The sequence below is a fragment of the Mesoplodon bidens genome (genome assembly GCF_964165515.1).
Source record: "Mesoplodon bidens genome assembly, chromosome: 10".
NCBI lineage: Eukaryota > Metazoa > Chordata > Mammalia > Artiodactyla > Ziphiidae > Mesoplodon > Mesoplodon bidens.
In genome coordinates this window covers 49229928-49518285 of record NC_138172.1, presented here as the reverse complement: position 1 = coordinate 49518285, position 288358 = coordinate 49229928, and the positions used below count along the sequence as shown (strand labels likewise).

The following is a 288358-nucleotide window of genomic DNA, read 5'->3' as shown; positions in this document are numbered from 1 at the left end:
ATGGAATGACCTGAAGTACCATGATTTTACTGCACAAGTAAGCTTTTTTAAATCATGCTTCTGGTTTCTCCTTAACACTTGTATTCTTCAGTTCCTTGGAGCTTCCTTCCCAGAACTGGATGTATTTGGCCTCTCCTTCACAAGAATTCAGCTGTTACTAGCTTTCCACTTAAACAATCTTTTTTTTTTTTTTTCTTTTTGGCTGTGCCGCGAGGCTTACAGGATCTTAATTCCCTGACCCGGGATTGAACCCTCACCCTCGGTGGGGAAAGCACAGAGTCCTAACCACTGAACTGCCAGGGAATTCCCACACAATCTTTCTTTCAAGGAGTATAATCTGTTTCACAAATGCACAAGAATAGTGACATTATCTGCTTTTTTATAAGTCTAGGTATACTAATAATTTAATTATATTATATTAATATGGTTAATTAGTATATTATGCTAATAAGAACTCATAATAATTGTGCACTCTAAAATATGATAGCTATAGTCCTTAAAAGATTGTTTTATCTTTAATTTACCTATATTACCACTTCATCGCAAAAAGAGCATAAATAGTAAGTGCTTAATAATATAGCTGTTGACCCAGAAGGCAACTATTGGTGTTTGATAATACAGTGAGAAGAACATGGATTTTTTAAAATACAACTTAGGTTAGAACCCTGATTTAGTTCCTTCCTAGCTTGTGGCCTTGGACAAATTACTAGACCTTTCTTAGCCTCAAAGATAATAATACCCACCTGGAAGAATTATTGAGAAAATTAAAGGAGATATTTATATGAGTGTATAGTGTAGTGGCTGGCACAAAGAAGGCTCAACAATATTTACTGTTGCCCACGAAGAGTGGTATTATCCTATTAAGAGGCTGTTGCCCAATTGTAACCTGTTGACTAGAAGGATTCTATTCTATTCTATGATAAATATTTTTGGAATATCTTTGTTCAGTATGTGAACAGTTAATAGTTAATAAACTGGCCTAGTATACACTGATCTCCTCTGATTCTCCACTTGAGTGGACACAGCTATAAACAGAACATGCCAAGGATTGGCCCACGCCGCTGTTGACTGACTGCAGCCTTCTTCAAGAGCTATGGGCAAAATTCTTTATGCTTATATGGTCCCTATGACTGAAACACAAAGCATTTTTCTGGAGATTAAATCAGGGCTTTCATATGACCCTGGTTAATAAATGTCAAGTCTCCAGTGTGAAACCTCAGAATATCCTTTTGAGGAAGGTGGTTGACAACCTTATCTTCCATACAAATAAACTGAGGCATGGAGGGGATACATGGAGGGCTTTTTACAGATTCTTCACTCTTGTTTACTTTCAGTTCATACGTGAAGACCAGTCAGTGCTTCACGGGAGCGCTCGGAGTGTCAACAGGGCTCCCCAGAGAGCATGGTTGGGGTCTCTTGGAGAAAGCCCACCATTCTCCTAACATCATTAGGAGTCTTATGGGACAGCATGGGGAGGGGTGGGTGTTATTGAGGCAGAGGGTGCTCTGATTGGGTAGACAGTCTGAGTTACTGACGTCACACAAGCAAGTAAGCCAGAACTCCAGAGGCTGAGGCACCTGTCACTTGTGCAAAACACACGAGTTCCCCCTTTGAGCTGAGTTCCTATGGCTACAGTCAGCCTCTTCTCAGAAGAAAAGGTGCTCAAGAGGGGCTAAGACGGAAGGCCTTTGTGCATCAGGAGGGGGAGAGTGCTCTGATATGCTGCAAGATGATGGAGGTCCAACTTGCCAGCTGGGGACAGTGTCGGCAACTATGACATCAAGAAGCAGAAAGATTTCCACCTCGCAGAGTAACACCCTCCACCTCAAACGTACACCTCCGGTGGATCCTTGGGGACCGATACCCTTCTTCCTGGTTTTCTCAGACCAGAAACCCTCTGCCTGTTTCTCCTCATAATTCAGCCACACCGATAGTTAACATTTATTATCATACTACACGCCCAGTCTTTAACACGCTGCGGGGGCTTTGTAGGCTTTGCACTATGACCACATAGCTGAGCTGGAGCTACATCTCCCAGAATTCCCTTCCCTGAGTGGTTCCAGGTCAGTGTAGTCACAAGAGAAATTCTGCATGAGACTTGAAATGTGGAAGTGAAGCAGCCACCATATTTTTTACGCTTCGAAGGTCAGGATGAGGCACCAGGCACTATGACAGCTGGCTCATGTGGTCATTGTCAGTTCCTCCAACTCTTGCTCTGTTTCCTCCTGCAGCTTCTCCACAGGCATCTGTGACGTCTTGGTGAAGGGCACCAGCTTCTCCTGCATGTCGGCCATATCACTGAGTTTGCAGGTGGGGAGAGACAGACATGGGTCCCAGTTCATTCTCATGGGCTCCAGTTTGTCTTTGTTCTCAATCACACCCACTTTTCCTAGCTTACTGCTGACCTGCTTAACCTAAAGCTACTTTATAAACTAATACAACGCTACATGTCAATTGAATCTCTATAAAACTTGGGGAAAAAAATAAAGCTACTTTAAGCTTAACATCAGATGAAGAGACAACAGACTGGCATAGATTCCTCCACCAGTTTCTACAATTGCAAAGTCCAATCCTTATAATAATTTTGTTTTCAATGTAACTTACAGCAGTTCTGCTTCTCTGATCGAACCCTGAGTGATACACATATATTGTCTCATTTAATCCTCACTAAAATCCTAGGAGGTAGGCACTATTATTATTCCTATTTCACAGGTGAAGACCTTGAGAAACAAAGAGAACAGGAAGAGGCTCAGGTGTAGTTAGTCTGGCCTTATCCTGATCTACAGAGGGGCTACTTTTTTTTTTTAACATCTTTATTGGAGTATAATTGCTTTACAATGGTGTGTTAGTTTCTGCTTTATAACAAAGTGAATCAGTTATACATATACATATGTTCCCATATCTCTTCCCTCTTGCGTCTCCCTCCCTCCCACCCTCCCTAACCACCCCTCGAGGTGGTCACAAAGCACCGAGCTGATCTCCCTGTGCTATGCGGCTGCTTCCCACCAGCTATCTATTTTACGTTTGGTGGTGTATATATGTCCATGCCACTCTCTCACTTTGTCATGTTAGTCACTTCCATAGCTCTTCAGGCCAGGTATCTTCCCTCAGCCCAGGACAATTTTCCAGCTATGAAACGTTAGCAGCCAACATTCAGGGAAGCTGGGAAGATGGTACACCCGCTCAATATAGGGGATCTAGGAGGGGCACCATGGTCCCTTTGCAGGGTTCTATCTTGTTTGGCCTCATTTTTGTCCACCAAAACTCTGTAAGCGGCAGTGCTGGCAAACCTTATTCCAGCATCTTCAGACTTCTGTAAGGCCCTCTGGGAACAGTCAGCTCTTCTTCGTGAAACTGGTCTCCAAAATGCCATTTCTGAAATGCATTCCAAAATAGAAAGAACCTCAGTAATGCAGTAGTATAACTTATTGCTATCAGATCAGTCTTCAGTGTACTAGAGGATCACACTAGGACTTGTCACTGAGCACTGGGCATTAGGAAAAGGGAATCCAAGGGGAAAAGGGACTGGAGGACAGACCCTGGCAATTCCAAAATGAGTCTATTATCAGAAAAATCACGTCTTCTGGATTCAGACATATCCAGTCATATTCCAAATCCTGGAGAGTGTCTGATGCTCTCTGACTGACAGTCTCCCCATTGGTTAAGATGCAATAATAATATGTGCCTTGCATATCTGTTGGAGGGGAAAATGTTTCAAAAGGCCCCTAATGCAGTGCTCATTGTGCACATAGCTCAGTAAATGGTATTTTATTGCAAAGACATATATCTATGCTCCCCACTGTCACTCACTGAACTTCTTCATCCCCCAATTCCAAACAGATGGATTGGATTTACCCCCTGCAGAACCCAAACAAAAACCACAAACAGGGAATTCCCTGGTGGTCCAGTGGTTAGGACTCAGTGCTTTCAGTGTCAGGGACCTGGGTTCGATCCCTGGTGGGGGAACTAAGATCCCACAAGCCTTGTGGCGTGGCCAAAAACAAACAAACAGAACTCAAATACTAACCAAAAAAGCCATGGTCTAGAGCACAGCTAAGAAAAGTAGAGTTGCATTTTTATTGAGCAATTTTCTCTGTCTGAAACATATTACAAGACACCAAGCACTGGGGAAAGGGGCAGGAAGACAACCCATATCCTTTGAGCTGTTTTGTAGATACTGAAACCCTCACCAGGTGGAAGAAGTTAACTATTCAATACATGATGATCACCAGACTGTAGCCATGACTTAAGCTGCCACAGTTCTGAGAACTGGCCTCAAATAAATGGGAACAAACTAAGCCTCGAACTGAAGACTAACTGTAATTAAAACAATCAAGATGATGCTGATCAGACCACCGCATGATCAATTTCAAGATGACTGTCAGAGCCGACTGCGCTGTTTATGCATGTAGCCCTCTCCCTTCACCTATAAAAGCTCTTGCCCTATGCCTCCCCAGTGCTGGGTTGCTAGCCTCCAACATAAAACAAACTTTCCTTTCCATCAATCTCGTCTCTTTATTGGCTTTTGAGCAGTAAGCAACTGGACCCACTTTCGCTAACAGATTTTTGGCTCCCAACGCGAGACTGAGCTCTCGCGATATCTGGCTCACAGTGGGGTGGGGGCGGTTCCTTCCCCACCAGCAGAGTCGCCGCCATGACGTCTCACCAGGATGGCTGCAAGGAGCCCACTACTCCTGCATCACTGGCCCCGGGAGGGGATTTGGGGGGACATTCCTAGCAGCTGCCCAAACCATTCGTTTTGGGAACCCTCCCTGTTTCTCCCCTGTTCGGCACTGGCTGCTAACAAACGCTTTTCCTTGGTGCCACGGAAAGATGCCTCAGGACGAGCTGACGAGCTCCAAGACCGAGTAAGTCCACCGGTGCGCACATGGCAAACTTTTCTTTTGAGCATGAGGTTCTATCTGGGCATTTTGCCCGTTGGTTCTGACGTGTGTCTGATGTTGAGGACCATTTGTGTTGGGAAGTGTTTGTTTGGGGCTCCATATCCGTCCTCCTCTCAGTGCATTTGTGACAGTTCTGTCTTCTGGTGTGTGAGTGTGTATTCCATTTGTGTGATTGGTATTCTTGTTGCCTTTTGTAAAATGGTAAATTCAGGTTCAATTCATTAAGAAAAATTTTGGCTGTGAACCTATGGCTAAGAAAGGGTTTTTTTAAACATTCTGCGGTCAACAGTATTCTTCAGACTCCAGAGAAAACTGGTTATGATGTGTATCACTGTTGGCTTTAAGTTTTCTGCTTGAAGCACATGTACAATGTTTGTGTGACAACTGGGTATGATTGATAAAACGTATAGCCTATAAAATATTTCCCTATCAGCATACGTCTGCACTTATTTGTTATGTCTGATTAGTTTTCCCCCAACGCGAATGACTAAGCAAATATATAATCAAAAAGTAGGCCTGGGGCTTCCCTGGTGGCGCAGTGGTTGGGAGTCCGCCTGCCGGTGCAGGGGACACGGGTTCGTGCCCCGGTCTGGGAGGATCCCACATGCCGCGGAGCGGCTGGGCCCGTGAGCCATGGCCGCTGAGCCTGTGCGTCCGGAGCCTGTGCTCCGCAAGGGGAGAGGCCACAACAGTGAGAGGCCCGCCTACCGCAAAAAAAAAAAAAAAAAAAAGTAGGCCTAGGGCTTCCCTGGTGGCGCAGTGGTTGGGAGTCCGCCTGCCGATGCAGGGGACACGGGTTCGTGTCCCGGTCCTGGAGTATCCCACATGCCGCGGAGCGGCTGGGCCCCTGAGCCATGGCCGCTGGGCGTGCGCGTCCGAAGCCTGTGCTCTGCAACGGGAGAGGCCACAACAGTGAGAGGCCCGCGTACCACAGAAAAAAAAAAAAAAAGTAAGGGTAGCCCCAAGGGACATGAATGGACCCAGAGCAGGCAGGGATCAGCTCAGCTTTGTAGCATGAGTACTGAAGAGTTTTGAGTAAACCAAGATGGTGCTAAGTTGTTGTCCTTTCCATTGCCTTCTGATAAGGATCACGAACTGCCAGTGGCCAACCCGTTACTCCTTGTCATCTAGTGTGAAGTAATCCTGGAGAATCTCTCCATCCCCCATCCAAACAATCCACATGAGCAACCACCATCTGATGACTAGGGTCCCTCATAAGTCTTGTTCAACCCCATCCCCAGCATGGACAGGGAGGGATGGATACTGGGGACTATGAAGGCATGAATAGAAAATATGAAACACACTTCTCCCACATCTTCTGTCTTGCCTATTGTTGGCCCTTTTGAATTTTACATTTACCCAACAAGACTCCAGGAAGCATCAGATGCTGTTTAAGGCTGCACAAGTCCACCACCCAGCAGGAAGTTGGCCAAGGAGCCAATTCTGTTCTGCCTCCAGAGTTGTTTGGGAGAAAAGCAGTGGATGTAATCATTTACATTTGGATTTTTCTTTTATTTGTTTAGAATTTGGTGTCCCTTCCATTTCTCCTCCCTCTCTTTTCATCCCAGCTCCAATTAGAAAATTCCATTGTACAAAATTCCACTCCACAGGAACCTATAGCAAATTTAGGAAGCCATTGGTTTTTAAAGAACCCTCATTTCAGGAGGGTAGGACAGAGCGTGCCATGTAATCAAAGGCAATTAGAGACATTCACGCCATTGTGAATATACATCCTTTGCATACACAATTATGAAGAATTGTTCAGAGAGCTTACACACTGTGGTGCTGGATGGTTTCCAGAAGCACTTAAGGCATAAGAAGCACTTATTTGGGGCTTGCAAACATGAGTTTTGTTTGTGTTCTTATGCATGTTTGGCAAATACAATGCAGGCTCTGCTTTCAGAACATTTGGCCCTAAATAAAAAGAAATGTGTCAGCAAATCCACCAAAAAGTACACTAAACCCAAAACTTCTGTTGGATCCGGAAAGAGGCTGAGGTAGACTTTGTTTTCCAGCTAAAGGCAACATCTGGATGCAATCACCAAGAGTTCTGGCTGCTTTGGCCACATCTAGCAGAGATGCAGAAAGCCTTACCAAAAGTCCAGTGCATTCTATGTGAAGCTGCCCAACACTTTTAGCATACCTGGGGTCAGTTAGGAAGGCAAGATGTCCATGTGAGCAGGATGAGCTCACCCCGTGCCTTTCAATGATCTCAAACATTTGCCATCTACCCCAGGACATGCAAAGTACCACCTACACGCGTATTGGATTTCTTGGATGCGGTGGGAGAAGGGGAGGAGAAGAACATGTTTCTGCCATCTTTATATAGTAAATAAGTAATAAGGAAAGACTACAGTCCATCTACTAGGGTGAAGTACAACTCCACTTACTCTGACTAAGCAAGTTATATAATATCGGCCTCACTCTCCTTGTTGGTAAAACAAAAATAATAATAGTACCTGCCTCATGAAGCTGTTGAAGACTGATAAGATGACAGATGTAAAATGGCTACACCAAGTAACTTCTCAAAGAATGTAGGCTAAAAGAATTAAATTATTTCATCATATTCTCTCTGTGTCTTCTCCAACTTCTATGCAGAAAAGTCTCCTCCATTAATAAATTTAAAACTTGATCTACGGTTCACCCTCACAACTGACCACATCTCCACTTCTTTCTTTATTTATTTGATGTGGACCATTTTTAAAGTCTTTATTGAATTTGTTACAATATTGCTTTTGTTTTATGTTTTGATTTTTTTGGCCACGAGGCACGTGGGATCTTATCTCCCCAACCAGGTATTGAACCCACACCCTGCTGCATTGGAAGGTGAAGTCTTAACCACTGGACTCCTGGGAAAGTCCCACCATCTCCACTTCTTTAAATGTCCAGTTCCTTGAAAGAGGAGTCTGCACGTGTGGTCCTGCTCTAACTCCCATTCACTCTCACCACCTGCTCCCTCCCACACAATAAGTGATGAAGATCATTCATCAACAGCCCTTGCCACCTGACTTGGAGTGTTTCCCAGGCTCCCCCACTGACATGCTAGACACAGGACTGGAGTGGATCACTAGAATGTGAACAAACATGATATTTGCCACTTATGAGCAGAAACTTTGAATGTGCTCACTACCTTTACTTTGACCTCTTGCATTCTTGTCTTCTTCCATGAGAACAGCATGGAAAAGAAAGGCTACTGCTTTAGCCTGAGTCCTGGAATGAGAAGATGCCTTGAGCCCAGGAAAGCCCTCCAGAATCGCAGCCAATTCGCAGGCTTCATTTCATTTCAGAAGGCAATAAATGTTTTATTCTGTTGAGAATCAGGTTCTTTGTTACTACAGCAAAAGCTGACGAATGCCTAGTATCTGCTCTCCTGCCGACCTAAGCATCCCTACTATAATGATCAGTAAGGGATAATCTGCCCCTTCTTCATCAAACTCCCCCACTTCCTCCACCCACCACTCTGTATACATGAGTCTCCTGGGTTTGTCATGTTTGTAACTGCTGGCTCCCCTGGCCACTAATTATTGTCTCCTAGGTGGGTATCTGATCCAGTCTGCAGTGGGAGAAAAGCATGAAACGACCATACACACAGAAGCAGAATGAGAGGGAACCTCCAAGGGGACTTGAGCCAATGGTTAAAGTTGTTGTTTCTATTGCTAAATGTCCACATCCAGGAAAGACTGCCTGGCTTAAAGGGGTGAGGTCAAGAGGACTCCACACACAGACAGGAAGGAGAAAGGTCCTCTGTTCAGACAAGAGGGATTTACCATGAGCCTTGTGGAGGCAGGTGGACAGCAGGGTCAAGAGTCAGACAGAAGAGGTTAGTGTTGAAGTGGTTTCAAGCCAAGACTTTCCATTCAGACATGGTATTGATCAAAAAGTTGAGGGGCCATCCAGATTCCTCCGTACGGTGAAGCTAAATCTAAAGGAAGAATTCAAGGGCCTGAGTAAAGCAGATGGGGAGGAGGATCAGCGTGGGGGGACAATGGTCGGGCAGACCTGGGACTTCAGAGGGGAGATCAGAACACCAGGTTTCTGACAAGTCACCCCAAGAGTGTGAATAAGAGACTTTCCCACCCCCAACAGCAGCTTCTTAGAGCCAGCCTGTGGCTCAGCCTTCAATTTTTTTCCAGCATAGCAAGTCTGATCACAATCGGATGTGCTGTGACCTCCCAGACACCACTCTGGGAGGTCACAGGAAGAGATTCCACAACAAACAGGAGTGTTCTGGGCTTTAAGGGTAAAACAGCCCTTCACCCCACACCCCAACTGTGTTTTATTTTTTTTGTTTTTTTGTTTGTTTTTGTTTTTGTTTAAAACATTTTTTTAAATCTTTTTCTTTTTTTAAATTTATTTATTTTTTGGCTGCGTTGGGTCTTTGTTGCTGCGCACGGGCTTCCTCTAGTTGTGGCGAGCGGGGGCTACTCTTCGTTGCGGTGCATGGGCTTCTCATCACGGTGGCTTCTCTTGTTGCAGAGAGTGGGCTCTAGGCACACGGGCTTCACTAGTAGTGGCGCACAGGCTCAGTAGTTGTGGCACATGGGCTTAGTTGCTCCATGGCATGTGGGATCTTCCCAGACCAGGGCTTGAACCCATATCCCCTGCATTGGCAGGCGGATTCTTAACCACTGCGCCACCAGGGAAGTCCCCCAATTGTGTTTTAATTGTGGCAAGAAAGATCAGTCTGCACCAATGAAGAAAAGGTCTCCACAAACACACCATCTTTCTCCTTTTACAAAGAGAGAGAGGTTAAAGCAGGCAGAGCACCCACCAATGCACACCCTTCCCAGGGTATCACATCCAGAAACCTGTGGGGTTTGGGGGTTGAGGACTGGGGTGTTCTCTTGTTGGCTCAGTCCCTGCAGACTTATATGAGGCTGTGGGGCACTCATGATGGTTACAACCCCCAGATCACCCCCTTAGGCTCCTAGAGACCTGGGCTTACTGGAACTTGCACAGGGCAGGCTATGTTTGTCATGTAGGGATGACCTGATGCGAGGGTGGGGAACCCTGACCAGCATCTGAGGAGCCAGCAAATAAAGACAACGGTGAGTACAGCTGGTTAGGTTACAAATTATACAGTATGGCAATAAAATAATAATAGCCAACACTGCTTGGGTGCTAAGTGCTAGGCAGTGATCTAAACGTGCACACAGAAGATTTATTTTATCCTCATGGAGAACCAAGATGGCAGAGGAGTAGGACATGGAACTCAACTCCTCCCACAAATACATCAAAAATACATCTACAGGGAATTCCCTGGTAGTCCAGTGGTTGGGACTCAGCGCTTTCACTGCCAGGGCCCAGGTTCAATTTCTGGTCGGGGACTAAGATCCTGCAAACCATGCAGTGAGACCAAAAAAAAAAAAAATCTCGGGCTTCCCTGGTGGCGCAGTGGTTGAGAGTCTGCCTGCTGATGCAGGGGACACGGGTTCGTGCCCCGGTCTGGGAAGATCCCATATGCCGCGGAGCAGCTGGGCCCATGAGCCATGGCCACTGAGCTTGTGCGTCCGGAGCCTGTGCTCCGCAACGGGAGAGGCCACAACAGTGAGAGGCCCGCGTACTACAAGAAAAAAAAAAAAAAATCTACAAGTGAAACAATTTTCACAAAACACCTACTGAACACCAGCAAAAGACCTTAGACACCTGAAAGGACAATCAAGATCTTCAATGTAACCCGGTAGGATGAAAGAAAAAAAAAAAAGAAGCAGGTTGGGACCTGCACCCCTGGGAGGGAGCTGAAAAGAGGAAAGGTCCCTGCACCCTGGGAAGCCCCCTCACTGGTGGGGAGATAAGCCAGGACAGAAAGGGAGCTTCAGAGGAGAATAAAGCAACTGGTCTGTGGCATGCAGAGCAGAGAGAGACCTGCACAGACAGCTGTGTCACCACCCTGTGTGCCCCAGCCTGAGACTCCTGTCCACTGGTGGGAGCGGGCGCTTGGATGCTGGTGCCTTGGGGGCCCTGGGGGCCCTGGGAGCAGATGCCAGTGGGTTGCCCACGTGCAGAGGTAGGGCTGAAAACACAGCTGAGCCTGGGGCCTTGCAACTTAGGAAGAAGGGCCGAAATCTCTCCCTGCAGCTGCGCAAGCTGCAGATTTATACCTCTGCTGCCTTTGGCTTTCCAAGTGGACAACGAGTGCTCCCACAGCTGGGATGGGTATGGCCTTAGCAGCTGTGGGCTTTTGTGAGCACGTGCACATGGGGGCCGGGCCGGGCCAAGGTCTGAGCTGCCTCCATAGCCCCCACAGTGGGTCCAGGGGCAGGAGGACCATGGTCCTGGGACCTGACTTTAGTGGATCTGTGCTGGTGGCCTTGTGAAAACAATGCGTGAGGGACACCAGGGCCGATTGCCGGCCTCCCCACGGTTGAGGCAGGGCTGAGGGCAGTGCCAACAACAGTGTACTTTGTGAGCCCGCACAACGGGTGACAGGTGACACCACAGAGCACACTCACCAGTGAACAGCTCTAGCAGAGGAATACTCAGTGGCTCCTCTCCTAGTGGGAGCACGCCAGTCCTACCTACCTCACGCCACAGCTCAGAAATGGATCTGGGGGCTTCTACTCCAACAACTAGGGAGCAGACCTAGCCCCCGACAGGGCTGTGACAACCACAGAGCAAGGAGGAGGCCCCGCTCAACATCCAGGGCAGGCTTTGGTCACCACAACACCAGTCACACTGCCTAGCAAGCGGATAACAGCCAGCACACACTGAGGAAAGAGGCGGCAGGCATCCATAGTAAAAACAGGCCTCACACCAAAAATCTTAAACCCATGCAGGCTACGCAGGAACACTCCCACATATAAATATTCCTCCAAGACCACAGTAGATAATTGTTTCTCCTCAACTCATAGAGCAAGAGAAATATAAGTAAAAATAAAGAAGCAGAGGAACCACTTCCAATTAAAAGATCAAGAGAATTCCCCTGAAAGAACAAGCAATGAAACAGACCTCTTCAGTCTAATTGACTCCAAGTTCAAAAAGGAGATAATGAGAACACTGAAGAAATTAAGGACTATTGATAGAAATGCAGATTACTATAAAAAGGAACTAGAAACTATAAAAAGGAACCAAGAAAAATTAGAAAGCTCATTTGCAAAGACAAGAGCTGAGCTAAACGCAATGAATAGCAGAGTAAATAATGCAGAAGAACGAATAAGTGATCTGGAAGATAGAATAATGGAAATTACCCAATCAGAACAGCAGACAGAAAGCCAAATGAAAAAAAAAAAGTGAAAGCAACATAAGAGACCTATGGGATAATATAAAGCGTGCCAACCTACACATAATAGGGATTCCAGAAGGGAAAGAAAGAGAAAAGGGGATTGAAAATGTATTTGAAGAAATTATGGCTGAAAATTTCCCAAACCTAAAGAAGGAAACAGATATCCAGAGACAGGAAGCACAGAGGGTCCAAACAAGATGAACCCAAACAGACCTACACCAAGATATATTATAATAAAAATGGAAAAGTTAGAATTATTTAGGCAGCAAGAGAAAAACAAAGAGTTAATTACAAGGGAACCCCCATAATGCTATTAGCTGATTTCTCTACAAAAATGTTGCAGGCCAGAAGGGAGTGGCAAGATATTTTCAAAGTCCTGAAAGGGAAAAATCTGCAACCTAGGATACTCTACCCAGCAAGATTATCATTTAGAATAGGAGGAGAGATAAAGAATTTCTCAGACAAGCAAAAACTAAAAGAATACAGAAACACTAAACCTACCCTAAAAGAAATATTGAAAGGTCTTCTCTAAATAGAAAAGAAGTAAGAATCCATAGGAAAGAGAAAATCACAAATGGAAAGTAAATCACTTAAATAAGCCAGTACAGATTTTAAAAAATAAAATAAAATTTCTGTGAAAGAACGATAATCACAATGACAGGAAAAGGATGAACACGAAACATGATGTAAAAGAGGACATCAGAATCATAAAATGTGGGGGAGGAGGATAAGAAGATGTAGACTTTTTTCCCCTAGAATGTGTTTGAGCCTATATGACTACCAGTCTAAGAGAAGTAAATGTAGAAAGGGGTTAATATACTTGAAAAACAGGGTAAGCACAAATCAAAAACATACAATAGATTCACAAAAAACAAAAAGAAGAGAACATAAATAATACAAAAGAAAATCATCAAACCACAAAAGGAAAAACAAACAAAAAAAAGGGACAGAAGAAATACAAAATCAGTGGGAAAACAAGGTTTTAAATGGCAGTAAATACATATAATCAATAATTACCTTAAAAATCAGTGGACTAAATGCTCCAATCCAAAGACACAGAGTGGCAGATTGGATTAAAAAAAAACAAGAGCCTACAATATGTGGCCTACAAGAGACCTGCTTTAGGGCAAAGGGCACACATAGACTGAAAGTGAGGGGATGGAAAAAGATTTCATGAAACGGAAATGAAAAGAAAGCAGGGGTTGCAATACTCAGACAAAATAGACTTTAAAACAATGGCTATAAAGAAAGATAAAAAAGGATACTATATTTTATCCTCATAACATCCCCAAGAGGTAGATGTTATTAAAAGTCCCATTTTACAGATGAGAAAACTGACGCATGAAGCAGTTAAATTAACTTCTCTAAGATTAAGGGAGATTTGTTAAGGGAGATTTAAATTAAGGGAGACTTGTTAAGGGAGTATGTAAAGATTTAGACACAGGAATGTTCTTACAGCACTATTTTTAATAAGGGAAATGTTTGCATAGTAACACTGTAGACAGATTTAAATGTCGATCATTAAGGAATGGATTGGGACTTCCCTGGTTATCCAGTGGTTGAGACTCCATGCTCCCAGTGCAGGAGGCCCGGGTTTGATCCCTGGTCAGAAAACTAGATCCCGCATGCCGCAGCTAAGAACCCACACGCTGTAACTAAAAATGCCATAATGAAGATCTCACACGTGGCAATGAAGATCCCATGTGCCACAACTAAGACTCAGTGCAGCTACCTAGCTAGCTAAATAAATAAATAGATAAATAAATAAGGAATGGATTAAATAAATTGCAATATACCTATACTACATTAAAAATGATCCTCTAAGTATGTGGTTTGGAAATGAAAATCTGTTTATTGTGTATTATTCATTGAAAAATCAGGGCACAAAATAAATTAAGGCACAATCCCATATTTTAGTAACTATAAATATATATGCTTTTTTTTTTTTTTTTTTTTGCGGTACGCGGGCCTCTCAGTGTTGTGGCCTCTCCCGTTGCAGAGCACAGGCTCCGGACGCGCAGGCTCAGCGGCCATGGCTCACGGGCCTAGCTGCTCTGCGGCATGTGGGATCTTCCCGGACCGGGGCACGAACCCGTGTCCCCTGCATCAGCAGGCGGACTCTCAACCACTGCGCCACCAGGGAAGCCCCTATATATGCATTTTTTTTAAGTTTTGAAAGAATATGCATCCAGGTCTTACCAATGATCTGCAGATTGTAAGGTTGTGGATGCTTTTGGTCACTCCTTCATTTATGTAAATCTTCTAATAACAATACATTGCTTTTTTCATAAGAGAAGAGTTATATTAATTTTTTAAATAGTAAAGAAGAATGGAGGATTATCTGAACATCAAGGTCAGGTCTATGGAGGACACTTAATTCCATGTACATCGACTGCAAGGCCCCTGGCGCTAGTGGAATTAGTGTAATCCAGCATTTCCCAAAAGTGTGTTGCTTAAAAAAAAAAAAAAGAGCTTCATGGTAAAATGAATTAGAAAACTCTGTCTGCTTCTCTCAAAGATTCACAATGGGGCTTCCCTGGTGGCGCAGTGGTTGAGAGTCCGCCTGCCGATGCAGGGGACACAGGTTTGTGCCCTGGTCCGGGAAGATCCCACATGCCACGGAGTGGCTGGGCCCGTGAGCCATGGCCGCTGAGCCCGCGCATCTGGAGCCTGTGCTCCACAACGGGAGAGGCCACAACAGTGAGAGGCCCACGTACCGCAAAAAAAAAAAAAAAAAAAAGATTCACAATGCATAAATTCTGTTAACAAAGAAAAGAAAGAAAGGAAAACCTATTTTACTTCGTGTAACCCAGCATTTTCCAGTCTTACTTCATCACAGAGCTCTTTTACACATGATTCTTATTTTTGGTTCAGGAAATCCAAAAGAGAGGGGAGCTATGTATACATATAGCTGATTCACTTTGCTGCACAGCAGAAACTAACACAACATTGTAAAGCAACTATACTCCAATGAAAATTAATTAAAAAAAAAAAAGAAATGCTCTCACATCTTGGAGGTGGTGCTATTATTTCTCCCTCTGCCCAGTGCTAAATACTCTCCCATCTTTACAGATGTTGTACCCAAGAAAATCCCCCGGAAAACCTCCTACCTGAAGTGAAATCACCACTTCAGAGTCTGTTCCAGACAATGACATTTGAAAGGATTAAATAAAAAGAAGAAAAGACAGGTATAGGTATAGGCAAGTTAGAAAAAATAAGAATCATGCTCATTTATTATTTTCATGTGCTTTAAAAGTCAAAATTTTTAGCGAGATAACTAACTTTTAAAATGCTATGAGAATAAACAACATAGACTGATGACAAAAATAGATCAGGACTATTTTCTCAGTTTTCCCATAACTGAGGCTTTAGGTGATCTTACTGTGATTCATTGTATTTCCTATATTTATCTTATTTGTGGCTTTCCAGCATCTTTTGAACACCCTTCCTATACTTTGTTGATTTTCCACATTGTAAGACCCACTAATGCAAGATGGAAACCAGGGAACTTGCTTTCCTGGCCTTCCTTGCAGTTAGGACACAGGAAGAAAAACAGACAGCCCCGCAGATTTCCATGAAGAAGACAAGACATGGAAGGATGCAGCACAGAGTACATTTTATTGGAAAGGGAGAGGGAGCTTGGGAGAGAAATATCAATCTTTCAGAATCTGTAACATCAGAGGATTTCACAGCAGTGTCTCAGGTCACTGTCCTTTTTGTTTTTTTAAGGCTAATTTCAATTTAAAAAAAAAATTTTATTGAAGTATAGTTGATTTACAATGTTGGGTTAATTTCTGCTGTACAGCAAAGTGACTAAGTTATACATATATACATTCTTTTCCATTCTGGTTTATCACAGGATATTGAATATAGTTCCCTGTGCTATGTCATAGGACCTTCTTGTTTATCCTATATATAGTAGTTTGCATCTGCTAATCCCAAACTCCCGATTCTTAGGGAGTCTTCCTCACCCTCATCACCCTTGGCAACCACAAGTGTGTTCTCTTTGTCTTTGAGTCACTTTCTGTTTCATAGAGATGTTCATTTGCATCATATTTTAGATTTCACATATAGGTGATATCATACGGTATTTGTCTTTCTCTTTCTGACTTACTTCACTTAGTATGATAATCTCTAGTTGCATCCATGTTGCTGCGAATGTCATCATTTTGTTCCTTTTTATGGCTGAGTAGTATTCCATTGTATATATGTTCCACATCTTCTTCATCCATTCATCTGTCGATGGACATTTAGGTTGCTTCCATGTCTTGGCTATTGTGAATAGTGCTGCTATGAACATAGGGGTGCATGTATCTTTTCGAATTATAGTTTTGTATGGGTATATGCCCAGGAGTGGGATTGCTGGATCATATGACAACTCTATTTTCAGTTTTTTAAGGAACCTCCATAGTATTTTCCATAGTGGCTGCACTAATTTACATTCCCACCAACAGGCAGGTCACTGTCCTTGATGAGAAGTGTGGGGTGAGTGTCCAGTCATCATGGGACTGTATGTGAGGAGTCCTAGAGAATATAAGTTTGGTTTTCTTCCTGACTTCAGAGCCTCCACGCCTGATTCCCTGAGTATTCAATAACTTCTTTTTCTATTTAAGCTAGCTAGAATGGGTGAGCAATGCATGGTTCCAGAACCAGATGTTCAGACACACTTTAAGTCTCTAAAACCGTTGTGCTACCCATCCTCACAGGAGGAATGAAGGATGCTAGAGAGTAGGCAGGTTATTTTTTTCTGATATTCCAAATGTTAACTAGATGGTTGTTTACTTTATTCCATCCACTTCATGTTCAACTTTATATTTGGCTGACCGAAGTTTATTTTGACTAGCAAGTCTAGATTGTCTAAGTGGCTAATTTCATGCTACACCAAAACCAATGAATGGCCTTAAGCACTTTCCTTTCTTGGATTCTGTAACATATCATGTCCTAGTTTTCCTCCTACATAATCGGTTCCTTCTTTGCTTCTTTGTGACTCTTCCTCCTCTATCCAAAATCTAAATGTTGGCATTCCTCAGGACTGGGTCTTTTCTTCTCTCCTTTTAGCCTCATTTGATAAACTCGAGAGTCCTATAGTTTTAAATAAGACCCATACATAGGTGACAACTACCTTTACCTCCACTGAGTTTTAAACCTAATATACCACCAGAGGATGATCTAGGAGATATCTCAGACTTCACCTGTCCAAAATGGAATATCCAAATGGCATGTCGTCTGCCTGGTTGCTCACACCAAACACCTGGGAGCCACCTTTTATTCACCTCCCCTGCCTGCTACTTCGTACATGATTCAGCAAACATTGAAGAAAGAAACTGCTATAAGATGCAAAAGAAATTTTTATAACAAATCTAATTTATGCTCTCACTAAAGTACAAGAACATATCAACTCTATTTTTTAAATGTACAGTAAACAAGAAAAACAACAGGCTAAATGTGGACTCAAGATAACAACTCACTGGAAAAAATGAAGAAGTCATTGAGAAATCATGGCAAGGAATTAAAAACACAGGAATCAGAATTGAATTCTGTTTTGATGCTCATAAAAAAAAACAGAATCAAAGCTACAGATGTGTAACATAAAGAAAAGTATTCAACAGTAATAATAGTCCAGATTTATAACCCCAAATTAGAGTATCAAAGATCAGGAAATGGTATGGTGAGGGGGGAAATATAATCAAAGCTTAATCCCAAGAATGACATAAGGACCTTTAGTCATTGAATTTAAAAATTGGAGAAAGAGATTAATGTTTCAGAAAAGTTGAACAATAAGAGCAAAACAAAGCTTGACATACACTTAGCAAGTGACTAAGAAAATAAAAAGGAAAGGAAATAGACAAGCAAGCAGAAAAGTTGTCAAAGGCTAAATATTTCTATTAGAAAACAAATGACCTGAGGTAAATTCCCCTATCAAAAGGGGAGAATTCTCAGATTTGGTCAAAATGTAAACCCAAATGCATCCTGCATAGACAGACTCCTAACTTAAAATGGTACAGGGATTTTAAAAGTGAAACTATGGACCAGAAAAAAATATTTAATGAAGAAACAAAACCCATGGCGGTAATATAAATATCAAATTAAACAGAATTAAAGGCATGAAAAGACTCCTTTTATAGAGTACAGTCTGTAATGAAATTTTTTAAAATTGCGAAACGTTATTTGTTAATAGCCTCAAGATTTACAAAACAAAAACTTGTTTTGTAAATTGCCATACCACCAGTTTGGTGGTTTGGCAATCGGGGTGCTGTACCAGCCACCCACATAACTCTCACCTTCCTCAGGATCCTTCTTTGTACATCTGATTGCATCCTGCAACCCCAAGAAAACAATCCTGGAAGAACAGAGGGGCACCAATAATCTGTTAGTCCCCAAAAAGGAAATCCCTGCATGCTCTAACAGCAGTAGATAATGGGCACTAGAGATTGTCACGAACTCCATTTATTTAAGAAAGAAAAAGACAGTGGAGGGAATTCCGTTGTGGTCCAGTGGTTAGGACTCTGCACTTCCACTGCCAAAACCATGGGTTCAGTCCCTGGTTGGGGAACTAAGATCCCACAAGCCGCGCTGCGTGGCCAAAAAAAAAAAAAAAAGGACAGTGGAGATTAAAAAAAAAAAAAAAATTCCATTTCCCCTGCCAAGAGACCGAGAATGAACTGGACTAGGAATTATTCACCTCCACCTCCAAAGGGAATTCAGGCAGAAACTGCATGGATTTAGAGCAGGACCCAGGGCATCAAGTCCCACCCCTGACTAGTGGTAAAGACCAAATCAGAGACCCCTCCGCCTTATTCCAACAGCAAAAGGAAAAGGGACAGTTTTTAAAAACTGGCATAAGTGAATGCTTACCAAAAACAAAAACAAAATCCCATGATGTCCCCTGAAAAGGAAAAAGAAAGAAAAGCGTGTGTCTCTGTGTGTGTTTGTTTATTTATCCTGAAAAAAATTAGGTCCCAACCTCATTCTGCTGACACTGAAGCTTATCATCTTGGTATTCTTAATATTCTGTGGATGGAACTAAATTAAAAAGACAGCCCTGGGAACTGAAACTCAGCTGTCTTTACTCTGATGAGCAAAAGGCAGTGGGTCAGATGATTTAAACACCACGATACGATCCCTCCAATTTTCCCCTGGAGCGGGTGTCTCTTGGGAGCAGGACACAGGATAGGAAATGAGAGATGAAAGAGACAATAAATGAATTAATAAAAGAGAGACTGTGCAGGGAATCAAGATAATCACATGCTATAAACTGAGGAGTAGGTTTGTTCAGTCCAAGTCTCTATACCGAGGAGGAAAAAAATGCTTCATGGAAAGCCAGGATAACATCTCTTGTCATCCTTACGACACTCGGAGATACACAGACATTATCCTTATTTTACAAGGGAGCAAGACAGGTAATCTTAAGCCAGGCACCCAGTAGAGCTCACGTTCACTCTGTGGACAAGAGGGATTGAAACCCACCCGTGTTTAACTCCACAGCCATATCTCAACCACGACACACTTTCTATCTCTGACGTTTATGCTGGGATGTGTTCTGTCGATATTTCCTTGCTTTAGTTGTGCTAGGCCATGGTTATGCTATAGTAAAGGGCCTTCTCACAGGCTGAATACATTCCTGTATCTTAGTTAAATTCCCTTCATTCTAGAAGCAGACTGCGTATATGTGTCTTTGGGAGCTAGAAGGTGCCTGCCTGGTTGAGACGTTTTTGGTGGAGTCTGTGTAAACCTGCAGAAAAAAATATAACTAAGACTCACATCTCTCAAAAAAAAAATCTAGATAATTTAAGGGACTGTGTTAAAACTTTTACATTCTGGGCTTCCCTGGTGGCGCAGTGGTTGAGAGGCCGCCTGCCGATGCAGGGAACACGGGTTTGTGCCCCAGTCCAGGAAGATCCCACATGCGGCGGAGCGGCTGGGCCCGTGAGCCATGGCCGCTGAGCCTGCGCGTCCGGAGCCTGTGCTCCGCAACGGGAGAGGCCACAATAGTGAGAGGCCCGCGTACCGCAAAACAAAACAAAACAAAACAAAACAAAAGGAAAAAAAAAACTTTTACATTCTACTTCATCTTGGTGTATAGAAAGAGCTGCAAAAACCCTACATACAAAGGCTTTGTCAAAAATCTTTACTATGTCTTCTTTCAACTCACCGTGATTCTTCCAAGACATTTGAAAAGTCTTTGGGAGAGCCACAATGAGCAAACCCCACCTCTCTCATAAATCACGCTATTGTTTAGTGATGCACCATGAAGACGGGCCCCATTTATCTCTCCAAAGCAAGCCTGGCAAGAATATGTTCAGAAAATATTGGTCATGTTATCTTTCCAAAAGATTAAGAGAAGGATTTGCTTACCTATAATGATTTATGGAACTGACAAGCAGGTGCACAAGTGTGGCCAGGAAATGCAAAAGAATAGACAGAACGGCTTAGAACAAAATTATGGTGTCAGGGCAGGAAGCTGATAGCTCCATTCTCTAATGGGACAAAAGAACTGGGATTCATAAATCACATTTGTCAAGAATAAATAAGAAGAGAACCAGACGAGGCCAGTGCCCCCTTGCTGTTTCTATCTTCACCATAATTTGTTGGCCTGCCCCGCCCTACCTCTGTCAGAGATAAGAGCTTCTATTGCTTTCTTGCTATCTCCAGATTAGGTCTAAACACCAATAAATAAGACACACTGGCTTCTGTTAGTGTGTCCTGCTCCTATCTGACTTGCCTGGTGACTGTTAAATGATTTTCCGTGGCTTGATGCTTTAAGCAGTAAACGAGAGTATCTGAGCAAGACCCCATGTCAACCCCATCCAGTGAACAAGCCTGAATTCCAGCTCCAACTCAGCCAGTACCTACCTGGGTGACTTTGGACAAGTTTTCTGTTTTCACTTCATTCATTTGCAACATAATTAAAAAATACATTACCCATTGGACTTCCCTGGTGGCGCAGTGGTTAAAAATCCACCTGCCAATGCAGGGGACATGGGTTCGAGCCCTGGTCCAGGAAGATCCCACATGCCACAGAGCAAATAAGCCCGTGTGCCACAACTACTGAACCCGCATGCCACAACTACTGAAGCCCACGCGCCTAGAGCCCATGCTCCGCAACAAGAGAAGCCACCGCAGTAAGAAGCCCACGCACCACAACGAAGAGTAGCCCCCACTCGCCGTAACTAGAGCAAGCCCGTGCGCATCAATGAAGACCCAACGCAGCCAAAAAAAAAAAAGGATCACCCATCGGTTTGAAAAGCTGAGATAATAATCCAGTCGAACCAAAAGAAACCATATGATGTCGTCCCAGTGCCCCAGATCCCACGATTATTTCATTGCCAAGCACGTAGGGAGCTTGGGGGGCAGAAGGCAAATGTTTATAAAATTGACTGAAAGATGTCTCATATCTCTAAATGAAGAAATGCAGTAGAAGTCTACAGGATTTGTCAGTCTTCTTAATTCTCAAGTCATATCTTTGAACTTGTAAAAAAGAATAGCTAACCATCTGCTGATTTAATTGACATTTTAGCACCAACTGAACCGTTCTGGAATAAAAATACTTCTCAACTTCCTAGTTTTTGCAGAACATTCCCTCCTTATGTTTTATTGTGGCCCTAACTATAATTCAAAGACAAACAAACTTCAATACAATCCCCCTCCTACCCCCAGCAGTTCCTTGTGCTATTTCAAGCTCTAACTGCACCATGGGTAGCAGTTAGCATAAGCACCTCACCAGAAAACCTTTATTTTCATTCCCTAGAGATGACAGCTAACCTCCAGGTGTTCTGTTCAATGGATAATGGGCATGCTGGGATTCGTATGCACTTGTTTTTATCCATTTTGAAGCCTGAGCTTGGAACAACTACATTCTTAGACTGTTTGCAAGATTAAAATATGGAAGGTATAACTAGACCAGGTTCTTATCCCCGGCTTCCTCTCCCCAGCTCTCCTCCATTCATCGCCCACACCTCAACAAGGAGGCAGTACTGGGTGCCCCACTCCTCACGCTCAAACTTCACTTGGGTCCCTGCCCCCAGCTCCACCCCTGCTCTGACCTGTCCTGGCTCCTGAATCACTGGCTTCCTCTCTCGTGTCCAGATCTGTGCTCACCTCCTAGGCATTTGCCATCTGAAATTAGATTGACAGCACTATTCACAGGAAATAAGGTATATCTAAGTGATTTCTGTGTTTTGTCTTAATAAGACTCACAGTCTCATAGTAGAAAAACCAATCCCCCAGAAGTATGTTGACAGAAATGGAAGAAGAGAGTTTAACGCAGTTTCCGCAAGCTCAGGATACTCATCTCCAATATTTCATGTGGCCCTACCGGGCATGACAACTTTGTGGCTCACACCACATGCAACTCATCATGAAGTTCACCACCAGACTGGTCTACATTCCATTCAAAGACAAAGCCACTGGTCAGCACTTAGACGCAGCAGCAATGCCAAACTGCTGTCAAAACTCTAAACGTGTGCTAACCATTTCCATACTCAGCGTCCTCATGGGCCAGGCACAAAAGTTGTCTGACTGGCACAGTCCTCAGACCATGTGTTGAGCAGCATTGGCCTGCAGGACTGGAAACCCTGCCTGTTGGTACTCCATTCTGCAAAAACTCAAAGTAAACCTTTTTTAAACATCAGAGTTTCACTCCAAGGCCTGTGGAACGTTGATATGTTGGGGGCAATTCGTTTAACCGCCTAATGCCTCCAAAACCATGCAGATGGCAAAAACACTGACAGATGTCTGTGTCTTCAGTTTTAAAATTATGCCATTTCCATACAACATTAACTTTACATTCATTTATAAGGAGTATGTTTTTGTTTGAAATTCTTGTAAATAATAATTGTCATTTTACATTCATAATGACAGCAGAAAGCAGCTTCAGTCAGACGAATCCAATTAACATGAACACACTGTGCTTTCACCAACAAAGAAAAGAGAGAGAAACCACAAGGACAAACTCCTGTGGCTCAGAGGAGGAACATGCCCCAGAGGAGGAACAGAGTGAATTCTAAAGACTTGTCTCAATTCACGCCCAAACTCCTGAAGCCAGATCCACGGCTGGAAAGCTCCAGCATTGTTGTGAGGACCCAGCTGATCCGTGGGTGTGTGGACTCAGTCCACACATGCAACACTAAGGCATCAGAGAAGCAAGAAGTGGAGGCCTTAACTTGGCCTGGGAATTGTTTGCAACCACTGACTCCTGTGAAAAAGGCTTTCATGGAAATACTTCACTCTTGCACCTCACTGAATGGTGCCCCACGTGTCTCTGTCTAGTTCGACTCCCACGTTAGGTCTCTGCACATCTCTCTCCCCCCACATCTGTCTATGTGTCTATGCCCAAGGCTCTCAACCCCAGCGCCCCAGAAAATAGTTGCTGCACAAATAGACCCCCAACTGTTGGTCGTGCTTAAGATCTACTCTTCCTTCAGCAGGGGTACATTCCAAGCCAGTGTCAGCTGACGCTCTGCACTGCAGAGCAAGGCAGAGGGGAGCGCAACTTGCTGGGAATAAGGTGAGGGCTCAGCAAGAAGTCAAACAGGACCCCAAGGAAGAATGTGACAATTCTGCCCCCCAGGTACATTGAGGAGTGCGGTCGGAGCAGTAACTGTTCTGCTCAAACAGAAGCATCATTCTGAGGGGCAGACCAGATGCCACTGAGGTGATGGACACTTTTTTTTTTTTTTTTTTTTTTGCAGTATGTGGGCCTCTCAGTGTTGTGGCCTCTCCCGTTGCGGAGCACAGGCTCCGGACGCGCAGGCTCAACAGCCATGGCTCACAGGCCCAGCCGCTCCGCGGCATGTGGAATCTTCCCGGACTGAGGCACGAACCCGTGTCCCCTGCATTGGCAGGCGGACTCTCAGCCACTGCGCCAGCAGGGAAGCCCAGGTGATGGACACTTTTGAAGGCAGCATGAGACATTGTTATACAGTCATGGGATCATGCTGGAGAGGCTGCTGGCTTGCTAACGGCAGGTCAATTCCTATGATCCCTCACACAGTGCTGCTCCAGGTTCAAAGGGGTGCTTCACACACAAAAAGCTGAGACCCCTGCTCACTACATTTCTCCTCCCACCTCCCAGAACAGTGTTTCTGAGGGTGGGAACCAGAGGTGATGGGAGGTCATGGAGAGGCTTTAAAATGCAAATTCTCAACTCTCACCCCAATCCAAAAGGTCAGAGTCTCCAAGAGTGACTCCCCCTCAAAAATGGATGGTCTGGCTGGAATATGGAGGAAATCTCAGGCCCGAGTGAGGCAGGCCACCCCTGCTGGCCTGGATCCTGAAGCCTAGCCTTGTAGAGCTGCTCCGCTGAGCCCCACCCCCAGCAACACAGGGAATGCATTACAATAAAACACAGAGCTGTTATAAGGGATCAGGACCACAGCTCATCCTCCCAGCAGCTCTGTAATGGTGGTTTATTATCACCTGCCTTGTCAGTTGGAAGACACAGAGAGTCTGAAAGGTTAAGTGACTTGTCCAAGGTCATGCAGCTAGACCAAGGGCAGTGCAGATACAAACCCACGTCTATCCAATCGCAGTCCCTGAGCTAGTCCCCCTACACCACTCTAGCCTTCCCCTAATTGTCACCCATGGCATGATCTGCACATTGCTGGCTGTTCTGGCTCATTTTAACACTTAGTTACTTTGTTGTTTTGCCATAATATAGAAATTACTGAGTGCATTCGTAACTGCTCCCACCAGCTTCCCCTCCCATGCCCCCGAGGAGCTCAGGCCAAGTTATAGACAGGGGAGCCTCACCCACATTAGAGGGAAAGCATGCAAATTAGCATCACTCAGAAGAAAAAAAAGAAAAAGAAATTATTTATACCTTTTGCACAAGAAATTGTCAATCATTACTTGGCAAATGAATGAACTCTGTGTAGACTTTTAAACCCAAAACAAAATCACATATTTCAAACTGCCATGCAAGAAATCACACACAAAAAATTATTTAAACTCTGAAATTTGACCCTTTTTATTGTTACAAATCAGGGAGTTGGCAAACTGTGGAATGTGAGTCAAATCTAGCCCACAGCCTGTTTTTGTACAGCCGGCAAGCTAGGAATCATTTTTATATTTTTAAAGAGTCGTTCAGAAAGAAAGAATATGTGAGAGACCAGAGACTGTATATGGCCTGCAAAGCCTAAAATATGTACTATCTAGCTCTTCATAGGAAAAAATTGCTGAGCCCCACTCTACATGATATAAATCATTATGCTAAGACCATGCATTCTCAACACAAGTGATATCACAATAAATTTGATTTTTAGGGGGGTGAAAAAACATTTACTCATTTATGTGTAAACAAAGATACACAAATAGTACATAAACAGAGACACAGTGTATCTGTGGTTCAAAATTTCATGGAGTAGAAGCAGTTAGGAAGAGATGCCTAAACAGGTTCCTTAAGGGACAATGATGAAGAGGAGTCTGGGAAACATTGGGCTAAATAATAGCTAAGAGTATAGAGGGCGTGGCTTCGTGTGTGAGATGCACAGTGTTCTCAGCCTTCATCCTCATGGCCCAGTGGAGAGGCTTTCCTCCAAGATCAGACACAACTATTAGCACATGTACCTATTCAGAACTCCAACATCACTGCCCCAACCCTGCCAGGGAAGCCCATGTGTCTCACACATGGGCCATTTCTATTATTAAAAATAAAGTCAAGGGGACTTCCCTGGTGGCGCAGTAGTTAAGAATCGACCTGCCAATGCAGGGGACACGGGTTCGAGCCCTGCTCCGGGAAGATCCCACATGCCATGGAGCAACTAAGCCCATGTGCCACAACTACTGAGCCTGCAAGCCACAACTACTGAGCCCTCATGCCTCAGCTACTGAAGCCCACGTGCCTAGAGCCTGTGCTCCGCAACAAGAGAAGCCACTGCACTGAGAAGCCCCTGCGTGCACCGCAACGAAGAGCAGCCCCCACTTGCTGCAACTAGAGAAAGCCCACGTGCAGCAATGAAGACCCAACACAGCCAAAAATAAATAGATTTTTAAAAAATAAAGTCAAGAAATTCATTTTTTGAACTGAGAAGCTCACATGCATCATCCCCCCCTCTGCCGCCACCACTTATAGGGTTAGAAGCATCTCACACCAAAGGCAAGCATCCTCAGGTCCTGTTATAACAAGTCCAAGGAGATCTGATGCCAAGCCAGAGAAGTAACTAGCAGCCAGGGAAGTAAAGCCTCTGAGTCCCTGTGTAGGAGACATTCACAAAAGGTGTTTTTGTTTTCTTTCACCTCACTCCAATCCACGCCCCTCCCAGAAAGCCGCTCTTGCTGTGGCCTTGGGAGAGCTCTATGCTGACAAATCTGGTGGATTTTTTCTTCTCGTATTAATCACTCTGTATCTTGTAATCCTTTGAAATAGCCTTGCATTCTCATTTAACTCCTCTCTTCTTTCAGCAACTCCAAATTTGTTGATTTTCCTCTTACCTCTCTGGACGAGTCTTTCATATTTTCTTCCTTTTTATTTATTTATTTTATTTTATTGTTTATTTTTTTACTTTTTCGCCACATAGCATGTGGGATCTTAGTTCCACAATCAGGGATCGAACCCGTGTCCCCTGCATTGGAAGCATGGAGTCTAACCACTGGACTGCCAGGGAAGTCCCAAGTCTTTCATATTTTCTTTCACAGATTCCTCCTCTTCCATTTGAATTTTGAGTGTCAAAACTCCCCAGGGCAGTCCTAGATCCTTCCTCTTCTTTCTTGTGTTTTCTCCCTCAGTTACATAATCCAGCCCTAGTTTTAACTGTCATCTATATGCTGAAGAGCCTCAAATTGGCATCTCTTCACCTCTCCCCTGAATTCTGGGTTCATGTCCAATCTCCTTCTTAACATACCCACTTTTATGGGTGTGTGGAAGTTAGCTGCATTACATTTCTATAGTGTCAAGCTATAAACTTGAACATATGGTTTGGCGGGTTTTTTTGCTATAGTATATTTCTAACTGATCTAGTCAGTAAGTGGTAAAACAGGAAATGAATCTGTTTGTCTGGTTGCAAGACTCATGTTGGCCCTTGTATGTCCTGATTTTCCTGGACAATTCTGAGTAGAACTGCTCAATATTATAATATGGCATATAATATGCTCAATATTATAATTCTTCCATCAAGCAGTCACTCCTTGACATCTCCACTTTGATATCTAAAAGACTCCTCAAATTTCAGGAAACTCTTTATTTTCCCCTCTCCTTCCAACCAGTGCTGTTCTAACCCAGGTGTATTAGTTAGAGTTCAATCAGGAAAACAGAGTCTCTCTAGTTCTTTCCAACAAAGAGGATTTAATACCAGGGGTTGACAACACAAGTGATGGAGACAGGAGATGGTGGAGCAGCCATAGATTAGCCACAGCAGGAAATCACCATCATCTGATGAAGGGCTGGAAGGAAGGAGAGGTGGAGGTGTCATCAGAATCCGGAAGCCAGTGCTGTCCAGGGAGAGATGGGACCATGAAGACTGAGAGAAGCTGGAGCCACAGAAGAGACAAAACCTCGGCTAGAGATACCTGATGCAGACAGAGAGGGAATACACCTGGCTTCTCCCTTCCTCTTGCTAATCAGTCTTCTGCCATTGCCTCCATTGGCCAAACCAAAATCCATCTGACAATGAAGCCTGGGCAATAAGGAGTCTTACGGCATAGAGCATAGCGTGGGTATGATGGGGAAAGGATGTGAGGACAAACAGGAAGTGACCAATCTCTCCCTTCTCGGTTAATGGCACAATTCCCACTGAGTTACTAAAGTCAAATTATAGAAGCAAACTACCCGATAAAGAGTTCAAGGTAATGATCATAAAGATGCTCAATGTACTTGGAAGAAGAATGGATGAACACAGTGAGAATTTGAAGAATTGGGTTAGAAAATAGAGCTGAAGGCACTTCCCTGGTGGTCCAGTGGTTAAAAATTCGCCTTCCAATGCAGGTGACGTGGGTTTGATCCCTGATCAGGGAACTAAGATCCCACATGCTGCAGGACAACTAAACCCATGTGCCACAACTACTGAGCCCACGTGCCCTAGAGCCCACGTGCCCTAGAGCCCACGCACTACAACTAAAGAGAAGTCCGCATGCCTCAGCAAAGATCCCACATGCCACAACTAAGACCCAACACAGCCAAATTAATTAATTAATTAATTTAAAAACGAAGCAAATAGAGCTGAAGAATACAATAGCTGAAATAAAAAACACACTAAAACAAATCAACAAGAGATCAACATATGTTATCAAATTAAAACACCTATTGTGATCAAGATGTCAGTCCTCCCCAAATTATATATAAACTTAATACAATCAAATTAAAATTGCAACAAAATATTTTGGAAAAATTAACCAAATAATTCCCAGTTAGTCTGGAGAATATTCAAGAACTTTTAAAAAAGTAGAATAATGAGGGATGTTAAAATATCTATAAAACTACAAGAGTAGATAGACATAAATCACAACTCACATTTAAATACAGTTTGACAGTTTTCCAAATGCATTTACATTTATTATCTCATTTGATCCATGTAATATACTTTATAACCAAACAGGGATTATATAAAGGAAGAAACTGAAGCTCAAAAAGATTAACTTGTGCAAAGTTACTCAGCTCAAACTCACTCCTGGTGTAGTGCTCTAGTCCATCTCATCTTTAGAGATGGCTATAATCATTAATCAGCTATACTTTTGGAATCAGGTCACAATTTTATATATAACAGAGCAGGTAAAATGGAGGTTGAAATGTGAGAAATGTCCTTGTTTATTAAAAGATTGCTTTTCTTTGAATATAGAAATAGCCAGATGTTGACGTAATGACAGTACAAGCAACAGTCTCACATAGAGTTCTTCCTTGGGTTTCTAAAATCGAATATTAATCAACTACTTAGTACAAGCTTTAAGAGTTGGTTTTTTCCCTATAATGCTGTATCTTTCCTACTTGTCTTAGAATCCCTGATTTTTGGTACATCTGTTGCTACTATGATTTTTGTTTGTTTGTTTATAGTGTCAGCATATGTTTAGAAGGCATTTGAGCCAGCTCAAGGCTTGTACATTTTACCAGTCATGTTCTGCTTGGTGTACTTGCAGACTTGCCTGACTTTCATCTTCCCTGCAGTGATGGCAGCTACTTAAAGCTGACTCGGCGGCTGTCCAATACCTAACACAGTACTACATCCATATATAAACATATAAGAATGAATATATTTATATTCATGAATCTGTCAAGTCTTTAAAATTATGATGATTGATGATGATGATGATGCTGATGAAGCCTCTATCCACAGCATCAGAGTATAGCAAATTATTTTACCAGCTTCCTATAGAAAGCAAACATGGGAAACTCTACAATATGGACTTTCCTGGACAGTTCAGGAAGTATGCTTCCTATTCTCCAAGCTTAAGCCATCCCTGAAGAGCTGAGATGAGATGTCTGTATAGCCAGTAGACATCTCTTGCAGAGGCTAGAGGGCGAGCTCTGCTTCAGGACCATCAAATGTTTCCACTCAGTAGGTCCTATAAAGGTTCCAGTGTTCATCCTGGAATTAGTTGTTAGATTTCCAATGACTGGAAAATGAGAATTAAGAAGAGAATTATTCATTTAGACATTCTCAGTGAGCATTAAGAAACCTAGTTACATACAAATATATTTCTCATGCTTGTCTCAAAAATATCCCATTTTTAACTAAATGAATCCTTTAAAAGATGTCTAGGTGAGGAATATAGTCCTTTTATATAGTATTATACATAATTCTTGAATATGTATTTTATACCCCCTAAAAGTTACTCGTATGGTCAGTTTTATTATGTAAAATGGACAGATGCAGTTATGTGACTTCAGAGGAGTTTCATAAAGTCATAAATTCCTCAGCCTATGCCCACCTATCTCATGCAACCCATTTTAGTTGTCTAACTATGTTTCATTTTTATTTTATTTTATTTTTTTTAAGGAACATTTATTTATTTTCTGGCTGTGTTGGGTCTTCGCTCTGGTGTGCGGGCTTTCTCTAGTTGCAGTGAGTGGGAGCTACTCTTCGTTGCGGTGCGTGGGATTCTCATTGTGGTGGCTTCTCTTGTTGCAGATCACGGGCTCTAGGCATGCGGGCTTCAGTAGTTGTGGCACATGGGCTCAGTAGTTGTGGCTCGCGGGCTCTAGAGCACAGGCTCAGTAGTTGTGGCGCACAGGCTTTGTTGCTCCACGGCATGTGGGATCTTCCCGGGCCAGGGATCGAACCCTTGTCCCCTGCATTGGCAGGCGGGTTCTTAACCACTGCACCACCAGGGAAGTCCCTATGTTTCATTTCTAAAAATAATGACAATGAGTGAAGGGAACCAGGCCTCCTGTACAAAAACAAATCCATATTTCTCTTTTTATAAAAAAAAAATGAGGAATTGTCTATCTCCTTGGGAGACCAAGACATTGTAGTGAATTATGAAGCTCTAAAAAAAAATCCTGGACCTCCTTTCAACCTCAAGCTGATCATCTGTGTGTGACTCATTCACAGTAAATCTATGCCTGAACATTTTTAGCCTTAACCAAATGTTGTCTCATTATCCCCAAGCTGAAACTACACTGAAAGCTCAGCCAACCTCTCGCTTTCCTTTGACAATTCACACTGCCAGGAATATAGTCAATTCTGAGTAATCCTTTTTTTACTCCTTGGCTAGTGATTACGCTCAGACCCCTCTGCCTTTGAGATTGTGTTCTTTTTAAAATATCTGTTCTCCTGTGCTCTTCTCCCCTTCTGCTGGCCCTCACTGGCCCTTGCACCCAGCAGCAGTCTGTGGTCTCAGTCCTAGTGTCATCCTTCATGCCTCCTCCTAAAACCAGACAGGTCCAGGGGCTGCCAATGGAGGTGGGAGACCATCTTTTCCAGTCTTCATTGTAAAGCAGGAAACCCCTGATTTTAGGCAGAGCTGAATGGAATCCCGTCTCCCCTCAAAAGCCAGCCTACTCATCTGTCCCCCTCCCTCCCCCACAAGGGTCTCTAAGTGCCTGTGTTTTTTTTATCTTATGTAAGTGTCAGAAACCAAGAGAGAAATTCTGCTCTGGCCCCAAGTGCCTGACAGACTGAGCCCTGCTTTCCCACCTCCTCTAAGACAGCCCAGTATCTAGACTGGGTCCTACTCCTCCTCATTCCAGCTGTAATTACAGCCAGAACAGTGAACTGATCCTCACATTTTATCTGTGGTACACCTGCCTCATTGCCCGGAATCAGACCCTCTTCCTATGTGCATGCCTGGCTATAAGGAGAGTGACCGTGTTCCTGCTGAGACAAAGCTGCATAGGCTGATCCTCTCCAGGACCAAGGTCATCTTCATGTCCAGGTTGTTGCCGTGCTTCTCCTGAGGGCTCCCCACCCCCTGCCCTCTTCATCTGCTCTTGGGTTCTCCCCTTTGCCCCTGATACGCTCCATAGCCAGCGTTACTACCTCACTAAGAGTTACAGCTGGCCCAGGGGCCATCAGAGCAGATATTTCTGAGATAGAGTGTCAGGGACTGTTTCTAATAAAGGCGACATTATACTCAGCTTCAGGCTTGAAACTGGGGTAACTGACCCTTGGCTTCTCAGAGCCCAGGATAAGCATGGCACAGCTTCTTGGGGCATCAATTTTACTTAATAGCAATAGTGTCCAATTTCCTAACTATTAATATAAAGTATGGGTTATTGTAGAGTAAAAAACAGAATGCATGTTAACTTTTAAAGATGAAACCCAAGACTTCTAGGGCAATTTGAAATTCAGGTGGAAATATCAGCATGATTCCCAACCCCTCACACCACCCCATCGCCCCCCAGGTGTGGCTGTTCCCTCTTGTCACTGGTTACCGAGAACATTGGAGAGACAGGGCTGTGTGATCGTTTCCCATTGTCTAAAGTGTTTCTGACAGGAGTAAATTTTTTAAATTTATTTTTTATTGAAGTGTAGTTGAAAAGCTGTTTTTCTTTCTTTTTTTTTTTTTTTGGCCTCACCACGCAGCTTGTGGGATCTTAGTTCCCTGACCAGGGATCGAACCCAGGTCCTCAGCAGTGAAAGTACAGGGTCCTAAGCACTGGACCACCAGGGAATTCCCAGGAGTAAATTTTATGTTTTATAAATATGGCCCTTTCCCCTCTGGCCCTGCCACTGACCATTTTCCTGAGGCATTTCTAGATGTTCTTGAGAAGAGTTTAAAGGACTGAAGTGGCTTTACAGGGCTTTCTTCTCGACTGACATTTGAAGTGGAATTATTTTTTGTGAAGGTTACAAACTAATGTCTCAATAATTACGGATAATTAAAATTTTCTTTTTTTTCTGCTGTTATAAACAGCTGCAATGAACATTCTTATCGACATATTTCTGCACATATCATAAATTATTTTTCTGAAGATAGTCAGGGAGGTGGCTCTTTCTAAAAATATAAGTCGGCCTAATATTTCTATTTTTATAAACCCCAGGACTAGGTCATGAATATGAGACAATTCTCTTGTTCGAAAAGGAGGTGTATCTGTGAATACCGAGGTCATACTAAGGTTTGTAAAGTGTTATCTTCAGGTCACCTGGCCACATCTGACCACAGCCTAAATCACTCAAGCGTCCCAAATATATGAGAAAAAAAATGTGAAGACGAGACAGACGTAGTGGAAATCTAGAACTGCGTTCCAGTGCCGAGCCACTCCCCCTGTGGATTCTGGCTACTCACAGAAAGCATTTTTAGCACATATATCTTAGCTCTAATACTAAAGTCAAGCAGAATTGTATAGATAAAATGTGACTGCAGAGAGCAATGCACTTGAGAGCCTTAAGAGTAGCTGAAATTTAACAGGCAAAATTGTACCTTCCTTCTTCAAAATGTGGGGTTTTTTTAACATCTTTATTGGAGTATAACTGATTTACAATGTTGTGTTCAAAATGTGGGTTTTAAAGAATATGGAATAGCAAGGAAAAAAATGTGTATATAACCCCTGCAACAATGACGTGCAGCCAGTACTTAGGTTCTCTTGAAGTTCACCTACAAGCTGACACTCATGGTTTGATCAGCTCTGGGCATCACGCCACCCACCATTAAAGCTAAGAGAGCATGTATTTACACCCCAGCACTCTTCCCCTGCCCTGGGAGAACCCTGCTGAATATTTAATACTAGTGGGAGCAAGGCACTCAAACTGACGTTGAGCATCATTGTGCTGGTGCTTCACACCTGGGACCATTTCATCCTCGTGACCTGCGTAAACGTTACTAGTGCTATCATCACCTTCCAGATGAAGACACCAAAGGTCAGGGAGGGCCTGGATTTGCTGAATGTATATTAAATTTGACCTGCAGTCCCAAACCCAACACAGATACACGATTGAGGAGGTTGACATATGGGGCCTTTCTAAGGTGGTCATAAAGGAATAAATAGCTGTGAGCACAGTTAATGACCCGTTGAAATATTGATCAGTGCAGCCAGAGTTCAGAGAGAGGTTGCATTGCACTATGGAAAATGATGAGAAACCCAAAGTCCACAGAAATCTCACAGATGCTCTGTCTGCAGCCTTATTTAGGGCCAAATTATGGCTCTCGATTTATCTGATGAACTCAAGTAATTGTTCAAGGTCAATACCAGCAGCACACTCAATGTCACAGCTCTGTTGTCCCTTGAATTGCAACAGAAGAGAATTGCACCACATCCATAGCATCTTTGGAAAATAAAAAAATTATGATCAGCAAAACTGAGAAGAATGTTACCCCCTCTGCTCCCCAAATCCCTCAGAAAATGCTAAGGATCAGAGGAACACAGCACTGCACAGAACAGTAAAATAACTCAAAAGCATGATTTTTATATTCAGGTTGATTAAAGACGTCACCTTTCTTCAACAAGCTTCAAGAGCTTCCCAGATGGATCCTTTTTTTCTCATGACTCATAAATTACACAGTTTGCTGAATCCATAATTCACAGAAACATATCGTGGTGTCGGCCTTGTAAATGCCAATGCCAAGCCACCAGCCCCTTTCATTATATGCCATGATTATGGATTAAATGATTTCATAAGCATATTGGTTGTTTCATATTTGGCATGAGGCTATCTTAGAGCTCCTACAATCTGTCATCACTGTTAATGAGATATTGACCTCCTTGTAACCCAAACAAAGAAAAGTTCCCCTTTGAATGTCAGCCAAGAAGAAAATCCACTAGAACTTCTGCAAACTCTGCAAACCCCTCTCAAACACCATATCTGGGATGGCCTCAGGGGCAGGGCCAGCAGCGTGACCAGATGACAAGGGCCACATCTGTACAATGTGAAGCATAGGCATTAATGATGTCTGGGGTCCTTTCTCTCCCATGGCAACAAGGACTGCCAGAAACAGGGGAAGCCCTAGAGCAGGTTTCTCAGACATTCACTGAACACTCCCTAATAGCAGAAAATGCTGAAGTCAACACCCAGTGGGTCTGGAGGCACAACTGCTGGCTCCTACCACAATTTCAAACCTTCCTGGAAGTCTTGTGTGATAGCTTTAAACTTTTATTGTATATCTTGCATCCTATTTCACAGTAGGTTCAGGCTTCGTTTTATTTATTTATTTTTTTGAATTTTATTTGATTTATTTTTTTATACAGCAGGTTCTTATTAGTTATCCATTTTATACATATTAGTGTATACATGTCAATCCATTTTTTAAGTGAAACTGATATTTCAGGAAGTGGAGCCATGTCTCTCCTGGGCATTGAGTAGGCTGTGACCTTCACCCACACAAAAGCCCCAAGGATCCACATGCCCCACTTAATCCTCAGTCTTAGGGAGCTGTCTTTTTTTTTTTAATTAATTAATTAATTAATTTTTAATTTTTGGCTGCCTTGGGTCTTCGTTGCTGCGTGTGGGCTTTCTCTAGTTGCAGCGAGCAGGGGCTACTCTTCGTTACAGTGGGCGGGCTTCTCATTGCGGTGGCTTCTCTTTTTGTGGAGCATGGGCTCTAGGTGTGCGGGCTTCAGTAGTTGTGGCACGTGGGCTCAGTAGTTGTGGCGCACGGGAGCAGTAGTTGTTGCTCCACAGCATGTGGGATCTTTCCAGACCAGGGCTCAAACCCGTGTCCCCTGCATTGGCAGGCAGATTCTTAACCACTGCGCCACCAGGGAAGTCTCAGTCTTAGGGATTTTTCTAAGTGAGCTAGTCTCAGTTGAATATGGGGAAATTGATAAGATGGAACATAGTTTGCAGTTACAGAATATTCTAAGTGTTTCCTTTCTTAGGTGAATCAAGCCCATTCCCTTCTATTCGTGCCAGATTTCATAAGAAATGTTGCCTTTGTGTTACTGTTAGTAGATCATGAGGCAAAGATATAGATAATTGGAATATACATATACAAGTTGAGTGGGACATCATGAAACAAGCCCAGAAAGCAGATCAGATGCACTGACCCTCACATGTAGAACAATGCTTGGACTTCCGACTTCAGGGTCTTTAAGGGTCTTTGTACTAAAGGGTCTTTAAGATATACTCCTGTTCTATCTATCTACGGTACAGTCTTCAACCTTCTTATTCACATATACCCTAAGAGAAATTTGGAAAACAATGTACATAATCACACACTTTTCTTCATAAATTTAAAGAATTGCAAAGGATATAGTATTCAGCATGTAATAAGTATTGATATTTTTGAAATCAGACCATTATATCACTCATTTAAATAGTTCTAGACCTAGACGCAGGACGGGAATAAAGACGCAGACCTACTAGAGAATGGACTTGAGGACACGGGGAGGGGGAAGGGTAAGCTGGGACGAAGTGAGAGAGTGGCATGGACATATATACACTATCAAATGTAAAACAGATAGCTAGTGGGAAGCAGCTGCACAGCACAGGGAGATCAGCTCGGTGCTTTGTGACCACCTTAGAGGGGTGGGATAGGGAGGGTGGGAGGGAGGGAGATGCAAGAGGGAGGGGATATGGGGATATATGTATACGTACAGCTGATTCACTTCGTTATAAAGCAGAAACTAACACACCATTGTAAAGCAATTATATTCCAATAAAGATGTTAAAATTTTTTTTTATTTTTTATTTTTTTTTTGCGGTACGCGGGCCTCTCACTGCTGTGGCCTCTCCCGTTGCGGAGCATAGGCTCTGGACGTGCAGGCTCAGCAGCCATGGCTCACGGGCCTAGCCGCTCCGCGGCATGTGGGATCTTCCCAGACCGGGACACGAACCCGTGTATTGGCAGGCAGACTCTCAACCACTGCACCACCAGGAAAGCCCTAAAAAAATTTTTTTAATAAAAAAAATTAAATAAATAATAAATAGTTCTAGAGGAAATTATGTATCACGTGATTTGATAGCAACGATCATCTCATTTTTTAAAAAAATACATGAACAAGCTCTTCTTGTATTTTGATGCCTTCTTTTTTATATAAATTTTTTAATCGAAGTATAGTTGATTTACAGTGTTGTGTTAGTTTCAGGTGTACAGCAAAGTGATTCAATTATACATACACATATATATCTATTCTTTTTCAGATTCTTTTCTCTTATAGGTTATTATAAAATGTTGAGTATAGTTTGCTGTGCTATACAGTTGGTCTGTTGGTTATCTAATTTATATATAGTATTGTGTATAGGTTAATCCCATACTCCTAATTTATCCCTCCCCCTTTGCCCTTTGGTAACCATAGGTTTGTTTTCTATGTCTGTGGATTGATTTCTGTTTTGTAAATATGTTCATTTGTATCATTTTTTTAGATTCCACATCTGAGAAATATCATATATTTGTCTTTCTCTGTCTGGCTTACTTCATTTAGTATGATAATCTCTAGGTCCATCCATGTTGCTGCAAATAGCATTATTTCATTCTTTTTTATGGCTGAGTAATATTTCATTGTATATATATATATATAGATATAGATATAGATATAGATATAGATATAGATATACACACACATATATATATACCACTTCTGCTTTATCCATTCCTCTGTGGATGGACATTTAGGTTGCTTCCATGTCTTGGCTACTGTAAATAGTGCTGCTATGAACATTGAGGTTCATGTATCTTTTTGAATTAGAGCTTTCTCTGGATATATGCCCAGGAGTAGGATTGCAGGATCATATGGCAACTCTATTTTTAATTTTTTGAGGAACTTCCATACTCTTCTCCATAGTGGCTGCACCAATTTACATTCCACCAACAATGTAGGAGGGTTCCCTTTTCTCCACACCCTCTCCAGCATTTGTTATTTGTAGACTTTTTAACGATGGGCATTCTGACTGGTGTGAGGTAGTACCTCATTGTAGTTTTGATTTGCATTTCTCTAATAACTAGCGACGTTGAGCATCTTTTCATGTGCCTGTTGGCCATCTGTATGTCTTCTTTGGAGAAATGACTATTTAGGTCTTCTGCCCATTTTTCGATTGGGTTGTTTGTTTTTTGTTATTGAGTTGCATGAGCTGTTTGTATATTTTAGAAATTAAGGCACAAGGGGACATGAATCAGAAATACTTAGAAAAGTTTAGCTCTATTCATTCAACGTGTCATGGTATGTTTTTGCTCTTTATATGAACCAAATTCAAACATGAAACATTGTGGTATACAGACACAGATCTCTGCTGGTAGTTTATAACTGGGTAGTTCTAGTAGAAGAAAGTTAAGACCAATGAAGATTAGAATGAAGATTTTGGAAGATTCTTCAATTTCACTGATAAATATCCTCTCCTCCACCTCTTAGGCACAGCTGTGGTTGCCTACATTGCGAGCCAGCAAACTCCATATTGTTCTGTCATTTCTGGATCTGGGAAGCTGGCACAGGGCTCCTTCTTTTTTTTTAAAATTTATTTTATTGAAGTATGGTTGATTTACAGTGTTGTGTTCATTTCTGGTGTACAGCAAAGTGATTCCGTTATACATATATATACATTCTTTTTCATATACTTGTCCATTACGGTTTATCACAGGATATTGAATACAGTTTCCTATACTATACAGTAGAACCATGTTGTTTATCCATTCTATATGTAGTAGTTTGCATCTACTAACCCCATTACAAGTAAGTACAGTAGTAAATGTAAGACAGAGAAATTTAATTGGATTAGACATTTAACACAGATTTTAATAATGTGACACTGCTAACCTTATCTTCAAGGGAACAGAGACGCTTACTACATCTTAACAGACACTCATTTAAACTGCCTTTTGAGAACTGCTTACTGGCAGAGTTTTGGCATGACGTCTGATTTCGTAAAGTAGCAAAAAAAAAAACATACCTCTTAAACTATCCCATTTGTCCTAGACACGTCCTTAAGAGAATAGTCATTCTTTGCATTAGAATTGTGGCAAGATGACATACACATATGTTAACTTGTGTTTGCTTTAGCTACTGTTGGACAACTGACACATCCAGAATGGGGGGGATCAGGAAGCTGGAATACCACAAAGGAAGTGGCTACAAATGCATCACTGACTAAACTGTGCTGGAAAGTGTGAGGTCATCCCTCCCCCTCCCCCTCACTCCAGACAAGAAAGAGTCCCATGTCCATTGGCTTCAGCTACTAATTTTAGCTTTTAGAATCGATCAATAATGTGCCTTTGCTCTCATCATTCAAGATCAGTAAGAAACTTACTGATGACATCATTCAAATTATGACTGCTTTTAAGGAAATGTGTCCTGCTTAAATGAGTCACGTTAATGCAAACACCATGTAGAAGGGGTCAACATACAATAATAACTCTTACGACCCAAGTTCATTTGAATGTTAGCCCATTTGAGTTTTAGCCTCTCTCTTTTCACCTCCCAGTCCCCTGAAGGAGGTGATAATTAAAAGTAAAATGGTATCAAACTGCATGGATAATCAAAAAACTAAATCATCACTTTCCAGTAAAAATATTTTTTTAATATATTTTGTATCTATTTCCAATAAATACAAAGATTTGGATATAAGAAATATGGTCGTCTGCTACAATCTTGGGTTCTGACACAGTGAGAGGTGAGATGGGCAGCCCTATATTTCCTTGTAAATAAAAGGAAGCATTGGACTGGTGGTCTCTCTCCTGAGGAACCATGCAGATATAAAGTAAATGTGTCTGTCTTATAACAAGTATGGGGAGGAGAGGGACATAACCGCAGATCAGGAGAGAGAGAAGAAAATGGGAAGGACTGTCACGGTGGTGAGCCCTGCTCTAGCTGCCTCCAGTACCGTGCACTCAATACATGAGACTCCAAGGGGACATTTGCTGTCAGTGCTCCACCCAGATGCCCTGGTTGGTTACGCAGGCCCTGCTCCAGCCTCTGCACCCTCACTCCTAGTGGTTTACACGTGCAGATCTCTTCAGAGAGCTTCTCTTAGGCTACTGGAGCTGCACTGCCACACATAAGTAGACAACCAGAGGTTCCCAGGAGTTTACATCCCCCATGTGGCCCATGGCCATCACTGACAGGTGTAGGCATGTAAGAGCCTAGTTCCCTGCCCTGGAGGCTGGATAAGCTCTGCCATGGGGTTAACACTCCAGAGCCCCCCTCACAATTAAGCTTAGGCAACGACTTCCCTGAACTCACACCTTTGCTTGGCTTCCCACACTCCCTCTCCAGCTTCTCCTCGGAGAGGTTCCCTCATAAATCACTTGCACATGAATCTTTGTCTTGAAGTGTCTGTTTCTGGACATCCAAGACTCCATTCTAAACTTTTTTGGAGAAAGAAATCTAAAGCTAAATGTTGTAAACCTCAGTGGCATTTCTGATGAAAAGCTGAACTGATTGAATTTTGTGTGCAAAATTTGGGGCCCGAGAACACAGACATAGCCAATAAGCCAGTGTAAATTGTTGAGGGTACATTTACACTATGTTTTTTTAAAACCACAGTAAAAAAATTATTATTTCAGTGGAAATAGGCATCCAGTGGTGAAGAGGCAGAGCTTCAAGAATTTTAGATTCATGAATTATTTTTCTGTAGATACTTTACATGAGTTTTTCTTTATAGTTGCCATTGACTTTTTTTTAATTGATGTATAGTTGATTTACAGTGTTGTGTTAATTTCTGCTGTACAGCAAAGTGACTCAGTTATACACATATATACATTCTCTTTTTATATTCTTTTCCATTATGGTTTATCCCAGGACATTGAATATAGTTCCCTGGGCTATACAGTAGGACCTTGTTGTTTATCCCTTCTATATATAATTGCATCTGCTAATCCCAAACTCCCCGTCTATCCCCCCTACATCTCCTCCCCCTTAGCAACCACAGGTCTGTTCTCTATGTGTGTGAGTCTGTTTCTGTTTTGGAAATAGGTTTGTGTCGTATTTTAGATTCCACATAGAAGTGATATTGTATGGTATTTGTCTTTCTCTTTCTGAGTATGATAATCTCTAGTTGCATCCATGTTGCTGCAAATGGCATTATTTCGTTCTTTTTTATGGCTAACTAGAATTCCACTGTATATATGTACCACATCTTCTTTAGCCATTCATCTGTCAATGGACATTTAGGTGATTTCCGTGTCTTAGCTATTGTAAATAGTGTTGCTGTGAACACAGGGGTGCGTGTATCTTTTTGAATTAGAGTTTTGTCTGGCTATATGCCCAGGAGTGGGATTGCTGGATCATATGGCAATTCTATTTTCAGTTTTCTGAGGAACCTCCATACTGTTTTAGTGGCCTTTCACTCCTGAACAACACTGGTTTGAACTGCATGGGTCCACTTGTACGCGGATTCTTTTCAATGAAACCGTACTACAGTACTACACTATCCATGGCCGATTGAGGTGGCAGGTGCAGGAACTGCAGATACGGAGGGCTGACTGGAAAATTACCCTTGGATTTCTGACTGCATGTGTGTTGCAGTCTACCTCCCACTTTGCTCTCTACCCAGTAGTTGCAAAATCAGACATCATTGAGCGCATGTAGGATTTTATTTCATGTGCAACTAATGCCAGTGTTTCCCTTTCACCAGCAGCACCTTCGTTAGCCCTGATATCCTCACACATTCTTATCACCTTTATCCTGCTTATAACCCGAGTGTGCTGGGTACTCCCCACCTTCCGCTCCCCTGCTCATATCCATACTCCCCCACCCTGCCCAGGACCCCAGAAGGCTGACCTTGGTGGAATGCATCATCTGGGCTCCTTTGCCTTCTAGCTGCTGGTTGGATTTGGCAAGTGGAGGTACCATCGTGCAAGGGGAGGGGAGAGAAGTTAGGTGTCCCGGGTTCCCTCCCTGCTAGACGGCACGTTGACAGGGTCTGCATTATTCCACCTAAGGTCACAGCTCCTTTCAGACAGTCCCTCTCTGACACCTGTAGCTGCTACCAAGTCCCCACCTCTTGCCCATCGAGGGAGGCGATGGCTTCTCACTGCTTCTGGTCCTGCGGTGCCTTCCCATTCCTTCTTGGCGCTCTTCACCCTATCCACGCCTTTGCAAACACCTCACTAAACTCTCCTAAGCTGCCTTTGCATGTGCCACCGGTTTCCTGCACGACCCTGATCAATTCACTACCGATAAGCTCAACCAAGCACAGAGTCATTCAAGCAACGTTTTGAGTCGTGAGCGACAAATTTTTCCTATGTGCGTGGAGCAAGCACCACGTCAGAATCAATATCTGTCTCCTCACTGTAAGTCAAGCTTCCTAATTAAACTACGTCATTTCCAACCCGCATTATGAAAGTCTGTGCTAAACAGAAATGTCTGTGTTGTGAAATCCTACCACAGAGGGCTGAATCTTCATCAAGGAAGAAGTATCCCCACGTCAGAGGAGAACTGGGGGGCAGGGGTCGGAGGCCTTGCTGGAGGGAGCCAGCCTTCAGCACCTGGTGTCAGGGTGGATCAGAACCAATCGCGAAGGGTCAGTTCGGGTTGTTCTGAACGGCCGTCCCAAGAAGACAGTTCAGGACAGGTGATGCCACAAGCAGTGGAGCCACAGAGGATCCTCATGGTGATTAATGAAAGTCTTGGCCTCTGACTCCCTTAAACTCACAGAGAAAAGGAAATTTCCCACTAGATCTCTTCCCCACCTGGGGCCAGAGAAGCCTGATGTTCATCCCCTCCGGATGCAGGAAGGGAAAAGAGTTATCTCAAGGAAATACAATTACCTGGATTTCCAGGGCGGCCTCACGCTTCTCTCCAACTGCCAAGGCTCAGCTAACCCACACCAGGGGCAAAGGGGGAGGGGGCCAACCTATGTGCGGCCCCAGCGATGTGCTGGGCACCCTGCACCCTCTGCCTCACGTACAGTGACTCTCCATCTAACCCTGCAGGATGGCTGTAGAAGAGGAGCCCTCTGGCCTTCCTGATGACACAGAACTCAAGAGGCAAAGCCACTCTAACATTCCAGGGTCGTGGAATAGTATCTTGCCTTTCCTAATCCGTTTATCCAAACAGAACAAGGGGGTTTGGGGGAGAGAGTGGGAGGCATAAACAGGTGAAGCAAAGGAGATGTTTAGGCTGGTGAAATCTTTCTGTATGAAACCGTGATGGTAAATGTCTTTATGCATTTGTCACACCCCATAGAACTGTATAGCACAAAGAGGGAACCTTATTGTAAACTACAGTTGTAGAGTAAAGGCATTCCAGGGGAGGGAGCAACAGGGAAAAAGTCCTCCTGAGATGAGACCCACAGGATGGAACGACACTATGAGAAGACGGATTTTCAGCTCATAACGTACATTTCACTACCCATCACCTAATCAGCCCTGAGTGAACCAACAGAGGGAGCTCAGTGAGGCTGAGACTCAGGCATTGAATCAGAAGATGGATGGATCTGAGGCACCCAGGGTGGTGCGAGGACTTGAAATGAGCCAGTGACTTGCCCTGTCTCAGCCTCATCCTAACTGCAGTGTGAGAACCGAGGGGACAGGGAGCCCTGATGGCTGCCTGAGGTGGAAGCCCTGGCCTGCCCCCACCCCCTAGCGTTTGGAAGACTGACTGACTTTTCTTTGCTTTTCCATTCCCAGCTCCTGGCCAAAAACAATATAATATATTTACTGAGCACACCTACTGCATGCTGGGCACCATGCAGGCTGGATGATGGAGCTTCAGAGGTGCAGTAGATCTGTGCAACCCTCCAAGATCTCCAAACCCAGATCAGCAGCCAAGAAAGGTGAGTGATAATATAAGTTCGGAGAGGCAGTGTGCCAGGGGTGGAGCTGCTTGGAAGAGGCAGACCCTGAATTCCACTGTGAAACTGGGTAGGGCTTAGAGGCAAACAAAAACTAGAGAGGGTTCCCCAGGCAAAACAGTGGACATATTTTTTTGTTTGTTTGTTTGTTTTAAATTTTATTTATTTATTTATTTTTGGCTGCGTTGGGTCTTCGTTGCTGCGTGCAGGCTTTCTCCAGTTGTGGCGAGCAGGGGCTACTCTTCATTGCAGTGCGCGGGCTTCTCATTGCAGTGGCTTCTCATTGTGGAGCACGGACTCTGGGCACGCGGGCTTCAGTAGTTGTGGCACACGGGCTTAGTTGGTCCGCGGCATGTGGGATCTTCCCAGAGCAGGGCTTGAACCCTGCATTGGCAGCTGGAATCTTAACCACTCTGCCACCAGGGAAGTCCCTGTGGACATGTTTAAGATGTGTTATCTGGAGGCAGTAGGGGAGGGCTGTAAGAAGTTAGAGAGGATGGTGAAGGAAAGCGTCCCTTTAGACTTGAGTGCCAGGCTAAAGGTAACACAGAGCATCCATGTTTTCTGAGCATTTCAGAGAAGTGTTTCATACATTGTGGTAGATTACATCAGGGCGCCAACTTTTTACCCCTCACTATATCCATTTCCCTTCCCAAGTGACTTTGCAGGTCAACCATGTAAGCATGAATGAGAGTACTTCCCCTGTCCCTTGACTTCAAGATCATCTATAAAACTTGCTTTGGCCAACAGGATCTTAGCAGATGTGACACAAAGTTGGCGTTTGCAGTGGGACCTTCCCTCTTGTACTTCTGCCACTGCCATAATAAAGAGACACCCTGGGTGAGTCGGTGGATGAGACACACTGCCCAAGAGATGCTCAGCCTTGCAGGGAGAAGTGGAGCTTCCCCAAACACTGCAGTCAAAGCAGAAGGGCTCAGCCACACCCCACTTCGATCAGTCAACCCCCAGCTAACTTGGGATGCGTGAACTAGTCCAGCTGAGATCGAGAGGCGTATAGCTGACCTGCACATGCAGGAACTAAATAACTGCTTTTTGTTGTATGCCATGGAGATTTTTTTGTGTGCTTGCTTGTTACACAGTAACAGCTGACTGATACACTCAGCACATTTCTCTTCCCCCCAAAAAATTCAGGGAATTTCATCAAGGAGACTGGTCAATTCGTGGACAGTCGTGGACACCGATGAAACTAAAGTTGGGGAATATTTCTCTCTTCTCATGGAAGGAAAGGCAGGACAGTGCTGGGAACAACTGTGGAAAAGGCAGAGCTCTGGGTAAGATAATATGCACACATTCCTCCTATGTATTTGACCTGGCCTAACTCTCCCTAACCTTCTAGAAGAAACAATACATTTTCCTGGAAGTTAGCAGCATTCTAGAGGTTCTAAGAGGCTTTCAGCTAATCCTGGCAAGCAAACTCCTCTAGAAAAGTACACACTGAATGAAGTCCCAAAAATTTAGACTCTCTTATACATACACAGATACTCACACACACACACACACACACACACACATACACACCTTCCAAACCTAAAGACTTCTCAGGCTTTGCAATATGCAGGGATTAAAAACACATTTTCATTATATAAAGAGAATTTCTTTTATAACAAATTGACCTTCTTCAACATATGAAAACTCAAATTTATGAAACTATAACCAACAGTGTGTCTTGGGCACATTTAACACAATTTAACTCTTTGATTTTAAAATGTTGGCTGACCTTAACTATTTTAGTAGGGTAAAATGGTGTAGGCCTCACAACTGTCAGCAACTCTGTTATTAGAAAAAAAAGTACGATTTGAACATTTCAGTCTGAGACCTTATCTCCTCTTCATGACAGCTGGTTCAGGGCAAGCTTGGGCAAAGCAGCTAGAAGCATTTATTGCTTCTCTAAGTCAGGAATTTGGTCTGTTAGCTGTTGAGAAAGAGAGTTAGTTGTCCCCAGGACTGACATTCAAACCCTAACAAACTTTCTTTTTCTCACAGACTGAGATTTGGGCAGAAATGAACCCAGACTGCTTGGCACCCTCAAGTGTGCCCACAGGCCCCCAGCTGGCTCCAGGCCCCACTCACCATCCATCAGAGATTCAATTCCTGCAGATGCCACTCAGCTCGCATCCTGGTTCATCCTGGGAGAGATGTTCCCATAGGCAGAAGCCGCCCATCAGAGGAATCAGGACGTCTCAAAGCAGCAATCTGACAAGGTTCTTCTAATCTTTAGGACATTTGTATCCAGTCTTTTATGGCATCTATAGCAACATGCACCTGTCAAAGTGTCAAAGCACCTTTTCACAATTTGCAAAGTGTGTGCATAAGCCCCTCCCACAGCCTCGCCCCATCCTTCAACCCTGTCCTCTGACCGCCCAACAGCCTCAGCTCATCCCTCTCCTCAGCCCCTGTCTAAGCTCCAGCCCATCCCTGGGCCTGGTCCATCCACACTCCCTCCACCCTGACCTCTGGGATGGGACGAAGCTGAGTCAAGGAAACTAGATGAGGATCAGGGGCAGGGCTGCACACTTTAGAGCTTATCCGTGAAGCGCTTCATTGCCATGAGCAAGAACATCTTGTTACAGTGACATAATTTTTATCTTGTCTGACAGAAATATCCCATTTTGAGAGACTAAACCTAGCAGGGCAGAAAATGAGAAAGATACCAAACCCAGATTGTGGAGGAAAGCATTTATCGGAAGTCAGTACAACTCTAATCCCTCGGGTACGGGGTCAGGAAGCAGGCGCCAGGCCCAGGCATTGCTGCATCTTGTGAAACTCAGGTCACTCCCTGATCAGAGCCAAGCTGGCTCCCCGGCCGGACCGCAGTGCCCTGGAGACAAGAACCGATTTCCCAGTAATCCTGCTTCACCGGGAGAGTCTCAAACGTGAGGTTGCTGGCAGCGCCACCTCGTGGCTCCTTGGTGATGTGCCAGCCTGTGGAGCCTGAAGACACAAGCAAAATCTCACCCAGAAAGGTTCAAAAGAGTCAAAGCTTCGCTCGGCCTTTAATTCTTTCTCCCATCTGCTCACTCTTGTTTAGCTGTTAAGACTTTTCTCTTCCTGGTAATGAGCATGATGAGGAAAAACTCCACCAAACCTCAGTTCAATTTGAAGTAGAGCAATTTACTCCTTTCCTTGCCGGCGTGCATAAGACATCAAACCAGCTAGAACCAGTGCCGGAATGGGCCAGCTCATCATGGAAGGCAGCACTGTATGTGATCGCCCCCATCTTTCCTCCCTCCGATGACTTTGCAAGGCCAGGAAATGAGGACGGGGAATGAGAGCCTTACCTGGATGCCCCTGGGACTACAACATTGCCTCACCCTTCGAATGTGAACTCTCAGGGCTGTCCTCAGCCCAGAACAAAGATCTATAACTGCCAGATTATTCCAGAGGCCACTTCTTGCCTTTTCCAATCCTCTTTCCAGTACATCAGAGCAAACCTCTCCGTATAATTAATGCTCATCTCAGTGTTTAAACACCATAGGGAGGCCTTCCCTAGTGGCGCAGTGGTTAAGAATCCACCTGCCAATGCAGGGGACACAGGTTCGAGCCCTGGTCCGGGAAGATCCCACATGCCGCGGAGCAAGTAAGCGCATGCGCCACAACTACTGAGCCTGGGCTCTAGACACGGCGAGCCACAGCTACTGAGCCTGCATGCCACAACTACTGAAGCCTGCACACCTAGAGCCCCTGCTTCGCAACAAGAGAAGCCACCGCAATGAGAAGCCCACGCACTGTAACGAAGAGTAGCCCCCACTCGCCGCAACTAGAGAAAGCCCGTGCGCAGCAACGAAGACCCACCACAGCCAAAAATAAATTAATTAAATAAATTCATTAAAAAAAAAGAAAAAACGTAGGGAGACAATATTCCAGCTCTCCCCAAAAATCTTACTGCAAGCATGAGAATAAGGGTGGGTAACTAAGCAACAATGCCTAGGACAGCTGCCCCAGATACGATAGATGGTGTTGTGAGGATGTGGTCTTCTGCTCAAACTAGTCCAGGAAGTGACTATTTCCAGGTAAAAACACTAATGAAGTCCCCGCTATGATCATCCTGATCATGCCAGAGAAATCACAGCATACAAGAGGGACACAGAATGTTCTGGAAAGTGAGTGACAGAGAACTCTGAAATATCATAAGCCAAGCAGGCCATTAGGGTATTGTAAACATTGGGCAGAATACTTTTTTTTTTTTTTTTGGAGATATTAACCCACGTTTTACTCGGTGTTGTTTGTATTCGTCTTGGATTTCATGCAAGTAGCCTTTGTAATTCTTTGCCTCAGGGTATTTTTTTTGCAGAGCGGGATGCAGAAGCGACTTGAGGTCTGAAGCTTGGCCTTCTCCTGTTCCTTGCGATGGCTCCCTGTTGAGGAAATAGTAGGTGTCCCAGAGGTGGAGTCGAGAGAGGAGCGGCTGTGCTGGCAAGGACAGAGTGCAGGACAGAGTTGGGAAGATCGGTGAGTCCATGAGTCTTGGGGACAGCTCTCCAGGGGGTCACAAGACCTCAAGGGGACACTATGGTTGGGGGGCTAGACAAATGACCCAAAGCCCCCGGCCTCACCAAAGATTTTGGTGCTCCAAGCTGAACTTTAATAGGCCTGATGGGCTGGGACAATGGGTGGTCTCAGCATCAACCAATGTACAATAGACCCATGGCTCATGACTGGAGAGGCCTCCCCTTTGCTTTATCTCTATAAATGACCCCAGGACCTTTGCACGACCCCAGGGTAGAAAGATGCCCACAGTAACACCCAAGGTAAAATTTCCTGTCAACCCAGCAGAGTGGGACTCCAGCATCAGATAGTAAAGAAAGGTGATCCTCCCTGCCCACCCTCAATGACAGATTCAGATTTACACCACCCTAAACATATTGGCAGAAACAGACTTTGCAGAAACCTCCCACTAGAATAAGCGGGACCCAGGAGGAAACATAAAATGGAGACTGAAGACAAAGACTCAGAAATAAGGAACTAAAATTCAAGCATTTAAAGCCCGGAGCTACACAGAGTCCCCACAGTGGACCTAGACAGGCCTGGTGTTTGCTACGTTAGTGAAAGGTGACTCCCAGATCCTTAGTGAGGGCCCTGGGAGTACAGGTCAGAGCCTGTGATTCACACACAGCTACAGCTCTTGCGTGTGGTCACCTTGTCTTTTGAGATCTCAATAAAATTGGCTTACACATCTTCTCCCACAAGCTGCGGGAGGTCCGGGAGAATTCCCAGGGAGGTACAGTCAGGGGTCCTGCCTCTGAAGAAGCCCTGCCTCTCTCCCTCAGATACAAATTGTGCTACTCCACCCCCCTTTAGACTTCATTTGTGTTCTCAGAAAGCAATTACTCGATTGTCAAAACTCATCACACTAAACACTTAAGATCAGTGCGTTTTATTGTATGTTAAATAGCCCTTGACATTAAAAAAAAAAAGCAATACTTGCTATGAGTGTCCCTAAAATCTGGAAGCATAGATAAATATATATGTCATCAAAGACATCTGCAAATTATAAAATGTAATATCCTATTGGCTATACTTCCACACTTTAGGACACCCCAGATTTGGGTTAGGTTAATGAAGACTGAATATATATAATATTCTCTTTCTAGAGTGTGGTCTCAGTTGTTCTCAACACTAGAAATTACCTGAGCAGGACAGACCCAGGTGAGAAGCCCCGACACAGTGCTGGCCCAGCAGCGTGTATAGAGTTGGAGTGGCAATGGGGGAAAATATCCATTACGGATTTTTTTTTTTCTCTGTTCCACTCCCTTTATTTTTGTTATCAATTTTTTTTGTGTGTGTGAACATAACGTTTATTTATTTATTTATTTACATCTTTATTGGAGTATAATTGTTTTACAATGGTATGTTAGTTTCTGCTTTATAACAAAGTGAATCAGTTATACACATACATATGTTCCCATATCTCTTCCCTCTTGCGTCTCCCTCCCTCCCACCCTCCCTATCCCACCCCTCTAGGTGGTCACAAAGCACCGAGCTGATCATTACGGATTTTTTTAAACACTGCATTGGGAGAGAAAAGACCTGAGCTCTCTCCCTACCCATTGTGCTCCCTTGAGCAATTTTCTTTCTCCTCCCTGGGCATTAAACGTTCAGCTGAACAAGGTGGTGGCTTAAATTTTACGATTGGTTCTGTATTTTATCTATCCTGAAGAACTCAGGGTGATTTTCCTTATATAAGTGAGGCATCCTGTAAGTGGCCATTCTTTACGAACATGCTGCTATTCCAAGTTTCCGAACAGAAAACCAAGGCTTAGAGTGGTTGAGGCCACAAACAAGTTGAAGATAAAATATCTTACGATCTCCACACGATTGAAGGTAATGCATGTTGCTAAGGGTAAAATTGCCACAGATGCCCTTTTAGAGGCCCCTTAGACTGATGGAAGAGCAGAGCAGAAAGGACTCACACCCCTGCAGATGCAGGGCTCTGGAGGAGACCAGCTTGGAGAAGCCGCCTGCCTGTGTCTAAGGAGGGTAGGAACTTTCCCAGCAAGCCCACACTGCTAGAAAAAAAAATAGAACGTAGCCCAAGGACCAAACAGCAGCCCAGTCACCAGCCTGTGCTACATTGGGCTAAATTTGGCTGACTCAGCCCAGATAAGGTCGTGCAGAGGGGGTGTTTTTAAAAGATTTTAAAACAACCAACTCACTGCAATGCAACACCAGCAAATTGTATCCGAAACAGACGGATGCACGCAGTACTGAGGCCCCCCGTGTGATTCTAAATGTCATGAGCGCCACCTGCTGCCCAGACTGTGAAAAGTCTGGTTTGTCTCTTTCTTTCTCTTGAGCAACATCAACAGAAAGCTTTAATGCGGTGGGTCCCAAACTGGATGAGTAGGCTGAGGATCTGACATTCTCGACAGGATTTCTGAACTCTTTGCACGTGTTATTGTTTCTGTGATAGCCTTAAAAAGTTAATACATACATATGCCAGATCATCAGCCTGATAAAGGAAGGGAAAATCATGAAACCAAATTCCAGGCCTTTGTTTTACATTTGTTAGGATATTGCTTGGTTGTGTCCAGGACTACTGTTTTAATTGTTGCCTGTTAGTGAAACAGAACAGAGGTGGACTGACTTCTTAAGGAAGCACTTATACTAAGAAGTAAAAGCCAAAGGACTCAGCTGCGAGCTCCATAGCGATTGTAGAGAGGGCTGTGGGAATTCCAGCATGGCAAGGCACTGACACACCTGACCCAGAAGAATCTGAGACAGAACAGCAAGGAGCATAGGTGCAGTACAAAGACAATTGAGTGGAAACATCGTCCCTCCCACTGAGTTGATGAAGGTTATTGATGTAGCTTTATTTGAAGTTAACTTGTCATTTTGTTTTGCTTTTATGGTTGTGTATGAATTATAAGAATAAGAAATGTATGCCTAGTATTGTTTGAAATATTTAAGTTTCGTTATATAAAATGATTTACTTCTTCTAACTGGTCTTCCTGTTTCTATCCCTCCCCCCAGTACACACATATATACAATATTATTTGTTGAAGGACTTATGTAAAGCATACAGAGGGTATGCTAGAAATTTCTTTCTCTAAAACGGATCCACATATGACTCAGTATTAGTCGGGTTTTGGCTGCAATAGTACTGTGCTGTGTACCAAACAACCCCCAATTTCCAATGGCTTACAATAATCATTTGTTTTTCTCATCCACTGGTCTGCAGGTCAGTTGGAGCCACTCTGCTGTGGACTGCAGGCCAGATTCCGGTCTGCTCCTGGTGTCTCTCATCTTTGAGCCAGCTCATGCTCTTTTTGTGGTAGATGGCAGAAGCACAAGAAGCCAAGCTAAACAGGTAAGCACATTTAAAGCCTCTGCTCACATCATATTTGCTCACATCCTGTTGGCCAAAGCAAGTCACATGGCCAATGTCAACAGGGCAGGGATATATATACCTCCCATGGAGGGTGAGGGAAGCCAGGACAAGGGAGGGAAAGTAGAGTTGTGGACAAATCATACAACCTATCACAGACCCACATTTTAGAAATACTGCCTTTAAGGAAAGGGATTATTTATATTCCCATTTCCCTTTAAAAAAGTATAGAATCGGGTTTCCCTGGTGGTGCAGTGGTTTAGAGTCCGCCTGCCGATGCAGGGGACAGGGGTTCATGCCCCGGTCCGGGAGGATCCCACGTGCCACGGAGCGGCTGGGCCCGTGAGCCATGGCCACTGGGCCTGCGCGTCCGGAGCCTGTGCTCCGCACCGGGAGAGGCCACAACAGTGAGAGGCCCGCGTACTGCAAAAAAAAAAAAAAAAAAAAAAGTATAGAATCTCCCATCCACGGGGTAATTAAGTCTATGCATTTAATTCTCTTCTCCCATTTCTGAAGTCTCCATCAAAGTAACTAAATGAACTTAGGGTCAAAAATTCTAAATTGCAACAGGAAATCAGAAGGGGAGCAAACACATGCCTAAAACTTAAAAACTGGAAAATTACAGACAAAGGGGACCCTAGAAGTAGTGTCAGCCTTTTCACTGTCTGCTAAACAGGCTTCTAAGAAGGGTCCAACTGGAAGTTAAGTAACGTGATCCCAGGAACCTGGCTTTCACCCAGCTTTTCACCAGTCTTTCAACTCTGAGCCAGCGTGGCTAGAGATGGGAAAGGGGTACAGTCCTAGCAGAAGCAAGTCCTAGAAGAATGGCCCCTTACCCTGCTGCCAGGGTGTGATGGAATGTGGTCCTTGGCAGGGTGACCTCACTCTCTCACAGCTCACCCGTACACTGAACCTGTGGGGAGCCAAGCTCAGGTGCTCGGGCCCTGCTGAGAATGGCTCCTGCATGGGCAGCTGGGCTGGTTGATGAGGGGACCCTGAGCCTGGCAGCTCTGGTCAGCTGAAGTGCATGGAGGGGAAACGCCCAACACAAAGCAGGCACTCCCATGGCAAAGGGCCTCCCTCCGTGGAGAGGGGAACCTGCCCCAGCGTCCAGTCTCCTCTATGAGGATGAGCAATCAGAATAACCGTGGGATGTACAAAACAGCTCCACGGTGTAAAAGAAGCAGCCTATAGTCATTAAAACATGTTGGGGCTTCCCTGGTGGCACAGTGGTTGAGAGTCCACCTGCCGATGCAGGGGACACGGGTTCGTGCCCTGGTCCGAGAAGATCCCACATGCCGCGGAGCAGCTGGGCCCGTGAGCCATGGCCGCTGAGCCTGCGCGTCCGGAGCCTGTGCTCCGCAACGGGAGAGGCCGCAACAGTGAGAGGCCCACGTACCACAAAAAAAAAAAAAAAAAAAAAAAAAAAAACATGGTGACTCTAGCACATGGGTTAACAGGTTAATGAAACACAATACAGATGGTCCCTGGCTTACAATGCTTCAGCATGATTTTTCGACTTTATGGTGGGGCATAGAGATATGCATTCAGTAGAAACTTATTTTTTTACTTCACATTTTGAATTGTGACCTTTTTCCAGGCTAGTGATGTGTGTGATGTGTGATAGATCCTCTCTCGTGATGCTGAGCAGAGGTAGCTCCCAGTCACCCACCTGATCATGAAGGTAGATACACTTATAGCCATTCTGTACCCAGACAAGCATCCCACGTTTCACTTTCAGTACAGGACACTTGCCATAAATTCCATGAGATATTTGATGCCTTATCATAAAATGGGCTTTGTGTTAGGTGAGTTTGCCCAACTGTAGGCTAATATAAGTGTTCTGAGCACAAGTAAGCTAGGCTTGGTTAAGCTATGATGTTCAGTAGGGTAGGGGTATTAAATGCATTTTCGACTCAAGATATTTTCAACTTATAATGGGTTTATTGGGACACAATCCCATCATAAATTGAAGAAGATCTGTGTACTCTAGTTACAGACTTAAAGCATAAGGAAATTTAGTATGTAACTAATGAGATACTCTTTAAAAGGAAAAAAATGGGTAAGTCAAAAAAGCGTGTCAGGACAGCTGGCTAGCCACCTGGGGGGGGAATAAATCTGAATTTTCTACCTAAATCCTTGCATGAAAATTAATTCTGGATCGATGAAATATTTACTGTTTAAGTGTTTAATAAAGGTACACATAGGAAAAATTTTTAATATTTAACCGTGGTGTGGGAAAGGTCTCTCTAAGCAATACATCAGCCTCAGAACCCAAAACAGAGAAGACCAGGGAGGTAGACCATCAGAAGAGGATCATTTTTCCTTGAAAGGGGAGCTTACCTGAGCCATGGACAGAAAGCAGGAAGCGGCATTTAGGGGTGGCAGCAGAGAGACCCAGTATTTCCTGCCCAGCCCATACATACCCTCCTCTTCTTAGGAAATCCCACTGTCCTCCCAAAGGGGCAGCCCTGTACCCTGTGACCTTCCACCACCGTCAGACACAGTGGCGGGGGCTGGATGTGAACCCCTGACCCACTCTGGGCCGATCCAAGGCCTTTCCCAGGAGTTTGGAAATGGACCCCTGAGAGACTGGCCCTGCTGGCTCTGAGGAGACAAGCTATAGGGTAACGGGGACCCGGGAGCCAGAGTGGGCACCTTGACACCCACAGATGCCAGGCAGGGAGCCCCAGGAAGCTGGGGTGAAGCTAGCTGTACGCGGGAGGCTGGGGGGTGACACCCGGTTCAAGGCTGCTGGGCCTCAGAGAGACAGCGAAGCTGGAGACTCCGTGCCATGACCCCGGGTCTTCTCAGGAAAACCTCTTCTGTGAACGCCCCCCATGACCTGGCAACACACCCCCTCTACCTGCTCACCTTGCTTGCAACTTTGTGACATTGGTCACAGATGCAGCTTCTACAGATACTTGGATACTTGAGTTAAGAAAAGTACCTTGGGCTTTCCTGGTGGTGCAGTAGTTAAGAATACACCTGCCAATGCAGGGGACACGGGTTCGAGCCCTGGTCCAGGAAGATCCCACATGCCACGGAGCAACTAAGCCTGTGCGCCACAACTACTGAGCCTGCGCTCTAGAGCCCGCGAGTCACAACTACTGAAGCCTGTGCACCTAGAGCCCATGCTCCACAACAAGAGAAGCCACCGCAATGAGAAGCCCACGCACCGCAATGAGGAGTAGCCCCCGCTCGCCGCAACTAGAGAAAGTCCGCGTGCAGCAACGAAGACCCAACACAGCCAAAATACAAAAGAAATAAATTAATTTAAAAAAATAGAATCGAACTTCGCTGATGACATTTTGGGGAACGGAGACTCTTCAGGAAAAAGCAGTTTTGTTTTTGTTTTTTAATGAGTGCAAAAGTGCAGAGCAGCCCAGGGCCACAACCAGAAAGTCAACAGATGAACCTCAGAGAAAAGAGGAAAAGGAAACTAAGAGGCATCCAGCAGATCAGAGACCACGGACATCTCTGCTGGAATGTTTCTAGCCAGCGAGCCTTTGTTGATTGGTGAAGAATCTGAGCTGAAAAGCAATTTTAATTGCTGCTGATGACTGAGGTGGGTGAGGGAACAGGTATCTCCCTTTCTGTACATCTGTCTATGAATCACCAACTGCCATCTCATCCTCTCCTCAGTATTAGAGGCACCAGGCATGAGAGCTGGAAGGAGCCTTTGAGACAGAGGCCAGCCCTCTGCTTCTGTGTGGCCAGGTAGTCTCCTGAGATACTAATTTATGATTCATCCTCCCTGCAGGTCCCCTCCCTCTTTCCCTTAATTCAAACTGGTTTCAGGGTACACAGCAAGACAAAAAGAAATGCAAGCCGTAGGATCTTCTTCTGCTTTTGTTTCCAAAATCCGTGGCCAGGATTAGGGTGAGGCAGTCTCTTCAGCCGCAAAATTTAAGGAGCCACCACAAAACTTAATAATCAAGATAATATTTTAATGCAATAGTTTTAAAAAATCAAAATAAATACCCCCTAAAATCACAATTTGTAAGGTTGTACTCTTAAATTTAATGGCTGAGGAGACTACCTCATTCCCCTCACCTTAATCCCAGCCCTGCCTGAGGGAGAATTTGGAGGACCTACGGAGGTTATAGGGAGGGAGAAAGGAGTTTTCAGAGAAGGAAGGAGGAAGGAAGGGCTCCTTCAAGCCATACAAAGAGATTCTTTCTGGCTTGTAGAAACAGAATTCTATAGGCCCTGGGAGCCCCAGGCTTCCAAGTAGAGACATGGTAAAAGGTCAGGACTCCAAAGAAGAATAATCAGTTGACCATGGAGATAAGAATATGGACAGCTGTACAAAGGACTCCAAGGCCCTAGAGTGGCAAGGGGGCAGCAGAGAAGTGGGCTGGGATGGTGGATGTGTCAGCAGTGACCCCACGGGACCTGGTCACTGAAGGACACTCCCCGGGACTTGACTTCACAAGACCCTAGAACGGTGGTCCAGTGTGGAGCAGGTGGCTGAGGTCACTGCCCACCAACCAGTAGGATGGGGGTACACACTCAAAACATAATTCAACGGACAGAAAATAAAAGTATGCAATAATTGTTGCACAACTGTGGTTTCAGACAAACGTTATTAATACCTGCCAGATCCAGACTGGGAATCCAAAGTCCAAAGGTTAATTAAGCAACTTGCATCAAGATTGGATTTTTTTTTTTAAAAGACCAGATGAATCTACATTTGTTGGAGAAACATCAATTTCAACATTTCAATTTAAAATGACATCCTTAGTTTTAGGAAGGATGTTTATTAAAATCATATTTTCTGTTTTCAGTTACCTCTGTGATGCTCCTGCATAAATCTTCTCTCTCTGTCAAATGCCTGACAGCCTTTGGTGACAGCTGATGAGAAATCAGAGCAATCTGAGAACCGTCTGTCTTCCCCTCCCCCCACCTCCCACCAAAAGTTCTTTTGGGAAGTTGGAACTCAGAGTTTATACAGCATGCTTCCTTCTATCAGATCAGGAGAGAGCCCAAGATCTCGCAACTGAAATTTACCTTCAGATCATGATGAAGTTATTGGCTTTCTGTTGACATAAATTACATGGGTACCACAATACACGAAGCATCATTTTCTCTGTGCTGCACGGTTTTTATAATAGCAGCTGGATTTCTCAATGTAATTTTTCTTAAGGTCAAATTTTCTCCTCCAAGTATATTCAGTGATACGAAACTTGTCAGAACAAATCTAGATATATTTTTATGTTCTTGTGTTATTCAATTCCCAGATTCTATCAGGAAGATAGACAAGGAGAAAAACAATATACCATTAACAACAAAATAAATATCTGATGCTGCTCTGTACAGTATCTGTGTAAAACAGAAAGAATACAGCCCAAGGGAAAGAGAGAAATTTCCACTATTTATTCCAAGTACCACTGCTTTCTGGAAACCAATACAGAGTTTACACTGCAATTTACTTCCAAATTCTAGGACACCATTACTGCAGGATACACCCTAGGTTTAATAAGAGCTTTCAAGAGGGAAAGGAACCTATGTTAAGTACTCATTTTTATTTATTTATTTATTTATTTATTTATGGCTGTGTTGACTCTTCGTTTCTGTGCGAGGGCTTTCTCTAGTTGCGGCAAGTGGGGGCCACTCCTCATCGCGGTGCGCAGGCCTCTGACTATCGCGGCCTTTCTTGTTGCGGAGCACAGGCTCCAGACACGCAGGCTCAGTAATCGTGGCTCACGGGGCTAGTTGCTCCGCGGCATGTGGGATCTTCCCAGACCAGGGCTCGAACCCGTGTCCCCTGCATTGGCAGGCAGACTCTCAACCACTGAGCCACCAGGGAAGCCCCTTAAGTACTCATTAATTGTAAAATGTATTACAAGAAGCAAGAAGAACTACAGTCCTGCAGCCTGTGGAACAAAAACCACTTCACAGAAAGATAGACAAGATGAAAAGGCAGAGGGCTATGTACCAGATGAAGGAACAAGATAAAACCCAGAAAAACAGCCAAACAAAGTGGAGATAGATAACCTTCCAGAAAAAGAATTCAGAATAATGATAGTGAAGATGATCCAGGACCTCGGAAAAAGAATGGAGGCAAAAATCGAGAAGATGCAAGAAATGTTTAACAAAGACCTAGAAGAATTAAAGAACAAACAGAGATGAACAATACAATAACAACTGAAAAATACACCAGAAGGAATCAATAGCAGAATAACTGAGGCAGAAGAACGGATAAGTGACTTGGAAGACAGAATGGCAGAATTCACTGCTGTGGAACAGAATAAAGAAAAAAGAATGAAAAGAAACGAAGACAGCCTAAGAGACCTCCAGGACAACATTAAACGCAACAACATTCTCATTATAGGGGTCCCAGAAGGAGAAGAGAGAGAGAAAGGACCCGAGAAAATATTTGAAGAGATTATAGTCGAAAACTTCCCCAACATGGGTAAGGAAATAGCCACCCAAGTCCAGGAAGTGCAGAGAGTCCCGTACAGGATAAACCCAAGGAGGAACACGCTGAGATACATAGTAATCAAATTGGCAAAAATTAAAGACAAAGAAAAATTATTGAAAGCAGCAAGGGAAAAACGACAGATAACATACAAGGGAACTCCCATATGATTAACAGCTGATTTCTCAGCAGAAACTCTACAAGCCAGAAGGGAATGGCATGATGTACTTAAAGTGATGAAAGGGAAGAACCTACAACCAAGATTACTCTACCCGGCAAGGATCTCATTCAGACTTGCCGGAGAAATCAAAAGCTTTACAGACAAGCAAAAGCTAAGAGAATTCAGCACCACCAAACCAGCTCTACAACAAATGCTAAAGGAATTTCTCTAAGTGGGAAACACAAGAGGAGAAAAAGACCTACAAATACAAACCCAAAACAATTAAGAAAATGGTCATAGGAACATACATATCAATAATTACCTTAAATGTGAATGGATTAAGTGCTCCAATCAACAGACACAGGCTTGCTGAATGGATACAAAAACAAGACCCATATATATGCTGTCTACAAGAGACCCACTTCAGACCTAGGGACACATACAGACTGGAAGTGAGGGGATGGAAAAAGATATTCCATGCAAATGGAAATCAAAAGAAAGCTGGAGTAGCAATACTCATATCAGTTAAAATAGACTTTAAAATAAAGAATGTTACAAGAGACAAGGAAGGACACTACATAATGATCAAGGGATCAATCCAAGAAGAAGATATAACAATTATAAATATATATGCACCCAACATAGGAGTACCTCAGTACATAAGGCAACTGCTAACAGCTGTAAAAGAGGAAATCGACAGTAACACAATAATAGTGGGGGACTTTAACACCTCACTTACACCAATGGACAGATCATCCAAACAGAAAATTAATAAGGAAACACAAGCTTTAAATGACACAATAGACCAGATAGATTTAATTGATATTTATAGGACATTCTATCCAAAAACAGCAGATTACACTTTCTTCTCAAGTGCGCACAGAACATTCTCCAGGATAGATCACATCCTGGGTCACAAATCGAGCCTCAATAAATTTAAGAAATTTTTTTTTAAAAAGCATTACAAGTGGAGAAATGCTAAAATGTGAAAAAGTAGCCATCTTAGAATGAAGAAAAACAGCTAAGGAGATTCTATCTCATTGCAACTCAACCATTAGTACTTGCCCTAGAGGGTTGGCTGTGGTGATCCCACATGGGAACCAAAGGCAAGGTCATAAAACTTGGTATCAAGATACAGAAAAGGGGAGGGATGTGCTTTTCCAGGTTCCCTAGGCAAAGTGACATGGAGGGAGGAGCCATGCCTTTGGTAATTATGGGGTCAGATCCCAGCTCTGGCATTCACTACTGGTGTAATATGGGTCCTTGGTCTCCTGGTCAGGGGAAATCAGGGACTTCTTCATTCATGCAACAAATATTTATTATGAGCTTAAAATGTTCCAGGCACTGTTCTAGACACTGATGATACCTAAAGGAACAAGACAGAGAAGGTCCCTGCCCTCCTGGAGCTTAGATTCTAGCAGTGGAAGCGGAGGGGGCAGGGCACACAGAGAAGTAGACAAATGAAGTAAGATCACTCCACACAGTGAGACATGCACAGAAAGAGATTAAACGGGGATGGGACAGCATCTCAGAGAGGCAGCTTCTCTGAGGAGGGATGCTGGAGGGAAGTCATTCCAGAGAAAGGAAACAGCCAGTAAAGGCCCCAGAGACGCTTGGCATCACTAATTATTAGAGACATGCAAATCAAAACCACACCTCTCAGAATGGCTGTCATGAAAAAGACCACAAGTTAAAAATGTTGGTGAAAATGTGGAGAAAAGGGAACCCTCTTACACTGCTGGTGGGAATGTTAACTTGGTACAGCCACTATGGAAAACAGTATGGAGGTTCCTCAAAAGACTAAAAATAGAACTACCATAGGATCCGGCAATCCCACTCCTAGGCATACGTTCGGAAAAGACAAAAACTCTAATTTGAGAAGATACATGCACCCCAATGATCATAGCAGCACTATTCACAGTAGCCAAGACACAGAGGCAACCTAGTGTCCATTGACAGATGAATAGGTAACGATGTGATACACGTAGACAATGGAATATTTGTCATAAAAAGGAAGAATATTGCCATTTTCAGCAACATGGATGGACCTAGAGAGAGAGTATCATACTAAGTGAAGTAAATCAGACAGAGAAAGACAAATATATGAAATCATTTATATGTGGAATCTAAAAAATAATACAGGGCCTCCCTGGTGGCGCAGTGGTTGAGAGTCCGCCTGCCGATGCAGGGGACGCGGGTTCGTGCCCCGGTCTGGGAGGATCCCACATGCCGCGGAGCGGCTGGGCCCGTGAGCCATGGCCGCTGGGCCTGCGCGTCCGGAGCCTGTGCTCCGCAACGGGAGAGGCCACAGCAGTGAGAGGCCCACGTACCGCAAAAAGAAAAAAAAAAAAATAATAATAATAATAATAATAATAATACAAATGAACTTATTTACAAAACAGAAACAGACTCACAGACAGAAAACAAAGTTATGGTTACCAAAAGGGAAAGGGGTGGGGGGATAAATTAGAAGTTGGGGATTAACAGATACGTATCACTATATATATAAAATAAGCAATAAGGTCGTACTGTATAGCACAGGGAACTATATTCAATATCTTGTAATAATCTATAGTGGAAAAGAATCTGATATATATATATCTGAATCACTTTGCTGTATGCCTGAAACTAACACTATATTTAAATCAACCATAGTTCAATTAAAAAAAATAGTCTGTCTTCTTGTGGCTTCTAGGAAAACAGACTCTGGTTTATCTCCTAACTCTCCATTCATTCTTCTGCTGGTTTCTTGTCCTCTCCCTGACCCGCTGATATTAATGGGCCCAGATCCTTCTGCCCTTTCTCCTTGCAATCTACTCCTAATACAGCAGCCAGAGTTAGTCTTAAAGTATGAGTCAGATCATGTTACGCCTTTGCTTGGGACCCTCTCATGGCTTACTGTTTCACTCAGAGTAAGAGTTCTTACAGTCACCCTTGAGGCCCTTTGTGACCTGCCTCCCCTAATCTCTCTGACCCCAGCTGACTCTGCTGCAGCCACTGTCCTCTTTGCTGTTCCTCCCACACATTCAGAATGCTTCTGCCTCAGGGCCTTTGCACTGGCTCTTCTGTCTGCCTGGAATCCTCTTTGTCCAGATATCTCGGGGGTCAGTCTCTGAACTTCAAGTCTTTGCTCAAATGTCACCTTTCAGAGAGACCTTCCCTGACAACTCTTTTTTTTTTTTTTTTTTTTTTTACTTTTTTTCCCACTTTTTTTCCCCAAAAGTTTTATTGGGGGAAAACTACAAAACATTTACAGTACAATGTTTACAGTCACAATTTATACTGAACTGATTCCCCAAATATATTATAACTCAAGTTCACTTAACCTTGTTACATTTAAATACTTACTTCTCTCAAAGTAGTCCAGAATACATACGTACATAGTGCTCCAACTGTACCCACATACAAACAAACTAAAGCTACTGCTCATTCATCTGCTGTCCAGGAAAGCATTCCTGCCTTTCCACACGGAAAAAAAAAATAGTACAAGTTTTAGAATTTTCTGTAATTAAACAAGGCATATTCATGTACTACATACCATTTTAGTACCATTCATGTACTACATAGCTCTTCACTTTATTTCTATATAAAAAACGTGGTAAAACTCTTTTCCTTTTGTGCAGTTGAACCCATCCTACATTCAAATTCTCACAAGCACTAATAGACAAAATATTTATTTGGTTGAGAAAGATTTAAGGCAAGTTCTGGCCCTTCCAAAGACGCTGCAAGATTACCCTCTGCCCCCCATTATTGCTACATGTCTTTATATGCAGAGTATGTCACAGTAGAACTGGTGGAATAAGCAAACAAAAAAACATTTTTTGCTAATTTATAAAGATGGAATGAGAAAAGCATGCCACATGTAAGCCTGATTGCAAAGTATGGCTGACCACTCCATTTTAAATTGCAGCACTTCCTCTCATCCTGTTACCTTTTTTTGTTCTTTCTTTTTAGTAGCCCTTACCACCTCTTAATAATACTATATCATCTACTTATTTGTTACATTTATGCTTTACTGCTTTACTGTCTCTTTCTCCCACCAGAACATAAATTCCACAGAGATGGGGTTCTTTCTGCTTTGTTCACTGATATAATCACTGATAGAATCTTTGGATGATTCTAGGTACATTCTGGGGTTTTCCCTAAGGGCTCCCCTCTACCTGAAGGGGACTGTTCCCCAGACCCTGGGTGCAGAAGGTCCCTCAGAGTCTACATACCCTGGAGATGATAAGGCTATCTAGGATATAACCTTGGATTTGAAGCAGACAAGGTAGATGTGGGGCTGAGTGGCCACTTCCCAGCTCTGTGATCTGGAGCAAGTCACTTCACCTCACTAAGATTCAGTTTCTTCATCTGTACAATGAGGTTAATACTTATCCCTCCTGCCATGCGGGAGTGTGGTGGGAAGTGTGGCTTTATACCTTAAATGCTTATGCATCAGTGACCCAGGGAAATGGCCCACACGTTATCAGGTGATGACCAAAGGTCTATGTCCATGTGTGCCAATTGACCTTTGGGGGAAAGTATCAGTTCTGGGGGAGGACACATTGTGTTTAAAACGCAGAGATCCTGGGCTTCCCTGTGAAGAATCTGCCTGCCAATGCAGGGGACACGGGTTTGAGCCCTGGTCCGGGAAGATCCCACATGCTGCAGAGCAACTAAGCCTGTGTGCCACAATGCTGAGCCTGTGCTCTAGAGCCCGCGAGCCACAACTACTGAAGCCTATGCGCCTTGAGCCCATGCTCCGCAACAAGAGAAGCCACTGCAACGAAGAGTAGCCCTCGCTCACCACAACTAGAGAAAGCCCACGTGCAGCAACAAAGACCCAACACATCCAAAAATAAATAAATTAAAAAAAAAAGACAACTCAGAGATCCTGAGAGCATCTGGATGAGGTGGAGGAGGAGTGAGATTAGGGTGTTCCAGACAGAGCAGGCCATATTCACAAGGGTGGAGGAAGGCCATGCCTGCCACAGTCATGGGACACTAACATGGGAAAGCCAGGCTTTGAGAGAGTGAATCCCTTCCCAGAAGTCCTCATAGACCTTCTGGTGACTCCAGGACTTCTAACTCCCAGACCAGCACTTTCTCCATCACTCCATCTTCTTGAAGAGTGATATATGCAATTATTTTAGTAATACAGTTTACCTTTTCAGGTCCAGTTCCTTGGGCTCACAGGATACATCACAGATCGTTGTGCTCCTGTTCAGCAGCATGGGCTGTGTCCATATCTAGTTTCCAAGAATCTTACCAGAACAGGAAGTAATCCCAGGTTATTGTCCTAACTTTGCCACTCACCTGGGTCCCTGTCCATCCCATAGATCTGTGTCTCAGACCACATTTCCCTTTTAACATAGTGGTACAAGTTTATGCCCATTGGATCTTTTATTTTATGATATCGTATTGGCTTTGTCTCAGGTTTATTAGTCTGTAATTTCAGGCTGGGCCCCAGGGGTATTTCTGAAATATAATTGTGTGTTTTGTATGTGGGTGGGTGTGCAGGCATGGTCTGTGGCTTTGAATCTGAAGTTTAATTGGTAATAATTGATAATTAACAATTTGGATTAATAGAATAACATTTTAGTGATAAAAATAATAACACTAGTCATCCTTTATTAAGTGCTTGGTTTTTGCCAGCCACTAAATTAAATTGAGGTAGGGAGTATTTAGGGGTGAAAAAATTGATCACACAATGTCAGTGATGGAGCCAGGATTCAAATGCAGGCAGACTGACTCAGGAGTCCATTCTATTCTTTACAAGCAATCACTGCATTCTCATATTGTCCCCTCCTCCATTGCTCTTACATCTCTTCAATAATGGTTCCCAGAACTTCCCTGGTGGCACAGTGGTTAAGACTCCACGCTCCCAATGCAGGGGGCCCAGGTTTGATCCCTGGTGCAGGAACTAGGTCCCACATGCATGCAGCAACTAAGAGTTCACATGCCACAACTAAGGAGCTGGCGAGTGGCAACTAAAGAGCTGGCGAGCCACAACTAAGGAGCCCTCGAGCCACACCTAAGGAACCCTTGAGCCGCAACTAAGGAGCCCACCTGCCACAACTAAGGAGCCCACCTGCTGCAACTAAGAAGCTGGTGAGCTGCAACTAAGTAGCCCATGAGCCACAACTAAGGAACCCTCCTTCCACGGCTAAGACCCGACGCAACCAAATATATACATAAATATTTTTTAAAAAGATAAAAATAATGGTCCCAACTCTTTGCTGCCCCAACTCACCTGGTGGATGAGGCTTCCTACAGAGCTCACTTCCTTGGTGAATCTCCAATTCCTAATGCATCCTGCCCAGTTCTCTGCTGCTCACTGATTACGCCTCAGGAGTGACTGCAACAACATGATGGGGACCTCTGCTCTGGGAGAAAGGCCATACTCTTCAGACAAGCAAGAAAGGATTCTCCCACTCTAGCCCCTTCCCCATATCTCCCCACACCCCGATTTCTCACACTTCCTCCCTTGAAGTTTCCCCTTGAGTGAGGCCGAGAAGAGTTCATGAGAGGCTCTGTTGAGAGTGTGCTCCTCACCTGGAAGAAGCTATTCTTGCTGGCTCACATCCCACATCCTCCAGGAACCCTCTTGTACAAGGCAGGGTTCTCAGGCTGCCAGCAACAGAAACTGACCCTTAAACGACCTTATTGGAATCATATGGGGAAGCTCAGAGAATTTACAGAATCTGACATGATAGGCCCCAGAAAGAAGAGGAATTAGGGTACCTAAGGAGTCCAGGTAGCAGGAGTTAGTGGGCAGTTCTTTAAGGATCCTCCATCAGGGTAGGTTTTCTACCCTTATCTTCCTGTGCTCAAGGTCCAAATTCCTTGAAGAAAGAGTATGAATGGCCTGGTTTGGGTCATTTGGTCACACATACCCCTTGGCCATGGCACTTTAAACTCCAAGATTCTATGCAATGCATTGGGGCAGTTTCCCAAGGATAATCAAGGTGCTCCAACCAGAAGGAGAAGGAAGGGATGCTGAGCAGATGATAGACCCTAGACCACAGCCTCCCCTCCTTTCTCTCTAACTTAGATCCACATTTCTGTCTTCCCTCACGATGGCCACTCACCCATCAGTCTTGCTTAGGGTTGTTATTTAAACTGTGTGCAATGAAATCATGGTCATAGCCATCACTGGGCCTTACGTTGTGGCTTTCTCTCTTCTGAGAGGGAAATTTCTTCTCTTAATCTTCCTGTTTCTTCCTCAGAGAGCAGAATGTTTGCTTCTAGGGTACCAAACCTAATCTTCCTTAATGGTTTTGGGGGGGTCACAGATTCAAGTGTACACAGAAAGAAGCCAAGCAGGAAATGTCAATTGTGGCAGACAATAGGGAGTGTTGGGGACAGTGATAAACTGGAGAGCCGAGCCCTGTGTGGCCCAAATCAGACTTTTAAAAAGTACCATGTGAGCCAAACACACCTCATCTGTGAGAGCTCTAAGACCAGTGGACCATCAGTTTATGGCCTCTACCAATCTTTAGGAACAAGCCAGAAAGACGTGTCAAATTTTCACCCTTCACCCTGCAGCATGGCTCCCCTGAGACCACATGACGGTCTGCTTAAGTGGAGGAAGGGGAGAGGAGGAGATGCCCACTGGAAAACAGAATGTAGGTTAATATCTTCAAATATTATCCACCAAAAAAATTATCCAGCTTTATCCCCATTTGGCTCAGGTAGAAACTTGTCTTGGGCTAGACTACATAAAATTGCTATAGAGGCACAATTACTGGCTCAAACAAAAGCTGCCTTTGACCATTGAGAGAGGAGAGTCTGGGTCAGAAGGATCAATTTTCTGATGAATCAGTGAACAATTCTGACTGGAACTAATCAGGTTGGGGTTGTGTCGCCCTTTCTTTATAACCCCTGGTTGAGTGATTTGAAATCTAACCACCCTCCTGCGATTTCCCCACCTCCTCTTTTTGCTTTCCTAACATGTATGCAAACACACTGCATATGTATGCACACAGAGAGAGAATAAGAGGATGTAGAAAAGTACATTTTAGGGATAAGAAGGCTCAGAGAAATGCTAGAGGCTTCCTGCACAGGACTGGAAACAGAGAGAGATGCAAGAGAATGACGACCAGTGGAAAGAATTTAGCTCTCTGCCTCCAGGGAATCATGAAGGTCTAGGGGAAACATAGCCCTGGGTAACAAATTAACTCCTCAGCAAGGCAAATTCCTGGAGGATTAAAAGATGGGGAGCATTCCTAGCAAAACTTACAGTTACTGAAGCCAAGGGAATAGGAAGGGTAATCAATTAATTTTTCCCTCAGGATTCCAACTGATGTTCTTCCACAGAGGACTGAGTCCTATCTCCAAAGCCATGTTAGGTCAGGCCTGGATTACCCATCATACTAGTTAAGGTTATATTGGTTTCAGGGAAGAGAAATGGACTTTGGCTGACTTGAACAGAAAGTGGGATTATCGGAAAGCTCCCAGGGTCTTTTAGAAACCAAAGGGAAGCTGAACAACCACAGCTCAGTGAGGGGAAGACAGTGAGCTCCAGGAGTGCATGGCTGTGTTGACATTGATGGGGCCGTCTCAGTGTGCCTAGGCTCTCAGCTCTTTGGGGAAAGAGGATCTTATGGGCCCTATGACTTACCTCGGTTTCCCTAGAAGCGGAGGGATGCTGGTGCAAGTGATTTATGGGGGGAGCGCTCTCAGGAGAAACCTGATAGGCAGTGAGGGAAGCAGGATGGAGCAGGAGACAGAGCTGCACGTCTAGCCTCAGGCTGATCCCACCCTGGAATCTGGAGAGTGTATAGCACTGCAGTTACCCCGTCTCGGAGCATGGAGCCTGCTTTTGTACCCCCAGACCCATCAGTTATTGACTGTGGGCTGCCTCTGGTGGGGGAGGGCATGGTTTCTCAATCAAGCATTTCTGGGCGAGACGATTCAAGAGAAAGGGCAGCTGTGAGCTGCTAGCAGGCAGCATTCACAGCAGCTGGGGGATGGTGCACTGCCCAGGCAAGGGGGTCAGGGCAGAGCCTCGAGTGCATCCACGGCGCCTGGTATGGGTAAGGTGCCCACCCACAAGCAGTCAGCCGTTGAGAGAGAGAGAGAGAGAGAGAGGTGGAACCTTGAGGCCTAGACGTGGTCAGGGGCTGTTTGAATTTGTGACCCCGGGTCTTAACCCCTTAGGAAAATGTATATCAGGTGTCTAGGTAGGTACCTAGGTGTGTACCCAGAAGTGGAATCTGTAGGTTATTGGGTATGAATGTGTTTTGCCAAAGAGCTTCCCAGAATGATTGTACATTTGATACTGCTTTTAACAACATGTGAAATTTCTATGTGCCCCACATCCTTACCAGAACTTGGTATTGTCTGTCTCTTTCTGCTTTTTTTAATTTTTCTTTTAAATTTTTTGGCTGCACCATGTGGCTTGCGGGATCTTAGTTCCCCGACCAGGGATTGAACAGGGGCCCTCAACAGTGAGAGCGTGGAGTCTAACCACTGCACTGCCAGGGAAGTCCCTGTCTTTCATTTTAGCTCTTCTGGTGGACATGTAGTATTCTCTCATAGTGGTTTTAATTTGCATCTCTCTGATGACTAAGGAAGTCAAGCACCATTTCATATGACTTTTTCTTATTGACTTATGGGAACTCTTTATATATTCTGTATATGTGTCCTTTGTCAGATACATACCTAACAGATGGTATATGTGTGTATATATATATATATATAAAAATATATAAACAGATAAGATAGGTATAGATATAAATATAGATTTATAGATATACACACATATACACACACATACAAACACATACACATATATAGAGTTGGAGGAGATACATGTGATTTATATACAAAAATATATTTGTTATATATTATTATAATTTTATATTTAATATACACATCAACATATTTATATTAAATATATTTATTTAAATAAATATTAAATAAAATACTTAATACGAATATATTTTTGTATTTATATAATTATATATTACGTAAGTTTGATGTATTATATATATAAATCACATATATCTTCTCCCACTCTGTGGCTTGCTTGCATTTTATTTTCATAAAGATATTTTTTAATGAATATGAACACTTAAATTTAATCTAGTTCAATTTATCAATTTTTTTCCTTTGTATTTAGCATTTTCTGTGTCTTACTTAGGAAATCTTTATCCATATCATGGTCGAATAGATATTCTCCTATTTTTTTCCTAAAAGCTTTATTATTTTATCTTTTAAATTTAGAAACATAATTCATCTGGAATTTATTTTTTATGTTATGAGTTAGAAATTGAGGTGTTTTTTCCCCCTATGGATAGCCAATAATTCATCACCATTTACGGAAAAGGCCATCCTTTCCCAAATGGACTACTGTTGGGCCATCTGCCAAAAGCCGATGAAAAGGGCTTCCCTGGTGGCGCAGTGGTTGAGAGTCCGCCTGCCGATGCAGGGGACACGGGTTCGTGCCCCGGTCAGGGAGGATCCCACGTGCCGCGGAGCGGCTGGGCCCGTGGGCCGTGGCCGCTGAGCCTGCGCGTCTGGAGCCTGTGCTCCGCAACGGGAGAGGCCACAACAGTGAGAGGCCCGCGTACTGCAAAAAAAAAAAAAAAAAAAAAAGCCGATGATAAAATATGTATGAATCTATTTCTGGTCTCTCTGTTCTTTTCATTGGTTTATATGTTTATACTTGAGCCAATATCACACCATGTTAATAACTATAGCTCTATACTAAGTCCTAGGGTGACTGACGTGTCTTGGTTTTCCCAGTACATTTTGGTCCCCACCCAACATTTTTATTGAGATATAACTGACATATAACATTGCATTAGTTTAAGATGTACCACATAGTGATTTTTTTTTTTTTTTTTTTTTTGGCGGTACGCAGGCCTCTCACTGTTGTGGCCTCTCCCGTTGCAGAGCACAGGCTCTGGACGCGCAGGCTCAGCGGCCATGGCTCACAGGCCCAGCCGCTCCGCGGCATGTGGGATCCTCCCAGACCGGGGCACGAACCCGTGTCCCCTGCATCAGCAGGCGGACTCTCAACCACTGCGCCACCAGGGAAGCCCCACATAGTGATTTGATATATTTAACTTTCTAGGTTTTAAAACTGAGAGTATTGCATCTCAGAAAACTCCTCAGTCCCTGGCAAAGTAGGACAGTTGGCCATCCTAGTAGATGTGATATCTGGTGACCTAGATCCTCCAGCTTTGTTTTTCTTCTTCAAAATTGCCTCAACTATTCTTCACCTTTTGCATTTCTTAATAAATTTTAGAGTCAGCTTATCAATTTCCACCAAAATAAAAAGGCTTCTGGGATTTTCGTTGGGATTGCGTTAACCTATAGACAATTTGAGGAAATTGGCTCACATCTTTTGTTATATTTAGTCCTACATATTTAATGTTTTTTGATGCTATTGTAAATAGTACCATTTTAAAAATTTCATTTTATTTTTGTTGTTATTGTGTTGCTGATACAGAAATAAGATGAAATTTATATTGACCCTCATCCAGTGACATTGCGGAATTCACTATTAATTGTAATATTTAATAAATTTTTTGAATAGTATATGTATATAATCACACCTGTAAAAAAAATGGTAACTTTTTTCTTTACAACCTTTATGCCTATTATTTCACTTTCTTATCTAACTGTGCTGGCTGAAGAGTTTAGTGCAATGTTGAATAGAAGTGGTGATAGTGGTTACACAATTATATTTTAATTTGATCCTCTAAAAGTTATTGTTCTTTAACTTAAAAAAATTTGTCCTGAGGGTGAGAATTTTATGTACTGTGGCCGAGGAATAGTTTCATGGCAGGTGGGTCTAATTATGCCCCTCCTTTTATACTAAAATGAAATGGAAATACCCCTAACTGACCCCCAATGAGATGACTTATTCACATTTACCCATTTGGTGCTGAAGTTGGGATTAAAGCCTGTGTTTCCTGAGAAGCTCCCTGTGAGCACATCTGCTGGTTTTTGTTTGCCTCACATCCCTTCTTTCTTTTTATTTATTTATTTATTTATTTATTTATTTATTTATATTAGTTTCTGCTTTATAACAAAGTGAATCAGTCATACATATACATCTGTTCCCACATTCCTTCCCTCCTGCGTCTCCCTCCCTCCCACCCTCCCCATCCCACCCCTCCAGGCAGTCACAAAGCACCCAGCTGATCTCCCTGTGCTATGTGGCTGCTTCCCACTAGCTATCTACCTTACGTTTGGTACTGTATATATGTCTATGCCTCTCTTTCGCTTTGTCACAGCTTACCCTTCCCCCTCCCCATATCCTCAAGTCCATTCTCAAGTAGGTCTGTGTCTTTATTCCTGTTTTACCCCTAGGTTCTCCATGACATTTTTTTTTCTTAAATTCCATATATATGTGTTAGCATGCGGTATTTGTCCTTCTCTTTCTGACTTACTTCACTCTGTATGACAGACTGTAGGTCTGTCCACCTCATTACAAATAAATGAAGAAAGAAGAAAGAAGGGATGTTACTCAGCCATAAAAAGAAACATCCCTTCTTTCTTACCTCCTCTTTCTTCTTTCTTCATGCCAACCATGGAATTCCAGTGAGTTCCCACGCACATCGCTCCATTCCCTGGGCTCCAGGGCCATAAACTGGGCCCATCAATTTATTTCTCCCAAAAATTCAAATAGAAGCCTCCTGAAGTCTTGTGGAAATGCCCTGAGATCAGATCCAGGGTGTCTTGCTGCTGGTGACCTGGAGCTTACCAGTCTGCTGTCCTTCCAAAGGTCATGATCTCTAGCTCTTCCCTCAATTCTGGAACTGCTCAAGAATCCTCTTTCCAATGAACTTCCTCTTTCCCTTACTAAAGTCGGTTTCTATTGTATGTTAGAGAATAAATATCCTACTTCCAATTCTCTTTACTTTGCTACCAACATTGAGCAAATTGAGAACATATTTTAAGGATTTAATTGCATTCCATTTATTTATATTTTACTTATTATATAACTTTTTCTTAATTGACTCAAAACCAGTCATTGTATATTAAAACCATAACTGTGGATTTCTTCTGTTGCATATACATAATTTGAGTCCATATATCCCAGGTTTATTTATCCTGAGATAAAAAAATAACAAAATTTTTAAATTTCTGTCCCTTTGAACCCTCTATTCTGGCAATAGGCAAACTTTTCTGTAAAGAGCCAGATAGTAAATATTTTAGGCTTTGTGGACCATGTATGTGGTCCCTCTCACAGCTCCTCAACTGCCATTGTAGCCCCAGACAGTACATAAATGAATGGGTGTAGCTGTGTTCCAATAAATAAATGGACACTGAAATTTGAATTTCATGTAATTTTCATGTGTCATAAAATATTCTCGTTTTGAATTTTTTTTTTTAATTTCAAAATGTCAAAACAGTTCTTAGTTTGCAGGCCGTACAAAAATAGGTGGTGGCCAGATTTATGCCATGGGCCATAGTTTGCCAACCCTGTTCTTGTTCCCCAGTTGATTATATATTATTGAATAGAAGAAATACTGATTTATGTAATTGGGATTATAAAATAATAAGCATGATTTATGGAATATGTAGCAACTTATTTGTCTCCTAAATTGATGGGCATGTATTCAAGGATATAACTATAAAATATTAACTGGGCAAGATTTTCTTATTTCCAGGAATTCCTACATAACATAGGAGAATGCAGAAAGATCATACTATACACTAAATTTCTCTGTAGTTGTTTCTTGACTATCTAGTTTTATAATGTACTAATTAAATATTTATTACTAGCATAGAATCAAAGAAATAAGGGGCTTTAAGATATAAATCAGCTAGGGGCGTCCCTGGTGGCACGGTGGTTGAGAGTCCGCCTGCCGATGCAGGGGACATGGGTTCATGCCCCGGTTCGGGAGGATCCCACATGCCGCGGAGCGGCTGGGCCCGTGAGCCATGGCCACTGAGCTGCGCGTCCGGAGCCTGTGCTCCACAACGGAAGAGGCCACAACAGAGAGAGGCCTGCGTACTGCAAAAAAAAAAAAAAAAAAAAGATATAAATCAGCTAGTCATTTTAGGTCAGAATGATATTTGACCTTTATATCAAATTACATATTTGAATAGCATTTTATAGTTCACAAAAATTATAGTTCCATATATTATCTCTTAAGATCCTCACAACAGCCCTGGAAGTAGAAAGGCAAGGTATTATTATCCTAATTTAAAGAACGGCGACCTGCCCAAGATTATGCAAGAGACAAGGAAGTGGGAGGAGCACTCTGGTCACGCCACCAAATCATGGTCAGAGTCATTTCCATGTAATACAATGATAGAATCATGCAATTCGGGAACTGGGTAATGAGTAAATCCTGCCTCACCAGCTGACAAACGTACAGTGTCTCACCATAGGGATGTCTCTGGTTTGTCAATGCAAGCCCCACACGTCTAGATCAGTTGGGAAACCCAGACCCCCCCTTCTCTCCTTCTCGCTCCACTCCTTCCCCTGTGTCTAGGAATCACAGCCATCACAACCAAGGCTGATTGCTCTGGAAGTTGTTACCCTAGTGCTGTAGCAGCTGGGAGCCTGGCGTCACTGCTGACTCTGGAACATTCCATAGCTATGCCCTTGGAAAGCAATGATCTTGTCAACATCCACTGCTGCCCACAGGATTTGAGCACACTGTCCTTATACCTCTTATGTATGCCCCAGTCTAAGATAATTACACCACAACTCAGACCCCAGCCCCAGGTGTCAAGGAGGGCTTCAGCTACCACTCCTTTGATCACCTGTGGATACACAGGCCGTCCAAAAGAAATGATTTGGATTGAGCTTCTTGTCCTCACTGTGGCCGTTACTGGTGCATTTCCCCTCAGGGGTTCCACAAAAAGGAAGATGCTCCTTTCCTCAGGATTACACATTTAGACAAGTGCATCCATACTAACTGGCTCAGGGATCCCAATATTACAGTTGTTTGGATTCATTCACGCAGTCTCTTCCCCAGATAACAAGTCAGGTGCAGAAGTAAGCTGCCCTAAAGCCTTCATATATGTATGTATGTATGTACTGATTTAAATTTTGACTTCCTATTATGGCAAATTTAAAACACACACATAAAATAGAGAATATAGTATTATATCCCATCTCCAGCATATACCCATCACTCAGCTTTAACACCTATCAACCCTTGCCTAATCTTGTTTCATCTGTCCTGCCATTTCCCCCCTTCCCTCTAGAGTATCTTTTTTTTTTTTTCGAAGAAGATGTTGGGGGTAGGAGTTTATTCATTAATTTATTTATTTTGCTATGTTGGGTCTTCGTTTCTGTGCGAGGGCTTTCTCTAGTTGTGGCAAGCAGGGGCCACTCTTCATCGCGGTGCGCGGGCCTCTCACTATCGCGGCCTCTCTTGTTGCGAGTACAGGCTCCAGACGCGCAGGCTCAGTAGTCGTGGCTCATGGGCCCAGTCACTACGTGGCATGTGGGATCCTCCCAGACCGGGGCTCGTACCCGTGTCTCCTGCATCAGCAGGCAGACTCTCAACCACTGCACCACCAGGGAAGCCCCCTCTAGAGTATCTTAATGGCAGTCCTGGAGATAATAGAATTTCACCCTAAATTATTCATTATATGTCTATAATAGACAAAAGACTGTTTTCAAAAACATAACCACTGTATGCTGTGACACAATATCATTATGACACTGACAAAATTTTTAACCTTTAAATTAATAATAATTCCTTAATATCATCTAATATCCGGTCTTTGGTCAAATTTCCCCATTGTCTCAAAAACGTCTGTTTATAATTGATTGGTCAAATCAGGATCCACATACTGTATTTGGTTGTTAGGTGTCTTAAATCTCTTTTAATTTATTAAGGTAATTTCTTTGTTGAAGAAATCCTCTCATTTGTCCGGTAGAACTTTACACATTCTGGGGTTAACTGATTGCATCTTCTTGGTGTTGTTTGACACTTTCCTATATTGTTCATTCTCCCTTCTCTCCATAAATTGATAGTTACATTTACAGGCTTGATTGGATTCAAACTCAAAATATTTTGGGGAGTGGCAAAAATACCTCATAGGTGATGCAGTATATTTTCGATTGCACCACCTTAGGACATGTAGATGTATGGTTATTCAACTCTCAGTGATGTTACAATTGATCAGTGGGTCCAGGTGTCATAAGCCCAATCCATCCATATAACTCTATCCATCAATCTTTCACTTAATGGTTTTAGCAGCTATCGATGATTGTCATTTAAATCTGATATATTTTTTTGAGTCTCCGAAATGATGATTTTTTAAATCATTCCTTTTACATTTATTGGTTGGAAATATTTCATACAAAAGGACTTTTCCTTAACAACTCTTCGGCTATCCTAAAATACAATTTGTACAAGAAAGGCAGAATAAATGTTTTATTTACCGATTACCATTAATGTATAATTTAGCAACTTACTGTAACAACTTATAGGTAACTTGTAAGTTCTTTCTTTTCTTAATATCACTATAAACTTGTGGATGTTAACATCACTGATGTGATAAATGATTTAGAAAAGTTCTGTAGGCAGTGGTGAACCACCAAAGGCAGTTCCCAACTTTCAAATGTAAAGCACACCTGCAAATGTATCTAACAATCAAACAATAAACTTCCTTGGTTTAGGAGGAATCCTTTCCTACAGAGCTAAAAAGTAAGATTGAAATCTCTAAACATAGCTAAACTTTTAGCTATGACATTGAACAATGAATATTTCCAAGATTCTGCTTGGTCTCTGATTTTCTTCTTTCCTTCACTCTGTCTACTGGCCTTCATTTCATGAATGTCTCATCGTCTGGTTGAGGCTAGACGTCACTGCCTCTGTCACACTTAAGGATTTCATCTTTACATCATTCACACTACACTTATAAGATCTACATTTCCTATAACTAGTATTTGTACTTTCATTTTTATAAAATAAGAGCAAGTAAATACTCGAATAATTTTTTCTTCTTTTTTAAATTGAAGTATAGTTGATTTACTATGTTGTATTAGTTTCAGCACAGTGATTCAGTTATATATGTATATTCTTTTTCAGATTCTTTTCCCTTATAGGTTAATACAAAATTTTTTTTTTTTTTTTTTTTTGCGGTACGCGGGCCTCTCATTATCGTGGCCTCTCCCGTTGTGGGGCACAGGCTCTGGACGCACAGGCTCAGCAGCCATGGCTCACAGGCCCAGCTGCTCCACGGCATGTGGGATCTTCCCAGACTGGGACACGAACCCGTATCCCCTACATCAGCAGGCAGACTCTCAACCACTGCGCCACCAAGGAAGCCCTAGGTTAATACAAAATATTGAGTATAGTTCCCTGTGCTGTACACTAGGTCCTTGTTGGTTATCTGTTTTATACATAGTAATGTGTATATGTTAATCCCAGCCTCCTAATTATCCCTCCTTTCCCTTTGGTAACCACAAGTTTGTTATCTATGTGTGTGAACACTCAAATAATTGAACGCTGCTCTAATAATTGAAAACTAGCGTGTGGACAGCATTGGGGATGAGGCTCAGACTGAAGCATGGACCAGCAGTGAGTGGCACCATGGGAGAGTTCAACATGCTTGTCAGCTGATGTGCCAAGGCCAGAATTTGTTCTGTAAAAGGAGGGTTGGGTATTTTGGTGGGGAGTGCATGAAACTGCTATTGAATGTGACACACTGGGTTTGCTGTCAGCTTACTCGTTATATCTCCACTAGACAGTTAGTTAGTTAGTTAGTTAGTTCTAGGAGGGCAGGAGCCGCACTTGTATTGTTCATTTACTCCCAAGCATCCAGGACATGCTTTTTTGTTTTAAATGAAAGAATAAATGATGTATGCCAAGCAAGAGAAAAATCTACAATGGTTTTGAGCAGTGAGAATCATAATTAGATCTATTTTTCAGTTGTATCTGTTGCATCTTTTTGACTCTGGGGTATTGGTATTATAAACTATCTTTTCTTTAAAAATTAATTTATCTGGGACTTCCCTGGCGGTCCAGTAGTTAAGACTTTACCTTCCAATGCAGGGGTTGGGGGTTTGATCCCTGGTCAGGGAGCTAAGATCCCACGTGCCTCTGGGCCAAAAAAACAAAAAAAACATAAAACAGAAGCAATATTGTAACAAACTCAATAAAGACTTTAAAAATGGTCCAATCAAGAAAAAATCTTTAAAAATTAATTTATCTGAGACAGATGTAGTACATTTCATCTAGGAATATTTTGAAAAGTAAACAATCAAGTCAAATTACTGATAATTCCATTTCTTAAGGTTAACATTTGGGTATCTCATCCTGTAATTCTCTATGTATAATATTAAGACTACTGGAATCATCCAGAACATATTGTTCAGTAACCTACTTTTAACATTTAAATACATGGTTAACACTATCCCATGTTACCTTTTCCTGCAATAGAAAATTTAAAAGTAACCAGACCTGGGCTTCCCTGGTGGCACAGTGGTTAAGAATCGCCTGCCAATGCAGGGGATTGGCAGGGACATGGGTTCGAGCCCTGGTCTTGGAAGATCCTACATGCTGCGGAGCAACTAAGCCCGTGCGCCACAACTACTGAGCCTGCACTCTAGAGCCCGCAAGCCACAACTACTGAGCCCATGTGCTACAACTACTGAAGCCCGTGCGCCTAGAGCCCGTGCTCCGCAACAAGAGAAGTCACTGCAATGAGAAGCCCGCGCACCGCAACGAAGAGTAGTCCCCGCTCACCACAACCAGAGAAAGCCCACGCACAGAACAAAGACCCAGCTCAGTCAAAAATAAATAGTGCTTCCCTGGTGGCGCAGTGGTTGAGAGTCCGCCTGCCGATGCGGGGGACGCGGGTTCGTGCCCCGGTCTGGGAGGATCCCACGTGCCGCGGAGCGGCTGGGCCCGTGAGCCATGGCCGCTAAGCCTGCGCATCCAGAGCCTGTGCTCCGCAACGGGAGAGGCCACAACAGTGAGAGGCCCGCATACCGCAAAAAATAATAATAAATAAATTAATAAATAAATAAAATTTAAATTAACCAGACCCAAATCCAATTTCTAAACGTGAAATTCTGATGAACAGGACCACAGAGCAGTGATTCTGATCAGAATTGTGCTTGTTAATAAAAGCAGGCTATTCCGTGGCACACACAGCTCCAGGATGTGAGATTAACTTCAACAACCATTCATTTAGATTTGGTTTGATTTTCGGTCAGTCTTATGACCAACTTGAAGCAGGTCCTAGGACAGAGAATGTTATGTTTGGCGTCCAGAGAAGCAGCAAAGTAGAGGAGCCACCCCAAATTCCAGGCGAATAGATAGAGTCAACATTCTCTTTATAGCAAAGTTATCCATTAACTGCAGCAAAATTTAAACTAAAATGTTAAAAATGCCACATAAATTAGGTCAAACATCTTGTGGTGAAAGTAACCTGTTAGTATAGAAAGGAATGGAAACGGTGAACCTGAAAAGAAGCTGAAAAGACATATCTGTAGATACATTTTGCTTTCAAGATTCTACACTATGTAAATGTCCTTCTAAAAGATGAATTTAGGTTGATTCATTGTCACTTGCTTCTACAGTGGTTTTCCAGGCACCTTAGCTAGCAGCCACCCTGCCTGCAGGCTGTTGAGGGCAAATAAATATGTTTCAGGGAGACTGACAATAGGAAATAATTGTAGGACAAGAAACTACCTGCAATACCTAGGTGGGAGTATCCTGGAAAGTGTTGTGCTGAAATATTGACCCTTCCAGCTGGTTAACTTTGAGGTCCACGCATTTACTTTTGGTGAGGTTCACTCAGCAATAACAAGTGAATATATGACAGCCTAATGATTCATGGAGAAATAAATTATTGCATACAGAATTGGAAAAGATTCAACATGAGTGCATGGCATCACTAACTTCTTTTAAAAGCTTAAGGGAGGAACAATGTTTAGGCCTTTTGAGTTACCAGGTGTAGAATGCATTGTTTTTTGACATCACTATCCAGTTCCTTATTCTGGTGACAGTGACCCATTTTTTTTTCCCAGGGAACCACTCATCTTCTATAGTCCATGCTCTTTGGGTGAACCAGAGGTGAAGCATATGACTCATATTTGGCCAATCACAGCACAGAATTTTCCTAGCTCAGTAATTTGTTAAGGGATGGGCAGTTAACCAGGTTGGTTCAATTAGTGAATCCAGGACTACTGGGAAGGATCTCTTTCTTGCCGGACTTGGACTGGGGTGGAGGTACACTTGAAGTTGTTGGGAACTGTCTTGCTATCACGTGAAGTTTGAGTATAAAGCTAATATGGAGGAGAGCTGAGCCTTTTTTTTTTCCCCCCAAGAAGGCTCTCTCTTACTCATCCAAAGTGATATGGGCATGAGGGGCAAAAGATTGAAAACTCTAAGTCTACTCTTATTTTCGTAAGTGTAAACTTACGAAGCTACAAGTGTCCAAATTAAATATTTGTAAGAAAATTGATGCTTTATGATAACAAACTCTACATTCCAATAATTTATTATATGAGCATTGTAAAATGTCTTTGTGATATGGCATTGTGGAGTGTGTAAAAGAAAATAGATCTTTTCTCAAGAAATGTATAATCTGTTTAGATAAGACCAACATTAAAACACAAAACCCTAGGGGCTTCCCTGGTGGCGCAGTGGTTGAGAGTCCGCCTGCCGATGCAGGGGACACGGGTTCGTGCCCCTATCCCGGAAGATCCCACATGCCGCGGAGCGGCTGGGCCCGCGAGCCATGGCCGCGGAGCCTGTGTGTCCGGAGCCTGTGCTCCGCAACGGGAGAGGCCACAGCAGTGAGAGGCCCGCGTACAGCAAAAAAAAAAAAAAAAAAAAAAAAAAAACAACACAAAACCCTTTAGAATGCAAGTGAATAGCAGATAGTGGTGCATATAAATATTCTGAATGGTAATATAAAGTAACCGGTAACTACAAACAAAACTAGCCTAGAACAAAAAGCACGACGGGCTTTAGGCTAAACTGAGTATTTCCATTTAATTCTCAAGGCACTGATCTTTATATCTTAGTTTTTAGGTGGATTCATACATTTGTATTTCCTACCTGGATGTTTCCTGTGAATTACTGATTTGTATATTCAATTGCCTATTTGATGTCTCCGCTTAGATGGCATCTAAGACAGGCATCACAAACTCACCTTGTCCAAAAAGTCTTTTCCTCCAAACCTGTTTGAATAGACTGCGTTTCAGATTTCAGTAGATTACAACCCCATCCTTCCAGTGGCTCAAGTCTAAACCTTAAGTGTTATCTTTTTTGTCACATCTGGCAGCCATGCTATAAGCAAAGCTTACTGGCTCTATCTTCAAAATATATTTGGAATCTAACCACTTCTTACTCTCTTCACTACTATCTGAATTATTGCAATACTGGTCTTCCTGATCTCATCCTTCACCCCCTAAAGTCTATTTACAATCCAGCAGCGGAAAGTCTTCTCATTTTATTAGGAAAAATTTAAAAGATACAGCAAAGTTGAGAGACTTTACAGTGATCCCTCTGTATACCAGTAACAGAGCCGTCCTTTTCAAGATGACAGATTGTGTAGCTCCTCTACTGAAAACTCCTCAACAGCTTACGTCTTTCAAAGAGGAAAAGCCAATTTCTTACCGTGGTCTACAAGACCCAGCATGCTCTGGTCCCTACTACCATCCCTCTTCAGCCACACTGGCCTCCTCTTTGCTCCTCAAACACAGTAAGTACATTCTTGCTTTAGGGCCTTTGCGCTTGCTTTCCCTTAGCTTGGGATGCTCTCCCCACCACAGATGTGCACAGCTTGCCTCTTTCTTTGCATCACCTCATTAGGTCTTCTCTGACTCTTCCAAATATTATGTTGAACAGTATAACACTAATGTCATCCTACCAGGCTGTACCACATAAACTTACTATCATCCTGAGATTAAAAAGAAAAAAGATGTAAAAAGATCAGTACTTTCATATAGTTCAAACTAATAAAATAGCAACAGCACCCTACCCTCTTATTCTTACCTGGGTTCCAATATTCTTGATAGCACTTCTCACCATCTTATGTACTATTATGTATTTTCTGTAAGATCCTCAAAGACAGGGAGTCTGTGCATTTTGTCCACCACTGTGTACTCAGTGTGTAGACCGGTACTTGACCTATAGTGCACACCCAGGTCATATTTATTTAAAGAATGGATTCTTTACACTGAAGCTAGAGTGATCATTTAAAACCACAAAGTCTGATCATGTCATTCCTACTAAAACCTCTTCAATTCATTTGCATTGCTTTTAAAACAAAGATAAGAATCCTTAGGAAGCCTGTAAGGCCCTGCATGGTGGGTCTTTGGTTCTCTAGACTCATCTCACATTATCTCCCTCATTTCTTCATAGTCCCTGAGACTCTGCTTGTCCCACCATGAGGTCTTTATGTTCTTCCTTTCTTTTCCCCAACTTCTGCACTGAGTTCACTCTGAAGCAGTTTTAAATCTTGGCTCAGACCATCTCTTGCTAGGAGAAGTCATTTCTGATACTTCAAATTAGGTTGAGTTCCACTTTGATGCCTTTGATTTCTGTGGTCAAAAGCTGGAAGAAGGACCTTTGTGTTTTCTTTGAAGAAATAATTCAGCAAAGAGACCAAGATTGTGAAAAAGATAAAAACATTTATTAGAAACAAAGTACGTGTGGAAGGAACAAAGTGTGTGTGAAAAAAAAAATGTGTGGAACACACAGTGAGCTCAGAGTGAGTTGCCCCCAATAGGGGCAGCTTAGATTGCTTATTAGGGGCAGTTTTCCAGATTGTCTCTGGCCAGTCATCTCCATATCTTGTCCTGGTGTGGGCACGCATCTCTCAGCCAAGATGGACTCCAGCTGGCATCTTCTCCCTCCTTTTGTCCTTCCCCTAGCCTGAGGGCCTCTTCTGCACATGTGCTGGGCCAGGAAATCCACAAGAATGCACCCAATCAGGGCCCAATGCTCCTGCTGGTTTCCCATCTCAAAGCATCAGCAGACCAGTTACAGCTGCTCAGCCTGCGGCCTGTCTCTCCTACCTCACCCTCATGCACCACATACCTACCCTTAGTAATACCTATTAGGATTATAAAGTTAATTTTGTGTGATCATTTGTCTCCCTTACCAGACAGTAAGTTTCCTGAGAGAAGGAAACACAGCTTTCTTTTTAACTTCTCCTTGAATCCCTAGAATCTAGGAAGTATCTTGGCACATAGTAAGAGCATAATACTCACTTAAAAAAATAGATCCTGGGCTTCCCTTGTGGCGCAGTGGTTGAGAGTCCGCCTGCCGATGCAGGGGACACGGGTTCGTGCCCCGGTCCAGGAAGATCCCACATGCCGCGGAGCGGCTGGGCCTGTGAGCCATGGCCGCTGGGCCTGCGCGTCCGGAGCCTGTGCTCCACAACGGGAGAGGCCACAACAGTGAGAGGCCCGCGTACCGGGAAAAAAAAAAAAAAGATCCTGTTGTGTTCCTATGTTACTAGCGCCTAACTGGGGGCCTGGTATACAGTAGATGAGTAAGTTTGCTAAATGAGCTGTAATATGAAGAATGTTTGATTACTCATTTACAATGTATATACAATGCAGAAGAGCCATCACTTGATTATCTGTGATTAGGCATTTATACATAAGTGATACCTACACGAATTTCCAAATTCTCCCTTCTCATCAAACTTTCCTCATCACTAAGTCTGAAGAAAGTAACTTACACTTCTTCTCTTTCCTTTGTTTGCTCTCTGGTGGAGTAAAGGATGAGCTGCTCTGGCTAGGAGAATCCATATGGAGCTAGAATTAGCCGTAAGTGAGATCTGGCTTCCAAACCAACAGACCACAGCATTCTCATTCGGATAGTTAGATGTTTACAAACTTTTTTCTTTTCCCAATCAAATGAGGACCTTTGCATTCTTTTACTTTAATAGCAATCTCTTTGAAAACATTTCAGTGGTCAGAGGATGTATTAAAACACACACATACGCAGGTTGTATAAATTTATAGGTTTATTAGGGCAGGAAGACATGGAACAATATAAGCAGAAAAAACAAAAATCTTACAAATAAATCACTTTTAAGTGTGTTGACCCACAGAATTTTTTAGTAAACTTGTAATTCCAGATGAGTATTGTGGCAAGCTTATTGATACTGTCATCTGCTAATTAAGGAAAGGGAGAAGAGCCAGATAAAACAGAAATGAATTGTTGCAAAGTGGTAATTTTCTGATATGATGAAACACAAAAAGAAACTAAAAATCTAAAGATAGCAAGATGTCAATTTCTTAGTTTTAATAATGTATTATAGGTTATGTAAGATGCTGCCAATGGGGGAAACTGGGTAAAGAGTACACAGGACTTGTCTGTACTATTTTTGTAACTTCTTGTGAGTCTATAGTTATTCCCCTCCCCCACCCCCAAAAATAGGAAAGCAAGAAAAAATAGGAAATCTAGATAAGAAATAATGTTTGGAAAGAGAACTTAAAGCAAATATACATAGTCAGCAGTCACAGACTGTTGCTTTGCTAGGTTTTCATAGGTTTGTAAGGAGTTAACCAAAATTTTAAAAATTCTTCCAAAGTGTGCTACATATACACTTTACTAATAAAAATACTGGGCTCTGAAAAGTAGCATCCTATTTTTTTTTTTTTTTTTTTTTTTTTTTTGTGGTACGTGGGCCTATCACTGTTGTGGCCTCTCCCGTTGCGGAGCACAGGCTCAGCAGCCATGGCTCACGGGCCTAGCTGCTCCGCGGCATGTGGGATCTTCCCGGACTGGGGCACGAACCCGTGTCCCCTGCGTCGGCAGGCGGACTCTCAACCACTGCACCACCAGGGAAGCCCGCATCCTATTTTTAATGTTTGAACTAATGTTTTCCAGAGATGTGTGTAGAGTGAAACATAGTATTGTGTTTGCAAAAGTCAATTTTGTGAAAGCCACAAAAATGAGTGTTTGCTCTTGAGAAAGGAAAATTTGTATTTCTTGACATCATCAAAGAAAAATGTGAAGGATCTGATATGAAATGAACAAAAATGTACAAATCCTACTACCTCATTGCTCAAAACCGTATAAACACTTTCAAATTTTTCCTTCATCTATTAATATGTCCCTAGAGCAGACAGCCCACACAGACCTGGGGGCATTCACATGTCAGAATTATTCCATAAAGATTTGGGAACACATATTTTTGGCAGAAAGAATGTGCAGGGAAAGACTGTTGGGAAACAGTTCAGAGTGATGCATTTAGTCAGGATCCCCTTGTAATGACAAAACGTTAGTGTCATACTTTATAACATTCTTGGGAGCCTTCAAAAGACACATGCCATCATGAACTTTTTTTTTTTTTTTCGGTACACGGGCCTCTCACTGTTGTGGCCTCTCCCATTGTGGAGCACAGGCTCCAGACGCGCAGGCTCAGCGGCCATGGCTCACGGGCCTAGCCGCTCCGCGGCATGTGGGATCTTCCCGGACCGGGGCACGAACCCGTGTCCCCTGCATCGGCAGGCGGACTCTCAACCACTATGCCAACAGGAAAGCCCATGAACTTTTTTTTAATATTTATTTATTTGGATGCGCCAGGTCTTAGTTGCGGCATGCAGGATCTTTAGTTGCTGCATGTGGGATCTAGTTCCCTGACCAGGGATCGAACCCAGGCCCCCTGCATTGGGAGTGCAGAGTCTTAGCCACTGGACCACCAGTGAAGTCCCCATTGTGGCCTTTAAAACAAGTGGAATAGTTTTTTTGGCAACAGATGGCAAATATCCTATAGTGGGAGAAGTAAAAATACAGAGAAGTTCCAAAATTGCCTCATACCACTCTACCTTAAAGTATACTCTCATAATAAAATTATAAGAGCAATATAGAAATTTGCTTGGCCGTACACTTCATTTATATTTCCTTTTTAAATATTAAAGTACAGCAATATAGCATAAAGTAAAAAGGGAATTAGGGCCAGAAAGACTAGAGTTTCAAATTCTGACTCTCAGCTACTAGTTTTGTTACCTTAGGCAAGTCATAATTGCTCTGAATCTCAATGTCTTTGTTACTAAAATGGGTATAATAATCCCCATATCTCAAGGTTGGTCCTAGTACTGAAAGGGATAATATACTTAATAGCTTAGTACAATGCTGTGCAAATAGTAGGTAGTCAGTAAGCGTGAGCTTCCAGTTTTCCCAGAAGATATGGCAAAACCTTTCTTTCTCTGTTAGTTTGCTATGAGCCAAAACAAGTGGCTAAGGAGTAAAATTTTAAAAAGCAAGAGCATCTAATCCTAATATTACCCAATCTTTCCATTAATTATGCAGTTAAATAAACTTAAACTAATATTTAATAAACATTATTGGATTTATTGGTATTATTCAGGTACCTGAATAGGTTCTCTCTTGAAAGTCTGCTTTTTATTTTATCTTTAACTGATTTAGCAAAAATATGTCATTAATCCTTTTATTCAGATCATAACATAGTATGATCTTCTTGGAATATTAAGCCCCTCTTGATCCCAGGTGAAAACCATAGTTTCAGTGTTTGCTCACAGGTCTGAGAAAAATAGTGACATGGAAAGAGAAAGTGCGAGGTTAGAGATTTTGTCTTTCAAGGCTGATGGTATGACGATTCTCCTGTGGTGAAGCCACCTGTTGATGTCTCACTGCCTAGAGACCAAAGTTCCCTAATTCATGTCTCCCTCGCAGTGCCATACTCCAGCCCTCATGAACTCGAAAGGGAGAGCAAGCCTTCTGAAATCGCAGGGGTGGGCAGCAAAGAAACAGCCCTTGGAAGGCATTAGAGCCAGGTTCTTAACATGGAATTGTGGGCTTATTCAGGGGGTTCTGGAACCTACAGTCCCTGGATGTAAAGTGGTGTCGAAGTGTATTTCGTGCCTTCTTCCCAGGAGGCTGCTCAACTACGACTTCCCTCTAGAGGTCTTCTCCAACCATCCCATCCTGCCAGAGGTCTCGCCCACAAAATCTCTCATCACCTTTGTGTATTTCCTGCGGAGCCGCATCGCAATCTGTCATTGCCTTGTTTGCTTAAATCCGTCTACTCTACTAGAAGATGAGCTTCCCAAAGCGCAGGACCCTGGTCTTTCTCCAGGGCCTTGAACCTGGTGGATCTCGAGAGATACTTCCGGAATGAAGGACAGGTCCGTGTCCATCAGATATTTAACGGACTCTGTATTCTTCCCCCCTCGCCCCCAGCATTCTTCTACGGAAATCATTTCAAAATCATTCATTTTGGAAATAAGGCTTTCAGCATTTCGACCACACCCACCCACCTTCGTTCCTACCGTTAGAACTGCCACCCGGGCCCACTCATCCAAGCCCACTAGGCCGGACAGTTTGGAGGTGACCAGGGCAGGGGCTGCCTCGAACGGGCACGCGCATCAATTTACATTCCCGGACCCGGTCCTGGGGGCGGAGGGGTTGGGTGGGCCCCCCGCGGGCCCGGAGGAGCCACCTCGGTAGGCCGCCCGGGACTCCACCTTACCCGTGGTCCCAAACCTCTTCCCCACAGGCGGTGCGCAGCCTGCCGCTGAGGGACAAGCCCATCCCGCAGCGCGCGCCACCGCGACCACAACTGCTTCCGGGTGAGCGGGTCGTAGATACTGGCCCCGCCCCGCCTCCGCCTCCGCCGCCCGCCGCTCGGGCTGCGGCTCCTGCTGGGGGCCGGTTCCTGCTGTCTCAGCCGCGGCGCCGAGGGACATCGGCGTGACTGACCGACCGGCTGCCGGCGCCGGGAGCCGCCGCATCCATCCCGGCCCGCTTGGCCGGGGACCCAGGACCGAGTCCCCCCCCCGCGCCCCTCGCCCTTCGCCCCTCGCCCCGGCGGGCTCCCGGCCGGCGAGCTGCGCCCGGCCCTTCCCGGGCGGCGTCGCAGCCATAGCCTGCGCCCGGAGACAGGTAAGGGCCGCTCCTCCCGCCGGCCTGGAGGGGAGCGGAGAGCGGGGCCGCCTTCTCGGCCTCTGCAGCCCGGCGCGGTCCGCGCCGCCGCGGACTCCTGCTGGGGGCCGGGCCCCCAGGCGGCCCCCGGGGTCGAGGTTGCCCCCTGCCTGCGGCGTTCTCGGGCTTCGCGCCGGGTCTCGAACGCGCAGCCTCGGTCCGCGAGCGGGGACGGCGTTACTCCCATTGTGGGAGAAATGAATTCGGGCCGCTGTCTCTCCGCTTCGAGTGCTCGGGGCTCCTTCTCCTGCTCCCCGGACGCGGCACTCCCTCGGTTCTGTACCCGTCCGGCCACCCCGGGGAAGGGTGTCAGGCCGGTGGAGGGCGTAGCGCTTTTGTGGGATTTTTTTTTCTTCCTCCTTGACCCGAACTGAAGCGCGGGCGTAACAGGCGCTTGTTAGGAGTGTCAGGGTTAATGCTTGACTAATGCGAGGTGTTATTCACACCCAGATTGTTAAGCTATTTAGCTCCAGCCAGGCCTGCTTCTCGTGCCCGTGGATATCCCGCAGGAAGCCGGAGGACCTAAGGAAACCCGTGTCTTTTTCTTTCTTCGAGGGGACGGAAAAGTGCAAGTGTTTGCTCTACTTTTTCCACCGTGGGAGATACAAATATAAGGCTGCGGAGACCTGGCCAGGGGAATATTGCATCCTAAACTGTAACTCTTTGTAGCGTATTTTCTTTGAGTTTCCATTTAATGACTCAGCATTTCTGCCCTAAAAAGAAAAGCTGCAGCGTAGGTTCATTGATTAAAAGAAAATATGTAAGGATAACAGTGCCCGTTACTTTTTTATGGCATCACAATGGGAAGAGAATGTGGATACAGTAATGGAACCACAGAGATGGAGAGCAGGGTGTGGATGGATCAGTTCTTAATCAGTGTTTAAAATAACATTGTTTCAAGGTAAAATGTTTTATTTGCGGGATGCTTCTGTATGAAGAGGTGCAATTGTTGGAAAAGGCAAAGTGTTGCAGGTAAGGGTTAGTTGGCAGGGACTTGACGTTTGCTGTGGTTTGAAGGTCTTGCAGAATTAACCCTGTTTAACAAACATCATGCTCTGTTTAACACATGTAGAGATGATGACCCGGTATTATACTCATGTAGAATAAGAATTTCGGAAGGTGTGATTCATTTAGGAAGTTAGGTCACTCGCTTTGTGAATCATTGATATGGATCTTAAACTTGGAATAGAGGAAAGCTAGAGGTTTGTTACTGCCTGTTTCATTAGATGCCTTTGCTCATAGGAGGTGTTGTATTGATGCTTTGTTAGGTTTGTTGCTGCATATTTATTGTCATGAAGTATGGTAAGGAAATAAAAAGTGAACTTTTGCAGAAGCTTTGGATTTAGGATAGTTTGTTAGCTCCTAAGTGGATTGTTGTGATTTTACCCACTTTCTTTTTTTTTTTGCCAAATGTGGGAAGATAAATAAAGGAAGGTAAGTGTCTAGAAACAAAATAAGTATCGGTGAAAAGGAGAGCTGCATCTTTAAGGCAGGAAAAACTTCACTGAAAGAATCTGCGGTACACAGAAGAGTCTTGAGTGAAAGGCCTTACCTAATTGGGGGAATCTGCCCTTAAAAAAATGTGCAATGAGACTATACTGAGCTCATATTTAAGTTCTGATAGAGAAGAAAGTGTGTATTGAAGTGGTGATTCATTATTGGAATGAATTCATTTTAAACTAGAAATAACTTTTTATTTGCAGAAGTGTAATTTGATCATTTGGCTTTTAAAGTGTTGCTAAGCAAAATGACTGAATCACAGCGTTCTTGATACTCTTAGCCTTCTTTTCTTTTTCTTCTTTTTGGAAGTCAGCTTATTTTACCTTGATTTTGATTTATAAGGAACTTCAGTTAGTTATCAGTTGTAACGTAATGGTAAGTTTACCCTGTTGGTCTTGCTTACTAAATTCCTTTAATTCTTTGACTAAATTTCCGCATCTTATTTCCTTGGATATCCATTCTTATATTCAGAGTGTTCCCTAATGTTGCTTTTGATTTGTGTCCAGCTAATAGTGACTTAAGAGTTTCAGTTTCCAGTGAACAGCTATTCCCTTTTGGAAAATCCCTTGTGGAAACCGCCTGAACTGCCAGTCCTGATTCGTAGATATGCAAGAGAAGCCTTCTTAGGTCAGGATTTAAGCGTCTCCACAAAGAAGGAAAAAAGTGATATGGGGAATATATTTGGCAAAGTAGAGTCTTTTTCTCTCAAAACAAAACCAAAAACTGATCTTTACTAGAAATGAGAGAGAGGGAGCAGTTTCTGGCAAAGCTGTTTGTGAATTGTTTACCCTGCTCCTAGTTTGAAGAGGAACAGAATTGATGATAATATATATATATATAAAAAAACTCCCTATAGCGTGTTGGGAATGTCGATGAGGATCATTTTAGAGGAAATACAGTTCTTCTGTCCTCAGCATAGAAGCACTTTCCATTGCACCTACAAAGTAGAGACCATTTCATAGCCTTTTCCTTTTAGGTGGTTGCTTTCTCTCTGGAGAATCTGAACGGAGAGATGGTCCTTTAACAGGAAAAATGTACCACCTTATCCAGTTTGCAAATAAAGACTTTATGACCAGCGTTCAAAACTCAACTTTTAAAACTTCAGAAGGAAGGAATTGAGCAAAATTTACCCTGTGAGTAAAATAACTTTGGCTTTTTCTCCATTCTTTCCTTTAAGGTAATAGATAGGATACCGTTAGAAATGATTTTCTGTGTGTTGCATATTGTGCTTTCACTTTAAAAACTTTTTGGCCTACAATAAATTAAGCCACACTTAAAAGGAATCAAACACTGGGCTAAAAACTGGGTTTATTGTATGCTAATACTTTTTCACTTATCCTATTATATCTTTCTTTATTTTGGTTGGGGAATGGAGAGAGAATTCCATTTCTTGTAGAAGCTCTAAGATTTGCTCCATATGTATGCTTCTGTTTTGGTCTAGTGGTGGGGAGAGCAGTAGATAAGAGTACAGGTGGTTAAGAAGAGGGAAGGGACTTCCTTGGTGGTGCAGTGCTTAAGAATCTGCCTGCCAATGCAGGGAACATGGGTTCAATCCCTGATCTGGGAAGATCCCACATGCCGCAGAGCAACTAAGCCCATGCGCAAACCCAATGCAGCCATAAATTAATTAATTAATTAATTTTTAAAAAAAAGAAGAAGAGGGAAGAAATGGCATCCGTAGAAGGGGAGTGCTCACTTCATGGGTTCAGTAGATGTCTGTGGGACTTTTTAAAATTGCTAAACATTTAAAAAGAAAATGTTATATGGTGAAAAGGAAGTTTTCTTTCCACAATAAACTTCTAACCTTCTTCCCCCACCCCCTACGCCGACTACATAATCCAAGCAACCACTCTTAATGGTTTCCTGTGTATCTCTCTCCAAATTTTCTCTTGCATATATAATCACCTATGTTTAGGAGAAATGTCCTATACCTTTCATTCTTACCCTTGATATGTCTTAGAGATCATTGTATATTAGCACATATGTCCATCTAATTTTTAAAAAGAGTGGATGTCCTGCCTAGTGTAGATGAACCATAGCTTGTTCATTTTCCATAATTTATTTTAACATTCCCTATTGACAGACATTTAGGTTGTTTTTAGCTTTCCACTAACACTGCTGTAAGGAGCAACTCGTATGTAAGTCTTTGCTCTAGTGCATAAGTGTGTATATGGAATTTATTTCTGAAAGTGTGAGTGTAAGTTTGGGAATTAAATTGTGAAATTTAAAAAATTTATTTCAAGCTTATATCGGGATTTATTTTATAATAGAAGTTACCTTTTTTCTTAACCTTGTAGGAGAAAAGAGTGCTTAATTGCTTTGTATTCTTTATCCTCACAATTTAAAAATACACTGTAAATATATTTTATAAGGTAATTTTCAACATTTTAGAGTGACAGCTGGGTAATGGTAAAGGTAAGGTAAAAGTAAAGGTAAAAGTACTGTACCTTGGGCCTCCCTGGTGGCGCAGTGGTTGAGAGTCCGCCTGCCGATGCAGGGGATACGGGTTCGTGCCCCGGTCTGGGAGGATCCCATATGCCGCAGAGCGGCTGGGCCCGTGAGCCATGGCCGCTGGGCCTGCGCGTCCGGAGCCTGTGCTCCGCAACGGGAGAGGCCACAAGAGTGAGAGGCCCGCATACCGCAAAAAGAAAAGAAAAAAAAAAAAAAAAAAAAAAAAAAGTACTGTGGGCCTCCCTGGTGGCGCAGTGGTTGAGAGTCCGCCTGCCGATGCAGGGGATACGGGTTCGTGCCCCGGTCTGGGAGGATCCCATATGCCACGGAGCGGCTGGGCCCGTGAGCCATGGCCGGTGGGCCTGCGCATCCGGAGCCTGTGCTCCGCAACGGGAGAGGCCACAACAGTGAGAGGCCCGCACACCGCAAAAAAGAAAAAAAAAAAAAAAAAAAAAAAAAAAAAAAAAAAAAAAGTACTGTACCTTGAAGACTGTGCTATTTACAGACGAACTACTTCATTTATATTTGGTAATACTAGTTAAATGAGTGCCTTTTGTAGTAGCTTGATTGTTTTAGGATTTGAGGACCAATATCGATTAAAAACATTGTATATAGTTTTACTTCTTGCCCTGCAGAAGTCTGCTGCCATATTATTAGTCACATGGGAAATAAATGGCCTACCTTCTCTCTTTATCTTCCATAGCCTAGTCTATTCCTAATAAAATAAACCTCTGTGGGGTTTGAGATCCAAAAATCCTTTTGCAAACCAAAGTGCTATTGATGGATTAATTTATCAAGGCAAAAGGTAGGTACAGATTTAGTCTTTATTCTTCAAAGTGTTTGTGAGCAGAATAAGGGAGGTTTACGTTTTTAATTTCAATGTTATACAGCTCACTCATGACCGGGAGGAGGTTCAGGAATCTTTGCCCTTTTAAAATGAGAGAGACTAGTGGGAAAAAAAAGTGCTGAGGGACTAACATATGAGGATGAAGTTGGAACTTGTGAGTGGCAGTTTCCCTGGCTGGTGCCCAGGGTCTATTCTGAGGCCTTGTCAAAGCTCGTCTGACAGAACCCACCACATAACCACAATCTATCCTGGCCCCACTGCAAGTCAGGAAGGCCTGCGGTTTAGGAAAAGTGGCAACAACAGAAGAGGGAGCTTATAAAGGACATTTGCCTTCAGAAGATTAAGGCTAAGTTTTGAGGTGAAAATGTGCTTAGCATGTGTATCCTAGGATCCAGGTTTTTTTTGGTCTTCCCTTTTTAGGGAATGAGCATGATTAAGGAAAACTAACGAGGCCAGCATTTTAGAAAACTGTGCACAAAGAGGAGCACAGGATTGTACCAGTATTGATGTCATGTCTGGTTCTGAGAATGTTGGGTGGGGATCAGTCAAATGTTTCACAACAGGGGAAAGACATTACTGTTACCCACGCAGGGAGGTCATGCCCTGAGTTGAAATAGTAGTCCATTCAGAGACCTTCACACTTGTCCCTGGGATCATAAGGACACTGGGAATGATAGGCTGTTTTACAGGATTATTTTGAGTTTATACAGAGGAATCAGCTTCTTCCCAAATTCTCATTCTCTTCTTCCCATAGAACTGTACAGTAGCATGTGTAATATCAGGAAGTTATCTCTTTAAACTCTTGCTTATTACCAGATGCTGTGTCCCAGCATAGCTGCCTTTCTGTACCAGGTGCTTTCTCATGAAAACCTTGGTCTTTCTGTACTTAGTGAATAAAGTACTTGGGTTTGAAGTTCTTTAACTGATCTCACTTCTTAGGCTAGAAAGCTGTTAAAGAGCTTAGTGTGCCAGTCTTTTGATCAAGGTTCCCGTCACCATATTTATCCGCAGCCTTGGATTAGAGTGGAGGTTGTTTGAAGAATTTGGCATACAGGCTTAATTTATAGATGCAAAGCCTGCAGATAGTTTCCTTTCTTTTGCCTTAGGTTAGGTTGGCACTCCAGGAAATTGAGTTTTTCTTGCCCTCAGAAATTTGGATTGTTAGCAGTTGATGATGATGATGTATTTAGTATTCAGTGTGAGGAGAAAAAATAATCGGAATATTTTTCTCTCTTCTCTATTCCTATTATCGGGCTTATTCCTATTATCTTATTATATCCCTTCCCTGTTTCGGCCTTCCCCTCCTCCTCCTAAAAGAGTGGGATTAGAACAGAGCAGAGGGGAGAGAGTAGAAAAGAGGTTGGGAAAACCTTGGAGTGCAACGGCTTATCAGGGTGTTTTTATTTTCTCAGAAGTAGATTATTACTTTAAAATCATAGTCATCTTTTTCCAGTGCTTTCAGTTTGAACCCTCTATATCTTAGTTTTCTTTCATTATGAACACCAACATTTTAACTACTTTTGATACAAAATGTCTTTATTGCTTTAGGAAACAAATTTAACTTTTAAGTTACTTGTTCTGATGACTTTGTTATTCTTTCTACCTCTCCCACTTTCCTCAATAGAAACATTTTACCAGCTAGGAGCAGTTTTTTGGCTGTCTGATTTCTGCCTTAAGTAGAGTATGCTGTGTGCAGAGGATTAGGATGTTAAAATGTTTATTTCTCTGTTAAATGGTTTGATCATTTATGATAACAAACAATATAATTATTCTATTTATTGTAATATTTATTGTATAATTACAATATAATTAGTAAGCATACATGTTGTTTCTATTAAAAAAGAAAAAGAGAAGTATTCCAGTTAAGTGATGCATAGATTATAGGACTAAAAATAGGGGAAAAAAATTCATTGTAGGTTTAGATTAGATGTTTTTCCCCCTATCATGGTTATCACTATGTTTAAGTAGATAGTCAAGGAAATGAGAGGGTCGCTGTCCTCCTGTCTTACTACAGTCATCTTTTGCTCTCTATCCAAAGTGGTTTTTTAGTTGTGGTAAAATACACGTAACATAAAATTTACCATTTTCAGCATTTTAAAGTATACAATTCAGTGGCATTAAGTACATTCACATTGTTGTGCAGCCATCACCACCATGCATCCCCAGAACTTTTTCATCCTCCCAAATGAAAACTCTGTGCCCATTAAACAATAATCCTCATTCCCCCCAGCCTCTGGTAACCACTATTCTACCTTCTGTCCCTATGAATTTGACTACTGTAGGTACCTTATATAAGTGGACTCATGTGGTATTTGTCTTTTAAAAGCTAGTTTATTTCCCTTAGCATAATGTCCTCAAGCTTCATCCATGTTGTAGCATGTATGAAAATTTCACTCCTTTTTGAGGCTGAATAATATTTCATCATATAGATATAGATATACAGCATATTTTGTTTATCCATTCACCTGTTAATGGACATTTGGGTTGCTTCCACCTTTTGGCTATTGTGAATAATGCTGCTACGAACACAAGTGTATATCTGTTTGAGTCCCTCCTTTCATTTCTTTTGGGTATATATCCATAAGTGGAATTGCTGGATCATATAGTAATTCTATGTTTAATTTTTTGAAGAATTGCCATACCATTTTCCACAGCAGCTGCGCCATTTTACAGTGTACAGGGTTGTAATATCTCTGCATCCTTGACACACTTAATTATTCTCTTTCTTTCTTTCTATCTTTTTTTCTTTTTAAAACTAAGCCATTCTAATGGGTGTGAGGTGTTATCTCATTGCGTTTGTTTGTTTGTTGTTGTTGTTGTTTTTTGCGGTACGCGGACCTCTCACTGTTATGGCCTCTCCCATTGCGGAGTACAGGCTCCAGATGCACAGGCTCAGTGGCCATGGCTCATGGGCCTAGCCGCTCCGCGGCATGTGGGATCTTCCCGGACCAGGGCATGAACCCGTGTCCCCTGCATCGGCAGGCGGACTCTCAACCACTGCGCCACCAGGGAAGCCCTCTCATTGTGTTTTGACTTGCATTTCCCTAATGATTAGTGATGTTGAGCATCTTTTCACATGCTTTTTGGCCATTTGTATATCTTCTTTGGAGAAATATCTATTCAAGTCCTTTGCCCATCTTTGAATGGGTTTTTTGTTGTTGTTGTTGTTGTTGAGTTTTAGGGGTTCTTTATATATTCTGGTTATTAATCTCTTATCAGATATATGATTTGCAAATATTTTCTCCCATTCCATGGGTTGATTTTTTTTTACTCTGTTGATAGTGTACTTTGATGCACAAAAGTTTTAATTTTGAAATCCACTTCATCTAACTTTTCTTTTGTTGACTGTGCTTTTGGTGTCCTATCTAAGAAATTATTGCTATATCTGATGTCAGGAAGCTTTTTGTGTATGGACAGTTTAAACTCTTACATTTATTTCTTTGATCTACTAAGGGTTAATTTTTGTATATGGCATACACTAAGGGTCCAACTTTATTCTTCTGCATATGGATATCCAGTTTTACCAGCACCATTTGTTGAAAAGACTGTCCATTCCCCATTGACTGATCTTGACACCCTTGTTGAAAATCATTTGACCACATGTGCCGGGTTTATTTTAGTGCTATCTATTATATTCTGTTGGTCTATGTGTCTCTCTTTATGCCAATACCACACTGTTTTGGTTACTGTAGCTTTCTAGTAAGTTTTGAAATCAGGAAGTGTGATACCTTCAACTTTGTTCTTCTTTTTCAAGATTGTTTTGGCTATTCGGGGTCCCTTTAGATTCCATAGGAGTTTTAATGTTGGGATGGGTTTTTCTGTTTTTGCAAAAACTGTCATTGGGATTTGATAGAGATTGCATTGAATCTGTAGATTTCTTTGGGTATTTGACATTTTAACAATTTTAAGTTTTCCAATCCATGAACCTGAGGTGGCTTTCCATTTATTTATGTGTCCTTTAATTTCTTTCAGCAATGTTTTGTAGTTTTCAGTGAACAGATCTTTTGCCTTCTTGGTTAGGTTTATTCCTAGTATTTTGTTCTTTTTTCTTATTGTAAATGGTATTGTTTTCTTAATTTCCTTTTTGGTTTGTTCATTGTTAGTGTATAGAAATGCAACTGATTTTTTTTATGTTGATTTTGTATCCCTACAACTTTGCTGAATTCATTCATCCACAGTTTTAAAAGCAGTTGTATTTGTTTTCTATGTTGTATAACAAAGTATACAAATTTAGCAACTTAAAACAACACACATTTATTATCCTACAGTTTCTCTGGGGCAGGAGCCTGAGCGAGGTTGAACTGGGTCCTCTGCTTAGGGTCTCATGAGGCTGCAATCAGATGTTGGCTGGGCTGAATTCTCACCTGAAGACTCAACTGGGGGAAAATTTGCTTCTAAGCTCACTTAGATTTTTGGCAGAATTAATTTTCTTGTGGTTTTATGACTGAGGCTTCTTGCTTACTAGAAGTTACTTCGTCATCTAGAGGCTATCTTCAAGCTCTTAAAGGCTTCTCTCAGCTTAAAAAAATTTTTTTTTTCTGGGGAGGGGACTGCGTTGGGTCTTCATTGCTGCACGTGGGCTTTCTCTAGTTGCGGCGAGTGGGGGCTACTCTTTGTTGTGGTGCGCGGGCTTCTCATCGCGGTGGCTTCTCTTGTTGCGAAGCATGGGCTCTAGGTGCACGGGCGTCAGTAGTTGCAGCACATGGGCTCAATAGTTGTGGCATGCAGGCCCTAGAGCACACAGGCTTCTGTAGTTGTGGTGTGCAGGCTCAGTAGTGGCGTGCGGGCTCTAGAACGCAGGCTTAGTAGTTGTGGCGCACAGGCTTAGTTGCTCCATGGCATGTGGGATCTTCCCAGACCAGGGATCGAACCCGTGTCCCCTGCATTGGTAGGCAGATTCTTAACCACTGTGCCACCAGGAAAGTCCCAGCTGCTCTCAGCTTATAGGGGCAACCTGAAGTTCTTGACCCTCTGGTGTTTCCCAGTCTCACCATTTCATCAGACCATCAGGGAGAGCCCAGAGCAAGTCTGCAGACTAGACAGCCTTATGTAATGTGACATAATCATGGGAATGACATCACATAACCTTTGTCATATTCTGTTGGTAGAAGCAAGTCATAAGTTCTGCCCACATTCTTGGGGAGGTGTTTACACAAAGATGTGAACAGCAAGAGTTGGGGGTCATGGTGGGGTGGCCACCTTAGTGTCTGTCTGCCATAGCTGGTTACAAAATAGCACATATTTTATAAACCCATTTTGTGTAAAAAACATATATATGCACTTAAAATATCTTCAAATGGTGGAAAACTGTTGTTTTTTATCATTATTTTGTGGTATTTCTTCATTGTTTCCTCCTACTTCCTCTCCCTGCAACATTCCAGTTTTGGTATTTTAAATCTGTGTTTTCATTATAACTAAATATGTATTATTTACTACTTAAGCCAAGAATTATATCGTAATTGTTTCCTTTCTTGTTTAACTTTCTTTTTTTCCCTGGGGGTTAAGGCTTTTTTTTTTTTTTAGCTTAGTTTTCTATTCACCTTATTTTTCCCAAATGCTCCAACAGATTTTTCAAGTGTCTACTCTTTCTAATTTATTTTGAGCAAAATAATTAGTGGTTTATTTGTGAAATATCTGTAGAGAAATAGAAAGCAAAAATACAGCTTCAGGAAGAATAATAAAATGAGCAGCTGCAGTCTTACTACCTAGGCCAAGAAATTGAACATTACAGTATCCTAGAAGTTTCCTGTAAATATCCTTAAATGGCACCTTTTCCCCCTCCAGGTAATCATAATCCCATTTTACACGTTAATCACTCTTTTGGGACCATTCCCTGCCTAGCCCTGCAGTCCCATCCCTCCCTCCAAATATGTATTCCTAATCAATACATGGTTTAATTTTGAGAAACTGAAGAGTTTGACCACCTTTTTGTGTCTCTTAGTCAAGTTAGGCTAACCTACTGTAACAAACAAACCCCCAAGTTTCAGTGGTTTAACACGTTAAAGCTTATTTCTCACTCACATCTCTGCTGTGAGTTGGGAAGCACTGGCAAAGGAGTAGTTGGTTCCACAGAGTCACCCAGGGACTCAAGCCCCTTTCATCTAGTGACTCTGCCATTCCCTGGGGCTCAAAGACTTTCACAGTTTCACTGAGCTGTCTGCGTCTGGCTGGCAGATTCTAGGGCAGAGAGGGAGTGTGGTAGATTCCATGGGAAGTTTGATGGGCCTGGACTAATACATACGTCACTTTTGTCCACATTCTATTGGCCAGAATTCAGTCAAATGGCTGTACTTAATGCAAGGAAGGTTGCAAAATGTAGCATAGCTGTGGGCAGAAAAGGGAAATGACCTTGGTGAACAATAGGCCAGTTTCTACCATAGTATGTATCCCTAAGCAGTATCTTTTTTTGGACAGTTTTGAAAACCTGAATGGCAAATATAAACCTAGCTATGGACAGAAAGGTCCATATTGCCACTATTAAATGAAGGCTCACAGGAGAAGATAAGCTGAACAGAGTCTTCCTTGAGTCCTTTCTGTTAAGTCCTTGGGAAAGTTTGCTTATGAGTCCTGGGAAACCATAAGACTCATCACAATCAGGGCACCTGGCAGAGCTGAAGTTTTTACAAGGTACTAAATATCTAGAAGAAATACGGTTGGGGACGTACACTGCTCTTTCTAAGCAGTTCCTGCTCTAGCCGATAGGAATAGGTAAAAGCAAAATGTGTCCGTGGTGTGAAATAAGGCCTCAGCCAATCTAGGCACCTGGGGGTAGGACAGCGGGAACTTCATCAACATGGGGTCAAGACAAAGTAAATTCAGATAAAAACCTGGGCCAGATCAGCTCATATTAAAAAGAAGTCTTAAAGGCTGTGGGAATTTGGGTGATGACAGCCCTCTACTATGTCTCTTGAATCTCATTGCTTCCATCTGTAGCTTTCTTCCTGGGATGTCTCACCCTCTCTGGGTATCAATTCCCTTTGCCTTTTCTGTGTTGGATTTATTCCCTGTATGCTAAATTTCCTCCCTTTTGATTTTCTCTTTTATTAGAGATGTATCTTCTAGTAACTTATTAACAAAGGGTGTAAAGTAAAAGAGGTAAATTTTTGAGAACTTGTGTGTCTGAAGTGTTTTTAATAATCAAGTATGAGAATAGAACAGTGTGGCTGGGAATAGGTTGTCTGTAATTTTCTTTCAGGAATTTGAAGGCATCACTCTATTGTCTTCTTGTTGCCAGAATTACTTTTGTTTCCAGAAGTCTGAAAATGCTAATTGTTAATCCTTTATATGTGACCTGGTTTTTCCACCCCTGGAAGCTTGTAAAATCATCCTTGTCCCCATGTTTGAAATTAACTATAATAATTCACTATGAAATACCTGTGGACTCAGGACTTGTGTTACACATTCTGTAGGCCCTTTGAATCTGGTGACTCATGTCCTGAATTTCTGAGAAGTTATTTTATTAATGATTTCTTTCTCTTTGTTTCTGTGTATGTGTGTGTGTGTGTGTGTGTGTGTTTCTGTGTGTGTGTGTGTGTGTGTTGGGGGGATGGGGGTGGTGGGTGAACAGGTATGGAAGGGTCAGTTTCTCTTTATTTTTATAAAAAAGGGGCCACCAACTGTTGGTACTGAGTCTTTTTTGAGCAGAAGTGATGTGTCTCGAGTGGGCCTCATTGCCTGTGTCTTTAGATTGGAGTAGCTACTGTCCCAGCTGTGCTGTCAGCCCTGCTCTCTAATCATTCCCTCAGGCACATTGTACTTACATCGCATTGTATCTTGTTGACTTCTTCCTTTTATGAGCCTAATCAGTATCTTGCCTACAATTTCAGGGCATTATTTTGTCTTTCTATGTAAGACAGGTTTAAGCTACACAAACCTGACCAACACAGCTCAAGAGAAGGAAAATGCTGGCATCTTCCTTTCTGCTATAAAAGTACCTCATGTCACCACTATTTTTTTTCCCTAGTGGGTGAACTACATGGTGGAAGGAATCATACAGGTCTTAGGGAAACCCAAAAATTTTCGAGAATTTTGCTCTGATAATAAAAACTTGTAGACTTGAACATTGCTGTTTTCCCCAAGACTTTAGAGGACCTTAATGGTTGCTTCTTTGTTCTAACTTTGACCTGTTGATTTGAGTCAGAGTTTTAATTTTATTACATTTTTAAGGTTAATATGATGGTGTTCATTCTTTTTAAAATTAGCAATGTGTTTTTCATTTACTTTATGTCCATAAGTGTATTGGTTGATGTGAAATCTGTTAGAAAATTATGGTTTTACCAGAGATGACCAACGTAACTTTTTTTTTTTTTTTTTTTTTTTTTGGCTGTACGCGAGCCTCTCACCGCTGTGGCCTCTCCCGTTGCGGAGCACAGGCTCCGGACGCGCAGGCCCAGCAGCCACGGCCCACAGGCCCAGCCGCTCCGCGGCATGCAGGACCCTCCCGGACCGGGGCACGAACCCGCGTCCCCTGCATCGGCAGGCGGACTCTCAACCACTGCACCACCAGGGAAGCCCCAACATAAATTTTTATAGTCATACTTTGTAGTTGGTCTGACAGGCTAAATGAGTCTTTCCCCCTTAAAAGCTTATTAATATAGTGTCAAAGTTGGTTATCCTTACAAGTTTTCATACTATGAAATAGCCACAGAATTGTAGCTTTTAGCTTAAATCAGTTTTTTGGTAAGGTGATTATCAACAGTATATAAAGCTTAAGAAAAAAGAAAATTCTTTTTTTTTTCCGTTTTACATGATTGCCTTTGCCATTTACTATTCATATGTACAAAATTTTACATATTTTCAGTCATACTTTACATGCCATTTTGTCATCTTTTTGTACCTTATAGGCATGATATCAAACTTGTCCCTGTCTTTGCTTGCTTCCCATGAGTTTTCTAATGCCACAGTTTATTGCATCATGTTGACTGGCCTTGACTTAAAGCTGTTGTCAGTTTGGGTCATTTTCAGCTTAGTGTTTTGTTTTACCGTAGATTAAAAAGAAATTAAAATGATTGTCTTCATTCATATAATTTTTTTCTTTTGTTGTATTATGTTCTAAATTTTATTTTTGTTACTATTAGAATAGAGTTATGAGTATCGTCAGTAGAATTCATTCCCAATCAGAAGGAGAACCTAAGTTCTTCTTCCCCCTTTGGGATTTAATTCTGGTCCCTTCTATTTTATTATTAGTGGCAGAGGTTAGTTACATGCTTCTATCATTTTGATTTTCATTTCTTTTCATGGAAGAAGTATTTCAGTAATAATTCCACATACCTCAGACAGAAAACACACCCTTGTACAGTTCAGTAAGAGATGTTGCTACGTATCTAGTTAATTGGAAATAGTGAAAAGTGCCTTCCCACAAAGTATGTAGGTCTGGTGTTGGATTAGATTTGTGTTTGAAAATGTCAGTTTCCCACCCACCTACCCACCCACCTGTGGCTCAACTAAAATTAACTTTAGCCAGGGGATTTACTTCTGAGTTTTGCTTTGCCACCTCTTTTGCTATTTTGATTTCAGATCTTTTGTGGGTTTTTTTTTTTTTTGGTGTCAGTTATACCTTATATTTCTGAAGCATTTTACAGTTTATAGAAATGTTTATATCTATTTGATCTTTAAAACGACCCTTGTGATGTGAGAAGAAATTTAATATGAGAAGTTCAAGACTTCTTCATTGAAAATCACAAAACATTGTAGAAACAAATTAAAGAAGATCTAAATAAATGGCAAGATACCCCATGTTCTGGTTTGGAATCTTAATGTTGTTAAGATGGCAGTACTCCCCAAGTTGATCTATGATTCAATATAATCCCTATCAAAATCCCTGCTGCCCCACCCACTTTTTTTTTCCCTGCACCAGTTTTTGGTGCAGAAATAGTCATGCCCATCTTAAAATCTGTATGGAAAGATAAGGGACCCAGAATAGGCAATACAGTCTTAAAGAAGAAGAACAAAGTTGGAGGGCTCATTCTTCCTAATTTTAAAACTTACTGTAAAGCTACAGTAATCCTGACAGTGTAATGCTGGCATAAAGGTATACATATCAATCAATGGAATGGAATTGAGGGTCTAGAAATAAACCCTTACTTTTATGGTCAGTTGATTTTTAACAAGGGTGCCAAGACAATTCAATGAGAGAGAAAATTGTCTTTTTAACAAATGGTACTTGGAAAAGTAGATATCCACATGCAAAAGAATGAAGTTGGATCCCTGCATCACACCATATAAAAAGCTAACTCAGAATGGATCATATGAAACCTAAAACTGTAAAACTCCTAGAAGAAAACATAGGAGTAAATCTTTGTCACCTTGGCGTAGGCAGTGCTTTCTTAGCTATGCACCACCAAGGCCTTACAACAAAAGAAAAAAAAATTAGGTGAATTGACTTCCTCAAAGTAAAAACTTTTGTGCTTCAGAGAACACTATTAAGAAAGGACATGCAGAAATAGTATAAGTACATTCTCTCTGACCTCTTCACCATTTTAATTTTCCCATTGTAGTCTTTTGCCTACTTATAAGGTAGTGATTAGTATGTACATAGTACCTTGCAAATTCTCAGTAGATATTTGTTGAAAAGGGAAAAAGTAAAGGTATATGATTTATTTTATTAAAATTTCCTAATTTTACAATCTCCATTTAATTACATTAAAAAATCATATCCTTATTGCATGCTTTCATATTTCTCCCTCATTTTTGGTTTTATCTTTGTTTTTGTCACCTGAGCTTCTGTTAACCCTGGTACTTCTGCTGTTTTCTTGTTTTCTGCTTTATTTCACACTTTTAAGTGTGACCTATCTTCAACAATATGTAATTTGCTCTCTCCCTTCCTTTCATTCTCTGAACATACAACCGTGTATTTCTGAGATACTTTAAAAGGCGTAGGGAAAGGAGGCCATTTCAGTGGTACTAGAATATGGTTTACTTCGTAGGGCAAACTGAGAATGCAATTGTTGGTAAGAGTACATCTTCCTAATTTAGGTTCTGCACAGTTGATGAGGTAGTATTATAAATCATGTTGAACATGCAGCCCATTAGAGTTCATTTATTGAATAACATTGTTGGCAAGGAAGGAAGTGCATCACTGGCATGTCATCTTATGAGAAGAAGAAATGGAAAGATTATCAGTTGTGTTGTGTATATAAGAATACTATGTATTCAAAATATGAAACTTTAAAAAACATTTTTGGTAATTCTTAGGACTTCTGAATGTGGAAGTAGGAGATGTGATTATATGAGTTCGCTTCGACCCTTTACAGGCATTATATTTTATAAAAGATGAGTTTAAATTAACCATTACAGGTTCTGATACTTTCCTGAGATTTAGTTTGTGCTTAGCATCTACCTTTCCTTGTTCTGCCAGGCCATCCAGTGTTGACTCATGTGTTTTTTGCCTCATATATCTATATTTTTTATTTTTTACTTTGCCTCAAGTTCTAGACGCTTTTTTTGGGGTCGGTTTTGTAGGTTCTGGTAATGATTTATTCATTTTGTGTAATGGTCTCATCTAGATATTTGCAGAATTGATGTTTTTAACTATAATCCCTACCTCCCTTTTCCTCCCTCCCTTCCTTCCTTTCTTTTTCCTTTCTCTCCACCCAACCCTTTGCCCTTCCCCCTTCTCCATTATCTTCTTTCAGTCCAGGAATTCCTGTTCTCTCCTTTTCCTAATCTTTCTAAGGTATACATAACTATTCGTATTCTTCTGTCCTCTGGTTACCTCTGCCTTCCATTTTGTTTCAAATCAAGATTTTTTTAATTGCAATTCCCAGTTCCCAGGCCTATTGTTCATTTAGTCATCTACCTTTCTCACCGGTTACTTTTTTTAATATAAATTTATTTATTTATTTGTTTTTATTTTTGGCTGTGTTGGGCCCTCGTTGCTGTGCGTGGGCTTTCTCCAGTTGTGGTGAGCAGGGGCTACTCTTCATTGCGGTGCGCAGACGTCTCGTTGCAGTGGCTTCTCTTGTTGTGGAGCATGGGCTTCAGTAGTTGAGGCATGCAGGCTCAGTTGTTGTGGCTCGCGGGCTCTCTAGAGTGCAGGATCAGTAGTTGTGGCACACGGGCTCAGTTGCTCTGTGGCATGTGGGATCTTCCCGGACCTGGGCTTGATTCCGTGTCCCCTGCATTGGCAGGCAGATTCATAACCACTGCACCACCAGGGAAGCTCTCACTAGTTACTTTTTTCCTAATACTTTATTATAAAAAATTTCAAACATACAAAGAAGTTAAGGGAACTCCCTTGTCGTCCAGTGGGTTAGGAATCTGCACTTTTACTGCAGGGGCCCAGGTTCGATCCTGGTCTGGGAACTAAGATCTTGCAAGCCTCACAGCATGGCCAAAAAAAAAAAAAGGTTCACAGAGGTCTGTGAACACTCATGTACCTACCACCTAGATTCTACTATTAATATTTTATTATACTTTGTCACCTATATACTCCTTTATCCATTCTTTTATCTATCCATTATTCTATCTTTTTTGTTTCTGGATGTATTTCAAAATAAGTAGCAGTTATAAGTACACTTCAACCCTACATATTTCAACATGTGCATCATTGACTAGAGTTCAGTATTTGTTTAGAGGACTTTTTCTTTTGAGGTGGAATTTATATAGAATGATAATGCACAGATCTTAAGTGTACCATTTAATGACCTCTGTCTTTCCTTCTAAGTCAATTGTGTTCTAATAAGAGGACTAACACTAACTAAGAGCATTATAAGGCCATACTACCAAAACTTGTGTATTCATTTGGATTTTCCAAAAAAGACTTTGAATACCACAAAGTACCTTAAAACTTTCTTCTTATTTTTGTTTTTATTATGTAAATGTGCTACAGTATAATGATTATCGTTAAAAGTGTTTTTATTTTTTCCATATTGTTCCATGCTTCACCAAACATTCTTAGTATGGCCAATGATATCACATGATGCATGCTGGAATAAATAACTTGAGGATACTTTTTTTTTTTTTTTTTTTTTTTTTTTGTGGTACGCGGGCCTCTCACTGTTGTGGCCTCTCCCATTGCGGAGCACAGGCTCCGGACGTGCAGGCTCAGCGGCCATGGCTCACGGGCCTAGCCGCTCCGCGGCACGTGGGATCCTCCCGGCACGGGGCACGAACCCGTGTCCCCTGCATTGGCAGGCAGACTCTCAACCACTGCGCCACCAGGGAAGCCCGAGGATACTTTTATTTAGTTAAAAATATGAAATTTTAAAGAAAGGCTAGGATGGCCCTTTTGTCAGCTTCATAAGCTAAATATGTAAAAGAGCTAGTTAATTCAAGACACTGTGAACATTCCTGGAGTACTTTGTGGTCTTTTAAGTGCTTGCATTTATCTTAACTCATTTGAGCCTCACATTAGCCGTGTTAGGTAGTTGGGACAGTTGTTATTTCTGCTCTATGGATGAAGAAAGCAAGGCATAGGCGGTGGGAAGGACAAAGCAGCAGTTGGTCGTACAACCAATTGAACTCGGATCCTCTCACTTTAAATCTTGTCCAGCGGCAACAACTACAATCACACTAATTCTTTAGTTCAGGTGCTATTCTGGATCCTTGGATTTGCTTATAAATAACTAACAAATGTCTTATTGTACAGACTAGGGTCAACTGTAATGCCAATGCTGACACGAAGACTTATGCCAATATTTTGAATTCTCTATGATGAAATATTTAGATATAAGGCAACCGCAACCATCAGGATCCAGACAGAATTATCTAAGTGTGCTATATTTAGAGTATGGCACACTGATATTCTGTTCTCACAAGAGTGAACAATATCATGATTGAAATGCCACTTAATGTGGCAAAATGCCTATTTTTCAGAAATGTATTACATGAGAAGCTTATTGGAGAAGAGAAAGCCTAATTGATATACCTATTTTGGAAGGTTTATATTCCACAACATCCTTTCTTTCCTTTAGGTAGACAAATACTTAATGACAAAACCATCTGGAGAAAATCAGCTTGACTTTGGGTAAAGGACTTAACAAAAACCAGTCAGTTTTGTTCTTGTCAGTGGATGTAAAGGTTTAGCTCTTGGTTTAGTTGATAGCACTAAGGAAAAGCTGGAAGAAATTAACATGGCTCCCCATGAAAAGTGTTCTTGAGAAAACCTCCTTGGAATAGAAACTTACTGAAAGTCCTTTAGAATCAGAAACCAAAACTAATTTATTCGAGGTCACCTTTGAGTCTGTACCTTTAATTTTGTTATTTTGTTGAAAAGTAGTTTTCTATCGACTGTGCCAGAAATCTTATTTCTTTTAAGGTTTCCCCCATCATTGGTGTAGAATGTTCTGGAGTTGTTAGAAGATAGTTGCGTAGGAGCTGAAAACTAGATTTTTCTGATATTAGTAAGTGTGTCTGCTTACAGAATACAAATAATATAATTTTTTTCAAAAGTACTAGATTGTTTTTTGAAATAGGTAATGGTCGATCTGCCTCACGTGCAAATGAAAAAGGTGACAGGACCTGGCCAGTCATGCACGTAAACACCTGGGTACCCTTGTACATAGGACATGGAGGATAAGGAAGACAGATGGGAAGTTCCCATTTCCTGCTCATTAGCCTGTGCCTCTGTCCCTTTCACTGTCATCTTTCTCTCAGGGTGGGTTAGCCTGGAGCTTGTTGAAACAGTTTTGTTTTTAGGCGTTTTTAAGAAAAGATAATTCTTTATATAAATCTGCGTGCTAGGAATATCCTGGCAGCTCTAATGTCTAAGACAGTGTTAGTTGAGAAAGATGGAAATTGGATTACAGGGAAAGAGGAGAAAGAAATCCTACATTCAAAAGAGCACCACCAGCAGTGGCTTCAGATTGCATGTCTCAGCTGTGTAGTATATTGAGCCTAATTTGGGTGTGATCCACTTTGGGGCCAGTTTATTCTTTGATATGAATGTTTTTATTTTTAAATGCATCTCTTTTTCCCTTTTTCTTTAAAATGCTGTTGAAATTTTAAAGAATCAAGAAGAAAATAATGCGTCCATAATCTCGTCCTCATAACAAAACTACTGTTAAGCTTTTGCTACACTTCCAGCCAAATCTTTCTTCTGTAATTATTTTTGTGTGTCTGGAATTAGAAAATGGCTGTTTTTGTGAAATGCCTGCTTCTGTGAAATGTCTTTTAGTGAGTCCTTGGAAAGTTGGCTGAAGGACAAATACTAGATGATACCACAGTGCATCAGCTAAATTGTCACTCCAGTCTGAAAAGGAACTTTGTGTTGCATGCTGCTTTTTTCTCAGTGGGTGACTAATATTTGTAGAGCATTACTATTAAATAAGTGAATGATTTTTAAAATGATGCTGAAGATGAGGATGATGGGAGACTTCTGAAAAAACTCCTCTGTGCTTTCCAGAAATTGTCTTGATTTGTGGCTAGAAGTTATCCACTGCTGCTTTCACATATACATTCTTTTTTTTCTTCCATTTCCATTTAAATGAATCCTTTTCTTGTATCAGATATATTTTCTATGGCAGAATAATAAACTGTCTTCAGTCTTCATTCTGATTGACAAATATACAAGTCAGCTATGTGGGAATAAAAATGGTGTCAGTTAAGATGGGAATGGCCTGAATTTTCATTGGAGAGAACTTTTTTGGAAGAATGGATTGATGAAGTGGTTCTGTTTTATTTTGCTTGAATCAAGTACATTCCAATACATTAAAGTCACTTGTACTTTTCATATAGGTCATACTATTAGGATAAACTTACTTGAGATTTTCTTTGTGGCTCACTGTGTAATGAAATTTCACCAGTCTATTTTGATAAAGCTAGGGAAAAAAATTAAGTTAATGGATATTTCACTAAATGAGCAGTACTTCTCAAGAATGTGTATAGGAGAGAAGGAGGTCATATAAATTGGGATGCATTCTCAGGAGTATTTTCTTTTTTTTTTTTTTTTTGCGGTACGTGGGCCTCTCCCGTTGCAGAGCACAGGCTCCGGACGCGCAGGCTCAGCAGCCATGGCTCACAGGCCTAGCTGCTCCGCGGCATGTGGGATCTTCCCAGACCGGGGCACGAACCCGTGTCCCTTGCATCGGCAGGCAGATTCTCAACCACTGCGCCACCAGGGAAGCCCCTCTCAGGAGTATTTTTAATTTCATATACCATGTGTTAGAAAGCTTAGGTGGTCTTTATCATCCTTGTTATTTAATCCTGGCAGATGAATTTTTCTTCTCTCTTTTGTAAAAATACATCTATCTTATAATAATAACAATAAAAATAGACCCATAGATATACTCTTAGTTGTTGGCCTGTGTCATCGCTGTTTTGTTCATCAGAGTATCTTTGGCACCTCCCATAGTACCTACCTGGCAATAGCAGGCACTCAGAATTTGTTGCATAGAGGGTGTTGGTTATTGCTAATTGCAGAATAATAAACCTTCATTTGTTTTTTGTTTTTTGTGGTTTTTTTGATGTGGTAATGGTTTAAGTGGAATTGTTTCTTGAATTACACTAAAAGCCAACTTACCCTTGTAGCTTTAAGGCTCTGTATTAAGATTTCTTGAATATGTGCTCTCAAAGTTTTAGGTTGAATGACTTTTCTGAAATGTTTTTGACTTTCGAATGGAAATAGATTTTAGAAATAGCTGTGGTAACTTTAACCTGTTAAGTAGAATTACTGCTCTTTGCAGTTTTCTGAGGCTAATATGGTAATACATTCTGTGTTTAGCATGGTAAAAAGAGTTAGGTTTAGTAATTAGTATAAATTTAAATATTCTAAAATTTATTGAAATAAATTGATAGTGGAGGACAAAGTGTTTGGTGACTAATTATTTAATTTATACATAAATATATAAATATAAATATTATTTCTCTTTGTTAAAAGTGTAAATGAGCATTAAAAATGCATAAAGAGAAGCATCCTAAATTATTGTTTCTTTTTATTTCAAGGCTGAAAACAGTGAAGTCACTTTTCACAGTTAAAAGACTATTAAGAAGACAAGATGGGGACTCCTGGTTCTGGAAGGAAAAGGACACCTGTGAAAGACCGATTTTCTGCAGAAGATGAAGCTTTGAGTAGCATTGCCAGAGAGGTATGTCTGGAAGACCCCTCTCAACACTGAGTTGTACAGATGAGAATGTTATAAAAATTCCGGGTGGGGGTTGGAGGTATATACAGACATTCATTCATTAAGCACTGTTTACTATAAATAAGATGTTAAATATGCCCTCTAAAATACTGTATTAGAGTAAAACACAGTTACTGTCTCTTTACTTGGATATTTATTCAACTCCTTTTAAATTAATTTTTCATTTTATTTTTGTGGATTAGTTGACTTCCAGGTATTTGTCCTGGTGTTTTGAAATTTATAATTAATCTTCATTATTGAAACTTAAGGTAATTAGAATGTTGAAGATATGATAACTATATTACAAAAATGATCATTGGGCTCTACAGTTAATATATTCCAGGAAGCACCGTATAAATGTTAACAGAAATAATCCTTATTTGGTGTCTGCTCAGATTCAGTGTCTTAGCTGTTTTTTGGATAATTGCAGTGGAATTTTTATGTCTAACTTTTAGCTAGTAATAGAGCTTCTGGAGCATTTTTGTTTTGGTTTGTTGACAACTGAGAAAAAAGGAAAGGGGTGTCACCTATCGAATCTCTGGCAGCATTTCCTGTTGCATATTGAAAATTTAAGATAACTCCCAGCTGTGATTTCTTAGTGAGGAGCCAACTTTGTTTCAGCCTCTTATCTGCAGCTGCAGACCTGACCATATACTAACTGGTACAAGAATTGTTTAGAGCATTTTAAAATTGTATTCTTTGGGTGAGAATTATTCCCTCATCACTTCCTCTTTGTTATTCTTAGTAAATAACTCATTTAGGACTAGTGCTGTTTCCTTTTGACATATTACACAGCCTTTTTTTGGATCCAGCTCACTGTTACCTTTTTCCTTTTATAAGCTACTCAGCTTTTGAATTAGAAGTCAAATTTTGTAGGAGGATATTTGAAGCAGAGGAAAGTTATCTAAAAACTGATGACAAAACTGTGATAATACTTTAACAAAATTACTTTTAAAAAATCAGTGAGATATTTTTAGATAAAAAGGTAAAAGATATTTTAAAATGAAGTAGTGGATGACACTTTACAATGGTCTTAAATATTTACCCGAATGAAGTATTTTGGAAGCCACGTAGTTTTAGTTGAAAATTGAAACTACTCAAAATGTTTGCTTCCAAAATTGGAGGGATTTACATACCCAGATTTCTATAAGGGGAGAAAATGCCAGTATGTTTTAGGCTCTTTTTGTAGTGTCACTGGGTACTTGAACTCTTTTTTTGTATGTGATGCTTCATTTACAAAATTGGGTAGCATTCTAGCATCCAACACTTGAATGCTTACTATGTGACAAATACTATTCTAAGCATTTTAAATGAATTAGTTTATTTACTCTCCACAAAATTCTGAAATGGGTTCTATTATATTCTCCATTTTACAGATGAAGAAATCATTGCATAGAAAAGATAAGTAACTTCCCTAAGGTCACATAGCTAAGAAATAGCTGAGCTTGGATTCAAACACATAGTCTCACTGTGCTGGGCTGTTTTCAGTCTTCTCCATCTCCTCCATTAATATTTTGTTTTTCTGTAGCTTTTCATGATTTTAAAAGCACTTTCACATCTTGATTCTCAAAATAACCTTATGGGTTAGGTAGGATAGGCATTGTTATTAGCCTTATTTACAGATGAGGAAACAGATGAAGCTGAGAGATTAGTGTCTGGAAGGTATCAGAACTAGGACTCAAATTCAGCTTTTAAAGCCATTGTTTATTTTTCTGTATCATACTACTTCCAGAAGAGCTGGACTTTTGGAGAGTTATAAGCATGGCTTTGAATTCTGGCTGTACTAGTTGCTGGTTGAGTAATCTTGTTAAGTAACTACTCTGGACTTCAGTTTCCTCATCTGTAAAATGGGAATACTATGGGCCTCCTGTATTATAGGGCTGCTGTGACAATTAAAGTAAATAGTGCATGTAAACTTTACCATAGTGTTAGGCTTCCAGTAGGCTATTTTGTTGCTTATTAATAAGTTGAAATAGAAAGTAAGAATAGAAGTAAAATATTCTTCTTTTATAAAAAATATATTTATTAAGATAGGTGTTCTAAAACGTGGTTGATCATCTGAATCTCCCAGGTTGCTTTTTCAATGTACAGATTCCCAGGTGTTACCCCATACTTGCTAAATCTGAATCTATGAGGTTGAGCTTATAAATCTGTATTTAAATACACACACACAGACACACACACACACACACACACACTCTCTCTCTCTCTCTCTCTCTCTCTCTCTCTCTCTCTCTCTCCTTCCTAGGGGATTTTGATGGCCAATCATGGGAACCATGAACCAAAGTACTCAGAAGATCCCATCCTGGATGGTCAGGTTTTTTTTTACTTACAGGTTATTTTTCTCCCTGTACATTATTATTTTACTATGAAATAACTAAGTTTAATCCATTTATTATAATATTTAAAGTTAAAATAATTATTTTTATTATTAGAAAAGGTTTTAAGAGGCCAGTATTTCTAGTTTTTATTTCTGTCTTCAGAACTCTGAATATGAATATTCCAACTTTAATAACCTGGTCAGAAGGCTTAGCTTAACCTGAAACATGAAAGGGCTAGTTTTTACTTTTAAGATTCAAGACTTTATTTGATAGATAGCTAGTGGGAAGCAGCCACACAGCACAGGGAGATCAGCTCGTGCTTTGTGACCACCTAGAGGGGTGGGATAGGGAGGGTGGGAGGGAGATGCAAGAAGGAGGGGACATGGGGATATATGTATACGTATAGCTGATTCACTTTGTTATAAAGCAGAAACTAACACACCATTGTAAAGCAATTATACTCCAATAAAGATGTTTAAAAAAAAAGACTTTATTTGCAGGATGAGTGCCTAATTTGTGGTGCAGTAAAACTTTAGAGGAAATAGGTTTAGCAATCTTAATAATTCTTTCATATATTCCTTGTGATTTTTTTCTCTTTCAAGTTTTCATAGCCATTTCTTAATTGTGCATTCATTCATTAGATGGTTGGCATTCACAGATAGTCCCTAATCGTTATTTTCTCTGATAGGATCATCCCTTTCTCACACACACACACACACACACACACACATAATTACCTTAAGTTAGGAATAAAAACTAACAGAACCCCCATAACAATTAAAAAGGACAAATAGCTTAATCTTTCTTTTTTTTAAGTTAAATCTAACAGTTTAATTAAATTAATTAATTAATTAATTTAATTAACAGAAGTCTTTTCCTCACTTCAAATTGTTTTTTGAGGTAGACAGGGTATACCATAAATAAAGAAAAATAGCCTCTTTTTCCTCCTGCTTACTGTCTGCTGAAGTATCCATGCTTCTCAGTTGGCCCCAAATCAGGCAACTAGAGGGAATGAAGAGCAAAAGAAACAAAAGGCATGAATATGTTCTGCAAACTGGATAATTTGCATGCTAAAATGTGGAACCGAGTGCACTTTAAAATTTGTTGTAAAATACTCATAAAATTTACCACTTTAGCCATTTTTAAGTCTACAGTTCTGTGGACTTAAGTACAGTCACATTGTTGTGCAACCATCATCACCATCCATCTCCAGAATTCTTCTTATCTTGTAAAACCTGTTTGCATTTTTAAAAGATGTTGAAATGTTTGAAGATTGCTCCATGAAGGCAGGAATGTGGATGGATCGAGAAGTCCCGCCGTGTCTGTGATAGGCATAGGCATGTTGCTGCTTTGCTGGGTGAGCATGTGTGTCACAGCTCTCTGAAGACCTCATAAGAGCAGGTGTTGGAGGAGGTCAGCAGCAGGTTCTCTAGGGTATCAGAAGGCCAATCTGGATGCTTACCTTTCTCGCTTGTTTGACTTTGATTGTCCCACAGGTTTGGGGGAAATGCAGTTGGAGAGTTGACTTTCAGTGAAAATTACCCGAAAGCACAGAGTGTATCAAATGGAGACCCTTAGGCAGCTAGCCTCGCAAAAGGAGAAAGATAGGGATGGATGAAAGCCAGTTATGCCGCCTTACCACGGCCAGTTTGGTGAGTGTTATGAAGAGTGTTCCTATGAGAAGTAGAAGCCTCTTGGAGGGTTTGCAAGCAGTCTTACTATGGCCTCACTGAAGCCTGGAGTATTCCTCCTTTCCTTATTGTAGAGCTGAAATTATGAAGAAAACATGTTTTCTGCACATCTCATCAAATGGAAGTCATCAGAATGTTGCTTATTTTTGAACCTGATGATCTGAAAGCCCTTCCAGTTCTAAAATTCTGTGATCTTTTTGGAGATTTAGGACCCAAAGAAAATTCATACTCATAATGCACAACTCTCTTGAATCTAAAGAATCAATGACAGGCATAGAAACCAATCATCTTTTATAGGAGTTAGAGTCTAGTAAGTGGAATGTTTGGAGACTTTTACGTTGAGCAGAATTTACGTGTATACATATTTGGTGGGCAAACCTACTTGTAATAATAAGGAAGAAAAGAAACTATGGCTGTTTAACATTTGTAGCTGCTAGAACTTGGATTTCATTTTTTAAATAACTTTACTGAGATATAATTCACATAACATATAGTTCACTCATTTGAAGCATACCATTCAATGGTTTTTACATGATTCACTTTTAATTTGTGGTTAAAATATATATAAGAAAATTTGCCATTTTTAAGTCTACAACTCATTGGCATTAATTACATTAACAATGTTTTATAACCAGCACCACTGTCTATTTCAAAAATCTTTCATCACCCCAGACAGAAATTCTGTAACCATTAAGTAGTAACTCCATTGCCCCCTCTTTTAGCCCCTGGTAACCTCTATTCTACTTTATGTCCCTATGAATTTGTCTAATTCTAGATACTTCATATAACTGGAATTATACAATATTTGTCCTTTTTGTGTCTGGCTTTTTTCACTTAGCATAATGTCTTCAAGATTCATCCGTGTTGTAGCATGTGTCAGAACTTCATTCCTCTTTTTTTTTCCTTGTAAATAACTTAATTCCTTCTTTTATAGCTGAATGATGTACCACTGTGTGTATATATTATATTTTGTTTATCCATTTATCTATTGATGGACCCTTGGTTGGATTTTATTATTTTGCTGCTTAAAGAGGTAGATTCCGGGCATCTGGAATGATGAGTAGTGAGAACCAGAAGTTTGTGGTTTTGATTATAGATTAGCAGCCTGAGAAGGATACAAAGGGAAGAACTGTGCTTAGTTTAAAAGATACTGTCCAGTGTTATTGTTTTATGGAATAATAATCATAATAACTTGATAGAGCTAATGATTTTCTCATAGTTATTTAGCTATTTTATTTGAGTAATTTATTCATTTTTAGGCCATGTCGAACTAAGGATAAAAAACTTTTGGCAAGGATAGCGGTTTTTTAAAATGCAAAGAATTACCATAATCAATAATAATTATGGGTAATACCATCTTTCATTTAAGAATAGAGTAGTTTTGGGGGCTTCCCCGGTGGTCCAGTGGTAAGGAATCCGCCTTCCAATGCAGGGGTCGTGGGTTCGATCCCTGGTGGAGGAACTAAGATCCCACATGCCGTGGTGCAACTAAGCCCACACGCCTCAACTAGAGAGCCTGCATGCCACAAACTACAGAGCCCACGCGCCCTGGAGCCTGTGTGCCACAGCTAGAGAGAGGAAACCTGAACGCCACAACTAGAGAGAAGCCCGCGCACCACAGGGAAAAGATCCCGCATAACTCTATGAAGGTACCGCGTGCCGCAACTAAGACCAACGCAGCCAAAAAAATAAAGAAAAAAATTAAACACTTAAAGAAAATGATTTTAAAAAAAGAATAAGAGGGCTTCCCTGGTGGCACAGTGGTTGAGAGTCCACCTGCTGATGCAGGGGACACGGGTTCGTGCCCCGGTCCGGGAGAATCCCACATGCCGCGGAGCGGCTAGGCCCGTGGGCCATGGCCGCTGAGCCTGCGCGTCCGGAGCCTGTGCTCCGCAACGGGAAAGGCCACAATAGTGAGAGGCCCGCGTATCGCAAAAAAAAAAAAAAAAAAAGAGTAAGAATAAAGTGGGTTTCTTTTTTAACCGTGAATTTTGAATGTCATTCACTTAGTAAGTGTTTCTTGAGCATTTGCTCTCTGTAGGTGCTGTGTTAGGTAAGGAGGACAGGGAGTGGACAGGTCTAACACGGTCATTTCCCTTTTTGGAGCTTAGGTCCTAGAGGGGAAAATTGACCCTAAAAAGTCATTACATAATGGACCTGTTCTTTGATTTGCAGCTTCTTTTTTTTCTTCAAATTTAGTCTCTACATTTAATATTGTAGTTTCTGTCTTGAAAGCTGTGATTGTCAGTGTATATCACAACCAGTGGCATTCTTAGAATTGAGCAAATATAATAATATATTTATTTACAACTGTACTAAGTGCTTTGAGTGAACAGTAAATGATTTCATTAAAGAGTGTGTGACGGGGGACTTGACATTTTGGGGGCTTTGGGAAGACTTCCCTGAGGAAGTGCCCTTCAATTGAGTTTTGAAGGAGGAATGCAGTGATTTAGGGGAAGCAGTTGTCAGATGCGGGGAGGAGCTTTACAGTCAGAGGGAAGAATGTGTGACAAGCTTTGAGGCTGAAAGAGTGTGGAGAATCCAAGGAGTAACAACAGCAACAGCTAACATTTGCTGAGCTCTTATTATGTACCAGGCACTATTCTAAGTTCTTTAAACAGATTTAATCCTCTTGTTAACACTGTGGGGTGGTCTACTATTCTCATTTTATCCGTGATGAATCCAAGGCATGGAGAAGTGAGGTAACTTGCACAAGGCCACATAGCTAGAAAAGGGTTGGGCTGAAATGTGCACTTCGGCTCCTACACTCTTAATATTGTGCCTCCCGTGATATCACTGTTAACTCTGACACGTACAGCAAGGAGGAGAGTAGCCAGAGAGGTAGGCAGGAGCCAGGTCACATAGGCCGGTGGTTCTCAACTGAGAGTGATTTTGTTCAGCTGGGGGCAGTTGGCAATGTATGAAGATATTTTTGCCTGTCACAACAGGGGGAGGGGTGTGCTAGTGGCGTGTGTCGGGAGAGGCCAGGGATGTTGCTAAAAATGCTACAGTGCACAGGACAGTCCCCACAGCAAATGTCAGTAGGGCTGAGGGTGAGAACCCAGATACAAGATTTTGGTCTGTGTCCTAAGAGCAAAGGAGGAAACATTGAAGGGTTTTGTGTACGGGTATGACGTGATCAGATTTGTGCCTTCAGAGGATGACTTTCCTGTGGGTTGGAGATGATATCACAAGGAGACGTTAGTGGATGTGGAGAGATGAGTCATGAGACTTGCAGAGGCATTGGTGGCCTGGCCTAGAGTGATGACAGTAGGGATGGGGAGAGGCGGTTGGAGTGCAGAGGTGGGAGGAGGTGCTCAGTGAGTGGCAGTGCTTGGGTAGCAGAGAGGGGAGGTTTGGGGTTGTGCATCCTGGGGGTGGTAGGCAACGTTAGTGCGGGGAGGAGGTTTGGAGAGGGAAGACCATGAATTTATGTTAGGACGTGTAGTATTTAACGTGTCTGTGAGGCATCTAAGTGGAGATTTTGAAGAAGCAGTTTGGGGATTTGGATCAAGAGGTCAAAGGAGAAGTCTGGGCTATACATACATATTTGAGACTTGTGCGCATGTAGAAAGTAATTGAAATCATGAGTTGTGGATGAGATTGTCTAGGGAGAAAGTGTAGAGTTGAGGATAATCACTCCTCAGGCTGAGCCCTAAAGAACTCTGATTTCAAGGTCATGTCTTAAGTCTTTCTTAATTTTGGCACTTTTTTGATCACCCTTTTGTGTTTGGTTCCGGTTGTTCTTTGCAAATTGGATTTGTCTGAAAAATTAACTCCCCAGGAGGCAGAATTACTCTTATTTAATTAAAATGCCTTTCAAATGCCTTTAATGCACTCAATGGTGGTACACAAAAATTTATAAAAGATTATGAAATGTGAGTTAATTTTTCAGGGTTATGAAAAATGAATGTTTTTCTTTCCATTTCTATCCAGTTAAAAGTTTTCTTTAAAAATTATCCCCCTGGGCTTCCCTGGTGGCGCAGTGGTTGAGAGTCCGCCTGCCGATGCAGGGGACGCGGGTTCGTGCCCCGCTCCGGGAGGATCCCACATGCCGTGGAGCGGCTGGGCCCGTGAGCCATGGCCGCTGAGCCTGCACGTCCGGAGCCTGTGCTCCGCAACGGGAGAGGCCACAGCAGTGAGAGGCCCGCGTGTCGCAAAAAAAAAAAAAATTCTCCCCCTCTGTATTTACTGTTTTTAGTAGACAAATTCTTTGAAAGAGCAGATCTAAGTTGTCGTTTTTAGTCATTTAGCAATCTTTCCAGTGGCATTAGTACATGAATGCAGCCAATTCCTGTCAAGTGCAGACCTCTCTGTTTTTTCCCCATTTACCTATTGGAACTAAGGCAAAGGAGGGTAGGCAATGTGGTTGGACACTCCCTCCCGCACCCCCCCCCCAAATCCAGGGCTCTGTGATGGCCAGCGTTACTCTCGGTATCTCACTGTTCCTTGATTTATCCCTCTAACCAGAATTAAGGGAGGATTATTGAGCCCTATGACTTAGTTTTGTGTCAGCGTGACTAAAAAATATTTGGTATAAAGTTCATTGTCACAATCTTCACCATTCCCGTGACTTACAGGTATTTGGATAAAAAATTCAGATAGCACAGTACCCTTACCCTAAATGTAAGGACGCTACTAGCAGCCCCACCGCCACACCCAGCACACACAGAGAGTATCTCTACCACAACTGTGGGTCACATTTCCCCCTCGGTTAGATGCATCATTGCTGAGCCAGAGTTTCAGTCTTCCTGTGCTATTTACTAGGTTGTATTCAAACCTCAGTAATAAAGTCTGTAATCTTAAATTCCTTCTCTCATTCCAAAAGAATATTTTGCTGTCAGAAGTTTTCTAAATAAAAGGAAGATATAGTTGTTTGACATCAGAAGAAAATGAGTTAAAATCCCTAGATTTTATCTAATACATATTGGTGTTTATGCTCAGAAAAATTTATATAGTTGGTTTTCAACTACCAAAAGCTTTAAAAAAAATGGTTAAACACAATTATATTGTAAGATCTAATTAAAAGGACTTCCCTGTGGTGCAGTGGTTAAGAATCCACCTGCCAGTGCAGGGGACACGCGTTCGAGCTCTGGTCCGGGAAGATCCCACATGCTGCAGAGCAACTAAGCCCATGCGCCACAACTACTGAGCCTGTGCTCTAGAGCCCACAAGCCACAACTACTGAGCCCATGTGCTACAACTACTGAAGCCCGTGCACCTAGAGCCTGTGCTCCGCAACAAGAGAAGCCACCGCAGTGAGAAGCCCGTGTACCACAACAAAGAGTAGCCCCTGCTCGCCACAACTAGAGAAAGCCCACATGTAGCAACAATGATCCAACACAGCCAGAAAAGAAATAAATTAAAAAATAAAGGGCTTCCCTGGTGGCGCAGTGGTTGAGAGTCCGCCTGCCGATGCAGGGGACACGGGTTCGTGCCCCGGTCCGGGAAGATCCCACATGCCACGGAGCAGCTAGGCCCGTGAGCCGTGGCTGCTGAGCCTGCGCGTCCGGATCCTGTGCTCCGCAACGGGAGAGGCCACAACAGTGAGAGGCCCGCGTACCACAAAAAAATAATAATAATAATTAATTAATTAATTAATTAAAAAGAAATGCACCTCTTTCAAAAAAAAGAATAATCGTAAAAAAGTATATCTAATTAAGAAAAATGGTACCTAAGATTTTCTACTGAAGGGAAGTTGCTAGGAAATTGAGTAATGATTTTTATTTGTTAATTTGGAAACCATAGCAACACAATAAATATTATGTCTCTTAATTTGTCTTCCAGTGTTCTTTTGGCATGAGTGTCACGGAAGAATAAACAAAATTAAACACAGTAAAGTCTTGAGTCTTTAGCTACCTGAATTAGTCATTTGCCTTGAATGTTTCACTTTCTAGAATTTTGTATTTCAAATTTCTTGATATTAAAGTGTAGTCTGTAAAGGTCCAAATTATACCTTATTTTTCTTTCTTATGCCAGTTGCATGGATTTTATATTATGGATGTACACGCAGGCTGCAGTTCCATGTTTGGCTCAGTTCAGTGCATTTCTGTCAAATGAAATTTTAATTTGCCTCCCTTTAAAACTGTCACATGATCACAGCAGGACAAAAGTTTAAAAGCTAGAGGTTTCCCTTCTTTTAAAGGCATTTGAGTGTGTGTTATGTTCTATTCTTTTTGAAAAATGTTAAATGCAGAAATGTTTTGATAATAATGTCAGTACCCATGAGTCTGCATTAAATGATGCTAACATTTTGGGACAGTTATTGCAGACCATTTCTTATAAACATCAGAAGGAAGGGAGAAGACATTATAAACCAAGTTTAGGGCCCTTTATTTTACCCCCAGGCCTATTTCCCCTTCCCCCACCCTAACAGGGAACCACTATAATAAAATCATGAGGTATCCTTCCTGTTCCTGTTCTAAAGGTTCTAATACATATCACTATAAACAGTATTGTTTTGTGGGTTTGTGTGTGTCACTTTCTAAGTGTTCTCAGGCACAGGGGTGTGAAACAACTAGAACATGTGGGAAGCTGCCAGAATAATAGCTCAGTTTGGCTGGAGAGAGGGTGGGGGGAATGGGAGATGATGCTGGAGAGACCAGAGGGGCCGATCAGGAAGGGATTTGTGTGCTAAGGAGTTCACGTGTGATTTCGGCAGCTGTGGGGGAGCCCTTGAAGGGTGAAACCTTCTTCAGATTTAGCCACCATGTAAAGAGTGACTGGTAAGGAGAAAACTAGTTAGGAAGCTTTGTTGTCATCTTGGTGACAGTTGATGAGAGCCTGAATTAAGGCAGTCATAGTGGGAATGGAGAGGGAAGTTTGGACTGAAAAAATAGTAGAGAGAGAGAATCTTGATGGGAACTATAGCTGAGATTTAGTGACTGGGTATGGACGGGGGATATAAACGAGGGAGGAAGGAGCCTTACGGGGATCCTTCATTTCAGTTCTGGGTAATGGGACAGCTGATGGGGACATAAAGAGGAAGAGGAACTTTAAGGGAAAGATTATACATTCCATTTGTGATATAGCAAATCTGAGGTTCCGGTGGGACAGCCCCAGTGTTTAATAGCCAGTTGGATCAGGACTGTAAGAGAAAAGTCTGGGTTGGACACAAAGCTTTTGCAGACTCTCAGTATCACCCAGGGAGGGAACATAGAGTGAAGAGAGTGAGATGAAACCTGGAAGCTTTGGCTATATTAGAGTTTAAGGAGCTAGCAGAGAAAAATGAGCCCATGAAGGATTCTGAGGAAGAGAGGTCAGACAGTCAAGAGGAAATCCAGGAGAGACTAGTATTGCAGAAAGCCAAGAGAGGAGAGTTTTCAGAAGAAGTTACATGGCAGTGATATGGGAAGCCAGAAAGGACAAGTGAGATAAGAAGAGAAAAATTCTATTGGGTTTGGTAGTCAGAGGTCGTAAGTGACTTTGGCATGAGCAATTTCACTGAAATGATTTGGGCAGAAGCCAGAAAGCAGTCATTTGAAGGGAGTGGGGAGTGAGGAGGGAGGTGCTAGAAAAGTTGGCTGTAAAGAGAAGACGAGGCAGAAGTGAACCAGGATGGGACTGTTTGTTTGTTTGTTTGTTTGTTTATTTAAAGATAAGAGAGACTTTGAACCTACTTATGATGAGAAGAACAAACCAGTAGAGGAAGAGAGTGCAGACAAAGGAGAGAGATCAGATAGTTGAGGCAAGGTGTCCCTAGGGAGGGTGGAGTTCACATCATAGCACAGAGGGTGTGTGTCTCTTTATATATAGACACATCCATGTATGTTTTATATGTATATTATTATATAACTTTACATTTGTGTTTTATGTGTATATACATATATTTTATATTTATATTGCTATGTAACTTTATAATGAACTCTCTTGCCTTTGACTCTTAGGATGATGGATTCAAACTGTTTTTTTAAGTGGATATAACTTTGTTTCCCCCCAGAATATTCAGCACCCCCAGAATAGTTCCAAATGAAATTTGACATGTGGGTGTTATTCCAAGGAAACAAAGGGCACTGTCCAGTGGATAGGATAGATCCTGCTTTACTTGTAGACCCACAGGACAGATAGTTAAAATAGGATTGGCCTTAGCTGAGTTTCTGATTTGGAAACTGATTTGGGCTGATTTGGTTTATTTTAGCCTGTTCTGTGTTTATTTGACCTAAGCAGTAACAGAATCCAAATTTAAAATTCTGAAAGTGTAAGGATGCTTTGGGGTATTGGGCATCATAAAGTATATTATGGCTAGTCAACCACTTGTTCCTTGGTGCAGATTAATTTAACAGTGTGTAATGTGGAAATAACACGGATAGGAGGAGAGTTGGGATGGAGAAAGTGAAGTTAGAATTAGGAAATAAAGTATCCTAGGTGAAAGTGTAAGGGCCTGCTTGGAAGAGGGGGAGTCTGTAGGAATGGATATTAAAGGTTTCATTTAAGGGATATTGTAAAGAAGGTTTAGTTAGGAAGCAGGAGTCCCTGAGACTGAGTTTTCAACAAGGGTTCCATTTCTGGAGATTGAAAAATAGGGAAGCAAAAGCCTATTCACTGAGGGAAGATGAGGTTGCTTTTATTCACTCTTAGTGTATGACAAGAGATCCACTAGACAGTTAGAAATGTAGGCTTTGATTCTGGTCAGAGCTTGAGATGCTGGATTTGAATCATTCTCGTTGGCTGATAGTTGAAAATGTGGAGTAAACAGATGAGAGGAAAGGCTGTGTGGAGCAAAAGAAGAAGATTAACTACATTTGGGGTAAAGTCCTGGTCAAAGAAAAAAGGGAACCAGAATGGTACAGTTTCACAGAAAAGAGAGAATCTATGCTAAATTGAAAAATCACAGGTTAATTCGTCCAAAGTAAACTTTTATTATTTGCCTAAGGATATGTTCTTACACTTGGGGTATAAAGATATAAGTTGTGGCAACATAGTTTAAGAGCATTAACTGGAGTCAGATTCTAAGGATGTGGATCTCAGTTCCAATACTTGCTGGCCAGGAGATATTAGGCAAATTACTTAATCCTTCTGTACCTCAAGGGGTTACTTTGTGGATTAAAGGAAAATAAGCACCTAGCTTTGCTAAGTGTTCAAATGATGTTTAATTTTATAAATATTAAGAGCAAGGGTAAGGTCCCCCCCCCAACAGAATTAGTACAGTTTGAATTGGGTCCTGATATATTGCCAGAGCTTAATCATTATTTGCCAAATGTGTTCCTTGGAGCATGACCCTTGAAGAATTACTTAGGGCTTATTTAGTAATGTGGTTAGTTAAGTCTGAGAAATGCTTTTTTATTTTACCTTTTTCTTGGCAATTCATAATGTGTATTATTAAAGATTTTAAAAAATTTAACCTGGCATTTTCCAGACTTACTGGATCATAAGATTCCCTTTCTCCCATTTTATATACTGAGTTTTATGTGTTGGAGTTTTACATATTTTACTGTTTATTTTTTTATTTTTTATTTTTTTGCGGTACGCGGGCCTCTCACTGCTGTGGCCTCTCCTGTTGCGGAGCACAGGCTCTGGACGCGCAGGCTCAGTGGCCATGGCTCACGGGCCCAGCTGCTCCGCGGCATGTGGGATCTTCCTGGACCGGGGCACGAACCCGTGTCCCCTGCATTGGCAGGCGGACTCTCAACCACTGCACCACCAGGGAAGCCCTTTACTGTTTATTTAATTTAGCGTTATATTTTTTATTCACTGTGTCATTTATTTAAAATTTTTTAATTGCGATATAATTCACATACCGTAAAATTCACCATTTTAAAGTATACAGTTTTTAGTGGTGTTTAGTGTATTCAGAAGGATGCACAACAACTGCCACTTCCTAATTACAAATTAGAGACATCTCATCAGCACAGAAAGAAACCCCATACCAATTAGCAGTCACTCTCCATCTCCCCCTTACTCCAGCCCCTGGCAATCAGGAATCTACATTCTGTCTTTGGATTTTCCTATTCTGGACATTTCATGTAAGTGGAATTATACAATATGTGAACTTTTGTGTCTGGCTTCTTTCACTTAGCATAATGTTCTTAGGGTTCATCCATGTTGTAACCTATATCAGTACTTCCTTTTTATGGCTGAATAATATTCCATTCTATGGATGATACCACATTTTGTTTATCCATTCATCTGTTGATGAACATTTGGGTTGTTTCCATTTGGGGGGGCTATTATGAATAATACTGCTATGAATACTTAATGTACAAGTTTTTGTGTGAACACATGTGTTTGTTTCCCTTAGGTATATATCTAGAGGTGGATGCCAGGTCTTATGGTCTGTGTTTAATATTTTGAGGAACTGCTAAACCATTTTCAGTAGCAGCTACACCGTTTAACATCTCCACCAGCAATGTGTTCTGACCTCCACATCCTTGCCAACGCTAGTTATTTTCCATTAAAATTTTTTTTTGTTATAGCCATCCTCGTGGGTGTGAAATGGTATCTCAGTGTGGTTTTGATTTGCATTTCCCCAATGACCAATGATGTTGAGCATCTTTTTGTGCGCTAATTGGCTACTTGTATATCTTCTTTAGAGAAATGTCTATTCAGATCCTTTGCCCATTCTAAAATGGAGTTACAGTTGACCCTTGAACAATGAGGAGGTTAGGGGTGCTGACCCTCCCTGCAGTCAAAAATCCCCCTGTAACTTACAGTTGGCCCTTCGTATCTGGGGTTCCTCCAATCTGTGGATAATGTAGTTCTGTAGTATTTACTATTGAAAAAAATCCGTGTATAAGTGGACCCATACAATTCAAACCCATGTTGTTCAAGGGTCAGCCGTATTTGTCTTTTTATTGCATCTCATGTATTTTTCTTTTTTTACACCCCCAAACAACATAATACAAAATTCTGATGGTAGAGGAAAAGTCCCTAATGTAGAAGCACTCAAACCATAGTACATGTTTAGTCCTCATCTTTTCCATTGTATGGTTCCTAATTATTAGTTGAGTGATAAAATGAACATTCAACAAATTTAGAAGGTTTATGATTTAACACAATCTAAAGCGTTTATTCCAGGGGTGATCAAGGCCCATGGTTTTTGCTGTCATTTTGTTTTTCCACTTGCCCCAAGCATTTAGTGTGAAATATATTTAATTCTATCCAAACATATCTTTATTTTTTGTGTTTTCATTTTCACTGCTCTAGGAAGAATAAATTCCTATACCTATCCAATTACATATTTCCTTTAATCAGCTTTTATGTGCCTAATATTTGAAAGCATAATGATCAGAATAATGTTTAGAAACCTGGTCCAGTGCTTACTAGATTTCACAGATAACTTCTGAACCTGAATTTCCAGTTCCTGAATTTTCCTATTAACTTTATTTAAAAGTTTGTGTCATGTCAGCCTAAAGACCATACAAATACTTAAATGATTTAGGCTCCTGAATATTTCTGATTTCATTCATGTCTTATGCTAACTTTTAAGTTAACTAACCTTTTTTTTTTGAGGTAAAATAAACATAACAAAATTTATCATTTTTTTTAATTTATCATTTTAATCATCTTTAAGTATACAGTTCAGTGGCACTAAGTACATTTAGATTGCTGTGCAGTCATCACAACTATCCATCTTCAGAACTTTTTCATCATCCTTACTGAAACTCTGTACCCATTAAATAATAACTCCCCATTCCCTTGTCCCCCCCAGCCCCTGGAAACCACTGTTCTACTTTCTATCTCCATGGTATTTGACTATTTTAGATCCTTGAAATAAGCAGAATCATTTAATATTTGTCCTTTTGTGTCTGGCTTATTTCACTTAATAATGTCTTCAACAACATTGTAAAACAACTATACTCCAATAAAACTTTTTTTTTAAGACTCAACTTCCTCATATATTTTATTTGTTTGTTTGTTTGTTTGTTTATGGCTGCATTGGGTCTTCGTTGCTGTGCGCGGGCTTTCTCTAGTTGTGGCGAGCGGGGGCTACTCTTCATTGTGGTGCACGGGCTTCTCATTGCGGTGGGCTTCTCTTGTGGCTGAGCATGGGCTCTAGGCGTGCGGGCTTCAGTAGTTGTGGCATGCAGGCTCAGTAGTTGTGGCTCGCAAGCTCTAGAGCCCAGGCTTAGTAGTTGTGGTGCACGAGCTTAGTTGCTCCGTGGCATGTGGGATCTTCCTGGACCAGGGCTCGAATCTGGGTCCCCTGTATTGGCAGACAGACTCTTAACCACTGCGCCACCAGGGAAGTCCTCCAATAAAATTTAATTTTAAAAAAACGTCTTCTGAATTCATCCATGTTGTAGCATGTGTCAAAATTTGCTATTAAACTATTATTATTATGTAGCCTTTTAAAGGCTATATAATATTCCATTGTGTGTACATAACACATTTTGTTTATCCATTCATCTGCTGATGGACATTTGGGTTGTTTCCACCTTTTGGCTATTATGGATAATGCTGCTGTGACCATTGGTGTACAAATACCTGTTTGGGTCTCTTCTTTCAATTCTTTGTTGTATGTACCCAGAAGTGGAATTATTGGATCCAGTGGTGATTCTATGTTTATTTTTTTTTAACCAACTTTGTTTTTTTTTTTTTTTTTTTTTTTGCGGTACGCGGGCCTCTCACTGTTGTGGCCTCTCCCGTTGCGGGGCACAGGCTCCGGATGCGCAGGCTCAGCGGCCATGGCTCACGGGCCCAGCCGCTCCGCGGCATATGGGATCCTCCCAGACCGGGGCACGAACCCGTATCCCCTGCATCGGCAGGCGGACTCTCAATCACTGCGCCACCAGGGAGGCCCCCAACTTTGTTTTGAACTCAGTTAAATCCTCGTGGTCCTTTAATTTTTTATCTTTTTTATTTTATATCTGTCAGGGTGGGTTAAAACGAATTTGCAGTAGCTCTTTTACGCAATAGTATTCTGAGGGGAAAGTGCTAGTGTTGGTACTTAGAAGTATGCTTTGTGTACCTATAATTTGACTATTTCAAAATATGTCAGTATAAGAATAGAGTACACGTCTTGTCTTACCAGGTTGGAATCACTGTTAGCTCCTTGCTACTCCTTCTGTCAGGCATGTGGAAGCAATGTACAGAAAAAAAACAGATAAAGTAATTTTAAATCCTCTTTACCTTTTTAAAGCTTGCCTTATTTAATACCAACTCCAAGGGAGGTAATATCTGAGTTTTGCAGAAAGTTGGCTAAATAACAAAGAGAAGGATGTTTTTCTGGCTCTGAAGCCCATGTTCTTTCCGTTATACAGCAGTTAGGTCCCTTCTTTTTTTTTTTAATTTTTAAATTTAATTTTTTATTTTGGAGTATAGTTGATTTACAGTGTTGTGTTAGTTTCAAGTGTACAGCTAAGTGATTCAGTTATACATATATTATACATATATCCATTCTTTTTCAGATTCTTTTCCCATATAGTTTATTACAGAGTATTGAGTAGAGTTCCTTGTGCTATACAGTAGGTCCTTTTGTTGTGCAAGAAGTTGTATTAGAGAATAGATTTCAATTACCTATAATTTAGGTTTGGTGAGAGAAGTCCCATTTTAGAATAGATCGTGCAGAATTGGCCACAGATCTCAGGAGGATGAAATTGGCATTCTCAATAAATTTCTAAGGGAAGCTACAAGTGCAAAGCTAATATGAATGTAAATGAAAATTCCTACACATTGCTGTGGCTTTCTTAAATTAAAAAAAGAGAGAGATTTGAAAAATTTTCCCAGAAAAATGATACTTTGTAATTTTAAAATGTATTTGTTATCTGCTGAAGCATAACTTAGCCTTGAAGTCTTTTTCTATAAAATACAAACTCTGGTAAGAAAATGGTGACCATTCATAGAGGGGTAAAGAAGGTGGGGAATGTAGGTTTTTTAATGATAGAGGCCAATGTAAAATTCATGTGAGAACACTAATTGCTCTGGTGATGACAGTGTGAGAGCTTGCGGTTGGCAGATTGCAGTTCACTTTGCAGTGTTTTTGCTACTTAAAGGTCAGTTAAACAGAGTAGGAAATCGCCAAAATTGGGGTAGTTGAATGAGTAGTAACCATTAAACTGTCTCCTCTTCTTAGAAGCCTGCTGTGACCTTGCCAGGCAAAACTAACTGCTCCTCCCTGCATGCTTCCTTCCCTTTAAACATTGTGTTTGTCTCCCTTGGCTAGTTTGTGAACATCTTCAGGGCAGAGGTGGCATGTCTTAACTCTGTATTTTCAGTGCTCAGTATAATTGCTTACACACAGTAGACCACTTTAAACATTGGCTGAGTCTCTTCCTAGTGTGAGACTTAGGCACAAATATAATAGCATGAGAAGAAGCAGCTACTGTCATTATCAGAAGAGAGGGGATCTGAATCAGAGTTGGGATGTGGCCAAGAACCGAGGAAACCACCGTAAGAGAAACCAGAGAGAAGATTTTTTTGTTTCATGTGGTACATCAAGCTGTTTCGTTGTCTCATTTCCTCGATACTTTTTGGCCCATGACCTGAAAATTTCTTGTTTATTTAAGAGGCACTGAGGCATGAAATTTGTGGGGTGACAGAAGTATGTAATTTTAATACCATATAATACCATGTAGTACATTTAATACAGTGTAATAAGCCACAGTAGGCACATGTCCATAGGGTATTACTCTGTGAAAGAGGGACTGGGGGAACCCTTCACAGAAGGTAGCACGGTAGCTGAAGAAGAGAGAAGGGAGAATACCTCCTGCCAGCAGTCTGTGAAGAGAGGCTTAACCTCCCAGCACAGTAGATAGAGTCCAGGAGTGGAGAGGGGTGGATGCGGCTGGCGCAGGTGGGGCACGTAATGGGAAATAAGGTGGAGAGATGACTGGGAGAAACCTTAATCTCTGATTTTGCTTTTCGTCTCCTGTCTTCTCTTTGTGCTAGTCTATGGAATTTTTGCTTTAACCATGAGTAATGGGGAGCCACTGGAGTATTTTACACAACAGAATGATTGACATCAGAAACAAAGGCAGACTGGCAAGCATGTAACCACATAGAGGATGAATTGAAGGGCAGAATCTGGAGTTGGGTAGATGGATTTGGAGACGGTTGCAGTATCCAAGCAAGAGATAAAGAGTTCCTATTGCATGATTTCATTTATATGCTACGTCCAGAAGAGGCAGATTCATAGAGACAGAAAGTAGATTAGTGGTTGCTAGGGTCTGGGGTTGGGTAATGGGGAGTGACGACTGATGGGTACAGGTTTTCCTTTTGGGATGATGAAAGTATACTGGAATTAGATAGTAGTGATAATTGTGCAACTTTGTGAATGTACTTGAAACCCACTGAATTGTATGTTTTTAAGTTGTGGATTTGATGGTGTGTGAATTATATCTCAATGGAAAGAGAGAGAGAGAGGAAGAGTTCCTGAAACGAGCAGGAACAGTGAGCATAAAGAAACCTGAGATGGGTTGGAGGGAAACTCAGTGGTCGAGAATTGACAGGACTTAGAGAGGGAATACTGGTAAGGTCCAAAGTGAAATAGAGGCTGGCCCTGCAGTTTCTAATCTGTATGATTGAATTGATGGGGAAGAAAATTCTGGAAAAAACAAGTGTGTAGAAACATATAATGAATTGTGTGAAATGTTTTGAATGTGTAATCAAGGCAAGCAGTTGACGGTAAAGGCCCAGATTTCAGGAGAGACTCTGGGACTAGAAAAAGAAGTGAGTACGGACGGGATGTTGATGGAAGAAGTCAGTCAGGCTGCTGGTGGACAACATCTTGCCCCCCGCCCTCTTTGGGAAGTAATGTCCCATTGGCTCCTTGTCCTCCAAGCTGATTTACAGGTGTGGTGCTGGTGGTGGTAGTTTTTAAATAAAGTGGAATCTTTTTATTACTTTTCAGGCAGAGGCAAGACTGGCAGCAAAACGGGCTGCCCGAGCAGAAGCAAGAGATATCCGCATGAGAGAACTGGAACGGCAACAAAAAGAGGTAATTTGGGTGTATAACCCTGATTTAGTGTTGGTCTCAAAAATATCAATACTTGGCTAGTTTCCATCTGAAGTAAATCTGGTTTCTTCTGAAACACTGGGAATAGAATAACCTGATGTATATATTTTAACAAGCCATTTATGTCAGCAAGTTAAATACAATATTTGTTTTAAATCATAACAGCAAACACATGCATAGCTCTTACTCATTATAAGTTATTGTGTAATAAGTGCTTGTAACAGCTAAAGTAGGCTTAGCGATGACAAAGTTATTTCCTATGGTTCTAAATGTCCTAGAATTTTGATTAATTATGTTATGATATCTACATAGTAAAACTGTGAAATCATACAACCTTACAGTTTGTAAGCATATTTAATAATAGAAGAAAATATTCATCTAAGAAAATGAAAAAAATAAAAGCACAACTGTAAGACAGGTGGCACTCCAGTTTTGTGTTACAAAAACTAGTATCTGTATATAGGTCAAAAACTACTGGAAAGAAGTGATTACTACCAGTACTTTGGTTTATCTATGGTGGAATTATGATTGGTTTTATGTTCTTATGCTTTTCTATAGTTAATACATTTCAATATGTTTTAATTATCGGAAAGAAAAGCAAAAATATTTTTTTTCTAAGTAGGCATACAGAAATTGGGTTGCTTTAAAATGAAGCAAATACTCTTTTTTACTCTTTCCGTCTGACATTGACCTAGCTCCGAAAATTCCCGTAAAAAATATTTCTGATGTTGTATTAGTACGAAGGGGAGTGGAAAACCTGCAGGGCAGTATTAAACACTTTATTTTGAGGTTGGTGGTGGATCTTCTGTTAATGTGTTAAAGAGATCTGCATAGAGTCCATATTGTCACAGCTCAAAAACAAAACCAAAAGCAGTTAATATATTGCTAAATTTTTTAACCTCATAGCTTCAAATATGAATGCAATTCTTGGCTTGAAATGAAAATGTGACAATGTATTGTCTTTTATACTCCTAAAATTATAAGGATACAGTTATTAAGTATAAGTTTTATTTATAGTTCTCTAAACTACAGAGGACCATATATCTCTGTTATTGAGCATATTTAGCTTAGTATGTTCTGTATTTTGAATGTGTAATAACTTTGAATTAACAATCATTGCTGTTCAGGGCAAATGTGATTAATTTGTGATTATTGTGTGTATGTGATTAAGACTTTTCATAGAATGCAGTATGTTGGATGCTTTAGTTTATGAAACTTTTGCATTTGTAGCACTCTTATCATTCCTTTGATCAGAAATGGGGACAGATTCAGAAGTGGCTGGTAGGCCAGGATTGCCTGCCCTGCATGTTGTGATCAGTTGCTGAAATATGCAGCCTCAAAGTAAAACACTGACTAATCGTTTGCCAAGCAGGAGTGTTTGTCTTGTTTGAACCTAAAGGTCAGAGAGTGTCTCTTCTGCCTGTAGTGGACCAAGTATGTGCTTGGAGTCCAGCCATTTGTGTTGTAGTTACAGCCTCACACTCATCTCATGAATGCTCCTGACCAGGAAAGCCTGAGTAAATGAATGTGTTTTCTTCCAGTGGGTTTGTTCTTCTGTCCCTCAGATTTGTCCCTCTACCCCTCTCATTCCTTCCACCGCCCTCCGCCCCGCCTCTCCTTCCCTGTTCCCTTCTTCCTTTCTCTCTTTTTTTAAAAAAACTAAGTCAGCAGGGTTTTCATTGAGGGATGACCCAAGTCATTCTTTCATCTCCTCTGAAAATTACTTTTTTTGTTTTACCATCACTCCCAAATTTGTTAGCTACAAGAGCAAATTGCAACCAGTAGAGTATTAGTTACTGTGAATCATTCCTAAATTTGAACTTTTTTCAATGTTGATAAGTCTCCCAGCTGCCTCCTATTGCAGGGGTTCTTAGCTTGGTATGTGAATAGGCGTGGGGGATGGGGCGTGAAGCCTTAAAATCTCAGGCAAGTATTTGAGTATATGTATGAAATGTGAAATGCCCACAGGCATTTTTATCATCAGATTCTCAAAGGAGTCTGTGATCCTAAGAGGTTAAGAACCGCTATGTAATTGTTGCTGAACAAGCAACTTTCATAAACAAATCCCTTCTAGAATAGCATTCTAAGGTATAACCAGAATGAAAATATTTATGACTGTATTGACCTACACATTTAAAACTTTATCATACTTCTCATTGTGATATTTTAGAAAAGAGAGAAAAAAGATGTTTGGTTGCTTAAAATTAAGCGAATCCTCATGTATGTGTTTGTTATTTTGGAGTGGAACCTGTCCTTTCTTGTTACTAAAGCTAGCTTACTTATTTTTATTTAAAGTGTCTTCTGCATGTAACTGGCTTAATATTACTGATGATATCTTAAAAATGTTTGGTGTGAATATAAGAAATCGGTTTTACTTACAAAAATGGGAATATTAATTTCTTCTTTTAATTATGTATAATAGTTCTCAAATTAAATTGCCTAAGATTTTAATGTCTTAGGGCAGGCAGACCAAAACATTAAATAAGAAGAAAAGCCTAAGTTAGAAGTTTAATATTTGATTCCTATGTTTAAAGGCCATGAAGATAAACATATTTTTTATCTTTGTGAAAGGTATGCAGGTCAGGCAGTGAACGTGCTAGATTTTTATGGAAGGGGGTTAAAGGCTTAAAATGCAGGTGGCAACTAACCCAAGTCTTCAGTAATAGGTAGGATTTGGACATGCAGGGAAGGTGGGGTTTAGTTTCGGATGGGAATAATTAACACTCTGACCCCTTCTGACACTTGCTTTTACTGCTTTAAAACTGATTTTTCCTCTCACTTCTTATCTTATCTTTGTCTCTCTGGCTGCTTTCTGTCTATGAGCTTATAGTAGAAGTTGGCATGTGATAGTCACAATATAAAATATAAATTACTAATAAATTTATAATGAAATAAATAATGTATATACAAACAATTGGATTGTCAGTTATTAGAAGGAAGAATCTTCCTATATTAAAAATTTCTCCTAGTTTTATTACTTTTTCATCTGGGGGTAGGCTGTTGGGATGTGAATAGGGAACCCAAGGGCGTGAGGCTCAGGAATGAAGCTATCTTTGAGTGCCTATCTGTGTGCCAACACTGTGCTCATGCTTTTTATATATGTGTTCCTTCCCCATTATAAGATAGGTACACTATCTCCATTTTATAGATAGATGATAAAGGATTGGTGAAGTAAACAACTTGCTTCGTTGTGACAGACCCAGAATTCTAAGGGATGAGAGGGTGCCCCGTGTGCTAATAATGGAGTGGGAGGTAGAAGGACCGAGAAGAAAAGGGCCTGTGTCTCTCCGGGCTTCCAGTTGGTCTTAGGTTAGCCAGTGCTTCTCTTTATAAACTGGATGTCTGAAGCAGTGGCATGTTGGTGACCTGAAAGAGTAAATGCAGTTTCTGAAGTTTCCTAATTTAAAACTGAGGGAATGGCTGCAGCCTTGAATTAATAAGTATTTGTTGTCAGAGAAGATGGCCAGGTGTATTCACAGGGCTGTGGGCTTTTTTTTTTTTTTTTAATAAAACCATCCTCACTCCAAGTGAACTTTTAAAAACAGAATATGTTTTATTTCCATTCATATAGCTTAAATGTATCAAAACATAATTTTCCAGAAAGCTTTAACAGATGAATATCCATCTTTAAAGGCATTGTCCTGTTCATTCAGCTTTGGGTCCTTTAAACTAATAAGGAGACTCCCAGGACAATGAAAATGTTTTGTTTTCCTGACGTGGAAGAGAGGGATACTCTGCCTTGTAATTGGTACCTAAGAACACAGGTTGCTGAAATTTTTTCTGTTGGCTTTCTGATGCTAGTAATTCAAGAAAAGCCAATTGGCAGTTTCAATACTACTCCAGAAATACCTGGGAAAGGAAGCTTTTTTTTTTTTTTTTCTTTTTTTGTATTCCAGAGGAGGAGAAAGCTCTGAGTAAAAACTGGGATACCTTGCCATTTTCTTCATGTTCTTTCTATGTAATCAGTCTGGATTTAGCTGGTATAGGTTCAGTGGTCTGGTGAGTCAGAAGATATGAATGCTGATTCCAGCTTTCTGACTTTGTTGATTGCTAATCTTTTTGTGCTGCAGGGTTTTTTGTACTGTAAAATGAAGGGATCAGACTAGATGATCTTTAAGAATCCTCTAGCTGTTAAAAATAATTCTAGAGTTGGTGCTAGGGTCTTTTCTTTTATACAAGGGTTTCCTTCTGTTTCTTCCTATTTGCCACTGTGCAGAAGTATTCCAGGTAGAGGGAGTGATTTAAAACTACCTGAATACCTGCCTTTCTGTAGAAGAGTAGCACTCCATGGCAGACTCTTAGTAAAATATGTGCTTTGAGTCTTTTTTGGTGTAATAAAAATTTGCTTTGAGCTTCCCTTACTGTTTGTATGGTTGCCACTAGCCGTATGTGGATAATTAGGTTTGGATTTAAATTGATTAAAATAAAAAATTTTGTTCCTCAGTTGTACTTCTAGCAGTTCAAGTGCTCAGTAGCCACATGTGGCTAGTGGCTACCATACTAGACAGCACAAACATAGAACATTTCCATTGTCACAGAAAGTTCTGTTGGATAGTGGTTGTTTAAGGGGTCGTTTATGACTATGGAATAAACTGTATTCTCTCAGTTTAAATTCCAGCCTGTATGGGTTTACATTTTATTCTGTAGTTCTTCTGAACTCTTTTTAGGCCATTTTTTTCAAATGGGGCTAAAAAGAAAGCTGTGTAAATCTAGGGGTATATCAATACTTAATAAGATATTGTTATTTAGGATTATTTTTATAATAGGTATAATTAAGAATAAATATGAATTCATCTGTTTGCTGCATCTTTAATGGGCTGTGCTCTTTAGAGGCAGGTTTTTAATTTCTTTTTAATTAATTAATTATTTTTTTATTGGAGTAAAATTGCTTTACAATGTTGTGTTAGTCTCTGCTGTACAATGAAGTGAATCAGTTATATGTATACCTATAGCCCCTCCCTCTTGGACCTCCCTCTCCCCCTTCCCCCACCCATCCCACCCATCTAGGTCGTCGCAGAGCACCAAGCTGAGCTCCCTGAGCTATACAGCAGGTTCCCACTAGCTATCTATTTTACACATGGTAGTGTATTTATGTCAAACCTAATCTCCCAATTCGTCCCACCCTCCCCTGCCCCCACTGTGTCCACAAGTCCGTTCTCTACGTCTGCATCTCTATTCCTGCCCTGCAAATAGGTTCATCTGTATGATTTTTCTAGATTCCATATATATGCATTAATGTACGATATTTCTTTTTCTCTTTCTGGCTTACGTCACTCGGCATGACAGACTCTAGGTCCATCCACATCTCTACAAATGACCCAGTTTCTTTCCTTTTTATGGCTGAGTAATATTCCATTGTACATATGTACCACATCTTTATCCATTCATCTGTCAATGGACATTTAGGTTGCTTCCATGTACTGGCTATGGTAAATAGTGTAGCAGTGAACATGGTGGTACATGTGTCCTTTTGAATTATGGTTTTCTCAGGGTATATCCCCAGTAGTGGGATTGCTGGGTCATATGGTAGTTCTATTTTTAGTTTTTTAAGGAACTTCCATACTGTTCTCCATAGTGGCTGTATCAATTTACATTGGCACCAATAGTGCAAAAGGGTTCCCTTTTCTCCGCACCCTCTCCAGCATTTATTGTTTGTAGATTTTTTGACGATGGCCATTCTGACTGATGTGAGGTGATACCTCATTGTAGTTTTGATTTGCATTTCTCTAATAATTAATGATGTTGAGTAACTTTTCATGTGTAGAGGCGGGTTTTTTAAAAGTGCTCTTGTGTAGTAGGTGGAATGAAAAGAAAGGATAGAATAAAGATTGAGCATTAAACCATGTATGTCACCCTAGTACCCCAAATAATACTGGGAGGGGGCATGTAGAATTAACTTGCCTGCATAGCACAAGGCTCTTTATACTAACCAAGCTAACTAGCCTAGAACTGGTTACCACTTAATAAGCTGTACCTACTCTGCTGGGCTAACACACATGCTCCCCAAACTTTTGTGGTATATCACCTGATAATCAAAGAAAGGGAAGAAACTTTCTTGGCTCCTTACAGATTACATGTGTCTATTACATAACAAAAATGTGAATCGGTGATGAATTCCTAAAGATCAGAACACCATGTTGGATATTGAATCATTGAATCATACTGGTGCTTATAAACAGACTTCTGAACAGATTTGATCAAATGCATCAGTGTACACAGCACATGACAATCAAGAGTGTTTTGGACTTGTATTCAAAGATCATGACCAAAATAAAACATTAAATTGTGGTGTTTCAGTTGAATTACTGTTTCTGGATTTGAGATGAATGGTCAGGCATAGCTGCCTGCTCTGCCTGCATGATGATAGTGCTGTATCGTCATGGGGTGTTGAAGGATTGATGCATTTTGGCAAAAGCAGTGTTGATTAGCTATGAACTCAGCTGGACAGTTTTGTGTAGATTCTTAGTCAATGCAAATTACTTTAACACTTGGGACTTTGAAATTCTCATCAGAAGTTTCTTACACTTGATTAGGTTCTAGTGACTGTCATTTAATTTCACGACTCTGTACTTAAAGCTCCAGTGCTAATAGCTGAATATGGAAAAGTTTAGAATTACATTTAATTAGTCAACTGGAGGTTTTCTTTTTTTTTGGTCAGTTTTTTTTAACAATCTTCATAAGGCATAACTTTGAGGTAACTTTATCAATTCTGAAATATTTATTCGATTTCTTCTAATTTTAAGTAGTTTTTCATATTAACAACACAGTCAGGGGCTATTTCATTTAGTTCTCTTCTTTTCCAGTTAGAGTGGTAAAAGAAAAAGAAAAAAATTTTTTTGCAATGAGCACAAAATTATAACCCAAATCTTTTTAAAGCAACACATTGTCACCTTAAACCACATCTGTAATAAAATAAACATTTCTTCCTGCCTTGGGTAAACATCATAATGAAAAAATAGATCAAAGTCTGCTTTTAATGCTGACCTCAATTTCTGTTTAAGTATACTTGCTTATTTTTATCTTGGTATATTGAACTCCCTTGGTCATATATAGAGTACCTTCTGCAAGTGGTCAGATCTATCTATCTATCTATCTATCCATAAATAGATAGATAGATAGATAGATACATGATAGATACACACACACGTGTTCATATAAAAACATTGCCAAGATTATTTCTACTTTCTTTCCAACTGAGGGACATGGCTGCCCCAAACGCAGCTTTTGAGGCTGAGCTGTCCCTACCGCCTGCTGTTGGGAAGGTGCTGCTGTGCTCAACTGTTCTGACCGACAGCCCTCCTCTGAGTGATTAACTCTCCATGTACTTTCTCCTTTCCCAGGATGAGTTGGAAAGGGCCAGGTATTCCCACCGGTCCAGTCATCGTCGTCCTTCTCTGGTTTGTAATAACCTACAAACTTGCCTCTAATACTTTTCCTCATCAACTTGCCAGAGTCACTCACACACCTTTACTCTGTTTGTTTTTATTTTTATCAGGGAGTTGAGGATGCGTTGTCCATTCGAAGTCTTGGCAGTCACAGGGTTGGTATTTTAAGTTGTTTATACACCCATAGCAAAGCTATCCCTTTGCCTTTTTTTTTTTTTTCTTTTTTTTGCGGTACGCAGGCCTCTCACTGTTGTGGCCTCTCCCATTGCGGAGCACAGGCTCCGGACGCACAGGCTCAGCAGCCATGGCTCACGGGCCCAGCTGCTCTGCGGCATGTGGGATCCTCCCGGACCGGGGCACGAACCTGTGTCCCCTGCATTGGCAGGCGGACTCTCAACCACTGCGCCACCAGGGAAGCCCCTGCCTTTTTTTAAAACACAGAAATATTGGCAAAGCTATTTCATCGGAAAATGATGCTTTCAGATTATTGCTGTAAGTAAATCAGTTCTAAAATCATGAATATTTTCATCTATTAACATATATATTCACTTTTTCTATAAAAGGACCTTTGATTTTGGAAAACCATCACAAAATAATAAGGTTAATTTTATAGAATAACATCAGCATGGTTCTAACTTTCAGATTTTTCCTACTTTCATATTTTTTTAAATGACAATTTATTAAATAAAATTTATTATTTTGGGGCTTGGGTGACTAATTATAGTTTTATTCAGTGGGAAAATTGAGCTGATTTAAAAAATGCCTGTCTTTTCATACTTATAGAAATTATCATGCTTCAACATTTTGATTAACATTTTGTAGTTTGTCTCAAGTTTTTAGCGTACATCATTGTAAATCAAGATAAATGAGAAATCGCTCATCAAAGGCTTGCATATTGTGCCAGGAAACTGACTCTCTTCTTAAAGAATTGTGCTTTAAACCTTAGAGCAATGCTTTTTTAATTTACACATTGATAATATTGTATATGTACTTACATCTAGATTTTTCATCAGCAAAATTACCTTTCTTGCTAAGGTCTATATTTGTTAATTCTCCCCAAGTCTAGTTTTCTTCCTATCTTGTATAATGTATAAAAATACACTATATTAAACTGAGTGTGTCCTGGTATACTAATTATTGATGTGTTTGTATTCTTAAATAGTCTTTTACTCTGGTTATATTTCTTACTGGTAAATGTAATCTACTGTCTTTTTAGAATAAGTTAGTAAACTAATTCTTGAATCATAAGTATTTTGGTTAATTATAAAAATTTAGATTTATAAGAATATTAAAAAACCTTTATAGAAATCTAATCAGTAGCGTAAGAATGACTTTGCAGGGGAAATACTTTTTTTGTTTGTTTTTGTTTTGTTTTGTTTTTTTAACATCTTTATTGGAGTATAATTGCTTTACAATGGTGTGTTAGTTTCTGCTTTATAACAAAGTGAATCAGCTATACATATACATATATCCCCTTATCTCCTCCCTCTTGCATCTCCCTCCCACCTCCCTATCCCACCCCTCTAGGTGGTTACAAAGCACCAAGCTGATCTTGCCGAGAAATACTTTAAGAAAAACTTTTCATGCTTCTCCCTGGAGATATTAGTTTTTTTCTCACAGGGAGTTAGTCAACAGAAGCTTAAAAGTTGAGCCTTGGGCTTCCCTGGTGGCGCAGTGGTTGAGAGTCCGCCTGCCGATGCAGGGGACACGGGTTCGTGCCCCGGTCCGGGGAGATCCCACATGCCGCAGAGCGGCTGGGCCCGTGAGCCATGGCCGCTGAGCCTGCGCGTCCGGAGCCTGTGCTCCGCAACAGGAGAGGCCACAACAGTGAGAGGCCAGCGTACCGCAAAAAAAAAAAAAAAAGAGTTGAGCCTTAAGGGCTTTGAAAATAATCCCATCTTTCCTCTCTTTAAAAAAACGTATGAGTTTTCCCTTTACTTTTTGTTGTAATGTTCATAGTGTGAAGTTTCACACAGTTTTTATCAAGCAGGTTATTTGTAAATTTGTATGGAAAACTTGATTATATATTAGTTTAACCTGATGGTAAAACCATCCAAGTTCAACCTAATTTAGGGGCCTTTAAAACATCTGCAAACAAACAAAAAAGAAATCTGCAATTAAATGAATAAGGAATTGTTTATCCAGGGTGTCTATAAAGTAATGAGGTTGATTTTCATTTCATGGAAATTATATCATTAAATTTAAGATATAACTAGAACTCTCACAGTATTTTATTTCATTATGGTAATTATGAAAATTTGCTGTTATGGGAAAAAAAGTAAAGCTCCTAATTAAAAAAATCAGTATGCGAACTTAAAGATTAATAAAAAAATTTTACCCTGTAGAGGAGACTTTGGAACTTTACTGTGTGTGAGTGTACATTTAGCACATTTAAAATATTTAGACTTCCCTGGAAATGTCTGATTTGAAATGAAAGCTCACTAGTAACATATTTTAAAAGAAATGTAATTGAGATAAGATTTTTTTTCTTTTTTCTCTTAACTAGATAATATTGGGAGTTCTAAGTTTTCATCAGATTATTTGCTTTTTAAAGTAACTTTACCGTCTACATTAAACTGAATAAATACGTAGACAACTTTTGTTCTCTGTAAAAATAATTGTGATGGTTTAAAACACTGACCTAGGGCTTCCCTGGTGGCGCAGTGGTTGAGAGTCCGCCTGCCGAAGCAGGGGACACGGGTTCGTGTCCCGTTCCGGGAAGATCCCACATGCCGCGGAGCGGCTAGGCCTGTGAGCCATGGCCACTGAGCCTGCGCATCTGGAGCCTGTGCTCCACAACAGGAGAGGCCACAACAGTGAGAGGCCTGCATACCGCAAAAAAAAAAAACAAAAAAAAACACTGACCTAAATTTTATCGGGATTTGCTATATTATTTGGGGGGTTTTGGTATTTCTCTGCCAGTTTTTTTTTAAACTTATGAGCTGTATATTAAAATGTCTAAGACTTTTGGACCTTGTATTTGACATATGAACATTAGATATATGTACCTGGATATGAGGCAGATGTATTTATGGTTTTATGCCACATTCTTAGGACTTTGATCTTTCCTTTTGTCCAGTTAACTTTCAGGTACTGCTTTCTTGAAAGGTGTCCTGCCAGAAGCTATTTGGGCTGGAGATGGTAACAGTGTTATAGACATTCTCCATAAAAATAGAAAGAGCAAAGATAGTTCAAGACTGAATGGTAGGTTTGGGGAAGGAAGATTAAATCAAAGCCCTGAGTCTAGAATTGAAACAATCTGTTTCTTTAAAAAACATCTACCTTAAAAAAAAAAAATCTTACAAAGTGCTTGGTCACTGCTTTATACAGTGAAATACAAGAAGACTATAAGGAAGAGATCCAAAATTAGAAAATGAGGTGATCTTGAATCAGAGTGGTAGAGATACACTGCAGTTTTAATTGGTGGAGATTTTTACTGTTGTTTTTATCAGTTCCCATTTATATATCAATTGCCTTAGTATAATTTTAATGAAGTTAATTTTAATATGCTTGCAATTTGTGTTTTGTCATTTACTCCTACACTGTTTAATTCCATGGAAGAACCCATCGAAGGACGTAATGGGGACACATTGGAGCAGAGCCAGTACACCCAAAAGGAAAGGCGTCATGGTGTGTAGCCCAGAGAAATGTGCCGTGATAGTGTTGTGCGTTCACTGTTGACTCACAGAGTCCTGGGGGCTTGAGTAATAGGTCCATTCTAACAGAAATGAACACCTGCTGAACTTTGTTTCTACAACCTTTTTCTGTACTTTTAAAAAATTTAATTTCCAAATGAAAACTTTGAGGTAACTTTTTCTGAGTGTTAAAAAAAACATTTTTGGATAGATTATAATAGCAAGTTTGGAAACACTTTTATTTAGCTAGAACCCTTAATATTTTCAGTTCTCCCTCCTTTGATGAATCATTTGTTTTTAAATAACATAAATACCAACTGGCACGTATTGGAAGATTCTTTTTGTTTACTCAGTTGTTCTAGTAGCAAGTGGGGTGTCCAACTTATGGGTTTTTTCTACCAGATTCAGCAATTTTTAAAACTACCTGAGGGAATTCCCTGGCGGTCCAGTGGTTAGGACTCCGCTCTTCCAATGCCAGGACCTGGGTTCAATCCCTGGTTGGGGAACTAAGATCCCGCAAGCGGTGCACCATGGCCAAATAAATAAATTAATTAAATTGAACTATATGAGCTCTGCATTGTATTTTGGAAAAGGAAAATCAAAATAGGTCAATTTCAGTTCAACTTGTTAAATCTTAAGCTTTTGCAAAAGGCCGTTGGTGTTACAGAGAGGATGAGAAGAACTAAGACATGACTGATCCCTTCAGTGAACTTATCTGGTTGGGAGAATGGAATAGTTTATATGCAAGAATGTGTGACTTGAGTAATACATGTTTTGGTCATGGTTTTTTTTTTAAACAAAAAAGATATTTTGTTAACTGAGAAAAGGCGTTAAGTGAAACTTCCATAGAGAAGGAACTTTATTTTCAGTGAAATGTTATTCACCATAGTGACATTTTACCATTACACATCGTTTACCACCAAATGCACACCCTTAGGCATTTTAGAAAATTCTGGATAAACAAGATTTTTTTTTACACATGTAATAACACTCTTTATATTCTGTTTTCAAGATAATATAAGAAAAGCATGCAAATGCAGATATTTTGCTCCAGCACTTTTTAGTATTTATTGCAGTATCATTTTCACTGAATTTACACTGGTGGTAAAATTATGCCACTTAGCCTTATACTTATGAGGTATATTTTGGGGGGGGTTCTGCAATATCTTTTGTAAATGACCATCTCATTGGGCATGAAGGGAGGGCCTTTGTTCTATCTGAACTATTATTTTAATGCTTTATTAGAACTACACTATATAATTTGATCTTCTAGTGTATTTTAAGCTTTTTAAAATTGCAACCTCTATAAAAGGGATGCATTTTGCACCATAATCCAGTATACATATGCAGACATATGCCTGTGTGTTTGTATGTATATAAGTATATAAAATATATTATAGAAACAGAAGTTTCACAAAATAGTATTTACTCTTACTGTACATGATAAACTCTAGTATTTTCTATTTTTATTTTTTTTAATGTTGGTTGAACCCATAAATTGATTTTGTGAACTACTAATGAGTTGCAGTCCACACTTAGGAAAACATTACTTTAGATCAGGTTTTTGAATAGTGTTCCCTAGAATCCTAAATGGGTATAAAGTTGCAAAAGAAAGATATTTTTAGCAAACTACCTGAGGAACTTGTTTATTGCTTTTGTTTTATGTATTGTTTTGTTGTTTTATACATTGCTCTTCTGGGTCAAATTGCTTTAAAAAATCTGAGCTAGAATGCTTAAAAAATAAAGTTAGGGGCTTCTCTGGTGGCGCAGTGGTTGAGAGTCCGCCTGCCGATGCAGGGGACACGGGTTCGTGCCCCGGTCCTGGAGGATCCCACATGCCACGGAGCGGCTGGGCCCGTGAGCCATGGCCACTGAGCCTGCGCATCCGGAGCCTGTGCTCCGCAACGGGAGAGGCCACAACAGTGAGAGGCCCGGGTACCGCAAAAATAAATAAATAAATAAATAAATAAAGTTAGGAAACCACAAATCTGAGCAGTTAGTTACTATTTAATTCAGTTTCTTGGATTTGAAATGTGGTGTTACACATATTATCTTTGTAAAGACCCTATGTGAAGTGTGGTTTTTCTGGTCTTGTCATGAATGTATGTAATCCACACTTTACTCCAGCCAAGTTTCTAGTTTTGTTCACTGTTTTTCATAAGGAAAGTTCTTGAGGAAGGAAGTTTTTCAGGTGTGTGCACAAGCAGATACAAGGGAACTCTCCCCCCCCCCTTTTTTTTTTAAAAATCAAGTCCTTGAGGTTGCTACCAAGGACTCAACTTTTTTTTTTTTTTTTCCTTGCGGTATGCGGGCCTCTCACTGCCGTGGCCCCTCCCACTGCGGAGCACAGGCTCCGGACGCGCAGGCTCAGCGGCCATGGCTCACGGGCCCAGCCGCTCCGTGGCATGTGGGATCCTCCCGGACCGGGGCACGAACCCGCATCCCCTGCATCGGCAGGTGGACTCTCAACCACTGCGCCACCAGGGAAGCCCGGAACTCTCACCCTTTTGATGCTGCAATTGTTTTCTTGTTTGTTTGCTTTTTGTTTTTGTTTTTTTTGTAAGCTTTATTATACTAGTTACGTGATCCTGCTTCATTGCCTCTCCATGCCTTGCTTTTGCCATGTTTCAAATAATGGAAAACGGTGGTGACAGACACAATAAGAAAAAGTAAAACATCTTTTGACTTCAGAATGCTTAATTCCTGTGTTTAAAGGCTTCCTTGGGTGTTTTGTGCTATAGTGTACTGGGATGAATCATCTCACCATTACTGATTATAAATTCTGTTTTTGAAAGAGAACATGCAGTTTTTGCTGTATGTATAGTTTAGCAATAACCTATACTAGGAAAGAATGAGAGGGAAGAATATTCTTTAATTCAAATGTCACAGCCTTTGTGTTTAATAATTTTGGGCTTTTAAAATAGTGCTGGATTTTTAATAACTTTATGAATGTTACTTTTTCCCCTCTTTATATTTCTGATTTTGGAAATACAACCAACTTACACCTTTTCCTGAAATCCAGTATGATGTTTTCAAGGATACATCGTCAAGACTTTCATCATTAGTATGTAGTGCATAACTTCATGTTAAATGTGGAGTTTTACTTTATAAACATCTGATGATGCTAATCATAGATTATGACTTTTTCATAGGTTTGTTATAATGTTTGGGGGAAATGTATGACTAACAAAGCAAAATCTAGTGTTGTGTACTTGTGGCATAATTTAGCACTTGAATAACTTTGTCTTTTAGAATATCAGGATCAGATAAAAATTATTTGCTTCCCTATTCAGGACTAAGATTGGTAGTAGTATCTTTTCTTAAAATAATGAGCCACCCAGCTGACACATACTCATTGCCCTGGAAGACATGTTTCCAGCAGTGTTTTGATACGTACTGAACTATGGCGGCACAGGCCCTACTGTGTTTCATGTTCTGTGTCACAAGCCAACAGGTGTGAAAGCATCCAGCAGTGACAGATGACACCTGAAGCATCAGTTATGTCCACTCATTTTTTGCTTGATTTGGTTTTTTTATGGTATGTCATTTTGGCCAAGGAAGTTATCGCATGTTTTTCTTGGGTTAATATGTCAATAGATTGCCTGAGTTGCTAGACTATATCAGCAGCTCTTAAATGTTCAGGGTAATGTATAAAAGGAAAGCTATGCATATTCTGAAAAGAAAAATGAGTGTATAATTACTGATTCAGGATCTAGCTGTGCATGTTTCAGATGATTTGCGTAGAGCAGACTGTTAATAGCTAGGACCCTTCTAGCTGCACCTCCTCATTACAGGCCAACGGTGCATACCTAGATTGGACTTCTTGTCTACCAATTGACCTGTTTAGTAGTATCGCTGTCCTCTATCCCCTCACATACACTTGGCTCTGTACTCCTAGGAGAAGTTACGTGTTGAGACGGTGCTATCTCCAAAGGACTCAGATGTCAGATTATTGTCTAATGATGCTGCTGCTACTCGAGACAATCCATACCACGTTGGCTGCTTTCCTCTGAGCAGCACATGCGGTGGGACCACTAACTTGGGTTAAGAGGACTGTCTTGGGCAGTACAATGTTATGTTTTCTGTTCTCAATCTTGTTTTGATTGATGCACAGGATTGCTTTTTGGCCTTTAGGTAAGGAGGACTGTGGAAGGAAGTAGACTCTCTTGTCACTCATACCTTTTTTAAAAAGATAGTCCCATGGGCAGGGGCTCAAATGAGGCGTGGGGTGAGGGTCCCCACAAATATCCTGCCTGGCTCTGAGTCCTAATTAAGTTTTTAGTTGACTAGACACTGAGCTGGATGGCACAGGACAGGTGAGGGGGAATGCAGGTGTGTAGAGAGGCTGTGTGTCTTAGCCAGTCAAGGGCAGTGAATCATTTACTAACAGGTGGGAAATAGAGTGCATGTAGACTACTCTGTCTCAGGTGGATCTTTCTGTGTATGATTTTAAGATGAATTTTATTAAATTATTTTTAAACTTCACTATATGATCCTTGTATTCAATATTTACTTCCAGAATCATTCTTACAGTCACTCTGATGGAATGAAGAAGAGATCTTCTGGTTCTCATAAAGACCCACTGGTTAGTTCTGTTGTGTCTCATACCACAGTATTTTGTGTGGCTGTAAAATTCACTGATTACTTTTACGGAACTTAAGAATTAAGACTGCATTGGTGTGCTCTTAAGGCATTATTGAAACTTGATAATATACTGAAACATGACTTATCAGAACTTATTTAAAAATAATTTTGTTTTCATTTACAAGATTTAATATCAAGTTAATATATCTAACCCTAGCGGCTAGCGTTAGGAAAGTGTCCTACGATGTTCATTAACAATGTATTTTCATTTATGAACTGTTCTTTGGAGGACTATACCTTAAGAATAGGCTTAGTGAGATTCTTATACCCATTTTAGAAATTTGAATTGATTTAGTTGTGGTATTATAAGTAGTACCAAAGTCACATATAGGTTTCTTTCTGAATGATTGTCTTTATAGATTTTATAATTTTGGGAACTTGAAATTAATTTTCTGGTAGAAACAATAAAGTACGTAATGGCAGAGTTCCCATGCTGTCTTGCAGAAGACTCTTCAACCAATAATGTAATCAAACTATGGAACTAATAGTGCTCTCCATTCCAGCCGACCTTGCTAAACATTTCTGTGGAGGAAAAAATGTCTAGAATGCCCATTTGGGGTGCTAGGAACACCTCTTTCCTGTCAGGTTGCTACAGCACTGGCAGAGGAAGTACAGTCCTAAGCTCTCTGCTAACTCAAGGTTCCCATGGGCAGGGTTCTGACCATTGGTGGGGTGGAGAGAGGGTTGGGAGGCTTTGGCTGGTAGCAATGAGGAAAGGGGAGAGAATGAAATGGAGAGGACATTAGTGAGATGCCCTGGTGGGGGCAGTGTTGGGAGCTCTGGGGAGAGGTGAGTCCTGGTGCCTCGGGCAGGGCCAGGAGTTTTGAAAAAAATAACTTTAATGATTTCTGTGGCATTGCCAAATAGATTACAAAAGTGGTAATTACTCATCCTGAGTTTTTTAAGGACATTCCTAAGTATGACATGAGAATAAATCATTTATTATTTCCATTCCATTTTGTCTGAGGGTTTATACTCTTGTTTTTAAAGTAAAAAAAGAAAAAAAATAGCAATGACTTGGTTTGAAAATAGTTAATATTAATATTTTTTAATATTAATCTTTAATATTAATCTTTTTTGAGAGACCTGAAATAGTTGTTATTTTCACTTTCACCTAATATGATTCAATGCTTTAAAATCATTGTTTTGGAGGAGAAGGGGTTTGGCAATATCCGACTTTGCCTCTGTGTTTTTAGGTTAACAGCATTTAACCTAAGAAAAATGTGTTTAATTTTGCTTTTTGCAGAGTGGCCTCTACTTTGACCAGAGAAACTATAGCAGTCTTAGACATAGCAAACCCACCTCTGCCTGCTATACTCGGGTTTGTCACAAGTTTTTTGGCTTCGTGTGTTTTATCCAACTTTAACACATTTCTAATCCCCTGTTGCATTTTGACTAGTTAGAACTAATCTGTGAATGGCTGTGTATATACTAGTTTGTGGTAACTGAATTCACATAGTCTGTGTGAGTGTATCTTTAAATAACGGGAACTATTGAATCACCATATTTAAAATGAGTACCATTTTTTTCCAGTTTTTTTAATGAAAAATATTTAACATACAAAAAAAGTTCAAAGGATTGTATAGTAACCACCTGTGTACCTACCACTCAGATTCTACAATTGATATTTTACTATATTTCCTTTATCATGTAATTATCTGTCCAGCTGTCCCTCTATCCATCCGTCAGTCCATCTTTTTGGGGGGATGCATTTCAAAATAAGTTGTGGGCAGCAGTACATATCACAGTGTATGCCCTTTTATTAAAAACATACATGTGAAAATTTAAACTGTACGTGGGATGAGAAGAATGTAATTATATCTAATGTTAGAATCTCTTGTTTTTTCAAGGCATTTGGCACATCATACATTTAAAACACATTTAAATATATGGAGCATAGTACATTTGAAATAATTCAGTTGTCAAAGCATAACTTAGATATTTATGTATCTTATTTTCCATGTCTGATTGGGCTTGGTGAAAAAAACTGAAAATTGTGTCCTGAGATGACATCAGGAAAAAGATTTAATTCCTTTTTTAAAAATGCTGTGCCTCGTTAGTGTGTGGATTCATTGTGACCAGTACAATTTATCTAATTAAACTAAGGCACTTGGTCCATGGCTTGTTGTGAAATACACGTTTTCTAATCTATTTGGGAGAGTGTTTATAGCAATAACTCAGAGTTCATTTACCTGGTTCCCCAATAATCAGGATAAGCCCATTAGATGTCGCAGGAGCTGCTGGGGACTGGGATGTGGACACTGTGCCATACTCCCTGTGCCATGGCCCTCTTTTCCTGAGTGTTTTCTTAGGTGCCCATCCCATCTCCTAACACTAATGTTCAAAGACCAATAGGACTTACCCATTTATAGGAAACTATTCCAAGTGTGTTTCTTTCTTATCCCTTAAAATTGGTATTCAAAGAGATTTCTAATGATTAAGTTTTTCTCAAATTGTGTGTCACTGAACTGCCTTAAACACTCAAGAATTACTAATGAATTATGGAGTATAAAATAAATATATCTTCTACTTGCATGATGGTGAGGCTGATTCTCCTTTTCTTTTTCCCTTTTTTTTTTTTTTTTTTGCTTGTTTTGTTTTGTTTTGTTTCTTAGCAGTCTTCTTCCCTATACAGTGACCCCCTGGCAACATCTAAGAGCTACAGGGTTAGTACTTCCTGAGGAGTATGGTGCCTTCATAGCTATCAGTTGCTTTTCTTTGGGTTAAATCATGTGCTTTCTCCATAGGCCTCCCCTACTGCAAATTCTGGTCTTCTGAGAAGTGCCAGTCTGGTGTGTATTTTCCTCTTCCAACGTGTGTACCCCTGGTGGGGCCATTGTCACGGTGCTGACTCTGGCTTGCCATCTTTCCTCCAGAATAGTCAAGGACACATGGCTTTAATGCTATGTGTACTGCAGACTGTGCTGCCTGTGCTTAAAATACAAAACTTCGGGGGAGCAAAAATGAGCATGTCATAGGGGTAGATACTGCTGGCTGTCGGTAGGCCCTTGCTTAGAATTGACTTCCTGTAGAGGAGGTAGACTTGCATGGGTTGCACTACACTTGCATACTTTTGTGAGATGGCTGCCCATGCATGGGGTGTCATATTTTGGGGGGGAACAGCTGTGGCCTTGGCCATGTTAATACTAGGCTCTAATGGAGCCAGCCAGCTGACTAGAAAGACAAAACAGTAGCTCTGTGTAATGTGCGAGTTGGAATTGGTTGATTTCCAACTGTTGTTTGTTGTCTTGTGGGCTGTTCTAGTGGACTGGGAACCTGAGGCTTTGTACTTAATTTTATCGTAACAGTGGGCAAAATGCTTTCTGTACCTCACTTTCTTTTCTGTTCTATTTCCTCTTTTGAGAGAATAAAGTCGTAAATGTTCTCCTAATTTCATAACATGATGATGAAAGGCAGTGCTGTAACCAGTGGTGCTTTTTAAATGAAGTGTGAGTTTGAAGTTTTAATGAGGCTGACACAGGAATTTATGCATACATAAATGAGTGTTACCACCTTGGGAGGCTGTACACGTTAACACCATTCTTCAAAACTTTTTTGGAACTAGGTACTGCAAAGATTTTATGTCATTTTCAAAATAACTTTGATGCTGAATAGATAAATGACATTTCCTTTGTTCTTTAGGCGTCATTGTATGATGGTGGATTATATAACCCTTATGGTTCTCGAACTGTAAGTCTAAGCGGGCAGAGGTGGTGAGGAGGGTGGTGTGTAGGTGGGCACAGTTTACTTACAGAGTCATTTAATCTGACCTATAATTACAAGCTGTGATCCATCAGCTTGCCAATGGTGGCTCTCACCCAAGCTGTGAGAAGGCACCTGCTGGAAACTGTGGCTTAAAGTATGAAGGCAATACAAGTAGAGAAACCTCTTTTCTGGCTCATTAGTTCCTCAGGAAGAGGCTGGGAACAGCGTTTCTCAGGGCCTTTCTTCTCCCTCCTGCCGTGGGCTGCTGGATGGTGAGGGTGGGAGTGAAGTAGAGTTCAGGCCGGGGAGGAACAGTTATCTTCACCTGGGAACCAGGGGCGAGTTAGGTCCAGGGGCACTGATGTATTCCCAGCAGGAAAAGGAGCTAATCGTTATTGTAAAACTTTTCTTCTTGGAAACTTTATAGCCATCTGAATACAGTTTTCACTCATCAAGAACAAGTTCAGCCCGAAGCAGTCCTGTGGTGAGCTGTCTAGTCTCTTTGCATGCTTTATAGACACTTTTGATTGTTTCATTAATCTGTACTCACCATTCAGAATATTGAGGATGTGGTGTGTTTCACTCTATTGTGCATGGATTATCATTTTCCTTCAGTACACAAACTCGAGAACTAATTTGTCCTAACCAGTGGTTTCTGTATGAATGTGACTTAAGCACATAATTTCTTAAATGAGTCTGGAACCAGTGCCATTAGAATTTTTTTTAAATTTATATGTAACTGTAATTTGTGTGGAAATTCTTGTCTTCTCAGTGGTGATAATTTAGACTATGAGTTGGTTGCCTGATCCTTTTCCTTTCTCCTTTTCATCTCTACTTCCTACATTGAACCATTTCATTTGCTTACCAGCCTGTCAATCAGTGGAGTGGGAGGAGAAGAAATCAAATAAGTCAGCTTTTAAAAATTGCTACAGGGCTTCCCTGGTGGCACAGTGGTTGAGAGTCCGCCTGCCGATGCAGGGGACACAGGTTCGTGCCCTGGTCCGGGAAGATCCCACATGCCACGGAGCGGCTGGGCCCATGGGCCATGGCCGCTGAGCCTGCGCATCCGGAGCCTGTGCTCTGCAATGAGGGAGGCTGCAGCGGTGAGACGCCCATGTACGGCAAAAAAAAAAAAAAAATTGCTACAGAAAACAGAAAACTGGGACAATTCTAATCACCCAGTCTTTCTGGAGTATTAAAACATTTTTTTAATTTATAAATGTAATATTAGCTTAAGGAAAGTACAAAATAAAAGTTCTCTGACCCTTTCCTCCTATATCCATTCCCCAAATGCAACCTCTGTTCTTGTATATCCTTTCAGAGATATTTCATGTATATATGAGTGTCCTTTATTTGAACAGTATGTAAATGACTTGTATACATACTGCTCTTCAACTTGTTTTCTTTACTCAAAGTATCTTTTCAAATCAGTATATAAAGATCTATTTCATATTTTTGTCAGTCTTTTCCATTCTTTTTTTGACATTTAAAAGATTTTAAAAAGTAAACCATGTCCATTACTGTTTCCACTGAGTGCCTCTTGGAGATAGTTTTATGTCAGCACATTTTTTTTTAATGGCAATGGATCATTCCGTTAGTGCCTGAGCTGTAAATTTGAAAAATTGCTCCCGTTTTGATGGACATTTAGGTTGTCAGAGTTTTGCTACTACAGACACTTGTACAGTGAACATGCTTATGCAAGTATATTTTTGTGGACTTGTATGAGTAGATCTGCATGGTAAATTGCTAATCATGAAATGATGGGAATCAGAGTATTTACATTTAAATTATGCTATATATTGCCATATTACCCACCAAAAAACTCTAGTAATTAACATTTTCAATAACAAATGATGACTTTAGGAACTACCTTGTTATTCTTGACAGTGTCAAAATTGGAGAAATTATTAAGTAGTTTCTTAATGGTCAACATAGGGTACTTTGTGGAGTGGAATAGGTGAGATATATGGACTTTCTTCTACATATATGTTTGGCTCGTTTCTTCTGCCATTTCCAAGTGGCACTTATCAAGAATTCTACTCTAATAGCTAACAAAAAGTTATTACAGGGATGTTTAAGGAGATGAAAGTTATTACAGGGATGTTTTCACGTAAGGAGGAAGTTTACTTTTAACCCACTGGGTAATAAAATTCCACTTGGCAATTCTTGGGCCTGGTAGCATTTTTAGTGTCCCAACTGTGACGGTCCCTTGCAAACAAAATTATGGTAATATTTTCAGTCAAGTGTAGAATCTTGTCCGTGTGTGCTGGCTAAATGCTCTTTTATTTGCAAGTTGAGCTCAGAGGTTTTATCCCAATGATGCCAGAATGGTTTCTTAGTGATGTCAGAATGGAGGCAACCTACATATATTGAAGATGAGTCTTCCACTGCTGGTGAAAGAGGAAGAAAACTGTGTGGTGATATTAGAAATATCTCCACCTGCTGCATAGGAATGAATAAAGGACAGTAAGAATCATCATTTTAGTGTCCTTGGTGGTAGGAAATTCTGTCTTTGACTTATATTATTTCACTTAAGAAGATTCTTTTATTTTCTCTCCCAAACTAAAACATTGTGTATTTATTGACCCCTGATAGGACCCCAAAGGGCCTAGAGGTTTATTATTATTTTTATTTTTATTTTTTTTGCGGTACGTGGGCCTCTCACTGTTGTGGCCTCTCCCGTTGCGGAGCACAGGCTCCGGACGCGCAGGCTCAGCGGCCATGGCTCACGGGCCCAGCCGCTCCACGGCATGTGGGATCTTCCCGGACCGGGGCACGAACCCGTGTCTCCCGCATCGGCGGGCGGACTCTCAACCACTGCGCCACCAGGGAAGCCCAGGCCTAGAGGTTTAAAAATCATGAAGTCCCTGGGTGGTTTTGGCCAGTAGAGTCATGCCCCCCACCCCTTTTCTTTCATTTAACTTAAATAAAAGATGAAGTACTATTTTATTCTTTGTGCTTTTTGGAAATATCTTTTGGTTTTTAATGATCGTCCATTATGCCTTGAAACAGCTTTTTGGTTTAATGGTGCACGATAGATGTTGCTAATTATTATGCTTATGGAGAGTGTTTGTGTGCTTCCCAAAGCCTTACCTCATGTGCCTTCAGTCAGGGAAGACCTGTAGTGAAACTGCATCTTTTTCATTATCTGCTTTTAATATCTATAGTTTATCGACGATGACACTGCAAGCATTGCTTCTTCTGGTCGTGCCAGCCGTGGGCGAAGGGAGAGTGTGGTGAGCGTGATTTGCATGCAAACACATACGATGAGTTTTAAAATTGCAACACTGTGTGATCACGTGAAATCTGTTGGAAAATGAAATTTGCACTTGACAAAATGAGCGTTTTCTTCAAATTTAGTTTATATGAATAACTTGCCTTCAGAAATGTATTCCTGAGAATACATTTTCTTAGTGGGCTATGTAAGCTTTCCTAGTGACACCTCTTATGTGCTAGTCATTGTGTACTTGACAGATTTTCACTTTTAATTTTTTGTTGCTATTTTATGCACGTGCATGTATGTGACCAAAACCAAATTCACCAAAACCAAAAAATTTCTCAAGCAAAATTAATGCCTCCACATTGTTTAAAACTCATTACTATGGATTAGAAATCATGCTGCCATTAATTAGTTGTTTTCTTCGCTGTGTATTTAAATTTAACCATAGTTTATACATCTTTTAAGGCCCAGGAATACTTTGAGTTGCTGATGGCAAAATTTAAAAATTTTGGTCTTAGAATTCAACTAGAGTTAAAATTATAGAGGTAACAAATAGCTATGTTAGAATACAAATTATATAATTTCAGGTTATTCTTTTGATGAAGCAAGAAATTTTACAGAGGGCTGATGACATTTTTGCTATACTTAAAAATTGATTCGAAAATTACATTGGTGAGGATGGTGTGTCAGCTTAGAGCTAAAACAAAAGAGCCCAATAAGTAAGAGGCTATAATTCCTTTAAGAAAATAGAAGGTCATTTAATACAAGTCATGTTTTGTGAAAGATTGTAGACACAAAGTTTTCATAGAAGAGGAGAACAGCAAGGGTTTGTGAGCTTTGTTGCCAGAAATCCAGTGATCTAATTAAGACAGTTGTGGTCCATTGGCAAGCCAGTTAATGCTCATACTCAGAGCTGCAGGAGAAAGAACAGTCCATGACACCTGAAGGCACCCCAGAAAGTGATGGAGTGGAAAGGGCAGGGGCTCTGAAATAATGATGCCTGGGCTTGAACCATTTCTCCAACCTGTTAGTTGTGTTAATAGCGATTTCTTTATTTGTACAATGGGCATGTAATGACTATCTTTGTAGGTAGGCTTAATATATGGATTAAATGGATTACTATATAGAAAATAACTATCAAAATTCTGAGATAGTGGGTACCGTTATATTATTATATGTAAATCTAAGTTGTATTACTGTGAACAAGAATACTGTTGCTTGATTATCTCAGCTCTTAGCAAAACTTCATATTTGTAAGCCTTAAGGAAAGCATCTCTGTGGATGGGCTTCCAGATTCCTTTCTGGAAGAGAAGAGATTTTGAGCAAGGTAATCAGACAGAGCTGAGGTAAAGAACAGCTGATGATTGAGGTAAAAAATATTCATTATTTATTAATTCAACAAATGTGTAAGGAGGGAGTACCTGTTATATGTGAGGGGCCATGTTAAGTGCTGGGAATAATGTGGTAAGCCACATAGACCAGATTTCTGATTTCATGGAGCTTATATCCTGGTGAAAGAAATAGAAAATAAACTGATAAAGATAGGAACAAAAAAGAGAAAGTAAACCCGGTGACTGTGAAGAGAAAAAGCAGGTGATATTATAGAAGATATTGAGTGGTGTGTGTGTTTGTGTGTGTGTGTGTGTGTGTGTGTGTGTGTGTGTGAGACAGAGAGAGAGAGAGAGAGATCCCTTGGATGGGGTGATCAGAGAAGGCTTCTCCAAGGGAGTTGACCTTTGAGCTGAGAGTTGAACTGCTTGAAGAGCTGCTTGAAGAGCTGGGAGGAGATCTTCCTAGGCCAATGCCAACAGCGAAGGTGGGAAGAGACTGGGTATGTCTGGGGAACCAGAAAGAGGCCAGTGTAGTTCTTTCATTATTTTTTTCTACAGTTCTCGGTCCTGAGGAATATGAAAAAGAGGGAACTGTGGAAATTGGTAAAAGGCACAGTAAATACTCTGCAGATAGTTCCGCATTCAGGATATATGTGCTAAACAGAGCTGATAGCTATAATGCATTATACATTTGTGAAATTACTTAGTAGAGGCTTTAGGTAAATGCTATCCTAGAATCCCTCATGGTGAGGGTGATGCTGGTTCTCAGGCAGTACATGGATGATCTCTATAGCATAGAACTCTAGCTAAGATGAATAATAAGAGCTTATTTTAGGGAGCTGTGATGTCACTTAGGAACCCTTTACATTTCTTTCTCACCTTCTTGAGTAGGTAAATCACAGCAGTTTCCTCATTTCATTTCATGATACTTTATCACACACGAAAAATAAATAAATCCCCCATATGCCAATGTTCTTATCTTTTTCTTCTCTCTCTTCTTAACTTTTAAAGCATCTCATTTTTTTCCTGACTGAAAGGTTTCTGCAGCTGATTATTTTAGTCGCTCCAATCGTAGGGGTAGCGTGGTCTCCGACATGGATGATGTCAGCATCCCAGATCTGACCAGCGTGAGTGCAGTGCATGGGGATTCACTGTCTCAGGCTTGTGACTAACAGCTAACAAAATAGCTATTTTTAAATTAGGAACTTAATTTACTGCCTAGGAAATATTTATTTCAGCACACTAGCATAAAATACAGTTATTTGTTTTGTTTTGAAATGTATATATTGTTATGTTCTGATTTTTTAAAACATTTTTCCTGTGGAAATTTTCCCCCATAGAACCCATCAGCAGCTCCAGCAATTATCAATATTTTGCCAATTATGTTTCATCTATTTCTTCCCCTTTCCCTCCTTTTTTTTCTGAAGTACTTTAAAGCAAATCCCATACATCATGCCATTTCCCAATAAATAGTTCAGTATGCGTCTCTAGTTGAGAACTTTTTTCTTTATTTACTGTGCCATTATCATACCTAATGAAATGAAAAATAATTCCTTAAAACCATCTAATACCTAGCCCATATTTAGATATTCCTGATCAGTCTTAAAATTATTCTTCCCTTTTCATTTTGGAGAATCTATCAATTTTTAGGTAAACTTTGAAGGTTGAACAATAAAATATCCTACTTAGCAAAGAGTCACTAATTTATAGTAACTGGGAAGAATCTGAATAGATTTTGAACATTTGGATTATGGCATTGTTTTGAAGAAATGCCTATCTATTGCTTTCACATTCATTGGGAACTGAATTTAGGAAAGCCTGTCCAGTAGAAATGCCTTGAGGCGTTTACCTTAATGAAGGAACCTAGACCAGCAGATGTCTACCTGCCTGATGTATGTAACAGCCTGATTTTCTGTCTGTGATGTCTCTCCGTAACTGGCATTAGTGTTGTTTGCCCTTGGACCAACGCTGTCCTAATTATCAAGCGCTTTGAAGCAGATGAGGCAGGGTGCCTTAACAAAAAATTAGACAGTTTTTTAATGAAGAGAGAATTATCTATATTTAGCACATCACCGATTGTATTTAAATAGCTATTTCTGGATGACTAATCCTAGAAAACAATTTTGAGTATTGTCCTTAAGTATTCCAGATTGTTGGCGCTCAAAGCTGGCTGGCTGAGCAACAGTCCCATCTTGACCTTGGTCACATCAGCAGTCTCTCTGCACACAAAGTTAGAAGACTGGCTCCCAAGTCCTTCCCTTGAAATATTGCCCATTTTATTAATTTGCTTAGTAACCTATTTTTTCATAGATATAAACAATTTAATTTATTGTGTACACCTTTTCTCTTTAAAACTTTGAATTCTTTTAGCATCTAATGTGATGTCTCAATTACTGACTATGTCCTCCTTAACGTTTATTTCTTGGCAATTTATCTTAGTAACTACACAGGAGTGAAAAGGTTGACAGTTTTTTTTAGTCTTCCACTGCCTCTACTAATTAAATAAAACTCTTTTCTTTTGCCAGGTAGTTATTTTGATTTGTCTACATACTTTAATAAAAAGTATACATATTTAAGGTATATAGCATAATGATTTGATATATATGTATATAGTCTGTATATATGTATATCGAATCATGTTGTATACTTTGTAACATAAGCACAAGCTTCTCTAGAGCAGTGGTTGGCAAATCTGGCCAGCCCCCTGTTATTTTATAGCCTACCAGCCAAAGTTTCCTTTGTTTTTTGTTTTTTAATGGTTTTCTAAGTACTTATATAATATCCTTAATTTTACCTCTTGGCAAAGCCTAAAATATATGTTGGGCCCCTCTCTAGAGCAAAAAAATTTGGAATAAAATACATCTTTATTTCTAAACAACTCTTTCAAATGATGGTATTAAAATGTGTTCACGGGGCTTCCCTGGTGGCGCAGTGGTTAAGAGTCTGCCTGCCGATGCAGGGGACACGGGTTTGAGCCCTGGTCCGGGAAGATCCCACATGCCACGGAGCAACTAAGCCCGTGCGCCACAACTACTGAGCCTGCTCTCTAGAGCCCGTGAGCCACTGCTACTGAAGCCCGCGCACCTAGAGCCCATGCTCTGCATCAAGAGAAGCCACTGCAATGAGAAGCCCGCGCACCGCAACAAAGAGTAGCCCCTGCTCACCACAACTAGGGAAAGCCCGTGCGTAGCAACGAACACCCAACGCAGCCAAAAAAAAAAAAAAAGTGTTCACAACTAAAATTCTGTTTCCACTCAAAAAGGTTCAGATTGTGTTTTACCATTTTAGTAGGATAAAATTATCTGTCAAAGTAGCCATTTGCTGAAACGAAGGTCAAAGGGCCTCTTAATCAGAGAATAAGAAATATCTTTCTTTTAAGAAGAAACCAAGGGTTTCAAAGATTTGACAAGATATGTATTCTAAGAAATATTTCTCATGTACTAATTTCAACAAATAATCAAAGAGTGTAGATTTAAAGAGGAACAATCTATACTCTGATGTCAAGAGCAAAGCATTTTCAGATTTCCCAGACATAAATAAGGCAAAGGCATTTATCACTGAAATATGGAAAAGATGATACTTAAGACTTTGTTTACGAGTTGATAATTTGAAATTCTTAAAAGAAGCAATAAAGTTTGCCATCATGTGCTCTTCTTTGTGCATTAATACGAATATGAAATATTATTGATATAAGCCTGTCAGCTATCTTTCCATTTCCAGCTATCAAGGGAACCCTTTTCTTTTTTTTTTTTTTTTTTGCTGTATGCGGGCCTCTCACTGCTGTGGCCTCTCCCGTTGCGGAGCACAGGCTCCGGATGCGCAGGCTCAGCGGCCATGGCTCACGGGCCCAGCCGCTCCGCGGCATGTGGGATCTTCCCGGACCGGAGCACGAACCCGCGTCCCCTGCATCAGCAGGCGGACTCTCAACCACTGCGCCACCAGGGAAGCCTGGAACCCTTTTCTTGATTGGAAAATTACCTATTTAATTATTTAGGAGTGTAATGGCATAATATTGAAAGTTTTTGAGAATAGTAGGCTGTAGGCAGTATTCATGAGCAAGTCCTGAGGGCTTTACTAAGGAAAAAAGCCTTGCTTTCTGTTTTGTTGTTGTTTTATATTTTAGTCTACCATTTTGTTTAGCCACTTTTTTTAAAGCAATTTGATGACTTATTTTCCGTATTTTTCTCTATCTCAGTTTAATTTGCTTGTTTTACAAAAGTGTGACTATATAGTACATATAACCTTTGTTTTCTGATTTTTCATATTATTGCATATTTGTTTTTTCCATGTTATTCATATATAACAATTTTTAAAAATCAGCTGTAGTCACCATGTTTTACATTAGATCCTCAGACCTTATTGATCTTCTAGCTGAAAGTTTGTACCCTTTTACCAACATTTCCCTCTTTTATACCTTAGTATATTAAACATGATTATATCTTATTCCACTTAAGAGCCTTTTGAGGATCTGGCAGACTCTTTTGGTCATCATTTTGAACACTAGCTTGTCGTTGCAATGCAGCTATGTAGACCTCCCAGGGCTTTTAGAATACCAGGTTTCAACTAGCTCTTCGTCTAAACGGAAGGCTGCACATAACGCAGCATGAGCCTGAAAAGTGAGCACTGAAGAGTCTCTGGCCAAGTCCCTGCAGCGGGGCTGATCTAGGCATTTTTGCTACCTCCACAATCCCTGAAGTCTGGCACATGATCAGCTTGGGCAGGTGCGGCAGTTGGGATCTGTCAGGAGATAGTGAAAGCAACAGAATCAATCCTGCAGTGGACTGGGTCAGTGATGCAGCCTCTGAAATGTAAGATTATTCTCAGGTGACTGTCTATTAAAAAATGGGTGGGTTTGGGGGTCATTTATGTGAGAGTGGGATAAGAGACAGGATTTCAAATGGACCTGGAAGAATGTTTCTGAATGCTGCTTGTTTTTCTCTTTAACTCATTAGTAGAAGAGAGTTGGAAGATACTCTAAGGAAAATAAGTCAGTTTATTTAGATATGGTATTTCTTTCACTCTGAGGAATAAAACATTAAATATTAGGCAATATATTTTACTAGTATAGATGTGAGGAAGATAATTCCTTTTTATGGCAATAACTGCCAATATTAAAAACTATTGTCATTGCCTGTTTTAAAACATTTCATATGTGGTTTAAAGAAGTCAAAATGAACTAAAATCAGTTCCTTTTTTTAAGAGTATTACAGTAAGAAGTAGCAAAAAGAATTTGAAGTCTGAGATAGTATTTATATTCTGATTTGGTACTTATAATAAAAGGTGTTTACTGAGACAGAAAATGAACACAAATAAATGTGGGTGATAAAAAAAAAGCAGAAAAAACTGTCAAATATGAGGAAGTTAGAGTGAAGTGATATGAACTGAGCCAGAAATAATGACATTTTGTGTTTTAATAATTAACTAAGGAAGGTTTTCAAATCTCTTCTCGAGATTGGGCTAGGAGGGTTGGTCTAGGAGTTGGAATCTGGGTATATTTTCATTTAGTTAAATTTTTCTGTGACTTTTTTCCCCCAGTGGTAATTGGGACAGTATATACAGGTAAATAATAAGAAAAATTCACAAAACTGAGGTCTGGATTCAGCTCTGACGTTTAGTAGTTACGCATGCTTCAGCAAGATCTTTCACCTCTGAATTTCTCTTTCCTCAGCTATAAAATCAGGGTTTTAGACTAAACCTTTAAGGTACTTCCCTTCTTGAAACACCAACTAAAACAACCGTAAGGCCTATCTGCAGAAGATAGGATAACTTAATTATGGTATGTCCAGATAATAGGGTACTATGCAATTGTTAAAATAAATGAGGTAAGTCTATAAGTACATATGGGATATAATTCATTTATTCATTCATCCAGCAAATTTTGAGTCCTGTATGCCAGGTGCTATTCTTTTTTTATTTTTATTTTTAATTAATTAATTTATTTTTGGCTGTGTTGGGTCTTTATTGCTGCGTGCGGGCTTTCTTTATTTGCGGTGAGCAGGGGCTACTCTTCGTTGCGGTGCACGTGCTTCTCATTGCGGTGGCTTCTCTTGTTGCGGAGCACAGGCTCTAGGCACACAGCCTTCAGTAGTTTTGGCTCGCAGGCTCAGTAGTTGTGGCACACGGGCTTAATTGCTCCGCGGCATGTGGGATCTTCCCGGACCAGGGTTCGAACCCCTGTCCTCTACATTGGCAGGTGGATTCTTAACCACTGCACCACCAGGGAAGCCCCAGGTGCTATTCTTGGTGTTAGGAATACAGAAAAGAACATACAGACATAGATCCTACATTAAAGAGAGAGAGATCAGGCAATTAATAAATAAGTTTATTTATTAATAAATAAGTTAATAAATATCATGGGGTCAGGGAGTGATAAATGCCATGAAGAAAAATAAAGTACTTTCTCCGATCTCTGAAACATGGTAAGGGGGAAAACAAGATATGGAATGTATTTGGGACACTACTGTTAGAATTTTTTAAAGACTGGGTGTAGGTTGCCCTTGAAGATCTGGGTATGGTGTACCTCTAGAGAGAGGCTTACTTTGCATACCTTTTGTGCTGTTTTTTTCTTTTTTTTGGATATGTGAGCGTGTATTACTTAAAAAGCAAAAACGAAAACCAGGCAACCAATTCCTTAGTGCTGTGGGGAAATTTTTTTGATGATATATTTCACATGCTGTAGTCCAATCTGAACTTTTTTGGCTAAGTGTGCTAGTCTTAATCTGTGTGTCCTGTGTCAGTAATGCTAAGATAATAACGTTTTTTGGCTTTTGGTTTTATCAGAATTTTCTTTTTGATGTATACACTTTTGTGTGTGTGTGTGTTAACTTTTACAATGATAAAATTTAAGTTTATATATAGTTTTCTTTAATATGTTTCAAATACCATGAAAAGAAAATCTGTGTAAAAGTTCTAAATTTTTCATAAGGACAGCTTCCTTACACCATATCTTCCTTAGATAAGAATTAAAGTTCTTAACATCTTGTTTTATGTGTCCCAACTTTTATTTCAGTTTTAGTATGTTTGCTTTTAGGTTCCAAATATCGATTGAACTTGGAGAACTCAAATGAGGTCACTTCTTTTTTTTCCCCATAAAAAAATCAAAATGCTAAGCATCTTTTCTGATTTTTATCTCTGTTCTTTTCTAGTTGGATGAAAAATCTGACAAACAATATGCTGAAAATTACACAAGGGTGAGTATCTAAATTCCTAAGGAAATTAAGTTCTCAAGGTCAATAACTTACTGTCTACTACTATTTTATTCTTGATTTTACAACAGTTTAACTGATGGAGCTACTCTTCCTCTCTTCATCTACTTCCTGTCCTTGACCCCCAGATTCCTCTGTGGTTGAATCATGTGAAGCACTGGGAAGAGAAAAGACACTGCATTTTATTTCCTTGAATGTCACCTCTTAAACTTTCGGCTGCTCTTTTGATTTTCATTCCTCTAGAATTTAATCCTTAGAAGAAGCCATTAAACACTGAAAATGAAGAAGTGTCTTTAGGAATGGTGGTGACAAACTCTGAGGGTTTTGTTTTTTTTCCTATTATAGATAAATTATTCTTCGAAGTACAATAAAATAACTCCTTTCTAGGAGTTGCTTTGTGTTTAAAAAATCTCTAATTTTGTTCTAGAAATATTTTTAGAAAGTCATCTTAGGGAAATTATCAGGATTAATTTTGTGCTATGCCCCCAAAAGGTGTACCAGTTCTATCCAGCAGAAATACAGTGCTAGCCACAAATGTAAACCACATGTAAGTTTAAATTTTCTAGCAGCCACACTAAAATAGTAAAAAGAAACAGATAAAATTAATACAAATAATATATTTTATTTAACCCAAATGTCCAAAATATTTAAACATAATCAATATGAAAAGTTATTAATGAAATATTTTACATTCTTTTTTCCACACTAAGTCTTCGAAATCTGGTGTGTATTTTACACCTAAAAAAAAAAAATTCTCAATTTGGACTAACCACATTCCAAGTGCTCAATCACTGCATGTGGCTAGTTGGCTGCCGTATTGAATAGCACAAATCCCTGCCATTTATTAATTCAGTAGCATGATGTCGCATTTAAACTCATTGTGGGAAGAGCAGTCTAAATTCATAGTGATACACGGTATTGTTGCTGTCAGCTGCAAATAGTATCTCCAACTTTATCAGCAAAGTATTAGGAAAAGAAAAGATTCTAAAGAAGCAGCTTCAGGAACTAAATAGGAGGACTGCTAATTAGCATACCAACTATAACATTCTAAAACTGTTTAAAATCAAGCTGATGTACTCACCCCAGTGCTGTTTACAATACAGCAAAGATAAACTTAGAAAACAGACAACTCTCACACAAACCATTTCCTTCTTAGTTATTATGAATTCTAGATTCCAGTAAAGCGAGCGAACACAGTTGTGCTTAGTATGCCTGGGCCCATCTCTGGGTACCCTCTCCCCAGAGCCAATCTAAATTGCCTGTGGATTGCATTCGGTAACTTCTTGTCCACACTGTGTTAGATCTCTCCCCACCACCCTGGCCCACTTTTAGTTTCCACAGCAAATATATTTTTAAAGAAACAAGACTTAAAAGTGCCATATTTCTTTTTCTCTAGCCTTCATCTCGAAATTCTGCCTCAGCAACAACCCCTCTAAGTGGAAACTCATCCAGACGAGGAAGTGGGGACACCAGCAGCTTAATAGATCCAGACACCTCATTAAGTGAATTGCGGGTAAACCGCGATTTTTGGTTTGCTTTTTATAAACAATTTTTTGGCTTCTTTGTAGTCTACTGGAACTATTTAACATTTAATGTGTCTTGGTAGGAAGAAAAAAGTATGGTATGAGTTCTTTAAAAAAAATTGTTAGTGCAGTTCAAGAATGTGACTAGGGTCTGGAGGGAAGGAGATTAGTTAATTCTTCCATTCTCTTTCCTGAACATTTGATGATATTGGAATGAGTTCTGCTAATTTACAAATGCCAAAGAAACTTTCTAATGTATATAAAAGTAATTCTCTCAAATAATTGGCCATATTTTAAATGGAAAATATGTGGATGTACAAGGAACCAGATTTGGGGAATTATTAGTCTTTTGAGCCGTTATGGTGTTACTTGGCTGCCTGAATACAGTTATCTCTCAGTGTTTCATGATAAGATAAGTATAATAATATTTGGGATGACAGAAATACCTGAGTAATGTAAGCTCATTTAACCCACTAGTTGAGTCTCCATTTTTATAAATAACCCTTTCAAAATGTATTTGAATGTCTGTTTGCTGAACGTGCTCTTTTTGAGGAACGAGGGAAGGGCAGTAATAAAAATTGCATTCATTCATTCGTTCAGCATTGTTGAGCACTTGGCCCCACAGAGTCAGGCAGTAAAGCACACTTTGGACTTAAGGAGTTCGCTGTTTCATAGGGAAGACAAACGGGTATAAACCAGTAAAACCAGGTGGTGTGATGCCATGGTAGCAGCAAGAATAGGGCTGTTAAGGGAATTCAGAGAAGCATCATCTAAATTAGACTAGAAGAAGAGATTTTAAAAAAGGCTTTTCGGAGGAGACAAGGGGTGAAGGAAGAATAAAAATTAACCAGGCAAAGAAGCTGAAGGGTGAAGGCTTTCTCAGATAGTTAAATTCAGAGACCCACAAGATTATCTGTATAGCAAAGTTGCCAGAGGGTAGGATGAGAAGTGAGGATTCGTAGTGGGTAAGAGAGAAGGCTGGAGGAGTAGTGATGTCAGCTTTACCCTGACAACTATGGGATATTAAATAACGGAGCAGTACTATCTGATTTGCATTGCTAAAGATTGACCACAGACTGGAAGAAGCATTGGAGGCAAGGAGAAGAGTTACCCTGTGGTTGAACAATGGGGATGAGATGAGCAAGTCAAAACTGTGGTGGGAGAAAATGTAGGAAACTTGCTCTGAAGAGAGTATTGGAGAATGGAAGTTGTTTGGTCAGTAGAGAGAGAAAGTTAAGAGGTTTTTGTGTTCTTTTAAAGTTGTTTGGTCAGTAGAGAGAGAAAGTTAAGAGGTTTTTGTGTTCTTTTAAAGGCAGCATTAGTTGTTGTTTTCATTGGTTGGATTGAGCCAGTAGAGAGAGGCTATGAAGGTTAAGGAAGGAGAAGGGGTAGCTGACTGAGAAAGTGCCTGAGTGGGTGAGAGGAATGTCCAGGGATCAGATGGATGGAAGGTGGCCGCCCCTTCCCACTGACCCAGTAGAGGAGGAGGGAGGGACCGGTGGGGACTGAGTAAGATTGTGGGCGGGGTAGGAGCAGGAGTCTGGCTTGTGAAATGGGCATCTCGTAAAAGTGGGCTGAGGGTTAGGAGAGGGTGAGGATTGGAACAGCGGCAGCAGCGCTGCAGAAGGAGGCCCAGGTCAGCCTGGCTCTGACTTTGAAGGGGTCAGTGTTATTGAACTCTTCCTAAGTACCAGGCATAAGCACAAGGGTGCAAGGTTGAATAAGCTTAACTCTTGCCTTTAGGTGCTATTTTCTAGTGGGACAAAAGGATGGGGCATCCCAGCCTCAGACTGAGCTTGTACTCGCTGTTTACTTGTATTTCTTCTTTGAGAGAACAACCTCCCTGAAGGAAATGAGATTTTTATATCCTAGCATTTGGCTCCTAATAGGCACTTGATAAATCTCTATCAAATGAACCAATGAATAAAAGACAAACCTACCAAGGAAGGAATGAAGGGGGCAGGGGAAATATATAGAAACTCTGTGTAATGGGCCTTTGACAGTTGATCCTGCCTGTTAATTGTACAGTTATGTTCAGGGCCCTGTAGCAATTATTTCCCCCCTAAATCAACCATCCAGAATAGACCTCATGTAGCAAGGTCAGGTACAAGGGAAACAATATTTTCCATTTAAAATTTGACCTGCTTCACTTTTCTTATAAGGATTATGGTAACATTTGGAGCAAAGGCTTTTCTCATCATTTAAATGATGTCCTCAGGATAGACTCTCTCATTTGACATTGTGTTTAAAATATTTGTTTAATACCCCTCCCTTTACTTATCTTTCTCCGAAATTAATTGTGGTCAGTAACCAAGTCATTGAAAGACAACTTTGTTCATATCTAGTTTTACGTTTTTAAAAACTTCCGCATGACTCAGTAGAATCTTCAGCTTATAATTAATTTGCTACATATTTTACTAGTTATCGGTGGAGTGTTATGCTAAAAATGATTTGAATGATTGATACAGTTTTTTTAATTGTATGTTAAAAAATGTTATATAGCTTTTGTACACAGCCCCAGCCCCATTTGCTAATGTTTTTTCCACAGGAGTTAATGTCAAGGAAGTATTTGATATGTTAGATTGATTATTCCAGGCCTTCCCCAGCCCCACCATCACCTGCCTGTTTGCCCCTTTTAGCAGTTTGCAGTGGCAGTTACGTTTGTGTACCTCAGTTTCTCTGCTTTTAGTCTAGAATATGCAAAAGTAATTCACATTTCATCTGAATCCTTTGAGACTTTGTGTGTGGTTTTATGCAATGGTTCATTCCTATGTCCTGCAGGATATCTATGACCTTAAGGACCAGATACAGGATGTAGAAGGGAGATACATGCAGGGGCTTAAGGAACTAAAGGTATCAGGGCCCATTTTGCAGCCCAAGCATGTTCTCTGTACGCAGAAGTGTTGGTAATGGTGGTTTCACAAATTCTATTAACCCCACTGCACATAGCTTTACTAACAGTGTTTGTCTTTCAAGCATGTGCTTAACCTGCAATGCATAGGAAAGGTGAACTTCCGATCTCTGCTTATGTTTAAATGTGTACTGTAGTTTTTGGAATATTCAGGAAAAGATATTATGCCTTACAGTTTTTAAACCTTATAAAATACTTACGTATCCCTTGTGTCTTAGCCTTACAAAATTGAGTTGGGCAAAAACCTATAAAGTGTTCTAAGAATATTTTTTGTTGAGAATTAGACCTTAAAATTCTTCCAAGATAAATGAAAGAGCATTGCCTGTTTCTGTCACCAAATTCAGTCAGTATTAGGAGTAGAAGGAAGAAGCATCTAAGAGAAAGAGCATTATTATAAATATTCCTTCTGGAGGAAGGACCCTGAAGCATGAGGACTGTGTTTTCTTTTAGTTTTGATTGTTTTTCACATAGATCAAAAAGGGTTACACAGATTTGGTGCCTTAAAGAATTTGGAGGTAAATTTAAATGGGCCTTATTTTTTCCAATCAAGGATGGCTACCAGTTTTCAGTAGAAGTGTCCATGTGAGGCAGACATTTTAGTTGTAAATGGCACTTGATTATCATGCTCTTTCCTATGTTTTCTTATGAAGTTCAAACCTAATATTATGAATTACTGTAAGTTTCTCTGAATACATGTAGGTCCCTATTTGAAAAAGAAATAAACACCAGGCCTCTAAAAATGCATCAGCAAGGCATTCGGAAAGGTGACTCAGGATATGCTCAAAGGACAGAGTGTAGACCTAATGGTCAAGGCTTTGCTCAGCCGCCCAGCATGATTGGACTAGCCCAGCTACCAGCCACAAACTTCATGCAGGTGATTATGGTCCAGAAAGGGTGGAAGGCCTATGGAGAGCGCCCCCAGAAAGCCTGGACGCTGCTGACAGCAGTGTGTGGTTGTTGGTAAACATCAGGAGGATCCCAGAGTTAGTGAGCTGATGTGCTCAGTTAGTTTTACTGCTTTCATCTTCAGGATTTAATCCCCCTTTTAAGGTTTTAGAGATATGAGTTGGAAATATCTTAGATCAATGGAACAAATCCAGTACATTCAATAAATACATTCATTTTAAAGTCTCGTACGTAACATAATGTATCAGGAAAGCAAGTGATTCAAAGGCATTCTTACTCGTTTTTTATTTTATCTTAAGTATTTTCTCCTTACCTTTTAGATCTACCATTTATTTCATTTTTTGAAGGATACAAAAAACAGATTAACCTTATTTGAGACTCTGAACAGATAAGTCCCCTTTTCTTAATTCATGGTTAGTGTATAACTGAACTTGACTTCAAATTATGTTTATCCTTGAAATGACTCTTTTAAATGGAAAAAAATCTTAAAAAAAATTATCTGGTTGGTGGTCAAGGCATGGTGGTGTGATGTATCTATATTCTATTAAAAAAGGATGCTTGGTCTTGCTTATGACATTATTCTTAAGTATGTCTGCCTTTGAGGTGCTTTTTCCCCCCTCTACCCTCCCTCCACAGTCACCTGGGTCTTGTTAACACAGATCGCTGGACTCTACTCCCAGGTTTTCTCATTCAGTAAAGGCCTAGGATGGGGTGGTTGAAAATTTGCGTTTTTAGCCAGGTCCCAGATAATGCTGTTGCTTCTAGTCCAGCACCTACACGGAACATCACTGCCTTAGACACATTTAAGTAAAATTCATTCCTTATGGATATCACTGTGTGAGCTAGATTAAAATCATTAAAACTACCTTGAGGGAATTCACTGGTGGTCCAGTGGTAGGACTGCGAGCTTTCACTGCTGAGGGTTCAGTCCCTGGTTGGGGAGCTAAGACCCTGCAAGCCGTGTGGCCAAAACAACAACAACAAACTACCTTGACACTTAAGTTTAAAATAGTCTTCTGTGGTCTTTTGTTTAAAGGAAAAAGTACACTCCGTACATTTTATGTCAACTTTATTATGTTATATATTGTGTCCTTGCAGCTGCTGCTTGAACTGTCTTAGATTCTGGTGTTCATGCAGTCATGCCCCATTTTGTATGGGACTGAGTTGTGAGGAGGACTTTTTTTTTGCTATTAGTCTCTGAGATGGATCAGAATCATTCTAAATTCTGCATTGTGTTAAGACACCTACTATATTTGAACCATTATACAGTTAACTGGGCTTATATTCTTTATTTTGGGTGTATTTGTTCTCAATCATAATATAAATCTTACCTGTTAATACAGTCCTGGGTTGTGAAGAATTATTAAGTGTATGCATATGTGTTTGTGTGCATCTTTATTGAGATATAAATCACATACCATAAAACTTACTCATTTAAAGTGTACAATTCAGTGGGGTTTTTTTGCATAGTCACAGAATTGTGTAACCATCACCAATTTTAGAACATTTTCACTACCCCCAAAAGAAACCCCATACTAATCAGCAGATGTTCCCCACTCCTCCACTCCCACTCCTGCACCTAGCCCTGGGTAACCACTAGTCTATGTTGTCTTTCGTGATTGGCTTTTTTTTTTTTTTTTTTTTTTTTTGCGGTATGCAGGCCTCTCACTGTTGCAGCCTCTCCCGTTGCGGAGCACAGGCTCCGGATGCGCAGGCTCAGCGGCCATGGCTCACAGACCCAGCCGCTCCGCGGCATGTGGGATCTTCCCAGACCGGGGCACGAACCCGTGTCCCCTGCATCGGCAGGCGGACTCTCAACCACTGTGCCACCAGGGAAGCCCGTGATTGGCTTTTTACTTAACATAATGTTTTCAAGATTCATCCGTGTTATAAAACACATCAGTGTGTGTGTATATATACATATACACATATATGTATACATATGTGTGTATACATACATGTACATATATACACACACACACACACGTGGCTGAGTAGTATTCCACTATATGGATTTACTACATTTTGTTTATCCATTTGTGAGTTTGATAGGCATTTGGATTGTTTCCAGTTTGGGGCTATTATGAATAATGCTGCTGTAAACATTTGTGTACAGCTTTTTGTATAGACATATCTTTTCATTTCTCTTGGGTAGATTACCTAGCAATAGAATTGTTGAGTCATATGGTAATTTGATGTTTAACATTTTGAAGTACTGCCAACCTGTTTTCCAAAGTAGCTGCAGTATTTTACCTTCTTCCCAGCAATGTATGAGGAGTCTAGATTTTTCATATCCTCACCAACACTTATCTTGTTTCTCGCTTTTTGATTATAGATAATAGCCATCCTAGTAGATCTGAAGTAGTATCTCATTATGGTTTTGATGTGCATTTCCCTAATCACTAATTATATTAAGAAAGTTTTTGTATTCTTATTGTCCATTTATACACCATCTTTGGAGGAATATCTGGTCATATCCTTGCCCATTTTAAAACCGAATGATGTGTCTTTTAATTACTGATTTCTAAGTGTTCTTTATATATTCTGGATACAAGTTCCTTGTCAGATATAAGATTTACAAATATTTTCTCCCATTTTATGGGTCATCTTTTTACTTTCTTGGTGGTATTGTTTGTAGCATAAAAGTTTTTGATTTTGATAAAGTCTACTTTTTCTTTCATTGATTGTTTGGTATCGTATCTGAGAAACCATTGCCCACTCCAAAGTCATGAAGATTTACTCCTGTGTTTTCTGGGAAGGGTTTTATAGTTTTAGCTTTTAATTTAGGTCTCTGATCCATTTTGAGTTAATTTTTGTGTTTGGTGTGAAGTAGGAGTCCAACTTTATTCGCTTGCATGTGGATCTCAATTGTCCCAACACCATTTATTGAAAAAACTACTCTTTTCCCACTGAGTTGTCTGGGCACCCTTGTCAAATATCAATTGATCATAAATGTAAGGATTCTGGACTCTCAGTTCTATATCACTGATCTTTTGTTTGTTAAACATTTGCATTAATATTTTAAAATTTTATTTCCAGGGATTTCCCTGGCGGTCCAGTGGTTAAGACTCTGCACTTCCACTGCAGGGGTGTGGGTTCAATTCCTGGTTGGGGAACTGAAATCCCACATGCTGCATGGCCAAAATTTTTTTTTAAATAAAATAAAAATTTACTTCCAGAAGTGATGACTTTTTCTATGTGAAATGTTTTTCTTTTTAGTTTTAAAAATACTGCTAGATGTAGTTATTAAGAAACAGGCTGTAAGCTATTTTAGGCAGAAAACTTTGAAGTATATAAAAATTTAGGCATTGAGTGGTAGCTCTTTTATCTTAAATAATAGTTTTTATATTGCTTACTTATTTAAAAATGGCTAATATTTGAAGTTGCTAGACAAAATGTTTATACATTTACATTAATGTTATGCAGACCAAGAAAGTATTGAAAACGCAGGTCCAGGAAGTGGTGCAATTCAAATAAGTATGAAATTTACTTGAGTAAAGGGAGGCTGTCTTCTGTTGTATCTGTATTCTGTTGCGAATAGCTGTTGTTAAAAACTACAGAAGTAACATTTCTGAAACCATTAATGATTCTGTATTTTATGATTTTTACACTATGACTCTTATATGTTGTCTGCACACCTTTTCATCTTTCAGAGGCTACACTGCTGCTTGAATTTGTTTTCTTGGATAGCAGAGAGCCCATAAAGTGCTTATAATGATGTGTTCTTGGCTTATTGTCATCCTCCTGTTTTATGTGCATGTTACTAAACAAAGAGTTCCCCAAACTGCTTTTATTTTGCAAAAATGCATCTTTATGTGTTTGTGCCAGTGCTATAGTTTCCTGTTATATGACATATAGGCAATGAACATATTTTAGATATTAGGCTGATGACTTTGACTTTCATTTAGGAGTCTTTGTCTGAAGTGGAAGAAAAATACAAGAAAGCCATGGTTTCCAATGCACAGTTAGACAATGAGAAGAACAATTTGATATACCAAGTAGATACCCTCAAGGATGTTATTGAAGAGCAGGAGGAACAGATGGCAGAATTTTATAGAGAAAATGAAGAAAAATCAAAGGTAATTGCTCATCTTACATCATGCCTTTCTCTGGGGTCAGAAAATTAAAACCTGCCATTTAAGAAGTACTGGGTTTGATGGAAGAGCACAGCATCCCCGGGAATGATATTTCCATCACAACTGATTGATGCAAGGAAATTGACAGAACGTAAGATTGCAGGTCCTGAAATATTTTCCTTTCTTAATTTTTATTAGATTTAACTTGTTTTCATAAGGGGAAGCTTATGACCTCCTTTAGTTTCTGAAAATAGAATACAGCTCAAATTTTATCTTTATTTTCTATCTCTTAATTGGGACAATTACAGTGAATTACTTCTTCCTGCTATAACTGGCTGGAACTCCATAAAACTCCAAAGGCTTTCAGTGAGGTGGTTCATTTTATTCTCTTTTCTTTTCTTTTCTTTTCTTCTCTTCTCTCATTTTTCAAGAGAACCTGTTTTCTAAATGGTTGGAGAGACGTCTTTAACCAGTTATTTAAAAACTGCAGTGTGGAGACGTGGGTCAAAAATCAACAGATGTTTTCTTTAGAGGTTTGTAAGCTATTGTTAAAATGTGCAGATGGAAAATAAAAGCCACTGCCCAAGGCCTGGATTTGCCTTTTGACAACTGCAGAAAACAAGTTGGGTTCTCTTAAAAGCTTACTGGATTTTTAAAAGCATTTTAGTCAGTCCAAGCAGAGGACAAGTGGATATTACTGTCAAGAAATGAGTTGCCAGTACATTGCAAAAGTTTTAAAAATAATAATAACAATTTAGGAAATGAGCTTTGGTGAATTGTTAGAAACAACAACAATCTGTATTTGTACATAATAAAGGGAGAAAAGCTGTTAATATAACCTCTAAGGGACCAGCATTATTACTGTAGACTCTGTAGGGATTTCTTTCCTTGAGGACCAAAAATGCTCATTCCAGCCTGTTTTGGTCACTTTTAAAAAGTGTTAGGAAGTATTTGTAGTGGGTTTGGGGAAAGGAGGGATGAAGAGGCAGAGTGCAGGAGATTTTTAGGGCAGCAGTACTATTCTGTATCATAGTATAATGGTAGATACATTATACATTTATCAAAACTCATAGAATGTACAGCACTGAGAGTGAACCCTAATGTAAACTATGGGCTTTAGGTGACAATGATATGTCAATGTAGGTTCATTGATTGTAACAAATGTACCACCCTGGTTTGGGATGTTAATAGTGGGGGAAGGCTGTTCCTGAGGGGTGGGGAGAGGAGTGGGAGTATATGGAAACACTGTACTTTCTGCTCCATTTTGCCGTAAATCTAAAACTCCTCGGAAAAAAATAGTGTCTATTAACAAAAATGTTAAAGTAAGAAAACTTGTGTCTAGATAAAGTGACAAAGAGGCCTCTGGGTATTTTCATATTGATGACAGTGGCTCATTGAAGATTTGGTGACAATAGATGTTTCCTCTTTGATTCTTCCTGTATCTCATAGGCCAATTGTGGAGTGTCTGAGCTGTCATACTTTTCTTAGTCCTTGGACTTCTTTTTTGCCTTCCCACACATTCTTCATAGCTATTTCTGGCTCTTTGCTTCTAACAGATTAGAAGAAAATCTCATGCTAAGTATTTAATGATCAGTCCTTAAACGAGTTCTTATCTTTCCATCTTCTCAAACGTCCTTGAGCATTTTTAAAATAAAAAAAAGTCCCTATGATAAGCTATTTTAACCAACTTCATTTTTCCCTCCTATAATTTTCTAAGATGCAGAGATGTCTTAGTATACAGAGAGTTGTGGCTTTTCAGTTTGTTTTTGTTTTTAAATCTTGTGCTTTTTGAATTTGAAAAATCTGTATGCTTTTTTTTAATACCCTGGGGATCTGCGTCAGGTACTGCAATGCAGAAGACTTTGTGGTCGTGTCTCTCCCTGCTGTACCTTTACCCTGAGTTCTCTTCTCCTAAACAGATATTGCCTCGTGCAGTAGATGTTCCTGTTCAGAGACATACAAAGAGGTCAGGCACTCTGGTATGTTTCATTATAGCAGCAGGTGGTGAGGGTAGAGAATGATATTCATACCATTTTTCAAAATGTCTTTAGTGTTTTCTGCCGGAATTATGGTAACTGCATCTTAAATATTGTCTCTATACCTACTTCAGGGACAGAATGCCTGATTAGGAATGTCTCAGGTGTATTATTCTTTTCTTAATAGCTATTCATTATAGGAGGGAATGTTTTTCCTCTTTTTTTTTTTTAAGCTTATCTGAGATTTAATAAAATCTTTTTTGGCAGATTTTAAACATACAAAAAAAAAAAAAAAGAAGAAGAGTATAATAAACTCTCCTGAACCCATTACCTACCCCTAACAAACCATCAATGTATGGCCAATTTTGCCCTGTCTACTTCCCCCACTCACATTATTTGAAGCAAGTCCTAAGTACCCCATATTTTAATATGAGCTTAATATGAATTTAAATGATATGGACTCTCTTTTTTTAAAATATAACCACAAGACCATTTCACATCTGAAAAATTAATAATAATTCTTTCTTGCTACATATCCTGTCATGTTAAAATTTCAGTTGTCTCAATGTCATAAATGATTTTTCTTTTTTTTGCACTTAAAAAAACAATCAGGATCTAGATAAGTTCCACACACTGGAATTAGTTGTCATGTCTTGTAAGTCTGTTTTTATTTATAGGTTTCCTATCATCTCTTTTTTTCCCTTACAATTTATGTGTTGAAGAAACTGGATTGCTTTTCTTTTAACAGTTTCTGACAGTCTTGGGGATTTTGCTGTTTCATTACTGTCGTTCTTTACCATGCTCCTTTTTCCTCTGTATTTCCTGTAAATAGTTAGTTAGGTTTAGAGGTTTAATCAAATACAGGTTTAGTCTACTTCATAGAGAAGTAGACTAAACCCTTCAGGAGGCCCAGATGTATGGCACCTCTCTCTGTGATGCTGTAGCTGGATACTTACATCCATTAGTTGATTAGGGGTTGCAAAATGAGATATTCTAATTTTATCATTACTGTTTTCTTTCATTTTCTTTTATTGTTTTAAAACAGCTTTATTGAGATATAATTCACATACCATACATTTCATCCATCTTAAGTGTACAATTCAGTGGTTTTTTGGTATCTTCAGAGACAAATTCAACCATCACCATAATTTTAGAGTATTTCATCACGTCAGAAAGCAATCCTGTACCCTTTAGCTGTCTCTCACTCCCCTCAGCCCTGAGTAACCACTATTCTACTTTCTGTCTCTATAGGTTTCCCTTTTCTAGACTTTCATATTAATGGAATTATATAATTTGTAGTCTTTTATAATTGGCTTCTTTCACTTTGGTTAATATTTTCAAGTTCACCTGTGTGGTGCATGCATCAGTACTTCATTGCTATTTATGACCTAATAATAGTCCATTGTATAGGTATACCACATTTTGTTTATCCATTCATGTGTTCATGGACATCTGGTGTTTTTTCACTTTTTGTCTATGATGAATAATGCTGCTATAAACATTTGTGTACAAGTTCTTGTGTGGACATAAGTCTTTCTTTCTTTTAAATATACACCTAGGAGTGGAATTGCTGGGTCATATGGCAACTCCATGTTTAACCATTTGAGGAATAACCAGACCCTTTTCCAAAGCAGCTGCACCATTCCCTCCAGCAAGTGTAAGCAGGTTCTGATTTCTCCACATCCTCACCAACACTTGTTTTTATCTGAGTTTTTTCCTAGCCATTCTAGCAGGTGCAGTTTTGCTTTGCATCTCCCTGATGACTAATGATTTCAAGTATATTTTGATATGCTTACTGACTCTTTGTACATCTTCTTTGGAGAAATGTCTGTTCAGATCCTTTGCACATTTTTAAATTGGATTATCTTTGTGTTACTGCATTGTTAGAGTTTGTATATTCTAGATACAAGTTCCTTATCAGATACACGGTTGGCAAATATTTTCTGCCATTCCATGGGTTGTCTTTTCACTTTCCTCTGCTTTATTTATTAGTGTAAGTCCATCTTTAAAGAGAAATTTCCCCTCATCTCTTATTACTCAATGAAACAGCTTACATAGGAAAGGCAAGATAAAAACTTGATTCTTTTCCTTTGTTTACAAGTTTTCAAAATAAGGAATTGGTTGTTTGGCATCTTCTCATAGTGCCCAATTATTTTTTAAAAAATCATTATGAAGGCAAGAATTCAAGCATTTGATGATTTCAATCCATTGTAGCTTATATTCTTATTGATTTTCAGGTTGTCCCACCTTTAACTAATGTGAACATCTTCAGGTTGATTCCCAAGTAATTTTGATCTGAGTCTAATTGGTTGTGATAGCTTCTTTGCTGTCTAGCACAAGAAAGTGTTCTGGACTCGTCTGGTACATTTCCTGCTCCAGACCTGAAATCAGCTGTTAGTACAAGGAGCCCTGGTTCTCTTTTAGTGGAGCAGTGTGGGTGCTAGGGGTGCACTTGCCACCAAGATGGTAACTGTTTATAGACCTTTTTAGTGGTTATATCAGGGAAATATGTATATGGGGTATTTTTTGTTTGTTTTTAAAGTCAAAATATGTTATGCTTATAGTTCTAGTTTATATTCAGGACGTAGGGCTTTTACTTGACCTCCTTTGTCTTATACATGTGTATCTCCTTCTTCCCACACTACCACTCCCATGTCTCAGAGTCACTAGGGATGCTAGTAATTATGTTATAGTCTATTTTCATTCCTTTATCCCACAATACCTAGAATAGCAATACCAACATTACCAACAGTATAATTACTGAAAATAGTTAAAAGTTTTTTGTTTTTTCTTTCTGTTTGGTTGTTATTTTGCTTCTAGGTTATGTATAGTACAACCATTGTTTTTAAAAGTTACTTGAAATAGTTTCTCTGTGCTTTTACTACTAACTGGACATATATAGCTAGGTTCACTACATTTTATTTTCAATACTTAGGAACTGCTTTTTAAATTTTTATTATGAAATTACTTTTAATTCTGGTAAAAGCATATAACAAAATCTACCACCTTAACCATTTTAAAGTGCACATTTCAGTAATGTTTATTCACATCGTTGTCTAACAGATCTCCAGAGCTTTTCATCTTGCAAAACTGAAACTCTGTCCCCATTACACACCTCCCCATTCCTCCTCCTCCAGCTCCTCACAACCACCATTCTACTCTCTGGCTCTGTGAGTTTGACTCCTCTAGGTACCTAATATAAGCAGAATCATATAATATTTGTCTTCTTGTTACTGGTTTATATAACTTACCATAATTTCCTCAGCGTTCATTCATGTCATAGCATGTGTCAGAATTTCCTTCCTGAATACTATTCCACTGTATTTATGTGCCACATTTTGCTTATCCATTCATCTGTTGATGGAAACTTGGGTTGCTTCCACAATGAATTGCTTTTAAATTTACTTTTGTTTTACAATTTTGTGAATTATTTACACAGATCTCAATCAAATCAATAAAGAAAATGTATTCAAAGAAATCAGTCTTTTGTCTCTTTCTCTTCATCCCGATTTCTTCCTTCCTTAAGGAAAATTTTTTAACATATTAATTGGAGTATAATTGCTTTACAATGGTGTGTTAGTTTCTGCTTTATAACAAAGTGAATCGGCTATATGCATACATATATCCCCATATCTCCTCCCTCTTGCGTCTCCCTCCCAACCTCCCTAACCTACCCCTCTAGGTGGTCTCAAAGCACCGAGCTGATCTCCCTGTGCTATGCGGCTGCTTCCCACTAGTTATTTTACATTTGGTAGTGTATATGTGTCCGTGCCACTCTCTCACTTCGTCCCAGCTTACCCTTCCCCCTCCCCGTGTCCTCAAGTCCATGCTCTATGTCTGCATCTTTATTCCTGTCCTGCTCCTAGGTTCTTCAGAACCGATTTTTTTTTTTTAGCTTCCATATGTATGTGTTAGCATACAGTACTTGTTTTTCTCTTTCTGACTTACTTCACTCTGTATGAAAGTCTCTAGGTCTATGCACCTCACTACAAATAACTCAATTTCGTTTCCTTTTGTGGCTGAGTAATATTCCATTGTATATATGTGCCACATCTTTATCCATTCGTCTGTCGATGGACACTTAGGTTGCTTCCATGTCCTGGCTATTGTAAATAGAGCTGCAGTGAACACTGTGGTACATGACTCTTTTTGAATTATGTTTTTCTCAGGGTATATGCCCAGTAGTGGGATTGCTGGGTCCTATAGTAGTTCTAGTTTTAGTTTTTCAACTGTTCTCCATAGTGGCTGTATCAACTTACATTCCCACCAACAGTACAAGAGGGTTCCCTTTTCTCCACACCCTCTCCAGCATTTATTGTTTGTAGATTTTTTAATGATGGCCATTCTGACCGGTGTGAGGTGATACCTCATTGTAGTTGTTTTTTTTTAAATTTTTGAATTCTATTATATATTTTTTTATACAGCAGGTTCTTACTAGTCATCAGTTTTATACACATCAGTGTATACATGTCAATCCAATCTCCCAACTCATCACACCACAACCACCACCACCCCGCTTTCCCCCCTTGGTATCCATATGTTTGTTCTCTTCATCTGTGTCTCAATTTCTGCCCTGCAAAACGGTTCATCTGTACCATTTTTCTAGGTTCCACATACATGTGTTAATATATGATATTTGTTTTTCTCTTTCTGACTTACTTCACTCTGCATGACAGTCTCTAGATCCATCCATGTCTCTACAAATGACCCAATTTCATTCCTTTTTATGGCTGAGTAATATTCCATTGTATATATGTACCACATCTTCTTTATCCATTTGTCTGTCGATGGGCATTTACGTTGCTTCCATGACCTGGCTATTGTAAATAATGCTGCAATGAGCATTGGGGTGCATGTATCTTTTTAAATTATGGTTTTCTCTGGGTATATGCCCAGTAGTGGGATTGTTGGGTCATATGGTAATTCTAGTTTTAGTTTTTTAAGGAACCTTCATACTGTTCTCCATAGTGGCTGTATCAGTTTACATTCCCACCAACAGTGCAAGAGGATTCCCTTTTCTCCACACCCTCTCCAGGATTTGTTGTTTGCAGATTTTCTGATGATGCCCATTCTAACTGGTGTGAGGTGATACCTCACTGTAGTTTTGATTTGCATTTCTCTAATAATTAATGATGTTGAGCAGCTTTTCATGTGCTTCTTAGCCATCTGTATGTCTTCTTTGGAGAAATGTCTATTTAGGTTGTCTGCCCAATTTGGGATTGCGTTTCTTTTTTTAATATTGAGCTGCATGAGCTGTTTATATATTTTGGAGATTAATCCTTCGTCCGTTGATTCATTTGCAAATATTTTCTACCATACTGAGGGTTGTCTTTTTGTCTTGTTTATGGTTTCCTTTGCTGTGCAAACGCTTTGAAGTTTCATTAGGTCCCATTTGTTTATTTTTGTTTTTATTTCCATTACTCTAGGAGGTGGATCAAAAAAGATTTTGCTGTGATTTATGTCAAAGAGCGTTCTTCCAATGTTTTCCTCTAAGAGTTTTATAGTGTCTGGTCTTACATTTAGGTCTCTAATCCATTTTCAGTTTATTTTTGTGTATGGTATTAGGGAGTGTTCTAATTTCATTCTTTTACATGTAGCTGTCCAGTTTCCCCAGCACCACTTATTGAAGAGGCTGTCTTTTCTCCACTCTATATCCTTGCCTCCTTTGTCATAGATTAGTTGACCATAGGTGCGTGGGTTTATCTCTGGGCTTTCTATCTTGTTCCATTGATCTATGTTTCTGTTTTTGTGCCAGTACCATACTGTCTTGATTACTGTAGCTTTATAGTATAGTCTGAAGTCAGGGAGTCTGATTGCTCCAGCTCCGTTTTTTTCCCTCCAGACTGCTTTGGCTATTCGGGGTCTTTTGTGTCTCCATACAAATTTTAAGATTTTTTGTTCTAGTTCCGTAAAAAATACCATTGGTAATTTGATAGGGATTGCATTGCATCTCTAGATTGCTTTGGGTAGTAGAGTCATTTTCACAGTATTGATTCTTCCAATCCAAGAACATGGTATATCTCTCCATCTGTTGGTATCATCTTTAATTTCTTTCATCAGTGTCTTATAGTTTTCTGCATACAGGTCTTTTGTCTCCCTAGGTAGGTTTATTCCTAGGTATTTTATTCTTTTTGTTGCAATGGTAAATGGGAGTGTTTCCTTAATTTCTCTTTCAGATTTTTCATCATTAGTGTATAGGAATGCAAGAGATTTCTGTGCATTAATTTTGTATCCTGCAACTTTACCAAATTCATTGATTAGCTCTAGTAGTTTTCTGGTGGCATCTTTAGGATTCTCTATGTATAGTATCATGTCATCTGCAAAGAGTGACAGTTTTACTTCTTCTTTTCCAATTTGTATTCCTTTTATTTCTTTATCTTCTCTGATTGCCATGGCTAGGACTTCCAAAACTATGTTGAATAATGGTGGCGAGGGTGGACATTCTTGTCTTGTTACTGATCTTAGAGGAAATGCTTTCAGTTTTTCACCACTGAGAATGATGACTGCTGTGGGTTTGTCGTATATGGCCTTTATCATGTTGAGGTAGCTTCCCTCTATGCCCACTTTCTGGAGAGTTTTTATCATAAATGGGTGTTGAATTTTGTCAGAAGCTTTTTCTGCATCTACTGAGATGATCATATGCTTTTTCTTCTTCAATTTCTTAATATGGTGTATCACATTGATTGATTTGCGTATATTGAAGAATCCTTGCATCCCTGATATAAATCCCACTTGATCATGGTGTATGATCCTTTTAATGTGTTGTTGGATTCTGTTTGCGAGTATTTTGTTGAGGATTTTTGCATCTATGTTCATCAGTGATATTGGTCTGTAATTTTCTTTTTTTGTAGTATCTTTGTCTGGTTTTGGTATCAGAGTGATGGTGGCCTCATAGAATGAGTTTGGTAGTGTTCCTTCGTCTGCAATTTTTTGGAAGAGTTTGAGAAGGATGGGTGTTAGCTCTTCTCTAAATGTTTGATAGAATTCACCTGTGAAGCCATCTGGTCCTGGACTTTTGTTTGTTGGAAGATTTTTAATCACAGTTTCAATTTCATTACTTGTGATTGGTCTGTTCATATTTTCTTTTTCTTCCTGGTTCAGTCTTGGAAGGTTATACTTTCTAAGAATTTGTCTATTTCTTCCTGATTGTCCATTTTATTGGCATAGAGTTGCTTGTAGTAGTCTCTTAGGATGCTTTGTATTTCTGCAGTGTCATAACTTCTCCTTTTTCATTTCTAACTTTATGGATTTGAGTCCTCTCCCTCTTTTTCTTGATGAGTCTGGCTAATGGTTTATCAATTTTGTTTATCTTCTCAAAGAACCAGCTTTTAGTTTTATTGATCTTTGCTATTGTTTTCTTTGTTTCTATTTCATTTATTTCTGCTCTGATCTTTATGATTTCTTTCCTTCTGCTAACTTTGGGTTTTGTTTTTTCTTCTTTCTCTAATTGCTTTATGGGTAAGGTTAGGTCATTTATTTGAGATGTTTCTTGTTTCTTGAGGTAGGATTCTATAGCTATAAACTTCCCTCTTAGAACTGGTTTTGCTGCATCCCATAGGTTTTGGGTCACCGTGTTTTCATTGTCATTTGTTTCTAGGTATTTTTTGATTTCCTTTTTGATTTCTTCAGTGTCTCTTGGTTATTTAGTAGTTTATTGTTTAACCTCCATGTGTTTGTATTTTTTACAGATTTTCTCCTGTAGCTGATATCTAGTCTCATAGCGTTTTGGTCGGAAAAGATGCTTGATATGATTTCAATTTTCTTAAATTTACCAAGGCTTGATTTATGACCCAAGATAATGATCTATCCTGGAGAATGTTCCATGAGCACTTGAGAAGAAAATGTATTCTGTTGTTTTTGGATGGAATTTCTATAAGTATCAATTAAGTCCATCTTGTTTAATGTATCATTTAAAGCTTGTGTTTCCTTATTTATTTTCATTTTGGATGATCTGTCCAATGGTGAAAGTGGGGTGTTAAAGTCCCCTACTATGATGTGTTAGTCTCGATTTCCCCTTTTATGGCTGTTAGCATTTGCCTTATGTATTGACGTGCTCCTATGTTGGGTGCATAAATATTTACAATTATTGTATCTTCTTCTTGGATTGATCCGTTGATCATTATGTAGTATCCTTCTTTGTCTCTTGTAATAGTCTATTTTAAAGTCTATTTTGTCTGATATGAGAATTGCTACTCCAGCTTTCTGTTGGTTTCCTTTTGCATGGAATATCTTTTTCCATCCCCTCACTTTCAGTCTGTATGTGTCCCTGGGTCTGAAGTGGGTCTCTTGTAGACAGCGTATATACGGGTCTTGTTTTTGCATCTCTTCAGCCAGTCTCTGTCTTTTGGTTGGAACATTTAATCCATTTACATTTAAGGTAGTTATTGATATGTATGTTCCTATTACCATTTTCTTAATTGTTTTGGGTTTGTTTTTGTAGGTTTTTTCCTCCTCTTGTGTTTTCCTGCCTAGAGAATTTCCTTTAGCATTTGTCATAAGCTTGTTTGGTGGTGCTGAATTCTCTTAGCTTTTGCTTGTCTGTAAAGGTTTTCATTTTCTGTCAAATCTGAATCCGATTCTTGCTGGGTAGAGTAATCTTGGTTGTAGGTTTTTCCCTTTCAACACTTTAAATATGTCCTGCCACTCCCTTCTGGCTTGCAGAGTTTCTGCTGAAAGATCAGCTGTTAACCTTATGGGGATTCCCTTGTATGTTATTTGTTGCTTTTCCCTTACTGCTTTTAATATTTTTTCTTTGTATTTAATTTTTGATAGTTTGATTAATATGTGTCTTGGCATGTTTCTCCTTGGATTTGTCATGTATGGACTCTCTGTGCTTCCTGGACTTGACTATTTCCTTTCCCATATTAGGGAAGTTTTCAACTGTAATCTCTTCAAATATTTTCTCAGTCCCTTTCTTTTTCGCTTCTTCTTCTGGGACCCCTATAATTCAGATGTTGGTGCATTTACTGTTGTCCCAGCGGTCTCTGAGACTGTCCCAATTCTTTTTTCTTTATTCTGCTCTGTGGTAGTTATTTCCACTGGTTTATCTTCCAGGTCAATTATCTGTTCTTCTGCCTCAGTTATTCTGCTATTGATTCCTTCTAGAGAATTTTTAATATCATTTATTGTGTTGTTCATCATTGTTTGTTTGCTCTTTAGTTCTTCTAGGTCCTTGTGAAACGTTTCTTGTATTTTCTCCATTCTATTTCCAAGATTTTAGATCATCTTTACTATCATTACTCTGAATACTTTTTCAGGTAGACTGCCTAAGGAAATTTTTTAAATTAAATTGTTTATCCTTCCATTTTTTTTAATCTTAAGAAGACATTGTTTTACCATTCAAAAATATGTATGTGTGTGTGTGTGTGTGTGTATATATATATATATATATATATATATATACACACACACACACACACATACATATTTGTATCCCTCCATTCTTAGAAAATGGGAGCATACTCTATTGTTCTGCATCTAGATTTCATCACCTGATGATTGTAGTATAGAGAGCTCTTCCTCGTTCTTTTCTTATCACTGTACACTTATTCCATTGTACTATAGTTTATTCCACCAGTTCCCTTTTAATGGACGTTTGAGTTGTTTGCAGTCTCTTGCTGTTAAAAATAGTCCTACAAAGATGAATGTACTGCATAGGTCTTTCTGTATTTTTGCTGGTATCTATGGGAGTCAGAAAAGTGAGTTTGCTGTGTCAAAAGGTGTGGTAATCCTGCTAGATATAACAAATTCTCCTTTGTAGGGGTTATACAATTTTGCATTCCCACAAATGAGAGGGTCTATTTCCTTCTCCACACTACTTTTCCCTGAGTATATTGTCAAGTTTTTGGACTCTTACTGGTGTTTCAGTGAGAAATACAGTTTTAATTTACATTTCCCTTAGTATGGGCATCTTTTCATATTCAAAGCAATTTGTTTCTCTGTGAACTGTCCATTTTTTTAGCCTATTGTTCTACATAATAGTGGGTTTTTTCCTCTTTATTTCTAATTTTAGAGGCTCTCTATATGGAAAGATAGTAAATATAAATTGTAAAAATTTTTTATAGTCATTTGTCTTTTTGCTTTGCTTATAGTGTTTTTTGCCATTCAAAGGTCTTCATTTCTAGGTAGTCTTATTTGTTACCCCTTTCCCCTTCTTGCTTGTGGATTTTTGAGTCATTTTTTGGTAATTTTTACCCATTCCTTGGTTATAGCAGTTCACTCATCTTTTCTCTAGTAACTGTATGTTCTTACTTCCTTTCTTCTTTCTCTGTCTCTCTCTCTGCCTGTCTTTCTCTCTCTCTTTTCTTTCTGTGCATTTGTTCTGGTGTATGGTACAAAGTTTGGTTCCAGTTTTCTTTTTCCATGTGTATATCCAGTTATGCCAACATTACTCATTTAAAAGTCTATCTTTTCTCATTGATTTGAGCTGCTCTTTTTGTTTTGTTGTTGTTTAATGTACTTGTATATATAATTGGGTCTATTTCTGGATTTTCTATTCTACTCCATTGGTCTGTATTCATGGGCCATTACAACATTGTTTTAATTGTATAAGCCTTATGTTTTAATATCTAGTAAGGTTAGCTTTCTTTGTTTTCATTTTGTGTTTTTCTAGCTTTTTTTTCTTGTTTTTCTTCCAAATAAACTTTATAATCAACTTGTCTTACTCTGATGAGAAAAAAAACCTGATGGTATTTTTATTTGGACTGTATTAAATGTATAGATTAATTTAGGGTGTAACAGGTATTTTTGTGATGCTGAGTCTTTTCATCCAAGAAGATGCCTTTCCATTTGTTCAGTCCTACTTCTCTGTCTTCCAGGAATGTTTTATATAATTTTCCTCATATCGATTTTGGGTATATCTTGTAATTTTACATGTATGTATTTATTTTATTTTTTGATATTATGTTTATTATATCTTCTCTCTACGTTTTTTTTTGATCTGTGATGATTATTGAATTTTGTATGTTAATTTTATAACCTGTTACTTTACCAGGTCATTTCATTGTTCATAGTAATTTTGCCATTGATTAGTTTGGGTTGTCTAGATGTATAATCGTATGAGATGAAAATTGAGAATTTTCTGAGCCTTTCCAAAGAATACAGAATTTTTCTAAGTTAACAATACATGGGCAGTGCAGGTGTGTTTCTGGAGATCACACTTAGCTGCTTAATGGTATGTTGTAGATGTTCCAGTCTGTCATGTGCCATGATCTGTGTTAACTGTATCATTTGTTTAATAACAGGAGTTAGAAAGGCAGAAACATATGTGTAGTGTGCTACAGCATAAGATGGATGAACTTAAAGAAGGCCTCCGACAAAGAGATGAGCTTATTGAGGTATGTACATGAACTGTGGAAATACTTAATTTTGGAAAAAAATGCACCGAATTGGATGAGGGCATGTGTGTTGGGAGGGAAGGGAGTTAAAATTCCACAAACAAACTTGTCTCTTCACATTTGGCTGTACCCTAAAATCTTACAAACGTGAAACATGAAGGCAGGCTTAAAAAATTAATACTGTGAACCCTATAAATATTTCACCTTTTAATAGCAGAAGCTTTTATAATTGTCTTTTATTCCTAAGCACATTGTTTCCTAAAGATATCTTAGGAAATGGGCAAAAGGAAACATTACAGAGTACCATGATTCTTTGGAATGTAGTGAATGCTATATTTGGGGACATGATTCTTGGGGAATAAGAAGTTTGATCGTCGCTCAGGTAGGTGCATTTCTGAGATGGCTAAATGAAAAGAAGAAATTGTGTCAAGACTCCTGGTAGTAGACAAAAGGTGAAGGTTGCCCGGGGCTGTGACTCAGGTTCCTGGGGTGGAGGAGTTCTGAGGGCCACAGCAACATTCTAGGAGGCAAGGAGGAGTGTGGGCCTCCGAGAAATCTTTGAAAGCACGTATCATCCTTTTATGCCTGCCAGCTTGCATGCATCTCTGTTTTTCTTTAAATGTGGTTTTCCTCTTGAGGTTGTCATTTTTTATAAATATGGGGTGAGGTTTGTTGGGAAGGGGTCATGCTCACTTTCTTGGTGAGGTTATCAAGCATGTCTAATGTTAACTTAGTGTTGATGCCATGGTGATATCAGGAAGGCAACTTTTTTTTTTTAATAATCTATTTCTGTTTCATTTTTTAAATTATTTTTTATTTTTTGGCTGCGTCAGGTCTTCACTGCGGCACACAGGCTCTTCTTTGTGGCGCGTGGGCTTCTCTCTAGTTGTGGCATGCGGGTTTTCTCTCTCTAGTTGTGGCACGCGGGCTCCAGGGTGCATGGGCTCAGTAGCTGTGGCACGTGGGCTTAGTTGCCCCGGGCATGTGGGATCTTAGTATCCCGACCAGGGATCGAACCCGTGTCCCCTGCATTGGAAGGCGGATTCTTTACCACTGGACCACCAGGGAAGTCCCAGGAAGGCCAGCTCTTGACAACCCTGGAGATGCCACATGCATCACGCTCAACTCAGCCCTGTCCCTCGTCCTTTAGAACCACCCCCCTCCCCTCCCTCTTCTTCTCTCCCCCACCCCGGGCCTGCCTCACTTAATCTCTCCTCCTATAAATGACTTTAAAGACCATTTAATAGAAGAAAAGAAGTGACTCTTCTTGTGGATTTGTGTTACTTTTTTCGTCATTCTTGAGAATAATTGAATTGAACATAGCCTGCTGAAAGCAGATAAAATTTGTGAATTCTAAATGCAAACACAGATAACCCTTTGAAAATATCAGATTACATGTGAAGTTAGTTGTCTTAGTTTTTCCATATATGGCAAGAAGCATATTATCCAAACTCTGTATCCTGCTGGCAGTTAAAAATCACGTGAATTCTCCCTTTTTGTCCTCTTTTTTGTGTGTGTCAATATGCCAGCCACTTGTTTTTTCTTTTTCTAATTAAAATATGTACTTTTCCCCCATATGATTTCCAAAGAATAATAAAACTACTTTGGGAGCTGCTTCTCAAATTCAGTAACTTATGTTAGAATTGGTTAAGTGTTCTAGTTTTTAGTTTGATGATTGCATTTAAGAGCTATTTTAATGCTTGATTTTTACAATTTGTCAGTATGGTTTCCAATTTAGAAGTCCAGGGTGCTGGGTATACAAACTTTAAAAACCTTAGTTTTAAGTATTTTTTATGTTTAGAATTAACATCCTTCAGATGTTAATATGCACATTTACTTATAACTGAAGAATCCTGACTCTGCCAAAATAATGTTTTTTGGTCTTTAGAATGGAGAACCACGTGGTAAAGTAGATGAGAAATGTATGAGTAGGGAAAGTGGAAGATGATAATTTACCAGTAATGCATAAAAGAACCTGCTAAATATAAGAGAGTATAAATTGAGCATCAGTGCCTAGTCAGAAGAGTTAAGAATTGCTAAATGCTAAAAATCTAGTTTTTCTAAAAACTGATGTGAAATGTGGAATTTATGATGTTCTTGCTATCATAGATTCTGCTAACAGGAATTCAGAATGATTGAGCTATGTCCCTCTTGTAGTTTTTTAGTTCTTCTTTAAAAAATAGGGTTCAAAACTACTGCTTGTTGTCTGTGATAAGGATCATTTGTTCATAAGAAAATCTGAATTTCCCTCTCTAAAAGTGTAAGTTGTCCCGTGTTTGGGGGAAAGGCACTTATGAGAGGAAGAGTACATGTGTGGAGCTGGGTCTACACGGAAGCCCCAGCTGGCTTGCTGCCTCATAGCTGTGGTTGGAGCAGCTGCCCCCAGTCCCCTCGCTTGCCGTCATACCGACACGGCGCCAAGACGCTGGATGCCATCTTTCCTGTTGATCACAGACTTTCTGCTTTTGTTAAGTTTCTTTATCAGCTTTCTTTTTGTTCTGTTTTCCTCCCTCTAACCCCATCCTCTTTTTCTTTCTGCTTTTTTATTACTTCTCTTCCCCTCTTCCTCTGCAGGAGAATCAGCGTATGCAGGAGAGAATAGACACCATGACAAAAGAGGTGTTTGAACTCCAGGAGACACTGCTTTGGAAAGATAAAAACATTAGGGTATGAGATCAAATTGGGCTTTGGCCCAAAGCTCATTGATGAGGAATAGACCAATGTAAATTTAACGTAGAGATTCCTAAAATTCTGTCCTTTGACTATTTTTAGAGCATTTATACTGAGTGAAATATGAATAAGCAGAAGACAGAAACTTCCATGGGAAAACCTGATCCTATGCCTGGAAAGAATTCTTCTCTCCAGCTGACTCTGGGCTTGTAAAACCTACAAGTAGGAACTTTCTAAGGAAGTTGTTCTTTATTTCCCCAGGATTTTTTATGCAGAAATAGCCACAGGCATTTAATTCAAACTCTCTGGGTAATTTGATATCCTTACATTGTAAGAATTTGGATAAGAAGCAAGAGGATAGGGGGTGGGGGGAAAGTTACTAGCATCCCATAAATCTTTGGTGAATAAAATAGGAAGAGATTAAAATCATTTTAATTACGGAAGTGGATAGGAATGTAAGATTTGCTGGAGCTGCCAAACTATGATGTCACCTCTAATCATATCCTTGCAACTCCCCAAAGCAGGGGCCCAGATAAGGAAAAAGTCTTCAGTGCCTTTTTGCTAAGCCCTTCAGGTAGATTCCAAGGACACTGGAGCTGAAAAAATCCCTGCCAGTTCATCCCATGTGGCCTTTTGACTGGCAGCCACCTACACCTCATGGCATATGAGCTCTCTGTTCCACAGAGGCTTAACTTGTCAGGGAAGGGCAGCGTGGAGGGAAAAGAGAGAAGGAAACCCTTGGCCTGAAGACATAGTTAGGAAGCCTCCGTTCTACCTGAGGTTAGGTGGGGTAGGGAAAACCTGGCCAAAATCCCTGAGAGCACCTATGGTGGACAGGCGTGGATGTGAAGCCCTCCGGATCACACCCTCCATAGTTAGGGGCATTCTGGTATCCAGGTCGTTTCACACTTCCAAGGACCCTATCCTCTCAATAGACACTTGGGAAACAAAATTACTTGTTAAAGTGTGGTAGACCAAGCAGTTTTAAAGAAACAAAGCTACCATTTATTGTTTGTAGATTTTTTGATTATGGCCCTTCTGACCAGTGTGAGGTGATACCTCATTGTAGTTGTTTTTTTTTTTAATTTTTTAATTTAATTTTATTTATTTTTTTATACAGCAGGTTCTTACTAGTCATCAGTTTTATACACATCAGTGTATACATGTCAATCCAATCTCCCAATTCATCACAGCACCCCCACCCCCGCTTTCCCCCCTTGGTATCCATACGTTTGTTCTCTACATCTGTGTCTCAATTTCTGCCCTGCAAAACGGTTCATCTGTACCATTTTTCTAGGTTCCACATATATGCGTTAATATATGATATTTGTTTTTCCCTTTCTGACTTACTTCACTCTGTATGACAGTCTCTAGATCCATCCACGTCTCAAGAAATGACCCAATTTCGTTCCTTTTTATGTCTGAGTAATATTCCATTGTATATATATACCACATCTTCTTTATCCATTCATCTGTCGACGGGCATTTACGTTGCTTCCATGACCTGGCTATTGTAAATAGTGCTGCAGTGAACATTGGGGTGCATGTGTCTTTTTAAGTTATGGTTTTCTCTGGGTATATGCCCAGTAGTGGGATTGTTGGGTCATATGGTAATTCTAGTTTTAGTTTTTTAAGGAACCTTCATACTGTTCTCCATAGTGGCTGTATCAGTTTACATTCCCACCAACAGTGCAAGAGGTTCCCTTTTCTCCACACCCTCTCCAGGATTTGTTGTTTGTAGATATTCTGATGATGCCCATTCTAACTGGTGTGAGGTGGCACCTCATTGTAGTTTTGATTTGCATTTCTCTAATAATTAGTGATGTTGAGCTGCTTTTCATGTGCTTCTTGGCCATCTGTATGTTTTCTTTGGAGAAATATCTATTTAGGTCTTCTGCCCATTTTTGGATTGGGTTGTTTGTTTCTTTAATATTGAGCTGCATGAGCTGTTTATATATTTTGGAGATTAATCCTTTGTCCATTGATTCGTTTCCAAATATTTTCTCCCATTCTGAGGGTTGTCTTTTCATCTTGTTTATGGTTTCCTTTGCTGTGCAAACGCTTTGAAGTTTCATTAGGTCCCATTTGTTTATTTTTGTTTTTATTTCCATTACTCTAGGAGGTGGATCAAAAAAGATTTTGCTGTGATTTATGTCAAAGAGTGTGTTCTTCCAATGTTTTCCTCTAAGAGTTTTATAGTGTCTGGTCTTACATTTAGGTCTCTAAATCTATTCTGAGTTTATTTTTGTGTATGGTGTTAGGGAGTGTCCTAATTTCATTCTTTTACATGTAGCTGTCCAGTTTTCCCAGCACCACTTATAGAAGAGGCTGTCTTTTCTCCACTCTATATCCTTGCCTCCTTTGTCATAGATTAGTTGACCATAGGTGCGTGGGTTTATCTCTGGGCTTTCTATCTTGTTCCATTGATCTATGTTTCTGTTTTTGTGCCAGTACCATACTGTCTTGATTACTGTAGCTTTATAGTATAGTCTGAAGTCAGGGAGTCTGATTGCTCCAGCTCCTTTTTTTTCCCTCCAGACTGCTTTGGCTATTCGGGGTCTTTTGTGTCTCCATACAAATTTTAAGATTTTTTTGTTCTAGTTCCGTAAAAAATGCCATTGGTAATTTGATAGGGATTGCATTGCATCTCTAGATTGCTTTGGGTAGTAGAGTCATTTTCACAGTATTGATTCTTCCAATCCAAGAACATGGTATATCTCTCCATCTGTTGGTATCATCTTTAATTTCTTTCATCAGTGTCTTATAGTTTTCTGCATACAGGTCTTTTGTCTCCCTAGGTAGGTTTATTCCTAGGTATTTTATTCTTTTTGTTGCAATGGTAAATGGGAGTGTTTCCTTAATTTCTCTTTCAGATTTTTCATCATTAGTGTATAGGAATGCAAGAGATTTCTGTGCATTAATTTTGTATCCTGCAACTTTACCAAATTCATTGATTAGCTCTAGTAGTTTTCTGGTGGCATCTTTAGGATTCTCTATGTATAGTATCATGTCATCTGCAAAGAGTGACAGTTTTACTTCTTCTTTTCCAATTTGTATTCCTTTTATTTCTTTATCTTCTCTGATTGCCATGGCTAGGACTTCCAAAACTATGTTGAATAATGGTGGCGAGGGTGGACATCTTTGTCTTTTTCCTGATCTTAGAGGAAATGCTTTCAGTTTTTCACCATTGAGAATGATGTTTGCTGTGGGTTTGTCATATATTGCCTTTATTATGTTGAGGTAGCTTCCCTCTATGCCCACTTTCTGGAGAGTTTTTATCATAAATGGGTGTTGAATTTTGTCAAAAACTTTTTCTGCATTTATTGAGATGATCATATGCTTTTTCTTCCTCAATTTCTTAATATGGTGTATCACATTGATTTTTTCTGTATATTGAAGAATCCTTGCATCCCTGGGATAAATCCCACTTGATCATGGTGTATGATCCTTTTAATGTGTTGTTGGATTCTGTTTGCCAGTTTTTGTTGAGGATTTTTGCATCTATATTCATCAGTGATATTGGTCTGTAATTTTCTTTTTTTGTAGTATCTTTGTCTGGTTTTGGTATCAGGGTGATGGTGGCCTCATAGAATGAGTTTGGTAGTGTTCCTTCCTCCATGATTTTTTGGAAGAGTTTGAGAAGGATGGGTGTTAGTTCTTTAAATGTTTGATAGAATTCACCTGTGAAGCCATCTGGTCCTGGACTTTTGTTTGTTGGAAGATTTTTAATCACAGTTTCAATTTCATTACTTGTGATTGGTCTGTTCATATTTTCTTTTTCTTCCTGGTTCAGTCTTGGAAGGTTATACCTTTCTAAGAATTTGTCCATTTCTTCCTGATTGTCCATTTTATTGGCATAGAGTTACTTGTAGTAGTCTCTTAGGATGCTTCATATTTCTGCGGTGTCATAACTTCTCCTTTTTCATTTCTAATTTTATGGATTTGTGTCCTCTCCCTCTTTTTCTTGATGAGTCTGGCTAATGGTTTATCAATTTTGTTTATCTTCTCAAAGAACCAGCTTTTAGTTTTATTGATCTTTGCTATTGTTTTCTTTGTTTCTATTTCACTTATTTCTGCTCTGATCTTTATGATTTCTTTCCTTCTGCTAACTTTGGGTTTTGTTTGTTCTTCCTTCTCTAATTGCTTTAGGTGTAAGGTTAGGTCGTTTATTTGAGATGTTTCTTGTTTCTTGAGGTAGGCTTGTATAGCTATAAACTTCCCTCTTAGAACTGCTTTTGCTGCATCCCGTAGGTTTTGGATCATTGTGTTTTCGTTGTCATTTGTCTCTAGGTATTTTTTGATTTCCTCTTTGATTTCTTCAGTGATCTCTTGGTTATTTAGTAACATAGTGTTTAGCCTCCATGTGTTTGTGTTTTTTACGTTTTTTTCCCTGTAATTGATTTCTAATCTCATAGCGTTGTGGTCAGAAAAGATGCTTGATATGATTTCAATTTTCTTAAATTTACTGAGGCTTGATTTGTGACCCAAGATGTGATCTATCCTGGAGAATGTTCTGTGCACACTTAAGAAGAAAGTGTAATATGCTGTTTTGAATGGAATGTCCTATATATATCAATTAAATCTATCTGGTCTATTGTGTCATTTAAAGCTTGTGTTTCCTTATTAATTTTCTCTCTGGATGATCTGTCCATTGGTGTAAGTGAGGTGTTAAAGTCCCCCACTATTATTGTGCTACTGTCGATTTCCTCTTTTGTAGCTGTTAGCAGTTGCCTTATGTACTGAGGTGCTCCTGTGTTGGGTGCATATATATTTATGATTGTTATATCTTCTTCTTGGATTGATACCTTGATCATTAGGTAGTGTCCTTCCTTGTTTCTTGTAACATTCTTTATTTTAAAGTCTATTTTATCTGATATGTATATTGCTACTCCAGCTTTCTTTTGATTTCCATTTGCATGGAATATGTTTTTCCATCCCCTCACTTTCAGTCTGTATGTGTCCCTAGGTCTGAAGTGGGTCTCTTGTAGACAGCATATATATGGGTCTTGTTTTTGTATCCATTCAGCAAGCCTGTGTCTTTTGGTTGGAGCATTTAATCCATTCACATTTAAGGTTGTTATCAATATGTATGTTCCTATGACGATTTTCTTAATTGTTTTGGGTTTGTTTTTGTAGGTCTTTTTCTTCTCTTGTGTTTCCCACTTAGAGAAATTCCTTTAGCATTTGTTGTAGAGCTGGTTTGGTGGTGCTGAATTCTCTTAGCTTTTGCTTGTCTGTAAAGCTTTTGATTTCTCCATCAAATCTGAATGAGATCCTTGCCGGGTAGAGTAATCTTGGTTGTAGGTTCTTCCCTTTCATCACTTTAAGTATATCATGCCACTCCCTTCTGGCTTGTAGAGTTTCTGCTGAGAAATCAGCTGTTAACCTTATGGGAGTTCCCTTGTATGTTATTTGTCATTTTTCCCTTGCTGCTTTCAATAATTTTTCTTTGTCTTTAATTCTTACCAATTTGATTACTATGTCTCTCGGCGTGTTTCTCCTTGGGTTTATCCTGTATGGGACTCTCTGTGCTTCCTGGACTTGGGTGGCTATTTCCTTTCCCATGTTAGGGAAGTTTTCAACTATAATCTCTTCAAATATTTCCTCGGGTCCTTTCTCTCTCTCTTCTCCTTCTGGGACCCCTATAATGCGAATGTTGCTGCATTTAATGTTGTCCCAGAGGTCTCTTTAGGCTGTCTTCATTTCTTTTCATTCTTTTTTCTTTATTCTGTTCTGCAGCAGTGAATTCAGCCATTCTGTCTTCCAGGTCACTTATCCGTTCTTCTGCCTCAGTTATTCTGCTATTGATTCCTTCTAGTTAGTTTTCATTTCAGTTATTGTATTGCTCATCTCTGTTTGTTTGTTCTTTAATTCTTCTAGGTCTTAGTTAAACATTTTTGCATCTTCTCGATCTTTGCCTCCACCCTTTTTCCGAGGTCCTGGATTATCTTCACTATCATTATTCTGAATTCTTTTTCTGAAAGGTTGCCGATCTCCACTTCATTTAATTGTTTTTCTGGGGTTTTGTCTTGTTCCTTCATCTGGTACATGGCCCTCTGCCTTTTCATCTTGTCTCTCCTTCTGTGAATGTGGTTTTTGTTCCACAGGCTGCAGGATTGTAGTTCTTCTCTCTTCTGCTGTCTGCCCTCTGGTGTATGAGGCTATCTACCTGACTTTTTTTTTTTTAATTAAACTTTTTAAAAATGTTTGAGGTCATTGTAGATTCACATGCAATTGTAAGAAATAATACAGAGATGTTGTATGCCCTTTTTCCAGTTTTCCCAAGATGTAACATCTTGTAAAGCTATAGTACAACAAGTGTATTGACCTTGATATAATCAAGATGCAGAACCTTTTCATCACCATACGGGGTCCCTCCTGTTGCCCTTTTATAGCCGTATCTACTGCCTCCCCTTCACCATCCCAGGTGCTGGCAACTGCTAATCTGTTCTCCATTGCTATAATTTTGTCATCTTAAGAATGTTATATAGATGGGATCGTACAGTATGCAGCCCTTTGGAGTTACATGTTTTCACTCAGAATAATTCCCCTTAAGATTCATCCAGGTTGTTTCATGCGTCAGTAGTTTGTCCCTCCTTTACATAAAAGAAATTTTTTAAATTGTGGTAAAGTATAAAAAATAACAGAAAATTGACCATTTAAATTTAAGTGTAGAGTTTGGTGGTATTAAGTCCATTGACATCGTTGTGCTACGTCACCATCATCCATCCATAGAAACCTTTGCATCTTGCAGAACTGAAACTGCCCTTTAAATAGCAACTCCCCAATTCCTCCTCCTACAGCCCCTGGCAGCCAGCCTTCCACTTTCATTTCTATGAATTTGACTACTCTTGGTACCTCATAAAGTGGAATCATACAGTATTTGTCTTTTTGTGACTAGCTTATTTCACTTAGCATATATCCTCACGGTTCAGACATGTTGTAGCATGTGTCAGAAGTCCGTCCTTTTTAAGAATGAATAATATTCCAATGTATGCTTGTACCACATTTTGTTTATCCATTCATCTGGACACTTGGTTGCTTCCACCTTTTTGCTATTGTGAGTAATGCTGCCGTGAACATGGGTTTGCAAAACTCTCTTGGTGATTTCTTTTGGGTATGTACCCAGGAGGGGAATTGCTACATTATATGGTAATTCTATGTTTAATTTTTTTTTAACTGAGTATATGATAGAATAATGATGGCAGCTGACATTTATGGATTCTGTCCTAAGCTGGGGGTTGCCAGGAACAGAGTCAAATTTGAGGACACTTCAAGGAGTGGGAGTGTGTGACCAGGTTGCTGGGGAGGGGCAGTTATGCAGCAACAAGCAACACCCCCAGCATGGGCTCACACACAAGAGTGCTTTGTTCTGTGTCTGACCACCATATTCCCAGCTTTCAGCTAAATCGCCTCATCTTGGGTTTTCTGAAGGCAGGCACAGCTGCAAGACACAGAACAGGGGCTTGGAAAGAGGAAGCCCTGGAATCTCTCTTCTGATCAGGGACTCACATTTTCCTTGCAGCACCACACTCTTGAACTTGATGGGGGAGGGGGACTTGGCCAATCAGGGCACTGCATTCCTGACTGTGTCATTGGTTCAGGGGTAGGCACGTGACCCAGTCTGGACCAGTGAAAATCCTCTGGAGTTTCTAAGCTGATGGGAAGAGGTCTGGAACTAGGAGGCCATCTTGCCACTCAGGGCGACCTTCCTTAGAGGGAGGTCCTCTTGTGGGGGGGGCTCTGTGTTTAATTTTTTGAAGAACAGCCATACCGTGTTCCATACCAGCTGCACCATTTTATCTTTCCACCAGCATTGTACAAGGGTTCAAGTTTCTCTACATCCTTGACAACACTTGTTTCCTCTTTTTTTCTTTCTTTCTTTTTTTTTTTTGATAGTAGCCATCCTAATGTGTGTGAGGTGGTCCTCCCTTGACTTTTAAAGGACACATTTTTAAATATGACCTGTGACTACCTAATATATCACTTGTCTCTAGCTTCATTATCAAGATTTAAATTTAGTAACTCCATGAAGAAACATGGCCATTATCCTCATATTAAAGTTCAGTTTTCTTTAGTTCTTTCATTGATCCTAGTGGTCGTACCTCTAGCACCAGTGTAGTTCTGAGCACCCAGTGGTCATGCGTATAATCAGTACATATGAAGGGCTTGTACATCCCTATAGCCCAGCACAAGGCTCACTCCCATTCTGACTAAAGATATTTGTGCCTGTATGTAATTATAACCTGTTGTCCAAAAGTTCAGCCTTTAGGCTTCTTGACACTAGAATTTGAGGTTAGGTCAGGGGTAAAGAATTATTTAGATCTCCACAAGCATGTACTTTTTACCCTAAAAAAAAAATCTGTACGAACAGTTATGGAATACAAACACAAGGGTAGTGATTATATGGTCAGGTAATACAGAGGATTTCAGATCCAGTGTGAATACATTTGGTCCAATTATAAGGTACTTCAGTAGTCTTCAAACTTTGTGGTGAAATGGAAGGATTTGCAGGATGTATTTTATTTTCCCATCCATAATTATGGGAAGATGAAATTTAAAAGTCCAAAAGTAAAGATAAAATCTGCTATGAGATTGGGAAGAGGAACAAATGGCATGTACTAGCATTTGCTAGAGTTCTGAGTTTCAAATTGGTCTGTTCCTAACGGGTTTTTTATCTCCAGGGGTGTTTCTACAGAGCATGTTGTGACAGTGGTTGCTGACCCAGTTACGTGTGGTGACGCATGGCACGACTATGCACACAGATACCATAACCCAAAATAGCCAACGCAGCAGCGATGAGAGTGGCTGTCAGTAGATGGGAGAATATTGCTTGGGCTTTGTTGTCCTAACGTTACACTTGCTAGTAATGTAATGGAGTGTTAATATTAGCTTGGAGTGGTAGAGTTAATGCCTTATGGTGCTAGAAACGCAGATTGTTAAATTACACACAGACTCTAGACACATCTTATGAATGTAAATTGTTGAAAGGAAGTTAGATGTTCATGTTGCAGTTTGGGCAGGTAAGGAATAGGACTTGCCCTGTGAACTACTTTTCCAATACTATCTGGGATGACAATAAGGGAACATAATTGTGGCCTTCATGGGGTGACAATAGATAAAAGAGTATGCAAGGGCTTTGGAACCAAAAAGAACTGGATTCATTTTCTGGCTTTACCAGTTACTCTGACTTTGGGTAAAAATGTAGCCTCTCTGAACCTCAGTTTTCTGATCTGTGAAATGGGCATAAGGAAAGTACAGGGTATATAAGGGAGAAATTAAAAGTATATGAGAAATTATATGTATATTTAACACCTGGAGCTACACAAATGGCAGTTGCTATCATCCATTATTTACTTATTGGTTGGAAAATAGGATTATAATGATTTAAAAAGTTGTCCATCTATATAGCAGTCAGTAACTAAGCAGTTAGCCCACTTCTAAACTCTGTAAACCAAGAGGAAAGTTACCCATTGTAGTTTAACTTCTTGGATTAATGGGACTGCTGGAAGAAAACATTAAATATAGGAACAAATGTGCAGAGAAAGGCTTTTTCACATAGCCCAGCTGTCAGATACCTGCACAGACTGCTTATCCTGGGTGGGTGCTGAAGTATGGGGTATTTTATTACATAGAGTAACAATATGTCATTGTTGACCAAACGTGTGTTCCTGCTTCTGCACTGCTGTCCTGAGCTCTGACAGTGTGAGATTTAGGCAATGGTGGGAAAAATGGAACCCAGTCTGGCTTTTCCTGAGCCTTGCTTGCATCTTACACACTGCAGGCAGGGTGCTTGACACTGAGTACTCCTTTCAGCCTGTGCCCATAGGATGCTGCTGTTATTATCCCCTTTTCCAGTCAGGAAACTGAGGCATAGGTCAGTTAATAGGTTCCAGGACTCAACGTCCTGTTTCCAAACCCATATTCTGCTACCTGCCATAGGTAGGCTGTATTTATTTTGTCCATGTTTTATTTTCGTTTTTCACATTTTGAAGGTATATCAGAAAACCAAATAACCCTTAGTTATTATTTTGTTAATTAAATTAACAAAAACAGATCCTTGAGAATTTTAGGGGGGAGATTAGCTATTTTTAATTAAGCGGTATCTGAGGAATATTTTACCATACTACTTGGAGAACAATTACTACGGCCAGTATTTAATTAAAATACCTTGTATATATACTGTTGTTTTCCTCCAGAACTAATTTTTATTTTTTTTAAAATCAAGTATATTCTCGAATGTACTTTAGTTTAACATGAAACATGGGTTTTTTGGTCTACCAAACGAACGTACTTAGGAGGTTTGTAAGGAAGACTTTATTTTAGTATTACTACTGTCTTCACTTCCTTTTCTCGACTGAAAAAGAAAGATTTGTTTTCTTGCCTGATGTGATAAGCACGTTTTGCCAAATTTATGCACGATTAACCACTTACTATTAAAACTTTCTTCTGGAGATACCCGTATAACTGTGTATTTCCTCCCATACATAACTGCTTGTTTCCAAAGCTTTTAATGCTTCCTTGTCTCCTATGCCTTTATCTTTTTTGAATTTGAATTAGGTACTTCTCTGCTACCTTTCACTTGCTCTTTTTCTGTGCCATTCTTTCTCTTGCTACCCTGTCTGAACCAGGCCCTAGAGAAACAGAAAGAATACATTGGCTGCCTTAGGAGTGAGCGGGACTCGCTCAGAGAGGAGCTGGCCGAGCTGAAGGCAGCAGTGGAGACGGGAGAGGTACGTGAGCTCCCCCGCGCGCCAGGCCCTCACTGCTTTGTTCCTCCTTCCTTCCGTCCTGTCCTCTTTCCAGCCTGAATACAAAGTACAGTGTTCACTCCTCAGCCCAGATTTGGTAGGTGTGAGTCCTGTCTCTGCAGAGCTAGATTCAGTGTAGCTAGTGCCGACCAGGTGTTCCCGTGGCAGGCATGTGTTGTCGCAGGGTCAGTTGCCTCACTACCGTGTCCTCCTTCGTTGGGGACCGTTCTTTTGTCATGGTGGGTTTCTTCCTCTCCGCAGAAACATGGCTTAGTCATCATCCCCGACGGCACTCCCAACGGTGACGTCCACCAGGAGCCAGTAGTCGGAGCCATCACTGTTGTGTCTCAGGAAGCCGCTCAGGTCTTGGAGTCGGCAGGAGAAGGGCCACTGGGTAAGACACCGGCCACTGTATTGACTTGGATTAATGCTGTCCTCTTGGACTTCCAGCTTGTTCACATCCTCTCTTGGAAAAGAAAAACACATCAGGGCTGTCTGAGCCTTATCTAGATCCCTAACGGGAAGAAATCTGGGCACACTGTCTTCAGACATCCTTGACCTTGGGAAACCAGCATTGGGGTCATTGACAGGCAGTAAGTGTAACTGTAAGGCCCCTGGTTGGAAGCACTGTGGGTGTATACATGTTGCTTTTTCACTTAAATACAACCTTCTGCAAAGAGATAATCCAGCACATCCGTCCGGGGGAACCAGTGGGCTGGTCAGCAGCTTCCAGAGTACATGTAAGTTTCTTCTTCCTGGAGCATCTGGTTTTCTGTTCTGCTACTCATGCCAGGATTCTGTAGCTCTTTGCCACTACATTTCTTAAGGCAACAAACAGACAACCAAGAAGATATCAGAGGAGTGTTATTCCAGAGCAGGGCTTCTGAGCCTCTTAAGGGCTAAGCCTCTTAAATTTGACCCCTTGAGAACCTAATGACACCTGTCTCAGGAAACCACTCAGATGCCCATCTATTGCCTCCACTAAGATTCCTATTCTAGAGAAGAAGAATGGCACAAGTAGATACTATATCATCAGCTCACTTTTATATTAAAAAAAATGATCTTTTTTCCTTCTTTGTCTTATTTTCATATATATGTAGGTTTCCTAGAAGAAGAGATATACTATAATATAAAGGGGGGAGGGCAGCCAAAAAAACGTTTTAAGGGCACATTCTGTAACGTACAGAATTCGGGAAGTGTAACTGTCAAGAACTTTGATAAAGCAGAGGATGCTGGCAAGGTGAGTGAGAGCTGCCATGGGGAATAGACTGAGTGTACAGCCACGGGCAGCTCACATGGTTTTCTCTGCCTGATGGGAGGTGCCGAAACATTTGGCCATGACCTTGGTGGATTGTGGGGAGTGCTGGGTGGGTGTCAGGTGCTTTTGTAAAAAACTCATCTGTAGGTGTCCAAGGGGCCTATTTTAATGCATGTTGGGAAGAAGCAGCCCTCCCCTCAGGCCAGGAGCGAGCCCTAGCAATCCTACTACCAAGCCTCAGATGGCTTTTTTTTTTTTTTAAGATGTTGGGGGTAGGAGTTTATTAATTAATTTATTTATTTTTGCTGTGTCGGGTCTTCGTTTCTGTGTGAGGGCTTTCTCTAGTTGCGGCAAGCGGGGGCCACTCTTCATTGCAGTGCGCGGGCCTCTCACTATCGCGGCCTCTCCCGCCGCGGAGCACAGGCTCCAGACGCGCAGGCTCAGCAGTTGTGGCTCACGGGCCTAGTTGCTCCGCAGCATGTGGGATCCTCCCAGACCAGGGCTCGAACCCATGTCCCCCGCATTAGCAGGCAGACTCTGAACCACTGCGCCACCAGGGAAGCCCCTCAGATGGCTCTTGACGGCCCACACCTTACAGTTGGTCCCCTTCCCTCCCCTGACGAGCTCTGTGGGCCTCTCCTCCTTCCATCATTGTGCTCCTGTTTTCTTTGCTCCAGCACCCCTCTCAGGCCCATTCTTAGCCCCTGCCTGCTCTCCCATAGTTTGTTTTCTCCTGCTAAGGGCTTAAGAGCCTGTGGGAGTACCCTTGGCTTCGAGTTGTCTATCTACTGGTAAAACTTGCAAATTTTTGAGACAAGGAAATGATCTTTGTACTTCATTTTGTCTTCAGATGGAAAATCACTGCTCTTGGGAGCAAATGTTTTATTTAGTGCCCTGATAAATATCAGTTGTGTGGAAATATGTGTTGAATAATTAAGTACTTTTCCTTTCACCATTAAAGCCTTCATGTCTTGATATTCAGAGCTATGAACTATTTATCAGATAATGTTTGCTGTTTGTGAATTTGAAGAATTATTTTAAATTGTTTATATACTACAACATTACAAATTTTTCATTTGTTTTAGATGTAAGGCTACGAAAACTTGCTGGAGAAAAGGAAGAGCTACTATCACAGGTAAAGAAAGGTGTTCTCATTGGAAGGGGACGTTAATTGTAACTGACTAAATCATATGGTAAAATGTTAGCAAACTAAAATGTACACTAGAAAGAAATGTGCTTGTTTCAAACATCACTACTCAAGTAAGGGTTGAAGGATAAAAAGATAATTCATCTTTGTTGTCTCCTGTTCTTTAAAAATAAAATTACGGGACACGAAGTTTAAGGAGTCAAATAGTTCTAAAAGCCTGTTCTGAAGACAGAAGTGCCCTGCCCTGCCCTCTCCCCGCCTCCAGCCCCGACCATCCCGTTTGGTTCCTTTAGCTGATTCTTGTGTGTACCGCCCTTGTATGCTTCTATATAACATGCTTATGTTGCTTCTTGATTGTTTTGTTTAAGGCTGCTCTGTTGACATCCCTCTATGGGACGTAAGGATTTATCTTTCCTTCATCCCCTCTCCCTACCACACGCATGTATACTTTCCATCCCCACATCCTCCTAATAAAGGAGCAGTGAGATTCCAGTCTGTTTACGTTATCAGGACTCTGTAAACACTGCTCACAGTGGAGCCACGGAGCATTCTAGGATTCATCTCCTTCACAACTCCTTAGTTTGCCTGAAGTTAGTATTGTGGTTTTTCTTGTCATTTGCTTGGTTTCCTATGTATTTGTTACTAATCTAGCTGCGGACTCTCCAATAGTCGTTTCAGTCCACTCTTGGTGTTTTCAGATGCATCAAGTATTCCCTCAGTTCCATCTCTTTTGGTTCTTGGTGCATCTGACTCACCCCTTGTGAACTTAGAGGCTCGCTCCCCCGCGACAGAGACGTGACCACCTTTCACCATCATCTAGAGTTTCCTTTGCCTGTGCTCCAGGCTCGAGCAGCATCTTATGCCTCCCTCCTTCTGTGTCCATTCTCTTATTCTGGTACATCCCCCAGTAGCTTCCTGAGGAAAGAGTTTTGGGGCTATAAATTTTTCTTAACTTTGCAGGACTGAAATGTCTTCATTTTGTCCTCTTACTTGATTAACAGTTTGATGGGGGTATAGAATTCCTCATAGTAATCATTTTCATTCTTTTTTTTTAACTTCTTTATTGGAGTATAACTGCTTTACAGTGATGTGTTAGTTTCTGCTTTATAACAAAGTGAATCAGCTATACATATATATATATATCCCCATATCTCCTCCCTCTTGTGTCTCCCTCCCACCCTCCCTATCCCACCCCTCTAGGTGGTCACAAAGCACCGAGCTGATCTCCCTGTGCTGTGCAGCTGCTTCCCACTAGCTATCTATTTTACATTTGGTAGTGTAGATAAGTCCATGCCACTCCCTCACTTCATCCCAGCTTACCCTTCCCCCTCCCAGTGTCCTCAGATCCATTCTCTACATCTGCATCTTTATTCCTGTCCTGCCCCTAGGTTCTTCAGAACTTTTTTTTTTTTTTAAATAAATTGCTTCATTGTCTTCTGGCCTCCTGCACGGCTACTGAGAATTTCAAGGACATTTTGATTTTTGATCTTTTGTCTATGACCCGTTTTTCCCTCTCTGGCAGCTTGTACCATACTCTCCTTTCTCCCTAGGGTTCTGAGATTTCAGTGATGTGGTTTGGAGTTTTGCGTGAATGCATTTATTGTGTGTGCTTCTCCAGGCACATGTAGCTGCATAGGTATAGGCATGGAGTGGGTAGAGAGATTTTACCAGGTGAGCATAATAGGGCAGAGGAAGTGAGGGCTTGTGCGAGAGAGTGATGATGATGGACATGGAGATTAAACTGGGTAAGGAGGTTTGAGGGAAATCCAGGAAGACATCAAGGCACAGCAGAGAGAAGATGGAAAACAGTGGACTATAGGTGCCAGTGGGGTTGAAGGATTTTTGGAGTTGGGTCCAGAGAGAATGAGCTGGAAAGATCAAGAGTAGTGGTTAGAGAGAAGATACATGGAACTGAATTCAATAGGGACTGCTGTTGTCTAGTGGTGAGATCTAGTATATGACGGTGGGAGCAAGAGGCTGAGGGCAAGGTGGGATAGGTGGCAAGATCCTTGCTCCAGAAACTAGAGATCCGTTGTAGGAGAGATCCTACTTAGATGTATTTTGAATTTGCCAACAATTAAGGCAGGAGTAGCATGGAGAGCATGTGAGTTAGGAGCTAAAATGGTGACGAAAGAGTGGGGAGATGGCAATGATGAGGGGGGGTTAGTACTTATAATCTGAAGCGATGCGATTAGGAACTGCATTAGGAATTCAGGGAGGCTAAAGGGAGAAGAGTTTGTAACAGCAAGGAACGCAAGAAGAAACCTGATCCATTCTCAGGCTCAGTGAGAGGAGGGCTGAAAGGACAGCCAGGCTGCAGAGGAAGCAGGCCCCTCAGGGGAGGGCAGGTCTCTATTAGAGCACGGATGGGGTAATGGGGATGCACAGAGAGGGTGGAGGATAGTCCAGAGGGTGCAGTGCAAGAGTATCAGGCTTTGGGAAAGGTGAGGAGATGAAGACAGAGTAGGGCTTGTACCGGGCCTTTTGGGAAGGAGTGCAGGAAAAGGGAGGACAAGCCTTTTCGAGGTGGACATTGAACAGGAATGATGGGGATGATGAGATTAGTCCCGGTTGACCCGAGGCAGATAGTGATGTCGTGGTTGAAAGGGCAGAGTTGTCTGGGAAGCACAGATTTAGTCCCAGTGCCCAGCTCACCCTTTCTCCATCAGGGGAGGGGCAGACCTAGTCCGAGTGCTGAGCTTTCCCTTTGACCCCTGTGGATGGAGCCGAGGACAGCTGGGGAAGCCACCTGGAACTCTGAGCACGCAGGCTCACCTTTGACCCCTGATGATGAAGGACGCAGGAGGCGCGGGGATGCTTGGTCTTGGTCCGGAGGTGGCCCCCTGTAGGAGTGGGCAGACTTGCTCTGATTTGTGCTCCTTCCTGGATCTCTGATGATAAGAGTTGTAGGCATTTGGAGAAACACTTTGATTTCTGATTTGGGGGTGGTGAGGGGGATTAGACCTCGGGACAGATATTCTTATTGTTTCTCTCCTGTTTTTCCATCCCTTTTTGTCTCATTTGTTCTGCTTTCTAAAAGATATTCTCAACTTTATCTTCTCATTTTTATTGAGTTTCTATTTCTGCAGTCATTTCAAGGATGCAGATATTTTCACTTATCTCAGAGGGTATTGATAGGCTGGTTGGTTTGCTTCCTGATTCTTTTTTTCTATCTGCATAGTTTGTTTCCTTCCAGATGTTCTTTTCTGTATATTTAGTTGGTCTTCAGTTTAAAAGTAGAGGACTAAAATGCTGGTGGGCAGCTCTAAGCTTGTGGGTAGGGCTCATCCAAGTTTCTGTGAAGCTTGATGTGGCTGGGTGTCTTATTGGGAACCTTAGATGTGGTTATGTTGGTCTTTTATTTTAGGCTAGTCAGAGAGTTCTAAAGAGAGAGATCCCCGTCCTGTAAAGAGAGAGATCCCGTCCTGTGCCTGAGCTACAGTCCTAGCTGGGTGTGCAGTTTGGGAACTGAGGGTGGACCAGAGGCCTCAGCATGCAGTTCATTTCTGTCCGTCTAATCTTATTTTCTCCAAGGCTTTGTCTCCAACTGGGCCTTCTTTTTTCCCAACCCAAAGTCCCTCCTAATTTTATTTTTTAGTTTATTTTGTAAATTAAAAAAAAAACCTTCATTAGGTTATAACTGGCATAAAGTAAGCTGCACATACTTAAAGTGTACAGATGTACATACCTATATTAGTTTCCAAGGGCCGCCATAACAAAGCACCACAAACCGGGTGGCGTAGAAGAACAGAATGTCCTCTCACCCCACAGTCTGGAGGTGAGAAGCCCTGTGTCAGCAGTGTGGGTTCCTTCTGAGGCCTGTGACGGGAAGTCAGTTCCAGGCCTCTCTTCTAGCTTCTGGCATTTTGCTGGCCATCTTTGGGGTCCCTTGGCTTGTAGATGACATTCTCTGTGTGAGCACATCTTCCCTCTGTGCCTGTCTGTCTCTTCATGTGGCATTCTTCTTATAAAGACACCAGTCATACTGGACTAGGGGCCCACCCTATTCCAGTGTAACTTCATCTCAACTAAGTGCCTCTACAGTGACTGTTTCCAAATAAGGTCAAATTCTGAGGTACTGGGGCTTAGGACTGCAAAATAAAAATTTGGGGGGGACAGTTTAACTCACAGCAATACCTGTGAAACCATCACCACAATCAAGATGGTGAAAATATCCATAACTTCGCCAAAGTTCCTGTGTCCCTTTGTAAACCTTCCTTCCCCTCCCAGCTCCCTCCCTCTGTCCAGGCAACTGCTGATCTGCTTTTTGTCCCTTCAGTTTGCATTTTCTGGAGTTTTTCACACAGCATATACTCAGTTTGAGATTTACCTTGTTGCTGCACGTATTAGTAGTAGGTTCCCTTCTTTGGCTAAGTAGTAATTCCATTGTATAAATCGACCGCAATTTACTTATCCTTCTCTTGATGGACATTTCAGTTGTTTCTTGTTTTGGGCTATTAATGAATAAGCTGCTATGAATGGCCTTTACTTTGGGTAAAATAAGGTAGATTATGTAGCCGAACTCAAAAATATATTTCCAATTATTTCTGTATACATTTTTTCTAAATAAGAATATTTAACCTAACTCTAAATAAGAAACTTCTAACTGCCCATGAATTTTCCATTTTTAATAAAAAATAACAAAAAGAAACCTCTAAGATGTACTTTTCCACAGACCCACACAAATAATAAAATACGGCTGTTTTAACTGGGACACCTGGTCCTGGGGCTTGCTCCTTTTGATAATTAGTTCGTACCTCATCTCCAGCACCTGACCACAGCGTACCCCATGGCAGGCACTCCAGGAAACAGTTTCTGAATGATTTGTGGCCTTATTCTAAGATGTGGCCACCAGGCCAAGCACCTGTTTCATATGAGACTGGATCTCACGGATAGGCCTTTACTTCCTCTTCAGATTAGAAAACTGAAGCTGCAGTTGGAGGAGGAACGGCAGAAGTGCTCCAGGAGCGATGGCACAGCAGGTGACCTGGCGGGCCTGCAGAACGGCTCGGACCTGCAGCTCATCGAAATGCAGAGTAAGGCTGGGCCCCGGGCCGCCACTGACCTGCATGGGGGTGTCCGGGGCGTGGTTGTGAGCAGGCTGTTAGAGCCTGTGGTTCTGAAGACTGGTTAGTTCTCAGCTGGACTAGAAAAGCCATTCTGGGCAGTCATGGAACTAAAGAGGTTTCTACGAGGCTGTGTGCTTCCTGGGGTGACAAGGCCTGAGAGGTGATGCTCCCCCCACTCCTTGGCAAAGTGATTTCTAGAACATTTTGCAAATAGTGACATCATGACACTATCTTTTTCCACATCCCTGGGTCATCTGTAAGCACCCTTCCTAATGACATGTTTTTCTATGGAATTTATCTTAGATAACTGGAGGGATATATTTGGAACTAACACTACCCTGGAGTAGTTTCAGCATTTTCCCAGAAGTAGTCTTGTTAACCCAAATTAATCTTTATTAGATGGAATTTAAACCAAGGCCACAAAGTAAGCCTCCTCAGTTTACCCAAATTATTTCAGTTTTTCTGCCTTTCTACTTTTGACCCCATATTATTTTAAAGTGCCTACGGTTTTCACAGTAATCCCCACAGCGGGGAGATTTTAGCAGCCATTCATATACAGTTAGATAATGTATAATCACACAGGGGAGACTCTAGTTTTCCAATTTGAATAAGGCTTTTCTGATAACTTATTTTAAAATATTGGTTATTCCATGGCCCTTTCATCTAAGTATTCTGAGTTAGGCCAAACAGACAAGCCTTTTTGGACCAGGCTTATTAAAACTAACTTATTACTACTAACTTTTGAGGTTAGTATAATTTCCTCTATTGGATATCAGTTGGAACCCTTGTGATATAGTTCCTGATAAATACTTTGTTCTAGAAATACCAATTTGGCGTGGAGGGTAGATGAAAAGGGGGGCATAACAAAAGGTAGGCTGACTAGTCAGGACGTTGTGATAGTAACCAAAACAGTCCAGTGGCCGCCAACAGTCTTAGAGAGAGGGCAGTGCACAGATTTGGAAGAGTTTGGCCTAAAACAGCAAATTCAAAAGGAATCATCATATTGAGGAGGAATGGATGTGCACTGATGTGTGACATCTTCCCAGAGCAGGCACCACGACGGAGCTGGTGTCTGTGGCAGGCAGGGCAAGTGACCGGGGTGGGGCTGTGACCCAGGTGAGCAGAGCAGGGCCGGGCTGGGCCGGGCTGGGCCTGGCACGTAGCGACAGAAGCAGGCAGCTCCCCTGCGCCGGAGGCCGGGACAGGAACCTGGTGACTCTCAGTTCTGGACAGCTGTCTTGGTTGTAAGCATGGTGTTTAGGGATGGAATTTCAGAACATGCATGAAATAAATGGCTGAGACCAGGGATTTATACTTTTGAAAACAGGAAGGAATGAGTGGTTTGGTGAGAAGGAAGCAGCACATTTTGATAATAAGTTGCTGGAGTTAAGAATTAAACAATATCCTAAAGCTTCAGTTTTAGGCCCAGAAATGGGAGTAAGCTCTCTTTCACTACCAGAGATGGCTTTTGGGGAGAGGTTTTTATAACCACATTACTTTTAGGGTGACAGTAATTACCCAATTAGAAAAACCTTTTGCATTAAAGATTATGTAGGTAGTTTTAACCTTAATTTTATGGAAAAGTAGAAAAGTTCTTAAGTAGGGTAGATTTCGTTTATCTCCTGCAAGCCTTATGATATGATTCCTATTACAATGTAATTAGTTCAAAGTGATTTTTGTTAAATTTGGATTGCTGGAATTTTTCTCCCCCAGCATTTCTAAGCTTCTCATTTTAAATGGTTTGCTTCTTAGGTCAGATATACAGCTAATGATTTATAGCTCTATCCTTAACACATTATCACAACATATTACTGAAAAGCATTTATTTCAGTAAATATTAAGTGTACATTACGTGCAAAGCACTTGGCTAGAAACAGAGGTAGCTTCAAGAAGCCAAAACAGGGCCCCTGTCCTTACATACCTATATAATGTTAGGAAAGCATGATGTCATAAAAGAGAGTCCAAAAAAATGCAACAAAGGAAGGAGAAGCTAGAGTTACTAAGGAGAGTCATGAAGGAGGTGAAAATTTAGCAGGACCTTGAGCAGGACCTTAAAGGTTGGTTAGACTTAGATCAGAGGTGGGGAGAAAAGGGCACTTGGGCCGTGGGGGGAGCAGGATACCTGGGGAGATGGGAAGGTGCAGGGCTGGGGGCAGGGAAACCAGAGTGGGGGGGCCGGTCCCGTGGGCACAGAGGCTCCCTGGGCCATGGGGCTGCAGGTAAGGTTGGCAGGGGCCCTGCTGCGCTGACAGGGCTCCTTGCTTAAACCTCTACCTGCACACATCATGGCGTGAAAAGAGAATTTTCTTCTAAAATGCTGTTGCAGCATGCTAGAGCTTCTTATAGCATAGATGCGCCAGAAACTGCGCTGCAGGAGATACCGCAGTTGCCTGTGTGCATTTGTGTTTTGTCTTCTTCCTCTGCACGGTCCTCTCCTGTGCTGCAGGGGGCCTCACTGCCTCACGTTCACACCTTCACCTCTGTGAGATGGCTTATTATTCTCTTCTGTTCTAGGAGATGCCAACAGACAAATTAGTGAATACAAGTTTAAGCTTTCAAAAGCAGAACAGGATATAACCACCTTGGAGCAAAGTGTAAGTCCTTCTTGTGTATGGTACCAAGTGATTTATGTCCCTTTTACAACACATCTGCTTCCTGCATCTCAGTGGTTAACCCCATGAATGCCTAGGTTTTTTGAGCTGCCTTTGCAGTTGAATCTCTATAAAAGCCCTAAAGTGGAAAAGCCAGCAGAGAACACCTGACAGGGCATTTCAGCCTTTTTTATGAATGAATGAGACTGAAGCTATAATTCTGTTTCTTGTAGCTATTTCAAGAGCCTTCAAGACAATTGTAATTTATAACATAATCCCTTACTGTACACTTCAGAAAGTCTATCGGGGAGTCTCCTCCTGCGATGTTACTATGGCTTTTAAACAATATGGTTGTCATAAAACTTAACATGGGAAATTGGCCCTATAATGACTCTACAGCTGTCATCCTCTCTAGGGACAGTTCTAGATGTATAAATAGCAGTTGAGTTCTGAGAGGACTTCTGACTTACCCTGAGGGTATTTGTTAGTGTTAGATTACTTGGAATCTGTCATGACACTGTATTTCCATCTTAGCTGCAAAAAAGTGGTGGTTCCTAGTGCCAGCACCAGAGGCCTATGTTCTCATATTTACAGATCAGCCGCCTGGAGGGGCAGGTGCTGAGATATAAAACCGCTGCTGAGAATGCGGAGAAAGTCGAGGATGAACTGAAAGCAGAAAAGAGGAAGCTACAACGAGAGGTACTTGCTTTTATTATGCTTCTTGGAATACTTGCCTAAAAAGAAAAAATCCTTTGGAGATAAAATTCTTTGCTGCATAAGGAATTTAATCCCGGCTCCAGTCTTAGTGAAACAGCAATGGAGTCACTGTTCTGTGTTGGTTTCTGATCTACACAGTGACTGCCATTTACTTTTATGTTTTGGTCAGATACTTTTATTATTTCGTTAAATAAGAAGAAAAAGGAGAGTTTTTATTTTTGTTTTAGATGAGGTCTGTTTCTCCAGCTTCTCTATGTCCTCTCTGTGATTAATGTTCAGCACCGTTGGTTAACACCTCTGGCTGCCTGAAAAACAAAGCAACTGCAGGATCACGTGCAGTGCTTCCACTTCCCAGAAACTGGGGAGGAAAGTAGCGCTGGGTTTCGTTTTTGACCATGTGAAGTGACCGAGCTCTTCCTGTCTCCAGTTACGAACAGCACTGGACAAGATCGAGGAGATGGAGATGACCAACAGCCACTTGGCCAAGCGGCTGGAGAAGATGAAGGCCAACAGGACAGCACTGCTGGCCCAGCAATAGGGAGGCTGCCCTGCCGCCCGGGCCCCGCCCGGAAGGACTGATCTTTCGTCCACTCAAACCCCTTTCAGGACTGTTTGAGCTTTGTCATTAAAATAGCCACCTTTGTATTTTATAATTTATGAGAGAATGAAACAGGTTTGAATCTTCATGAACACTTTGGGTTTGTTGGTAGTTTGATTCTAGACTAAGGACTGGTCCATGCCGTTATTATTTTTTATTTCCATAATTTTAGAATCAAGTTTACTCACCATTTTTCCCCAGCTGCCTCAGTGACTGGGCACTCGGAGGCTTTGGCACGGGTTCTGGAGGACAGCGATTCAGCGCTCACCGAGGTACTTCCTGGAGACCTCAGAAAACACAAGTGCCTTCTCCACAGTGCAATTCAGACTTCAGTGATCTCCAGTGGTCAAAAGACATTTACCCTTAATATCAGGTAGCATTTATATTTTAGTGAAGAAACAAGTTCACAGGTGGGGAATATATGTTTCACTCAAATTTATATGTTTGGAGGAAAAAGCCTTTTTTTGTAAGATATTTAAATTTATATAAGAAAATGTTAGAAAAAGATATGGGGAGTGTATATAAAACTTGCTTTATTGCATGGGGCAGGGGAAGTCCAAGGCCTGTACTCTTAAAGTAAGAGTAGGGTCCTTAGTCTTCACATCAACTGTGCTGTATCTTGAAAAGTATTTCATCTGCTGCTCATCTGTGGAATGAAACCTCAGACCAGCCCAATGAGGGAGGGAGGGCAGGCCAGGCCAGGCCAGGCAGGTGGGAAGTCGGCCTGAAGATTCTATTAAATACACCCTTTTGCTGACTACAGTTGGCTACTGACACATTCATTTTCTTAGAGGAGCCTTTAAAAAGTCATTGGCAATCATGCCCGCCTAGCTCGCCCCTCTTTTCTCTCCTTAAAATAATCTCCTTAAGGAAAAATAATCTGGAATATAGAATTTCTTTTAAGAACTTTAGTTTCATCTTTAAAGGCACCCAGTTTAAGAGGATTTTATCATCGAGTCGTAGCCACGTTACAGTATTTGTGATTCTCTTTTGCTCTCAGAATTGAGGTGGTTTTATGGAAATGATTATTGTATCTTCAATGTGTTTACACGGAAAGTATGGGGGAAAGTCTAATGAATTAAGGCCACATAAGATACAATTAGACTTGAAACTAGGTAATAAAGTTAACTTAAATATGAATAAAATCTCTAATAATTATTCCCTTCTTTAGAATAATTAGCTCTTTGTGTTTAAAACATGGAAACCAGGGGCTTCCCTGGTGGCACAGTGGTTAAGAATCCACCTGCCAATGCAGGGGACACGGGTTCAAGCCCTGGTCTGGGAAGATCCCACATACTGCGGAGCACCTAAGCCCATGCGCCAGAACTACTGAGCCTGCGCTCTAGAGCCCGCATGCCACAACTACTGAAGCCCACGCACTGCAACGAAGAGTAGCCCCCGCTCGCTGCAACTAGCGAAAGCCCGGAAGCAGCAACGAAGCAGCTAAAAATAAATAAATAAAACAAATAAGTTCATTTTAAAAAATAAAATAATTCAGGAAATTGGTTTCCATATTTTGAGATGATTTCCTATAAGTTTTCTTTCAGTTGACGTGTGGGAGTGGGCAGTGAGGAGGCATGTTCTGAAATGCAGATTTATCCTGGAATCCCATACATACCTGGAACTGAAACATCGTGTAGTCCACCTCTTGAGGCCTTGGAAGTCCCTCTTCCTCTCCACCCACGGTCAGTCAGCCTGTGCTCCTCCTGGAGCTGTCTGTTTTGTTGTCCCAGTCTTTTCCAAATGGAATGGTTCCACTTCTCGTAAAATAGACTCGACTCTTCTTTTCCACAGAACTTTCTTCACTGAGCCTTGTAATCTGGACTTTACCTCAAAACTATAGGCATTCTTCCTCCCTGTGCTGACTGCACATTTCTATTAACGCAGGCTAATATTAAGGTAGCTCATTTTAATGGTACTTACAGTTTCAGTTTGTATTTTTACAACACCCTTCAAACAAGAATACCTAGAAATTCCTTTATCTTAAGCTGGTAGTATTGATAGCCATTAACAAAGTGAGCTAACTTAAAAACTCATGCCTGTTTTGGACTGGATAAGGACTATTTTCTTCAAGTTTTTAAATTAAGAATAATTAATTAGCTTTGGTTACTGAAGGTACTAATAGAGTGACTACGTAGAAAGCTGAATTGACAATATCATCAGCACCTCTTATAGGTTCAGGACCTCTTTTTTTGTTTTTTTTTTTTTTTTTTTTGCGGTATGCGGGCCTCTCACTGCTGTGGCCTCTCCCGTCGCGGAGCACAGGCTCCGGACGCGCAGGCCCAGCGGCCATGGCTCACGGGCCCAGCCGCTCCGTGGAAGGTGGGATCCTCCCGGACCGGGGCACGAACCCGTGTCCCCTGCATCGGCAGGCAGACTCACAACCACTGCGCCATCAGGGAAGCCCAGGACCTCTTTTTTAAAAAGGCACCTGAACCAACATAATATTTATCACCTGATATTAGAAATCCACCAGAACACAGAAGGAATCGAATCAACGCATGATCTATAGAAGTCTTTAAGGCCCTTTTAGAATTCTTATCAGACATCCAGGAGGCTTTCAAACTACTTTTGGGATTCTTCAACACAATCAGTATACACTAGGTGAAAATGGATCTAGGAAAATTTCAAGTGTAATGAAATTAAATAAAAAACCATGTTAGGACAAATTTGACTATTTATTTATAGTCAATCCACCATGCATGAAGGACTGCTACTAGTTAGAATGCAAGTGTGAGTTCAACCTACCAATGTCGGGATACAGAGGAAGAACGACCCATCCCAGAGGCCATAGACGACCATAGTTAACACCTCTCGAAGACTTTATATAGATCGGGCAGATTAGCAAGCTGCAGGATGTTTCCATCTTCTGTGAAATGTTTCGGAGGCAGAAGGTGTGAGCGGAAGGCTTTATAGACGACATGCTCCACAGTCCACTTCCAGGGGTTTGGAGTAGAGGTGGGCACTTCACTCTGAAAGAGACGTGTTAGATGTTCACATCCCAGTCTACACTGGTCTCCTGGCTGATGTGCACTGGGCCTGGAGAGTCTTGGTGGCTTATAATGGGCTGTGTGACCTAATGCTTGTGAAGTATCTTTTCTAGGCCAGCATCTCAGGGATCCTACAGGCCTGAGCAGAGACATGAGATGGAAGAAAAGAATCAGTCGTGGCTCTCGTGATGCTTCCTCCCGTGGAAGCTGTTTCCATTCAGGAAGAGCCTGTTTACTGCAGCAGATCTAACAGAATGTGTGGATGGCAGTAGTAGGAAGTACATCCCGTAATTACCACGAAATTCGGAGCCTCAATGTAGTTCTAGTTCCTAAAAAGCTCCACAGGTAAGAAATGAAAAAATAAATGAGGATGATTTTACTCCACCCTTCCCCTCCTACATCTAAGCCTTAGGCTGCCTCATGTAAAAAAATGTTCTTTCCCATCCATCCTTCCTCACCTTGAAGTCAGTGTTTCCAATCAAACGGGATACTCTCAGCACAGTTTGGTAAGTGTGCTATCTTGCCGCCTCCATTGGAATGAGATGGTTCCAGGGGCTCTGGCCAACACGACCTGGGACTGGACCTCCGCTCCACCGCCCACAGGCTCTGGGAACCCTTGAGCACCCGCTGAAACTGTCCCTTAGCTTCCTCACCCATGAAGCTGGAGCAACAGCATGTCATCTCAGAGGAGGACCAGGAGCAATCACCGAGCCGGTTATGTGTATAAAGTGCCACCCTTCCATTCTTACACTACAGGCAGGCCTCAGTTTACTGCACTTTGCAGACTGTTGCGGGTTTTTTTTTTTCTTTTCTTTTTAAACACAAATTGAACGTTTGTGGCAACCCTGCACTGAGCAAGCCTATTGGCTCCATTTTTCTAACAGCATTTTTTAATTTAGCTATATACACTGGCTTTTTAGAGACAGTGCTATACTGTACACTCAACAGACTACAGTATATAGTATAAACATAACTTTTATATGCACTGGGAAACAAAAAAATTTGTGCAACTAGCTTTACTGCAGTGGTCTGAAACGGAACCAATAAAATCTCTGAGGTACTCCTGTATTTCAGTCCCCTCTCCCCAACCCAGCCAAACCCTCCGAAATAGTTGTGGATTGAAAGAGCACTGTCATCTGACACAGAAACATGAGGAACCCAGGCTGACCTTCCGTAAGAAGAGCTGGGGCCCTGACCCAAGTACAGCCGTGTCCTCCTGGCACAGCAGTGGTCAGAGGCAGAGTGAGGCACAAGCCGAAAGAGACTGGGGAGACTGACCCAGACCTGAAGGCTGGGGCTGCACACTTCTGGGCTCACAATTGGAGATATAGTCCACCCACTAGCCCTGAAACTTCCCTTTTCTCACTGCGATGGCTTGTGTTTGTACATCTGACAGTGAGATCACTCTGGAGGTACCTTCTATATTTCAGAAGGAAATAAAACTCGTAAGAGCTGACCATTGTGTTTGAAGCTTATATGCAGCGGATCCTAGGAATTTAGAGAGGGCAAGATTGTGCCCCCAGTCCCGGGCACCAGTGCTCTCCCTCATACCTGCTGGCCTGAGAGGGTCGACTCCTCAGACACATACTGCTTCCGGATGGAGTAAAACATCGCACATTCTTTACCGAGGCTTTCAAAACATTCCTTTTCGTCATCCCAGTTCACCTGCTCCAAAGAGAGAATTCAATACCTCAACATAGGTATGTGCTTTAAACACATTTCATTTCTAAATGGAGATAACAGACGACTTAAAAACTAAATGTGACTTTTCAGGCATTAAAGCTAGCTGTAAGTTGGAACTACTGAGTATTGCTGGGGTGGGCGGGGATGAGAGGGGCCTTAGCCATGCTACCCTTTTCCTCTTCATCATTACAGATGACGGCAGGGCCATGTGCCCTCCCCGCCTCCCATACACACACTCACACACCCACAGGACTGTCATCAAGACTGGCTCCATCACTTGCCTCAGTGGCCAGTCGGAGAATGAAGATAGGCAGACCCTCCAAGGGGGGCACGTAGTTGTCGATCAGAAGGGGTAATCCAACCAGGTTCCCTTCCTGCTTGTGGAAAAAGTCCAGGACAGGGGACAAGAAATCATGCTGTTACAGTCTAGTTTAAACAAATTCTCGGGTGCTTCCTCCAGGTCTTGTCCTCAGACCTGCCGTTCTGGGCAACCAGGTGCTTGACCAGTCTAGGCACTGGGGGCAGCAGAACTAAGCACTTACAGCTTTCTGTCCTGACATGTAGCAGAGCCACCTTCTCTTTGGATCTGCTCACCAACCAAAGAACACATCGAGGAAGGCCCCAGAAATCAAGGGGTAAGAGGAAGAAACCTCTTAGGAGAGCAAGTGGCAAAGCATCATCTCCTTCACTGGGGCCTGCAGGGACCGTGGGATTCTGCTCTCCTCCTGCCTGGGTCCTGCACCCTGGGGACAGGAATGGGCACGAATGGATGATAAAAGTTGTGGAACCTAGGGCTTCCCTGGTGGCGCAGTGGTTGGGAGTCCGCCTGCCGATGCAGGGGACACGGGTTCGTGCTCCGGTCCGGGAGGATCCCACGTGCCGCGGAGCGGCTCGGGCCGTGAGCCATGGCCGCTGAGCCTGTGCGCCGCAACGGGAGAGGCCGCAACAGTGGGAGGCCCACGTACCACAAAAAAAAAAAAAAAAAAAAAAAAAAAAAAAAAGTTGTGGAACCTAGAAATGCAAATAGGGAGTGTAGATGTCACAGAGGTCACAGGCTGCTTCTGAGAAGGGGCCCAGCCTTCTTGTCTTGATCCTGGACCAACTACAGAACTTGACTCTTATCTGAAGAATACAATGGAGGTATAAAAATAACCATCACCCACCTCATCAATCTCCAAAGAGAAGTAGTCTGCAAGCATCTCAGCCTTCTTTTTCAGAAACTCAACAATGTATTCGGCAAGTCCTTCTTTGGGACCATCTTCCTCTGTCCAGCCACTCTCAGGACTATCTAAGGCAAGCATGGCGAGGTCAAAGAGTGGTGCTGGCTCCTAGGAAGGATCAAAAACATTAGGGGTGAGCATAACAGGGCATCCAAACGCAGCCTGAATTCCCACAAAACCATCTTCACAACAGTAGGTGAGGAGCGACCAATGTAACACTCATTCCGCAGTTCCCCCAAAGAAAACACCTGAAAATCCACAACAGAAGCTCATCCTCCTCCTCACCAATGGCCATTTCAACAGAGAAGGTGTGACCAACAAAAAGACCTGCTGAACAGGTGGGAAAGGCGAGGCCGTGAGGAGGCACTTTCCTTCTGTGTAGCTTTAAGGACCCCAATTTCGTATTTCTAGAAAATCACAAGGCAGACACTAAGCAGATCATTCATTTCTTCCTACTGCCTTACCCATAACTAAAGCAAGGGGGAAGGAGAGTAAGTTAAATCGAATGACATTTCAGGTAAATCATCTGATTGGGAAGAAGACTATATAATCTATTGTGAAAAATAAGATGCCTAAATTTTCTTCCATTTCTCTCCTTCAGACATGGTAACTGTTGTCATACATTTTACATATTATAAACCCACAATACACTGTTCTTACTTTTTCATAACAACAGAGGAGTCAATTAACAGAAAGACCTAACAATCCTAAATGTTTATGCACTCAACAACAGAGCTTTAAAATATATGAAGGATAAAACAGAACTGTTAAGAGAAATAGACACAATTACTTGGAGGCTTCAACATCCTTTCCCCAATAATTGATAGAACAAGTAGACAGAAAATCAGGATACAGAAGATTTGAGCATCACTACCAACTCGATACACCTGCCATTTATAGAATATTCTACTCAACAAGCCCATTTTCAAGTGCACATAAAGTATTTACCAACATAGACTATATTCTGGGCCATAAAACAAGTCTCAATAAGTGTAAAAGGATTCCAATATGTTCCCTGCAAAAATGGAATTAAGGGGTTCCCTGGTGGCGCAGTGGTTGAGAATCCGCCTACCAATGCAGGGGACATGGGTTCGAGTCCTGGTCCGGGAAGATCCCACATGCCAAGGAGCAACTAAGCCCGTGTGCCACAACTACTGAGCCTGTGCTCTAGAGCCCGCAAGCCACAACTACTGAAGCCCACGCACCTAGAGCCTATGCTCTGCAACAAGAAAAGCAACCACAATGAGAAGCCCACACACCACAACGAAGAGTAGCCCCTGCTTGTGGCAACTACAGAAAGCCCACGTTCAGCAACGAAGACTCAATGCAGCCAAAAAATAAAATGAAATAAATAACTTTTATTAAATGGAATCAAATTAGAAATCAATACCAGATCTCTGGAAAATCCCCAAGTAATTAGAAACTAAGTAATATACTTCTAAATAATGTGAGGGTCAAAGAAAAAATCAAAAGGGAATTTAGAAAGTATTCTGAACTGAATGAAAATGAAAACAACTTATCAAAATGTGTGGGAAGCTGCTAAAGCAGCACTTGGGAGAAATTTACAGTACTTAACACCTATACTAGAAAAGAAAGATCTCAAATCAGTGACCTCAGCTTCTGAAACAGAAAAACAAATTAAACTTAAAATAAGTAGAGGAAAGGAAATACAAAGATGAGAGCAGGTAGCAATGAAATAGAAATCAGAAAATAAACAGAAAAATCAATGAAACAAAAAATCAGTTGAGATCAAACCCTCAGCCAGACTGATCAAGTTAAAACGATATAAATTACCAATATTAGGAATGACAGAGTACAGTACATCAGTACAGATCTACAGACATTAAAAGAATAAAAAATATTCTGAACAACTTTATGGCAATAAATTTGAAAACTTAAACGGACAAATTCCTTGAAAGAAACCAAATACCAAGGCTCACTCAAGAAAAAGCTAACATGAATAGCTCTATATCTATGAAAGAAATTGAATTTTTAGTTAAAAATCTTCCTGTGAGGAAATCTCCAGGCCCAGATGGCTTCACTGATGAATTTTACCAAACATTTAAGGAATAAACAATTCCACACAAACTCTTTTGGAAGATGGAAAAGGAAAAAGTATTTCCCGACTCATTCTATGAGGCTAGCATTACCCCATACCAAAACCAGACAAAGACAGTACAAGAAAACTACACACCAATATCATTCGTGAATGCAGATGTTAAGAGTTGTAAACAAGGGACTTCCCTGGTGGTCCAGAGGTTAGGACTCCGCACTTTCACTGCCAGGGCCCGGGTTCAATCCCTGATCAGGGAACTAAGATCCCACAAGCCGCGCAGCCCAGCCAAAAAAAAAGTTGTAAGCGAAATTTTGACAAATCAATTCCAGTAATATATAAAAAGGATAATACATCATGTATAAGCAGGGTTCACCCCAGGAATGCAAGACTGGTTTAAAATATGAAAATCAATCAATGTAATTCACTATATTAACAAACTAAAAAAAGGAAAACCACACAATTATCTGAACAGATACAGAGGAAGCATCTGAAAAAATTCAGCATCCGTTCCTGAATAAAAACTCTAAGTAAACAAGGAATAGAAGGGAACTTCCTCAACCGCCTAAGGGTCATCTACAAAAAACCTACCGACGGCAGAAAGCATACTTCATAGTCAAAAACCGAATGCTTCCCCCAAGATCAGGAATAAGAGGAAGGATTTCCATTCTCACCACTACTGTTCAACCTTGTACTAAGCTTCTTGCCAGTGTAATCAAGCAAGAGAAAGTAAGAAAAGGCATCCAGATTGGAAAGGAAGGAATAAAACTGTCTTTACTCACAGATGCTATGATCATCTACATAGAAAATCTGCTGGAGTCAATAAAAAAGCTACTAGAACTACTAAGTGAGTTTAACTAGGTTGCAAGATATAAGATTAATGTACCAAAACACTTGTATTTCTAGATACTAGCAACAAACAACTGGCAATTTATAAAAATGTCACTTACAATAGTATCCCAAAAATATGAAATATTTAGGGATAAATTAACAAAAGATTTTCTCCCCAAATTGATCCATAGATTCAACACAATCCCAATAAAAATTCCAGAGGGCTTTTTTATAGAGTATGTCAAATGTAAAAAGAAGACATGAAACTACATAGATAGTAATGATTTTTAACTCTAAATTAAAATTAGGCAATGACAAGGTCTTGAAAGAAATGGACTAAACTTGTTAGCTGGAGTTGTGTTTGGGTCATGGGCTTTAAAGAATGTTTACTTCTATTTTTATCTCTTTCCAAGTTTTCTTAAGTAGATATGTATTAATTTCTATAATAATAATAATAAAAATTTAAGTTGGCTACCAATGACTGTTCTGCTTTGTATAAAACTATATGAAGATACCTCCATATGCAAATCATACAATAAACTATTCTAAGCATATTTAGAAAAATTTAATATACTACAAATAAGATAATAAGGCAGAGCTATTTTCAGAAATGACCAGTTGTTGAAGTTTCAGAAATGAGAACCAGGAAATAAACTTACCGATAACCTCAGAACACCAAAATTGGCAAAATCATAAATGAGAATCTGGTAGAACAGTTCTTCACTGAAAATAAAAATGAAGTGACATTAAGGAAAAGCTAAATCCATGCTTCAGAGCCAAGCAGTAGGGACAAAATGGGAGAGAGAACCCGAGACAGGTAGGACAGAATTATGCTGCCTCGCAGTGGCCTTTCTAACAGTCCTGGGATCTCCTGCTCCACCAGGGCTTTGGCGGCCGGCCTCTGCACACAGGTCAGACCACTAAGACCATCTGCCTTGTCATCACCCGTGCTCTGTCCCCACCCCTCTGGTGCTGTAAAAGGTTCTAACACTCAGTAGTGATAAAGTTAAGAAGGAGTTTTTGTTTGCTCACCTTTTCCCCACTTGCAAAGAATCCTATAAATCACTTCTTTTACAACTCAACATTTTAAAAATATGGGCTGTATAGGGAGGGCAGGGACGTAACCCCGGTTTTAAATCCAATCAGTTGGATTTAAAGGGCTGAGAGTGGGTGATGCAGCAGACGTCCGCCAGAGCATCTCCCACAGCACCCTACTGTACACAGCACACGCTGCAGTGCTCCACCAGCACTAAGCCCTTCAGGGCTTTTATTGAGCACCGGGCATCTACCAAACCCAGGCGTCTCATGTAATTTTACCTTCACAAAACCCTGCAAGTTAAGTAGTAATAACCCAAATTTCTCATCTTACAGATGAGAAATCCGAGACGCAGATTAGGAAAGTGACTTGTCCATGGTCACATAAATGGTAAATGGTTGAGCCCAGGTGTGAAACGACATGTGACGCTAAAACCAGGGCCCTTTCCAACTATGTCATCCTGCTCTCCCCCAGCTTTTCCTGCCTCTGCCTCCAGGACTACTCTTCTAGCAGCTCTGCCTTTTTCACATTCGCACCGATTTACCTAAGTTTGGTGGTGTTGAGAAGGTATAACTTGGTCTGATGCTGTGCCAAGGCCCATTGAGGATTCACACAGCCCACAAACGAGTGGTTACGCAGCACCTCCCGGAGAGCTGGAAAACAAGACACAGGTCAGTAACTGCACCCCACCAACACCTCTCTGCAGCCCAAAGCACCAGAACTAGAGACAAAAAACAGGTACCTGAACGGAACCTCTTGCTGAAAGTATACACAAAGAAGGAATAAGATAGAACTAATCTTTCAAAATGCAACAAGGAATTGCCAAAAGGCTTAGGAATGCTCAAAGATCACAATCCAAGACAAAGCAGGAAGCCAGAGAAGTAACAAGAGCTCTGAAACCAGCTTTATCCAAAGACACTGGAGGAACTGCAGGTATCAAGAACTTCAGTTTTTGCAGGCTCTGAGGTGTAGAGAAAGAAAAACAGAAGCCTAGGAATGGTGCGAAATGTGGACTGTAACAGGAGGCCACTTCCCCTCTTTCACAGCCAGGATTCACACTAAGCAGGTTGCTTGACAACTTAAAGTAGAGATTTGAGTTTAAACTGATTCCAGGGCTGACTGTTCCTCCAGGTTCCTGATAGAATCAAATGCAAATTCTCTCTGCAGAAATTCATCTTCAACCCAGATTTCAAATAATTCCTCACAGATAAAGTACCAGGACTTAATGGTCAAAAAGTTACAAAATACACAAAGAAACTAGGCACCAAGAATTAGAATCCAGAAGAAATCACAGAATCACATCTGCCAAGTTTTAGAGACTGGAAATACTGGCAAAGATGATAAAATAATAAGCATGTTCAGTATGCTTAAGAGATATTAAGACATTGAATAAGTGGCAGGAGACTATCAAAACTGATCAAGGAAAGACAAATACATGATATCACTTACATGTGGAATCTAAAAAATAATACAAATAAACTTATTTACAAAACAGAAACAGACTCACAGACATAGAAAACAAATTTATGGTTACGAAAGAGCAAAGCAGGTGGGGATTAATTAGGATTATGGGATTAACAGATATACACTATATATAAAACAACAAGGACCTACTGCATACCACAGCAAACTATATTCAACATCTTGTAATAACCTGTAATGGAAAAGAATCTGAAAAAGAATATATGTGTGTGTGTGTGTGTGTGTGTGTGTGTGTGTATAACTGAATGACTCTGCTGTACACCTGAAACTAACAATATTGTAAATCAACTATAGTGCAATTTAAAAAATAGAAAAAGGAAACAGAAATAACACCAATCTTACATAAACTCTTTCAAAAAATAAAGGAAGAATAATTCCTACCTCACAAGGTTAGCATAACCCTAATACAAAACCTGAGAAGACACTGAAAAAAGGAAAATTTTAGACCAATATCCTTTACAGTCATAGGTGCAAAAATCCTGAACAAAACATCAGCAATTTAAATCCAGCAATATATTAAAAAAAAAAAAGAATAATACAATCAAGAAGAGATTAGCCCAGGAAAGCAAGGTGATTTAGCGTTTGGAAAATCTCACCATATTAACAGAATAAATGAGAAATACATGATCATTTTAGATATAGAAAGAGTATTAGACAACAACAATTTATAATTAAAAACTCTCAGCAAACTAGGAAGAGAAAATAACTACCTTAATCTGAGAAGGGCATCTATGAAAAACCTCCAGCTAACATCATGTTTAACAGTGAAATACTGAAAGTGTTCTTTCCACAATGGAGAACAAGATAATTAACACCCATGCTCACTCATCCTATTTGACGTTGTACTGGGGGTCCTAACCATTGTAGTGAGGCAAGGAAACAGTATAAAAATATGAAAGGAAAAAAGTAGAATTGTCTCTATCTGCACCTTTGGCAAGGTCACGTGATACAACATCTTTTGTATTTTAATATGCTAACAGGTGGGGGTCAAAATACCATGGTAAACACTGGGGAAAATGATTTTATTCTGACTCAATCTTAAAAATTTAAACCAAAGTTAATAAAAATAAGTTTATATTAAAAATGATCAAGGAGATTTCAAAAAAAAAACAAAATTTCTAAAAATAAAAAATATAATAACTGAAATTAAAAATCAAGATAGACTGAACAGAGTGGACAAAGTTGGCAAGGTAATTAATGGTAAGGTAGATCTAAAAAAATTATCTGAAGTGCAGCACAGAGAGACAAAGAAATGGAAAATATGAAAGATAACTTATGCAATATGGAGAAGAATAAATATGTAAGTAAGTCCCAGAAGGGGCAGGGGACAGGGAGACAGTAACTGGAGACTCTCAAGACAAAAGATCAGAGAATATCCCAGAAGTGATGAAAGACACCAAACCTCAGCTCCAGGAAGCCCAACAAAATCCACACCTGAGATAAGCAGGACACTAAAGAGATCTTAAAAGCTCTCAGAGAGAAAAGAGAGATGACCCACAAAGTATTAAAATATAAGACTGACAGCTGAATTTTCAACAGCAACAATAGAAGCCAACGACTGATAAAATAACACCTTCAATGCACTGAGAAAAAAATAATTGCCAATCTGGAATTTTAAACCCAGCAAAGAAACTTATCAAAATAAAGATGGATTAGACAAAGCAAAACTCAGCTTGCCATCTCAGGCCCCACAGAAGGAGGTGCTTAGGGCAGACCATGAAAGGTCTGAGGAAAAGAATTATGAGCAGAAAATACTGGCTAAACCCAAACAAACTGACAGTAACAACATAATATGGAACAATGAGATATTCACATGGAAACTGTGACTGTAACACCATATACCAAAAATTAATTCCAAGTGGACTAGAGATTTAAGTATAAGCATTTTAGGAGATAATATAAGAATACAGATTTAATTATCCCAGAGATAGAAAGAATTTCCTAAATAAGATTAAAAGGCCAATGTGTGGTAGAAGAGTGATCAAGATGGCAGAGTACTAGGACGTGAAGCTCACCTCCTCCCACAAGTACATCAAAAATACATCTACACGTGAACAATTCTCCCAGGATATCTACTGAACACTGGCAGAAGACCTTAGACCTCTGAAAGGGCAAGAAAATCTCCACATAACCAAGTGGGGCAAAAAAGAAAGGAAAGAAAGAAGGAAGGGAAGGGAGGGGAGGGGAGGGGAGGGGATGGAAGGGAAGGGAAGGGAAGAAAGAAAGCGAGAAAGGAATCGGGACAGGACCTGCATCCCTGGGATGAAGCTGTAAAAGAGGAAAGGTTCCTGTACCCTGGGAAGTCCCGTCACCAGAGGGGAGATCAACCAGGACAGAGGGGGAGCTTCAGAACCTCAGAGAAGAACACAGCAACCAGTTTGCAGCAGTTAGAATAGAGAAAGACATGCACAGACAGTCAGTACCACAGCTCTGCACTTCCAAGCCTGAGACACCTGTCTGCCGATACAGGCGGGGGCTGGGTGCAGAAGCTTGAGCTTCAGAGATCAGACCCAGAGAGAGGACTGGGATGGACTGCACGGAAGCAGCCTGAAGGGGCTGGAGCCTGGTGCAACCACACCTGATGGTGTATGCAGAGGAAGCCTGGGCTGCCTTAGAGGCCAGGTGCCATTGTGTCAGTAGTGCGTGAGGGGAGGGGCGGGAACCACCATTACAGCCTTTCTACCCGCGCAAGCTCTAAGGCAACAAGACACTGCCTACACGAGCTCCAGGAGCAGTCACGAGTCGCTGCTGCCCCCTGGACTTCAGGAGCAGTCTCGAGCTGCCCACCTTGCCCTCCCAGACTCCAGGAGCAGTCCCGAGCCACCTCCATTCTAATCATGTGCTCTGGGGGCAACACGTGAGCTGCCACTGCCACTGAGAACTCCACGACGAGGCACCAGCCACAGCATCTGCACATCCACTATCAAGAGGTAACAGCCAGCACACACTAAGGAAAGAGGTGGCAGGCATCCAGACTAAAAACAGCCCTCACACCAAAAAATCTTAAACCCACACAAGCTACACAGGGACGCTTCCACATATAAATAGCCCTCCAAGACCACAGCAGATAATTGTTTCTCCTAAACTCATAGAGCAAGAGAACTATAAGTAAAATGAAGAAGCAGAGGAACCACTCCCAATTAAAAGACCAAGAGAATTCCCCTGAAATAACAAGCAATGAAGCAGACCTCTTCAGTCTAACAGACACCGATTTCAAAAAAGAGGCAATGGAAATACTGAAGGAATTTAGAAAGGCTATTGACAGAAATGCAGAGTACTGTAAAAAGGAACTAGAAGCTATAAAGAGGGACCAAGAAAAATTAGAAAACTCATTTGCTGAGAAGAAAACTGAACCAAAGACAATGAATAGCAGAATAAATAATGCAGAAGAATGAATAAGTAACCAGGAAGATAGAATAATGGAAATGACCCAATCAGAACAGCAGACAGAAAGCCAAATGAAAAAAAAAAAAAAAAAAGAAAGCAAGCAACATAAGAGACCTATGGGATAATATAAATTGTGCCTATGTATGCATAATAAGGATTCCAGAAGGGGAAGAAAGAGAAAAGGGGATCAAAAATGTATTTGAAGAAATTATGGCTGAAAACTTCCCAAACCTAAAGAAGGAACAGATATCCAGGTACAGGAAGCACAGAGGATCTCAAACAAGGTAAACCCAAACAGACCTACACCAAGACATATTATAATAAAAATGGAAAAAGTTAAAGAGAGGATTCTAAAGGCAGCAAGAGAAAAACAAAGGAGGCAAGGGAACCCCCATAAGGCTATCAGCTGATTTCTCTACAGAAACACTGCAGCACAGAAGGGAGTGGCAAGATACATCCAAAGTCCTAAAAGGGAAACATCTGCAACCTAGGATACTCTACCCAGCAAGATTATCATTTAGAATAGAAGGAGGGACAAAGAATTTCTCAGACAAGCAAAAACTAAAAGAATACAGCAATACTAAACCTATCCTAAAGGAAATATTGAAAGGTTTTCTCTAAATAGAAAAGAATCCATAGGAAAGAGAAAATCACAATCAGAAAGCAAATCACCTAAATAAGCCAGTACACAGATTAAAAAAAAAAAATTCTGTGAAACGAATAATAACCACAATGAAACAGCAAAAGGATGAACATGAAGATGTAAATAAGGACATCAAAATCATAAAATGGGGGGGGAGAAAAGTAAGAAAATGTAGATTTTTTTTCATTCCCTAGAATGTGTTTGAGCCTAAATGACTACCAGTCTAAGACAAGTAGATATAGGAAGGGGTTAATATACTTGAAAAACGGTAACCACAAATCAAAAACATACAATAGATTCACAAAAACCAAAAAGAAGAGAACATAAGCGTAATACAAAAGAAAATCATCAAACCACAAAAGGAAAAACAAAAAAGGGACAAAGAAGAAATATAAAATCAAAGGGAAAGCAAAGTTTATAATGGCGATAACTATATATCTATCAATAATTACCTTAAATGTCAATGGACTAAACACTCCAATCAAAAGACAGAGTGGCAGATTGGATAAAAAAGCAAGAGCCTACAACATGCTGCCTACAAAAGACCCACCTTAGAGGAAAGGACACACAGAGATTGAAAGTAAGGAGATGGAAATAGGTATTTCATGCAAACAGAAATGAAAAGAAAGCAGGGGTTGTAATATTCGTAACAGACAAGATAGACTTTAAAACAAAAGCCATGAAGAAAGATAAAGAAGGACACTGTGTAATAATAAAAGAATTAATGCAAGAAGAGGATTATTACATTCATATATGCACCTAATACAGGTCAACATATATGCAACTAATACAGGAGTACCCAAATACCTAAGACAAATACTAAAAGATATAAAGGGAGAAATTGACAAGAATACAATAACAGTAGGAAGCTTTAACATCCCACTCACATCAATGGACAGATATTCTGGACAGGAAATCAGTGAGGCAACAGAGATCCTAAATAATACAACAGAGGGAGCGGGCACCGGTGCCCGAAGCCGCGACAGTCATGGGGACGGCGGGCCGGTCCTAAGTGCAAATATTAAAGTGATTTCCGAGAGGAGGGGAAGATGGCGGAAGAGTAAGACGCAGAGATCACCTTCCTCCCCACACATACACCAGAAATACATCTACACGTGGAACAACTCCTACAGAACACCTACTGAACGCTGGCAGAAGACCTCAGACCTCCCAAAAGGCAAGAAAGTTTCCATGTACCTGGGTAGGGCAAAAGAAAAAAGAATAAACAGAGACAAAAGGATACGGACGGGACCTGCACCAGTGAGAGGGAGCTGTGAAGGAGGAAAGGTTTCCACACACTAGGAAGCCCCTTCGCGGGCAGACTGCGGGTGGAGGAGGGGGAAGCTTCGGAGCCGCGGAGGAGAGCGCAGCCACAGGGGTGTGGAGGGCAAAGCGGAGAGATTCCCGCACAGAGGATCGGTGCCGACCGGCACTCACTAGCCCGAGAGGCTTGTCTGCTCACCCGCTGGGGCAGGCGGGGCTGAGAGCTGAGGCTCGGGCTTCGGTGGTCGGAGCGCAGGGAGAGGACTAGGGTTGGCGGCGTGAAAACAGCCTGAAGGGGTTAGTGCACCACGGCTAGCCGGGAGGGAGTCCGGGAAAAGTCTGGACCTACCGAAGAGGCAAGAGACTTTCTCTTCCCTTTTTGTTTCCTGGTGCGCGAGGAGAGGGGATTAAGAGCGCTGCTTAAAGGAGCTCCAGAGACGGGCGCGAGCCGCGGCTAAAAGCGCGGACCCCAGAGACGGGCATAAGACTCTAAGGCCGCTGCTGCCGCCACCAAGAAGCCTGTGTGCGAGCACAGGTCACTATCCACACCCCCCTTCCAGGGAGCCTGTGCAGCCCGCCACTGCCGGGGTCCCGGGATCCAGGGACAACTTCCCCGGGAGAACGCACGGCGCGCCTCAGGCTGCTGCAACGTCACGCCGGCCTCTGCTGCCACAGGCTCGCCCCGCACTCCGTGCCCCTCCCTCCACCCCGGCCTGAGTGAGCCAGAGTCCCCGAAGCAGCTGCTCCTTTAACCCCGTCCTGTCTGAGCGAAGAACAGACGCCCTCCAGCGACCTACACGCAGAGGCGGGGCCAAATCCAAAGCTGAGCCCCGGGAGCTGTGAGAACAAAGAAGAGAAAGGGAAATCTCTCCCAGCAGCCTCACAAGCAGCGGATTAAAGCTCCACAATCAACGTAATGTACCCTGCATCTGTGGAATACCTGAATAGACAACAAATCATCCCAAATTGAGGAGGTGGACTTTGAGAGCAAGATTTATGATTTTTTCCCCTTTTCCGCTTTTTGTGAGTGTGTATGTGTATGCTTCTGTGTGAGATTTTGTCTGTATAGCTTTGCTTCCACCATTTGTCCTAGGGTTCTATCCGTCCGTTTTTTTTGTTTGTTTTTGTTTTTAATTTCTTTTTCTTAATAATTATTTTTTATTTTAATAACTATTTTATCTACTTTCTTTCTTCCTTCCTTCCCATCTCCCTCCCTCCTTCCCTCCTTTCTTTCTCTTTTTCTTTCTTTCTTTCTTCCTTCCTTTCTTTCTTCTAATTCTTTCTTTCTACTTTCTCTCCCTTTTATTCTGAGCCGTGTGGATGAAAGGCTCTTGGTGCTACAGCCAGGAGTCAATGCTGTCCCTCTGAGGTGGGAGAGCCAACTTCAGGACACTGGTCCACAAGAGACCTCCCAGCTCCACATAATATCAAAAGGTGAAAATCTCCCAGAGATCTCATTCTCAACACCAGCACCCAGCTTCACTCAACGACCAGCAAGCTACAGTGCTGGACACCCTATGCCAAACAACTAGCAAGACAGGAACACAACACCACCCATTAGCAGAGAGGCTGCCTAAAATCATAAGTCCACAGACACCCCAAAACACACCACCAGACGTGGACCTGCCCACCAGAAAGACAAGATCCGGCCTCATCCACCAGAACACAGGCACTAGTCCCCTCCACCAGGAAGCCTACACTACCCACTGAACCAACCTTAGCCACTGGGGACAGACAACAAAAACAACAGGAACTACGAACCTGCAGCCTGCAAAAAGGAGACCCCAAACACAGTAAGATAAGCAAAATGAGAAGACAGAAAAACACACAGCAGGTGAAGGAGCAAGATAAAAACCCACCAAACCTAACAAATGAAGAGGAAATAGGCAGTCTACCTGAAAAAGAATTAGGAATAATGATAGTAAAGATGATCCAAAATCTTGGAAATAGACAAAATGCAAGAAACAGTTAACAAGGACCTAGAAGAACTAAAGATAAAACAAACAACGATGAACAACACAATAAATGAAATTAAAGATACTCTAGGTGGGATCAATAGCAGAATAACTGAGGCAGAAGAATGGATAAGTGACCCTGGAAGATAAAATAGTGGAAATAACTACTGCAGAGCAGAATAAAGAAAAAAAAGGAAAATAAATGAGGACAGTCTCAGAGACCACTGGGACAACATTAAATGCACCAACATTTGAATTATAGGAGTTCCAGAAGAAGAAGAGAAAAAGAAAGGGACTAAGAAAATATTTGAAGAGATTATAGTTGAAAATTTCCCTAATATGGGAAAGGAAATAGTTAATTAAGTCCAGGAAGCACAGAGAGTCCCATACAGGATAAATCCAAGGAGAAATATGCCAAGACACATATTAATCAAACTGTCAAAAATTAAATACAAAGAAAACATATAAAAGCAGCAAGGGGAAAACAACAAATAACACACAAGGGAATCCCCATAAGGTTAACAGCTGATCTTTCAGCAGAAAGATCTGCAAGCCAGAAGGGACTGGCAGGAGGGACTGGCAGGACATATTTAAAGTGATGAAGGAGAAAAACCTGCAACCAAGATTACTCTAACCAGCAAGGATCTCATTCAGATTTGATGGAGAAATTAAAACCTTTACAGACAAGCAAAAGCTGAGAGAGTTCAGCACCACCAAACCAGCTTTACAACAAATGCTAAAGGAACTTCTCTAGGCAAGAAACACAACAGAAGGAAAAGATATATACTAACTAACCCAAAACAATTAAGAAAATGGGAATAGGAACATACATATCAATAATTACCTTAAATGTAAATGGATTAAATGCTCCCACCAAAAGATTGGCTGAATGGATACAAAACCAAGACCCATATATATGTTGTCTACAAGAGATCCACTTCAGACCTAGAGACACGTACAGACTGAAAGTAAGGGGATGGAAAAAGATATTCCATGCAAAGAGAAACCAAAAGAAAGCTGGAATAGCAATTCTTATATCAGACAAAATAGACTTTAAAATAAAGACTATTAGAAGAGACAAAGAAGGACACTACATAATGATCCAGGGATCGATCCAAGAAGAAGATATAACAATTGTAAATATTTATGCACCCAACATAGGAGCACCTCAATACATAAGGCAAATACTAACAGTCATAAAAGGGGAAATGGACAGTAACACATTCAGAGTAAGGATATTTAACACCCCACTTTCATCAATGGACAGATCATCCAAATTGAATATAAATAATGAAACACAAGCTTTAAATGATACATTAAACAAGATGGACTTAACTGATATTTATAGGACATTCCATCCAAAAACAACAGAATACACATTTTTCTCAAGTACTCATGGAACATTCTCCAAGACAGATCATATCTTGAATCACAAATCAAGCCTCGGTAAATTTAAGAAAATTGAAATTGTATCAAGTATCTCTTCCGACCACAACGCTATGAGACTAGATATCAATTACAGGAAAAGATCTGTAAAAATTGCAAACACATGGAGGCTAAACAATACACTACTTAATAACAAAGTGATCACTGAAGAATTCAAAGAGGAAATTAAAAAATACCTAGAGACAAATGACAATGGTGACACGACGACCCAAAAACTATGGGATGCAGCAAAAGCAGTTCTAAGAGGGAAGTTTATAGCAATACAATCCAACCTTAAGAAACAGGAAACATCTCGAATGAACAACCTAACCTTGCACCTAAAGCAATTAGAGAAAGAAGAACAAAAAAACCCCAAAGTTAGCAGAAGGAAAAAAATCATAAAAATCACATCAGAAATAAATGAAAAAGAAATGAAGGAAACGATAGCAAAGATCAATAAAACTAAAAGCTGGTTCTTTGAGAAGATAAACAAAATTGATAAACCATTAGCCAGACACATCAAGAAAAAAAAAGGGAGAAAACTCAAATCAATAGAATTAGAAATGAAAAAGGAGAAGTAACAACTGACACTGCACAAATACATAAGATCATGAGAGATTACTACAAGCAATTCTATGCCAATAAAATGGAAAACCTGGAAGAAACTGACAAATTTTTAGAAATGCACAACCTGCCAAGACTGAATCAGGAAGAAACAGAAAATATGAACAGACCAATCACAAGCACTGAAATTGAATACTGTGATTAAAAATCTTCCAACAAACAAAAGCCCAGGACCAGATGGCTTCACAGGTGAATTCTATCAAACATTTAGAGGGGAGCTAACACCTATCCTTCTCAAACTCTTCCAAAATATAGCAGAGGGAGCAGCACTCCCAAACTCATTCTACGAGGCCACCATCAGCTTGATACCAAAACCAGGCAAGGATGTCACAAAGAAAGAAAACTACAGGCCAATATCACTGATGAACATAGATGCAAAAATCCTCAACAAAATACTAGCAAACAGAATCCAACAGCACATTAAAAGGATCATACACCATGATCAAGTGGGGTTTATTCCAGGAATGCAAGGATTCTTCAATATACACAAATCCATCAATGTGATACACCATATTAACAAATTGAAGGAGAAAAACCATATGATCATCTCAACAGATGCAGAGAAAGCTTTCAACAAAATTCAACACCGATTTATAATAAAAACCCTGCAGAAAGTAGGCATAGAGGGAACTTTCCTCAACATAATAAAGGCCATATATGACAAACCCACAGCCAACATCATCCTCAATGGTGAAAAACTGAAACCACTTCCACTAAGATCAGGAACAAGACAAGGTTGCCCACTCTCACCACTCTTATTCAACATAGTTTTGGAAGTTTTAGCCACAGCAATCAGAGAAGAAAAGGAAATAAAAGGAATCCAAATCGGAAAAGAAGAAGTAAAGCTGTCACTGTTTGCAGATGACATGATACTATACATAGAGAATCCTAAAGATGCTACCAGAAAACTACTAGAGCTAATCAATGAATTTGGTAAAGTAGCAGGATACAAAATTAATGCACAGAAATCTCTGGCATTCCTATATACTAATGATGAAAAATCTGAAAGTGAAATCAAGGAAACACTCCCATTTACCACTGCAACAAAAAGAATAAAATATCTAGGAATAAACCTACCTAAGGAGACAAAAGACCTGTATGCAGAAAATTATAAGACACTGATGACAGAAATTAAAGATGATACAAACAGATGGAGAGATATACCATGTTCTTGGATTGGAAGAATCAACACTGTGAAAATGACTCTACCACCCAATGCAATCTACAGATTCAGTGCAGTCCCTATCAAACTACCACTGGCATTTTCCACAGAACTAGAACAGAAAATTTCACAATTTGTATGGAAACACAAAAGACCCCGAATAGCCAAAGCAATCTTGAGAATGAAAAACGGAGCTGGAGGAATTAGGCTCCCTGACTTCAGACTATACTACAAAGCTACAGTAATCAAGACAGTACGGTACTGGCACAAAAACAGAAAGATAGATCAATGGAACAGGATAGAAAGCCCAGAGATAAACCCACGCACATATGGTCACCTTATCTTTGATGAAGGAGGCAGGAATGTACAGTGGAGAAAGGACAGCCACTTCAATAAGTGGTGCTAGGAAAACTGGACAGGTACATGTAAAAGTATGAGATTAGATCACTCCCTAATACCATACACAAAAATAAGCTCAAAATGGATTAAAGACCTAAATGTAAGGCCAGAAACAGACTCTTAGAGGAAAACATAAGCAGAACACTTTATGACATAAATCACAGCAAGATCCTTTTTGACCCACCTCCTAGAGAAATGGAAATAAAAACAAAAATAAAGAAATGGGACCTAATGAAACTTAAAAGCTTTTGCACAGCAAAGGAGACCATAAACAAGATGAAAAGACAACCCTCAGAATGGGAGAAAATATTTGCAAATGAACCAACTGACAAAGGATTAATCTCCAAAATTTACAAGCAGCTCATTCAGCTCAATAACAAAAAAACAAACAACCCAATCCAAAAAATGGGCAGAAGACCTAAACAGACATTTCTCCAAAGAAGATATACAGACTGCCAACAAACACATGAAAGAATTCTCAACATCATTAATCATTAGAGAAATGCAAATCAAAACTACAATGAGATATCATCTCACACCAGTCAGAATGGCCATCATCAAAAAAAATCTAGAAACAATAAATGCTGGAGAGGGTGTGGAGAAAAGGGAACACTCTTGCACTGCTGGTGGGAATGTGAATTGGCACAGCCACTATGCAGTGGAGGTTGGAGGTTTCTTAAAAAACTACCAATAGAACTACCATATGACCCAGCAATCCCACTACTGGGCATATACCCTGAGAAAACCATAATTCAAAAAGAGTCATGTATCAAAATGTTCATTTCAGCTCTATTTACAATAGCCCAGAGATGGAAACAACCTATGTGTCCATCATCGGATGAATGGATAAAGAAGATGTGGCACATATATACAATGGAATATTACTCAGCCATAAAAAGAAACGAAATTGAGCTATTTGTAATGAGGTGGATGGACCTAGAGTCTGTCATACAGAGTGAAGTAAGTCAGAAAGAGAAAGACAAATACCGTATGCTAACACATATATATGGAATTTAAGAAAAAAAATGTCATGAAGAACCTAGGGGTAAGACAGGAATAAAGACACAGACCTACTAGAGAATGGACTTGAGGATATGGGGAGGGGGAAGGGTAAGCTGTGACAAAGCGAGAGAGAGGCATGGACATATATACACTACCAAACGTAAAACAGATAGCTAGTGGGAAGCAGCCGCATAGCACAGGGAGATCAGCTCGGTGCTCTGTGACCACCTAGAGGGGTGGGACAGGGAGGGTGGGAGGGAGGGAGACGCAAGAGGGAAGAGATATGGGAACATATGTATATGTATAACTGATGCACTTTGTTATAAAGCAGAAACTAACACACCATTGTAAAGCAATTATACTCCAGTAAAGATGTAAAAAAAAAAAAAAGTTTATAGAACTCTTCTCCGTACTCTGTAATGACGTATATGGGAATAGAATCTACAAATGAGTGGATATATGTATAACTGATTCACTTTGTTGTACAAGTGAAACTAACACAACATTGTATATCAACTACACTCCAATAAAAATCAATTTTAAAAAATAATAATAATACAATAGAACAGTTAATTAGACTTAATTGATATTTTCAGGATATTACATCCAAAAAAAAAAGAAATTCTTTCCAAGTGCATATGGAACATTCTCTAGGATTGACCACACACTGGGCCACAAAACAAGCCTCAACAAACTTAAGGATATAGAAATTGTCTCGAGCATCTTTTCTGACCACAACAGCATGAAACTAGAAATCAACCACAGAAATATGTGGAAAAAAACGATTACATGGAGACTAAACAACATGCTACTAAAAAAACCCCACCAGGTCAATAATGAAATCAAAGAAAATTTAAAAATACCTTGCGACAAATGACAATAAAAACACAACCATACAAAATCTATGGGATGCAGCAAAACCATTTCTTAGAGGGAAGTTCACAGCCATATAGACCTTCCTCAAAAAACAAGAAAAATCTCAAACAACATAATATACCACTTAAAAGAATTAGAAAAAGAAGAACAAAACCTAGTCAGCAGAAGGAAGGAAATACTCAAGATCAGAGAGGAAATAAATAAAATAGAGATTAAAAAAACAATAGAAAAACTCAATAAACCAAGAGCCGGTTCTTTAAAAGGTTAAACAATATCGACCAACCTCTGGCCAGGCTCACCAAGAAGAAAAGAGAGAGAACCCAAATAAACAAGATAAGAAATGAAAAAGGAGACATAACAACCAACACCACAGAAGTACAAAAAACCATAAGGGAATACTATGAACATGCCAACAAATTCAACAACCTAGAAGAAACAGACAAGTTTCTAGAAACATACAGCCCACCAAAACTGAATCAAGAAGAAACAGATAATGTGAACAGACCAATCACTACTAATGAAAGTCTATGACCAGATGGCTTCACAGGCAAATTCTACCAAACCTACATAGAAGAACTTATACTGATCCTTCTCAAACTCTTCCAAAAAAACTGATGAGAAGAGAACACTCCCAAAGACATTCTATGAAGCCACCATCACCCATGATACTAAAACCAAAGACACCACCGAAAAAGAAAATTAGAGGCCAATATCTTTGATGAATATAGATGTAAAAATTCTCAACAAAATATTAGCAAACCAAATCCAACAACACATAAAAAAGATCATACACCACAGTCAAGTGGGATTCATCCCAAGTTCACAAGAATGGTTCAACATTCGCAAATCAATCAATGTGATACACCACAGAAAAGACAACAACCACATGATCACCTCAATAGATGCAGAGAAAGCATTTGACAAAATTCTACAACCATTCATGATTAAAAACTCTTATGAAAGTGGGTATAGAGGAAACATATCTCAACATAATAAAAGCTATTTATGACAAATCCACAGCCCATATAATACTAAACAGTGAAAAGCTGAAAGCCTTCCCGCTAAAATCTGGAAAAAGACAAGGATGCCCACTCTCGTCTCTTCTATTCAACATACTATTACAAGACCTAGTCACTGCAATCAGATAAGAAAAAGAAATAAAAGATATCCAAATTGGAAGGGAAGAGGTAAAATTGTCATTATATGCAGATAACATGATTCTATATACAGAAAACCCTAAAGACTCCACACAAAAACTACTAAAACTGATAAATGAGTTCAACAAGGTAGCAGGATACAAGATTAACACACAGAAATTGGTTGCATTTCTTTATACTAACAATGAAATATCAGAAAGAGAATGTAAAAAAACAATAGCTTTCAAAATCACACCCCCAAAAATAAAATATTTAGGAATAAACCTGACCAAGGAGGTGAAAAACCTATACACTGAGAACTATAAAACAATAAAGGAAACTGAAGAAGATTCAAAGAAGTGGAAACATATCCCATGTTCTTGGATTGGAAGAATTAATATTGTTAAAATAGCCATACTTCCCACAACAATCTACAGATTTAATGCAATCCCTATCAAATTACCCATGATATTTTTCACAGAACTAAAAAAATAATCATAAAATTCATATGGAACCATAAAAGACCCAGAATTGCCAAAGCAATCCTGAAGAAAAAGAACAAAGCAGGAGGTATAACCCTCCCAGATTTCAGACATACTACAAAATGACAGTAATCAAAACAGCGTGGTATGGGACTTCCCTGGTGGTCCAGTGGTTAAGACTCTGCACTTCCAATGCAGGGGGTTTGATCCCTTGTCAGGAATTAGATCCTGCATGCCGCAACCAAGAGCCCACATGCCACAACTAAAGATCCCACATGTCGCAATGAAGATCCCACGTGCTGCAACGAACACCCAGTGCAGCCAAATAAATAAATAAATAAAAACAGAACAACAACAACAAAAAGAAAACAGCGTGATATTGGGACAAAAACAGACATATGGATCAATGGATCAGAATAGAGTGCCCAGAAATAAACCCATACACCTATGGTCAATTAATCTTTGACAAAAAAAGCAAGCATATACTATGGGGAAAAGACAGTCTCTTCAGCAAGTGGTGCTGGGAAAATTAGACAGCTGCATGTAAATCGATGAAGTTAGAACACTCCCTCTCACCATACACAAAAATAAACTCAAAATGGCTTAAAGGCTTAAACATTAAGACACGACACCATAAAACTCCTAGAAAAGCTCAAAGGCAAAAACACTCTTGACATAAATCGTACCAATGTTTTCTTAGGTCAGTGTCCCAAGGCAATAGAGATAAAAACAAAAATAAACAAATGAGACCTAATCAAACTTAGAAGTTTTTGCACAGCAAAGGAAACCATAAACAGAAGAAAGATAAGCTACAAACAGGGAGAAAATATTTGCAAACAATGCAACCAATAGGCCTAGTATCCAAAATATACAAACAGCTCATACAGTTCAACAAAAAAAAAACTAAACAACCCAATCAAAAAATGGGCAGAAGGGCTTCCCTGGTGGCGCAGTGGTTGAGAGTCCGCCTGCCGATGCAGGGGACGCGGGTTCATGCCCCGGTCCGGGAAGATCCCACATGCCGTGGAGCATCTGGGCCCATGAGCCATGGCCGCTGAGCCTGCGCATCCGGAGCCTGTGCTCCTCAATGGGAGAGGCCACAACAGTGAGAGGCCCGCGTACCGAGAAAAACAAAACAAAAAAAAAAACTACAATGAGATATCACCTCACACCAATCAGAATAGCCATCATCAAAAAGTCTACAAATACCAAATGCTGGAGAGGATGTGGAGAAAAGGGAACCCTCCTAGACTGCTGGTGGGATTGTAAATTGGTAGAGCCACTATGGAGAACAGTATAGAGATTCATTAAGAAACCAAAAATAGAGCTACCATATGATCTAGCAATCCCACTCCTGGGCATATATCTGGAGAAAAACATGGTTCAAAAGGATACATGCACCCCAATGTTTATAGCATCACTATTCACAATAGCCAAAACATGGAAGCAACCTAAATGTCCATCGAGAGATGAATGCATAAAGAAGATGTGGCACATACATACAGTGGAATATTACTCAGCCATTAAAAAGAATGAAACAATGCCCTTTGCAGCAACATGGATGCAACTAGAGATTATCATACTAAGTGAAGGAAGTTAGACAGACAAATATCATATCACTTACATACAGAATCTAAACAAAAATGATACAAATGAACTTATTTACAAAATAGAAACAGACTCACAGACTTAGAGAACAAACTTGGCAGGGAGGGATAGACTGGGAGTTCGGGATTGACATGCCCACAGTGCTATATTTAAAATAAATAACTAATAAGGACTTATTGTATAGCACAGGGAACTCTGCTCAATACTCTGTAATAACCTAAATGGGAAAATAATTTGAAAAAGACTAGATAAATATATCTACTCTTTAGATAGATATATATAACTGAATCACTTTGCTGTACACCTGAAACTAACATAACATTGTTAATCAACTATACTCCAATATAAAATAAAATGTTAAAAAATAATAATAAAATTAAAAAGTTTAAAAAATATATATATGGGGGGAAGCACTCATAAAAAAATACCACATGAGCCCCAAATTGAGGGAAGATATTTTCACGTAACTGATTACTGTCTAGAATAAACATATAAAGAACTTCTAAAATCAGTTAGAAAAGACCAAGCACCCAACAGAAACATGAGCAGAAAGCTAGAACAGGCACTTAAGAGAAGAGGAAATACACCTACTCAGCTTTATCAGTGATCAGGGAAACACGAATGAAAACCACCATTAGACACCATTTCACAAACACCGAACTGGTGAAAAGTCTGACAATATCAAACACCTGAGAAACAGTGGAGCAAAGCAACTCTCCACACTGCTGGTGGGACCACACACTTAGTGACCTGTTTGGAAAACAAGCTGTCACTTTACAAGCCAGCAGTAACTCTAAGTGTGTGTCTACCCTGCACAGAGCTTCCCGGCCAGTGTGCCAAGCTCCTGATCTACTCAGGTCCAGGAAAGGCTGGGGGCTGAGAGGCAGGGGTGACGCCCCTGGAGTCCTCCACATGTCCTTCCATAGCAGAATGAATGACTAAACATGTCGCAAAGTCAGGAAGTGGAATCTATTACAAGCAGCAAAAGTAAACTGGAACGTAGCAAGATGGATGAATCTTAGGAATATGTGTATACTTATATACACTGAAGAAAAACATAATTCCCTTTATACAAAGTTTAAAATTTGTACAAGTAAACAATAAATTTTGTAGGGCTACAAATATGGGTGGTAAAACTATAATAAAAGAAAGGAAGTAATAATCACAAAATGTAGGGTCACAGTTACCCTAAGGGAGGAGGGAAGGGGCTGGACAGGGAAAGAGCACACAGGGCTGCACAGGTGATGACAACGAGCTGTTCCTTTAAGTTAGCGTTCATTTGTTTTCTCCTGTAGATCCTACTTATGTTTCATAAGCATGATTTTGCATCTACTAATTTATCTGAATGTGTGTGTGTATGTGTATATACACATATATTTAATGGAAGAAGTAAACATACCACCACAAAGGGGGACAGGGGAGAGCGGGTGGAGAGAGCAGGGCAAGGGTCTGGGGACAGCCATAAGCCTGTACATCACATTTTTACTGTACTTTTTTTTAAAGCTTGGACACCACACGAGTTCTCACATTGTTACATAAGTTCTGCAACACTCTCTGTTCCCCCCGCAGAAAGAGGCTTATTTTCCTCATTTTTAGAATAAGTGTTCCCCTCTGTTCCCACTGGAAGCTCAATGTCTCTACAGGATGTTCTGCGTAGGTGGAAAATGATTATTTTAAAAGCTGGAGAACATCAAATAATCCTGAATAAGGAGGCACTGGAGGAAAGAGAAGCAGTGTAATTTACTAAAAAAGGGTCAGAGATTTTTCCATACAGATTTTTCATCAAAGCTCTGACGCATCCACAGGCCACCAAGACCCAGCCTGGCCAGGGGGCCGCGAGGGGGGCGTTGGCTCCCTGCAGGGGGCTCCATCCAGGCAGGAAGTCGACAAGGAGGACAGGCAGGGCTTCTCCTCCCTGGGCTCCGTGAGGCTGCTTGCACCCACTCCAGCCTCGTATCAGGACCTCCAGAACCTGTGCTTCATTCCTCTCCTAGTTATGCCCACAGCACTGGAGGTCTGTGGGCGTTTCCCTGCCATTCTGCCAGCAGCAAAAAAGGACCAAATCCTCTGTGCTTCAAAGCCAAACCACACATCCAAACCACACAACAGCAGCCTAGGGTCTCAGCACGTTCTCTGAGAAGCAGCAAGTAAAGCCACCTGAAGGAAGGGTGAGCTGTCCTCTGGTTCCTAAGGGCCACGTGCGGAGCTTGCTTCCTGGCAGCCCCCAGACGCCAGGGCCTCTGGCTGCTGCCTGAGCTGATCAAGCAGCCCTTCCAGGCAGATGTTACCCTGTCACCCTGGTGACGCGGCCTCTGTCTCTGTTCCAGAACGTCCCTCATTCTACCTTATGTCACAGCCGGCGATTTACCAAACAACCCCCCCAACAGCGTGGACTCCTTTAAGACAGGGGTTTGAGTGCATTCAATGCATTTTCTGCCTCAGGGCTCGGCGTGGTGCAATGTCTGCTGAACTGACTTCTGGGTGTTTTTTTTAAAGATTTTTTTATATTTATTTTTATTAATTATCATTTATTTTTGGCTGCGTTGGGTCTTGGTTGCTGCGCCTGGGCTTTCTCTAGTTGCGGCGAGTGGGGGCTACTCTTTGTTGCGGTGCGTGGGCTTCTCATTGCGGTGGCTTCTCTTGTTGCAGAGCACAGGCTCTAGGCGTGCGGGCTTCAGTAGTTGTGGCACGGGGGCTTCAGTAGTTGCGGCATGCAGGCTCTAGAGCACAGGCTCAGTAGTTGTGGTGCACGGGCTTAGTTGCTCCGCGGCATGTGGGATCTTCCTGGACCAGTGACCCCTGCATTGGCAGGCGGATTCTGAACCAATGCACCACCAGGGAAGCCCCCTAAACTGACTTCTTGAACCAAAAGAAGCTGTTACGTGGTGACAAACCATGGAAGAGTGTGTACACTTAAATCCAGGACTGTTCATCAAACATCAAGAAAATAAAGTTGTGGATGAAATGCTAAGCACATTTTCAGATTCAAGCAATAGCAAATAACTTATGACATTCCTCATCCTCCTTAACAGATCAAAATTATGTGACTGGCAATAAGTAACTTAGTCATTATTAATCCAGGATAAGCCTAATTCCATGGAAGGTGATGGGATACCGGGCCAGAAATTAACCTCGTTGGTTGCTCGAAACTGTCCCCAGGAGGACTGGGTAAATCCACAGACTCGAGAGTTGTCTGATGGAGCATTCAACTCTGATGTCCCTCAAAAATAGTTTCCAGGGCTTTCCCTCCGAGGCGGCTCCTCCCAATACCTCCTTCAGCAAAGATCTCCTGAGTTCCCGAGCCAGGCACTCTGCCAGGTACCACGATGAAATAATCACACAAATAAGTGCAACTAAGAACGTCGTAAGAACGTCGTTAAAGGAAAGCATCTTACTTCCTTCCTGGGCCAGGGTCACAGCTCTGTGGGGGCACAGCCAGGCTCTGGCCTGCCTCCCCAGATCTGAGCTTCAGAGAAATCCCCGTAGGCATTCAACTCAGAGACAAGTAGCACCCCCGCTTGGGGCCGCATCAACAGATGCAGTGGGCAGGGCCCGAGGCAGCGCGCCCCACCCCCACCTTGGCACATGGCGTCTCAGGTGTTCACCACAACAGCCTGGTAAGGGCTGTAGCAGGAGCACCATTTCACAGAGCAGGGAAAGGCCCCACAAAGGTGAACAGACTTCTGAGTGGCTACGGAATGGTGTAGCTGGCAGGGGCTTCAGCAGAGTCCTCCTGGCTCCACAGTGCTCACCCCACTCCCCACACCAGGACTGGGACTCCCTCTGTAAGACCCTACCCTGCATGTCTGAAAACAGCCTCAAGTCTGAGGGATCAGGGATCACATGCTGTGCTCATCCCAACACGTGATCTAGAGCAGCTGATCTAGTTTTGCACCTAAATACTGGGCTAGTGTCTCTGATGCAGGCCACACCAGTAACGGCCCACCCTCCACAGGACAGGCACCCAGGCCAGTTTTGCCTTGTAGGGATGTTCCAACTAGTCTGTCCTCTCCATCTTCCATTTCCTTATCTTTAAAGCAGAGGTAACAGCGTCTGCTCTGCCTCCCTCACAAGACGATTCTAGAATTAAATGAGGTAGCCCTCATGAACGTACAATGTCAGATTTATGTGAAAATGAATTTAGATTCATCAACACTTCATCAATGAACTCCAAACCTGACCAAACGTGGTGCAGGTTAGCTTTGTACTGCACTGAAAAGAGTTTGCAACTATTCAGAAATTTATTGAAATTATAACTTTAAATAGCCTGCTTTGCATAAGGAATACAAATCCTTAAAGAAAACTCAGTAAATTCCAAATCTGAGGGAGTCTGTCAATTAAGCAACTGTGAGGAAGGCTACTAAATAAATCAAGTCATGGCCCACCCTCCTCTTAATTATTTTAAATGGTTTTAAAAGCTCCCAGCTTGAAGGCCAATAACAGAGGGAAAGAGCAACGGGAGCAAATCTTAACGGAAACAAATCAGAAGCCAACTGGCAGTGCCGTCTGCAAGTTGCAAGGCCTTAGTCACAGGAAGCATGTAGCCTTCCAAGGGAACAGGCCCCCTATGCCTTTCCCCACGTGCAGACAAAGGCCCAGAGTGCGAAGAAAAGAAAGAACGGGCAAGGAAAAGCAAATTGAGGCCTTCCTGCATTCATTCAAACAAGCAGTGACTGAGAGAGATGTAAGGGGCCTCTGAGTCACAGCAGCTGTTTAGGAGGCTAAGAGTCAGTGGGAAAGGCACTAAATTGCTCCCTGGCTACGCCGCACAGCTTGTGGGATCTCAGGTCCCTGACCAGGGATCAAACCTGGGCCCTCAGCAGTGAAAGTGCAGAGTCCTAACCACTGGACTGACAAGAGGATTCCCCACTCATTTCTTTTTTTTTTTTTTTTTTTTTTTTTTGCGGTACGCGGGCCTCTCACTGTTGTGGCCTCTCCCGTTGCGGAGCACAGGCTCCGGACGCGCAGGCTCAGCGGCCACGGCTCACGGACCCAGCCGCTCCGCGGCATGTGGGATCTCCCCGGACCGGGGCACGAACCCGTGTCCCCTGCATCGGCAGGCGGACTCCCAACCACTGCGCCACCAGGGAAGCCCCCACTCATTTCTTTTAGAAGTCCAGATTGTCATATTTTAAGATAAATTTCAACACTGCTATAAAATGTTAACTTGTTTAATCAAGAAATGTGTAGTAGGGCTTCCCTGGTGGCGCAGTGGTTGAGAGTCCGCCTGCCGATGCAGCAGACACGGGTTCGTGCCCCGGTCCGGGAGGATCCCACATGCCGCGGAGCAGCTGGGCCCGTGAGCCGTGGCCGCTGAGTCTGCGTGTCCGGAGCCTGTGCTCCGCAACAGGATAGGCCACAACAGTGAGAGGCCCGTGTACCGCAAAAAAAGAAGAAGAAATGTGTAGTAGATGAAAAATGGCAAGGCCAGGGCTAAACTGTGTAGACTCAAGTGCAGAGCCGCCCAGTGGAGCCCAGCAATGACGGCTCCACCTGGAGCACGACTGTGACTCATCAAGTGGGGTCAGGACTGCTATTAGGGCCAAGTCACTATCACACACCTCAGTCCCTGTGTCAGTTCATCCCTGGGAGGTGATGAGCCCCCTTTCATTACTAAAACCATAAAGTTAGTTTTGGAGTAATGGGGACTCAAATGGAGTTCTATACTCAGGTGTTCTGAAAGCTATTTCTGAGGAAGATAATGATTTTTCACTTTATCTTTAGGATATAAAAATATCTATTGACTCCTTGCTCTGTACCAAGTGTTTTACTTACATTTTCTCTCTAATCAGCACAATAATCTTCAAGCGCGAAATTAATCTCATTTTACAGATGAGGAAAAACTGAGTCACGGAAAAGTTAGGTCATGAGTCTAAGGTCACACAACAGAAGCAGTAGTGCCCAGATACAAACTAGGGCCCCCCAGAGCCTGTGCACTTTCAGCAACAGCACACCCAGGGCAGGCTGTGCTGCTTTTAGCTAAGACAGAAATCAAACTGAAGATTATTTAAATGACCACTTTACTCTGACTCCTCTGGTTTAACGAGAGTACCAATTAATTCTTACTAAAACCAGAGACTACTTTTTCCCTTCTCTCCCAGTTGAAAATTACTTTTCAGCTGCTGCTGCTGTGGGTTACTAAAGGTAAAGCGAGGTTTGCTCAGCACACTACAGAGGCTGTCTCAACACAAACGCTTCCTGCACTTCCCAAACCTTCACATTAGCAGTCCTGGCCCTGGGAGTCACAGGCAGCCCTCAGCACTTACGTACTCTCATGTCCCCGCTCACTGATTTCTTCCTGGAGACTCAGAATGCTGGTGAGGTTGATGATCCTTCTCCGGGGGGTACAAGCTGCTGTCATTTCTTTTCGGGATGCATCCTCCACCATTTCCAAATCAGAGCCTTCCCGATGTCTCTTTCTGCAAAGTAAACGAGGAACTGGTAGCTCATAACTATCTTAAAAAAACTGTTTCAAACTCAGTCAAATTTTGTGCCTTGCATTTTGGAGAAGGGAGCAGCTTCTCTGTGCCGGCTCTCCACATCTGGGGAGGGCTCCCTGTGCTGGTAGCGGCCAGCCAGATCAGGATGTCCTCCCAGATACTGCTTCTCTGACACCCCTCAGGCCTTAGCAGTGGCCACTGCAAGCAGCAGGGCTTTGGAGTCTGGCTCAGCCCGGAGACCTGCAGGGCCTCAATCAAGTGCGCTGACCTCACCACATCTCATTCATTCAGCCCTCCATCCATCTGTCCATCAGCCACTGTTATAATACCAACCTCACACAGCCATGACAAAGTGCCTGCCCTCACCATGCTAGCTTTCTAGCAGGAGAGTCAAACAGCAACCGAAGAAAGATAATTTTAAGTAGCAACAAATACTGTGACGAAAATAAAACAAGGTAACAGAATGAAGGGGAAACGAGAGAACTTTAGATTAAATGGACAAAGAAGGTCTCTGGTAAGAGGCGACATCCGAGTTGAGACCTGGGTGACAAGAAGCCAGAGAGTTCCTGCGCCGAGGGACCAGCAAGAGCAAAGGGGTGAGAGCTCAGGGAGGTCGGGTCAGCAATGGAGCAAGCGTGGCCAAAGCGCCACGAAGGGGAGGAGAGTGATGAGCTGGGGGTGGGCAGGCGGGTTTCACCCCAAGTGCCGTGGGAAGCACTGGTTTTCAGCAAGGAGTGAGACACCCTGGTTCCTGGTTCAGAAAGATTCCTCTGCTGTGTGGTAAATGGCTCACAGCATTAAGTCCCCAAGTGATAAACAGAAATGTCACCCTTCCCAGCAGGGCTGTTAAGAGCATTAACTGAGATAATGCATATTAAGTATCTGGCACACAGTGGACGCTCAGTGAACATTAGCATCCTTTATTATTCTCTGAAAACAAATCCTTAGAAGCCATCTCCCTAGACTGACTTGGAAATGAGCAAACTGGAGTTTAAAAACTCACCCAAGTTCCACTGGGCAATCAGAGCCAGGGTTTCAGTGGTCAGCCACCAGGGGGACGTGCGGCCTCGGGCAAAGGACTTCACCCTGAGCTCCGGGGTCAGTACCCGCACACACTGAATAAGGAACATCCACCTTACAGATGTCACTGAGATGTCCTTGAAGCACCCACAGACTGTACACTGAAGAGGCTCAAAATTAACTGACGGTCATTAGTACGGCTGTTCCTGCCCCCTCTCTCTAGCTCTCGTTCACCACTAGCTCATGCACTTCAGGGAGTTTCATAATTTGAACTGAGAAACTGTTCTTCTTCTGAGAGGAGTGAAAGTAGCTTGGAGTAGGATGGAAGAATCCTCCAGATATTTTAGGTCCCCCTTTCCAGACACCTCTGCTGTTGAGGCTTTATCAAAATTCAATACTAAAATTAAAGGATAAATCTTCTGATTTTTTTTCTGATGTGTTTTTAAATAATGTTTGGAATCACGGCCATTTAAGATATTGCAAAGGCCACTGTGATGGGTGTGACTCTAAAGCCATGGTCAAAGGCCGACAGTAGACCAGGCCAAAGCACCAACCCATTGGCGGGAGAGGGAGAATCAGGGAGAGAAGATGCAAGGGGTTTGTGACAGTCCAAGTTAGAAGGTAGTTTCATTAAAGAACGAAGGAAGACTTCCCTGGTGGCCCAGTGGTTAAGAATCCGCCTGCCAACGCAGGGGACACAGGTTCGAGCCCTGGTCCGGGAAGATCCCACATGCCGCGGAGCAACTAAGCCGGTGCACCTCAACTACTGAGCCTGTGCTCTAGAGCCTGCGAGCCACAATTACTGAGCCCACGTGCCGCAACTACTGAAGCCTGCATGCCTAGAGCCCGTGCTCCACAACAAGAGAAGCCACCGCAATAAGAAGCCCGCGCACCGCAACAAAGAGTAGCCCCTGCTCACAGTAACTAAAGAAAGCCTGCAGGCAGCAATGAAGACCCAATGCAGCCAAAAATAAAATAAATTAAAAAAAATTGTTAAAAAAAAAAAACAAAGGAGGCAAGCTGTGCTTTCCCACAAGGCCATACCTGGGGTTCTCGGGGCTGGAAGAGGGCCCTCTTTTCTCTGACGAGTCTGCAGTCCTCTTTGTTGCATCCTCCTCCAAGCCCTGATTCTTGGCAGCCACTTCAGCAGGAGCTGAGAGTTCAAGCATTTCCTCATCCTGCTGCCTGGCCCCGCTACTAGAAGCAGCTGTCCTGTCCTCTAGGACAACAGCCTGGGGCTGACTGGATAGGGCCTTGCTCACAGGCTGCAGGAAGGCATCGAGTTTCTGTTCCCGGCAATCTGTGCGGACCATCTGGTGGGCATACACCTTGTCGCCACTTCCAGCAGTAGATGAGAGGGTCACACCTGTTGTGGATTTAACCACCTCCCCAGAGGGGCCAGTAAGACCTGGTAGTAAAGTCTGTGTCAAAAAAGAAGACAGGGGGAAGAGTCAGTGTATGAAGGAGAGAAGCACAGGTCCCAAAATGGAGTAAAAGCTAGAACCAGGTACATCATTACAGAATTATTATAGAAGCAATTCTGACCAAAATTTGAAGTATGAAATTAAAAATACACAAATATAAAATTCAGCTAAATCCTTATAATTTAAAAACTGGTTTGAGGGCTTTCCTGGTGACGCAGTGGTTAAGAATCCGCCTGCCAATGCAGGGGACATGGGTTTGAGTCCTGGTCCGGGAAGATCCCACATGCAACGGAGCAACTAAGCCCGTGCACCGCAACTACTGAGCCTGTGCTCTAGAGCCCATTAGCCACAACTACTGAGCCCACGTGCCACAACTACTGAAGCCCGCGTGCCTAGAGCCCATGCTCCACAACAAGAGAAGCCACCACAATGAGAAGCCTGCACACCGCAACAAAGAATAGCCCCCGCTCGCCGCAACTAGAGAAAGCCCGCATGCAGCAATGAAGACCCAACGCAGCCAAAAATAAAATAAATAAAATAAATTTATCAAAAAAAAACCTTAAAAAAATAAAATAAAAACTGGTTTGATATAAAAATACTAGTGTAAAACTCTCATATTTTTGTCTACTTTTTATTTTTTTGCTGCCATATTTTATTTTTTTATTGTGGTAAAGTATACATAACATAAAATTTATCATTTAACCATTTTCAAGTATACAGTCCTGTGGCATTAAGTACATTCACACTGTTGTGCAACCATCACCAACATCCATCCTCCCAAACGGAAACTCTCTACCCATTAAACAGTAACTCCCCATTCTCCCCTCCCCTCTAGCTCTGGCAACTACCTTCCTACTGACTATTTTTAAACATACATATTTCCTAGGTCTGTCCACTGGAAAGGCCTGAAAGCTATGACCCACCCAGTAGCAATGAGGTCCCCCGATCCCAGATTATAGTGTCTAAATGCCATTCCCCACTAAAATAAACCAGAGTTCCTTGGAAAAGTGGCCAATTCCAGGGCTTGGGCTGGGTAAGTACAGAGTGAGCCTACAAACATCCTGTCTCACCAGACACAAGAAAACTATCAAAAACTCATGGAATTGGGTCAAAAGGACAACAGCCCCAGCCTGAAGGGGCTTCTGCTGGCCAAAGATGGAATAATTTGACTACAACTGATTGAATTATGATGCTTGTTAACAACTATGACAAAATACTAAAAGAGAGAAAAATGGAGAAGAAGCAAAAGAGGGAGGGAGAGAGGAAGAGACAGAAAAAAGTCATTAAATGTTACTGGACATTGCTAGGACACCAACCCATTTCCCTGCAAATTGATCATCAAAGGCATAGAACTCAGCATTTATCCTTACTTTCTGGTATGAACTGTATTTCAGGATAACCTGATAGCTCTAACAAATGAGTGAAAATTTTTCTGTACAGAAAATTATAGCTTATTAATAAAGAAGAAATAATAAAATCAGAAAATCATAATCTTGCAATCCTAATGAAATAACTGATGCAGGCAATGGTCATCAATGAATGGTGAAACCTTTAAGCTAATCACTAATAGTGAACTTCATGGTGAAGGAATCAGGCTGTCACCAGCTAAGCCTGCTGAGAAATCTTAACACCAGGATGATAGAACAAGCCATCACGCGCCTCCTGCTGGGATTTGATAGAAAGTACATGGCAGGGGCTTCCCTGCTGGCACAGTGGTTTAAGAATCCGCCTGCCAATGCAGGGGACACGGGTTCGAGCCCTGGTCCGGTAAGATCCCACATGCCGTGGAGCAACTAAGCCCGTGCACCACAATGACTGAGCCTGCGCTCTAGAGCCTGCAAGCCACAACTACTGAGCCCGCATGCCACAACTACTGAGCCTGCGCACCTAGAGGCTGTGCTCCGCAACGAGAAGCCACCACAATGAGAAGTCTGCGCGCTGCAACAGAGTAGCCCCCGCTTGCTGCAACTAGAGAAAGCCCACGTGCAGCAACAAAGACCCAATGCAGCCATAAATTTTTTTAAAAAAAAGTACATGGCATCACCTATCACAAATTCTTGCAAACATTTTTTTTAATCTGAATATAATCATACCTCTAGATCTAATTTTCAGTTTATAGGAAATATGGAGGATTGAAACAAGTTGAAGGACACTAAGAAGAAGCAATCGGCTAACCCAAAATGTGCATTTTTCTACAGGACACCTTCAAAATAAGCTAATAAGGACTATAAGCAAAAAAGGTAGGGTGATCTTCCTAGTTTCAAAGAGACATAACCAAATACATGAGTGGAACTTGACTGGATACAGATTTGAACAAAGCTACTTTTTTTTTTGGCCGTGCCACACGGCTTGCAGGATCTTAGTTCTGCGACCAGGGATTGAACCTGGGCCCATGGCAGTGAAAGCACTGAGTCCTACCCACTGGAGTGCCAGGGAATTCCGGAACAAAGCTACTTTTATAAAAAGATATTTTTTTGAACAATTGGGGTACTTGAATATGGAGTGGATGTGAAATGGTATTATTACTATTAATTGTATTAGGTGTAAAAGGACATTGTGATTGTATAAGGAAAAAAAATGTTTTTAGATGCATAATGCAGTACTAGGGGAAAAATAAGTGCCTGGAATCTGCTTTAAAATACTCCTCCCCAGGGACTTCCCCAGTGGTCTGGTGGTAAAGAATCCGCCTTCCAATGCAGGGGACTTGGGTTCGATCCCCAGTTGGGGAACTAAGATCCCACATGCCATGGGTAACTAAGCCCGTGTGCCACAACTACTGAGCCCGTGCACCTCAACTAGAGAGAGAAAACCCACATGCCACAACTAGAGAGAAGCCCGAGTACTGCAATGAAGATCCCGGGTGTCGCAACTAAGACCCAACGCAGCCAAATAAATAAATAAATAAATAAATAATAAAAATTAAGAATTAATTAAAAATACTCCTCCCCATCCCCCACCCTCAAGTGGGAGAGGGAGAGAGAAAACAAAGATGGCCAAGTGTTGATGGTTTGTTGAAACTGGGTGATAGGTACATGGAGATTTGCTGTATTACCTGCTTTTCTGTGTGTTTAGAAAGATTCAGTAATAAAGAGTTAAATAATAATTAAAAGTTACAGTAGCAACTCTGCTCAAAAAGGAAAAAGTCTCCTGGGACAGTTTAAAAAGCCCTTGCGATGCACTTACTTCATTTGCCTGTGCAACTTCCACACGTGGATTTTGGGAGGCAGAAAGTAACACAACTACTTTGCAGACAGTAATTTTAAAGTCCTGAAAAGTGAAATACCTTGTCCAATACGACAGAGTTGGAACAAACTGCAAGAGCCGCCAGGGTTCCCGATTTCCATACCAAATGGCCTCACAGCAAACCAGGGCTCTTGCTGTACTAGCCCCTGGAGTGGAGTGCAAGGCACAAGCTGGGGAGCAGGACGAAGGTGACCCACAGCCAGAAGGTCAGGAGCCAGGGCAACCTGCTGTTAGCAGGGCAAGGTGTTCTGCTGACCCCACAGGAGCAGGGACAACCTGAGTTTGGAGCCCTCCACGCAGAGCAATGCACCAACAGAGGGAGGCCCTCTGATCCAGAAACCCACCTTCCTTCTAAAGACACACTGGTCAGGACGATGCAGAGTTCTTTCGGGAAATAAAACATAATCTAACTAAATGAATCTGCCTCATGCAAGATCAGACAAAGAGGAAAATTGAGAGGTTCTTTTCCCAGTGGAGCGACAGACTCCTCCTGGATCTCTGGTGAACCCCTTCCTCTGGGCCTCTCCCCCAACTCCCCACCAGCCAACCCATGTCCAGGTGCTGGCAATTCCAGATTTTTAACTATTAGCGAATGGAGCCACGTCCTCTGCTCAGACCCCCTCCCCACTTGTCCCAAGTCGCTGTGGGTTTCCATCCACTCTCCAGGCCACAGCCAGAGAGCTCTTCATAAAATGCAAACCAGGGCTTCCCTGGTGGCACAGTGGTTGAGAGTCTGCCTGCCGATGCAGGGGACACGGGTTCGTGCCCCGGTCTGGGAAGGTCCCACATGCCGCGGAGCGGCTGGGCCCGTGAGCCACGGCCGCTGAGCCTGCGTGTCTGGAGCCTGTGCTCCGCAACGGGAGAGGCCACAACAGTGAGAGGCCCGCGTACCACAAAAAAAAAAAAAAAAAAAAAATGCAAACCAGATCCCATCAAGTCAACGTCTAAACTCCTTACTCCTTAACTTACTGATAAAAACCTCTCGATCTGGCCTGAATTCTGCAGTGAGCGTAGGCCTTCAACACGCAGGCTCCGCGTTGCTTAACCCCGGCTGCACATGCCAGCACCCGGCAAAGCTTTTAAAAACTACTGATGCCCAGTCCCCACCCCCTGAGATTGATTTATTGGTTTGGGGAGGGCCCAGGTATTATCTAAACGATTCCCAGGTGATTCTAATGGCAGCCGGCATAGAAAACACTGACTCAGCATGCTGAGCATTCAGATCCTCAACACCTGTTCTCTTGCACCCGCCCCGCCCCCCACCTCTCCGAGGCCTGTATCCCCGTCCTTTCCTCCGCCAGAAACGCCCTGTGCACTCCTCGTCCCCTTCTGCCCACCTAATTCCTTCTCAGCCTTGGGGGCCCAGGCGCCACATCCCTTCTTTCACATCTCTAAGGCCCAAGCCCAGGACAGGAGCCCCTCCTCCCTCCTCCCAAGTCTCTGTTTTTCTCTCTCATGGGGTGGAGACCGTACCCAGCAGCACCTTGCCCATGGGGGAGCCTCAGCACATATTTGGGGAGGGAGCAGTAAAGGATGCTGAGCAACAAGAACGGATAAAAACCACCTGCCAGTTATGGAGCACACCCTGTGCAGCTCCTGCTCCAATGGCTCACACACACCCCATCCTCAGCCCCAGCAACCTCCAGGCGTGCGGACCCCAGGGCTGCCCCAAGTGCGTTCATTTCGCTGCTGGTCTCCCACCTAGGTTCTTTCCAGGTGGTAACCGTGAATACTCTTATGGGAAGCACTCATCTGCTTGGTCACTCGGAAAGTTTTCTGAGAAGCAGGGCTCACAGAAACCCACTCTCTGCTTGCAGGACCCAGTGTAATTTAACAGGGAAAATGTTTCCATTTCTGTAGTTTTGGTGTCTGCTGTGCTTCTGATGAACCCATCCTCACTATGAACACAGTACAGGACTGCCCAGAAATGTTGTCATCTCAGAACTGGGACAGGAGATCATATTATCAACCCACTATTTTACAGATGGGAAAACTAAGGCCCCAGAGAGGGGGAGCAGTTTATAATCAAAGCACTTAGAACCTGGATAATTGTAATAAGATGAACAGTGCCAGGTCCTGGACCACTTTCCATCTGCTGTTCACCAACCACTTGTAACCGTCCTTGGATGTGGGGGTGACCACTTCCACCTTTACTGAGGGGGACACGGAGGCCAGGGAAGGTTAGTCACATGGCAGTAACCGAGGTCTGACACGAGAGGCCCCGCCCTCCCCCCCTGCCTCTCCAGAGCCTGGCCCCTGCACTCTGCCCTAGGTATGCGGAATCAGCCTCCTCTGAACGTCTCCGGTGGAGAACGCAGGGGAGCGGCGCCCTACTCTGTTTCAGACAGCTCATTTTCCTAGGAAGGCAGTCTAAGGTCAGAAGGAGGCAGAGAGAAGAACTCAGGGCTTATGACTCCAGGCCCAGGAATAACACCACAAAACCTTCACAGTTGGGTTCAAAGAAGGAAATGCTGCTGAAAGAAAGTCCTAAAGCAACCGTCAAAAACCTGGGCTCTCACGTGACAGGGCACATTTAAGGTGGCAAAGGCACCAGAGAAAGAGCTGGGTGAAGTGCCCCCACCTGGGTGAAATAGGTCCTGGAGGCGTTGGAGCCCAGGAGCCTACTCTCAACGTGCTGCTGCACCCGCTCCAGGATGCTGTCCTCGTGCAGGAAGTGAACTTCGTGCTTCGTGGGGTGCACGTTGACATCCACATTCTGGGGGCTGATTTCTAAACTGGCAGGAAAAAAGAGAAGAGTTACCTCACATGGTGAAGAATGGGGGCGGGCAGTTCACTCACGGTGTATGTGGTGGGTGGAAGACTTGAGGCCGAATGACACAGCGGTTAAGACTTCAAGGTCAAGTCTGAGTGACCTGGGTTCAAATGCTGACTCTGCTACTTGAGAGCTGAGTGGCTGTGGGTAAGTTACAGCATCTTTCTATGCCTCGGTTTCCTCACTTGTGAACTGGACATAATACATGGTGGGGATTAAACTCGTGTAAAGCACTTCGCACATACCCAGCATGTTTATCAGACGTCAGCTGTTATTATCACCTCTCCAGAACTAGTGGAATTTCTCATTACATAACCCAAGGCCAAGGCACTTAACTTCTCTGGACTGGTGCTCCCATCTGTAACCATGAACCTGTCCCTATTTACTGCTCAGTATTACATGGAGATCAAAACAGTATATGTGAGAGAACTTTCTAACATTAAAATGTAATACAAAAGTCAGTTTAGAGGCTGTGCCAGCTATCAACTTATTGCCTCAGGCCAAATTCACCATTCACTGCTGGCTCTGATAATGGAGCGTTGTAGTGTGGATCTTTGTAGGTAGAGGGCACTGGACAGACCCTGGAGAAGGAAGGGTTTCTCTGCCAGGTTCGGGCAGGTTCCTCCTGGTGCAGGGGCAAGACCTTATTCACCTTTGTTTCACTAACACACTGCCTGGCACAAGGGAGCCTCTCAATGGGATTGTGCAGGAGTGAATAAATAAAGGAAACTTGTACCCTTTACCTGTGAAAAGGGAAAGAACAACCTGTGCCAGTGGGGTATGGGATTCACTCTGACCAGGCTGATTAGCAAGTCCATCTGTCTCAAAGAGGACCGCTGGACAGAATTACTCTTCCTTGTGAGTCTTGGGTAAGGAGTTCAGAGCTGCATTACCTGAGGTACAGGAACGGGTGTGTGTTTTTGGGCAAATATGCTGCATACACCGTTTCTATGGCTTTTCTTAAGGAAGCTGACTCTACCAGACGATCTAGAAAATAAAAGTAATTAGCTCAAACCTGTCCCAAGGGGTGAGGTGACAGGTACACACCTACACTGTGCCATGACATCAGCTCAGGCAGAACACCTCTGGGGTGACATCCACATCAGCCCCCTTTACCATTACGACTCCTCAGCATCTCACTGTGGGATTGGGGCTCTCCTCTTACCCGAGTAGCAGGAATGCGACAGGGCAGTCAATTCTGCCTCCCCAGTCCCTTCCCCCTGCCAGTCCAGGTGGACCACGTGCCCTTGCTCAGAATTTCATTCTGCAAATACATCATGGGGACCTACCACACGTGCCACAAGCTGGGAGACAAACTCTGGTAAATAAACCTAATTCCAACTCCCAGCGGTAAGGACCACAGGGGAGGGAGCAGCTACCTCTGCTCAGGGACCTCCAACAGTAGGGGAGCCAAAAGGAGTACTTAAGGTTAAGAGTGCGTTTTCCAGGCATTTCAGGTGGTAGAAATATCTGAATGCACGTTGAAGGTAATTTAGGAAATGAGGCAGGCTTGAGGGGGTGGAAAACAATAAAAGCTGGGAGAGATAAGACTAAAATCAGGGCTTCCCTGGTGGTGCAGTGGTTAAGAATCCACCTGCCAATGCAGGGGACACGCGTTTGAGCCCTGGTCCGGGAAGATCCCACATGCCATGGAGCAACTAAGCCGGTGCTCCAAAACTACTGAGCCTGCACTCTAGAGCCCGTGTGCCACAAATACTGAGCCCACGTGCCACAACAACTGAAGCCCATGCACCTAGAGTCCGTGCTCCACAAGAGAAGCCACCACAATGAGAAGCCCGCATGCCACAACTAGAGAAAGCCCATGTGCCACAAATACTGAGCCCACGTGCCACAACTACTGAAGCCCATGCGCCTAGAGTCCGTGCTCCACAACAAGAGAAGCCACCACAATGAGAAGCCCGCATGACACAACTAGAGAAAGCCCGTGTGCAACAACAAAGGCCCAATGCAGCCAAAAATAAAATAAATTTTTTTAAAAAAGGAGCTGCTTTCAAAAAAAAACGACTAAAATTAGAGGAAGATCTTCATACAACACAGCTCTCTTTTCTCCTCAGACCGATGACCTGCTGATGACCTGCTGTCCTGCGTTGATGGAGCCAAGGATATGCCACATCTTTTTATTTCCAATGAGAAGACCGGCCGTGATCTTAGCAATGAGGAGACTATTATTCTGAGTGCTCACTACATCACCCACAGCTGCCTCAATAATACACAGCTGCTGTACTGTGTAATCTGACAAAAGGACAGCTGGAGCCCCTCAGCTGAGATTTCTGAACTTGAGATATGACTAAGGAGTGTTCTTTGTCCCTGCCACCTGAGTGAGCCTGCCCAGTGTGTAGATAAGTGAATGACACACATAAGAGTCTGACCTAACCTCTAAAAAGTCTACAAATAACAAATGCTGGAGAGGGTGTGGCGAAAAGGGAACCCTCCTACACTGTTGGTGAGAATGTAAATTGATACAGCCACTATGGAGAACAGTATGGAGGTTCCTTAAAAAACTAAAAATAGAATTACCATACGATCCAACAATCCCACTCCTGCGCATATATCCGGAAAAGAAGAAAACTCTAACTCAAAAAGGCACCCCAACATTCACAGCAGCACTATTTATAACAGCAAAGACATGGAAGCAACCTAAATGTCCATCAACAGATGAGTGAATTAAGAAAATGTGGTTTAGGGACTTCCCTAGTGGTCCAGTGGCTAAGACTCTGCACTCCCAATGCAGGGGGCCCAGGTGCAATCCCTGGACAGGGAACTAGATCCCACATGCTGCAACTAAGACCTGACGCAGCCAAATCAATAATTTTTTTTAAAAAGAAAATGTGGTGTATATATGTATATACACAATATTACTCAATCATAAAAAAGAATGAAATACTGCCATTTGTAGCAACACAGATGGACCTAGAGATTACCATACTAAGTGAAGTCAGAGAAAGACAAATATTATATGATATCACTTACATGTGGAATCTAAAAAATAATAAAAATGAACTTATTTACAAAACAGAAAGACTCACAGACAGAAAACAAACTTATGGTTACCAATGGGGAAAGTGGGGAGAAGAATAGGAGCATGGGATTAACCAATACACACCACTATATATAAAACAAACAACAAGGATTTACTGTATAGCACGGGGAACTATATTCAGTATCTTGTAATAACCTATAATGAAAAAGAATCTGAAAATATATATATAGATGTGTAACTGACTCACTTTGCTGTATACCTAAAACTAATACAATACTGTAAACCAACTATACTACTTCTTTTTTTTTTTTGGCCGCTACGCGCAGCTCATGGGATCTTAGTTCCCCAACCAGGGATTGAACCCAGGCCATGGCAGTGAAAGCGCTGAGTCCTAACCACTAGACCGCCAGGGAACTCCCAATTAACTATACTTCAATTAAAAAAAACAAATACTGCCTGCACCTGAGATACCCTCTCCCTGTATCCTGCTGTGCAATTTCTGATGGTGGGCCTTGACATAAGGAGAGAACAAAGATCTGCCCAGGGCCTGCTGGTAAAGGCTCTGAGGCCAGCAGGCGAGCAGGCTGAACTGGCTCCCAGGGACCTGGGATACCGTCTCCTGGGCACCCTCTCACAGGCAAGAACCAGACTCTCCAACTGTCAGCCAACAATGAGCACATGTGAGAGGGCTGAGCAGACTGAGGGCAGAAATTAAACCACATTTCGGCATGTTTCCCCGGGTGTAATCAAACCTGTCCATGAGGAATTTTTCCATGGCCCCCTAAAGTTCCCTGTGGATAGATTTCCCCACGTGGCTCTTTCTCACTTACGATTGATGAAGAGTAAGAAGATGCACTTCTTCACCGAGTAGTTTGCATTGGATATGTAGCCATTCATTTTGAAGGCGAGGGTTTTATCCTCACACCCAACTTCTATCAATTCTCTGATTGGAAAAGAGAAATTTTGAGGCTTTGGGGAAAAAATGGAAAATTCACACTTTCTAAAGAATCAGAGTTGGAAATATCAGGGCTCCTTCCCATAAACTGACTGCCAAATGTGGACCCCTGTGACTTGGTTCATTGAGATCCCCGGGGCCCTCCCATCCATCCGTCTGTCCATCCATCCACCCACCTACCCACCTAGCTAGTGTTTTCAAGCACTTATAATATGTCACATGCCAAGCGTCACCGTCACTGCTAGGACACAGCAAGTCCAGGCTCTGAGACCTTATTTTGCCGAAACTTTTATGTATCTTAGTAACTAAGTCCCAAAGATGAGATTCCAAAGAACTCATCTCTGCTGAATTCCTCACTCTGCTGATGGGCACCACGACGGGGCTCCTGTGTGGTGCTCCCCAGAGTGTGTTTATGGGGAGGGGAGGCTAATAGGTGAAAGGAGGTTCTCCCACAAGCCACATGCATTTCTGCCCGAGGGCCTCACAAGTGCTGGTCCCTCTGCCTGGAAAGCTCCCACTGCTAGCTAATTAATTCCTCTTTATCCCCCGTAACTTGGGGACCACTTCCTCAAAGAGCCTTCTATGACAATCCCTCTCCCCAACCACAGGAGATCCCCCCACCTTATACTTTTCCTTTAAGGCATATAGCACAGTCACTAATGAATGGAGTAATTATTTCCTGTGTCTTTCCAACTAGAATATGAGTCCTCTGATGGCAAGAATCCTTTCTGCTTTATTCCCTACTGAATATCTCTACCACACAGCACAGCACCCAGCAAGGAGCACTTGCTCATTAAGCACTTGCTGGATGGATGGAGGATGCTTTGCAGGCAGTGGTGTGTGCTCCCAATCTGAGCAGAGGGCACAGCTCGCCTTTCTTCCACCACACGGTGAACCAGCAAACCCTCTCTTCCCCAAAAAAGAGGCTGGTGTTCTGGAAACATATTTTGGGAACTGCTGCTCTCTTACAGTCCCTAGGAATCTCATAACAACTAATTCTGAGTCTTAAAATTTGGTCAATGAGCTCCTAAAAGTTTCACTGTACAACAGAGCTCCCTTTTTGCTCTGGGAGCACAGCTGTAAAAACAATTCCTTAATACTTAATTAGTAAGAAAAGGGTAATTAAAAGCAAATTGACTGTTCCATAGCTAGGAACATGGTTTTATTCCAAGAGTGAGTAATTTGTCCTTCAAAGTAGAAAAGTGAGTTCTAGGACTATTGCTCCTGCTTTTAATATTATTGGAAAAAGTGAAGTCAGGGGCTATCTAGTTCATCTGTGTACCCCACCCCACCCCCAGCATCTGGTGCACACCTGGCATATAGAAGGCTCTTAGTATTTTTCCCCTCAGAGTATGACACAGGAACTTTGGGCTTTGCAAAGTCCTGAGATTTAGCTATGGATCTGTGATGGAAACAGTGGTTTTCACCCACAGAAGGGAGTGCCGTGAAAAATCTATAATAATACAAGCAATTTTCCCGCTTAGGCTTTCCTTGACAATGAAGGTTTGGTGACACAAAACTGCTTGCCACCAGACAGGCAAGTGTTTAAGGGCAGAAACATTTTATTTGTCTTTATAACCTTAACTTCTGACACAAAGACTGGAATATGGGAGGCAATTAATAAATGTTGAATGATAATAAATGCAATCCTAAAGTGATGATAATGAAAATACAAGGACAAGAGGGAGCACTGGAAGAATTCTCCTATACTGGAGATATTTTGAAGGCAGAGATCTAGAGAGAACACACTGATTCATAGCCAGAGCATCTAGGAGATGACATGCACCCAAGAAGGGTTGATTCCATGAAATAATCTGAAACATGACACTAAGCCTGAAGCATGAAAACAAGCCTGCATATTTGGTTAAAGCAAACTCTTAAGGCAGGTGTTAACAGATTCCAAAATAATGTGACGGAACGCAGAGTTTTAAAAATATAAATTATCAACATACCGGCTAACAGCATTTCCAAAAATGGAGCGAATGTTGTCCACGGTTGTGGCATTGGGCAGTGTCCTGACGTCGGCTACCGTCTCACCTTGCTGATAAACAGAACAGAAGATCCAACTTACTGTCTCACAGGGCTGACTGAAACACCGTAACCTCATCTCCACGGGCAACTATAAAAAAATCCTTTCTTCTTTTACAATACATAACCATCCCCTATAAATCAAGAACTTACTTTTTTAACCGAGAAACTAATGCCTGAATTGTGTACTGAATACCTGGCAGAGAAAAAAACAAAACAGTAAAAAAAGAGTGGCCAAGTGCAGAGTACATGCCCCATTTCAGTTAAACAAACTGGTGAAGTAATCTAAACAAAGATATACACAAACAAAAGTATCTTTAAATGTCATATTTTACCCACAGGAAAATAAACCAACAGAGACGACATGAAGATATCAATGCTAAATGTGGCAGAATCGAATAAAAAACAAAAAACTTTGCTTCTATACGTTGCTGACTAGACTCAAGGATATTTCAATACAATCTCCTCGTTGCCTACAGTTTTATTTTCACAAACTCAAAAGATCTGGGTTGCCTCAAAGACATCTTGAGAATGTAGCCTGAACACCCCCTGCACTCTGTTGTTCTGTCTCAGAGTCCCCAACACACCCCCTCCCCACCCGCTTCTTCTCCCCCGAGGTCCTGTCCTAGTATCTCCCAGCCTTTTCTCAGTTGGCTATCATTTACTACTCCTCCCTCCATGGGCCCCAGGACCTGGAGGATTGTGTCTAGCCAAACGCACTTATTCAGTAACAATTAGTTCACTTATCACACCTAGAACTAAAACAGCCAACCAGAACTCCTCTATTTCCAGGAGCTAATTAATATTGTGATACTGATTCATACGATTCCAGGGGGAAAAAAGCAAAAAAACTTGATGTGTCTGTTCCACTTTAATAGAGGTAAATGTTTTACTGATTTTAATTTTTGTAGCAATACTGAGAAATAGTTAACACACCTCTGTCACAATTCAAGGACACGCAGGCTCAGAGAGCCATGCTGGGGCCACTGTACTAGCAGGTTAAGTCAATCCTGGACATAATGTTGTTTTCACCTGCCCTGAGTCCCTTCTCACTCTGTTAACAGCCCCTAGTCTTCCTTTGGGACACTACCTCTTCCCCATTTCACTTGATATATCCTTAGACTGCCAGTCAAGAAATCTTCTCCCCACAAATGTGGGCACACGATGGGGGGACCCAGGCTATGCCAATAAGATGCACTCTCCCGGGAGACAGGCTCTTGAGCAGAGTCAGGAAAGGAATGAAAACAGTTGGAGCAGGGCCACTGTATTAAATCCCTGAAGCCACCCTGCTTCTTGTTCTCCCCAAGGAGCAGCCGTCCACACACTTCTTTCCACTTGCTGAGTCACTCCTCGCCTTTCAATAAACGTCTTTTGGGCTCAAGTTAGTACAGTCAGTTTGTTTTGCCTGCCACCAAAGGACCCTCACTGATACAGAGACCAACTCCTGCTCTCTCCTGGGGACATGAAAGACAACCCAGAATTGGTGACTAAACCTTGACCAGAAACAATCTGTAGGCTAGTACTGCTGCTTACCATCTAGCTCAGCAACTGTTCTCAATTTCTAAGCAGCGGAACACATTCCTTTGGTGAGAGAGTGATTCAGAGACCCCCGCCCAGATTTTGGACTGTACCTGCCGACAACTTCCAGAATTTTCCCATACTCTTCACTTGGATTTTTTAAAGCTTTCCTCCTTGTGGATATGTTGTAAAAAAGGTCCTCTACCTGAATAGAAGATTAATTTTTCTTGTAAACTCACAGAAATAGATGGAAATAAAGCTGGGTCTTAAGGCAGAGAATCCAACTACATTTACCACCAGCACAGTTCTAAGCATTAGGGGAGGGGCAAGAGATGGGGCAGCCTTAACAAAAGAAAGAAGGGATATTTCACCTGCCTCCCGCTTCACTCACTGATTTCTCAGATAGGTACTGGGGGCTACCTCCGTGTCAAGGCTCTTTGCCTTGTGCTGGGAATAAGAAGACAAATGAAGCACAGTACTGCCCAGAATAGCACAAGATTTAGTGGGGCAAACATAAACTTATAAACAATTACAATACCATATGACATTCAAATCTATTTTGCAAACTAAGAGTAATTATCAGATCTTTTAGGGGTTCTTGGAAATTACACTGTGGTCCCAGGTACAGGATTCCCCCTTAACGTGCACTGCGAAGTACACATTCATTTCGGCCCCCACCACCCCCTCCACCTGCCTCATCAAGCCCAGGGCTTGGAACCTTCGAGGAGATGTGCTCTGGCTGGGGCTGAGGGTGGTAGGGTGGCATGTGTACATGACAGTGGGGTGCTTTATGGGATCTCGGAACGGGAAGAGACCAAATGTGGCACCACAGAAATAAGGCAGTGTAACAGACTCCTAATTAATGATACAATCTGTTACTCAGAGCCCTTTGAGTGGCAGATATTCTTCGTTACATCCTTCCTTGATAGATGAGCAAAGTGAGGTTAACAGACATTAAATGACTTGCCTCTGGACACACAACCACTGAGTGGCAAGGCTAAGACTCTGACTTCTCAACTGGAGCCAAGCTTAAGGTTCTTTCAATGCCAGCTACCCTGCCACAGACTTCTGTGGTCTCAACAGAAGAAACTCCCAGCCTCATAAAAAAAAAAAGGAGGCGGTGGGCAGGCTGCCATGCCACAAAAGTCAATAATCATTTCTCTTTCTTACAGGGTGATATCTTGGGGCTCCCATTAACTAGTAAATATTCATTTTTTTAATCCTTTGAGAACTCAAAGACAATTTTGTTTTTTACTTCAATATTTATACAAAGCTCTCTTTCAAAAATTTCCCCTCCCGTGTACCACTCTTACTGTGATCTGGGTCCCTTGATTGCCTGCACATGGTTTAGGTGGCGCTTTCAGCTTTCCATCTGAGTAATGTGCTCTATCAGAAAACATAAGAGATTACTGAGAGCTAACAAAAAAAAGAACAGAAACTTACCCGAAGAGTAAAAAAGTAAATTACACCAACAATAGATTAAAATATAGCCATGTTATAAATTGTCTTAGTTACCGGTTTCCTCTATTTTTCCACTTCCATAACCATTCTAACTGGATACCAAAGGAGGGGGGAAAAATCCATTTTTTGTTTTTTGGGGTTTTTTTGGCAAATATTGCTTTTTAGTTCCTGAGTTCTGGGCTACAAACAATAGTTTTGTCATTGCCTAAGATGACTGTAAAATTTTTTTCAATCATTCTGCAATCATTTATTGAGGGGCTACCATGTTACCAGGCCTGTAAGCTCCCTGTAATAAAGGCAGGCCTTGGGAGGTTCTTGATTTAGTGAGGGGATAGACTTTTCCCTTAAGTGTAGAACAAGGTGCTACATGATCCAGAGTAGGAAAACATTTAGCCTGGGGTGGGGGTGGGGGAAGTGTCACAGAAGAGATGACAATTCACCTGGGCTCTGAAGCAGTATAATCTCAGGTGGAGAGAACAGGGAAGACCATCCAGGAGGGGAAAAACATAAACAAAAGCAAAGAAGCTTTAGAATATGCAGCAGCTGAGGATGTGTGGAGGGGAGAGGCTGGGAAGATGGACTGAGTGCATTGGGAGGGTGCTAGTTGCTATGACAATGACTCGATTTCATCCTGCCACAGAAGAAGAGCTACTAGAGGTCCCAAGCAGGGGCATAACACCCCAAAGGCAAAGAAATGGAACCTGTGTCCCAGACTATTTCAGAAGACATTCACTCACAAGCAGCTCCCCAGTTTGTCAGAAGGGATACTAATCATATCAGCCCAGCTAGGTCCTAGGGCTATTACAATTTGCATCGAGTAAACCCGCCCTAGCACCAGTGCTGCAGACTCTGAAATGCTCCATCTTCCATTACTGCACACACTCAACTGTTAAAGAGGGCTGAGAAACAGGCAGAACTGCCCTTTGTTGAAGCTATTTTCTATACAAACTAACAATCTGTGTGATAAAAAAAAAATTCTGTTTTTTGGCGTGAATTAGACACTCAGTACCCATCTTTCACTAGGGAATGGCCAGTGCTTATGAAAACAAAGGTGTGATTTTGATTCCCTGAATCCCCTTTTTGTTCTGTTCCAAGGTCATTCAACAGCCTCTGAAAACTGTGCCAACATAAGAGACAGCCAGTGGCCACCTGTGGGAAGGTGCGGCGGGGGGGCTCAGAGCGGCTAAGGAACCAGGATCCTTCAGCACCCCAGCCACGGCCCCATAATCAGGCCAAGGCGACATCCTGACAAAGGGCAAAGGGGCAGAATGACATCACAGCTCCCACGGACTCAGAATTCCTCTGTGTAACAGACACCTTGCTAGGCACTTGTAATCTGTTACATCGTACCTTTCACGAGTCCATAAAGTAAGATTATTACCTATGATGATCCCTGTGGATTATCAACTAATCCAAAGGCAGGAAAGAAAAGTTACCCAAGATCTAGGCCAAAAAAGATAACATTGGTGTTCAGATAGGATTACTTTGAGATACAGGCAAAAAGCACATTTCAGGATGAATTTATACACATAGCAGAGGACAGCACTATACCTGTATGCACACTTCCCGTCAGCTGTTTTGGATGTAATGCTGACGTGAGCCACATGGCTTATGCTGGCCAAAGCCTAAGGAAAAAAAAAGGAAATGGAATGAAAGAAAAACCCACTGCTGGGTCACCCCATCTCATCATTAACGGAGAAGTTATCTCAATTGCCTCTTCTGTTTTGTATTAACAAATGGCAACAATGAGCACTCGCTTTGATGACTTTTTTTTTTTAAAAAAAAAGGAAGCTATTGAGTTGATTCTGTAGCATAATTACTTGAACAAGGGAAAAATATATATATATAAAAGTCCAAAAGGAAGCATACCCAAGCATTTGTGTTTTGTTTTGTTTTTTTGGCTACACCGCACAGCTAGTAGGATCTTAGTTCCCCAACCAGGGATTGAACCTGGGCCCTCGGCAGTGAGAGCACCGAGTCCTAACCACTGGACTAGCAGGGAATTCCCCACCCCCAAGCATTAACGTTAACCTTAATAGCAACTGTGTTCAGGTGTAGAGTTATAGGTGTATTTAATAGTCTAAATGATTTGTCTTCTAACAAGTTTAAAGCCTGCCTTCAGAAATGGATCATGGAAACGCTGCAAATAAATAGTGCTGTATACTATTATTCAAAACTGTTTTCTGTAAGCAATTTTATGTTTAGAAATATAAATTTAGGGACTTCCCTGGTGGCATGGTGGTTAAGAATCCCCCTGCCAGTGCAGGGGACATGGTTTCGAGCCCTGAAGATCCCACATGCCGCCGAGCAACTAAACCCATGTGCCACAACTACTGAGCCCTCGTACCACAACTACTGAAGCCCGCGCACCTGGACCCCGTGCTCCGCAACAAGACAAGCCGCCACAACGGGAAGCCCAAGCACCTCAACGAAGAGCAGCCTCCGCTTGCCGCAACTAGAGAAAGCCTGCGTGCAGCAACAAGGACCTAACATAGCCAAAAATAAATAAAGTTTAAAATATATATATATAAATTTAAAATTATGCAGGGACTTCCCTGGTGGTCCAGTGGTTAAGACTCCGTGCTCCCAATGCTAGGGGCCCGGGTTCGACCTCTGGTCAGGGAACTAGATTCCACATGCCGCAACTAAGATCCCACACCGGGCAACGAAGATCCCGCATGCCGCAACTAATACCCAGCCCAGCCAAATAAATAAATAAATATTTTTTAATTATGCAGTTAAGACTGAACAAATTAAAAGAAAAAAAAGACCATTTTTTTCCCCTTAAAATCAGGATTGGTTTGCTAGCCCTTTGGAATCTGTCTCGCCTTTCCCAAGGACACCGTAGCATAAAAAACTGCAACCCAGGCACTGTGATGGGGTCTGTGTGACAGCACCTCAGGAGACAGTGAATACAGCTGTGGGAGACTCAGTTCATTAACAAGGACCATGGCTCAGGCTCAGAGATTACCAGGTCCTAGCTGGATTTCCCTGGTGTATGTAAGTGAGCGAATTTTCATCATTAAAAATGTAAATGAGGCTTCCCTGGTGGCGCAGTGGTTAAGAATCTGCCTGCCAATGCAGGGGATACAGGTTTGAGCCCTGGTCCAGGAAGATCCCACATGCCGCGGAGCAATGAAGCCCGTGTGCCACAACTACTGAGCCTGTGCTCTAGAGCCCACGAGCCACAACTACTGAAGCCCGTGTGCCTAGAGCCTGTGCTCTGCAACAAAGAGAAGCCACTGCAATGAGAAGCCTGCGCACCGCAACGAAGAGTAGCCCCTGCTCGCTGCAACTAGAGAAAGCCCGCACGCAGCAATGAAGACCCAATGTAGCCAAAATAAATAAACTAATTAAATAAATTTATTTTTTTTTTAATGTAAATGGTTTTGCGACCTGTGGTAAGGAAGGACTTTAAATACATCCAAAACTACAATGCTACCCAACGCCAGGAAAAGAAAGGGCCACTGGCAGATGGTCCTGATGCTTCAGGGGCCTTTGTACCGGCACTGGAGCAAGAGGACAGGAACACAGACTCTGGAGTCAAACTGCCAGGGCTCAATTCCCCATTCTGACACTTCCTAGCTGTGTGCCCTGGTCATGTTTCTGAAAGTCTGTCAGTTCCCTCATATGTACAACATGGTAATAATAATAATAGAACCTACTCTACGGAGTTGTTAAGAGTGAAAGGGTTAATACACACAAAGGGCTGAGAACCATGGATGGCACACAGCAATCCCTCAATAAATCTTCCCTATTTAATTACAAACCCAAAGATACCCTACAGCTGGGCTATGGCTCCAGGAGGCCATGCGCTTAGGAACTGACTCAGAAAGTTGCAAAGCCAGAATGAAACTGCTTTGCTAGGGCTGACCTGAGGCCTACTTAAAGTCAGGGGGGCCTCAGGGTACACAGTCTGATGCTGCCCCTACCTGGAACAACCTGGGGCTCACTGTGAGCCAGAGGGTGCTTGAGACTACCCGGATTTGATCGAAATTGCAGTGACTGGGTCACAGCTGCCTTTTAATTTAAAAAAATCAAACAGGGAATTCCCTGGTGGTCCAGTGGTTAGGACTCAGACGCTTTCACTGCCAGGGCCCAGGTTTGATGCCGGTTGGGGAACTAAGATCCCGCAAGGCGCTCAGAGAGGCCAAAAAATAAAATAGAATAAAATAAATAGATAAGTCAAATAAAAATAAACTACATTCACATGATAAAAAATCCAAAAACTACAGAAAGGCCTAAAATGAAAAGTAATTGGCCCCATTCCCCTCCCCCACCCTGGCTCTCATGTCCCCCAAATAACTACTCCAAACAGTTTCTCTGAAACTGAGGAAAGGAATACAGCCCTGCCAACACCTGGATTTTAGCACAGTGAGACCCAGTGACACCCATTTCCCCTAACCTCCAGAACTGTAAGATAACAAATCTGTGTTGCTTTAAACCACGAAGGTTGTGGTCATTTTGGGGGCAGCAATAAGAAACTAATACAAACTACTTGAAAAGGATACATATCTTTACTCACGAATGTTATTTCTATAAATTTATCCTAAGGAAATAACTGAACAAAACACATTGTATGTACACGAATATTCACCAGAGCATTAAACACGAAAAAAATGGCAAAGAGCATAAATGTTCAACAGGAAATTATATAAATAGACTGCAGTATGTACAAGTAATAGAACAGGGACTTCCCTGGTGGCGCAGCGGTTAAGAATCCGCCTGCCAATGCCGGGGACACGGGTTTGATCCCTGGTCCGGGAAGATCCCACATGCCGTGGAGCAACTAAGCCCGTGCACCACAACTACTGAGCCTGTGCTCTAGAGCCTGTGAGCCACAATTACTGAGCCCGTGTGCCACAACTACTGAAGCCCATGCGTCTACAGCCCATGCTTCACAAGAGAAGCCACTGCAATGAGAAGCCCGCGCACCGCAACGAAGAGTAGCCCCTGCTCGCCGCAACTATAGAAAGCCCACGCGCAGCAACAAAGACCCAATGCAGCCAAAAATAAATAAGTTTATAAAAAAAAAGAACAGTATGTAGCCATTACAATTTATGTTGCCCTACATATATTGAATGATATCTTTATATCCACAGAGTATTGTCATAAAAATGTAAGATACTATTTTTATCCATTTTCTATTTAATATATCCCTATGATACATCATATAATTTCATTCACAGATATTTCAGAATATAACTTAAAAGGTCTCAAAAAAAAAAACCCGATGAAACTATTTTTATACCAAGAAATTTAACAGTACTTTCTCCTTAATACCATCAAATAACCAATCTGTGTTCAAATATCTGTCTCAAAAAAGTTTTAGTTTGTGCAAATCAGGATCCAAGTAAGATCAATACATTGGAGCTGGTTCACATGCCTCTTAAATCCCTTCTAATCTATGCTTCTTCCTCCTTTATCTTTTCTCCCCCATGCAGTTTACTTTACAGGAAACAAGTCTTTTATCATGTGATTTCCAGTCTCAGTACCATTTACCATGCTCCCTTGCTCCTTGTATTTTTCTGTATATGGGTACTTGGATCTAAGTATTGGTAAGATTCACATTTGATTTTGGACAAGAAAACTTGGTAGATGGTGCTATCTTCTTCCATCAAGAGACCTGGGGGGTCTCTGTAGATACAGTTTATGGTGTATTAAGTATTTATGGATAGGGAGGGTGGGAGGGAGGGAGACGCAAGAGGGACGAGATATGGGGATAAATGTATATGTATAGCTGATTCACTTTGTTATAAAGCAGAAACTAACACACCATTGTAAGGCAATTATACTCCAATAAAGATGTTAAAAAAGTAAATAAAATAAAATAAAATTAATTAATTAATTTAAAAAAGTATTTATGAACAATTCTCAGTTTTGGAAAATTGAATCTAAGTTTGTTTAAATTTGCATATATTTAACAAGTAAAAAGTATCATGTCTTATTGACCTGCTGAGAAACATATGCTGACAAGTGGCAGAAATGTCATCACAGGAGGATGTTTTACACATTTCTTCAATCCTCAGCTTACCTCACCCCGAAAGCCATAGGTAGAAATATGAGCTAAATCCTCAAAGGACTGCAGTTTACTTGTGGTGAACCTCTCACACACAATATCCAGATCTTCTTTCTAGAAGGTGCAAAAAAATCAGTGAATAATTATGTCACTCATTTTTCCAAATCTTTTTTAATTTCCCTTTTCTTGAGTGAATCCAGGAAGACATTCCTCTTGGGAGAAGAGTTCTAAGTCAGCAGGAGCCTCCTCTCTGGACATCCAGAACTCCTCTCGGCCCTGCTGCTCCTTCTTCCTCTCTCGCCTCATTCCTCAGCCTCGTTTGCTGCTTCTGTCTCATCTCCCCTGAGAGTGGATAATTCACAGTTCCATCCCTGGACCTCTGCTCTGTCTACACTCACTGCCTTGATGATCCCACCCAGGCTCACAGATTTTACAAAAATCATTACTGTATTAGAAAACTTCTTTATTAAAAATCTATAGGTACAGGCTTCCCTGGTGGCGCAGTGGTTGAGAGTCCGCCTGCCGAGGCAGGGGACACGGGTTCGTGCCCTGGTCCGGGAAGATACCACATGCCGTGGAGCGGCTGGGCCCGTGGGCCATGGTCGCTGAGCCTGCGCGTCCGGAGCCTGTGCTCCACAACGGGAAAGGCCACAACGGTGAGAGGCCCGCGTACCGCAAAAAAAAAAAAAAAAAAAAAACCTCTAAAGAGTATCCCACCTCATCCAGAGTAAAAGCCAAATATTTTACAACATCCTACAAGGTCCTACATGCTCAGCCTGGTTATCCTTCAGACCTCATTTCCTTTTAGGCTTCCACTCCCTCCACCACGCATTCTAGACACACCAACCCCCTTGCTAGTCCTTAAGCGTGTCATGCAAGCTTCCATCTCGTGGTTTTTGTGTGTATTGTTCTCTTTGCTCAGGACGCTCAACGTTTAAAGTTTCATGACTTGCTCCTTCACCTCCTTATTCTCCTGAACAGTACCCAGCAGGGAATAGGTACTCAATAAATATTTATTTTTCAAACAATCCCATCCATAAAAGCCTAAAGTTTCCAGAATAGGGAGAAGTCCTGCCACTTCCTGCAGATGTAGCACACGAAGCACACAAACATCCTGCTGCTCTGAGGTTTTCCTTACCCTGATCCCGGTGCCATTGTCTTGGATCTGAATCAACTTCAGGCCTCCCTCTTTAATAACCACTTGAATACTTGTGGATTTTGCATCTAAACTGGCAAATCAAACAAAAAATAATAATTTATTAGTCTGCAACTCCTTTAATGCACATATTTTAATAGGAGTCAAGGGATAAGAACAAATTCCAGACAAATATAAGACTCAGTGTGTCTTCCTTTGTCTCACAGGCTCTGTGACTACATTGTTATCAGTTTACATGCTGTGTGAGAGAGGGAAGGAAGAGAGGGACGGAGGGGGGAACCATCATTTCCAATAGGACATTCAGCAACATTTCTGTTCCTCTAGGAAAAAAAGAAAGGGAAGTTAGAAGTGGGACCTTTTAGCACATGCCTCTTTCTTACCTACTTTTTAACTAATTCTACCATCTGTTACTCAAACTTTATTCAGCCTCACGTTCCTAAATGACCCTTATAAAATGTCATTAAAAAAAATTCTATACGTTTTTCTCTACTATTTTCTTTATGCAAATATATTTATGTTGGGGGAAAGAAAAAATGGCAGTGCAGAAAATTCTTTAAGAAGTCAATACATCTTTTTATTCCTTCAAAGAGTAACCTACAAGCATAGAGCACCTACAGAGCTAGAGAAAATAAATCCAGACTGAGGCTGCATGAGAAAGAGAAGTTTCCTCCTCCTCACACAGAAAATTCTTTATTCAGAAATAAGATAGTAAGTTACTTAAATATTAAAGATCTTTCTCAGAAGCCCCTGAATTGAAGTTGTACTTAGCCGTCTTGACTTACGTATTAAAAAGAGCATAACTGGACTCCATACAAAATCTCTGCTTAGAGAATTATAATCCACTAATCTAATATGTGTAGTGTTGTTGTAGTCTTCTGGCACAGTACAGTAACAGGCCCAAATCGTTCTGTCAGTTAATTCTAACACTGTAGAAACAAAAGCCAGCCTTTGTGAATTTAAAGTCAAAAGGAGAAACAGTCCCCAGTCTCCCTGCTCCTTCTTTTGTCTACCTTCTAATTCTCTTCCTTTCTCTCAATGGTCCTTTCAGACCCACTGTTCTTTCAGTCCCATTACCCACGATGGTTGTTTGTGTTTTCACAACAATCCCTTTACAAACCTACCAATCTTCGCTGGGACATTTTTTTCCTTTTAACGTATAGATTTTATTAACATCAATGCATTTTAACACAAAGGATCTGACATAACGTTTAGGTACATTATGAGCCTCCTTTTTAAAGTTTACACCCAACTTTCTTTCCACGTTTTTAATCTCTTCCTTCCGCAAGGTTTGTGTGACAGTTCTAAACTTCAGAATCCATAAAATCAGATATCTTTAAAGTGACCCCGCAAAAAGTAAAGGGCAGGAAAATCCTAAGTGGGGTCAATCACTTGGCAATAGGGAATCACAAGTTAAACCCCAAGTCCACCGTCCTCTCCTAAAATCCCAGCTATTTATTTAGAATAAAACTCAAAATGGGGGGCTTCCCCGGTGGCGCGCGCAGTGGTTGAGAGTCCGCCTGCCGATGCAGGGGACGCAGGTTCGTGCCCCGGTCTGGGAAGATCCCACATGCCACGGAGCGTCTGGGCCCGTGAGCCATGGCCGCTGAGCCTGCGCGTCCGGAGCCTGTGCTCCGCAACGGGAGAGGCCACAACAGTGAGAGGCCCGCGTACCGCAAAAAAAAAAACCTCAAAATGAATTGTACTTCTGAATGTAGATGGATGACTTCTGGAATAAGCAAGAAACTGATAACACATAGTATCCTCTGAAGGATGAAGGAAGTTTTTTTCCCTTTTTAAATTATAAAATTTTTATACATTTAAAAATTTGCACCTTCCGCATATATAATTTTTAAAGGACTTCTTTTAACGGCAACATGAAAATATTGTGTAACCCTCTCCTTGCCTCGCAACAATCCTAAAGTCTTGCGAGGACGCTCGAGGTCCCGTGAGGGGCGAAGGCAAGACCCCCGGCCTCCGCCGCCGCGGCCCTGCGCCGCACACGCCTTGGCTCCGGGCAGGGAGGCGTGTCCGCCCTATCCTGAGCATCGGCCCGTTAAGTCGTAGCCTCTAAGGAAGCCTTGACTCCCTTCGTACCAGTTCTCTATCATCTCCTTGATGGCATTAGCCGGGCGCTGGATAACTTCCCCTGCCGCGATGCGGTTCACCACTGTCTCGTCCAGCCGCCGGATAACCCCCGCTACCAGCGACATTTTGGCGCCAGAGGAGCCCGAGTCACGGCGAGAAGCTAACTGGAAGTGCCTTCAGCCAATCCCCTTAGAGCTTCGTGCCCACATCTTTCCATCAACTCTGCTGACGCCATCCTGCCCCACCCTCTAGCGGCAGCGCCGCTTCCGGGACAGTTAGCTACTGATTGAGCAGCTTGAATGCCAGTCAAGTCCGTAAGTTCCGGTTCACTTAGTCCCGCCCTAAAGCGGCTTCAGTTCACTTTGCGCTAGAAGGATGTGCGCCTGCGCACTAAAAATCGCTGTCCACTCTTCTTATTGGCTCATGTCTGGGGTTGAGGAATACGAAATCTCCAGCCAATAGGAACAGAGGTGTCGGAGCCGCAGGTTGGTGTCCCCAGCTGGGGTGATCTGGCGCAGACTGGAGGAGGCGATTGCGGCTCGCTTCTGCTCCTCCCCTCTCCTTGCGGCCTCCCGGAGGTCTGCCCAGCTCCTGTGCTCTCCCGTGAAATGTGGATGACGCCCAAGAGGAGCAAAATGGAAATCGACGAGTCTCGGGGGTTCCGGGCCGAGTGGACCCAGCGGTACCTAGTGGTGGAGGCTCCGGAGGGTGAGGGCGCCCTGTGCCTGGTGTGTCGCCGCCTGGTCGTAGCCACTGGCGAACCCGACGTCAGGCACCACTACGAGGCCGAGCACGACTATTACGAGCGGTATGTGGCGGAGGGCGAGCGCGCGGCCCTGGTGGAGCGTCTGCGTCAGGGCGACTTGCCCGAGGCCGCCCCGCTCACTCCGGAGGAGAGAGCTGCTCGTGCAGGTCTCGGGCTCGCCCGCCTCTTGGCCTTGAAGGGTTGCGGCTGGGGCGAGGGGGACTTTGTGCACCGGTGCATGGAGGTGATGCTGAGAGATGTGCTGCCCGATCACGTAAGCGTTCTGGATGGCATTGATTTATCTCCGGAGATCACGCGGCAGAGGGTCCTGGACATTAACCAAAATCTACGCAGTCAGCTTTTTAACCGAGCCAAGGACTTTAAAGCCTATTCCCTTGCCTTGGACGACCAGGCTTTTGTGGCCTATGAAAACTACCTCCTGGTCTTTGTCCGCGGCGTAGGCCACGATTTGGAGGTGCAAGAAGAGCTTCTGACCATAATCAACCTGACTCATCATTTCAGTGTTGGTGCCCTCATGGCGGCAATCCTTGAGGCCCTGCAGACGGCAGGGCTTAGCCTGCAGCGGATGGTTGGACTGACCACGACCCACACTCTGAGGATGATTGGTGAGAACTCAGGACTGGTGTCATACATGAGAGAAAAGGCTGTAAGCCCCAACTGTTGGAATGTGATCCATTATTCAGGATTTCTTCACTTGGAACTGTTGAGCTCCTACGATGTAGATGTTAATCAGATCGTAAATGCCATATCTGAATGGATAGTTTTGATTAAGACCAGAGGCGTTAGGCGGCCGGAATTTCAGGCTTTACTAACTGAATCTGAATCAGAGCACGGTGAAAGGGTTAATGGACGCTGTCTGAACAATTGGCTTAGAAAAGGGAAGACTTTAAAACTAATATTTTCCTTAAGAAAAGAGATAAGAACATTCTTGGTTTCGATAGGGGCAACAACGGTCCATTTCACAGACAAGGAATGGCTTTGTGACTTTGGCTTCTTGGTGGATATTATGGACCACCTTCGAGAACTCAGCGAACTATTGAGAGTGAGTAAAGTCTTTGCTGCTGCTGCCTTTGACCATATTTGTACCTTTGAAGTGAAGCTGAATTTACTTCAGAGACATATCGAGGAAAAAAATCTAACACACTTTGCCGCCTTGAGCCAAGTTGTTGATGAGCTTAAAGGGCATATTCAAGACGACGAAAAAGTACTCGATCCTGATAGGTATCGAGTGGTGATCTGTCGCCTACAAAAAGAGTTTGAGAGACATTTCAAGGACCTCAAGTTCATTAAAAAGGACTTAGAACTTTTTGCAAATCCATTTAGCTTTAAACCTGAATATGCACCTATATCAGTAAGGGTGGAGCTAACAAAACTTCAGGCAAATAGTAACCTTTGGAACGAATACAGAACCAAAGACTTAGGGCAGTTCTATGCCGGATTGTCTGCTGAATCTTACCCGATTATCAAAGGGGTTGCCTGTAAGGTGGCATCCTTGTTTGATAGTAGCAAAATCTGTGAAAAGGCTTTTTCATATTTGACTCGAAACCAACACACTTTGAGCCAGCCATTGACAGACGAACACCTCCATGCCCTGTTTCGGATTGCCACCACTGAAATAGAACCGCATTGGGATGATCTTGTGAGAGGAAGAAATGAATCAAATCCATAAACTTTTGTAGTACAACATTGAAACACTCAACAAGAATCCAATTCTAAAAGCAAACATCTGTTTGATTTTCAAGTTTACTAATTTTGGATTGTGGGAAAGCACCACATTCATCCAAATTGATCACAATTCAAATTCTTCAGACATTTTTTTTTTCCATCTCAAGAGGCAGTATGGGACTGAAACATGCAGACACCTTTTTTTTAAACTTAATTTGATGGCAAAGTCATTATCTTTTGCTTTTATGATATAACTGTTTTTAAAGACATTTAGTACTAATAATGTGAGTTGAATTAGAAGTCTGTTTTTAAGGTGTTTCAAAGAAACTTTAGCTCTTATTTTAACAAAGTTAAAATTCTGATGCATATAGTCTGAAATTATCAACTGCTTAAATATATGTTTGAGCCAATTTGCAGAAACTCACGTAGCAAGTGCAGAAGTTTCTGAAAAGGAGGAACGTACATACAGTGGAGGTATTTTGTCGAACTATCAGAATGTTTGAGACTATTTTTTTTAGACATATTTCTGAGTCTGAAGTAAATATTGACATATTTCCTCCCTCTCACGTCCCTCCCACCTGCCCTAGCGATAATGATATTACTAATACAGAAAATAAGCACGTAAAATTTTAGTCAGAGGAGCAAGAATGTTTTTTAATTGCTAGTTTAGGAGGCTTCCTGCAGTCTGGAGGTCAGACTAACCAATTTTGGGAGGTTTCCCCTGAATTTTTCACAATTGGGTGCTGTTTTATGAGCTTGCCTACTAAAGGACTACGGTAAGTATAGACTCTTAGGGGTTGCCCACTAGTAATTCTTTTTTCTACTCTAGACAGTTTGGCCCTGTCAAAAAAGGATGAGGAAAAAAAGATGTTTGCATCCCAGGATCAGGAGGTGTGAGATATTTTAGCTAATTTGTCCTATCTGCATGAGTGTTGCAGCTTTATAAAGAAATCCTGCTTAAAGGAAACCCTTTATTTTAAAGTGATATAATATCAAATGTTGTTTGTTGCCAGAAATGGATTTATTATAAATTTGACACTATCCCACACATTTTGTATTTAAGACAGTGCACAAGTGGAAATATTTAACTCTCAAGAAGCAGCTTTATTTACAGATTGTAGCACTTCCGTATTTCTAAGTGAGACATCTGCTTTGTGCTAAAACAGTAATTTTCAAACTTATGTTAACCATGAAAAGGAAATCTTACAGTAAAGCCAAATATGTGAAATGATTTAAGAAGAGGACCCAACTTAGAGATCCTCTCAAGTACAATTTGAAAACTTGGGTTCAAGTCCTGTCTTAACTATTGTAATGCATTTTTCTGTGGCCACTAATTCAGCAAATTCAAGGAACCAGAATACAAACAAGAATTTAGAAGGAACTGAAGCCTGAGCTATCAAAATAGATGCCATAAAGAGCCCAAGAACCAAAATTCTGCCAGTGGTTCTCAACCAGAGACAGTATGCCCTCTTTCCAGAGGATGTCGGGAGACATAAAGGGGACTGTTTTAATTGTCACACTTATTGAGGGAAGTTCTGCTGGCATGTCAGCGTGAACGACACCCCATCCCCCGCAGTGCATAGGACAGCACAGCACAATAAAGACTTATTCCTCCCAAAGTGCCAGTAGACCCCCTGTGTAGATCCTCTTACATTTCAAGGGACAGGGCAAATTACCGGTAGAAGCAGAATTAGAAGGGCAAGTTGGGAAGACTGATAATACTTGATAAGGGAAACTAATTCCAACATTCCAAGTTTGGCTGGTAAGATGCAATCAAGGCCTTGCTAGGTTCTGGTAGCTCACAATAGCATTTATAAATCAGTAATTGGTATTGAACCAGATTAAAAGGCTCTGTTCTATTATACATAATTGGTTTAGGGCAGAAAAGAACGTAATACTAAGATACTTAGCAAGAAGGGTCAAGATTTGGGTTAACAGGAAGTAAACAAATATCTGGAAAAACAACATAGTGAAAAATGAAACAACAACAACAAAAATCTACCGGTAATTTCCCAATAGTTTGGAGTATTCTCTTTCGTGGCAGGTACTTTATTGAAAGGATAATTGGAAGACCTGAAAGCTGCGTCTGCTTTCTAACCCCAGTTCCTTAAATATTGAACTCTTGTACATTTTGTGAAGTTCCACTATATATTTTGCTTAAGGTAATAATAAGATTAGATATATAGTCAGTGAATGTGGGGGAGGCATAAGCTAAGAATTTTAAATTCACCCTGAACAATAGAGAATTGCCATAAACTAGTCTTTGTAAAAAAGAAAAAAAAGTGTGTATTTTACTGTTTTCTGTACTAAGTAATTCTGTAACTGCATGGCAGTCTTTAAAAATTTCTTTTTATAAAATAGTTGTTACTAGTCCTGTTGTATCAGTGAATGTAGTTAAAATAAGTACTATTTTTTAAAAACTCTATGTCCTCATATCTCCCATTCCTACTAGTATTCTTAAAAGATTTGTCTGTTTCCACTCTTCCCATATTGCTGCTGATACTGCTCTACCAAGCTTACTAAGTCCTTGTCAGTATTCCTACCCTCTTTACACCACTGGCCACCCTTCGTTAAATACTTGTTTAGTTTGGCTTCAGGGAGATACCATCTCCAAGTATGCTTTCTCAGTCTTCTTTGCAGGCACCTCTTTCCCTTAAACATCTGTGTCCTTGGGATTTTTTAAATTTGGTTTTACACTGTCTTATTCTACATCATCTCCGTAGCTGATCTCTTTTCTTTCATGGCTTCACTTACCAACTTTATGCAAATGACTCCCAAATTCATATCTCCTTTCTAGACCTTTCCTGATTCCTATATCTAATTGCTAACTTAAGTCCACTTGGCTGTCTCATAGGCACCACAACATGTCCTTGACCTTGCCCCCCAAACCTGCTCCTCCTTTCCTGGTCCCTCTCTCAGTAAATGGCACCACCACTGCCAACCATTCAGTTGCCCTGACCCAAGCCCCAAACCCAGTTAGCCATGACTCCCTCTTCATCCATCGCATCCACTCACACATACCTTTCTGTTAAGCCTGTTGCCTAAACTTTTCTTGATTCTACAATGCTACTATCCTGATCAAGGCCATCAACCTACCTATATTATAGCACTGGCCTTCTCAGGCTCCATTTCTCTGGTTGTGATCCCTTTCACAGTGCAGCCAGATTTTTCCAAAAGACATATCTGGTCACATCACTCCTCTGCTTTCACCACTGCTCTTAGGATACGGCTGTTCAAGTTTCAGTTTATATGCCACTTCCTCTAGGAAGCCTTCATCAATACCCTCTAGACTAGGTGCCCCTACTGTGCACTCCCTAAATACCCTGTTCTTCCCCAGCCATATACTTAGCACACTTTGTTGTTCCTTCTTATTGATCAGTGCTAGACTGTGAGCTTCACAAGGGCTGGGACCATATATATGCCTGCGCACTGCTATATCTAGTGCTTAGCACAATGCCTGACATTTCAATAAATGTTTGGATGAATAAATACTTGTATAGTGTTTTACGATCTTTACAGCCCTTTCATAGTCTCACAGTGGTCCTGCCTTACCTGCTTGCTGGGTAATTGTTATCCACATATTACAAATCAAGAAACGAAACTAAGTTCTTTGTGACTAGGGAATTGTATTCCTAGAATTTAGTTCAGTGCTTGGCATGTGGCTCAAATATTTACTATGTGAATGTTGTTGAGGAAACAAGCTTAGACTGCAGTTTGCCCTAGTAAACATAAGTAGTAAAGCTGAGTATACTCACATAAATCCACCATGTAATATTGTCTACCTCCTTGATGTAGAAGTCTTAATTTTTTTTTTTTAATTTCTAAAGGGAGGCTTGCAAAGGAACCTGGATGAGAGATTGGACAACTATTTAGTGGACTAAAACAATACCTCAGTAATTACAAAGTTGCATTCAGTATTGGAAAACGATAATGCTGCTTAAGAGTTAATATCCATTTTCCTTCTGTAAGCATCAACCCTAGGAGAAAATGGCATCTTATTTACTTGCTCTTTTCCTTTACAGATAATTTCTGGCTCTTCTGGGATTTTAAAGTAAGTAAATTTAACAAAATGTTAGAAGAATGACTCAGTCAGCCCTTCTGGTCACTAGATATTCGGTTCACTTGCTTTCCTACCTGCAGAATGTCCTCATCACCTCCCCAAGGAAGGTAACCCGAAAGTGACATCTGGTCAATATGTACTTCTTAGATTTGCTGTGTTTCTTTGCTTTCTTGTTCGCATGCCTCTCTGAACTTACTTTCTGGGTAACGGGCTTTCAGGCTTTGTGGGAGAGCCATACCCTTAGCCTCTTTTTCCCTGAGCCATTTTTTTCCAGTTTAAGGGATTAACCAGTGTTACACTCTTAGTTGGACTTTTAATCTGAGGCCCATTAACTAATTCAGAGGTTTTAACAGTAGGTGTGATAGTCATCCAGTGATTTGATCCTTGCTGCAAAAGTGGGTTTTAGTCAACCTTTGGCATATAGGATTTCTCGCTTTTATCTCTTTGTAATTGAGAAGTAGCTTTTTCCTACCCAGTAAGTACTTGAGTTTGTGAACTCTCTTTATTCCCTTGCTTTTTTGCTTGCAAACTGATTAATTCTTTTCTGAGTTCATCTCTTTCCTGTCTATTTTGTCAAATGGGGCCAACAGCAACCATAACATATTTTGTTTTCTTGTCTTTTTTTTTTTTTTTTTTCTTGAGTGAAGTATAGATTCTCTGCCTTCCAGGTTCTCTCTGGACAGTTTCATCACTCCATTAACATGCATCACCCCTGCATAAGTTATTTCTTCCATCTTCCACTAGCAATTTCCTGAATGCCTGCCAACTAAACCAATGTTCAGTATGCTAGGTTTTTCGAAAACAGAACCAATTTCTGTATCACAATGGGCTAGGTTGCTGTGCGGTAACAACCCCAAAATCCCAGCTTTTCTCTTGTAGGTTGGCTAGGGGCTTTGCTCTAAGTCAGGGATTGAAGAACTATGGCCATGGGCAAAATCTGTCCTGCTGCCTGTTTCTGTAAATAAAGTTTTACTGGAAAATAGCCTTGCCCATTTGTTTATGTATTGTCTGGCTGCTTTTGCTCTACAGTGGCAGAGTCGCGTAGTCGTGGAAGAAAGTATCTGGCCCACAAGTCTAAAATACTTACTGTGTGACCCTTTACAGAAAATGTTCACTGATCCCTGCTCTAAGTGGTCCTCATTCTAGGACTCAGGCTGACCAAGCAGATATCATGTATGGTGTGGCTGCTCATTTTGGAAAATGAAAAAGTCTGACAAATCACTTATAGGCCGGCCCTTAGAGCACTTTCACTGGCCAAAGGAAATCACATGGCCACACCAGAGTTCAAGGAGGAGTGTAATCCTTCCTCGTGCCTTGGAAGAGAACCTGAAATATTTGGAAGACAAAACTACCGACTACACATATAGTTATATCTCCCTATTTATAAAATTTCTTTGAAAATATTTTTTCTTTTTAATTGAGGTGAAATTACATTCAGTAAAATGCAAATATTTAATGTACACCTCAGTGGATTTTTTTTTTCTGTGGTACGCGGGCCTCTCACTGTTGCGGCCTCTCCCATTGCAGAGCACAGGCTCCGGACACGCAGGCTCAGCGGCCATGGCTCACGGGCCTAGCCGCTCCGCGGCATGTGGAATCTTCCCAGACAGGGGCACGAACCCGTGTCCCCTGCATTGGCAGGCGGACTCTCAACCACTGCACCACCAGGGAAGCCCCTCAGTGGATTTTTATATACGCCCTTGAACCCATCACCCAAATCAAGATATTGAACATTTCTAGTACCCCAGTCAGTGCCCCATGCCCCCCCCCACACACAAATAACCGCTATTCTGACCTTTATCACCATGGATTACTTTTGTCTGTTTTAAAGCTTCATGTAAATGTAATAATTATATGTACTCTTTTGTTCAACATTGTGTCTGTGAGTCATCCATGTTGCTTGTAGCAGCAATTCGTTTTTTACTTCTGTGTAGTATACCATTGTATGACTTATACCACAATTTATGAATCCATTCTACTGTTGATGGAAATTTTGGTTGTTTCCAGTTTGTGGTTATTATGAATAAAGTTGCTATGAACATTTTTGTGTCTGTCAGTGAACGTGAGCACCCATTTTTCTTGGTATTCTCCTTGGTATATACCCTGCTTCCGTACTTCCCTCATAATTATTTGCACAGCAACTAAACTGATCCTTAATTTTAAAATATAAATCAGCATGCCAGTCCTCTGTTCAGAATCCTCCAGTGGCTTACTACCACAATTAGAATAAGATCCGAGGTCTATCATGGTCTGCAAGATCTGTACCCACACACACCCTTTTTCTTCCTACCCCATCTTATATCATAACCTTTATCCCTTCCCTTCCCCCAACTTGCTCAGCTGTGTACTAGACACTGCTGGTAAATTGGGGATTGAAGATAAATGGTTTGACCCCGTCCTTAAAGTGGTTGTAGTCTACATAGATAATTTTAACAAGCCATGACACTGATTTATGTTAAGTCAATTACTAGTTCTGTAGGGAATAAGAGGCAAATACGCCCTATGATTAAAATAATTAGTATAACATAATTTACAATGATATTTAACTCCTGGAAGGGATTTAGAGAAGATTAAAATGTACAACCCTGTTGATAAATTCAAGAAATGTGTAAGTTCTCGCATTTTAGTTCCACTGATTATGAATTAGAGTTCACCAACTTGGTTACATTATTACAATTTACTATTACATGTTCACTTCCATGAGGGGTAGGTGGGGGCTGAGAGGGGTGAACAGGGGTGAGAAGGCATTGGAATAAATAAATGCTGATATTAAGCACAGTCCAAAATAGCAGTCATAACAAAGACCTCCTTAAATTATTGGTACATTATTGGTTATTATAAAATAACTGAAAGAATTCGACTTAAGCACTTACCACATTTTTTATAACTTTGATGTATTGATACAATGAAGCAACAAACTGCACATATTTAAAGTATAAAATTTGATTTGTTTTGACATAAATGCATGAAACTCACCACAATCAAAACATTTCCTCACCTGCAAAAGTTTGCCATTTGGTTTTGACTAATGGGAAGGAAATTTCACTCCAATTTAAGGGGGAGGATGTCTCTCAGAACCACCACAGTCAACTTCCCCCCATTTGCCAGCCAGCCTCGTACACCTCCATGGCTCTCCATCACTACCCCACCCCAGGGCCATTGACCAACTAACCTAGTCTTATATGCCAGTTCCACATTTCCGGGCAGGAACTTGTGGCAGTCCAGTCTTTGATGTCTTCCCTGAGGCCAGAGTGATGATTGTGAAGGGAAGGGTCCCATAATGTATTTGATAGGGATTTCTGGTTGTGAGAACCAACAAACACTAGCTTAAAGGGAAAGAAGGGAATGCTTAGAGAAATACATAAGTATTTTACAGAAGCCATGTGGGGGAATTGAATTCAGGGGTCATTCAGCAATTATTTAATGAAGGCCCGCTAGAGCCAGGCACTGGTCTGGACACTGGAGATTCAGATTTTGAAGCCAAATAAATTTCCTGCCCTCATGGATCTTGTGTGTTCCCTCTGCACGTCTGCTTCATTCTTCTCTCTGAACACCAGCCTCCACTGCTCATATATATATTTTTAATGGGAGAACACTGTTGTGACTGGAAAGATATTTTTCTTAAAAGGGGTCCATAACATACACTCCAGGCCCCCAGTCCTGTGGTTGGTGTGGGTTGAAGAGGAAGACTCTACAGAAGAGTTTGGGATGGGCAGACACACCAAAAGTTGTCCATCACATCTCTGGTGGTTAAGCAACCACTGATATTCAAAACCATTCCGATGGATTTATTGTCTCCTGTTATCAGAGTTCTCATTGATCCTTCTGAGTCAGAATTTATAGAACTGAATGTTAAAGAATCCATAGAAAGCTCATTTATCCCAACTCCTTTACAGGTAAAGAAATTGGGCCCCAGATTGGGGGCTAAGGTTATTCTGAATTACGCAGCAGAACCGGTTCCCCCTCAAGGGATACACATAACAATATCTTTGAGCTGTTTAGCAGATACTGAAACGCCCACCAGGTGGGAGAAGTTAAGGACGGTACCCACAAGCATGTAGACCCCAGGCTAGTTGGAACCAGAAGGTTGATGATGCTGACTCCCACTTACCTCACCACCAACCAATCAGAAGAATGTCCACAAGCTGATCATCCCCTCTTTGAACTATTACTATAAAACTTCTCACTACCCCTCTAGGTTGGGATACAGAGTTTTGAGGACATTAGCCCTCTGTGGCACCCTTTGCCTGGCAAAGCAATAAAGCTATTCTTTTCTACTTCACCCAAAACTCTGTCTCTGAGATTTAATTCAGTGTCGGGGGCCAGAGGCCGAATTCAGCTTCATTCTGAAACAGTTTAAATACTGTACATATTACCAGTTTCCGGAGGGCTTGGGTGGGGAGCAGGGCACAGCCTTTAAAAGAATGACAGAGGGCTTCCCTGGTGGCGCAGTGGTTGAGAGTCCGCCTGCCGATGCAGGGGACACGGGTTCGTGCCCTGGTCTGGGAAGGTCCCACATGCCGCAGAGTGGCTGGGCCCATGAGCCATGGCCGCTGAGCCTGCTCATCCAGACCCTGTGCTCTGCAACGGGAGAGGCCACAACAGTGAGAGGCCCACGTACCGCAAAAAAAAAAAAAAAAAAAAAAAAGAATGACAGAGCCGTTGAGGATACAACAAAACTGGTTAAAACAAACTAGGTCCAAGATGGTCAAAAATTCAACTTCCAGTAGACCTTGAGCCTCATTATGGGCTCACGGTAGCATATTAGCATATGCTAAATAACATACCCACAGGCACCATGACAGTTCCGAGCCTCCCATAAAAGGCTCAAAAGTGGATGGTGGGGCTTCCCAGGTGGCGCAGTGGTTGTGGGTCCGCCTGCCGATGCAGGGGACACAGGTTCGTGCCCCAGTCCGGGAAGATCCCACATGCCGTGGAGCAGCTGGGCCCATGAGCCATGGCCGCTGAGCCTGCGCGTCCGGAGCCTGTGCTCCACAACGGGAGAGGCCACAACAGTGAGAGACCCGTGTACCGCACACACACACACACACACACACACACACAAAAGAAGGTATGTCCTTCTCTACCAGCTATCAAATATGAATAATTGTGGGTACCTGGAGGTCCTTCATCTTCTGTGTATGCTTGAAAATTCCATAAGAAAAAAGGTTTTAAAAAAATGAAACAAGTTTACACCCATTAGGATGGTTACTAAAACAATAACAACAAAAACAGAAAATAAGTGTTGGCAAGAATGTGGAGAAATTGGAACCCTTGCATACTTTTGGTGGGAATGTAAAATGGTGCAGTCACTATGGAAAACAGTATGGCACTTCCTCAAAAAAACAGAACTACCATATGATCCAGTAATTCCACTTCTGGATATATATCCCAAAGAAGTAAAAACAGAGACTTGAAGAGATTTGTACACTCAAGTTTGTAGCAGCATTATTCACAACAGCCAAAAGGTGGAAGCAATGAATGAATGGATAAACAAAACGTGGTGTATACATACAGTGGAACATTATTCAGCTTTAAAAAGGAAGATAATTCTGAAATATGCTCTAACATGGATGAATCTTGAGGACATTGTGCTAAGTGAAATAAGCCAATCACAATAAGACAAATACTGTTTGTTTGATTCCAAATTTGACACCTAGCAAATGAAGTTCATAGAGACAGAAAGTAGAAAGGTGGTTGCCAGAGGCTGAGGGAAGGGAGAGATGGGGGTTATTATTTAATGGATACAGAGTTTCAGGTTTGCAACATGAAAAATGTTCTGGAGATGGATGGTGGTGATGATTGCACAACAATGTGAATGTACTTAATACCACTGAACTGTACCCTTAAAAATGGTTAATTTTATACTGTGTGTATTTTACCACAATTTAAAAAGAGAATCTAATTTGACTACCCTATAAAGTTAAACATAACCCCTCCCCATAACTCAGAAATTTCACTCCCAGCTATTTACTCAAGAGATATGAAAATACAGGTGATAAAAATTTTCATTGTTAAGGAACGTTCATAGAAGCTTTATTCATAATAAGAAAAAACTAGCAACAAACCAAATGTCCATCAATAGTAAATGGATAAACAGTATGTGTTCTGTTCATACAGTGGGATACTATTCTGGAACAAACTACTGATACACATAACAATATGCATGAATGTGAAAAACATTATCCTGAGCAGCAGAAACCAGACAACCAGACATAAAAGGGAACATACTATTTATATGAAGATCAAGAACAGAAGAATCCAAACTATGGTGTGTTTGTGTGTGTGTGTGTGTGTGTGTGTGTGTGTTATTGACTAAAAAGGTCCAAGAAGGAACTTTCTGGGTTGATGGAAATATCTTATATATTGTCTGGGGTGTTAGTTCTATAGGTGCAAATATTAATCACAACACTTAAAACTGTATACTTAAGATCTGTGCATTACTATATGTTATTTATACCTCAACATAATTTGTATTTTTTTAAGAAGTCCTCTCTCTGCTCTCCCCCTGGGGTCAATGAAACAAGTATGGAAAAAGTAATGTGATTTTTAGCCTATTCTCTGTGCTTTGATGAATATCATTTAAACAAAAGTGCTACAAATTTCTCATGAGCAGATTTGCTTGTACCAACATAGGGCGGCAGGTCATGCTGACTGGCATTAGCCTCCTTAGCCAGGGTCCCAGGCCACAGAGAGGGAAGTGAGAGATGGCAGGTGTGAGCTTCCCGCAGCTGGGCAGCTCACACAGGGGCAAGAGGTAGTTCAGAAAGGTGGCATGGCTCAACAGCTGGGTGAACAGTTTTTCCTCTGGTATCAGTGAAAAGCTGGTTTCCCTGGCAACCGGAGCCTACTTATTGAACGGTGTTGGGCTCAGACACATCCACAGCACCTGTACACAGAGAAAAAACACCTCTTCACCAAATACTCCCTTTCAGTCTGCATACTCAGGTCTATGGATTTTTTTGGTAGGGGGGGCGCAACACGCAGTTTGTGGGATCTTCGTTCCCCTATCAGGGATGAAACCCAGGCCCCAACAGTGAAAGCGCCAAGTCCTAACTGCTGGACTGCCAGGGAATTCCCTATGCATGATTTTTAAAAATCAGAAAATGCCAAAAGACATGATAGAAAGCTTTGGTGCCCTCACTCTGACCTCTCTCATAGCTAAACTGTGCTAATAACCACTTGTAATTTTTTCCTATATTAGTTCTTTGGGTTTCAGATGTATCTCTATATATCACTAACTCAATGTATTAACTCTAGACATTGTTTCTTTATTTCCCACTATGATAAGTAAGGACTTAGCAAATTCATAGCAATTCATACCACCCCATTTCTCCTTTCCTTCTCCTTGCCTCACTTTTTTATAGTTGTGCCATTGGTTTTTGTTCTATTCGTTACTTTTGCAGATTTAGATTTTATTCTTAAACTATGCGTTTGTCCTCTGTCAACATTCACCGTGTCTCTAGGCTCTGCTGCTGCCCTTGACTCCATCTCTTCTCACACCTCTACTTCCTAGTACCTCTGGCCATCCAGTCTCAGGTTAGAATTAAGGGGACTCCGCTCTCACATTTACATTGCCAAGGTTGAAAAATTTTACATTCTGTTCAGAAATAATAACTATTCCCCACCTTTGGTCTCTAGGTTGATGATACAAGTTGAAAATTAATAAATAGTAAGTGGTTATGACATATTATTACATTTTCTCCTATACTTACAATGTCACGACTCTCGACCCCTCAAAGGACAGTGTTCCTAGAAAATCGTCAGATGGCTTTTCTTTTTTTTTTAACTTATTTATTTTTAATTTTTATTTATTTAATTTATCATGGTTGTACCAGGTCTTAGGTGTGGCATGTGTGCTCCTTAGTTGCAGCGTGCATGTGGGATGTAGTTCCCTGACCAGGGATCGAACATGAGTCCCCTGCATTGGAGGGCAGATTCTTAACCGCTGCACCACCAGGGAAGTCCTGGCTTCTCTTTTTTTTTTTTGCGGTATGCGGGTCTCTCACTGTTGTGGCCTCTCCCATTGTGGAGCACAGGCTCCAGACGTGCAGGCTCAGTGGCCATGGCTCACGGGCCCAGCCACTCTGCGGCATGTGGGATCTTCCCGGACCGGGGCACGAACCTGTGTCCCCTGCATCGACAGGCGGACCCACAACCACTGTGCCACCAGGGAAGCCCCCAGCTTCTCTTTTCTGAAACTACCACAGTTGCTCAAATTCTTACCACACATTAGTTTACTTCAAATTTGGATCATAACTTTCTTGTCTTCTTGGAATTTTTTTTTATTGTCCTCCCTCACCCCCAAATGGGAGAAGTAAAAGCCTTTTCATTATGGCACTGACAGTTTCTTTTCTATTATAAAATAGCTCAGGGTCTATTCTAGAGCTCTTCATAATGACATCTTTTTGAAGCCCATTGACCTACTGTTTTAATTTGGACAGATTTCTTTCAAAACCTGCTGCAAACTATCATCCTTGGATTTCTTTTCATTAGATTAACAAGGTTGGTTCTATCATTCCTCATTTTCTACATACTCCTCACACTTGGTTTCCTGGCCAACATTTTCAGTTATCTCCTTCAAAAAGGATAAACAGTAGATAAACTCTCTGAATCTTTTTTTTTTTTTTTTGCGGTACGCAGGCCTCTCACTGTTGTGGCCTCTCCCGTTGCGGAGCACAGGCTCCAGACGCGCAGGATCAGCGGCCATGGCTCACGGGCCCAGCCGCTCCGCGACATGTGGGATCCTCCCAGACCGGGGCACGAACCCGTGTCCCCTGCATCGGCAGGTGGACTCTCAACCACTGCGCCACCAGGGAAGCCCCTCTCTGAATCTTTGTAGGTGTAAAAATGGCTTTAGTCTGTCCTCAATTTTGACTGCTAGCTTGGCTAGGCATAGACTTCTAGGTTCAAATTTGTTTTCCCACAGAACTTGGAAGGTGTGCTCCACTAATTCATTAAAGACTTTGAAATTGTGAAATAGAATACATAGACAGAAAGGTGCCTAAACACATATGTATATCTTTTTGTTTGTTTGTTTGTTTATAGTGCAGGTTCTTATTAGTCATCAGTTTTATACACATCAGTGTATACATGTCAATCCCAATCCCCCAATTCAGCACACCACCATCCTCACCCCACCACGGTTTTCCCCCCTTGGTGTCCATACATTTGTTCTCTACATCTGTGTCTCAACTTCTGCCCTGCAAACCAGTTCATCTGTACCATTTTTCTAGGTTCCACATATATACGTTAATATACGATATTTGTTTTTCTCTTTCTGACTTACTTCACTCTGTATGACAGTCTCTAGATCCATCCACGTCTCAACAAATGACTCAATTTCATTCCTTTTTATGGCTGAGTAATATTCCATTGTATATATGTACCACATCTTCTTTATCTGTTTGTCTGTCGACGGGCATTTACGTTGCTTCCATGACCTGGCTATTGTAAATAGTGCTGCAATGAATATTGGGGCGCATGTGTCTTTTTGAATTATGGTTTTCTCTGGGTATATGCCCAGTAGTGGGATTGCTGGATCATATGGTAATTTCTATTTTTAGTTTTTTAAGGAACCTCCATACTGTTCTCCATAGTGGCTGTATCAATTTACATTCCCACCAACAGTGCAAAAGGGTTCCCTTTTCTCCACACCCTCCAGCATTTGTTGTTTGTAGATTTTCTGATGATGCCCATTCTAACTGGTGTGAAGTGATACCTCATACCTATACTCTATGTATAGTAGTTTTGGTTTGCATTTCTCTAATGATTTGTGATGTTGTCCAGCTTTTCATGTGCTTCTTGGCCATCTGTATGTCTTCTTTGGAGAAATGTCTATTTAGGTCTTCTGCCCATTTTTGGATTGCGTTGTTTGTTTCTTTAATATTGAACTGCATGAGCTGTTTATATATTTTGGAGATTAATCCTTTGTACGTTGATTTGTTTGCAAATATTTTCTCCCATTCTGCGGGTTGTCTTTTTGTCTTCTTTATGTTTCCTTTGCTGTGCAAAAGCTTTGAAGTTTCATTAGGTCCCATTTGTTTATTTTTGTTTTTATTTCCATTACTCTAGGAGGTGGATCAAAAAAGATCTTGCTGTGATTTATGTCAAAGAGTGTTCTTCCAATGTTTTCCTCTAAGAGTTTTATAGTGTCCGGTCTTACATTTAGGTCTCGAATCCATTTTGAGTTTATTTTTGTGTATGGTGTTAGGGAGTGTTCTAATTTCATTCTTTTACATGTAGCTGTCCAGTTTTCCCAGCACCACTTATTGAAGAGACAGTCTTTTCTCCATTGTATATCTTTGCCTCCTTTGTCATAGATTAGTTGACCATAGGTGTGTGGGTTTATCTCTGGGCTTTCTATTTGTTCCATTGATCTATGTTTCTGTTTTTGTGCCAGTACCATATTGTCTTGATTACTGTAGCTTTGTAGTAAAGTCTGAAGTCAGGGAGTCTGATTGCTCCAGCTCCGTTTTTTTCCTTCAAGACTGCTTTGGCTATTCAGGGTCTTTTGTGTCTCCATACAAATTTTAAGATTTTTTGTTCTAGTTTCATAAAAAATGCCACTGGTAATTTGATAGGGATTGCATTGAATCTGTAGATTGCTTTGGGTAGTAGAGTCATTTTCACAATATTGATTCTTCCAATCCAAGAACATGGTATATCTCTCCATCTGTTGGTATCATCTTTAATTTCTTTCATCAGTGTCTTATAGTTTTCTGTATACAGGTCTTTTGTCTCCCTATGTAGGTTTATTCCTAGGTATTTTATTCTTTTTGTTGCAATGGTAAATGGGAGTCTTTCCATAATTTCTCTTTCAGATTTTTCATCATTAGTGTATAGGAATGCAAGAGATTTCTGTGCATTAATTTGGTATCCTGCAACTTTACCAAGTTCATTGATTAGCTCTAGTAGTTTTCTGGTGGCATCTTTAGGATTCTCTATAGTATCATGTCATCTGCAAACAGTGACAGTTTTACTTCTTCTTTTCCAATTTGTATTCCTGTTATTTCTTTATCTTCTCTGATTGCCATTGCTAGGACTTCCAAAACTATGTTGAATAATGGTGGCGAGAGTGGACATCCTTGTCTTGTTCCTGATCTTAGAGGAAATGCTTTCAGTTTTTCACCACTGAGAATGATGACTGCTGTGGGTTTGTTGTATATGGCCTTTATCATCTTGAGGTAGGTTCCCTCTATGCCCACTTTCTGGAGAGTTTTTGTCATAAATGGGCGTTGAATTTTGTCAAAAGCTTTTCCTGCATCTATTGAGATAATCATATGGTTTTTCTTCTTCAATTTGTTAATATGGTGTATCACATTGATTGATTTGCATATATTGAATAATCCTTGCATCCCTGGGATAGAGCCCACTTGATCATGGTGTATGATCCTTTTAATGTGTTGTTGGATTCTGTTTGCTAGTATTTTGTTGAGGATTTTTGCATCTATATTCATCAGTGATATTGGCCTGTAATTTTCTTTTTTAGTAGTATCTTTGTCTGGTTTTGGTATCAGGGTGATGGTGGCCTCATAGAATGAGTTTGAGAGTGTTCCTTCCTCTGCAATTTTTTGGAAGAGTTTGAGAAAGATGGGTGTTAGCTCTTCTCTAAATGTTTGATAGAATTCATGTGTGAAGTCATCTGGTCCTGGACTTTTGTTTGTTGGAAGATTTTTTTTTTTTTTTTTTTGCTGTACGTGGGCCTCTCACTGTTGTGGCCTCTCCCATTGCGGAGCACAGGCTCCGGACATGCAGGATCAGCAGTCACGGCTCACGGGCCTAGCCTCTCCGTGACATGTGGGATCTTCCCAGACCAGGGCACAAACCCGTGTCCCCTGCTTCGGCAGGTGTACTCTCAACCACTGCGCCACCAGGGGAGCCCTGTTGGAAGATTTTTAATCACAGTTTCAATTTCATTACTTGTGATTGGTCTGTTCATATTTTCTGTTTCTTCCTGGTTCAGTCTTCGAAGGTATACCTTTCTACGAATTTGTCCATTTCTTCCAGGTTGTCCATTTTATTGGCATAGATTTGCTTGTAGTAGTCTCTTAGGATGTTTTGTATTTCTGCGGTGTCTGTTGTAACTTCTCCTTTTTCATTTCTAATTTTATTGATTTGAGTCCTCTCCCTCATTTTCTTGATGAGTCTGGCTAATGGTTTATCAATTTTGTGTATCTTCTCAAAGAACCAGCTTTTACTTTTATTGATCTTTGCTATTGTTTTCTTTGTTTCTATTTCATTTATTTCTGCTCTGATCTTTATGATTTCTTTCCTTCTGCTAACTTTGGGTTTTGTTTGTTCTTCTTTCTCTAATTCCTTTAGGTGTAAGGTTAGATTGTTTACTTGAGATTTTTCTTGTTTCTTGAGGTAGGCTTGTATAGCTATAAACTTCCCTCTTAGAACCGCTTTTGCTGCATCCCATAGGTTTTGGATCATCGCATTTTCATTGTTATTTGTCTCTAGGTATTTTTTGATTTCCTCTTTGATTTCTTTAGTTATCTCTTGGTTATTTAGTAACGTATTGTTTAGCCTCCATGTGTTTGTGTTTTTTATGTTTTTTCCCTGTTATTGATTTCTAATCTCATAGTGTTGTGGTCAGAAAAGATGCTTGATATGATTTCAATTTTCTTAAATTTACTGAGGCTTGATTTGTGACCCAAGATATTATCTATCCTGGAGAATGTTCCATGTGCACTTGAGCAGAAAGTGAATCTGCTGTTTTGGGATGGAATGTCCTATAAATATCAATTAAATCTATCTGGTCTATTGTGTCATTTAAAGCTTGTGTTTCCTTATTAATTTTGTTTGGATGATCTGTCCATTGGTGTAAGTGAGGTGTTAAAGTCCCCCAGTATTATTGTGTTACTGTCGATTTCCTCTTTGATAGCTGTTAGCAGTTGCCTTATGTATTGAGGTGCTCTTATGTTGGGTGCATATATATTTATAATTGTTATATCTTCTTTGATTGATCCCTTGATCATTATGTAGTGTCCTTCCTTGTCTCTTGTAACATTCTTTATTTTAAAGTCTATTTTTTCTGATATCAGTATAGCTACTCCAGCTTTCATTTGATTTCCATTTGCATGGGATATCTTTTTCCATTCCCTCACTTCCAGTTTGTATGTGTCCCTAGATCTGAAGTGGGTCTCTTGTAGACAGCATATATATGGGTCTTGTTTTTGTATCCATTCAGCAAGCCTGTGTCTTTTGGTTGGAGCATTTAATCCATTCACGTTTAAGGTAATTATCCATATGTATGTTCCTGTGACCATTTTCTTAATTGTTTCTGGTTTGTTTTTGTAAGTCCTTTTCTCTTCTTGTGTTTCCCACTTAGAGAAGTTCCTTTAACATTTGTTGTAGAGCTGGTTTGGTGGTGCTGAATTCTCTTAGCTTTTGCTTGTCTGTAAAGCTTTTGATTTCTCCACCAAACCTGAATGAGATCCTTGCCAGGTAGAGTAATCTTGGTTGTAGTTTCTTCCCTTTCATCACTTTAAGTATATCATGCCACTCCCTTCTGGCTTGTAGAGTTTCTGCTGAGAAATCAGGTGTTAACCTTATGGGAGTTCCCTTGTATGTTATTTGTCATTTTTCCCTTGCTGCTTTCAATAATTTTTCTTTGTCTTTAATTCTTACCAATTTGATTACTATGTCTCTCGGCGTGTTTCTCCTTGGGTTTATCCTGTATGGGACTCACTGCGCTTCCTGGACTTGGGTGGCTATTTCCTTTCCCATGTTAGGGAAGTTTTCAACTATAATCTCTTCAAATATTTCCTCGGGTCCTTTCTCTCTCTCTTCTCCTTCTGGGACCCCTATAATGTGAATGTTGTTGCGTTTAATGTTGTCCCAGAGGTCTCTTAGGCTGTCTTCATTTCTTTTCATTCTTTTTTCTTTATTCTGTTCCACAGCAGTGAATTCCACCATTCTGTCTTCCAGGTCACTTATCCATTCTTCTGCCTCAGTTATTCTGCTATTGTTTCCTTCTAGTGTAGTCTTCATTTCAGTTATTGTATTGTTCATCTCTGTTTGTTTGTTCTTTAATTCTTCTAGGTCTTTGTTAAACATTTCTTGCATCTTCTCGATCTTTTTTTTTTTTTTTCTTTTTGCGGTATGCGGGCCTCTCACTGTTGTGGCCTCTCCCGCTGCGGAGCACAGGCTCCGGACGCGCAGGCCCAGCGGCCATGGCTCACGGGCCCAGCCGCTCCGCGGCACATGGGATCCTCCCAGACCGGGGCACGAACCCGCATCCCCTGCATCGGCAGGCGGACTCTCAACCACTGCGCCACCAGGGAGGCCCCATCTTCTCGATCTTTGCCTCCATTCTTTTTCCGAGGTCCTGGATCATCTTCACTATCATTATTCTGAATTCTTTTTCTGGAATGTTGCCTATCTCCACTTCATTTAGTTGTTTTTCTGGGGTTTTACCTTGTTCCTTCATCTGGTACATAGCCCTCTGCCTTTACATCTTGTCTATCTTTCTGTGAATGTGGTTTTTTTCCCACAGGCTGCAGGATTGTAGTTCTTGCTTCTGCTGTCTGCCCTCTTGTGGATGAGGCTATCTAAGAGGCTTGATGGGAGCGACTGGTTGTGGGTAGAGCTGACTGTTTCTCTGACAAATGTATACCTTAATGAATTTTTTTATACATTTATTTATTTTATTTTTGCCTGCATTGGGTCTTCATTGCTGCGTGCAGGCTTTCTCTAGTTGCGGCAAGCGGGGGCTACTCTTTGTTGCATTGTGTGGGCTTCTCATTATGGTGGCTTCTCTTGTTGCGGAGCACGGGCTCTAGGTGCGCGGGCTTCAATACTTGTGGTGCATGGGCTCTAGAGCGCAGGCTCAGTAGTTGTAGCTCACAAGCTCAGTTGCTCTGTGGCATGTGGGATCTTCCTGGACCAGGGCTCAAACCCGTGTCCCCTGCATTGGCAGGAGGATTCTTAACCACTGCGCCACCAGGGAAGCCCCTATCTTAATGAATTGTTATAAAGTAAATACCCATATAACCACCATCCAGGCCATAAAATAAAATTTTGCCAAAACCCTAGAAGTCTACACCAACATTCTCACCCCCCAGCTTATACTCCCCTTCCTGATCACAATGCTGCCTTTCCCTCCTAGAGAGATCCATAATTCTTACTTCTGTGTACATAACTTGCTTTCTTTCAAAAAATAATGTTTCGGGAACTCCCTAGCAGTTCAGTGGTTAGGACCCAGCGCTTTCGCTGCCTTGGGCCCAGGTTCAATTCCTGGTCGGGGAACTAAGAGCCCACAAGATGTGTGGCAAAGAAAAAAAAAGTTATCATTTAAGTATGCATCCCAAAACACAGTCTTGTTTTGCTTATTTTAAGCTTCATATAAATAGAAGAATATAGTATATATTATATCTGACCTCATTTGCTCAGTATTATATTTTGAAATGCATGTTGTTGCATGAGGCTGCAGCTCATTCATTTTCCTTGCTGTATTCCATCAGATGAATCTAATACAATGTATTTAGCCCTCTACTGCTGATGCATATTTACGTTATTTCCAGTTTTTGTTACTGTGAATAATGTTGCTATAAAATATCCTTGTCTTGGAGATTTGTAGAAGAATTTTTTATGGGTTACTAGTATAGCATTGTTAAAATCTCCCACCAGCATTGCAAATTTCTC

At 41.3% G+C, this 288358-nt stretch overlaps 3 protein-coding genes across 6 annotated transcripts; 2 read left to right on the top strand and 1 right to left on the bottom strand.

The window, feature by feature from the left end:
- The first annotated feature begins 85115 nt into the window (after nucleotides 1-85115).
- LRRFIP2 (LRR binding FLII interacting protein 2) lies at nucleotides 85116-206981 on the top strand. 2 transcript variants are annotated; one of them, XM_081245807.1, is made up of 27 exons: nucleotides 85116-85381; nucleotides 107100-107242; nucleotides 127078-127164; nucleotides 134678-134722; nucleotides 138129-138197; nucleotides 141225-141266; nucleotides 142722-142787; nucleotides 144093-144167; nucleotides 145462-145512; nucleotides 145594-145638; nucleotides 146489-146536; nucleotides 146979-147035; nucleotides 149719-149787; nucleotides 152140-152229; nucleotides 158248-158292; nucleotides 159704-159820; nucleotides 162612-162683; nucleotides 167556-167726; nucleotides 180943-181035; nucleotides 183610-183702; nucleotides 194337-194438; nucleotides 194718-194850; nucleotides 196800-196849; nucleotides 201777-201897; nucleotides 204445-204524; nucleotides 205116-205220; nucleotides 205666-206981. In XM_081245807.1, the coding sequence occupies exons 2-27, from the start codon at nucleotides 107153-107155 to the stop codon at nucleotides 205774-205776; spliced, it is 2127 nt and encodes a 708-aa protein (XP_081101933.1). In that variant the 5' UTR covers nucleotides 85116-85381; nucleotides 107100-107152; the 3' UTR covers nucleotides 205777-206981. The 2 variants fall into 2 exon arrangements, with proteins under 2 accessions (XP_081101933.1, XP_081101932.1); XM_081245806.1 differs by lacking the exons at nucleotides 134678-134722; nucleotides 138129-138197; nucleotides 141225-141266; ... (8 more) ...; nucleotides 183610-183702; nucleotides 194337-194438.
- Nucleotides 206982-208495: 1514 nt separating this feature from the next.
- On the bottom strand, nucleotides 208496-266432 carry MLH1 (mutL homolog 1). The gene is made up of 19 exons (XM_081245805.1): nucleotides 266226-266432; nucleotides 264114-264204; nucleotides 262991-263089; nucleotides 258508-258581; nucleotides 256809-256881; nucleotides 255609-255700; nucleotides 254131-254173; nucleotides 253902-253990; nucleotides 251825-251937; nucleotides 248887-248980; nucleotides 247802-247955; nucleotides 241598-241974; nucleotides 239364-239512; nucleotides 216194-216302; nucleotides 215273-215336; nucleotides 211673-211837; nucleotides 210791-210883; nucleotides 210378-210491; nucleotides 208496-208808 (listed from the first exon to the last, which is right to left on the bottom strand). Exons 1-19 carry the CDS (start codon nucleotides 266339-266341, stop codon nucleotides 208641-208643), a joined length of 2277 nt encoding a protein of 758 aa, XP_081101931.1. The 5' UTR covers nucleotides 266342-266432; the 3' UTR covers nucleotides 208496-208640.
- A 291-nt stretch (nucleotides 266433-266723) lies between these two features.
- On the top strand, nucleotides 266724-274735 carry EPM2AIP1 (EPM2A interacting protein 1). Of its 3 annotated transcripts, XM_081245124.1 has the most exons (3): nucleotides 266724-269423; nucleotides 272670-272698; nucleotides 274235-274735. In XM_081245124.1, exon 1 carries the CDS (start codon nucleotides 266825-266827, stop codon nucleotides 268649-268651), a length of 1827 nt encoding a protein of 608 aa, XP_081101250.1. In that variant the 5' UTR covers nucleotides 266724-266824; the 3' UTR covers nucleotides 268652-269423; nucleotides 272670-272698; nucleotides 274235-274735. The 3 variants fall into 3 exon arrangements, with proteins under 3 accessions (XP_081101250.1, XP_081101248.1, XP_081101249.1); XM_081245122.1 differs by having other exon boundaries at nucleotides 266724-272698; XM_081245123.1 differs by lacking the exon at nucleotides 274235-274735 and having other exon boundaries at nucleotides 272670-273687.
- Nucleotides 274736-288358: the final 13623 nt, after the last annotated feature.

Bases quoted from the DNA above. Each gene is read 5' to 3' on its own strand.
- LRRFIP2 (XM_081245807.1), top strand. From the start codon at position 107,153: ATGGGGACTCCTGGTTCTGGAAGGAAAAGGACACCTGTGAAAGACCGA. The intron at 145,639-146,488 runs GTGTGTATTTTC...TTTGTTCTTTAG, and splicing joins TTCTGAGAAGTGCCAGTCTG to GCGTCATTGTATGATGGTGG. The intron at 149,788-152,139 runs GTGAGCGTGATT...CCTGACTGAAAG, and splicing joins GTGGGCGAAGGGAGAGTGTG to GTTTCTGCAGCTGATTATTT.
- MLH1 (XM_081245805.1), bottom strand. From the start codon at position 266,341: ATGTCGCTGGTAGCGGGGGTTATCCGGCGGCTGGACGAGACAGTGGTG. The intron at 258,582-262,990 runs GTAAGCTGAGGA...TTTTTTCCTTAG, and splicing joins CCTATGGCTTTCGGGGTGAG to GCTTTGGCCAGCATAAGCCA. The intron at 210,492-210,790 runs GCAAGTGATGGA...TCTTTGGAGCAG, and splicing joins TTCTCCGACTGGCCACTGAG to GTGAACTGGGATGACGAAAA.
- EPM2AIP1 (XM_081245124.1), top strand. From the start codon at position 266,825: ATGTGGATGACGCCCAAGAGGAGCAAAATGGAAATCGACGAGTCTCGG.